The 260076-nt window shown below is 44.6% G+C and overlaps 3 protein-coding genes across 6 annotated transcripts in view; all 3 read left to right on the top strand.

The window, feature by feature from the left end:
* The window catches only part of LOC141271797 (uncharacterized), an 18740-nt gene extending 16146 nt beyond the window's left edge, over positions 1-2594 (top strand). Inside the window, exon 7 of the mRNA XM_073681957.1 lies at positions 1112-2594. Within this exon, the coding sequence (XP_073538058.1) occupies positions 1112-2214 (1103 nt within the window). The 3' untranslated portion in view covers positions 2215-2594. The remainder of the gene's footprint in view (positions 1-1111) is intronic.
* Positions 2595-55692: 53098 nt separating this feature from the next.
* LOC141271818 (uncharacterized) lies at positions 55693-134675 on the top strand. Its single transcript, XM_073681990.1, has 8 exons — positions 55693-55783; positions 74782-74932; positions 75062-75241; positions 75325-75448; positions 75532-75629; positions 75828-75918; positions 85134-86051; positions 133203-134675. Exons 1-8 carry the CDS (start codon positions 55758-55760, stop codon positions 133811-133813), a joined length of 2199 nt encoding a protein of 732 aa, XP_073538091.1. The 5' UTR covers positions 55693-55757; the 3' UTR covers positions 133814-134675.
* On the top strand, positions 125486-209410 carry LOC141271802 (oocyte zinc finger protein XlCOF7.1-like). 4 transcript variants are annotated; one of them, XM_073681967.1, is made up of 7 exons: positions 125486-125552; positions 185571-185718; positions 185844-186023; positions 186107-186230; positions 186314-186411; positions 188143-188233; positions 206862-209410. In XM_073681967.1, exons 2-7 carry the CDS (start codon positions 185641-185643, stop codon positions 207794-207796), a joined length of 1506 nt encoding a protein of 501 aa, XP_073538068.1. In that variant the 5' UTR covers positions 125486-125552; positions 185571-185640; the 3' UTR covers positions 207797-209410. The 4 variants fall into 4 exon arrangements, with proteins under 4 accessions (XP_073538068.1, XP_073538065.1, XP_073538069.1 ...); XM_073681964.1 differs by lacking the exon at positions 125486-125552 and adding an exon at positions 180244-180326; XM_073681968.1 differs by lacking the exon at positions 125486-125552 and adding an exon at positions 180244-180326 and having other exon boundaries at positions 186314-186369.
* The last annotated feature ends 50666 nt before the right edge of the window (positions 209411-260076 follow it).

Consider the following 260076-nt stretch of genomic DNA (forward strand, 5'->3'; position numbering starts at 1 on the left):
CGAGCTCACTCCACGAGAGCTGTGGGTTCATCGTGGGCTTTTCATCAAGGGGCCTCGGCAGCTCAACTCTGCCGGGCGGCTACCTGGCGCTCCGTCCACACTTTTACAAAGTTTTATAAGGTGGACGTCAGTGCTTCCGCGGATGCGGCCTTAGGACGTAGGGTCCTGCAGGCGGCTGTAGTTTAGGTTATCTCCTTAACTTGTGTTTAGCGCTGGTTGCGCATTTATCTAAGTTGTTGGGAATCTGCCTTTGTTGTTTTTTCCCACCCTTAATTTCTGGACTGCTTTGGGACGTCCCACTAGTAATGTCTGTGTCTCCCTTCCTTCCATTCTGCTGCTGAAAGACGGATTTTGGTAAGAACTTACCTGTAAAATCCTTTTCAGCGAAGGAAGGAAGGGAGACACAGCTCCCTCCCATGGCAGAAGTGTGTTGTTGTGTTTTCAGATGCGGCGTGACCCTTCTCTGATGGCGGTTATCTGGGCTGGGGTCGGCGCGCTAAGGCTCTGTTCCAGCATTGCCAGCTCATCGCAGTGGTCAGGTCCAGTGAGTAGTACCTGGGACTGTGTGTTTTTTTCTGTTATATGGATAACCTGTCTTTTTGCTTTTTTCTAAGTTTTCAGAAGGGGTTGTGTTGCTCCGTTGGTGTTAATTGCTCTTCCTTAGCTTGTGTACGGACTGGAGAGCTGGAGTAGGAGGAGCCCAAGCTGCAGGGGCCGGTCAACACTTTTTTGTAATCTGAGGTGTTCTATCCTGTGTGGGCTCCGCCTACCCACTAGTAATGTCTGTGTCTCCCTTCCTTCCTTCGCTGAAAAGGATTTTACAGGTAAGTTCTTACCAAAATCCGTCTTTTATTGGTATCATTTTCACCAACTTAACATTTTTGGTGTTTTTTTATTCCAATATTTGGGAGGCAGAATGAACAAACAGTTGAAGACAACGCTCTACTGGTTCATGTGATGCGGTATACTGGGAACTGTCATTATCTTAGTGAATAATTACATTTTACTACATGACTTCCCATTTCTATGGACATTTAAAGTAGACATTTTCAAAAATGTGAATTTCATGGATATTTTATTCCAAAATAATTATTGGTTTTATTCTTGTCAGACGACTGTACCAGAAGATCAGAGGGACAGCTGACCGCTTCAATTTTTAAATCAGATGACCTTGAGATCACACAGGATACAATTGAAGTGAATGCCATTACTCCATATATACCATCATCCCTTCACAGCAAAGCTCTATCATCTGATCCTATGAAACAAGTCATATCTTCTGATTCATTACAGACTACTAAGAAAAATAAAAGTCAGAAAAGAGGCATTAATAAACAAACTGCCCTTAAAGCAAAGAAGCCAGTTACATATTCAGAATATGGAAATAGTTGTCCCCTTGAAACATCTTTTGTTAAACATCAAAACAGTCACACAGAGGAGAAGAGATTTTCTTGTTCCAAATGTGGGAGATATTTTAACCAGAAATCAGATCTTCTTAGGCATGAGAGAATTCATACTGGCGAGAAGCCATATTCATGTTCAGAATGTGGGAAATGTTTTACAGAGAAATCAAGTCTTATTAAACATGAGAGGACCCACACAGGACAGAAGCCATATTCATGTTCAGAATGTGGGAAATGTTTTAACTGGAAATCTTATCTTGTTAATCACCAGAGAACTCACACAGGGGAGAGGCCATATTCATGTTCAGAATGTGGAAAATGTTTTGGACAGAGATCACATCTTGTTACACACCACATAACTCACAAAGTGGAAAAGCCTTTTTCATGTTCAGAATGTGGAAAATGCTTTGGACATAAATCAGACCTTGTTAGACACCAGAGAACTCACACAGGGGAGAAGCCTTTTTCCTGTTCAGAATGTGGGAAATGTTTAACACGTAAATCATTTCTTGTTGCACATCAAAGAATTCACAAAGGGGAGAAGCCATATTCTTGTTCAGAATGTGGGAAATGTTTTTTATATAAATCACATCTTGTTACACACCATAGAACTCACACAGGGGAGAAGCCATATTCATGTTCAGAATGTGGGAAATGTTGGGCAGATAAATCACGTCTTGTTCAGCACCAGAGAACTCACACAGAGGAAAAGAATTTTATCTGTTCAGAATGCGGGAAATGTTTTTTAGGTAAATCAAGTTTTGTTGGACACCAGAGAACTCACACAGGGGAGAAGCAATGTTCATATTAAGAATGTGGGAAATGTTTTGAACAGTAATTGCTATTTTCTTGAACATCAAAAATCCCACACTGGGAAAAGCCATTATCATACCTAGAATGTGAAAAATGAATTACTGGAAAAATTATATTTTGTTGACCATCAAAAATAACTCACATGGGGAGAAATTACATATATTATTGACAAATTGTACAAAAGCCATATGACAGACAGTCGTTTAAATAAACTTAAAAGTGACGGAGCAGAACGCCGAGATTGTGTCCTTCCCGATCACTGAGAAAACTGCTCTCTCCTCCTGCCCTACACTGATCTATGTGATCAGTGCAGAGCAGGAGAGAAAGATACCGGGACCTGCACAGAGGCTGCTTGTCCTCAGTGAGCAATTGAAGAACCTTCCACCCACCATTTTGGTTATAAAGTGTTTGGTTAGGCACTAAATATTTTATTGTCTGTATTGGATATTTTTAAGAATTGAAATAAAGGTTAAACTTTAACGTGTACTTCCTTTACTAAACCAATTTCTGCTAACCTGAAACATTTATATAATTTTTGGAAGTCTAAAAGTGGTTATATGAATTTCTGTAAAGGCATGACACTCCCCGACTAGTATCCAGGGGATCCAAAAGAAAAACGTCAACTAGAGAGCAATAAAATAAGTTCAGAAACAGGTCTATGAAATAGCTTTCTGCTTTGCTTGGGGATCTTGATCTCCTACTTCTGGACTTTCCATCTTGGTTTGGGAAGACTTTGGTTACCAATCCTAGAGGACACTCATTCCTTTTAGACTGGATGTTCTTTACTAGGACAACATTTCCAGGTTTCATGTTGGGCCTTCTAGCTTGCAATTTGTCTCTTGTCTGTAGCGTGGAAAGGTATTGTTTTCTCCACTTGGTCCAGAAAAGGTCTGCTAACATTTGGACTTTCTTTCACTGTGATTTGTACGAGTCCTTAGTAGTAAACTCTCCTGGAGTCGCTGTGTTTACATTAAATTCCTGGGTGAGGAGAGTTGAAGAAGTAAGCAGAGATGGATCTTCAGGATCATTGGGTATGGGAATCAGTGGTCTAGCATTTATAATGGCTAATTCCTCGGCCATGAAAGTAGTGAGAGTCTCGTGTCTGAGCTTCGAAGGACCTAGTTCTAGAAAGAAGGATTCAAGGATTCTGCGAACAATACCAATCATGCCTTCCATATGAGATGAGTGGGGTGGATTGAAGGTCCACGTGCAACGCAGTTCAGAAAGACTTCTTTTTACCCGGTTAACATCAATGTTTGAGGGAATCTTTAGTTCACCACATACTCCAACAAAGTTAGATCCTCTATCAGAGTGGATATAATTTTCATGTCCTCTGAGAGAAATGAATTGTCTGAAGTAATTTATGAAGCTGGATGTGTCCATTGCCTATACGACTTCTATGTGTACAGCTCTAATACTCAAACATGTGAATAAGACAGTCCAGCGCTTGCTGTTTGCATGTCCTTCCCTAGTATGTTGTGCAGTAACGTACAAGGATCCAAACACATCTAGACCCAAGTTGGTAAAGGGGGGTACGGTACTCAAACGGTCCGCTGGAAGGTCAGCCGTTTTTTTTGGAATGGACATGTACCACGGAGTTTCTGGCAAACAATACATTTGAAAATGACTCTACTCACAAGTCACCTAATTCCTATCACACAGAATCCTACTGCCCTTAGGCCCCCTTCAGTTATCAAGCATCCTTGATGCTTAACCTGTGCATAATAATACTCGACCAGCAGGGAAAAAACATGACCATGGGGGACTGTGATTTGCTGGCCTTGTTCTAAGACTATTAAACCAATGCACGTGGAGCGGAGTCCACGGCTCTAAGGGATGCAGACTTTTTCCAGGATAGAGCACCGGTTCCTTTGATCTTATTATTGTGTTTTATTAGAGATTTTCTTGTTGTGTTTTATTAATGCTCTGCTTGTTCGTCAGTTTATGTGCATTAATTTCACTTGTAAAGTGTTCAGCTTCAGAAGTCAATGTTTCCATTCAGTGACAGTAAGCAAAGGAAGACATGCTGACTGGAACTTATGTATACGTGAGGTCTGACAAGTGATTGCTAAAGGTAAATGTAATTTTTTTAAATCTCGTTAGAACAGTGGCTTAAGGCCCCTGAGGTACTAACAGCCACTAGTCTCATTGTATGGATGGGGACAGTAGATGCAGCGGAGTCGTCACCACAGGGGGTCTCACATGCAGTCACCAATGATGCGTTTCTGAAATATTCTTCACTCATTAACTCCCTTTACCTCCGAAGGCTGTTTGCACGTTAATGACCAAGCATATTTTTACAATTATAACCAGTGTCACTTTATAAGCTAATAACTCTGGAACTCTTCAATGGATCCCACTGATTCTGAGATTGTTTTTCGTGACATATTGTACTTCATGATAGTGGTAAAAATTCTTCAATATGACTTGCGTTACTTTTTGTGAAAAAAATGAAAATTTTGCAATTTTCAAACTTTGAATTTTCACGCCCTTAAATCAGAGAGATACATCACACAAAATAGTTAATAAATAACATTTCCCACATGTCTACTTTACATCAGCACAATTTTAGAACCAACATTTATTATTTTTGTTAATAAGTTATAAGGGCTAAAAATTGACCAGCGATTTACCAGTACGTCGATCATAACGGCATGACAGGAGTTAAGTCCTCTGTTCCTCTAGGGACAGGAAACACATGGGGTCCCTCAGCCAGAAACCACCATCATGCCGCTGTATCCCCCGGACAGGGGGCTCTGAGCGTTGCGCTGCCCACCGGCGATGTCCTGAAGGGCCGGAGGCTGCGTGCGCTCCACGGAGGAGCACTGTTTACTTGGCCCTAGACTTCCAACCGGGGGCGGAGTAAGGTAAGCGGACATCCGCTTTTGGGCCAGCGTGCGTTCCAGGGTGGAACACATGCCACGTGGGCCTGTCTTTCCAGAGTGATGACACCGGGAGGCGGGGCTTCCGGCGGCCAGACTGCACAGGTGCCCGGAGGCGGTGGTGAGCCTTCAGGGCACGTTCTGAATGCCGACAGAATTTAGGACGCATCCCTGCAGAAGCAGCGGTTGTCGTTGGGGGAGTGGCCTACTCACCTGGATCAGGTAAGACCCTATAAAAGGGTACACCTCAGGCACACACACATTCTGACACCATGGAATCCAATCCTACACGGTCAGAAGCCCCTTCAGAGTCCCTGGGCAGTGTGAGTACAGTCTTAGGCCCTTGCCTGGATAATTGAACCCTGTAATCCAGGACAGGTCTTTTATTAGCAAATCTCCGGTGTCCTTTTTTCTGGATTAGGATAGGGGAGCCCAGAGGTCCGGATCGTCCTGCAAAAAATCAAGAAGATGTGTATCCTGTAACACTAAGCTTCAGGACTCATATAAAAAGCGTCTGTGTAATGAATGTATAACTGAGGTTTTAAAGGAAGAAAAAGCTTGCTTTTTGACTGATATGAGATCTATGATCCTTGAGGCGGTCCAGAACACAGTCTCGAGCCTTATACCTTCCCATACACAGCCATCACCCCAAATAGTTCAACCCTCTCCTCGCCAGAAAAGACCCAGGTGGGAGATGGAAAAGTTGTCTGAGGAAGGAGAATATTTAGACTCAGTATCAGAGCACAGTCTGGAAGACGATGAGGATCGCTTCTCTCAGTTACCCTCACAAGAGAGAAAAAATATATATATCTTATCTGCTGAACATACGGATGAGCTATTGAAATCCGTTAGGCATACTATGAACTTGGAGGACACTCAGGTCTCCCACTCCAGACAAGATGAAATGTTCACAGGTCTGAGGACTCAGAGAAATAGTGTACCCAGTAAATGACCATTTGAAAGCAATGATTATGGAGGAATGGGAAGAAGTGGAGAAAAGACTCATTGTGCCAAGAGACTTTAAATCCCGTCTTCCTTTCAATCCGGAGGACATCAAACTTTGGGAGGAAATCCCTAAGATAGATGTCCCAATAGCGAAAGTGGCTAAGAGAATGTCCATCCCCTTTGAAGATTTGTCTTGCCTCAAAGACGCAATGGATAAGAACCCGGAGAGCATGCTCAAGAGGAGTTGGGAAGCCTCACCAGCCATAATTAAATCTAATATCACTGCCACTTCAGTGGCAAGATCCATGCGCCTTTGGTTGGATGAGCTGTCAGATCAAATTAGGTCCGACTCCCCTGTAGAAATGCTATCAGACTCTCTTCCTATGTTAAAGCTGTTGACGCAATTCATGGCTGATGCCTCGGCCCAATCGGTCAGATTCGCAGCTAGATGTAGTGTACTATCTAATACCGCTAGATGGGCAATAGGGTTTAAAACATGGTAGCCACTCAAAAAATAAGCTGTGCTCAATTCCTTTTTTGGGTACCCGGGTCTTTGGTCCAGTGTTGGACGAGATCCTAGAGAGAGCGTCCGACAAGAAAAAAGGGTTTCCCGAGGATAAGGTTAAGAGATACCGGCCCTTTCGTGGAACCCGTCGCTCTCCTAAAAATGATTACAGGGGTAAGCGTAAGACAGGAAGATGGCCTTACAGGAAGGGAGGAAAGGACAGAGCAGATCAGGTCTCCTCTGGGTTCCCAGCTAGACCATGACGCCATTGGAGTGGGGGGCAGGCTTCGTTTCTTTCGGGACAAGTGGGCGTCCATTACAAAAAATCAATGGATCCTGCGTTCCTTCGGGGAAGGTTACAAAATAAACTTCTCCCATACTCCCCCTCGTCGTTTCCAAATCACTCGTCCTCGCTCCCCCGTAGATCTCAGAAGTTTATGGCAGGATATATTAGTCCTTCAATCCCTACATGTGGTAAAACAGGTTCCCCCATCAGAGCAGGGTCTAGGCCATTATTCCTCCCTCTTCTCGGTGTTAAAACCCTCAGGCAAACGACGTACGGTTATAAGCCTCAAGCCCCTAAACCAGTGGGTGGAATACAAAAGGTTCAAAATGGAGACTATAAAAACCAGCATTCCTTTGATAGAGAAGGGATCGGTAATGTGCACCCTAGACCTCAAGGATGCATATTACTATGTTCCAATTCACCCAAGTCACCAACAATACCTAAGGTTCGCTCTAGAGCAAGAGGACACACTACACCACTTTCAATTCACTTGCCTACCCTCCAGTCTGTCCTCGGCCCCCCGAATATTTACAAAGGTTATGACAGAAGTAGCGGCCTTCTTAAGAACACAGGGGATTGTAATCATCCCTTACCTGGACGATATACTGTTGGTGGCCGAATCAGAGTCTCTTCTTCTCAGTCAACAAGATCACACGATCAAAACCCTGGAATATTTGGGGTGGAACATCAATTGGGAAAAGTCAAGCCTCCAACCAAGTACCACAAAGGTATTTTTAGGGGTACTTTTAGATTCCAATCTTCAGAAGTCCTCCTTGCCTCAGCAGAAACGGGAAAAAATAAAACTGGATATTTACAACTTCGAGAAGCGAAAGACCACCTCAATCAGATACGCCATGCGGATCTTAGGATTAATGACTTCATGCATTCCCAGCGTGAAATGGGCACAGGCCCGTTCAAGACCGTTGCAAAAATTGATCCTGTCAGTTTGGAACAGACGACCGTCGGGATTAGACAAAAAAATGAGACTGTCAAGGGAGCTAAAAACTCCCTTTCCTGGTGGACAGACCCTTCGAACTTAGAAAATTCAGTAGACTGGATCCTTCTTCCTTCAATCCAAATCCATACGGATGCCAGCCAAAAGGGCTGGGGAGCAAGCATAGGAAACAGATATCTACAAGGGATATGGCCCAACGAGATACGACACAGGTCGTCAAATTTCAGGGAGCTAATGGCAGTCTGGGAAACTCTTCAAAGATGTCAACATTTGCTCAGAGGAAATCACGTAAAAGTTTTCTCAGACAGTGGCACCACCATCTCTTTTCTTCGTCGACAAGGAGGTCCAAGAGGAAAATGGTTACAATCCTTGGTAGCAAGAATTTTCCACTGGGCGGAGAGAAATGTTCTTTCAATATCGGCTATTCATCTAAGAGGGTCCGAAAACGTGGTAGCAGATTTTCTCAGCAGAGCAAGAGTTGGTCCCTCAGATTGGGAACTAAATCCAGATGTTTTTCATCAAATCATTCAACGATGGGGCACCCGTCCATAGACCTGTTCGCGACCAGAAAAAAACAGCAAGCTGCAGCTCTTTTTCTCCTTGGACCCGGCCGACAGCCCAGAAGGAATAGATGCCCTTTCTCAATCATGGGGAACAAAACTGCTGTACGCTTTTCCTCCAGTCCCTCTCATCTCAAGAGTACTAAGGAAAATCCAACAGGAGAGGGGAGCTCTTATCCTGATAGCGCCTTACTGGCCCAAAAAGAGATGGTTTCCTCTGCTACACTGGATGTCGGTGGATCTCCCATTCAGACTCCCAGCCAGGAAAGATCTTCTATCGCAGGGTCCCTTATTACATCCGAACATCCAATTCCTCCAGCTAACAGCATGGAACCTGAGAGGCGGATCCTATCCTCTAAGGGCCTTTCTCATCAAGTGATTACAACTCTCCAAGCCTGTAGGAAACCAGTAACGTCTGCCATCTATTCTAGAATCTGGAGACAGTTCTGTAGCTTTGCAGGTGAGTCTGTGGGAAATTCTTCTCGCCCCAATATTCCAAAGATACTGGATTTCCTCCAACAGGGGTTTGATAAGGGTCTGAGACCAAATACGTTAAAGGTTCATATATTGGCCCTAAGTACTTTCTTGGACTACTCCTTGATAGACCACCCATGGATATCAACGTTCATAAAAGCAACTTGTCGTTTAAGACCTACGATAAGGAGTCTGGTACCGCTGTGGGATCTGAACCTTGTGTTGAGAGCTTTATGTAAGTCTCCCTTTGAACCCCTGGAAGAAACATCAGTAGACCTGATTTCTATGAAATCAGTCTTTCTTGTGGCAGTTACTACAGCGAAGCGGGTAGGTGAGATCCAGGCTCTCTCAGTTCTGGACCCATACCTTAAGATCCTGGAGGACAGATTGGTTCTTAAACTGGATCCCTCCTTTCATCCTAAGGTGGTGTCCAGTACTAACCTGAATCAAGAAATAATACTGCCATCTTTCTGCCAGTTTCCCAAAAATGAAAAGGAAAAATCCTTCCATACCTTGGATGTCAGGAGGGCAGTTATTCGGTATATAGAAGTCACAGCCCCCTGGAGGAGGGACTCAAACTGTTTCTGCAATTCTCAGGTGTGAATAAAGGCAAGAAAGCTTCTAAGCCAACTCTAGCAAGGTGGTTAACAAGGACTATCGCCCTCGCATATGAATCAGAGGGGAAGGATCCACCAATTTCCCGACTCGAGCAATCTCCGCTTCTTGGGCGGAGAAAGTGGGAGCATCAGTAGGCCAAATTTACCAGGCAGCAACCTGGTCTAATATATCCACATTTAGTAAACATTATAAATTAGACGTATTGTTCAGTCAACAATTAGCCTATGGCCGTAAAGTCCTTCAGGCAGTAGTCCCGCCATAAACATTCCAATTTTGATTTGGTATGTCTCCTGTCGTGCCGTTATGATGGATGTACTGGTAAAATAAGAATTATTCCTACCGTTAATTAAGTTTCCAGGAGTCCATCATAACGGCACCATATTTCCCTCCCCTGCTCTTGACCAGCGCCGGACTGGAGTACCTGGGGCCCACCAGGAAAAAATCAATCTTGGGGCCCACCAGCACCATGCAGTTACTGTATATAGGAATAACATAAGTCCACAAACTCTTTCAAAATGAATCAACTTTATTAACCAATAAATAACCAATATAATGAATAAATAACAAACTAAAGAAACACTCCTGGCAAAAGAGGAACACTGTTATCTTATTCACATCAGTGTGTGATAAAGTGCCATAACAGAACAATAACAATAAATACTTTCAAGGTACATTCCCTTAAAGTATAAGTGCCACAAATTGAACCTGCATCTATCTACCATCCCAGCAGCCAGCATCATTGTAGCAGCACCAAACTTGGCCCACTGGGAAAACTTAAAGAATTCTGTAAGCATTTTGGAAGTTTGTATTGCACGTTTTCCTCTCCTCTATAATACAATACCATTCAATTGTTAGTGAAAGGCCCAAAACAACAAATAAACACACACTAACAGTCATTCAGCAGCAAAATTACAAAAGTTTTTTTTTTTAGAACAGAAGATGACATTGCATACTTATTAATAATGTCATCATAGTCTAAGTTCCTTGAAATGTCATACTCAATGTTCAACAGAAGGAGTGACTCTAAAAGCTCCTGTCCAATTGAAGACCTCAGACGATTTTTCACAATTTTCAGCTTTGAGAACACTCTTTTACATGAAACCTGGGTTCAAGCAAGTGCAAGAAGTGTCTTGTAAACTGCAAAAATGTTTGCATAAGCAGCAGAATGTAAATTGTAGTCATATAAAAAGTCTGTAGCAGCAGACTTTTATAGACAGTTTTTTTGCGGGATGAGTTGTACTTTCAGATGCAATCTGTAGCATCGGCGTCTCTGCCCCCTACCAGGCAGAGACGCCGTCCTTCTCACCTCCCCGCTCCCCGCGCGGCGCCCTCCTGCGCTCCTCTTTCTGCTACTGCCGGCGCACGCAGCTTCCCGGGCACTGTGCTTAGGGCGCGCGCGCGCTCCCCCTCTCTTAAAGGGGCCGCGCATGCTGTCCTAAGGAGTCCCCAGCCAATAGCCGGAGGACCTCCCATATATAAGGCACCTCCTCCAAAATGGAGGTGCCCGAGCAAAAGTTGTTGCACAGTATACTTACCTCTGCTTCAGCCCTCAGGTCCAGTTGCCAGCCTGACTACTGTTCCAGTCCGCCAGTCTGAATACTCTCCAGCCCGACAGTCTGCCTTCCGTTTTACCCGCCAGTCTGTCTATGGGCAAGTCCGCCTGCTTACCAGGAAGCACCTGCCAGTTACCTGCCAGCTACCTGCCGTGCCTGCTAGCCCGCTCACCTAGGAGCTCTCGCCCGTTACCTGCCTGTTACCTGATAGCCTACCTGGAGGCTCCTGCGGTCACTTGCCGTGACCACCCGCCTGCTAACCTAGAGACTTCGGCCTGCTTGGCCATCACTTGCCGTAGCCTACCTGGAGGCTCCTGCTGTCATTTGCCGTGACCACCTGTCTGTTACCTAGAGACTTCAACCTGCTCTGCCGTCACGTGCCGTGACCACCCGTCAACTATCCTGAGACTTCTGCCTGCCTGTTGTGTCCATCCGTTATACCGATCAGTCCCAGTCTGCTGACCCGTGGGAGCCACGTGCTCTCTTACAAGGTAGTCCCCAGAGTAGCACCTGGTCCCTCTACTCGGTCCCTCCCTGGTCACGGAGTCGTTAGCCGCCGTACGACCAGGGTCGGTCTGAGTTGATACTTAGTCACGCCCCTCTGGGTCCCTCCTTGCACTGCGGCACAGAGGTTCCACCACCCGGATCCGTAACACTATCATTTATTTTACCATATAGTGTACAGTGAAATGGCAACAAAAATTCCAAGTGCAGTAAAATTGCAAAAAAAGTGCAATTACACGTTTGTTTATTGGGTTTTTTAGTCACCATGTTCACTATATGGAAAAACTGATGTGACAGGGTGATGCCTCGGGTCAGTACGAGTTTGTAGATACCAAACATGTATACCTTTACTGGTATCTAAGTGGTGAAAACAAATTCATAAGTTTGAAAAAAAAATCGCACTTTTCACGCTATGTTCTGCGCACTGTAGTGTTCTCATTTTTTTGGATCTAGGGCTGTGTGACGGCTTATTTTTTGCTTCTTGAGCTGACGTGCATCTCTGCTGATGTGTAGTAGTCACAACACAGGGAGTGGTTAAACATCCAAGTATTTAATATGTATTGCAAATAAAGAATGTTCCCATTCTTAATATCTGAAAAAAAAATGACTGACAACCATCCCTAGACTAATAATACCATATAGAAGAGAGAAATACCGCCACACCATGACCAGAACACATACCACCACATAGTGATCAAATACTACCAAGTACAAGGTATATATACTGCCACACCATGAGAAGACCACATATTACCACCACATAGTGACTGTCCGAATAATACCACATACAAGGGACAAATTCCGCCACGCCATGACCATGGCATATAATGGCACCAGATAGTGACTGATAATGAAAATGTAAAAAAGCTCTGTATATAGAGTCAGTGTACAGATAATGTAGAGATTATCAGTGACATTATGCACAGGAGCTCTGTATATAGTGTCAGTGTGTGTGTATAGGTAACACAGTGATCACCAGTGACATTACACACAGGAGTTCTGTATATAGTGTCAGTGTGTGTGTATAGGTAATACACATACTCACCAGTGACATTATACACAGGAGCTCTGTATATAGCGTCAGTGTGTGTGTATAGGTAATACAGTGATCACCAGTGACATTATACACAGGAGCTCTGTGTATGGTGTCAGTGTAGAGTTAATACAGTGATCACCAGTGACATTATACACAGGAGCTCTGTATATAGCGTCAGTGTGTGTGTATAGGTAATACAGTGATCACCAGTGACATTATACACAGGAGCTCTGTGTATGGTGTCAGTGTACAGGTAATACAGTGATCACCGGTGACATTACACACAGGAGCTCTGTATATAGTGTCAGTGTGTGTGTATAGGTAATACACATACTCACCAGTGATGTCTCTAGGTTAAGTTCTTTATCTGCAGACTGATATATCACATCTTCTATGCAGGACTTATCTCTGCAGAAAATAACATAGTTAGCTATAACTGATCACTTCCAGAGCACAATCCACACTTTTCCCAAGATTTCTACACTGCATGAAATAACAAAAAAAGAAACCTAGTGCCGCCCTACACAGTAACAGTGCTCCAGTGTCATTCTGTGCTTGCTCATCTCTGTCAGCAGACATATTCGTCTGATGGCAAAGATGTAGCAGAGATGAAGACAGAAGACCTATGGATTACGTTGGAGTGAGGATTTTTCTTTATTAAAGATGGAGTACCTAAATGTGTTTTATTTTTAATAAAAAAAAATCTGTATTTTTTCTGTTTACTAGAAATTCATGGTGGCTATGTCTAGTTTAGCGTGACACCATGAATTTCGGGCTTAGTACCAGCTGATAATACAAAGCTGGCCTGGTACTAACCCTATTATTACTAGTGTTGAGCCACCCCCGTAGTGTTCGAGTTCGGTTCGGTTCGTCGAACACCCGTGTGTTCGCCGAACTGTTCGTCGAACTGTTCGTCGAACACCTTCGAACACCGTTAAAACCAATGGCAGGCAAACAAAAACACATAGAAACACATAGAAAACACCTTCAAAGGTGTCCAAAAGCTGACAAACTGCTCAGAAGACATAACTAACACATGGAAAAGTGACAAGTACATATAGTCATGCGAAAATAAAAGAGGTGGAGGAGTAAAAGGAGGGGGAGACACAGATATAGGCATGTCATGCCCTTCTAAAATCCAAAAAGTGAGAAGCCGACACGGCCAGTCCGCTCCTGCCCGTGCCACCTCCGTGTCGCCGGGTTTGTGCCAGAGCCGCGGTGAACCCTGACGGCCAGCCCCCCTCTCCCAATACTGGTGCCTGTCCACTGGTGGGTCGAGCGAGCCCCCCTGTGGTGGAGGCAGCTCTAAGCTTTTTAATTTAAATTGTCTCTCTAATTTGAATGAATACACTTTAAATCCATTTACAAGGATTTATTGGAGGGCAAGTCTCATGCCAGCAGCCGCGGTAATTCCAGCTCCAGTAGCGTCCACTAAAGCTGCTGCAGTTAAAAAGCTTTTATAAGGATCGAGCTCGGCTGTCCACCGCAAGGCATCCTACTGCCAGTCCCAGCCCCTATGCCTTGGGGTGCCTCCTGATGCTCTTCACTAAGTATCCCATGGTCCCGAAGCATTTCCTTTGAAAAAATTAAGTGTCTAAACTACAGGTGGTGTAGCTTGCTTAACAGCCGGGATAATCCGCTGACTAGCAGACACTGCTACTAGGCACAAAGTATTTCCTGGGCTAGATGCAGTTAAAAATTTGTAATTAGATACTCTCGTTGGATGCTGAGAAAGCATTCCATAGAGTCTCCTGGCACGCCATATATGATTCTCTTAAAAAGCTTGGGGTAGGGGTCTAGGGGACCCTTTTATAGCCAAAATCACGGCCCTGTATCGCAATACATCACCTAGGCTGAAGATAAATGGAACTGTAGCACCCTGAGGGCTCGGTTGCTACAGACGTATTGCACCTCACCCAGAGGTGTGATATCTCACTCTCAGGTAAGGATGGAGTGTGGATCAGGACCCGACACCTGCATGCATTACACCACATTGCCGTGGGGCAGGGCGACCAATATGCCCCTGAGATGGGCACGACAGTCCCTGTCCCTGGCTGGAGTGGGGGGAGGGAACACTGAGGAAGGGGAACCCTGTAGTGCAGGAGCAGGGAGGAAGCAGTTCCTGGGTGCATTGAGAAGGGAGTATAAAAGGTGGGCACCATCTTAGTTCAGTGCAGAGAAGTCTGAGCAGAAGTGGCAGGGAGCAGGGGCTCTGCATGAGCTCTGCTCCGGAGGCGGGCCTAGTAACAGAGGCCCAGGCCTGGAAGAGGGAGAAGGAAGGAAGAGGAGCGGAGAAGGCTCCAGGAACGAGGAATGAAGGGATCCCAGGGGTGCGGACGGGCGAGTCGCCACCGCACGCCCGAATCCACCTGCGTGGAGGGGTCAGGCCAAAGGGGGAGACCGGTCCCCGAACTAGTGGAGGCAGGAAACGACCCTCAGCTAGAAACCGGAGGCTCTGACATTTTATGTGGCGCAGCCCCTCGCTACACCCGCTAGGAAGGCACCACATAGGGTCAGGGAAACTGGCGCCAAGTTTACCAAGAGGAGGCCCGAGGCAGCCGGACAGAAGTGTTGGTAAGAAAGGCCAGACAAAGGACACACAAAGGGGGTCCTGTGAAGTGCTCCAAAGTTATCTGGGAGTTGTCTGAGCCCCTCACCTGGTGAGCACAGTACGACGTGGGCAGCCATTACCTGCAGACGTGGTCTGGATAATAAGAACTGTGAGTAAAGGCCCTGGACTGCATCACTGACTCCGTGTCGTTACTGCTGCTGCCCTGCACCATCACCCCCATCCTCCGCATACACTGCCCTGAGGCTATACTCCTCCCGTGGGGAGTTATGCTACGCTCTGCTGCACCCACAACACCAGCCTCAGCGGTCTGCCCTGTAGCGGCGGTTCACTCTGACCGCAATCCACGGGTGGCGTAGTCGGACATTTAAACATCAAAACCACATAAATAGTTCCGCCACTGGTTTGACCGCCCTGAGCCACGGAACCGGGTCGCCGCCACGAAGACTACAACCACCAGCATCCACCAAAAAGGGTCCGGCTCCGGGTGTCCCAAGGCCCAGGGGGTGCGTCAGAACATTTTCATCACCTTTCACAATCACCAATGGGACAAGGCAGGGATGTCCTCTGTCCCCTCTCTTATACATCCTAGTGACGGAGCACCTGCTCTCATCAATTCGCCATAACCCCAATATTAGGTGGATTGAGGTGGGAGGCACCGAGTACAAGTGCTCTCTATTTGCTGATGATGTCCTAGTATATATCACTCAATCACATATATCCATCCCTGCTGTTATGGCTGAAATAGATCACTTTGTTACATGGTAAAATTTTAAAATCAATGCAGCGAAGTCTGAGGCCCTCGATGTCTCCCTCCCCAAATCCATATAGGATTCCATCCAGTCCAACTTTCCCTTTGCCTGGCCCTCACAGGGTATCAAATACTTAGGAATTCCTATTCATAGAGACCTCTCCCATCTATGTTATCTTAATTTTGGGCCCTTTATTGAACAATTCCATACAGACCACGGTTGGCAAGTTAGAACTGTAAGATTCACTACGTGAACCACTGGTGTTTTGTGGAAAAGCACATGTACACTGCGTTCCAAATTATTATGCAAAAAGTGTTTAGGAGTGATAAGGGAAGAATTTGTTTGTTTGTCAGTTAAACTCATTGATGGTGATGTGTGTCAGGGCTCTTTATATCACTGTAAGCAATTGCAGACACCTGTGCTAATTAGTTTGGCAGGTGTGTCCAATGAAAGGCAAGACTACTTAAGAAGGCTCTCTCACATTATTAAGCAGCCTACATTTTCTGCCAAAATGGGAAAGAAAAAGGATGTGTCGGCTGCTGAGAAGCAACAAATTGTGGAGTGTTTAGGTCAAGGCATGACTACAATCAACATTGTGCGATGATCAGGATGAAGTGTCTTGGCAATCAAGAAGTATGTAGCTGATTCACAGTACACACATGTGCGTGCTGATAAGGGCAAATTGAGGACTCTTTCCTACAGGCAATTACGTCAGGTTAAAAGAGCAGCGGCAAGAAAGCCTTGTCATAGCAGCAGACAAGTTTTTGAAGCTGCTGGTGCCTCCAACGTCCCCCGAACAACAAGATGCAGGGTCCTTCAGAGGTTTGCAGCTGTGCATACGCCATCCTGTCGACCTCCTCTATCCACTTCACACAAGCAGAAACGGCTCCAGTGGGCCAAACATTACATGAAGACTGATTTCAAAACTGTTCTGTTCACGGATGAGTGCCGTGCAGCGCTCGATGGTCCAGATGGATGGAGTGGAGGATGGCTGGTTGATGGACACCCCACGCAAACACGGCTACAGCACCAACAAGGAGGAGGTGGAGTAATGTTTTGAGCTGGAATCATGGGGAGAGAGATTGTCGGCCCCTTTAGGATCCCTGAAGGCGCTAAAGATGAACTCCATAATGTATGTGGATTTTCTCAAACAGCACTTCCTGCCATGGTTCAAGAAGAAGAACCGTGTATTTCACAGCAAGATCATTTTTCTGCATGATAATGCACCATCTCATGCTGCACATAAAACATCTGCATCTCTGGCTGATATGGGCATAAAAGGGGACAAACTTATGGTGTGACCCCCATGCTCCCCTGACCTCTACCCCATTCAGAACCTTTGGAGCATCATTAAAAGGAGTGTCTATGATGGCGGGAGGCAGTTCACATCTAAGCAACAGCTCTGGGAGGGTATTCTGTCCTCATGCAAAACAATTGAAGCAGAAACCATCCAAAACCTGACAAATTCAATGGACGAGAGAGTTCAGAAGCTCCTTTCGAACAAGGGGTCCTATGTGAAAATGTAACATCACCTACAATAAAGTTTTGAGTTGAAAACTGTTTGATTTCAGTTTCTAACAACCTGCTAATGCTTATAATTTCAAAAATGACCATTTTTTTGGTCTTTATTAAAATGAAAAGGTTGATCGAAAAGTTTGGGGGATCTAAGAGTGTGGCAACCCAGTAGTCATGATTACTTCGAATTCTGACAATATGAGGGTCATGCTGCAGGTAGTGCAGCAAGAAGGCACTTATGTGTCTTGCGCATCTCGGAGCCCCAAAATTATTTTCCGGGCTAGATGCAGCTAAAAATTATTTTTAATTTTAAATCTAGTGGAGCTTATTATAGATGGCCTAATAGGATCAGTGCTGCACACTGCTACAAAGCCCAAATTATTTTCCAGTCAAGATACAGAAAAACATGATTAGTAATTTGAAAGCTTAAAACGGTTGGTAGGGTGATTTTAACCAATCATCAAGCTTTTACTCTCCCCAGGATGACACAGGGGTAGAAAAGTCGTTTCGGATCCATGATTTGTTCATCTTTATGAACGTGAGTCTGTCTACATTATCAGTGGAGAGCCGCGTGCGCTTATCTGTCAGCACACCACCAGCAGCGCTGAACACACGTTCAGACAGAACGCTGGCTGCGGGGCATGACAAGATCTCCAAGGCGTAAGTGGCTAGCTCCGGCCATTTATCCAGATTGGAAGCCCAAAAAGAGCAAGGGTCCAGTGACACAGTCGTGGCTTCAATGTTTACTTGGAGATACTCCTGTACCATCGTCTCTAGGCGTTGACTATGTGTCAGACTTCTTGTCTCCTGTGGCCTTGCAAAGGATGGGCTAAAAAAGTGGTGAAATGATTCCGCAAAATTGATGTTACCAGCAGATACTGTGGTTCTGTTACGGTTTGAGTGCTGAACACTTGACGGTCCCACGGTTGGCAAGTTGGAACTGTGAGATTCACTACGTGCACCACTGGTATTTTGTGGAAAAGCACATGTAAGATTCTGCAACAGTCTCTGCTGATACTCCTGTATGCGTGCATCCCTTTCTATGGCAGGAATAATTTCTGCAAATTTACTTTTGTACCGGGGATCTAACAGTGTGGCAACCCAGTAGTCAGGATTATTTCTAATTCTCACAATTCGAGGGTCATGTTGCAGGTAGTGCAGCAAGAAGGCACTCATGTGTGTTGCGCATCCAGGAGCACCAAGTCCCTGTTGTGTTGGTGGCGAGGTAACAATTATGCTTCCTTCCTCTGTCCTCTCCCCCCAACCTCGCACAACAGAAATGTGATCAAGGTCTCCCTCATCTGATGAGTCTTCCATCTGATGAGTCTTCCATCAGTTCGTCCTCCACTTCTTCCTGGGCTCCTGCACCTTCCTCACTAGTTTGGCTGCTACCATGCGCCCTGTTAAAACCATCTCCCCCACCCTCACATGCCTGCCGCCTTGGTGCTGCCGACCGTCTGGACCTTGCAGATGTTAGCCCTTCCGCATACAACTCCTCCTCCTCTACTTCCTCCACCTCCTCTTGTGCCACCACCTGACTCCGAATTCTGTTTAACATGTGCTCCAGCATGTAAATCACCGGAATAGTCATGCTGATAATGGCATCGTCAGCACTAAACATCTTCGTCGCCATTTCAAAACCGTGCAGAAGGGTGCATAGGTCCCTGATCTGAGACCACTCCTCCAGCGTGATTTGCCCCACCTCTGAATCTCGTTGGCCCAGGCTATACGTCAGAACGTATTGCACCAGGGCTTGTCGGTGCTGCCACAGTCGCTGCAACATGTGCAGAGTTGAATTCCACCGGGTAGGCACATCGCATTTTAGCCGGTGAAGTGGCAGGCCCAACGACTTCTGTAGAGATGTAAGTCGCTGAGCTGCGGGATGCGAACGGCGGAAGTGAGCACACAGCGACCGTGCCCTCTGCAGAAGGCCATCTAGTCTGGGATAGTGGGCTAAAAATTGCTGGACAACCAGGTTCAACACGTGAGCCATACAAGGCACGTGTGTGACATTGCCCCGGCGAAGGGCCGCACCCAGGTTTGCAGCATTGTCGCACACGGCCTTCCCTGGTTTCAGGTCCAGTGGAGACAACCATTCATGAAATTGGTTCTCCAGAGCTGACCACAACTCCTCAGCTGTGTGACTCACATTTCCCAGACATTTCAAAGTAAAAACCGCCTGATGACGTTGAGCCCTACTGCCAGCATAGTAAGGAGGTGTGCAGGATCCCTTCTGCGCAGTTAGAAAGCTTGTGGCATGACCAGACAGGCTATGGGTGCAGGTGGAAGACCGAGAGGAGGTTGAGGAGGCAGAAGCAGTGGAGGAACTTTGACATAAAGAGGATTGACGCACAACTCGTGGGGACGGCAAGACTTGGACAGCAGCCCCTTGTCCTGCTGTCACCATAGTTACCCAGTGCCCAGTCAGCGACATGTAACGCCCCTGTCCATGCCTACTCGTCCAAGTGTCTGTGGTGAAATGCACCCTGTCACACACAGAGTTTCTCAAAGAAGCGGTGATGTTGTGTGCGACATGCTGGTGGAGCGCAGGCACACCTTTCTTTGAGAAGTAGTGCCGACTGGGCATCTGGTACTGGGGCACTGCGACGGACATAAGGTCTCGAAAATCCTCTGTGTCCACCAGGCGGAAAGGCAGCATTTCTGTAGCCAAGAGCTTGCAGATGGTGAAATTCAACCTCTTAGCTTTCTCATGGCTAGGAGGAAATGGTCTTTTACTTGTCCACATCTGAGGGACCGAGGGCTGGCTATTGTGCTTAGACGGGGTTGATAAGGGTGTCCCCGGCAAACTGCCGGTCTGTGAGGAAGATGCAGGTGGACATGTTAGGTTGCCTTGATCCAAAGGTGGTGCTATCGATGTCGGACAGCGCTCAACACCAGCTGGTGTTACCACCTCCAAAGAAAATGATGACCTGCCAATCACGCTGGCTGTTGCGGGTAAAGAGGTGGCAGGTCTGCGCCCCAAAACAGGTGTGACTGCTGTCCCCCCAGTCACAGAGGATGAAGAGGCCGCGGATGCACAAGATATGGCAGACGGTGGTTGGCCCGGCCGGCTAGGCCGCATTGTAGCACACTGAGCTTCCCACTGCAACTTATGCTTCATGTCCATGTGCCGGTTCATGCATGAAGTACTCAAACTATGTATTTTTTGGCCTCTACTTAGCTTTTGCTGACAAATGTTACAGATAACACGAGTTGGGTCATCTTTATCGATCTGAAAAAATGCCCAGGCTATGCAAGGCTTAGCACCCATGCGACCTGAAGAGCCACCACGACTTGTGGTGAGAGGCAGAGTTGTGTTTGAGGATGCAGTTGTTGACGTGCTTCCAGTACTACGTCTCTGTCCAGGAAGGCGCAACCTGACCTCGTCGTCACTAGCATCTTCCTCCACCTCCTCTGCTGACCTCATCTCTTGGCTGACTGTGGGTTGACAGTAAGTGGGATCTCCAACCTCATCATCATCACCCTGTGTGTTATCACACCCGTCGTCCTCAGAGCCAACCTGTTCCTGCCCTGACAAAAAACTAAAGTTGTCGCTCCAATCAGGTATTTGAGTCTTATCATCGTCTTCCTCATTGTCTCCACCAACAGGAGTTACAGTTTGGGAATGAGGGTCTACATTATGGTCAGAACCTTCTGTGTCTGGTCCTGGATCCGACTCATAAAGATTCTGGGCATCAGTGCAGATCATTTCCTCGTGTGGATTCACAGAAGCGCTGGAGTCGACCTCTGATTCCCAGGCTATAGTATGAGTAAACAGCTCTGCAGACTCAACCATCTGTTCTACCTCATACTCAGACGGGCAGCTGGAGATTTGGGAGCTGTGAGGAAGCAAGTGCGATTTGGGTGACACCTTTGAGGACTGGAGTATTTGTGATGTTGAAGTTGATGTGGAGGAGAGCCCACTTAAAGGAGCACTTGATATCCGTTGAAGCACCTGCTGTTTTTGTGCCTCATCTGGAATTTGTAGCGATTGGCGTGGCCGTAAGAAAGGGATCTTATCACATTGTCCGCTAAAAGAAGTAGACATTTTAGTTTGGCTGGAAGATGGTCTTTCTTCTGCAGGTGTTACTGTTGCTTTAACACCTACCCCACGGACACAACCTTTTTTCCCCTTCCCAACACGCCTATTCCCCTTTCCACCAGCAGCAGGCCTTTTTCCACTCATTTTGGTGGTTAACTAATTCACAACTCTGGAGTTGTTTGCACAAAAAAAAAATGGATGGTAACCGAGCAGAGCTGAGTGGCCAAACTGTGGTATTAGGCCAAAACTATTGGCTGGGTTAGATGCAGAAAAAAATTATATTCAATTTGCAACCTGATGGAGGTCAGTATAGATGGACTAATACAACAAGTCCCACACACAGCTAGAAGCCCAATATTTTTTCAGAGGTAGATGCAGAAAAAAATATATTCAGTTTGCAACCTGATGGAGGTCAGTATAGATGGACTAATACAACAAGTCCCACACACAGCTAGAAGCCCAATATTTTTTCAGAGGTAGATGCAGAAAAAAATATATTCAGTTTGCAACCTGATGGAGGTCAGTATAGATGGACTAATACAACAAGTCCCACACACAGCTAGAAGCCCAAATATTTTTTCAGAGGTACTGTAGATGCAGATAAAAATTATTTTGAATTTGCAACCTGATGGAGGTCAGTATAGATGGACTAATAGAGAAAGTCCGACACACTGCTAGAAGGCCAAATATTTTTTCAGAGCTAGATGCAGAAAAAAATTATATTCAGTTTGCAACCTGATGGAGGTCTGTATAGATGGATTAATAGAACAAGACCCACACACAGCTAGAAGCCCAATATTTTTTCAGAGGTAGATGCAGAAAAAAATATATTCAGTTTGCAACCTGATGGAGGTCAGTATAGATGGACTAATACAACAAGTCCCACACACAGCTAGAAGCCCAAATATTTTTTCAGAGGTACTGTAGATGCAGATAAAAATTATTTTGAATTTGCAACCTGATGGAAGTCAGTATAGATGGACTAATAGAGAAAGTCCGACACACTGCTAGAAGGCCAAATATTTTTTCAGAGGTACTGTAGATGCAGATAAAAATTATTTTTAATTTGCAACCTGATGGAGGTCAGTATAGATGGACTAATAGAGAAAGTCCGACACACTGCTAGAAGGCCAAATATTTTTTCAGAGCTAGATGCAGAAAAAAATTATATTCAGTTTGCAACCTGATGGAGGTCAGTATAGATGGACTAATACAACAAGTCCCACACACAGCTAGAAGCCCAATATTTTTTCAGAGGTAGATGCAGAAAAAAATATATTCAGTTTGCAACCTGATGGAGGTCAGTATAGATGGACTAATACAACAAGTCCCACACACAGCTAGAAGCCCAATATTTTTTCAGAGGTAGATGCAGAAAAAAATATATTCAGTTTGCAACCTGATGGAGGTCAGTATAGATGGACTAATACAACAAGTCCCACACACAGCTAGAAGCCCAAATATTTTTTCAGAGGTACTGTAGATGCAGATAAAAATTATTTTGAATTTGCAACCTGATGGAGGTCAGTATAGATGGACTAATAGAGAAAGTCCGACACACTGCTAGAAGGCCAAATATTTTTTCAGAGCTAGATGCAGAAAAAAATTATATTCAGTTTGCAACCTGATGGAGGTCTGTATAGATGGATTAATAGAACAAGACCCACACACAGCTAGAAGCCCAATATTTTTTCAGAGGTAGATGAAGAAAAAAATATATTCAGTTTGCAACCTGATGGAGGTCAGTATAGATGGACTAATAGAGAAAGTCCCACACACTGCTAGAAGGCCAAATATTTTTTCAGAGCTAGATGCAGAAAAAAATTAGATTCAGTTTGCAACCTGATGGAGGTCAGTATAGATGGACTAATAGAATGATGCTATGCCCAAAAGATTTTACTTCACTAGGTGCAGTAAAAAAATTGGTATTCTATACACAGGTGGTATATCTTGCAACACAGATAGGCTACTCCACTGACTAACACACTCTGCAATAGGCCAAAAAGGATTAGCTTTGCTAGATTCAGCCAAATGCTGTGAAAAAAACTTGCACAGCACTGGCACACACCTGCCTGGCAAAAACTGATAGGAACTGATGTAACCTAGTCCTGAAAAGGACTCCAATTACAATTAGTCTTTACTCCCACAACCTATCTATTTAGGAGCACAGACCTGCCTGATAAAAGTCGTAGGAAATGCTGTAACCTAGTCCTTAAAAGGACTGCAATCACAACTATTCCCTACTCCCAAGCTATCTGTATATTTGTGCGAAAATTGGCTTGAAATTAACACGCAGCTGCAGCAGTGAGAAAATGGTGGCGACGGGGAAAATGGCTTGGTCTTATAGGGCAAGGACATGTGACATACACTGCCAATGACACATGCCCTTGCTTGTGTGAAAAAAAGCACTTCGCTCCGTGTGTGCGCTGCTGATAGGCTGACAGATTGCACCTCCCCACTGCAAATGCGGGAAAGAGAAAAAAAAATGGAGATCTTCATTGTTCCTGCAGAGATCCATCCCCTGCCCCTCCCCCCACCCCGCTGTACACTCAAACTGCGTATTAACATTAATTTTCATCATTACTGAGAAAAAATCCAGTTATGATTTTGGTGCACGAACAGTTATCGAACATAACCTCGAACAGCCGAATTTTTCTCAAATTGTTCGTGTTCGCCGAACGGCTCGAACACCGCCCAAAACAGCTCGAATTTGAGATTGGCGAACAGTTCGAGTAGAACAACGCTCATCTCTAATTATTACCCAGGGTGCCACTCACCACCAGGGCTGCTGGAAGAGCAGGGTAAAGCACCTGGAAATGGTGCTATGATGAATGTGCCATTTTCAGGGGTGGCTGCGGGCTGCGATTTTCAGCGTGGGGGGCCAAGAACGCTTGGGCCTTACCATGCTGTGAATCCCAGCCCCCAGCTGCCTTGTTTTATCTGGCTGGCGATCAACATATGGCGGGAGCTGGGCAATGGGCATGATTATCAAATAATATATATCTGACAGGAGCCCATACATTCTCCTGCCTCCAATAATATATACCTGACAGGAGCCCATACATTCTGCTGCCTCCAATAATATATACCTGACAGGAGCCCATAGATTCTGCTGCCTCCAATAATATATACCTGACAGGAGCCCATACATTCTCCTGCCTCCAATAATATATACCTGACAGGAGCCCATACATTCTCCTGCCTCCAATAATATATACCTGACAGGAGCTCATACATTCTGCTGCCTCCAATAATATATACCTGACAGGAGCCCATAGATTCTGCTGCCTCCAATAATATATACCTGATAGGAGCCCATACATTCTCCTGCCTCCAATAATATATACCTGATAGGAGCCCATACATTCTGCTGTCTCCAATAATATATACCTGACAGGGGCCCATACATTCTCCTACCTCCAATAATATATACCTGACAGGAGCCCATACATTCTGCTGCCTCCAATAATATATACCTGACAGGAGCCCATATATTCTGCTGCCTCCAATAATATATACCTGACAGGAGCCCATACATTCTCCTGCCTCTAATAATATATACCTGACAGGAACCCATACATTCTGCTGCCTCCAATAATATATACCTGACAGGAGCCCATACATTCTGCTGCCTCCAATAATATATACCTGACAGGAGCTCATATATTCTGCTGCCTCCAATAATATATACCTGACAGGAGCTCATATGTAACGGGTCTGGGAGGCGGAACCTCTGAGCTACTATACAAGGGGGCGGCCCTTGTAAGGGAGCGGGTGGCAGTCTCTGGATGAACGGACAGGGAGATACGGCAAGTGATCAGGGCAGTCTCTGGGTAAAGGGTAGGTACGACCTGTGATGGCAGAGCCTCCGGGTAGGCTAGCAGGCAGATGGTAGATGTGTGCTCCCAGGTGAGCAAGCGAGAGTCTCTGGAATAGCAGGTGGTCACGGCACGTGACGGCGGAACCTCCGGGCTGGCAAGCAGGCAGGTAACGGAGAAGCGCTCCCAGGTGAGCGGACAAGAGTCTGAAGTAGCTGATGGTCACAGCACGTGACAACGGAGCCTCCGGGCAGGCAAGCAGGCAGGTAACGGAGAAGCGCTCCCAGGTGAGCGGGCAAGAGTCTGGAATAGCTGGTGGTCACAGCACGTGACGGCGGAGCCTCCAGGTAGGCAAGCAGGCAGGTAACGGAGAAGCGCTCCCAGGTGAGCGGGCAAGAGTCTGGAATAGCTGGTGGTCACAGCACGTGACAACGGAGCCTCCGGGCTGGCAAGCAGGCAGGTAACGGAGAAGCGCTCCCAGGTGAGCGGGCAAGCTGGTCCATAGACAGACTGACCGGAGTAGTAAGGCAGACCGTCGGACCTCAGGAAAGCAGGCAGGTAGCTGATGTGCGCTCCCAGGTGAGCGGGCAGGCTGGTCCTTTAGACAGACTGACAGGAGTAGTAAGGCAGACCGTCGGACCTCAGACTGGCAGACAGGTAACAAGTATTCTGGCAGGAAACTGGCAGGAAACTGGCAGGAAACTGGCAGGAAACTGGCAGCGGGACCTGAGGGCTGAAGCACAGGTGAGACACAGGTGCAAACAACATTGCTCGGGCACCTCCATTTTGGAGGAGGTGCCTTATATATGATGAAGTCCTCCGGCCATTGGCCGGGGACTCCTTAGGACGGCGCGCGCGGCCCCTTTAAGAGGAGGGGAGCGCGCGCGCGCGCGCCCTAAGCACAGGGGCCGGGAAGGAGCGCGCGCTGAGAGCAGAGCGGGAGGAGGACGCCGGGAAGGAGCGCGCGCTGACAGCAGAGCGGGGAGAGGACGCCGGGCACGGAGCAGAGCGGTGAGGGGAGCAGCGTCCCTGCCTAGCAGAGGGCAGGGACGCCAGCGCTACAGTACCCCCCCCTTTAGGCCCCCCCTTTTTTAGGCCAGACAGAAATTTAGCTAGGATGAGAGGGGCATGGATGTTCTCCCGGGGCTCCCACGTTCTCTCCTCAGGACCAAACCCCTTCCAATCTACCAGAAAAAAGGTCTTTCCTCTTACCCTTTTGGTGGCAAGAATGTTCTCTACCTCAAACTCGTCCTCAGCAGAAACCGGAGCAGGAGGCGTACCTGTAGACTTGGAAAAAGAGTTAAGTACCACAGGTTTGAGGAGAGATACATGGAAGGAGTTAGGGATCCGTAAGTTGGCCGGGAGTTTCAATTTATAGGCCACCGGGTTGATCTGACTGATGACCTCCAGTGGGCCGATGAACCGAGGCCCTAACTTATAGGAAGGGATCTTGAGCCGGACATATTTGGACGAGAGCCAGACCTTATCCCCAGGACGGAATTGAGGAGGGTCCAGACGTTTTTTGTCAGCGTGTCTTTTCATACGCTCAGAAGACTGAAGGAGTGCGGATCGGGTACTCTCCCAAATGGAGGAAAATTTGCTAACGAGAGATTCCGCAGCCGGGTTGTCCACCGAGGTGGAGACAGGAAAAGGAATCCGAGGATGCTGACCAAAGACTACAAAAAACGGGGATTTGGAGGAGGATTCGCTCTCGTGATTATTGTAAGAGAACTCGGCCCATGGTAGGAGATCCACCCAGTCAGAATGGTGGGCATTAACGAAGTGCCGGAGGTAACTGGTCAGGTTCTGATTGATCCGCTCCACTTGACCATTGGACTGTGGGTGGTAAGCGGAAGAGAAGTCCAGGGTGACGTCTAGTAGTTTACAAGTGGCTCTCCAGAAGCGTGAGGTGAACTGTACCCCACGATCCGACACGATGTGGAGGGGCAGGCCATGAAGACGGAAGATGTGACGAATAAAGTCTCTAGCTAGCTCGGGTGCAGACGGGAGGCCTGGCAGGGGAACGAAATGAGCCATCTTGGAGAAGCGGTCAGCGACCACCCAAATGACCGTACAACCGGCAGAGAGTGGGAGGTCAGTTATGAAGTCCATTGCAATATGCTGCCAGGGGGCAGCAGGTACTGGGAGCGGAAGGAGGCGACCGGCTGGCAGATGTCTCGGAACCTTGTTGCGGGCGCAGGACACACAGGCAGAAACAAAGTCTATTACATCCTTGTGCAGGGTAGGCCACCAGTAGTGCCGGGAAATAAGCTGGAGGGTCTTCTTCTGACCAGCGTGGCCAGCCAGTTTAGACGAGTGACCCCAGTGAAGGATCTTCTCCCGATCAGGTACTGATACGAACGTCTTTCCGGGAGGGAGACGATTTAGACTCACGGGAGCCACCTGCATTACTCTGGCGGGATCGATGATGTGTTTCGGATCTTCCTCGAGATCAGATACCAGAAAGGATCGAGATAAGGCGTCCGCCTTGACGTTTTTGTCAGCCGGGCGAAAATGAAGGACAAAATCAAAACGAGCAAAAAACAAGGACCACCGGGCTTGGCGCGGGTTAAGTCTCTGGGCATGCTGGAGGTAAGCCAAGTTCTTGTGGTCAGTGTAAATTATTACCGGGTGAAGAGCCCCCTCAAGCAGGTAACGCCACTCCTCCAATGCCAGTTTGATGGCCAATAACTCTCGATCTCCTATAGAATAATTGCGCTCTGAGGAGGAGAAGAGTTTAGAGAAGAAGCCGCAAGTTACCATCCTCCCGGAAGAAGATTTTTGAGTAAGTACCGCTCCAGCTCCAGAGGAGGAGGCGTCCACTTCCAGGAAGAACTGCTTGTTGCCGTCCGGGCGATGCAGCACCGGGGCGGAAGAGAAGGCCTGTTTTAAGGAAAGAAAGGCTTCTTCTGCTTCGGGCGGCCACTCTTTGGGGTTAGTACCCTTACGGGTGAGCGCGGAAATTGGGGCAGTCCGGGAAGAGAAGTGTGGTATGAAGAGGCGGTAGTAGTTGGCGAAGCCCAGGAACCGCTGAATGGTCTTCAACCCCTCCGGTCGAGGCCATTTCTCGATGGCAGACAGTTTCTCTGGATCCATTCGTAGGCCGGTCTGAGAAATAATGTAGCCCAAAAACGGAAGCGAGGTCTGCTCAAAGAGGCACTTCTCGTATTTAGCGAAGAGGTGATTCTGCCTGAGCCTGAGCAGGACCTGACGAACGTCCCTCCGGTGAGTCTGGAGATCCGGAGAGAAGACCAAGATGTCGTCCAGGTACACCACTACGCAGGAGTAGAGAAGGTCCCGGAAGATGTCATTGACCAACTCTTGAAAGACGGCAGGAGCGTTACAGAGACCAAAGGGCATTACCAGGTATTCATAGTGGCCGTCCCGGGTGTTGAATGCCGTCTTCCATTCATCCCCTTGACGGATACGAACCAGGTTGTACGCCCCACGGAGGTCTAGTTTGGTGAAGATTCTAGCCCCCCTCAGACGATCAAATAATTCTGGAATGAGCGGAAGGGGATACTTATTCTTCACCGTGATCTGGTTTAGGCCTCTATAGTCTATACAGGGACGGAGAGAGCCGTCCTTCTTTTTGACGAAAAAGAAGCCTGCTCCCGCCGGGGAGGTAGATTTCCGGATGAATCCCCTGGCCAGATTCTCCTCAATATATTCGGACATCGACCGGGTCTCAGCAGCGGATAAAGGATAAATACGCCCACGGGGAGGAGTAGTACCGGGTAACAGGTCGATGGGACAGTCGTATGGTCTATGAGGGGGTAATGTCTCTGCCTCCTTTTTATTAAAGACATCAGCATAAGACCAATAAGGAATTGGAAGTCCAGGTAGATTAGCTGGGGTAGGAGAGGGACGGACGGGATGGACGGGAACCAGGCAGGTCTTATGACAGTCTTGTCCCCAGCGAAGGACTTCTCCGGTTTGCCAGTCAAGCACGGGTGCATGTTTCTGGAGCCAAGGCAGACCTAGCAAGAGGGCGTGAGAGAGTCCAGGCAGAACATGAAAGGAGATACTCTCAGAATGCAGCATTCCCACCTGCAGAGTAATGGATTCGGTGATGAGTTGGATGGGGCGTGGTAAGAGACCCCCATCCACGGCAGCCACAGACAAGGGTACAGCCAGAGGTTTGGTGGGGATGCGGTATTTCTCTACCAGGGACTGTGAAATAAGATTCCCGGCTGCTCCAGAGTCCAGTTGGGCTAGTTCGAAATAACGGTTCTCCCCGTAGACGATTGAAACTGACAACAGCAGGGATGGAGAGGATTTATTCTTGTCTAGGTGGACCTCTCTGAGCGAACCTAGACACAGGCGTTTCCCGACCTCTCCGGGCAGGCACGGATCCGGTGCTCCTTACTGCCACAGTAGAAGCAGGTCCCCTCGGCACGGCGTAAGTCCTGATGGGTCTTGACCATCTTGGTCTGGTCGACCTGCATAGGCTCAGGAGGGTGTACCTGGTTAGAGACAGAAGGAGTGACGGGTTTCTGAAAAGTAGGAGCTAGACGTGGTAACCTCCTCTCACGGGTGACCTCTCTGGCACGCTCCTGGAACCGTAGGTCAATCCGGGTGGCAAGAGTTATTAAGTCATCGAGAGTGGTAGGAATGTCCCGACCGGCAAGTTCATCTTTAATACGGCCGGACAGACCCTCCCAGAAGACGGAAACCAGAGCGTCGTTATCCCAGGCCAGCTCCGAGGCAAGGGTACGGAACCGTATGGCATATTGGCCCACGGTGAGACTCCCCTGACGGAGGCGTAGCAACGATGATGCAGATGAGGTCTTCCGTCCGGGTTCGTCGAAGACTTTCCGGAAAGCCGTGAGAAAAGCAGGCAAGTTGGACACCAGGGGGTCTCCTCTCTCCCATAGAGGATTTAGCCAGGCCAGGGCCTCCCCGGTGAGATGGGACATGATGAAGGCAATTTTGGCCCGGTCGGAGTTAAACTGGTAGGACAAAAGTTCGAAATGCAGGGTGCACTGATTTAAGAAGCCCCGAGCCTGGACGGAGTCGCCTCCGAAGCGAGGAGGTGCAGAAAGCCGGGGTCCGGGGTAGGATACCATGGTATTAGTGGGCAGCGGAGCTGCCGGATTGCAAGATATGGCACTGGCGGAGGTTGTTGGTGGATCAGACAGAGTGTTCAGGCGAGTATTAACATTCCGCAGGTGACCCAGGATGGACTCCTGTTGGGACCTCTGACGGGACAGTTCAAGACAGAGGTCCGAGAGCGAGGGAGCTTGGGTGCCACCGGGTTCCATGGCCCGAGCAAACTGTAACGGGTCTGGGAGGCGGAACCTCTGAGCTACTATACAAGGGGGCGGCCCTTGTAAGGGAGCGGGTGGCAGTCTCTGGATGAACGGACAGGGAGATACGGCAAGTGATCAGGGCAGTCTCTGGGTAAAGGGTAGGTACGACCTGTGATGGCAGAGCCTCCGGGTAGGCTAGCAGGCAGATGGTAGATGTGTGCTCCCAGGTGAGCAAGCGAGAGTCTCTGGAATAGCAGGTGGTCACGGCACGTGACGGCGGAACCTCCGGGCTGGCAAGCAGGCAGGTAACGGAGAAGCGCTCCCAGGTGAGAGGACAAGAGTCTGAAGTAGCTGATGGTCACAGCACGTGACAACGGAGCCTCCGGGCAGGCAAGCAGGCAGGTAACGGAGAAGCGCTCCCAGGTGAGCGGGCAAGAGTCTGGAATAGCTGGTGGTCACAGCACGTGACGGCGGAGCCTCCAGGTAGGCAAGCAGGCAGGTAACGGAGAAGCGCTCCCAGGTGAGCGGGCAAGAGTCTGGAATAGCTGGTGGTCACAGCACGTGACAACGGAGCCTCCGGGCTGGCAAGCAGGCAGGTAACGGAGAAGCGCTCCCAGGTGAGCGGGCAAGCTGGTCCATAGACAGACTGACCGGAGTAGTAAGGCAGACCGTCGGACCTCAGGAAAGCAGGCAGGTAGCTGATGTGCGCTCCCAGGTGAGCGGGCAGGCTGGTCCTTTAGACAGACTGACAGGAGTAGTAAGGCAGACCGTCGGACCTCAGACTGGCAGACAGGTAACAAGTATTCTGGCAGGAAACTGGCAGGAAACTGGCAGGAAACTGGCAGGAAACTGGCAGCGGGACCTGAGGGCTGAAGCACAGGTGAGACACAGGTGCAAACAACATTGCTCGGGCACCTCCATTTTGGAGGAGGTGCCTTATATATGATGAAGTCCTCCGGCCATTGGCCGGGGACTCCTTAGGACGGCGCGCGCGGCCCCTTTAAGAGGAGGGGAGCGCGCGCGCGCGCGCCCTAAGCACAGGGGCCGGGAAGGAGCGCGCGCTGAGAGCAGAGCGGGAGGAGGACGCCGGGAAGGAGCGCGCGCTGACAGCAGAGCGGGGAGAGGACGCCGGGCACGGAGCAGAGCGGTGAGGGGAGCAGCGTCCCTGCCTAGCAGAGGGCAGGGACGCCAGCGCTACATCATACATTCTGCTGCCTCCAATAATATATACCTGACAGGAGCTCATACATTCTGCTGCCTCCAATAATATATACCTGACAGGAGCCCATAGATTCTGCTGCCTCCAATAATATATACCTGACAGGAGCCCATACATTCTGCTGCCTCCAATAATATATACCTGACAGGAGCCCATAGATTCTGCTGCCTCAAATAATATATACCTGACAGGAGCCCATAGATTCTGCTGCCTCCAATAATATATACCTGACAGGAGCCCATACATTCTGCTGCCTCCAATAATATATACCTGACAGGAGCCCATAAATTCTGCTGCCTCCAATAATATATACCTGACAGAAGCCAATACATTCTGCTGTCTCCAATAATATATACCTGACAGGAGCCCATAGATTCTGCTGCCTCCAATAATATATACTTGACAGGAGCCCATACATTCTGCTGCCTCCAATAATATATACTTGACAGGAGCCCATATATTCTCCTGCCTCCAATAATATATACCTGACAGGAGCCCATACATTCTCCTGCCTCCAATAATATATACCCGACAGGAGCCCATACATTCTCCTGCCTCCAATAATATATACATGACAGGAGCCCATACATTCTCCAGCCTCCAATAATATATACCTGACAGGAGCCCATACATTCTCCAGCCTCCAATAATATATACCTGACAGGAGCCCATGGATTCTGCTGCCTCGAATAATATATACCTGACAGGAGCCCATAGATTCTGCTGCCTCCAATAATATATACCTGACAGGAGTCCATAGATTCTGCTGCCTCCAATACTATATACCTGACAGGAGCCCATAGATTCTGCTGCCTCCAATAATATATACCTGACAGGAGCCCATAGATTCTGCTGCCTCCAATACTATATACCTGACAGGATCCCATAGATTCTGCTGCCTCCAATAATATATACCTGACAGGAGCCCATAGACTCTGCTGCCTCCAATAATATATACCTGACAGGAGCCCATGGATTCTGCTGCCTCCAATAATATATACCTGACAGGAGCCCATGGATTCTGCTGCCTCCAATACTATATACCTGGTAGGAACCCATGGATTCTGCTGCCTCCAATACTATATACCTGACAGGAGCCCATAAATTCTGCTGCCTCCAATAATATATACCTGGTAGGAGCCCATAGATTCTGCTGCCTCCAATACTATATACCTGACAGGAGCCCATAGATTCTGCGGCCTCCAATAATATATACCTGACTGGAGCCCATAGACTCTGCTGCCTCCAATAATATATACCTGACAGAAGCCCATAGATTCTCCTGCCTCCAATAATATGTACCTGAAAGGAGCCCATACATTCTGCTGCCTCCAATACTATATACCTGTTAGGAGCCCATAGATTCTGCTGCCTCCAATACTATATACCTGACAGGAGCCCATAGATTCTGCTGCCTCCAATACTATATACCTGACAGGAGCCCATGGATTCTGCTGCCTCCAATAATATATACCTGACAGGAGCCCATACATTCTGCTGCCTCCAATAATATATACCTGACAGGAGCCCATACATTCTGCTGGCTCCAATAATGTATACCTGACAGGAGCCAATACATTCTGCTGTCTCCAATCATATATACCTGACAGGAGCCCATAGATTCTGCTGCCTCCAATAATATATACCTGACATGAGCCCATAGATTCTGCTGCCTCCAATAATATATACTTGACAGGAGCCCATACATTCTGCTGCCTCCAATAATATATACCTGACAGGAGCCCATACATTCTGCTGCCTCCAATAATATATACCTGACAGGAGCCCATACATTCTCCTGCCTCCAATAATATATACCTGACAGGAGCCCCTACATTCTGCTGCCTCCAATAATATATACCTGACAGGAGCCCATAGATTCTGCTGGCTCCAATAATATATACCTGACAGGAGCCCATGGATTCTGCTGCCTCCAATATTTTATACCTGACAGGAGCCCATACATTCTGCTGCCTCCAATAATATATACCTGACAGGAGCCCATACATTCTGCTGCCTCCAATAATATATACCTGACAGGAGCCCATAAATTCTGCTGCCTCCAATAATATATACCTGACAGGAGCCCATACATTCTGCTGTCTCCAATCATATATACCTGACAGGAGCCCATAGATTCTGCTGCCTCCAATAATATATACCTGACAGGAGCCCATAGATTCTGCTGCCTCCAATAATATATACTTGACAGGAGCCCATGCATTCTGCTGCCTCCAATAATATATACCTGACAGGAGCCCATATATTCTCCTGCCTCCAATAATATATACCTGACAGGAGCCCATACATTCTCCTGCCTCCAATAATATATACCCGACAGGAGCCCATACATTCTCCTGCCTCCAATAATATATACCTGACAGGAGCCCATACATTCTCCAGCCTCCAATAATATATACCTGACAGGAGCCCATAGATTCTGCTGGCTCCAATAATATATCTGACAGGAGCCCATGGATTCTGCTGCCTCCAATAATATATACCTGACAGGAGCCCATAGATTCTGCTGCCTCCAATAATATATACCTGACAGGAGCCCATACATTCTCCTGCCTCCAATAATATATACCTGACAGGAGCCCATACATTCTCCAGCCTCCAATATTATATACCTGACAGGAGCCCATAGATTCTGCTGGCTCCAATAATATATCTGACAGGAGCCCATGGATTCTGCTGCCTCCAATAATATATACCTGGTAGGAGCCCATAGATTCTGCTGCCTCCAATACTAGATACCTGACAGGAGCCCATAGATTCTGCTGCCTCCAATAATATATACCTGGTAGGAGCCCATAGATTCTGCTGCCTCCAATACTATATACCTGACAGGAGCCCATACATTCTCCTGCCTCCAATAATATATACCTGACAGGATCCCATAGATTCTGCTGCCTCCAATAATATATACCTGGTAGAAGCCCATAGATTCTGCTGCCTCCAATACTATATACCTGACAGGAGCCCATAGATTCTGCTGCCTCCAATACTATATACCTGACAGGATCCCATAGATTCAGCTGCCTCCAATAATATATACCTGACAGGAGCCCATTGACTCTGCTGCCTCCAATAATATATACCTGACAGGAGCCCATGGATTCTGCTGCCTCCAATATTTTATACCTGACAGGAGCCCATATATTCTGCTGCCTCCAATAATATATACCTGACAGGAGCCCATACATTCTGCTGCCTCCAATAATATATACCTGACAGGAGCCCATAAATTCTGCTGCCTCCAATAATATATACCTGACAGGAGCCAATACATTCTGCTGTCTCCAATCATATATACCTGACAGGAGCCCATAGATTCTTCTGCCTCCAATAATATATACCTGACAGGAGCCCATAGATTCTGCTGCCTCCAATAATATATACTTGACAGGAGCCCATACATTCTGCTGCCTCCAATAATATATACCTGACAGGAGCCCATACATTCTCCTGCCTCCAATAATATATACCCGACAGAAGCCCATACATTCTCCTGCCTCCAATAATATATACCTGACAGGAGCCCATACATTCTCCTGCCTCCAATAATATATACCTGACAGGAGCCCATATATTCTCCTGCCCCCAATAATATATACCTGACAGGAGCCCATACATTCTCCTGCCTCCAATAATATATACCCGACAGAAGCCCATACATTCTCCTGCCTCCAATAATATATACCTGACAGGAGCCCATACATTCTCCAGCCTCCAATAATATATACCTGACAGGAGCCCATAGATTCTGCTGGCTCCAATAATATATCTGACAGGAGCCCATGGATTCTGCTGCCTCCAATAATATATCCTCAAGGAGTCTAGTTTCCAAAATGGGGTCACTTGTGTGGGGTTTCCACTGTTTAGGTGAATCAGGGGCTCTCCAAAACGCAACATGGCGTCCGCTCTTGATTCCAGCCAATTTTACGTCCAAAAAGTCATACAGTGCTCCTTCACTTCTGAATCCTGCCGTGCAACCATACAGTGTTTTTTCCCCACATATGGAGTATCGGCGTACTCAGGAGAGATTGCACAACAATTTTTGGGTTCCATTTTCTCCTCTTACCCTTGTGAAAATATAAAAATTGGGGCTAAAAGATCATTTTTGTGAAGCAGCGACTCAAGGAGAAGTTATTATTATGGGAGACTTCAACTACCCTGAAATACATTGGGGGACAGAAACCTGTAGTTCAAGCAAGGGTAATAGGTTTTTGACAACTATGAGAGACAATTACCTTTCACAACTGGTTTAGGACCCAACAAGAAGGGGGGCACTGCTAGACCTAATATTAACCAATAGGCCAGACCGCATATCAAATATACGAGTTGGGGGTCACTTGGGTAATAGTGATCACAAAATAATACGTTTTCATGTAACCTTTAATAAGATGTGTAGTAGAGAGGTTACAAGGACACTAAACTTCAGAAAGGCAAATTTCCAATGGTTGAGAGATGATCTTAGTGCAATAAACTGGGACGATATCCTGAGACATAAAGCTACACAAAGCAAATGGGAGACATTTATTAGCATCCTGAATAGGAGCTGTGCACAATATATACCCTATGGAAATAAACATGCTAGAAATAGGAGGAAACCACTATGGCTAAATAGAGCTGTAAGGGGCGCAATAAGTGACAAAAAGAAAGCATTTAGAGAACTAAAGCAAGTAGGTAGTGATGAGGCATTAAATAAATATAGAAAATTAAATAAATTCTGTAAAAACCAAATCAAGGCAGCAAAGATTGAGGCAGATAGAATCATTGCCAGAGAAAGTAAAAATAACCCCAAAATATTCTTTAACTACATAAATAGTAAAAAACTAAAAAATGATAGTGTTGGCCCCCTTAAAAATAGTCTGGGTGAAATGGTGGATGAGGATGAGGAAAAAGCCAATATGCTAAATGATTTTTTTTCAACCGTATTTACACAAGAAAATCGCATGACAGAAAACATGATCAGTGATAACAAAAATTCTCCATTAAATGTCACTTGCTTAACCCAGCAGGAAGTACGGCGGTGTCTAAAAATCACTAAAGTTGACAAATCCCCGGGCCCGGATGGGATACACCCATGAGTACTACAGGAATTAAGTAATGTCATGGATAGACCATTATTTTTAATCTTTAAAGATTCAATAACAGGGTCTGTACCACACAACTGGCGTATAGCAAATGTGGTGCCAATATTCAAAAAGGGGACAAAAACTGAACTTGGCAATTATAGACCAGTAAGCTTAACCTCTTCTGTGGGTAAAATCCTGGAGGGTTTCCTAAGAGATGCTATACTAGAGTATCTGAAGAAGAATAACCTCATGACCCAATATCAACCTGGGTTTACGAGGGACCGTTCCTGTCAAACTAATCTGATTAGTTTTTATGAGGAGGCAAGTTCTGGACTGGACCAATGAAATGCAGTGGATATTGTGTATATGGACTTTTCAAAAGCTTTTGATACAGTTCCACACAAAAGGTTGATACATAAAATGAGAACAATGGGGATAGGGGAAAATATATGTGTGTGGGTTAAGAATTGGCTCAGTGATAGGAAACAAAGGGTGGTTATTAATGGAAAGCACTCAGACTGGGTCTCAGTTAACAGTGGGGTACCACAGGGGTCAGTATTGGGCCCCCTTCTTTTTAACATATTTATTAATGACCTTGTAGGGGGCATACAGAGTAATATTTCAATATTTGCAGATGACACTAAACTCTGCAGGGTAATCAATACAGAGGAGGACAATTTTATATTAGAGGAGGATCTATATAAACTAGAAGCTTGGGCTGATAAATGGCAAATGAGCTTTAATGGGGATAAATGTAAGGTAATGCACTTGGGCAGAGGAAATGAAATGTATAATTATATGCTTAATTGTAAAACACTGGGCAAAACTGTAACTGAAAACGACCTGGGTGTATTGGTGGACGACAAGCTCACGTTTAGTGGCCAGTGTCAGGCAGCTGCTGCAAAGGCAAATTAAATAATGGGATGCATTAAAAGAGGCATAGGTGCTCATGAGGAGTACATAATTTTACCTCTATACAAGTCATTAGTGCGACCACACTTAGAATACTGTGTACAGTTTTGGTCTCCGGTGTATAAGAAAGACATAGCTGAACTAGAGCGGGTGCAGAGAAGAGCGACCAAGGTTATTAGAGGACTGGGGGGTCTGCAATTCCAAGACAGGTTATTACACTTGGGGTTATTTACTGTGGAAAAAAGAAGGCTTAGGGGTGATCTTATTACTATGTACAAGTATATGAGGGGACAGTACAAAGACCTGTCTACTGATCTTTTTACTCTGAGGCCAGAGACGGGGACAAGGAGGCATCTTCTACGTCTGGAGGAAAAAAGGTTTAATCATAATCACAGAAGGGGATTCTTTACTGTCAGAGCAGTGAGACTATGGAACTCTCTGCCGCATGATGTTGTAATGAGTGATTCACTATTAAAATTTAAGAAGGGCATGGATGCCTTTCTTGAAAAGTATAATATTACAGGTTATACAGTACAGACCAAAAGTTTGGACACACCTTCTCATTTAAAGATTTTTCTGTATTTTCATGACTATGAAAATTGTACATTCACACTGAAGGCATCAAAACTATGAATTAACACATGTGGAATTATATACTTAACAAAAAAGTGTGAAACAACAGAAAATATGTCTTATATTCTAGGTTCTTCAAAGTAGCCACCTTTTGCTTTGATGACTGCTTTGCACACTCTTGGCATTCTCTTGATGATCTTCAAGAGGTAGTCACCGGAAATGGTTTTCACTTCACAGGTGTGCCCTGTCAGGTTTAATAAGTGGGATTTCTTGCCTTATAAATGGGGTTGGGACCATCAGTTGTGTTGTGCAGAAGCCTGGTGGATACACAGCTGATAGTCCTACTGAATAGACTGTTAGAATTTGTATCATGGCAAGAAAAAAGCAGCGAAGTAAAGAAAAAGGAGTGGCCATCATTACTTTAAGAAATGAAGGTCAGTCAGTCCAAAAAATTGGGAAAACTTTGAAAGTGTCCCTAAGTGCAGTTGCAAAAACCATCTGCTTCTAAGGATAAGTTTATCTGAGTCACCAGTCTCATAAATCGCAGGTTAACAGCAGCTCAGATTAGAGACCAGATCAATGCCACACAGAGTTCTAGCAGCAGACACATCTCTTCAACAACTGTTAAGAGGAGATTGTGTGCAGCAGGCCTTCATAGTAAAATAGCTGCTAGGAAACCACTGCTAAGGACAGGCAACAAGCAGAAGAGACTTGTTTGGGCTAAAGAACACAAGGAATGGACATTAGACCAGTGGAAATCTGTGCTTTGGTCTGATGAGTCCAAATTTGAGATCTTTGGTTCCAACCACCGTGTCTTTGTGCGACGCAGAAAAGGTGAACGGATGGACTCTACATGCCTGGTTCCCACCATGAAGCATGGAGGAGGAGGTGTGATGGTGTGGGGGTGCTTTTCGGGTGACACTGTTGGGGATTTATTCAAAATTGAAGGCATACTGAACCAGTATGGATACCACAGCATCTTGCAGCGGCATGCTATTCCATCCGGTTTTCGTTTAGTTGGACCATCATTTATTTTTCAACAGGACAATGACCCCAAACACACCTACAGGCTGTGAAAGGGCTATTTGACCAAGAAGGAGAGTGATGGGGTGCTACGCCAGATGACCTGGCCTCCACAGTCACCAGACCTGAACCCAATCGAGATGGTTTGGGGTGAGCTGGACCGCAGAGTGAAAGCAAAAGGGCCAACAAGTGCTAAGCATCTCTGGGAACTCCTTCAAGATTGTTGGAAGACCATTTCCAGTGACTACCACTTGAAGCTCATCAAGAGAATGCCAAGAGTGTGCAAAGCAGTCATCAAAGCAAAAGGTGGCTACTTTGAAGAACCTACAATATAAGACATATTTTCAGTTGTTTCACACTTTTTTTGTTAAGTGTATAATTCCACATGTGTTAATTCATAGTTTTAATGCCTTCAGTGTGAATGTACAATTTTCATAGTCATGAAAATACAGAAAAATCTTTAAATGAGGTGTGTCCAAACTTTTGGTCTGTACTGTATATACTAGATTTCTTGATAGGGTGTTGATCCAGGGATCTAGTCTGATTGTCGTATGGAGTCGGGAAGGAATTTTTTTCCCCAATGTTGAGCTTAGTGTTGCCATATGTTTTTTTTTTGCCTTCCTCTGGATCAACATGTTAGGCTATGGGTTGAACTAGATGGACTTAGTCTTCCTTCAACCTTAAAACTATGTTACTATGTTTCAAGGTGCTCACCACACATCTAGATAAGCTCATTGAGGGTTTTATCAAGGGGTATAGTGAATATTTTGAAGCCAGAGGTACGACGCAGAATTTGATAACATTAGGTCATCCTATTGAATATGTTGTCATTAGTTTGGCTACTTGAGTTTGCATCGGGTACGCACCAAGTATCATGGGTGCTTGAGTGACATGCTCGAGTCCCCGCCCCACATGTTTCACGGTTATTAGACACCCCCAAAAAAAACCATGTGGGGATTGCCCGTGCATGGCAGGCAATCCCCACTTGTTTTTTTTTGGCTGTATAACAGCCTCGAAACATATGGGGTAGAGACTTGAGCATGTCACTTGAGCACCCGTGACCCTTTGTGCATACCCGATGCAAATTCAAGTAGAAATCACTTGCGCTCAACACTAATCGCCATATCGTCATTTTTTTTTCTTTACTTTTGAAAAAATCCCAGCCTTAATCCTAACCATAACTCTAATCCTATAGTTCATTTTTTACGCCGTTCCTTGTGCGGTATAAGTGATTAGACGACTTTATTCTTCGGGTTGGTGTGATTACAGCGATACCAGATTCATGTCGGGTATTTATGTTTGACAGCTGTCACACACTAAAAGACGCTTTTTTTGCAGACTTGTTTTTGCATCGCCATATTTGATAGCTATAATTTTTCCATATTTCGGCCGACAGAGTCATGTAAGGGCTTGTTTTTTGTGGGACATTATTATTGGTACCATTTTTGTGGAAGTGACATTTATTTGATCATTTTCTATTCCGATGTTTGGGAAGCAGAAAAATTGGTGCATGAGCATCAATGACCGAATGGCAGGATTTTGTCGCTGATGATCAGCAGAGTTTGGTCTCACTCTTGGAGCTGAATGTAGGTAGTCGTCTAAATGGGCGTGCTGTAACACATTAGTTTGAAGTGCATTGTGAGATGTCACGATGACTAAGTTCGGGTCCAAATCTTATGCTGGAACTATCACTAATGCAATGTGCTGCTTCTTCTAAAGCCTGTGCCTCTGCTTCTGACGCTTCAGTGTCCACGGCAAGTTTCTCAAGGTAAGCTTCTAGATGTGCTTTTTCCTTCTTTAATTTCAACTTTCTTTCATTGAAAGCAGCTCTCAGTTTGGCGGCTTCCGCCTTCGCCCTGGCAGTGGAAATTGCGGTGCTGCCCACAGACTTCCTTGAAGCTGCTGAGCTTACATGGGAGCGTGTTTCATAATCTTCAGATCCTCTATCTGACATAGTGTCTGCATGCGGCTTGACTGCTCTCTGATAGACGCCAGTGTCTGTGCTTCAACCCCGTTCAATAGTAGTCTTTTTACTGTTCTGGCACCTCACTCTGTATTCAGGGGGAATGAGTTGACAGACAGCTAAACTCTTTCCTATCGATGCAGTGAAATAGACGCAGGGTGTCTTTTACAACTTTTATTGATAGGATCAGTGTAAAACTAAAAGAAAAATGAAAGTATTCAGTACAAAGCATACAGCATATCTGAGGTACATAGCATTATGTATGGTACAGGACACACACAACGTAATTACACAACATGGTGAATGGCGGAGATAGCTGAAATGGCAAGAGAGACTACTCGATAAGAAAACATGAAGAAAAGAGCAGCTGCATCATACAATACGGTGAGCGCTAACAAGGGGAACATAACTCACCGACTGTGCTATGTTGAGGTAAACAACCAGAAGGGCTGCAAATCCAGAGAGAGACAATAAGCATGTCAGCTTCCAGGAGGCTAAAATGGCTGCTGGAAAAAGGAAGGGGCAAGGCTAGTGCAGAGGCTGATGGGAAACTACTGAAGCCTTAAGGAGCAAAATTTAGACTGCACAGTTACAAATTAAACAGACTGTAATGAGAGAACATGTTAACAGATGGCGCTGTTGATTAAGTTATCACAAGACCCTACAATTCAATGTTACAAAGGTAAAACTGGTTGTATGCATTTCTGTAGAGGCATGACACATCTTATAGTCGGAAAAATAGAGAATTAGAATTAAAAATATCTGCAGTTACTACTAATATTTAATGTAATAAGCAAATAAAAAGCAATATTCTATGTGCATTGAATATTTCACATTGATATATATATTTGCCGTATTTTTCGGATTATAAGATGCACTATTTTCACCCAAATTTTGGGGGAAAATGGGGGTGCATCTTATAATCTGAAAAATATGGCAAATATATATATCAATGTGGAGCGGGGACCCAGGGTTGCTACTGCAGGAAGCTTCTGGTGGCAGCGGCAGAAGTGGGGCAATGCTGTGGGTCCAAGACTGGTAGAAGAGGGTGTTCAGCGGTGTAGGGGTTCCACCGACATTTTGTGAAAGCTCAGACTTTCCATTCTTTTCAAGGCCGTGGACTGTGGGAAAATGGCAGTCGGAGTCGGCGCATGTGCAGATTGAGATGTTAGCACCAGCCACTTTATCGGAGCCCACCACATTGAAAAGCATGGGAAGTCCGGGGGCTCCGGACTTTCACAAAATGTTATGGAGCTCCCACACCTCCGAATGACACCTCCTACCAGTCTGGAGCCCGCAGCATCTCGTGCCTCTGCCGCCACCCCCCAGGTAAGCTAACGTAAAAGCGGATTATAAGATGCACCACCATTTTATTAAAAAAATGTTTTTCCCATTTTCCTCCCCAAAATTTGGGGTGCATCCTATAATCCGGTGCATTTTATAATCTGTGATATACGGTGTATATATACACTATATGGACAAATTACAACCCTCGCCCCCCCCCAAAAAAAAAATACACAAAATGTCCTCCTCCCTTGTTTTCCTGATTCCCAATCTCACTGATCAGCCATTCATTGGTTACTTCCAGCGCACAATCTCCATGTCTGAACAAAGTCTGTAACTTCTCTACACTACAATAATAAACATGTTCATATTACACATTACGAGTTACATCTACGATCCATTCCTTCTTTGTAGAAACATCTGATGTGATCCATTTATTAAATCTCTTTCCCTGCTAAGTATAGTAGCCTATTAACCATCATTGGGAACTGATTCCTTTCAAGACAAGGCATGGAACTTGATGAGTCGCCCATTTATCCAAACCTGCTGATTCAGAAGTTTCCAAGCTCCAAAAGCTATGAAATAGACAAGGAAATTCGGAGTTGCCAATCCTCACTGTTTTGTAGACTTTTGGTGATTAAGCCTCTTCAGCTTCGGCTCTTTACCTCCACACAATGTACCATAACCCATTTTGCCTTCTAATCCAAAAAGCTGGGGTAAGATGATCTATACAGAGACCCCTGTACAGAAATATTAGGGCTACAGCAACATCAAATATTTTTTTTTTTACAGAATAGCGCTATCTCCATAGTTATGTACACAAGGACAAATACAGTGGTGGCCAAAAGTATTGGCACCCCTGCAATTCTGTCAGATAATACTCAGTTTCTTCCTGAGAATGATTGCAATCACAAATTCTTTGGTATTATTATCTTCATTTAATTTGCTTTCAAGGAAAAAACACAAAAGAGAATGAAGCAAAAATCAAATCATTGATCATTTCACACAAAACTCCAAAAATGGGCCAGACAAAAGTATTGGCACCCTCAGCCTAATACTTGGTTGCACAACCTTTAGCCAAAATAACTGTGAATAACAGCTTCCGGTAACCATCAATGAGTTTCTTACAATGCTCTGCTGGAATTGTAGACCATTCTTCTTCGGCAAACTGCTCCAGGTCCCTGACATTTGAAGGGTGCCTTCTCCAAACTGCCATTTTGAGATCTCTCCACAGGTGTTCTATGGGATTCAGGACTCATTGCTGGCCACCTTAGAAGTCTCCGGTGCTTTCTCTCAAACCATTTTATAGTGCTTTTGGAAGTGTGTTTTGGGTCATTGTCCTGCTGGAAGACCCATGACCTCTGAGGAAGACCCAGCTTTCTCACACTGGGCCCTACATTATGCTGCAAAATTTGTTGGTAGTCTTCAGACTTCATAATGTCATGCACACGGTCAAGCAGTCCAGTGCCAAAGGCAGCAAAGCAAACCCAAAACATCAGGGAACCTTGCCATGTTTGACTGTAGGGATCGTGTTCTTTTCTTTAAATGCCTCTTTTTTATCCCTGTACACTCTATGTTGATGCTTTTTCCCAAAAAGCTCTACTTTTGTCTCATCTGACCAGAGAACATTCTTCCAAAACGTTTTAGGCTTTCTCAGGTAAGTGTTGGCAAACTCCAGCCTGGCTTTTTTATGTCTCGGGGTAAGAAGTGGGGTCTTCCTGGGTATCCTACCATACAGTCCCTTTTCATTCAGACGCCGACGGATAGTACGGGTTGACACTGTTGTACCCTCGGACTGCAGGGCAGCTTGAACTTGTTTGGATGTTAGTCGAGGTTCTTTATCCACCATCCGCACAATCTTGCGTTGAAATCTCTCGTCAATTTTTCTTTTCCGTCCACATCCACGACTTGTAGCCTTGAGATTGCTCATGCTTCCTCACAATTTGGTTTCTCAAGTCCTCAGACAGTTCTTTGGTCTTCTTTCTTTTCTCCATGCTCAATGTGGTACACACAAGGACACAGGACAGAGGTTGAGTCAACTTTAATCCATTTTAACTGGCTGCAAGTGTGATTTAGTTATTGCCAACACCTGTTAGGTGCCACAGGTAAGTTACAGGTGCTGTTAATTACACAAATTAGAGAAGCATCACATGATTATTCAAACAGTGCCAATACTTTTGTCCACCCCCTTTTGTAGGTTTGGTGTGGAATTGTATCCAATTTGGCTGTAGGACAATTCTTTTTGTGTTTTTTCATTGAAGACAAATTAAATGAAGATAATAATACCAAATAATTTGTGATTGAAATCATTTTCAGGAAGAAACTGAGTATTATCTGACAGAATTGCAGGGGTGCCAATACTTTTGGCCACCACTGTAGATCAGAAAAGGTCCTCATATTTAGGCTGTTTCTATTTTATTCAAACGCTCTTTATACGAACAAGATCAGTGAGTCTCAATGTAGCGAGTAGAGAAGCTCCAGGGACAAAGACCCCGTCCGGTACTAAGGCTGTGTGCCCACGTAGCGTTTTTCAAGCGTTTATGCTGCGGAATTTCCGCAGCGGAAACGCTTGTGAAACGCTAGGTAATCCGCACCCCATGGTCCCCAAGGGGATTCCGCATGTTCTATGCACATGCTGCGGATTTTTCTGCAGCGTTTATGCTGCGTACAAAAATCCGCAGCATGTCATTTAATTTTGCGGAAGTGCAGCGGAACTCCCGCCATTGACTTGCATTGAGACGCACAGAAACCGCGACTGTACATTTTTACAAGCGGCTTCTATGCGTCTCTATGTGCGGATGGTACCCAGTTCTGGAGGAGAGGAGACTTTCATCCAGACCTGGGTACCATTGTACCTGTAAAAAAAGAATAAAATAACAAATAAAGTTCATACTCACCTGTCCGGAGGCTTCTCTCTGAATGCCAGCAGCGCTGAAGGACCTGCGGTGACGTCACAGTCATGTGACCGCAGGCCCTTCACCGCTGTGTCTCGCGATATGCCCGCAGCCAGGGACCAGACGGGAACGAGCGCTGCAGCCACGCCGGGGCCTCGGGGGTGAGTATAGCTTTATTTGTTTTAATTTTTACGGTTCACACTGTATAAATCCATGCTGTTTGCATGGATTTATACAGTGTGACCTAGTTGTCAAGCACTTACCAAGTGATGCTATCGCCTGGAAAGTGCTTGTCAATCTGCATGCGGAAACGCATGTGAACCCGCATGTGGATCCGTATGTATTCTGCAGGAAAAACGCATGCACAATCTGCATGCGTTTTTTTCTGCCAGGGAGATGCAGAAATGCTGCAGAAATTTTCTGCTTCATTTCTGCATCGTGGGCACATAGCCTAACACGCTGCAGGCCAGGCCTGGAGTTTCCAGCTACGGAATCCGGATTCTCTAATTTTTGACCCCATAGTTTATTTTAGAATAAATCCCTTTTTCATACAGTCCTGTAATAATGACTTTGTTAATCACGTTTTGTTGGAGGGTTCTTCTGAATCCATTTAAATGTCATCAATTCATGTGCAAGAAACAATAATCGTCCTACCGCAGTTTTACCGTGTGTCCAGTGTCAGTTCTTCTATGTTCCCTAATAAAATACCTTGGTGTCTCCGACCAAACCTACTGATTATGATTATACAATTGTAATAACTTTATTCCAAAAAGTATTTATAATCCTGCAGGATGTGTATAAGATCAGCAGCTTCTGATAAGAACTTCGGACCCTTGGCCTCTGTACATACAGTACAGACCAAAAGTTTGGACACACCTTCTCATTTAAAGATTTTTCTGCATTTTCATGACTTTGAAAATTGTACATTCACACTGAAGGCATGAAAACTATGAATTAACACATGTGGAATTATATACTTAACAAAAAAGTGTGAAACAACTGAAAATATGTCTTATATTCTAGGTTCTTCAAAGTAGCCACCTTTTGCTTTGATGACTGCTTTGCACACTCTTGGCATTCTCTTGATGAGCTTCAAGAGGTAGTCACCGGAAATGGTCTTCCAACAATCTTGAAGGAGTTCCCAGAGATGCTTAGCACTTGTTGGCCCTTTTGCCTTCACTCTGCGGTCCAGCTCACCCCAAACCATCTCAATTGGGTTCAGGTCTGGTGACTGTGGAGGCCAGGTCATCTGGCGTAGCACCCCATCACTCTCCTTCTTGGTCAAGTAGCCCTTACACAGCCTGGAGGTGTGTTTGGGGTCATTGTTCTGTTTAAAAATAAATGATGGTCCAACTAAACGCAAACCGGATGGAATAGCATGCCGCTGCAAGATGCTGTGGTAGCCATGCTGGTTCAGTATGCCTTCAATTTTGAATAAATCCCCAACAGTGTCACCAGCAAAGCACCCCCACACCATCACACCTCCTCCTCCATGCTTCAGTGTGGGAACCAGGCATGTAGAGTCCATCCGTTCACCTTTTCTGCGTCGCACAAAGACACGGTGGTTGGAACCAAAGATCTCAAATTTGGACTGATCAGACCAAAGCACAGATTTCCACTGGTCTAATGTCCATTCCTTGTGCTCTTTAGCCCAAACAAGTCTCTTCTGCTTGTTGCCTGTCCTTAGCAGTGGTTTCCTAGCAGCTATTTTACCATGAAGGCCTGCTGCACAAAGTCTCCTCTTAACAGTTGTTGTAGAGATGTGTCTGCTGCTAGAACTCTGTGTGTCATTGACCTGGTCTCTAATCTGAGCTGCTGTTAACCTGCGATTTCTGAGGCTGGTGACTCGGATAAGCTTATCCTCAGAAGCAGAGGTGACTCTTGGTCTTCCTTTCCTGGGGCGGTCCTCATGTGAGCCAGTTTCTTTGTAGCGCTTGATGGTTTTTGCAACTGCACATGGGGACACTTTCAAAGTTTGCCCAATTTTTCGGACTGACTGACTTTCATTTCTTAAAGTAATGATGGCCACTCCTTTTTCTTTACTTAGCTGCTTTTTTCTTGCCATAATACAAATTCTAACAGTCTATTCAGTAGGACTATCAGCTGTGTATCCACCTGACTTCTGCACAACACAACTGATGGTTCCAACCCCATTTATAACGCAAGAAATCCCACTTATTAAACCTGACAGGGCACACCTGTGAAGTGAAAACCATTTCCGGTGACTACCTGTTGAAGCTCATCAAGAGAATGCCAAGAGTGTGCAAAGCAGTCATCAATGCAAAAGGTGGCTACTTTGAAGAACCTAGAATATAAGACATATTTTCAGTTGTTTCACACTTTTTTGTTAAGTATATAATTCCACATGTGTTAATTCATAGTTTTGATGTCTTCAGAGTGAATGTACAATTTTCAAAGTCATGAAAATACAGAAAAATCTTTAAATGATAAGGTGTGTGAAAACTTTTGGTCTGTACTGTATGACGACCTTGTGGAGAAACAGAGGGGTCAAATATCCCCTATGGATGATTTATAGTTGTAGCAGTCTATAATGTTCTACTAAGGATATAGATTTGACAGCCTCATCAATGTTTGTCCATTGGTCGTCATTAACAGGTCCAATATCCATCATAGTTATCCATACTAACAAGAGTATAATTTTCCCAATATTCAACGAGTAGCATTTTATAAAGTCCAGAAATCTTATAGATCATTTCGTTGAATTCACTATTGTGCTCAGGATCACGTCTGACTACAGTCAGTGACGTAACAGTAAAAGTGGCAGACCGCATGGCTGCTACGGGGCCTGTGAGTCGGGGTGCCCAATGTGAGCCAATTATACAGTTTGAAGGGCCATGTTCGGGCCAGTTATAACTGCTTGGAAGACTGTGGGGGCCAATGATTCTGCTTGGAGGTGTAGCGCAATAGCCATGCATGGTGGTTCCTACTCCCTCTAAGCAGGGATGCCGGTTTACTCATCGCCCTGGCCCTTGGCGTTGTCCCCTGGGATGATCCCTGTCCTATGCTGCTGTGCATGCACAGGATCCCCTGCTCTTAAAGGGGCAGAGCGCAGTTATAGTAAATGCCCTCAGCTTGCAGAATTAGTACACCTGCAGGATGGCTCCCAGCCAATAGCTGGGAGGCATCTTGTATAAATAAACTCCCTCCCCGTTAGGAAGTTGCAGAAGCAACAGCTTTCATTAGTATGTAATCCCCCCTACTAGTGAGTTGTTAGGTCCCCTTATCCCAGTGTGGCGAGTGTCCGGAACCCGAATCCCTGGTCCCGGTGTGGCCAGGTCCTGAACCTGAATCCCCTGATCCCGATACAGTCAGTCCCTGAGTGTTGTCCCCTGGTCCGTGTGCAGCCATCCCCAGAATCAGCATTTCAGACCTGAGAGTCTGAACGTTTCCCTATCCAAATATCCCGTATATCTGGACTGCTATAACCTATCTCTGAAGAACCTGTCTCAGTCTCCGTGTCAGTAACCATTTTGCAATGAACCTGAACCTAATAGTGTGAATGGAGCCAGAGTCTGTGTCAGCCTACCTGACCTCTGGGGTCAGCTGTTGCAGTACCGGGATCTGCCTAGGAGTGGTAACTGGCGGCTACCTGCAGCCGATTCTGTCTCCACCATCAGGAGCTCTAGTGAAAACCAGATAGCTGCTTAGCTACGCCCTTACTTAGGCAGGCCCGGCCCTGTGGCACAGTGGGTTCACAAATCCACTTGCACCACCGCTGGGCATAACAGGAGGGCTATGTGGAAGCCAATTATACCATCAAATATATAGCCAAATTATAGCCATCAAACTGTGTGGAGGTATTTGGGGGCCATTATAATGTATGAAAGGCTATGTGGAGGCTATCCTATTGTGTGGAAGGTTGGTGCTGGGGCCATCCTACTGTGAGTGGGGATCATTATGTTGTTTTGGGGTCCCTGCACGGGTATAATACTTTGCAAGGTGGTACTGTTGGGTCATCATACTGTGCATGTGGAGGAATTCCCTGTGGGGACGTCATATTGTGTCCAGAATATCTAGTTTCCAAATCAGATCTGTGAAATACACATATATGTGTTTAAAATGTATTAAAAGGAATGTAACAGCCAACAAAAATGTAAAGTAATTACATTTTTTTTTATTATTATTGTTTTTAAGTCAGGAAATTCAATGCTGAAGTAACATACAAGCTCATTCCTGTCTTGTTTTGATATTTGAACTGTCACACTAGGGGAAGCAGCTGTTGATGTGGCACCCCAGGGGTCCGGTTGCCACAGTGGCATTGACTCCCTCACAAGAGGTGATGCCATGCCTGGAAGCAAGCAGGGGTCCCCTAATTAGGTTTTGCTAAGCATGCAACACTGTCTTGGCTCCAGACCAGCAAGGGGAGTCCCTCCCCTTGGCAACTGGAATCTAGGGGCGGGGTTAGTTAGACTTAGTGTGAGGAGTTGAAGTGAGGAACCAACACAGAGGAACCGGACACGGGAGTCCGAGGCTGTGGGGCACTGAAGGCCCAGCAGCAGAAACCAGAGGGCAGGAGACTGCAAGTCTCCTGCCCCCATCAGATGCCCGGAGGCTCAGCAGCACCGCAGGGCCCAGCACCGCCACGTGGGAGCGACGCATCAGCAAGGCCCGAGCTACCGGCCATACGAGTGAGCACAGACGTTGCACTCAGGGACGAGGGCCACCGCATAGCTACAAGCAGCAGGGCCAAAGAGATTAGTGGAAAGGGAAGGCCTCCAACTTCACCTGGTGAGGTGGATTTCTTACTTGCTTCCAGGCTGCCCGGACTTCCACTTCTAGCCAGTACCCTAGTCCCAGTTTGCCTAATCACCGCCAGCAAAGATAAGAGGAAACCGCCATTAAGTTGTGGACTGATTATTGCTGCACCATCAAACCCTGCACTACAACGCCCAGCATCACCTATAACATCTACACTGCCCTGGAGCTAAGCTCTACCTGTGGAGAGCCACACCAGCTTTGCTGCACTAACATGAGCTCCAGAGGACCTGCTCCGCATCGGCGGCTCCCTGTAGCCGCATTCCACAGGTGGCGTCACAAACTTTTTTACTGACCGCCCTGGGTCACGGACTGGGTCACCGCCACTGTGAGATCTCCCCTAGCAACGAATGGCCCGGCACCGAATACCCCACGGCCCAGGGGGTGCGTCACTGACATTTACCATGAAAACCTAATGTACAGCTAGCTCGCATTATGACTGCTGTAAATGTGGGCTGGATCTGCTCAAATGTGTATGATGTCACTTCTCCCCGCTCCTTTCTGGTTGTTTGCAAAAGGAGGAGGATGAAGATTAGGATCACAATGCAGCTCCATTTTGTTGGTGACTGCAAGGTAATAATGACGTGTGGACAGTGTCACTGAGGACTGGTAAAAATTCAGTTTTCTCTGATGAGATATAACTTTTTTTTTATCTTTGCTTGTATTATTAATTTATGAAAAGAAAAAGAAAATAAGCTGTAGTTACTCTATAACTAGTTAGATGCCACATTTTCTACTAATCGCCGCATCAAAGTAGTTAAAGAGGTTTTCCACTTTTTTATTCTATAACAGTCAGCACCCGATATGTATGAACATCAGCCTGTGTGACAGATGTAACTGAGGGGTTAATACATTTTTAGGCATCAGTTCTATTTCTTTTATTGCGTTGCTTCGTAGTAGGTGGTCGGCCTGAACATGAAGGGGTGGGATGGAGGCACAAGATTAATCACATATGTGGGCTGTGGAAGTGAGGAAAGGAAATTTCTAATACATGGCCTATTTGGATAGTGGAACCTCTGGGATGCCACAGATGGAGTACAGAGCTACAGTGCAGTGTCTGTGAGAAACAGCTGCCGAGTCAGTCAGAAAACAGCTTTTCTCCATGTTCGTGGGTCCCATCAGGGCTTGCGTCCGAGCCCCCCAGCAAAACGGAATTCGGACGTATGTGCCCACAGGGCCATAGACTATAATGGTACCGGAGAGTGAACGTGCGCTCTGACGTGCTTCTTTTTAGGCCTATACGCCTACTGGAGATGGTCACTCAGACGTAGTAGACTGGATGCATGCATGGCAGAGCGCACGTTCGCTCTCCTGGCACCATAGTAGTCTATGGTACAATCGGTGCATACGTCCGAAATCCATTTTGCGGGAAGATTCGGACACACGCCCCGACGGAACCCAGGAACATGGAGAAAAGCACAATGTGGAGGTACCTTTAGGGCAGGCAGAAGACTGAAGAACGTGGTCAGGGACAAGCCAGGTCTTTACAATCAATCACAATAAAGAAGTAGCTGTGCACACAATAGAAATCACAAATACCTATTACTGAGCTCATGGGACCTTATATAGCAGACCGCGAAGACTTTACCATTCCCACTGATAATCCACTCTCCCCATCTGCTACTCATCTTCTATCTCAAACCTCCTCTCTCGGCCTTTCACAGCTACTAACTCTCCAGCTCATGAAGACGGGAATATACTGGTCCTGTACTTCTCCCACCTGATCAGATAATAATTTTACTAATTCTCCCTTCCCGCTCTCTGCCCTCAATCTTCTATTAACTCTGTCAAAATTTACCACTCAACATCGGATCCCCCTACACACTGCTCATACATAAATCTACAGGTGCTTCTCACAAAATTAGAATAGCCTCAAAAATGTAATTTATTTTAGTTCTTCAATATAAAAAGTGAAACTCATATTATATAGAGTTAAAAGTCATTATCTCAGTAAATTAGAATACTTTATAACACCAGCTTGAAAAATGTTTTTAAAATCCAAAATGTAAATGCACTCAATACTTGGTCGGGGCTCCTTTTGCATCAATGCAGCGTGCTATGGAGGCGATCAGCCTGTGGCACTGCTGAGGTGTTATGGAAGCCCAGGTTGCTTTGATATCAGCCATCAGCTCATCTGCATTGTTGGGTCTAGTGTCTCTCAACTTCCTCTTGACAATACCCCATAGATTCTCTATGGGTTAAGGTCAGGTGAGTTGCCTGGCCAATCAAACACAGTGATACTGTTGTTTTTAAACCAGGTATTGGTACTTTTGGCAGTGTGGACAGGTGCCAAGTCCTGCTGGAGAATGAAATTTCCATCTCCAAAAAGCTTGTCGGCAGAGGGAAGCATGAAGTGCTCTAAAATTTCCTGGCAGGCGGCTGCACTGATTTTGTTCTTAATAAAACACAGTGGACCTACACCAGCAGATGACATGACTCTCCAAACCATCACTGATTGTGGAAACTTCACACTAGACTTCAAGCAGCTTGGTTTGTGTGCCTCTCCACTCTTCCTCCAGAGTCTGAGACTTTGATTTCCAAATGAAATGCAAAATTTACTTTTATGTGAAAACACCTTGGACCACTGAGTAATAGTTCAGGTATTTTTCTCCTTGACCCAGGTAAGACGCTTCTGGCATTTTCTATTGGTCATGAGTGGCTTGACACAAGGAATGCGACACTTTAAATACTAGATTCCTTGATAGGGCGTTGATCCAGGGAACTAGTCTGATTGTCGTATGGAGTCGGGAAGGAATTTTTTTCCCCAATGTGGAGCTTAGTGTTTGCCACATGGGTTTTTTTGCCTTCCTCTGGATCAACAAGTTAGACTATGGGTTGGACTAGATGGACTTAGTCTTCCTTCAACCTTAAAAACTATGTTACTTGTAGCTCATGTCCTGGATACGTCTGTGTGTGGTGGCTCTTGAAGCAATGACTCCAGCAGCAGTCCAATCCTTGTGAATCTCCCTCAAATTTTTGAATGGCCTCTTCTTAACAATCCTTTCAAGGTTGCGGTTATTCCGGTTGTTTGTGCACTTTTTTCTATCATACTTTTTCATTCCACTCAACTTTCCATTAATATGCTTGGATACAGCACTCTGTGAACAGTCAGCTTCATTTGTGGCTTATCCTCCTTGTGGAGTGTGTCAATGACTGCCTTCTGGACATCTGTCAAGTCAGCAGTCTTCCTCATGATTGTGGAGCCTACTGAAACAGACTAAGGGACCTTTTTAAATGCTTAGGAAACCTTTGCAGGTGTTATTTGTTAATTATTCTAATTTACTGAGATAATGACTTTTGTGTTTTCACTGGCTGTAATCTATAATCATCAACATTAACAGAAATAAACACTTGAAATAGATCACTCTGTTTTTAATGACTCTATATAATATATGAGTTTCACTTTTTGTATCGAAGAACTGAAATAAATAACATAATATTCTTAATTTTGTGAGAAGCACCTGTATGTGCCATCAATGCTCAATACCAATGTAAAATTGCTGGAAGGAAATGAGAGCGCAAAATAAGGCTTTAACTGATAAAACCAGTGTCGATAAGAACGGTTTTAAACTCACCTTTACAGGTTGCCTCCTGCAACCTTATGAATGCTCATACCAGCCGCCGCACACTGCATTTTACACAGCATGTACTCAGTGGGTGCTGAATACAACTCCCATCATTGTCTCCTGCTCGCGCTGATCTCAGCGTGAGCAGGGGACAATGATGAGAGCTGCCTTCAGCAGCCGGCGCCGGGGAACAGCGCAAACTGTACCGCTGATTCCCAGGCATTTTGTTCATGCTGCGCAACAAAAAATTACAAGTCTGCGAGTTTTTCACACGGACACACGATCTGTGTGAAAAACCTGACATGTGAGTATTAAACGTATAACACATGTATTAAATACAATGGAAGTGCGTATGTCCATATTTGCGGTCCTTTAAGACTGGACCGCATACAGACATACAAAACGGACGTGTGTGAAGGAGGCCTAAGTAAGAGACAAGACCTGGAGAAACTTCTATCAAGATGCCCCAAATCCATAACTCAGAGCACGTCGGACCCCCAGGACTGAGCTCAGGGCAGAGAAATGGGGCAGTAAGGGGGAAACTGGGTGTACCAAGAAGGAAACACAATAATATACACATGGCTCCGCTCCGTACACGTTATACATGCATAGCTCCGCTCACATACAGCTTTGCAGATGTCGTACGCGCATGGCTATGCTATACACACGTCGCACGCATATGGTTCCGATTCAAACAGGTCGTACACACACGGCTACACTCCGTACACACGTGGTTCTGCTCTGTACACGCGTGGCTCCGCCCCGCACATCTCGTACACACACGGCTCCACTCCGTACACCTTGCACACACGTGGCTCCGCTCCATACACCTTGTACACACACGCGGCTCCGCTCCGTACACCTCGTACACACACGGCTCTGCTCCGTACACCTCGTACACGCGCGGCTCCGCTCCGTACACCTCACACACGCGCGGCTCCGCTCCGTACACCTCGTACACGCGCGGCTCCGCTCCGTACACCTCGTACACGCGCGGCTCCGCTCCGTACACCTCGTACACGCGCGGTTCCGCTCCGTACACCTCGTACACACGCGGCTCCGCTCCGTACACCTCGTACACGCGCGGTTCCGCTCCGTACACCTCGTACACGCGTGGCTCCGCTCCGTACACCTCGTACACACGCGGCTCCGCTCCGTACGCCTAGTACACGCGCGGCTCCGCACGCCTAGTACACGCGCGGCTCCGCTCCGTACGCCTCGTACACGCGCGGCTCCGCTCCGTACGCCTCGTACACGCGCGGCTCCGCTCAGTACGCCTCGTGCACGCGCGGCTCCGCTCAGTACGCCTCGTGCACGCGCGGCTCCGCTCAGTACGCCTCGTGCACGCGCGGCTCCGCTCCGTACGCCTCGTGCACGCGCGGCTCCGCTCCGTACGCATCGTACACGCGCGGCTCCGCTCCGTACGCCTCGTACACGCGCGGCTCCGCTCCGTACACCTCGTACATGCGGCTCTGCTCCATACACCTCGTACACGCGCGGCTCTGCTCCGTACACCTCGCACACACGCGGCTCCGCTCCGTACACCTCGTACACATGCGCGGCTCCGCTCCGTACACCTCGTACACACGCGGCTCTGCTCCGTACGCCTCGTACACACCCGGCTCCGCTCCGTACGCCTCGTACACACACGGCTCTGCTCCGTACACCTCGCACACACGCGGCTCCGCTCCGTACACCTCGTACACACGCGGCTCTGCTCCGTACGCCTCGTACACGCGCGGCTCCGCTCTGTACACCTCGTACACACGCGGCTCCGCTCCTTACACCTCGTACACACACGGCTCTGCTACATCCACACTGTAAACCCCTCCTGACCCCACACATAATCTTCCCCTCATCCAGCACCATGACAACCAGCACAGCAGAGTCCTGCATCCACTGAGGCCCCTGATCATGTGACCCCTGACTCCTCCCCTCCTGTGACCTCATCACAGGTCCTGTGCGCACAGAACAGCCATATATGTGGTGGCGGCTCTGCAGGTGGAGGTATGTGGAGATTCCCCTTTATTGGGGGCAGGGGTCATTAACCCCCTCAGTGCTGAGACTGTTTTGGTGTTTTTCTGTTGTCACTTTATAAGAATCAATAACAGTTTTGTTCCTTTTCCTCTGATAGATATATACCACCCAACTATGAAAGGCAGGGAGTCAGGAAACACTTATCTCTCTCCTAGTACATTGCCCCTTTCTTTCTCCTCACACACAGTATAATGTTCCCCCAGTACCGCCATCCCCCCACACAGTATAATGTTCCCCCAGTACCGCCATCCCCCCACACAGTATAATGTTCCCCCAGTACCGCCATCCCCCACACATGTAATGATAGTACTAGTTGCCCCCACAATATGGCACCACTCACCCACCTAATAAATGAATCTTCCCTCCTCACCATTCCTGATGCGAATACAGGTGACCCTGGGACACAGCATCATACAACATACAAGCCTCTGATTGCTGCGGTGATGCCCTGTACTACTGTAGTGCGGTGTATTATCCCTGCCTGTCAGTGTAAGGCTATGTGCCCACGATCAGGCTACAGCAGCGCTTTGGACGCAGTGTATTTTTGCTGCATCTGATCACGCAGGTAAATCTGCATGTGCTCATTGAACACATGCGGAGTTGCTGCACCCTATCCATTTTATTGTGGAAATTTCATAGTGGAGACCAGCATCTCCGCAACAGAAATTGACATGCTGCGGTTTGTAGAGCCGCACCGCTGGTGAGTTTACGTGGCGTCAAATAGAAGCACAGTGGGCATAAGATTTCTATAAATCCCATCCACTGTGCTTCTACTGTACAACGCAGCATTTTGGATGTAGCGCAGGTGAGCTGCATCCAAAACGCTTCAAATACTGATCGTGGACACATACCCTAATATTAATGGCCCCATACACATGAGATAACTGACGATCTTTTTGCTGACGACTATCTCTCTAGCTTAACTTCACATACACACACGACTGTTCTACTCGGCCGAGGTTTCCTGTGATCTCTATAAAAATGTTTAACATTTATCATATAAGTTGCACCATGTGTCTCTTGTATGTTGTTTTATGTTGGTGCCAATTGTATTTTGTAACATTTTAACACCTGTTTATTTCTGGTGTTCTTCATGTAATTTAGGGACCAATCCATCCAAACTGAACATTCCTGTAACACTCGTAAAAAAAATAAAATGAAATAATAATAAATATCTAATATTATAGCATGGGATTTTAATTACAAACAGTAAAAAAAAATACATATTATTGTCCAGTTCACAGAGGTTGGAGCTTTCCTTACTCAAGACTCTACGTCTACTTTAGTTAACACCCGTAACACAGTTTAAAAATTGTTTCACTGCTAGAAACTGCAGTTTCAACACATAATTTGGAAATATATATTAAGCCATATCAGTTTGTACCATAAAAGCAAATGTGGTATATTTCCTTACAATTTATTTATACATTTTTCTTTCAAAGGTGTTTTTATTAAGGGATTTTCAACAATAACTGGGAAGGGTGGAGGGTTGGGAACATGCAAAAATAAATCAGCAAGAGTAATATTTTCACTTTTAAGAATCTAAAAATAACAATTCACATGTCTCCAACTACCCTAGAGAATAAAGGAAAGGAGAGAAAGAGGAAAGGTAGAAAAAAAGTGGAAGAATGGAGGAAAGGTCTTGGAGAAAAGGGGTAGGGAGAAGAATAAAAGAAAGATCATCTGAATCAAGAAACCACGAAAATCAGATAATTTGTAATCTTTGCGTAATAGTTGATAAATCTTTTTTTTTTATCGGTTGTATTATTATGGACGTGGAATTTCCTTATTCAGTGGGAAAATGGAGTTCCAAGAAGACCACCTAGCATGGTATTTTTTAATATTATTATTCTTTAAGGAAATGACTAGTTCAAATACATTATCAGTAGAACCAATGTATTTGGAACAAATAAGATTCTTTTGTAACTGCAAAGATGTCTAAAGGAATGTATCTTATCTTGGTTGGAATAATATCAGCCTAGAGGGAAAGAAGAGACAAATGAGGAGAAATATAAACAGTGTCTTTCTTAATTTTGTTCAAAAGGACATTTCTTTTTTTTTTTCCAGAGGGCCTAATTTTTGGACATGACCAAAAAATATGGATAATATTGCCTTTTTGGCCACATTTCCTCCAACATGAGTCTGAATGATCTTGGAAATTCTTACAGAGTCTAACTGGTGTGTAATACCAATGAGAGAGAATTTTAAACTAGTATGTAAGTTTCATGTAAGTTAGCATTTGTGTTTGATTCATAGGTATACTCAGTCGCTTTTTTCCTAGCTTCGTAAGAATTTTTTTATTTAAATCATCTTCCCATTTTAAAATAGCTTTAGATTTTTCAAGAGAAACATCATTATTAAAAAGCATATATCTATATTTTTCATATTCCAGAGGTGTTCATTAAAGATGTTATCAAGCAAAGTAATGATGATTCTCGGAAGAGCGATAGGAGAGGTTAAATCATTTCTAATGTACACTGCTCAAAAAAATAAAGGGAACACTCAAATAACACATCCTAGATCTGAATGAATGAAATATTCTCATTGAATACTTTGTTCTGTACAAAGTTGAATGTGCTGACAACAAAATCACACAAAAATCATCAATGGAAATCAAATTTATTAACCAATGGAGGCCCGGATTTGGAGTCACCCCCAAAATTAAAGTGGAAAAACACACTACAGGCTGATCCAACTTTGATGTAATGTCCTTAAAACAAGTCAAAATGAGGCTCAGTATTGTGTGTGGCCTCCACGTGCCTGTATTACCTCCCTACAATGCCTGGGCATGCTCCTGATAAGGTTGTGGATGGTCTCCTGTGGGATCTCCTCCCAGACCTGAACTAAAGCATCCTTCAACTCCAGGACAGTCTGTGGTGCAATGTGATGTTGGTGGATGGAGCGAGACATGATGTCCCAGATGTGCTCAATTGGATTCAGGTCCGGGGAACGGGCGGGCCAGTTCATAGCTTCAATTCTTTCATCTTGCAGGAACTGCTGACACACTCCAGCCACATGAGGTCTGGCATTGTCCTGCATTAGGAGGAACCAGCATATGGTCTCACAAGGGGTCTGAGGATCTCATCTCGGTACCTAATGGTGGTCAGACTACCTCTGGCGAGCACATGGAGGGCTGAGCGGTCCTCCAAAGAAATGCCACCCCACACCATTACTAACCCACTGCCAAATCGGTCATGCTGAAGGATGTTGCAGGCAGCAGATCGCTCTCCACGGCGTCTCCAGACTCTGTCACGTCTGTCACATGTGCTCAATGTGAACCTGCTTTCATCTGTGGAGAGCACAGGGCGCAAGTGTCGACTTTGCCAATCCTGATGTTCTGTGGCAAATGCCAAGCGTCCTGCACGGTGTTGGACTGTGACCACAGCCCCCATCTGTGGACATCGGGCCCTCATACCACCCTCATGGAGTCGGTTTCTAACCGTTTGTGCAGACACATGCACATTTGTAACCTGCTGGAGGTCATTTTGCAGGGCTCTGGCAGTGCTCCTCCTGTTCCTCCTTGCACAAAGGCGGAGATAGCGGTCCTGCTGCTGGGTTGTTGCCCTCCTACGGCCCCCTCCACGTCTCCTGGTGTACTGGCCTGTCTCCTGGTAGCGCCTCCAGCCTTTGGACACTACGCTGACAGACACAGCAAACCTTGCCACAGCTCGCATTGATGTGCCATCCTGGATGAGCTGCACTACCTGAGCAACTTCTGTGGGTTGTAGAGTCCGTCTCATGCTACCATGACTGTGAAAGCACAACCAACATTCAAAAGTGACCAAAACATCAGCCATAAAGCATTGGTACTGAGATGTGGTATGTGGTCCCCACCTGCAGAACCACTCCTTTTATTGAGTGTGTCTTGATAATTGCCAATAATTTCCATCTACTGTCTATTCCATTTGCACAACAGCATGTGAAATTGATTGTCAATCAGTGTTGCTTCCTAAGTGGACAGTTTGATTTCACAGAATTTTGATTTACTTAAGTTATATTCTGTTGTTTAAGTGTTCCCTTTATTTTTTTGAGCAGTGTAGTTGAATGGGTAGGTGTAGCGAGGAAGGGATCTAGGAGATGAGCTAGGATCAATGAGGGTAGCGAAATATGTCCAATAAAGTTCCCTTCCATATTTACCCAACTAGGTTTATTGCTATCTATAAACCAATTTCTAGAATGGAGGATGATATTAGAATCATAGTTTGCTTGAATGTTGAGAAGGCCAAAACCCCCTTTTCTTTTCTTTTTAAAAAGAAGAGTTTTTGCTATCCTAGGGGATTTGCGTTGCCAAAGAAGTATCATCATCTTTTATAATACAATCCTTCCTTGCCATGAAGTATTAATCTTATTGAAATCATCGATAATTTCTTGAATTATTTTTTAGGGCTTCAGAGAGATTGTCATCCAGAATTTCACTTAATGGGTTTGTGATCTTAATTCCCATATAAGTTATATTAGTTTTCCCAAAAGAAAATTCATCTATCATTGAGGATCTTAAGTTCTGGTCCAGGAAGATACGCAATACTTTGGATTTTTTAACATTTATCTTGTAGTACGATACTGCAGTAAAGTTATTATTGACCTCAGAGACAAGTCTAAGAGAATTGATTAAATCTGTTATGGTAATTATAAAGTGTCATCAGCAAATAATCCGATTTTATATTGTCTGAAGTTAGTATCTATTCCTTTTATGTGGCAATTAGATCTAATTGTTTCCACAAAAGGTCCCATTATTAATACAAATAAAAGCGGGGATACTGGTAAAGTATTAGAGAATTGGTTATTAACTATTACTTTATCATTTTCGTTAGTCTTTCAGCAATTAGTTTGGCAAATATTTTATTATCTGAGTTTAGGAGTGATATTGGTCTGTAATTTTGAACTAATTCTAGATCCGATTCTTGTTTGGGAATAACTGCTATGTTTGCGTGGAGTGTTCCTTTTGGTAACATACTACTTCAGTTGCATAATTGATGGTTTCAGGGCTGTGGAGTCGGTATAAAATGGACCGACTCCAACTCCTAAAATATATAATAAATTGGGTACAGTAGTTCAATGCAGTTTGTGGGGAATATTTTTTCATAAGAATTTGGGAAAGTTATGAAATGTCCTATAAATATCTGTCCTATTCCTGATCTAAGGGTCTAGACTTTTAGCTGAGATTAATCTGTGCTACAGTAAATTTATCACTTAAACATGAGCCATGTATGAGGGAGTCGGAGTTGGAGTCGGTATCATGGAAATTGAGGAGTCGGAGTCGGATGTTTGACTTACCGATTCCACAGCCCTGGATGGTTTCTAAAGATTTTATAATATTCATTTGAGAATCCATCAGGACCAGGGGATTTCTTTTCCTTTCATTTCAATATTACAGATAAAGTTTTGTCTGTCGAGAAGGGAAGATAACTTGTTCATTATTTAGACGTGGTAGATTAATATGGGAAAGAAACAGGTTAATTTCTTCTGTTTTTGGTTGAATAATATCTTGGTCCTCTTTTAAACTATATAGCGATGAGTAATATTCTGCAGATTGCTTCATTATACTCTAGGGATGTATGTGGGTAATTCCTGCCTTTTGAATGAATATAACTCTAGATTTAATTCTCTGCTGTCTTATTTTATTGGCCATTAATCTTGACATTTTGTTATAGGAATAATTATGGTTGAGTTTGATTGAGTTTATCAATTTGTCGTACTCACCCATCAATATAGATCTTCTGAACTCAGTCCTCCGTTTTATTCAAGGGAATTTCTTGTTGTTTCTTTTCTTCTTCATTGATTTTTTTAAAAAAACTTCTTGGATTTTTTGACAGATTTTTTTTTTTGGGTGTTATCTGGATGAGGATTCTTCTGACGACCGCCTTATTGGCATTCCAAAGTGTAGGGGGGATATTTGCTGAGATGAATTTTTCTGTAGATAATCTGACTGCCTCTTCTATTTTGTTCTTATAGTCAGGATAGTTAAATAAAAAAGAATTATATTACCACTCTAGTATTATTGGCTTGTGTATCCATTTTCAGTGAAAAAGAAACTGGAGCGTGGTCTGACCAGGAAATAATGCCAATTTGGGCCTCTTAAAATTTTTATAATAAAGAGATATTGGATAATAACCTTGGCATTAGACCTCTTGGCTTCTGCCCAGGCTGAAAATATCTCGTGGGGACTATTCAAACCTTTTAACATTCAAGAAAAGAACTTTAAGGCTGTGTTCCCACTATGCGTTTTTTAAGCGTTTCCGCAGCGGCAATTCCGCTGCAGAAACGCTTAAAAAAACAACGCTTGTTTGTAGGTCTGCTATGTTCCCCAATGATAATCCGCATGTGCTGTGCACATGCTGCAGAAATTTCCGCTGCGGATTATCATTGCAGAAAAATCCGCAGCACTACCAATTATTTTGCGTAAGCGCTGCTTTTTTGTCGCCATTGACTTGCATTGAATCGATTAATATCCGCATGACTACATGTGCACATGCGGATATTAAGCGATTCAATGTGCGGATGGTATCCGGGTCTGGAGAAGAGGAGACTCTCCTCAAGACCCGGGTACCATAGTACCTGTAAAAAAAAAAACACATTATACTCACCTTCTGATGGCCCGCGGTCTTCTATCCCGTACGTCTTGGCTCCCAGGTGGCTCGCGATGGAGTGAAAGGACCTTCCATGACGTCATTCAGTCATGTGACAGGTCATGCGACCACTGACGTCGGCGGTTGCGTGACCTGTCACATGACTAAATGACGTCATGGAAGGTCCTTTTACACCACCGTGAGACACCGGGGAGACCGGACGCATCGGAGAAGGAGACCGGTGGACATCGGAAGGTAAGTATATAGTTTTATTTTTATTTGTTACCATTTTTATTCTTTTTTTTAACTAACTTGGTCACACTATATAAAATCCATGCCAGTTGCATGGATTTATATAGTGTGACCAAGTTGTCAAGCACTTTCCCAAGTATTCCTAAAATCGTTTGGAAAGCGCTTGACAACCCTCATGCGAAATCGCATGTGCAAAACGCGTGACAAACGCTTGTCCCTGGCTGAAAAAACGCATGTAAAATCCGCATGCGTTTTTTTCTGCCAGGGGAGATGCAGAAACGCTCAGAAAAAATCCGGAGCATTTCTGCATTGTGGGCACATAGCCGTAATAGCATTATCTAGAAGGATATAACAATACAATCAGTAATATTTAAATAAATACATGTACAAACATGATCTGGAGGATAAAGAACTGGAAAGGGTATAATAATCCCAGTATATCCTGAAAAAGTAGAGGGGAAAAAAGTTCAGCAAAAAAGAAAGACTCTGCAATGTGAGTTCTGGAATCAGGATAAAATGTAGTTAAAAATGAGAAACCGACTTTATGGACTGATAAAGATAAAGAAATGTAACCAATATAAAGTGGCACACGGTGGACTTTCGTACTTAGAGGTTTTCTTCAAGAGAGGTTGTCCCCCCTTCTTCAAGCCTGGTCCTGTTGTTCTGGCCTTCCTTTGGGTCTTCGAACACAATAGTTTTCCCGAAGAAGAAAGTGATCAGTTTTACAGGGAAGCCCCATTTATAAGTGATATTGTTGATCCTTAAAATGGACGTTATGGCAGCAAATGATTTCCTACTATTCAGAGTTTCCCGAATAAAAATCAGGGAAAACGCTTGATTGAATTAAAAGTAGCAGGTAGAAATTTATACTTTCGTAAGTAGCTAAACAGGCGTTCCTTGGTTTGGAGAAAATGCAGCCTAGCAATGGCGTCCCTTGGAGCTTCTTTGTTGAGAGATTTGGGTTTCTGCAATCTATGTGCCCTGTCAGTGATTAGATCAGAGCTTGAAAAAGTTGGGAAAACTGTTTGTAAAATGTCCTATATATAACTAGAGAGATCTGCTGAATAAACACTTTCTGGAATACCCCTGAATTTCACATTGTTTCTCCTGTTTCCATCCTCTAAGGCTATGTTCGCACATCATGTTTTTTTCAAAATTTTTTTTTCCTGCAGCAAAACCTGATCTCTTGCCAGGAGGTTGTGCAGGATTTTTCTTGCTTTTTTGCTTGTTTTTTGGTGCGTTTTTGATGTTTTTTTCCACTGTCCTGTCGTCTCTTTTATGCATGTACATAAAATTTAGTGGAAAAAAAAAAAATCTCATTCTGATTTTGGCACAAAAAACGCTGAAAAACCTGGCAAATGTGTTTTGGTGCGCTGTTTAATCGTTGTTTTCACCACCCATTACTTCCAATGGGTGAAAAAAACTGACAGAAGTGATACGCTCTATTTTGCAAAAAAAACATGCAAAGCACAAAATCCTGAACAACAAAAAAAAAACATGATGTGTACATGAGATTTCTGGAATTTCATAAACTTTGCTGTTACTGTAAAACGCAGCTGAACATTTGCATTAAAAAACGCTGAAAAAACGAACATAGCCTAAATCTGACAATTTGTTTTTCAACATTTTTATTTATTCTTTTCAGGAGTGTATGTCCGTCTACTAATGTGTTCTGTTTTGATGGAAATGGTTTCCACTTTTTTGTCTGTAATGTCAACCTTCTTTTTGATTTCTTCAATAGAAATTTGCAGGGAGTCTAATCTTCTTTTATTAATGTTTGAATCCATTTGTGCAATGGTGGATCTGAAGCAGTCACAATTGTACTGTTCGGATGGTGACACATTCCCTGGTTGCCACCCCAAAGGAGGACTATAAGATTCCTCTTCCATATTTCGAGTAAGTGTACAAACAGGAGGGCTCTGTATGTCCAGTCTTGGACGTTGCTTAAAGGGTGTAATATTGGGTGATATATCTTCAGAATTCTCCTCTGTAGTGTCTGTAGTTTGCCAAACAGAGAATTTGTTTGTGATTGAAGCTGCGTGCCCACTATGCGTTTTTCAAGCGTTTTTGCCGTGGAATTTCCGCAGCGAAAACGCTTAAAATACTCTTGGTAATACGTGCCCCATGGTCCCCAATGATAATCCGCATGTGCTGTGCACATGCTGCGGAAATTTCCGCTGCAGATTATCATTGCGGAAAAATACGCAATGTCCATTTAATTTTGCGGGCACGCAGCGTAATTGTCGCCATTGATTTGCATTGAAACGCATATTATCTGTGTCAGCACATTTGCACATACGGATATTATGTGATTCTATGTGCGGATGGTACCCGGGTCTGGAGAAGAGGAGACTCTCCTCCAGACCCGACTACCATAGTATCTGTAAAAGAAAGAATTTAAAATAAAGATTATATTTACCTTCCGATGGCCCCCGGCCTCCTCAGCGATGCGTCTGGTCTGTTGTATGGGTCGCGGTGGTGTGAAAGCACCTGCGATGACGTCATTGAGTCATGTGACAGGTTACGCGACCGCCGACGTCAGTGGTCGCGTGACCTGTCACATGACTCAATGACGTAATCGCAGGTCCTTTCACACCACCTTGACCCATACAACAGACCAGATGGAGCGGAGAAAACACTGGGGGACATCAGAAGGTAAGTATAATCTTTATTTTTTACCATTTTTATGCCGGTTGCATGGATTTATATAGTGTGACCAAGTTGTCAAGCACTTTTCCAAGTGATGCTAAAATCGCTTGGAAAAGCGCTTGATAACCCGCATGCTGAAATGCATGCAAAAACGCTTGACAAACGCTTCTACCTGGCAGGAAAAACGCATGTAAAATCCGCATGCATTTTTCCTGCCAGGGAGATGCAGAAAAAATATGCAGCATTTCTGCATCATGGGCACTTAGCCTGAGAAGGTAGGCAAGTCCTTACTCTTGTTCCTAGGAATTTTATCCCTTTGGGTAGAAGGTATATTAGGGTCTAGTGTAAGGCTTGTTGGTTTATTAGCCTTTTTATTTATGGCAGGACCCTTTTTATCTTTAAATGGCAACCCTCTTCTAGGTTGTATGCTGCTGTGTCTTTGCCTGCCCTATGGTTCTTTCCCTGAGTTCAGGGACTCTTTTGATGTTGGAGAGGAGTCCCCCCTTTGTATGGAGCCCAGGCATTCTGGTTTGGAGCTGGCTCAGCACTCCGTGTCGTTAGATTTAACTGAGTAGAGACGTGATGTTCTGTGCAGAGGGATTTTACTCAACGTGGCTTCATCCTGAACTCCAGTGAGCACTGAATCCTTGGGTCCTTAGAGAAACTTTTTCCTTCTGACAGTCTGCGGAGGGTCAGGAGGGTCTTTGGGGGGGCCTTCTTACTGGTGTCTTGCTGGCTGCTGGAGTCTTTTGCAGACTTCACTAGCATCAGAGGTGGCTGTGACTCAGCAGAATTTTCTTTTGTCCAGGGTTTGGACATTTTTGTAGCTATGAAGCTCCAAGTAGGCTCAAAAGGGTCCAGATGAGTAGTAGAATGTCTTCAATGAGGATTTAATCTATCCATGTCTTCATAGGATGAAATATTCCAGTCTCCAGGCTCTAGTGCTGCTCAGCTCCATGAAACCACTGCCATCACACTGCACCTCCACGCCCCCTTTATTTCTACATTTTAAGCTGTGAGAACGTAACACCTGTAATTATGGTGTGGCCTTTAGGGAAATCTAAGCTGGAAAATCCCAGAAAAACACATTTATATCCAGATTAAAAAAACAAAAACATTAAAAACTGTACATGTAGATTTTGTCATCAAATAACTCCTGTCCTCTGTGTTCTACAAACAGCTTTTATAAATGTCTCAAACTATTATGTGTGTATTAGATATGATATCTAATACAATAAAAGATTACAGCCCGGGGAAGACGGGAAATACAGGCGGCTGGTGGGAATATAGTCAGTTACAGACAAATATTTTTATAGATCTGTAGTAGAAAATTAAGTTGTCGTCCTCATCATAAAGTAGTTATTTCTCCAGTCATTTGTAATGAATATCTCCTGCAGTATTACTAAAGCCGATTCCAGTGTCGGTAAATGAGACGAGAATTAGTGTTATGGATGATGAGTCTATGAGAAACATATTCGGCTGCAGACTCCGAGGAAGAAACTGCTTGTTGTGTGTGATCTAAAATATATAGGATTTATTAGTAGATGTTGTCGTCACTGCATTCTGGGTCTTCTATCCTTTGGATTACGAGACACAGGACAGGATGTTTGTGTCTAAACATGCTCTAAACTTTATTACAAAACACAGGGCTAATATACACCCTGAAGGCAGGAAACGGATTTACCATATATGGTTCGATTATACAGTTTAGCTGAACAAGCGAAAAAGCTAGTTTCTGTATGCTTTAAAATATTTAATTAGACGTATCTGGTTAGCAAGGCCACATTATCTTCTTGCAAGAACACATTATTGCTACAAGAAGAAACATCTGGCCAGGGAGGACACGTTATCTTCTTAGCAAGGACACACTATTGATACAAGAAGGAACATTTCAGCTTGCTGTTGTTTTCACCTAAAATAACTGTCAGACTTATATAGCATAGATGGGGCCTTTAAGCTTGAGGCACTCCATCTTCTGCTATAACATTCCATCCTTTTGTTCCTTCATTTATCAATACGAATCTCTATGTTTTCTTTTAGTACAACGCTGAATACACATTAGAAAAAGCTTAAAAACCAAATAAACCGCAAGGCACATTAGTAAAACCTGCAAAATAGCTTGCACTATACCAGCCAACCACCCACCGATAGCTTTAAACCAATTTGCGGGATTTAGAAAGGAAAAGGTGTTTGCCCACCAGGAATCCTGATTCTTGTGGTTGGCCTCATCATAAAGTCTCCTTAATTTTACCACGTCTTCCAACTTATGCTTCAGCGTCAGTACACTAGAATTGTCTATGTAATGGCAGCATGCGGGCCCTATTATCTGGCACATCCCTCCTTGTGCTGCTGTTAAATAATCTAGTACAAGGGTATGTTGGTTCGTGACAATAATCAATTGATTCTGTACTGCAAGAGATCCATTAACTACTTCTAAAATATCCCAAATCTGATCATCAAGATAGTCTGTAGCTTCTACTAATTTATCCCACATTTGTGTCAACATAGGGTATATAAACAATGCACTGAAAAATTTGTTTACCCCTCCCATTTGAACTATATGGGGTCTCCCACTTGGTCTTTCTTTATTATCTGCTGATCTCTTATGCAGTGTATGTTTTGGGATAGACAAAGGATCTAGCTGGTCTGGAGTAACAATATAAATTGCGGGTGTCAATCTGGCTAAAGTACAAGTTCCTGTTACTCCTACTGGGAGCCACTTGAAAGCCTTGTCTCCACATACCCAATACATGGATAAGGGGAGATTCCATAATGCTGAATGTTGCAGTATTAAACGGTGAACTAAATCAACAAACTTAGAAACATTTGACATCATACACCACCCAGGCTGCTGACCTAAGGGAGAGCAATAGCCAGTATCAGGATTGCCACACGTAGGTGCACCTTTCTGATAACTTGAGCTTTCATTACACTGTAGATTGCCAGGTATTTTGGCACAGGTATCACTTGTCCCGTTTTTAAAATAGACATTATTCACCCAATTAAAAGTGTGTAGATATCTTTCCAACAGGGAAGGTTTAAAGGCATCACTACTGTCTGAGGTGGGCTTGAAACTTACTTTTAACCCTTGTTGTGGTATCTTACCAAAATCAGTAATTTTTGTTTTGTTTTGGGGTACCCACTCCCCTCCTTTAAATGCTAAATACAACCTGGGAATTATTTGACCCATCAGGTTCCCTTGCCACCACGGAAATTCTGTCCATCCTACTACGGGAATCCCAACAGTGGTATTCCACAGTCTCTGTGTGGCATTATTGGCCCAAGTATCTGAACAGTTCACCCAAAAGTTTATCTCTTCCCATGAGACTGGAACAGCGAGAAAGGGTATGCTAGTGGACGTCACAGGGGCATGTGTACCTATCCAACAATTAGCAGTAGTCTGGTTTTGCTCCTTTAGTCCATCGATTAGAGCAAGATGGTGTTTAATGAATCTATTGTCGTCTCCATCTGTGGCGCTCAACCTAGTCCATGCGCCTGTGGTTGTAAGTATGCAGGTAAGTATAAACAATGTCATCATACTTTGTCCGCTGGGTCTCCTAGTATCTTTTTGCAATGGGACGCGTGGATCCAGGTCTCTTTTCCCTCTAGCTTAACGGCTGTGCTTGTGGTCAGCAGAACTTGAAAGGGTCCGTCAAACCGTGGATCTAGGCTTTTCCTCACGTGTCTTTTTATAACCACCCAATCTCCAGGTTGCAGCGTATGGCTGCTAGAATCTTGATCTGGAAGAGAACTGAAGACATTATCATGTATTTGCTTAATCTTTTTGTGTAAAGACATTACGTAGGAACTTAGCACATGGTTGTTCATTTCTAATGCTTGCGGATAGAAACACCCTAGGCTGGGTACGTTGCCAAACAATATCTCATATGGAGAGAGTCCAGTCTTTTTATTAGGTGTGTATCTTACTGAAAACAGAGCATGCGGTAAACAGTCCGGCCATGGTTTTCCTGTCTCAGCCATGGCTTTCTGAATTTTTAATTTCAATGTCCCATTCAGTCTTTCCACTTTACCACTACTTTGCGGGTGATATGGGGTGTGGAATGCTTGTTGAATTCCTAGAGCTGACATGACTTCATTCATTATTTCACCTGTGAAGTGTGTACCTCTGTCACTCTCAATTACCTCTGGTACCTCATACCTGCAGACTACCTCGGCAAGCAGTTTCTTTGCGGTTGCCGCAGCCGTGGCTTTGGCAATCGGGGAAAGCCTCTGGCCATCCTGAGAACAAATCAATACAGACCAACACATATTCCCATGATCCTGACTTGGGCAGCTGAATATAATCAATTTGCAGTCTCTGGAATGGATAGAGGGGCCGGGGGGTGTGTTTGGGTGGTGTTTTAACTACTCTACCCTGATTATGTGTAGCACATATCATGCACCCTTGTATCAGGCTTTCTATACAGGTGGAGAATCCTGGTGCCTCCCAATGTTTCTGCATCACACTCATCACAGCCGTTTTAGATTGGTGTGTCGGCCCATGTAGCATCTGGGCAGCTGCTGGGTACAGTGCCCTTGGAAGGCATCGTCGTGTCCCTTTCCCCCATACCCCATTTGCTTCATTCAGGCATGCACCTTCCTTTAACCACTTATCAACCTCCTCCTTTTGAGCCTGAGCCTGCATTTGGGATAAGATGTCCTCTGACACAAAGGGGTTTTTAGGGGCACTTACCTGACGTACTGTTGACCCTTGTTGCGGCTTACAGGCTGCTGTTTTTGCCTCTGCATCTGCCATCGCGTTACCTCTGCTTACCTGGTCAGTGCGTCTGGTATGTGCTCTTACCTTTATGACAGCTACTTTTTTGGGTAGTTGTAGTGCATCAATTAACTGCTGGACCGCATCAGCATTCTTAATGGGGTGTCCTGCTGCCGTCAGGAAACCTCTTGACTTCCATATGGGACCAAAATCATGCGATATACCGAATGCGTACCTAGAATCTGTGTAAATGTTAACAATACTACCTTCCGCTAGTTTACAGGCCTCGGTTAGGGCCCTAAGTTCGGCCTCTTGAGCCGATTGGTGTGGGAGCATTGGTTCTGCCTTGATTACTGCATTGAGGGAGACAGCTGCATATCCAGTATGGAAAGTACCTGAATCATCCTGGTGACGGGATCCATCTACAAAAAATTCAAAATCTGCATTTTGTAATTCATGTTCAAATACAGTAGGTAAACCAGCCGTTTCTTGTGCCATTATTTGTACACAGTCATGAGGAACTTCCTCTCTTGGATCTTCCTTATAAAGCACAGTACCTGACCCCTCCTTTAGATCCGAGAGAGGTAACAAAGTTGCTGGATTCAGGGTAGTACACCTCTGTAAAGAAACATTGGGAGGCATTAACAGTGCACATTGTAACCTGAGATGACGTGCTGCTGAGAGGTGAGCGGGTTGCACTTGGTTCAATATAGTGTAGACATCATGAGGTGTTAGAACGGTGAGCGGGTGGTCTAGAACAATGTCTGCGGATTTATGGAGTAATAGTCCAACAGCCTGCAGAGCACGTACGCAGGATGGTGCACCTCTGGCTACCGCATCTAATCTGCCACTAAAATCTGATTATCACCGTGTGTTTGAGTTAAAACTCCTGCTGCATGTCCAGCTTGTTCGTGAAGGTACAGAGTAAATGGGAGCTCATAATTAGGGGTACCCAAAGCTGGAGCGGCCAAAATACGGTTTTTGAGTGAATAAAAACAGTCTATTGCCTCTGGTGTTAGTACAAAAGGTGTTGGAGTAAGACAGTCATAGAGGGGCTGCATTAAAACAGAGACGGCATGAATCCACTGTCTGCAATAGGAGACCAGTCCAAGAAAAGTTCTGAGGGCTGTAACATTAATGGAGACGGTGAATGCCTGTACTGCTAGTTTACGTGCATTTGTCAAATGGCGAGCTCCTGGTGTAATGCAATGTCCCAAAAAGGTGACTGAAGATTTACAAAACTGAAGCTTATCTTTCGATGCCTTGCAGCCAGTGTGATAGAGAAACAACATAAGTGATATAGTTGCGCTATGACATTGTTTCCTGGAGGGGGCACAAATGAGCAAGTCATCGACATATTGCAAAACAACGATATGTGGTTCAGACCATCCCTCCAGTATTTCCTGCAGACTTGCAGTGTACATTGTGGGTGAATTCTGGGCACCCTGTGGCAACACTGTCCATGTATATTGACTGCCCTGGAATGTGAAAGCAAACAAGTACTGGCAGTCAGGATGTAATGGTACACTGAAAAATGCATTTGCCAAATCGATCACTGAAAAGCAAAGAGAGTTAGAAGGTATATGTGACAAAAGAGTATGTGGGTTGGGCACAACTGGTGTTAGAAGTTCTGTGGCTTTGTTAACCAACCGAAGGTCATGGACCATTCTATATGCGGCTGGTTGTCCTGGCACGCTCTTTTTCTTTACTGGGAACAGGGGAGTATTGCAAGGGGACTGGGTTTTGACTAGGACTCCCCTGTGTAGTAACTTTTGGACTTGCTGGGCTATGGCATTCTCTTGAGCCGAGCTAAGGGGATACTGCCTCTGTTGAGGTAAGATTGCTCCTGGTTTTAATTTTACCATTACTGGTTGAACTCTTAACCTACCAACATCTGTTTTGTCTGAGGCCCAAAAATCATGTGGCACAGCCTGCTCCAATATCGGGGGAAACTCATTTGTCTCTTCTATGCTGGCAATATCTAGTGACATAATTTTGCAAAGGGTACTTGGTTTTAAACCTGGGGTCATGGTGACAGTGCCATTGGGGTGATATTCAATATGTGCTTGTAATTGGGACAACACATCATTTCCCAAAAGGTTACATTGGCCTTGGGGCGATACCATGAGCTGGCTATGTACAGTAGCTCCTTGAATTTGCAGGGGAATTCTCTTGGTGACAGGAAGCAGGACAGACGGGGAATTGAAGGGGGTGGCAATGACATGATGTGAAAAATCAGTGTCAGTGTATGGCCAATCACCTTGCGTAATTACTGAATTGTCGGCCCCCGTATCTACTTGAAAATCGATTTCATGTCCTCCTGGTAGGTTCACCTGCACTATACAACTGGGAGTTGGGGGTAAGGAGATGAGGGGGTTCATGTGCAAGCTACCCTCATCCTATGGGGGCGTTGTTTGGTCAGCTGGAGGACCCGTACTCTGAGCATTTGGATACGGGTTGGTCCTACAGTTCTTTCTAAAATGTCCTGGCTTTTTACATCCGTAACACAGTTTCTGTCCTCCTCCTTCAGTCCGTCCTCTGCCTCTTTTGTTTCTGGGGGTTGTCTCTACTATATGTATTCTGGCAGCTCTTTTTGCCTGCGCTATGTCATGCTGTGCCCCCTGAGCTATTCTAGCTAAATCTTCTGCCTTCACTGATCTCCAGTCCGGTCTACTTGCTTTTACCTTCTCTGCAATCTCTCTTTCTTTAGTCCATTCATGAAAGCACTTGCTAATACCCTCTCACTAGTCTTATTTCCGGGGTTGAACCCCATTTCTGACCAGGTTTTCTTTAGTGCATAGAAATAATCCTTAGGATCTTCCTCCTTCCCCTGCACTCTATCTTCTAGTGTAACTTGCTTTTCTGCTTGCCTGTCTTTACATGCTTTTACCAACGCTTTTACGTACAGAACCCCAGCTGCTGCATCATTAGCCTCCGCTACATCAGGGCCTGTTCTACTGTCATATTGTTTATAAGTTTCGTCCCTCAGTCTGTCATACCGAGCTTCATCTGCCAATTTCCCCTTAATTACCCCTTGCAGATTTATTCTAGTGGCATGGTACGTATCCTGTATGGTGGTGATCATTCTGGCAAAACCCATAGGGGACTGGGACGGATCTGGCAGCTGGGAGATCAACGCCAACTGCTCTGAGGGACACCATGGTCTATACATTAACATTGTACGAGCTTCCTGACCTGGAACCACTGCATCCCCCCCTGTTGCTGCTGCTGCTCCCGGTGCTCCTGGCACAACTACCGTCCTCATTGGGAATAGACTAGCTGGGTGGGGTCTCGGTCCTCCACATGCCACACAGATGTCTACTGTCAAGGGATTCTGCTGTCCACATCTGGGGCAAACCCAACATTTAGGTTCCTGGGAATTCTGATACTGGGGTGGGGGTGACGTCGGGAGCGGACAGGGAGGAAAATCTGTCATTCTGGTTTTTGTCAGTCTGTAACGTCCGTCTCCTAATTTTTCAATCTTTCCTTCAAAATGAGCGCATGCATTCATCCATACATCTACTGTCCCTAACAGACCCTTATCTTTCAGCCATCCATGATAGGAGTTAAAGAAGGATTTCCATTTCTCTCCATTCATCTCTCCATTCTCATTCATTCCCGCTTTACACAATATTTTGTCAATTCCAATCAGTGCCTGTTTCCCTTCTCTGCGTCCTACTAAGTCTTTGGCTATAATGCCTTCCTTGGCATTTTGGTTCCCCATTTTTTCGGTTCTCCTCACCTAGAAGAGACTCCTCAGTCACTTAGACAATGGTCACTTAGACAATGGGCCACAAAGGTTTCTGAACCATTCCACTACTAGCCTCTCTAGGACTTATACACCAGCCAGAAAAACAGACCAAAAACATCAATTCCGAGACACACCCACACCACAATCATTGGATCCATACTTTCATTCTTAAATTCTCCAAAGGATAGAAGGCAGGACTGTCAATTTATCTGAGGGATTCTACTGGTTCGAAGGGACCTGAGCCAGACAACAATCTGTGAATTACCTGGGGAGCCGACCGCTCGGGGGTGAGGGAGTCTCTTCTATGTAGTGATATAATTAGGTAGAATATAACAGTTATTCTTACCTCAGTGCTGTATATATCACCAACAGAGAGCTTCCCTCGTCCCACGTCTCGGACCGGTCGAGCACCCTTGGGTAGATTAACTCAAGGTCCCTGTTCGAGGCGCCAGCTGTCGTCACTGCATTCTGGGTCTTCTATCCTTTGGATTACTATATCGGAGAGAATGAGACACAGGACAGGATGTTTGTGTCTAAACATGCTCTAAACTTTATTACAAAACACAGGGCTAATATACACCCTGAAGGCAGGAAACGGATTTACCATATATGGTTCGATTATACAGTTTAGCTGAACAAGCGAAAAAGCTAGTTTCTGTATGCTTTAAAATATTTAATTAGACGTATCTGGTTAGCAAGGCCACATTATCTTCTTGCAAGAACACATTATTGCTACAAGAAGAAACATCTGGCCAGGGAGGACACGTTATCTTCTTAGCAAGGACACACTATTGATACAAGAAGGAACATTTCAGCTTGCTGTTGTTTTCACCTAAAATAACTGTCAGACTTATATAGCATAGATGGGGCCTTTAAACTTGAGGGACTCCATCTTCTGCTATAACAATGTAAAGAAGAAAACTAAATACTGTAAAATAATAAATCGTTGATATGTTTCCTTTATTATCTACAGCAATTGTATTATTACACGGGATTCTTTATGAAGTTACATCGTTATCTTCTTCCCATTCAGATTCATACAATATCGGATATTCTCAGTGGAGAGCTTCTACATAAGTAGGATTTTTCAGATTTACCCACCAAGGATGAATATGGACAGAGACGAGATGGCGGAGAGACTATTACATCTCACCCTAGAGATCCTCTTCCGGCTTACTGGAGAGGTGAGAGATTCTGATGACGTCACATTACATCATTCTTATCTATGGGAATAACAGATGGACAGAACTGGAGAGGTGAGGACTCTGGAAATGTCTGTAGTGTGATTTATTAATGTGTCTCTTCATAACCAGGATTACACAGTAGTGAAGAAGACCTCTAGTGAGCGCTGTCAGGACCCTGTGTCTGAGGGATGGGAAAGACCCCTGAGTCCAATCACGGGACCTCCACCTCTCCCCCTGATACATGAGGACATCAATGACCAGAAGATCCTAGAACTCACCTACAAGATGATTGAGCTTCTGACTGGAGAGGTGACACTGCTGGAAATGCTGCAACATTATACAGTAATGCTATGAAGGGATCGGGGGGATGACGGTATTATTGTATGTGTTAGGTTCCAATAAGGTGTCAGGATGTCACCGTCCATTTCTCCATGAAGGAGTGGGAGTATTTAGAAGGACACAAAGATCTGTACAACGACGTGATGATCGAGATTCCCCAGGCCCTCACATCACCAGGTAATAGACAGGATGAAATATACACTGCCTTTAATTATCTGCATGTAAAGAATGAATTCAGTCTCTGTATGTGTTTCCTCCAGTTCTATCCAGTAAGAGGACAACACCAGAGAGATGTCCCCATCCTCTTCTTCCACAGGACTGTAAACCAGAAGAACCCGATGTTCCTCAGGATTATCAGGTAGATGGAGAGACGGTGTCATGAGATCTCCCCTATGATGTGTAGACGGCTGTGAAGGTCTTGTGTTCAGTCTTGTTTTATCCACCAGGATTATATGTTTTATACTAGTGTAATGAGAATGGTGGAGATGTCATGATTAGAGCTGATCATAGATGTGACTTCTCCATCTGTCTGTGACTTTTACAATATTTGTTTCAGGGTGAAGATCTGACCCATATAAATACTACAATGATATATGTGAGGGATTATGAGTGGTATAAAGAGCAAATTCCTACATCTGACTACCCAGGTGAGTAGTGACCACTAAATACAGAGAAGTCACAGATTCTTCTCAGTCATTGGCTGTCATGATACTGGTGAAGCACGGCTGCAATCCAATGGCCAGAGGAGCATGAGCTGGGAACATCAGGTGGTAGCTCCAGTTCTTGGAATCAGCACGAAGAATCATAGGAAAAAGAGAAGAGAGGATTGGGAACAGTCTTGGTAAGGCCACCTTCACACATTCAGTATTTTACATCAGTATTTGTAAGCCAAAACCAAGGAGTGGGTGAAAAAATACACAAGTAGTGACGTGTTTCTGTTATACTTTTCCTCTGATTGTTCCATTTCTGGTTTTGGCTTACAAATATTGATGTAAAATACTGACCAAATACTGAACGTGTGAAAATGCAGCATAATTATGATAGTGAATAATAGTGGCCACTGGTGGTCAATGCGTAGAAAGACTACAGAATTCTGACACTGGATTTTCTCCTTTTATCAGCGGTGTAGTACAGCCTCATTGAAATCATGTGATCATGAGTCTAAATAGTCACATTCTTCTTCACCCGAAAGTGTTGAAATTACTTTTGGCATTGAAAGCCCTTTGTTTATAGAACTTACAACCTGGATGTCCACCTACTTCCTGAATTTAGAAGATGCTGACCCTTATCTAAATTTAGATAAAGATACCTCAGCGCTGCACTGTTATAAAAAGTTCTCTTTAAATGTGACAGAAAATATTGGCCTCTATAGTAGTTTAGATTTCCAAGAGCTACGAAGCCACATTCAAATTATTTCAGAGAGGCTTCACCACTAGTTACTCATTTTTTACTGATGAAGACTGTAAAGATCTGAGGTTGTGGGTTGTAAGTAATCACCTAGGCAGGCTAACGATGCAGCAATATTTTATTGATCACAGCCATAGTAATAAGCAATTCCAGGTAAATGGCCAAAAAACAGTTCTCTCAGTCCTCAAATTCCCAATCTGGGTTCAGTAGTTCTACTGGCTTTGTATAAGGCCATACTCACTGTTTCCCAACTTTTGGTTGGCCCACAGATTTCGTATCTCCAGCCAGTATAGTCTGTAGCCACAGTCCATAATCCTCTAGACGGCAGATAAAACGATGAAAGCACAGGTATCCAGTAGCCGCAGTGCTTTTAAGAAAGTGTAAATCCAAAAGACATAATCCATAATGGTAACATGTTTATCCATTCATCCTTCCAAGTCCACGGTCTCCATCCTCTTCCTTCAATCCTTCCACACAACTCTAAAACATGTCTCCACTTTCTTCCATTGGGATCAGTCCCCTCCCAGGTCAGAAGTGATCACACCCTCCCTGTTAAACATTCACTGTACGCTAAAACAACGAAGAATATTCTAGAAGCCTTCATCTGAGACTGCATGTAAGACCCCCTGTGGTGACGGCTCCACTATATCTACAATCTACACACACATAATGAGATTATTGGCTATTGGAACAATGGTTAGATACTCCTGAGATGCAGATATCCTGAGATACAGATTAGTGGAATGCTGGACATTTTACAAGTGAATCTTACATACTGACAAGTTAGCAGAACTATATAAAACATAACAAGTAAATCACTAATAAAACACAATAATAATATTATCAAAAATGGTGGTCCGTTGCTGGAAAAGTATCATAGTCTTTACTAAGTGGGCAGCTCCTCAAAAAGACTGTTGAGTTTGATCATTTCAGTAGATATATTATTGTCTATAGTCAGTTTTTGACTACAGTAGTTAGTGCCCAAAACACACTGATTAAACTACTTCCCGCAGACAGTTTTTTTGTTCCTAACTAGGCCCCATTTTTCAAATCTGACATGTGTCACTTTGTGGTGATAACTTTGAATGCTTTTTCTGATTCCAGTGATTCCAAAATATTTTTTTCTGTGACACATTGTACTTTATGTTTCTGGTAATTTTATATTACCCTTTCACAACATTTGAAGTATATATACGTCATGGAAGGGAAGGACTTCCCGACCAATGCAGTCAGGGCTGCCACCAGGAATTTCAGGGCCCCATACTGGCAAAATTTTTGGCCCCCCTTGAAATTTCACCCAGGCTCCACCCCAGCTCCGCCTTTACCCTGTGAACCTTCCAAAGTCCCACCGCTCACTCTTGGAAAAACTCCACTTCTGCACCACGTCCTCACCAATCACACATTAACAGTTCCCATCGAACACCAGATCACATACATAGTCATCAGCTTTTGTCTTTGCCAAAAGATTTTTATAAGCCGCCACCACCACGACAAGATAGACTCTTTTGGTAAGCCCCTACTCTATTCTAACCTATTAAAAATATATTAAAATATCCAATACTCTTTTTAGGTATATTTTTATTTATTTTTCTTTAAAGGAATATATCACATACATTTTTTAAAGTGACCAAGAATACACATACAAGGAACAAATACCATCATACCATGGCCAGACCACGTATTACCACCACATAGTGACCGAGTAATACAACATACAAAGAACAAATATCGCCACATCATGAGGAGACCACATATTACCTCCACATAGTGACCAAATAATACCACATACAAGGGACAAATACAGTCACACCATGACGAGACCACTTATTGGCACCACATAGTGACCAAATGCTACAATACTGATCATTAATAAATAAAAAACAAAAAACACAATAGTAATATTACCAGAAGTGCCATTATGCACAGGAGCTCTGTATATAGTATACAGTGTAATTGTACATGTAATACAGGGATCACCAGTGTGAAGATCTGAAGTTGTGGGTTGTAACAATCATCTAGGCAGGTTAATGAAGCAACTACTTTTTATTCCTTATATCCATAGTTATATGATATCTCCAGGTAGATGGCCAAAATACATTGCCCCCAGTCCACAAGATCCCCTCCCCAGGGCCAGTAGTCCCACTGTCCCCTTACCAGGCCATACTCATGTCTCACAACTTTTGGTTGGCCCACCACAGATTTCCTATGTCCCACCAGTATAGTCTGTAGTCACAGCCCACGCTCCTCCAGACGACAGAAGCACATGTATCTAACAGCAACAATCCTTAAGAAAGTTCCTCAAATCCAGACGACAGATCCCTCAACCATAGCACGTTTGTCCAGCTCATCCGGCAACCGATCTCCAAAGTCCATAGGCCATCCATCCATCCATCCATCCATCCAATCTCAGCAATAGATCCTCGCCCCTCGATGTCAGCTGCACCAACCCCTCACTAAGCACGTGGCTTATTGTCCTCCCTCCCTGGGATCAGCCCCTGAATGGACAAAAGTGTTCACACCCTTCCCCACCCGAAAGCTAACTGTGCATTGGTGGAGATATTTTCCTGAGGCCAAATCCATCACCTGGGACTGCATGTAAGACACCCCTGTGGTGACGGCTCTGCTGGGTCAACTATCCCCATAGACACAATGGGACTAGTGGCTGGTAGAACAGTGACTTGAGGCCCCTGTGACACTAAAAAGATTAATGGAATGATTGCTCTCCTTGATTACCAATCTTGGGTCTGGCCTTATGTGTGCATAAGATCCAGCCTGCATGTGTTTTTCTGCTTAAGCCCCCGTCTCACATAGCGAGATCGCTAGCGAGATCGCTGCTGTGTCACGGTTTTGGTGACGCAACAGCGACCTCACCAGCAATGTCGCTATGTGTGACACTTTGCAGCGATCAGGCCCCTGCTGTGAGGTCGCTGATCGCTGCAAAGTGTCCTGGACCATTTTTTGGTCGTTGCCCTCCCGCTGTTCAGCACACATCGCTGTGTGTGACCAGCGATCAGGCTGGTAACCATGATAAACATCGGGTTACTAGGGGCACACGCGCACCTAGTAACCCGTTGTTTATCATGGTTACGAGCCTGCTACAGTGAGCGGTAACCTCCCGCTCACTGTAGCAGAGTTGTAACCATGGTAAACATCGGGTTACTAGGTGCGCGTGTGCCCCTAGTAACCCGATATTTATCATGGTTACCAGCCTGCTCCTGCTTCAGCAGCAGGCTGGTAAACAGGAGCAGGACATCGTGGAAAGATTCTTTCCACGATGTCGCTGCTCCCCTGATCGTTGGTGAGCCTGCCTGTTTGACAGCTCACCAGCGACCACATAGCGACGCAGCAACGATCCCTGACAGGTCATATTGTTGTCGGGATCGTTGCAGCGTCGCTAAGTGTGACGGAGCCTTTACTGTTACTGAATGGAAACATTGATTCCTGAGGTTGAACTGACGAGCAAGCAAATATCTAATGAAACACAGCATGTAAATCTATTATAGAACACAACAATAAGATTGACGTAACCAGTGCTCCGTGCTTGAAAAAGTCTACCTCCCTTAGAGCCGTGGATTCTGCTCTACGTCCATTGGTCTAATAGTTTTTAGAACAAGGCCAGCTCATCATGACCAGTGACATTATACACAGGAGTTCTGTATATAGTGTCAGTGTACAGTTAATACAGCAATCACCAGAAACATTATACACAGGAGCTCTATAAATCCTATATAGTGTATAGTGTAAGTGTACAGGTAACACACTGACTCACCTGTGACTCTAGTTGAAGTTCTTCTTTACTTTTCTTCATCCAGCGCAGACCACCGTCACTTCTTCAAGCCAGAACTCGTCTCTGCAGAAAATAACACCGTTATCTAAAGCACTGCTTCCAGAGCACATTCTCCAACTTCTACACTACGCTGCTGAATACAGACGTGCACCAACCATTAATATATAACTAGTTATATATATATTATTTTCTAGATTCTTTTCTTTTATTCTTTCTATTCTTTTTTTAGATTCTTTTCTTCTATTCTTTTTTCCTTTCTTCTATTCTAAATTTAATTTAAAAATAAAAGTTTACACCAAACACTCACACACACACGAAAAAAATGTCCTGTTCGTCTCAGACATGGTGGAGGAAACAAAAGCCTTCCTTGTCTTCCACACTGATAGTGAGGGAGAAGATGCAACCTTCCTTAATTTTTCCTCTTCTTCATCAAGTGATACCGAACCACCACACAGACACCCCAGGACAAAAAATGAGCCATCGCCCACAGTTAGTGACCCCCTATGGACCTCACCTCCTGAAAATTATGAGGCACAGATTCCTGATTTTGTGGTGCAATCAGGAATCCAATTTGACACTACAGGTCTCACAGAAATTGGCATTTTCAAAAACTTTTTCTGACAATTTTGTAGATCCCATGGTGCCCCAGACAAATTTATACGCACAACGATTTTTATACCAAAATCCCACTTCATCATTTGCCATCTGGATCCCTGTAGAAATTACGAAGTTTTGGAGCCTTGTTATTCACATAGGTTTAATGAAGAAGCCAGGAATTTGGCAATATTGGAGTGTTGGCATTTTATATAACACTCCACTGTTCTGCATGGCTGTGTCAATGACACACTTTGAGGCCATCCATAAATTTTTGCCTTACAACAATAATACACAATGTCCTCCCCAAGATGACCCCAACTTTGACCGACTTTTGTCAGTCATTGTTCACTTCAGCAACAATTTTGCTGAGGTGTACGTTCCCCTAAGGGACATGTGTGTAAATGAGTCCCCAATACATTTCTAGGGGAGGCTCAAATTCCAGCAATACCTGCCCAGTAAGAGGGCTAGGTGTGGAATTAAACTCTACCAGCTGTGCGAGAGTACCTCAGGACCCAAAAGTTTAGGGTTTATGAAGGTAAGGACATCCGGATTCAACCCCCTAAATGCCCCCCTGTCCTGGGAGTGAGTGGGAAAATTGTGTGGGAATTAGTGCACTCACTGCTGGGTCAAGGTTATCACTTCCACGTAGATAACTTTTATACCAGCATCCCACTCTTCAAATCCCTCTGTGTGCGAGCTAAAGCAGCATGCGGTACTGTTCGCAAAAATCAGAGAGGACTCCCTAAGATGCTAATTGGGCAGCTGATCAAAAAGGGTGAGAACAGAGCCCAGTGTAGCAAAAACATGCTGGTGGTCAAGTACAAGAGGGATGTCCTTTTCTTGACCACTATACATGGTGATGGCAGTACCCCCACAGGTGTACGAGTTCCTCTGCACTGGTCCCCAAACCAGAATGTGTCCGGGTGAGTTGACCTTTCTGATCAAATCCTCCAGCCATACAGTGCCATGCGAAAAGCTAAGGTGTAGTACAAGAATCTGGCATGCACATCGTACAGATGGCATTGTATAACGCTTTCATTCTATCATGATGTGCAGGCCAGACTGATACATTCCTTCAGTTCCAGGAGGTAGTGATCAAGGTCCTAATATTTGGCAGTCGGTAAGGAGCGGGCTCTAGTACTTCCAGAACTCAAGGTGCTCGTGTTGTACAAGGACAACATTTACCCGGTGAGGTCCCTCAAACTGCAAAAAGAGGAAGGTCGCAAAGAAAGTGCAAAGTGTGTTACATTAAGGGGATAGGAAAGGACACCATTTATCAGTGTGACACCTGCCCTGACAAACCTGGTCTGTGTATGGAAGACTGTTTCAGAGTCTACCACTCATCCATGGACTAATAAATTTATTTCTCACATATGCCAATGTGATTCACTCTACACAACTCATGTATGCCAACCTGATGCACTCTACACAACTCATGTATGCCAACCTGATGGACTCTATACAACTCACATATGCCAACCTGATGCACTCTACACAATTTACGTATGCCACCACATCATGAAATTCACATGCCAAGCAAACGTTAGATAAGTTCCAATATGGGGTCAATTGTGGGGGGTTCCACTGTTTAGGTACATCAGGGGGCTCTCCAAACGCGACATGTCGTCCGCTCTTGATTCCAGCCAATTTTGCTTTCAAATAATAAAACTATACTCCTTCTGAGCCCTGCCGTGAGCCCAAACAGCAGTTTTCCCCCACATATTTGGTATCGGCATACGCAAGAGAAATTGCACAACAATTTTTGCTGTCCATTTTCTCCTGTGAAAATAAAAAAATGAGGCATTTTTTGGGAAAAAAAAGTAAAATGTTCATTTTTTTTCCTACCACATTGCTTTAATATCTGTGAAGCATATGAAGGGTTAATAAACTTCTTGAATGTGGTTTTGAGCACTTTGGTGTAGTTTTTAAAATGGTGTCACTTTTGGGTATTTTCCATCACATACGCCCCTCAAAGTCACTTCAAGCGTGATGTCCCCAAAAAAATGATTTTCTAAATTTGGTTGGACAAATGAGAAATCGTTGGTCAACTTGTCACAAACTGTGCTGATGTAAAGTAGACATATGGTAAATGTTATTTATTAATTATTTTGTGTGAAATAACTCTGGTTTAAGGGCATAAAAATAAAATTTTGAAGATTGTGAAATTTTCTAAACTTTCACGAAATTTCCGATGTTTTCACAAACAAACACCTGTTGTAACCAACAAATTTTACCACTATCATGAAGTACAATATGTCACTAAAAACAGACTCAGAATCAGTGGGACACTGGTCAAAATTGTAAAATTTGACCTGGTCATGAATGCGAAAACAGGCTCAGGGATGAAGGGGTTAACATATGTGCGTTTATTTTTGAAAATAAATACATAAAATGTGCCAAATAATTTAGAAATATTTGTCATTTTAAAACTTTAAATTTGCATGCTCCTTAATTAGATAGTGAGACAAAATAGTTAATAGCATTTACCGAATTTCTTTTTTAGGTTGACAGCAGTTTTCCTACATCCCGTTTTATTTTTTTTTTTATATGTTCAATTAAATTACAAAAGCTATTTTTTTGGGTAACAATTCACTTTTGAAATTACTTTGAGGGGCCTAGATTTTAGATAAAACCAGGAAGGTATAGAAAATACGATGGACCTTATAAATTATTTTCCAACTTCTCCTGGATCTGACAATACTCTATATACGGTTGTATACTACAGTCTGGGCACATGGCAGGGCTTACAAGAGAAAGAATGACTTTTAGATATTTGTATGCAGATTGCTGAAATAGTTTGCAGGCACAATGTAACGGGGGCACTGTTTGTGGCCACCTGGCAGCTCAAAAGATGGCTACCACGAACAGGCTTGGTACTATCTATTACATTTTCCAGATCCCATGGATTGCCTTGCCCTTCACTCATTAACCCTTATACATGGATCAGGACATACACAAAGACCCCTTGGCGTGGGGAAATAAAGTAAGCTGCTGTATGGTGATGTGTGATGGCAAGAAGAATAGGCAGGTAGATGGTTCAGAACCAGGAGGGCAGAGAAAATACAAAACCAGAAGACATGCAAAGTCACAAACTGGGAGCTGAGCCCAGAGGACTGAACCAGAGGAGAACAAGGCTGTGTCTAGCAGCCTCCAGCAATATGCTTTGAGCTTTAGTAGGGTGTGATGCTTTCCAATTACCTAAAGTAGGGAGCTTATTATTCCAGCTGGACAGCACACACACCTATACAGCCAGACTGGATGGTAGTACTGGTCCGGGCCACCGTAATCTTAGTGGCTGGACAAAGCCTGCGCCACCCAGCGCTTCTGGTTCCAATGTCTTCTTCATCACCAGCGCCGCCTACATAATGAATGATGGCAGTAACTAGTGACAGAAGCAGACATCGCAAGAGCAGATCTCCGAGATGTGACACACCATTTGCAGAAAGCCTAATGTTCCAGAATGGCAGGAAATCAGAACAGTAGAAAACTCCATACAGTGACTCCATTTTGTAAATTACAACCATCAGTGAATTAATCTTTAGCAGTAGTGACTATTTTGACACCTAAGCGGGTGTTTGTTTTTTGCAGGATGAGTAGAAGTTTTTATTGGTATCATTTTCTCCTAAGAAAATTTTTTGGTGGCTTTTTATTCCAATATTTTGGAGGCAGAATGAACAAACAGTTGAACACCATGCTCCACTGGTTCATGAGGTCTTCTATAAGGCCACAGCCCCATTATCAGTATTTAGTTAGTATTCGGTCAGTATTTTCTCTCAGGAGTGGGAGCCAAACCAGGAGTCAGTGATAAATGAAGAATTGATGCATTTGTTTTTATTATACCTTTTCTCTGATTGTTCCTCACCTGGCTTTGGCTCCCACTCCTGAGAAAAAATACTGACCGAATACTGATACTGGGGCCGTGGGCTTAGACTGTGAACTGTCATTGTCTTAGTGAATGATTCAATTTTACTACATAACTTCCCATTTCTACAAACATTTTGAGTAGAAATGTTCAAAATTAAACATTTCAAAGATATTTTATTAAAAAATGATTGGTTTTATTCTTGGCAGATGATGGTGACAGGAGATCAGAGGAACAATTGACAGCTTCAGTTTTTAAATCAGATGACCTTGAGATCACACAAGATACAATTGAAGTGAATGTCATTACTCCAGATATACCATCATCCCTTCACAGCAAAGATCGATCATCTGATCCTTTGAAACAGGTCCTATCTTCTAATTCATTACAGACTACTAAGAAAAATAAAAGTCAGAAAAGAAGCATTGAAAAAAGAACTGCTCTTAAAGCAAAGAAGCCAACAACACATTCAGAACATGGAAATAGTTTTTCACTCGAAACATCATTTGTTAAACGTCAAAAAAATCACACAGAGAAGAGATTTTCTTGTTCCAAATGTGGGAAGTATTTTAACCAGGAATCAGCTCTTGTTAGGCATGAGAGAATGCATACTACTGGGGAGAAGCCATATTCATGTTCAGAATGTGGGAAATGGTTTTCATATAAATCACATTTTGTTGCTCACCAGAGAACTCACACAGGGGAGAAGCCATATTCATGTTCAGAATGTGGAAAATGTTTTGGACATAAACCACATCTTGTTGCACATCAAAGAATTCACACAGGGGAGAAGACACATTCATGTTCAGAATGTGGGAAATGTTTTTTATATAAATCACATCTCGTTACTCACCAGAGAACTCACACAGGGGAGAAACCATATTCATGTTCAGAATGTGGGAAATGCTGGGCAGATAAATCAAGTCTTGTTCAGCACCAGAGAACTCACACAGGGGTGAGGCCTTTTTCCTGTTCAGAATGTGGGAAATGTTTTTTAGGTAAATCAAGTCTTGTTAGACACCAGAGAATTCACACAGGGCAGAAGCCTTTTTCCTGTTCAGAATGTGGAAAATGTTTTACCCAAAAATGGAATGTTCTTGAACATCAAAAATCCCACACAGGGAGAAGTCATTATCATACCTAGAATGTGAAAAATAAATTACTGGAAAAAATTATATTTTGTTGACCATCAAAAATAACTCATACAGGGAGAAACTACATATTTTATTGACAAATTATACAAAAACCATATAACTGACAGTTACAGGAGCCCAGACACTAGGGAAAGGGGGAAGTGGAGACCTCCTAGTCTGGTCTAGCATCACCCTGTCTCAACTATAGTCCCTATATTGCCTCTTCAGCAATCTCCGCACGCGTGCCTCACCCTACTCTCCCTGGCGTATGGCTACGGCTAGGAATGGGAGGAGATGAGCACTAGTCAATCTTCGCTAAACTCTATAGACAACAAGGGTACACAAAACAGGGGAAAAACGGCTTAGCTTTAGATGTACTCCAAATGTGCACATGGCCTCAAGCTCCAGAGAGGACGAAGTACTGCTCCTGCTAAGCTTCACAAGTAGAAATGAATATAACTGGCGACTCCCTCTCAGACACAGCAGGTATACATACACCCAGGCCAGAGAGCTATTTAGCAAGAGAGAGATAGCTGCTCGATCCTAAAGACAGCCTCTATTTAAGAAGCTGTCTGCAATGCCAAACGTAGCGATCTCTTGCACGCCTCTGCAGGGCGACTGTCCGTCACCTTCGACACACCTGTGACAGTACTCCCCCTCTACGAGTGGCCTCCGGACACTCAGGACTGGGTTTCTCAGGAAAAGAGGTGTGGAATGAGCCAACTAATCTGGGAGCTTTCACCTCTGACTCTGAAACCCATAGCCTTTCCAGTGCACCAAGTATTGTAGAGAACAATGTTGGAGATGAGAATCTACAATCCTCTAAATCTGGAACTACAGATTACCATCAACTATTACTGGGGGTGGTGGTAGAGGTGAGGGCTCAAGAGGTTCCACATACCTTTTGAGTAAGGACCTGTGGAACACATTGTGGATCTGACGGGCCTGAGGAAGTTCAAGATGAAACGCTGCTTGGTTAATGACGGCAGTTATTTTATAGGGACCAATAAACCTAGGTCCTAGCTTCCAAGAAGGAACTTTCAATCTTATATTCCTGGTAGACAACCACACAGTCATTCAAATTCAGGTCCAGACCTGGCAAGTGTTTTCTGTCAGCCATACGTTTATACCTGTCTCCCATGGTCTGTAAATTACACAGAACACCCTGCCATACCATTCAAAACCCTAACCCTGGCATACAAAGCCATCCACAACCTTTCTCCCCCTTATATCTCTGACCTAGTCTTCCGGTAAATACCTGCACGCAACCTCCAATCCTCACAAGATCTCCTTCTCTACTCCCCTCTTATCTCCTCTTCCCACAATCGCATACAAGATTTCTCCCATGCATCCCCCCTACTCTGAAATTCTTTACCCCAACATATCAGACTCTTACCTACCATGGAAACCTTTAAAAGGAACCTGAAGACTCACCTCTTTCGACAAGCCTACAATCTGCAGTAACCATTGCTCCACCATACTGCTGCACGACTAGCTCTACCATCACCTACTGTATCCACACCTATCCCTTGTAGATTGTGAGCCCTCGCGGGCAGGGTTCTCGCTCCTCCTGTACCAGTTGTCGTCACGTTTTGTTAAAGATCTTTGTAATAGTTCATGTATGTATACCCCTCTTTCACATGTAAAGCGCCATGGAATAAATGGCGCTATAATAATAGAGGAGAGTGACGAAGCAAACCCGTTCCTCCTCAGGAACTCCTGAAACTCCTCCCCCACTGAAGGTACCAAACTGTGGATGATCACCTTATGCACCGAAGAACAGTGACATGCCAGTGGATTCTTGACTATGATTATTAATGGCAAATTCTGCCAGCGGTAAGTAGGATGCCCAATCATCTTGATTTTCGGAGATGAAACACCTGAGGTATGTCTCCCAAGTTCTGATTGACATGCTCAGTCTGACTATTCAACTGAGAGTGGAAGGCAGAGGAAAAGGACAGCTGTGCCTGCAGTCAAGAACAGAATGCCTTCCAGAATTTGGAAACAAATTGGGTTCCCCGATCAGACACCACATCGGAGGGAACCCCGTGAAGCTTCACAATCTCATTTATGAACACCTGAGCAAGTGTCTTGGCATTGGGAAGTGCAGGTAATGCGACGAAGTGAACCATTTTACTGAACCTATCTACTACAACGAAAACCACCGTTTTGCCTGCAGAAACCGGTTGGTCAGTAATAAAATCCATGAACAAGTGTGTCCTTGGCCTACTAGGGATAGGTAGCGGAAGAAGAGTACCTGACGGATGGGTATGCGAAATCTTAGAACATGCGCAAATACTACAAGCAGCTACGTGTTCAATCACATGCCGAAGCAACCCCGGCCACCAAAAACGACGAGAGAGGAAGTCCACGGTAGCCTTACAACCTGGATGCCCAGCAAGCACAGAGTTATGATGTTCCTTGATTACTTAGCGGCGCAGATCAGATGGCACAAATAACTTTCCTGAAAGGCAGGAGGCTGGGGCGTCCCCCTTAGCCTCCAACACCTCACTCTACAGTTAAGGATAAAGAGCCGAAATGACTACCCCTTTCTGTAATATCGGGGCAGGGTTCTCATGGTCACCACCACCAGGGAAGCTCCGGGACAAAGCATCAGCCTTGACATTTTTGACACCTGGACGAAAAGTGAAAACAAAATTTGAACCTAGTAAAAACATCTGGCTTGCCTAGGGTTGAGACGTTTAGCTAACTGGAGAAATGACAGGTTGTTTTGGTCAGTAATAACAGTAATAGGATGGACAGCTCCCTCCAGCCAATGTCGCCATTCCTCGAATGTCAATTTGATCACCAAAGGTTCCCTATTGCCTACGTCATAATTTCTCTCAGCCGAAGACCATTTTTTAGAAAAGGCGGCGCATGGACACCATTTACCAGGGGATGAACCCTGTGACAACACAGCCCCAACCCCGACAGCCGAAGTGTCGACCTCCACTATAAAGGGTTGAGAAACATCGGGTTGACTGAGTATAGCTGCAGTGGCAAAATGATTCTTTAAGGAAGAAATAGCCTGGAGGGAAGCATCCGACTATTTGGAAAAATAAGACCCTTTCTTAGTCATGTCAGTAAGGGATTTCACTAGAACACTAATTTTGGATGAATTTCCTGTAAAAATTAGTAAAGCCCAAAAAACGTTGTTGAGCCTTCAGGTTCTCAGGACGTTCCCAGTCAAGAATGGCACGGATCTTCTCCGGATCCATTCGAAAACCTGAAGATGACAACAAGTACCCCAAAAACTGCACCTCCTGAACAGCGAAAACACATTTTTCTAGTTTGGCATAAAGTTTGTTATCCCTTAATATCTGGAGCACTTGCTTAACATGCCCCCGATATGTCTCAACATCAGGTGAATAAACCAAAATATCATCCAGATAGACCACCACAAACCTCCCCACCAAATCATGGAAAATATCATTTATGAAATGCTTGAAGACCGCAGGTGCATTGCTCAAACCAAAAGGCATAACCAAACTCTCGAAATGTCCTTCCGGGGTATTGAACGCTGTCTTCCATTCGTCCCCTTCTCTGAGTCTAACCAGATTGTAGGCTCCCCTTAAATCCAAGTTGGAGAATACCTTAGCTCCCTCAACCTGGCTGAAAAAATCAGGAATCAGAGGAAGAGGGTATGGATCACGGATAGTAATTTGATTTAATTACCAGAAATCTAAACAGGGACGTAGACCGCCATCTTTTTTCTTCACAAAGAAAAACCCTGCTGCCACGGGCGAAGATGAGGGTCTGATATGTCCCTTCTCCACACTTTCTGCAATGAAATCCTTCATGGCTTGTCTCTCAGGGCCAGAAAGATTATACAGTCTGGCCTTCGATAGTTTAGCTCCAGGGGTCAGGTTAATAGGACAGTCATAAGCATGATGAGGAGGCAGATCCTGGCACCCCCTCTCAGAAAAAACGTCCTCAAAACCAGACAGAAAAGCAGGTAATATTTCCATAGAGACAGTAGCAATGGAAATATCTAGGCAGTTCTCATGGTAGTAATCTTCCCATTCAATAATCTCCCTGGCTTGCCAATCCACCAACGAATTATGTTTAACAAGCCACGGTATACCCAAGACAATCGGAGTGGGAAGACTGTCCAGAACATAGCAAGGGATGATTTCACAATGAACTAACCCCACCTTCAGGTTTACATTATGTACAATCTGAGTAAATGCTTTCTGTGCAAGTGGCGCTGAGTCAATGGCAAAGATGGGAATAGGTTCAGCTAAAGCACAGCAAGGAAGACCATGAGTTTTCACAAACTCAGCATCAACCATGCTGACTCCGGCACCACTGTCAACAAACACAGAATTTTTTTCGGTTTTGCTCTCTAGCACCACCTCTGCTGTCAGGACAAAGCGGGAACTGCAGTTTGGCCACAAATGCACCCCTTGTTTATCCAACTCCAGACTACTGAGAGTTAATCGAGTCTCCTTTTGTTTAGGAATTGAAGGAAAGGTCCCAAGAAAGTGTCCCTTTTTTCCACAAAAAAAACCCGCCTTTTTTCTTGCGTATCTCCGGAGAGATATATGATGTAGAGACACCCCATAACTGCATGGGTTCCTCCACCTCCCCCAGTACTGGTTCATCCCCAGAATGCTCACCTGGCAGAGGTACACAACCCCGACAAGAAGGCCCTGGAGAAGGTGGTCCCACCCGTCTATCCCGAATACGTCTATCAAGACGTATGGCCAAAGACATGGCAGCCTGCAAGGACTGAGGTGTTTCATATACAGCCAAGGCATCTTACAACCTTTCAGTAAGCCCTTCACAAAATTTACTTCTAAAGGCTGAGTCATTCCATTTGGAATCCGTTGCCCATCTACGGAATTCCGAACTGTATGTTTGCACTGACCGAATCCCCTGCTGAAGGCGACGTAGCCTAGACTCAGCCAAGGCGACTCTGTCAGAGTCATCCTAGATGAGGGCCAGAGCTCCGAAAAAACCCTCCACGGACAAACCGAGTCTTACAGTAACGAAAACGCCCATGACTGAGGATCACCCTGCAATAGAGAGATCACAATACCAGCCCGTTGCTTCTCATTATCGAAGGAGTAGGGACAAAGTTTAAAATACAATTTTGCATGTCTCCTTAAACACAAAAAACTTGTCACTACCTCCTGAAAACCTGTCCGGAAGGGCAACCTTGGGTTTAGGCTGGACAGGCCTACCAGCAAAGACCCCCATATTGGCAACCTGTAGCCTCTGATGCTGCTGCTGAACTTCACAGCGGAGGTTATTCACCTCCAGAAACAGACAGCGGAACTGCTCTGTGAGCTCTGCAACTGAGTCCATACCAAGGGAGAAAGGAAAAAAAAAAGAAAAAAGGGTGCACACCTAAAAACACACAAAGAAAACAAGCAAAACAAAATGTCAGTTCCCTTTTTTTTCCTTTTCATAACGTGCTTGGCCGGTTATAAAGTCTCGCCAGGTGTAGGAAAGACTAGTTCAACGCTGAGGGAAAAGGGGAAAGGGAGCCCAGACACTAGGGAAAGGGGGAAGTGGAGACCTCCTAGTCTGGTCTAGCGTCACCCTGTCTCAACTATAGTCCCTATATTGCCTCTTCAGCAATCGCTGCACGCGTGCCTCACCCTACTCTCCCTGGCATATGGCTACGGTTAGAGATGGGAGGAGATGAGCACTAGTCAACCTCTGCTAAACTCTATAGACAACAAGGGTACACAAAACAGGGGAAATGACTTAGCTTTAGATGAACTCCAAATAAGCACACGGCCTCAAGCTCCAGAGAGGACGAAGTACTGCTCCTGCTAAGCTTCACAAGTAGAAATGAGTATAATCGGCAACTCCCTCTCAGACACACCAGGTATGTATACACCCAGGCCAGAATGCTAATTAGCAAGAGAGAGGTAGCCGCTCAATCCTAAAGACAGCCTCTTATCTAAGAAGTAGAGATGAGCGGTCTTCGACTAGAACTGTTCGCCAATCTCAAATTCGAGCTGTTTTGGGTGGTGTTAGAGTTGTTCGAACGCTAACGATTTACAAAAAATTCGGCTGTTTGAGGTTATGTTCGATAACTGTTCATGCACTAAAAGCGTGTCCTGCATGTCTGGCGCTATTAAGAGCACCAATCATGCAGGGATTGTCTGCCACTCACTGTAATGCCACAGCCATGTTGGTTGTGGCATTACAGTGGTTGCCCAAATCGAAGGGAACAGTGCTCACAGTGAAACATGAAAAGCCGGCAATTCATCAGCGGCATACACCGGTACCCGACAATTTAGAACAGAAATAATAGAGCATCACACATAGGTTAGGTAGATAGAAACATGTTAGTCACATATATAATAAGTACAGTGATAGTGTTGATTACTGTACTTGTCATTTAGTGTTAAAATAAAGTATTTATTAAAAAAAAAAATTGGCGTGGGGTTACCCGTAATTTTAGTCTTTAGCAGAGGTTAAGCAGATGGCTGGGGCAGATGTTTGAAGCCTGGGAAGGGGGTAATACCCACGGAGCTTCCCAGGCTACTAATATCAGCCCCCAGCTGAATACCTAGCCTTTACTAGCTATTAAAATGGGGGACCCAAAAAAAAAATGACGTGGGGTTCCCCCTATTTTAATAGCTAGCAAAAGCTAGGCAGACAGCTGGGGGCTGATATTAATAGCCCAGGAAGGGTGCCATGAATATTGGCCCCCTCCCAGGCTAGAGACACCAGCCGTCAGCCGCCCCAGAAATGGCGCATCCATAGGATGCGCCAATTCTGGCACTTAGCCTCGCTCTTCCCACTGCCCTGTAGCAGTGGCAGTGGGGTAATAGGGCTGGGGTTGATGTCTGCTTATAATGCCAGCTGACATCAAGCCCAAGTTAGTAATGGAGAGGCATCTATCAGACACCCCCATTACTAACCCCATAGTCAAAGTTAAAAAAAACCCACAAACACCCAGAATAAAGTCCTTTAATTGAAATAAACACTTTATTGTTCTAAATTAAACCATACTTACCATCACGCCCATTCCAGCTGAAGCCAATGTCTTCTGCAATAAAAGTAAAATAATAAACCAACATCATCCTTACCTTTCCATGGTTCCAGCCTGTCATCTCAATGCCATCACAGCGTGGGAGAATTCTGCTGAAGCGCTGAGCGCAGGAGAATTCTCCCACGCTGTCAGTGACGTGCATGAGGTAAGCTGAGTTCATTGGACATGACCTTGGCTCATCTGGATGCCGTCACAGCCGGACACTGCAGAGCGCAAGCATGCCTGCGCTTCTCAGTGTCTGCGGCATGGCAAGCTGGATGGCAGCTTTCGGCTGCGATCCAGCCTGTCATGTCAATGTAATAGAGCTGGAGCCGTCCTGGGAACCATGGAAAGGTAAGGATGAGGTTGCTTTATTATTTTACTTTTATTGCAGAAGACATTGGCTTCAGCTGAAATGGGCGTGATGGTAAGTATGGTTTAATTTAGAACATTAAAAAATTGTGTGTTTATTTCAATTAAAGGCATCTGGTGGTTGGGGGCAGCCCGTTCCTGGATGCTGTACCTGGCTGGCATACAAAAATATGGCGAATCCCACGTCAAAATTTTTGGGAAAAATTAATTAAAAAATAATAAAAAAATAATAATAATTTAGGGACTGCATCTTTATTAACCCCTCACGTGGAGGGGTTAATAAAGATGCAGTCCCTAAATGTGTTTTTTTTTAAATTTTTATTGAATCTTTCACAAAAAATTTGACGTGGCCTTCGCCATATTTTTGTGTCCAGCCAGGTACAGCAGACAGGAACGGGCTGCCCCCAACCCCCAGATGCCTATTTGTACCTGACTGAAAACAAAAATACAGGTAAGCCCTTTTTTAAATTATTTTATGAATTTCATGAAATAATTTAAAATAAATTGCCGTGGGGCTTCGCCCTATTTTTGTGTCCAGCCAGGTACAGCAGGCAGGAACCGGCTGCCCCCAACCACCAGCTGCCTATTTGTGCCTGACCGGACACAACAATATAGGGAAGCCCTTTTTTTTTTTAATTATTTCATGAATTTCATGAAATAATTTAAAAAAAAAAATATGTGGGGCTTCGCCCTATTTTTATGTCCAGCCAGGTACATCTAGGCAGCTGGGGGCTGGAATCCGCAGCGCAGGGAGGCCCAAGCTTTCTGCCCCCCCCCCCCCCCCCGCGGCAAATTGCAGTCCGCAGCCACCCCAGAAAATGGCGCGTTCATAGAAGCCCCATCTTCTGGCGCTGTACCCAACTCATCCAGGGCCCTGGTGTGGTGGCTCATTGGGTAATAAAGGGGTTAGGGCCAGCTTGGCATTATCAGCTGGCCCTAAGCCCGAAATTCATGGGGTCACGCCAATATTGGACATGACCGCCATGAATTTCTAGTAAAGTATTTAAAAAAACACAGCACCCAGAATAAAGTCCTTTAATTGAAATAAACACACAGCTTTCGGCTACGATCCAGCCTGTCATGTGAATGTAGCAGAGCTGAAGCCGTCGTGGGAACCATGGAAAGGTAAGGATGATGTTGGTTTATTATTTTACTTTTATTGCAGAAGACATTGGCTTCAGCTGGAATGGGCGTGATGGTAAGTATGGTTTAATTTAGAGCAATAAAGAATTGTGTGTTTATTTCAATTAAGGACTTATCCTATGGATGCGCCATTTCTGGGGCAGCTGACGGCTGGTGCTTCTAGCCTGGGAGGGGGCCAATATTCATGGCACCCTTCCTGGGCTATTAATATCAGCCCCCAGCTGTCTGGGGACCCCACGTCAGTTTTTTGGAGGTCCCCCATTTTAATAGCTAGTAAAGGCTAGGTATTCAGCTGGGGGCTGATATTAGTAGCATGGGAAGCTCCGTGGGTATTACCCCCTTCCCAGGCTTCAAACATTTGCCCCAGCCATCTGCTTAACCTCCGCTAGAGACTAAAATTACGGGGAACCCCACGCCAATTTTTTTTTAAATAAATCCTTTATTTTAACACTATATGACAAGTACAGTAATCAACACTATCACTGTACTTATTATATATATGACTGACATGTTTCTATCTATCTAATCTATGTGTGATGCTCTATTCTTTCTATTCTAAATTGTCGGGTACAGATGCTGAATTGCCGGCCGGCTTTTTTAAAGAGACAGGTGCATGAAAACACTATTATTTTTTTTAATAAATCCTTTAACACTAAATGACAAGTACAGTAAGCAACACTGTCACTGTACTTCTTATATATGTGACTGACATGTCTCTATCTGTCTAATCTATGTGTGATGCTCTATTCTTTCTGTTCTAAATTGTCGGGTACCGGTGTATGCCGTTGCTGAATTGCCGGCTGGCTTTTTTAAAGAGAGTGTCTTCTGAGCAGTTTGTAAGCTTTTGGACACCTTTGAAGGTGTTTTCTATGTGTTTCTATGTGTTTTTGTTTGCCTGCCATTGGTTTTAACGGTGTTCGACGGTGTTCTAAGGTGTTCGACGAACAGTTCCACGAACATCCCGGTGTTCGACGAACCGAACCGAACCCAAACACTACGGTGGTGGCTCAACACTACTAAGAAGCTGTCTGCAATGCCAAACATAGAGATCTCCTGCAACCCACTGCATGGCGACTGTCCGTCACCTCTGACACACCTGTGACAGGATCTTTCACATGACCTGGAAGCAAGTACAAAATGGGGTAATGTACAGTACAGACCAAAAGTTTGGACACACCTTCTCATTTAAAGATTTTTCTGTATTTTCATGACTTTTAAAATTGTACATTCACACTGAAGACATCAAAACTATGAATTAACACATGTGGAATTATATACTTAACAAAAAAGTGTGAAACAACTGAAAATATGTCTTAAATTCTAGGTTCTTCAAAGTAGCCACCTTTTGCTTTGATGACTGCTTTGCACACTCTTGGCATTCTCTTGATGAGCTTCAAGAGGTAGTCACCGGAAATGGTCTTCACTTCACAGGTGTGCCCTGTCAGGTTTAATAAGTGGGATTTCTTGCCTTATAAATGGGGTTGGGACCATCAGTTGTGTTGTGCAGAAGTCTGGTGGATACACAGCTGATAGTCCTACTGAATAGACTGTTAGAATTTGTATTATGGCAAGAAAAAAGCAGCTAAGTAAAGAAAAACGAGTGGCCATCATTACTTTAAGAAATGAAGGTCAGTCAGTCCGAAAAATTGGGAAAACTTTGAAAGTGTCCCCAAGTGCAGTTGCAAAAACCATCAAGCGCTAAAAAGAAACTGGCTCACATGAGGACCGCCCCAGGAAAGGAAGACCAAGAGTCACCTCTGCTTCTGAGGATAAGTTTATCCGAGTCACCAGCCTCAGAAATCGCAGGTTAACAGCAGCTCAGATTAGAGACCAGGTCAATGCCACACAGAGTTCTAGCAGCAGACACATCTCTACAACAACTGTTAAGAGGAGACTTTGTGCAGCAGGCCTTCATGGTAAAATAGCTGCTAGGAAACCACTGCTAAGGACAGGCAACAAGCAGAAGAGACTTGTTTGGGCTAAAGAACACAAGGAATGGACATTAGACCAGTGGAAATCTGTGCTTTGGTCTGATGAGTCCAAATTTGAGATTTTTGGTTCCAACCACCGTGTCTTTGTGCGACGCAGAAAAGGTGAACGGATGGACTCTACATGCCTGGTTCCCACCGTGAAGCATGGAGGAGGTGTGATGGTGTGGGGGTGCTTTGCTGGTGACACTTTTGGGGATTTATTCAAAATTGAAGGCATACTGAACCAGCATGGCTACCACAGCATCTTGCAGCAGCATGCTATTCCATCCGGTTTGCGTTTAGTTGGACCATCATTTATTTTTCAACAGGACAATGACCCCAAACACACCTCCAGGCTGTGTAAGGGCTATTTGACCAAGAAAGAGAGTGATGGGGTGCTACGCCAGATGACCTGGCCTCCACAGTCACCAGACCTGAACCCAATCGAGATGGTTTGGGGTGAGCTGGACCGCAGAGTGAAGGCAAAAGGGCCAACAAGTGCTAAGCATCTCTGGGAACTCCTTCAAGATTGTTGGAAGACCATTTCTGGTGACTACCTCTTGAAGCTCATCAAGAGAAAGCCAAGAGTGTGCAAAGCAGCAATCAAAGCAAAAGGTGGCTACTTTGAAGAACCTAGAATATAAGACATATTTTCAGTTGTTTCACACTTTTCTGTTAAGTATATAATTCCACATGTGTTAATTCATAGTTTTGATGCCTTCAGTGTGAATGTACAATTTTCATAGTCTTGAAAATAGAAAAAAATCTTAAAATGAGAAGGTGTGTCCAAACTTTTGGTCTGTACTGTATATACAGTGTATGCAAATGTGTACCGTATATTCCGGCGTATAAGATGACCTGGTGTATAAGACGACCCCCCTACTTTCCTGTTAAAATATAGAGTTTAGGATATATTCACCGTATAAGACTACCCCTTTTCCAACGCATACCAAACACCGGTAAAAATTAAAAAAAAACAGATTTGAATTTAACATGGTCCTTTTTTAATTTAAATTCTTATGACATGCAGGTATATAGCAGGAAAACTGTCACTCATAAACATATTAAAATAGGGGGGACCCCACGTCATTTTTTGGGGGGGTCCCCCATTCTAATAGCTAGTAAAGGCTAGGTATTCAGCTGGGGGCTGATATTAGTAGCCTGGGAAGCTCCGTGGGTATTACCCCCTTCCCAGACTTCAAACATCTGCCCCAGCCGTCTGCTTAACCTCCGCTAGAGACTATAATGATGGTGGATCCCACGCCAATTTTCTTTTTAAAAAATCCTTTATTTTAACACTAAATGACAATTGAGGGGTTAATAAAGATGCAGTCCCTAAATTATTATTAATTTTGTAATTAATTTTTCCCAAAAATGTTGACGTGGGCTTCGCCATATTTTTGTGTCCAGCCAGGTACAGCAGGCAGGAACGGGCTGCCCCCAACCACCAGCTGCCTATTTGTACCTGGCCGGACACAACAATATAGGGAAGCCCTTTTTTTTTAAATTATTTCATGAAATAATTAAAAAAAAAAAAGACGTGGGGCTTCGCCCTATTTTTGTGTCCAGCCAGGTACAACTAGGCAGCTGGGGGCTGGAATCTGCAGCGCAGGGAGGCCCAAGCTTTCTGGGCCCCCCCCCCCCGCTGCAAATTGCAGTCCGCAGCCACCCCGGAAAATGGCGCGTTCATAGAAGCGCCATCTTCTGGCGCTGTACCCAACTCATCCAGGGCCCTGGTGCGGTGGCTCACTGGGTAATAAAGGGGTTAAGGCCAGCTTGGCATTATCAGCTGGCCCTAAGCCCGAAATTCATGGGGTCACGCCAATATTAGACATGACCGCCATGAATTTCTAGTAAAGTAATTAAAAAAAACACAAACACCCAGAATAAAGTCCTTTAATTGAAATAAAGACACAATCCTTTATTGTTCTAAATTAAACCATACTTACCGTCACACCCATTCCAGCTGAAGCCAACGATCTCCTGCAATAAAAGTAAAATAATAAAGCAACCTCATCCTTACCTCTCCATGGTTCCCAGGACCGGTCCAGCTCTGCTACATTCACATGACAGGCTGCACCGCAGCAGAACGCTGCCGTTCAGCTTGCCATGCGGCAGACACTGAGAAGCGCAGGCATGCTTGTGCTCCTCAGTGTCTGACTGTGACGGCATCCAGATGAGCCGAGATCATGTCCAATGAACTCGGCTCACCTCATGCACGTCACTGACAGCGTGGGAAAATTCTCCTGCTCCCCGCATGCGCAGTAGAAGTTTCCCACGCTGTCAGTGACGGACGTCCAGGAGGTGAGCTGAGTTCATTGTCGGCTCATCTGGATGCCGTCACAGCGAGACACTGAGGAGCGCAAGCATGCCTGCGCTTCTCAGTGTCTGCGGGATGACAGGCTGGATGGCAGCGTTCTGCTGCGGTCCAGCCTGTCATCTCGATGTAGCAGAGCTGGAGCTGTCGTGGGAACCATGGAAAGGTAAGGATGAGGTTGCTTTATTATTTTTCTTTTATTGCAGGAGATCGTTGGCTTCAGCTGGAATGGGCGTGATGGTAAGTATGGTTTAATTTAGAACAATAAAGAATTGTGTCTTTATTTCAATTAAAGGACTTTATTCTGGGTGTTTGTGTTTTTTTTAACTTTGACTATGGGGTTAGTAATGGGGGTGTCTTATAGACGCCTCTCCATTACTAACCTGGGCTTGATGTCAGCTGGCATTATAAGCTGACATCAACCCCAGCCCTATTACCCCCTGCCACCGCACCAGGGCAGCGTGGAAGAGCGAGGCTAAGTGCCAGAATTGGCGCATCCTATGAATGCGCCATTTCTGGGGCGGCTGACGGCTGGTGTTTCTAGCCTGGGAGGGGGCCAATATTCATGGCACCCTTCCTGGGCTATTAATATCAGCCCCCAGCTGTCTGCCTAGCCTTTGCTAGCTATTAAATTAGGGGGGACCCCACGTCATTTTTTTGGGGGGTCCCCCATTTTAATAGCTAGTAAAGGCTATGTATTCAGCTGGGGGCTGATATTAGTAGCCTGGGAAGCTCCGTGGGTATTACCCCCTTCCCAGGCTTCAAACATCTGCCCCAGCTGTCTGCTTAACCTCCGCTAGAGACTAAAATTAAGGGGAACCCCACGCCAATTTTTTTTTAAATAAATCCGTTATTTTAACACTAGATGACAAGTACAGTAACCAGCACTATCACTGTACTTCATATATATGTGACTGACATGTTTCTATCTATCTAATCTATGTGTGATGCTCTATTCTGTCTGTTATAAATTGTCGGGTAAGCTGCTGAATTGCCGGCCGGCTTTGTTAAAGAGACGGTGCATGAAAACACTATTATTTGTTTTAATAAATCCTTTACACTAAATGACAAGTACAGTAAGCAACACTGTCACTGTACTTCATATGTATGTGACTGACATGTTTCTATCTATCTAATCTATGTGTGAAGCTCTATTCTTTCTATTCTAAATTGTCGGGTGCCGGCTTATGCCGCTGCTGAATTGCCGGCTTTTCATATATTGTCACAGAAGCGATGCGAACTTCCCTGCTCCGGACACAGAGCAGCGCTTCTGTGACAAGTGAAAGCTGTCGGCACAGAAGCCCTGCGCTGTGTCCGGAGCTGGGAATACGCAGCGATGTGTCAGTTTCAGCACAGAAGCGCTGACTGTCTGGACCTACCGCCGCCGTATTTTAACTCCCTCCACCTTATATTAACTCCGACATGGCAGGGATACGGCCACGGCAGCTTATTAACACCCCCAGAGTATCCCCGCATGTCAATTTCTGAAAGTTCAAAAGCATTACCGGCGTATAAGACGACCCCAGACTAGACAGAAGATTTTTCAGTCTTCAAAAGTCGTCTTATACGCCGGAATATACGGTATATGTAGTAGAGTGTGTATATAAATGAGCTTATGTAGCATAACTGTGTGTGTATGTAAGTGTGTAGATATAGCAGAGGTATATGTATGTAAATATGCAGATATATCAGAGCTGAGTGTGCACTGTCCAGCAGTGTTGTGTGTGTATGTATATATGTGCTCTGCAGAGTGCTCATTAATGTCCGTGCTGTAGTGCTATATGTAAATATACTGTATATGTATGTATAGCATGGAGTACCTTAAATCTTAACTTTTAATAAGAATATGATAAAACATACACTAAATCACTATACAATAGAAAATAGTAAAATTAATTCACTTATGACAAACAGACTATTATAGTGCCCACGACGACAACAGTGTAGGTAGTTAAAAATGGGAAGTGCTCACCCATGTCTTTGAAGATCGCCCATGGAAGACAGCGCCAGAGGAATGGGAACTTCTATCCCTATTGTTCCCTGTCGTGCCCAATGTTTAGGACTCCCGCCCTAACAAGGACAGTACCCAATAAAGCCCTAATAATAGAGATCCCCAACCATTTCCTACTTGTTTCGGCCTTATATCAAAGGCCTCATCAGGCAAAGATACAACCAAGGGGTAAGTATATATAAATGAAGGAACTAATTGAATCGTGCAGTGGCACTAAATTCTCATAAGGGTATAAAAAGATTTGCCTAGAATGTGCTTGATAGCCTAGAAGCCATGTATGAGACTGTAATGGCACCTTTAAAAGGATCCGGCGTGTGATGTCACTGCCTTCCCGCTGGAAAAACAAATGAAACCATTGATTTTAATGAATCCATGAATTCATTATATGATTCAAAAATGTCATTTCTTAGGCCTCACAATGGAGGGAAGAGACACACCAATCACAAATGAGAAAGCTGGGAAGGAGCTGTCACAACAGCCCTCGTTGTTACCCAGTGACCAGGGGTGGCTTAAGAGCAGCAAGGGCCCCGGGCAGTTTAGAAGGCGCGGGCCCCCCCCCCCACACACACACCTGATGTATCACGTGACATGTCTCATGATCCCCTGTGATAGATCATGTGATAGTTCACGTGAAATTAATTTGGCACAATATTAATATATTAATTATAATATTTTTTTTACATTAATTGGATGACTTAATATTGAGCACAAGTATGCTGACATCCCCTATATACAGTATGAGACCCTACACACAATATGATATGCCACAATCCTCCCATACACAGCAGGAGGCCGCACGGCGCCATTTATACACAGCAGGAGGCCGCACGGCGCCATCTGTACACAGCGGGAGACCGCACGTAGCCATCTATAACAGCGGGAGGTCCCACGTAGCCATCTCTAACACAGCGGGAGGTCCCACGTAGCCATATATACACAGCGGGAGGCCGCACGGTGCCATCTATACACAGCAGGGGGTCGCACGGCGCCATCTATACACATCGGGAGGCCGCACGGCGCCCCCCAGATACAGCGGGAGGCCACATGGCACCCCCCCCAGAGACAGCGGGAGGCCACACGGCACCCCTCCAGAGACAGCGGGAGGCCGCACAAACATATACAGACATATACATACACGCATAAACACATTTGAAACACAAAAATGCATATAAACAGACATCACACAATGATATCTGCACACACACATACACTCACTCACCATCGTCCAGCTCCTCTCCGGTAGTAAGTAGCAGTGCAGGGCGCGCACTGCGCGATGTCACACTAGCAGACATGGCCGCGCCCCCCGCCTCTGACTGCCGGTATATGCCGCGGCGCCACACATATTATAATGAGGGCAATCTGGCCATGGACCCCCCAGGAGCCCTCATTATAATCCGCCTATGCCAGTGACACATTATAATAATTAGACACTGTAGCAATAGAAGAGGAAGCGAAGGTTGGATGGAGGGGATGAAACAGGGGAACCAGCGCAATTACAGAAGGTGGCTGAAATTCAGCTGTTCGTTGAAGCCTAGAGGTCTGTGTATTTTTAATTTGTATATCCATTTCATCTCCCGTTGGAGTAATGTTAATAATATTTTTATTTATATAGCGCCAACATATTCTGCAGCGCTTTACAATTCAGACAATTTACAGACATTAGTGGCCATGTCCCCATTGGGGCTCACAATCTACATTCCCTATCAGTATGTCTTTGGAGTGTAGGAGGAAACCAGAATACCCGGAGGAAACCCACGCAAATACGGGGAGAATATACAAACTCCTTGCAGATGTTGTCCTTGCTGGGATTTGAACTCAGGACTCCAGCGCTGCAAGGCTGCAGTGCTAACCACTGAGCCACCGTGCTGCCGAATGTTTTGCCTTTATTACCGCCTCTCTTCAGGAGTATGATAAGGTCAATGCCTATAAATTTCAAGACAGAAGTATCCTCCCCATGTATTCCATTAATATGTTAGGTAATGGATGTATCCCAGTCATTTTTTATATTCCCTAAGTGTTCCCCCACCCATCTCCTGAATACCCTCATCTTTTTCTCAAAATACTCGTTGCCACATCAGCAGGTGGCCTTGTACACAATTCCCTTCTTGCCACAGTTAATGAATTCTTTGATAGTGAAGTTTTCCTGAATGACATATCTGCTAAAGACCTTGTTGATCTCAATAAATGGGCATGCAGCACAGCCATGACATCTAAAGCAGCCATTTGGTCTCACTGGAAGCCAAGTTCCACCAGACGAGGGAGTGGTAAAATGACTGAGAACCACCCTATCTCCAAACGATCTATTCCTCCGATAAGTGATAGAGGGAGTACTGCCCACCATTTTGCGGATATCCTTATCCATGTGCATGGATATCTCAATGCTTTGCCAGAATGTTTTTGATTTCTGACTCGCCATTTTCAAACGTAGTGATAAGGCGTGTGATGTTGTCCTTTGTTTCAGTGTGTGTTTTTGGAGTGATCACTTGTCCCCTATTCGGTTTTAATGTGTGATGGTACACCTGTCGGAGGACATAGTCTGGATACTCTCTCTCTCTAAATCGCTGTCGCAATTCGTCAGCTTGCTGTGTGAATTCCGTTTTATCTGAGCAATTACGCCTGAGGCATAGGTATTGCCCCTTCAGGATACCTCTCTTGAGTGGCACATGATAGTGCTGTCCCACCTCAAGAGGGCCTTGGTGGAAGTCTGCTTATGATAGATAGTTTTTCTCAGATGTCAACTTATGGCACTTCAGTTTTCTACAATCTCCATGTCTGAACAAAGTCTATAACTTCTCTACACTACAATAATAAACATGTTCATATTACACATTACTAGTTACATCTACGATCCATTCCTACTTTGTAGGAACATCTGATATGATACATTTATTAAATCACTTTCCATAATTCCCTGAAAGACGAGACATGGAACTTGATGATTCGTCCATTTCGTCCAAACCTGCTGATCCATAAGTTTCCAAGCTACCGAAGCCATGAAATAGATAAGGAAGTTGCCAATCCTCTGTTTTGTAGACTTTTGGAGATGAAACATCTTCAGCCTTGGCTCTTTCCCTCCACACTAGGTCTTTGAACACATTTTCTATGTTATTTAATGATTTTGGTTTTGTATCCAAATTGTAATATTTGACAACACAAACAAAATGTATGGGAAATGGACCACTATTTTTTTCAATCACATTTTTTTTAATTGTCTTTTTTATAGGGAAATTACAATTAAATGTCCCCAATCCCCTTTTTCCTTCTCCTACTCCAAAATGCTGAGGTAAGATTATCTATACGGAGACCCCTGTACAGAAATATTAAGGCTACAGCAACAACACATATTTCTTCTTCCCCCATGACAGCACCACGGAGAGAGGACCTTCAAGGACATGAAACCTACAGATAAAAAAGGCGGTATATCTCTCCCACATCAGTTGGTTTTCTGTCCTTGACTGGAAACCTGTAGTCAGTGTACCCGAAGAAGATTGCCTGAAGAAAGAAGACATCATGGATTCCAGGCCTGGTCAGACCGATCAGGCAGCGGGGTTCCCTGCCTCGGCTGATGCAGTGCCCTGAAGCGCCACCACAGGAGTGATATCGCAGCAGGGCCGCCACCTCTCAGCCTATGTGCCCGCAAATTGCCGGTCAGAATGCCGCCGTACCGTGGAGAACATTCGGGGCACTGCTGCACCTTGAAAGGAGCCGTACCACTCTATTACCCGGACTTCCGTATTCCATGGCACAGGGGCGTATCCCTATGATGCAGGCTGGGCTATAATAAAGCGTAACCATAAGAGAACCTGAAGGAGACCAGAATTAGATCCGACAGGAAGAAGGGGGGGGTGCCAGGGGTTAAATAGCACTAGGAAGCACTGAGAAAGTGATTCATGCAGTGCTCTGGTGGTCCCCTTTAGCAATGAGCGAACAGGAGCACTCGGAGGTGCAGATTCTGCATCCTCATCCGCAGCCAGAGCAGAAGTGGCAGAGGCAGAACACTGGACAACAGGAGGACCCTTCCCATCATCAGTGTCGTGGCAGCAGTGGAAGTGGGTATTCTGGCAGGCCCAGAGCAGCAAGGACTCCAGTGTGGCGTTGACCTCTAAAGGGAATCCATCTACAGAAATGGTTCCTCCTCCTAACCCTGTACCCCTTCTTCCGTCAGAATGGTAACTGATCTTTGTGAAAGTTCACTTTGTAATTAGGGTCCCCCCTTTTTCTTCTCCTATGCAGGGAAGGAAAAGTATGTGCAAGACCAGGACAGGACCTGTGCACTTTGCACGGAAGAGTTACTCAATACATGAGAGAAAAGACTGCAGTTCTTGCATAGAACAAACAATCTGTGAAGAAACACCCAAATTTGCCTCCGAGCTTAGGTCTATAATAAAAACGGAGTTAAAAATGCCTTTAGATCCCTTCAGGGTAGAGAAAAAACAGGAAAAAAACCAAATGTATCCCTTTAATCCGGGTCTAGAAGTCCAGAATAGAAAGAGGGAAATTGACATGACGAAGCTGTATTCCGTTAGAAGAAACAGCCTCATTAAAGCCGTTAGGTCTACTATGGGGCTGATAGACCTTCGTCCAAAAAGATCTGTTCAGGATATAATGTTTAGCGGGCTAGAACAGAAAAAACGGAGATCATTCCCTCTTAATGAAAAAATTCAATCTCTGATTAGGAGGGAATGGAAGAGACCAGCGAGAAAGGGTCTTTTGTCTCCAAAAAGAAAGTATCCCTTTGACGAACCTGTGTGTTCATTTTGGGAGAAAGCGCCAAAGCTAGATGTAGCTATCGCCAAGGCTTCCAAAAAAATTTCTCTTCCATTTGAGGAAATGGGGGTGTTGAAGGATCCTATGGGTAAGAAGACTGATACCTTCTTAAAAGGGTCCTGGGCAGCCGCTGGAGGAGGACTGAAACCTGCTGTAGCAGCCACCTGTACGGCCAGGTCTCTAATGGTTTGGTTATACCAATTAGAAACTCAGCTTAAAGAAAAAACGTCCAGAGAAAAGATGTTGGATACCATTCCATTAATGAAAGGGGCTGCAGCCTTTTTGGCTGATGCATCCGCCGACTCAGTCAGGCAGCGAGCTCTCTGGCTTAAGTGTTGGCCAGGGGACCTCCAGACAAAATCCAGGTTGTGGTCCCTTCCCTGCGAGGGCAGAATTCTTATTTGGCCCAACGTTAGATGATATACGTACTTGACACAGCCAGTGATAACAAAGAAACGTTTCCCCGTCCTCTCTTCTACCCCTTATAAAATGTCCTTTAGTAGTAAAAAATTTATTGGTAGGAAATCCCCCAGGGACCACGATAAGTGGGAGGATAGGAGAAAGAAAAACAAAGGGTTTCTGTGGGGCCCGCAATGAGGGTTTTCCCCAGGTGGGGGAAGTTATCCCTCTTTCTCCCGACCTGGGAAAAAATCTCCAAAAGCTCTTGAACAGCTCTCTAAAACTATAGTTCCACTCAATCCCCAAACTCAAATTTCATAGTGACTCATCAGCGGTCCTCAAACAAAGAGCAGTTAGTCTTAGAACTGGAGATTCTAGGCCTACAGGAGGTTCCTCCCCAGGAAAAAGGCAAAGGGTTCATTCCCCACTATTTCTGAGGAAGAAACCAGATGGATCTTTCAGGACAATTATAAATCTAAAGAAACTGAACAAATCATTGAAGATCCAGACCTTCAAGATAGAGACAATAAAAACATCTGTAAAAATGTTGTTTCCGGACTGTTTTATGACAGTTCTGGGCTTAAAGGACGCATATTATCATGTTCCCATCCACAAGGACTATCAGAAATTCCTCAGAGTAGCAGTCTCAATAGGAGGAGTACTCAAACACTATCAATACACCGCCCTCCCGTTCAGTCTAGCTGTTGCTCCATGGGTGTTCAACAAGATAATTGCAGAGCAATAGCACACTTGAGGGAGCAAGATATCCTGATTGTCCAGTACCTAGATGATTTCCTGATAATGGGCAATTCCTTCCAACACTGGGGAAGGTTGAGCTCCTTGATAGACTAAAGCCCCCGTCTCACAGCGAGATCGCTAGCGAGATCGCTGCTGAGTCACGGTTTTGGTGACGCAACAGCGACCTCACCAGCGATGTCGCTATGTGTGACACTTTGCAGTGATCAGGCCCCTGCTGTGAGGTCGCTGATCGCTGCAAAATGTCCTGGACCATTTTTTGGTCTTTGCCCTCCCGCTGTTCAGCGGGACCAGCGGGACCAGCGATCAGGCTGGTAACCATGATAAACAGCGGGTTACTAGGGGCACATGCGCACTTAGTAACCCGCTGTTTATCATGGTTACCACTCTGCTATGGTGAGCGGTAACCTCCCGCTCACCCTAGCAGAGTGGTAACCATGATAAACAGTGGGTTACTAAGTGCGCATGTGCCCCTAGTAACCCGCTGTTTATCATGGTTACCAGCATGTTCCTGCTTCAGCAGGCTGGTGACCAGGAGCAGAACATCGTGGAAAGATTCTTTCCACGATGTCGCTGCTCCCCTGATCGCTGGTGAGCCTGCCTGTGTGACAGCTCACCAGCGATCACATAGCGACGCAGCAACGATCCCTGACAGGTCGTATCGTTGTCGGGATCGCTGTAGTTTCGCTAAGTGTGACGGGGCCTTTAGGTTGGCTTTTGAACCTAAAAGAATCAAAAACCGAACCAAATCAGAAGTTTCTAGGTATCATACTAGATTAAAAAAAACAGGAGTGTCGCCTTATGGGAGAAAAAATACAGAAGATTGTGGCTCAGACATCTCGGATGGTGGACCATCCCTGTATGACTCTGCAGAAGGTTATGTCCCTTCTAGGCTCCATGACTACTTGTATTCCGGCAGTTCAATGGGCCCAGATTCACACCAGGGATCTATAGTGGGAAATTCTAAGAGCCGATATTCCTCTAGGAGGACATTTAGAAGGCCAACTAACTTTGTCTCCAAAAACTTTCCTTTCTCTGGGATGGTGGATGAGGGTAGACAAGCTATCCCAAGGTATTCCGTGGGTGAGCAGAATCACTCAGATACTGTCCACGGATGCAAGTCCCAAGATTTGGGGGGCACTTTTAAAAGACAAGATAGCTCAAGGGGTCTGTACAGAGGACCTAAAATTAATATCCTCAAACATGAATTAGCAGTTAGCAGTAAAATTTGCTGTGATAGAATTCTTATCCTCTCTTCAGGGTCATCATGTGATCGTATTCTCAGACAACAGTGTTGTAGTGGCATATTTGAATCACTAGGGAGGAACCTGATCCCGTCTTTTGATGGAGGGGGCAGACCTCATCTTTCAACTAGCCGAGATCAATCTTCTATCCCTGTCAGCACTACACATAAAAGGAACAGAAAATCGCAGAGCTGACTTCCTGAGCTGGACCCAGTAGCAGGGCGAATGGGAACTGAAGCAGACCATATTTGATCAGATTGCAGAAATGTGGTGGGGATGTCCTGCTATAGATCTGTTTGCCAACAAACAGAACAAAAAGGTAGACACCACCTGCTCAATAGATCCCAAGGGAACCCTTTGGCGTTAGATGCTTTCATGATCCTGTGGGACCACACTACAGCCTATGCCTTACCCTTAATTGCCTTGATACCCGCAGTTCTGAGAAAAATCAGGGAAGACAGAGCAAAAGTAATCCTGATCACCCCCTTCTGGCCAAAGAGGACGTGGTTTTCTTGGCTGAGGGTGACGTCCATCACCGACCCCTGAGTGCTTCCGGAGATTCCGAACCCTCTCTACCAGGGGCTGGTTTATCATCCTCGGGTAACAAACTTACACATGACAGCCTGGAATTTGAGAGGGCACTCCTGAGGGTTAAAGGGTTTTCCGCAAATTTAATTCTCCACATTTCTACAGAGTAGGAAACTAGTCACCACCAAACTTTATGGCAAAACTTGGAAAAGGTTCCTTTCCTCTTGAGTCCAATGTAAGGGAAGGTGTTCCGTCAACAGCCATCCTAGAGTTTCTGCAAAGGGGGTTTGAGCAAGGTTTTGCTACAAACACCCTGAAGGTCCAAATCATAGCATTAGGGGCACTATATAATTGCGACTTGGCAGGAAATCACTGGATATCTAGATTTATCAAAGCTTTGGCCTGATCTAGACCTATCCCTAATCATAGCTCACCTCCTTGGGATTTTAATTTGGTTCTTATGTCTCTAACTAAATCTCATTTCGTACCCTTAGATGGCACATCTCTAAAAGTTTTATCCCTTAAAACTTCACTCTTAGTGGTATTAACATCAACCCGCAGGGTCAGCGAAATCACGGCTTTCCCTTTACGCAGATTTTGGAAGATAGGCTGGGTCTTGTTTGAGAATGACTATTTGCCCAAAGTAGCATCACGATTTTACAGGTCCCAGAAGGTCAACCTTCTTTCCTTTTACCCCAATCCCAAAAACAAGGGGGAAAAAGATCTCTATACGTAAGATGTCAGAAGGTGTCTGATCCAGTATCTAGCTGCCACGCAAGAGTGTAGGAAGGATAGATCTCTTTGTGTGCTTTCAGGGACCTCGAAAGGGGCTCAAAGCTTCCAAGGGCACGTTGGTGAGGTGGATAAGAGACATCATCTCTCTGGCATACTCATCAAGTGGGGAAGCCGTTCTGGAGGGATTAAAAGCTAACTCAACAAGGGCAGTGGCAACCTCCTGGGTGGAAAAAGCTGGTGTTTCCATAGAACAGATATGTAAAACTGTGGCATGGTCATCACCCTCTACCTTTTTTAAACATTATCAGCTGGACTTAGCCTCTTCTTCAGATCTCACCTTTGGGAGAAGGGTTCTGGAAGCTATGATCCCTCCCTAAAGATACATTTCTTTGTAGGCACCACAATGAATAATGAAGGTGCCAGGGACTGCTGAGGACAGGAAGAGGTTAATGGGGATGATTGCTTTTGAGTAAGGTGGGCTGTGGAACCCAATTGGCTGTAAAGGAAAAGGGCAGGTCACAATGGGGGGGTATATAAGATAGGGGCGGGAAGTATTCCTCCCTTTTCCTACCTTTTATCCTGAAGGAAAACACAGCTGCCATGGCGCACGAACCAGCATGGCTGACACCCTGGACAGACTGATCTTTAAGCGGGTGGTGCAACAGGGCTCCTCGTGGCTGATGGATGTGCTGGCGCGGACTCAGCAGCAGCTGAGCTTGGGCACACGCAGGAGGGGAGCCTACCGGCAGTGGGGGGAAGCATAGTCAGGCTTTCTGCGCCCAGAGCGCCCTGGCCTGCAATGGAGGTGGGAGTAACTGGGCTTATTCAGATGTGCACCACCGTCCGTTCAGCATCGGAGGAGACATCAGGCAGGCAGCCCATCAGACGCTATAGGTCACCAACACATACCAGGCAAGGCAAAGGATCACACCACAGTAAAAAAAGGCAGGAGGGGAGGCAAATCTAACAGCCTTCGTCAGCAGTGTGGTTTCACCCCTTGCCCAGATAAGGATAGGAGGGACAATCCCACAGGGCAGTAAGGGGAAACTGTGCCTGGCATACTTATGGATACAACACCCCATACCCTTGCGGTTTCATTACCCACAGAGTGTGGTTTGCAGGGCGTTGGGAGAAGTATCCGATCTGGGAGGCGGGAGAGAATACCTAGCAACAGGCTGGCTTCTCATTCTCCTTTATTGTTTACAGATAGCGAACGCAGCAGTGGCTTCAGGAGCAGGCGGCATCGTCACAGAAAGCCCAGGCGGAATCATCGTGCACGGGCACAGACTACGCGGGCAGAGTCTTCTCTTTCATCATCCTCCGACTCACCATCTACATCCGAGTTTTCCATAGAATAGTCCTGCGAGAAGGCCGCAGACTGAGACGTCAAGCAAGATGACGCCACGGGCTGAAGGATAACGAAGTCAACGTTCAGCCACGCGTAGATCAAGTACACGATGAACCAACTCAAGATGGACCCTCAATGCCTTTTCAGCCCGGGGCAGTAGCTGGACCATTGGAGACGCCCACTGGTGGTGAGTCGACCTGCGGTGGGGCATGACCCACGGCCTCTCCCTACAGCCAAGATAAAGACACAAGAAATGATAGTTTCATAGACATGTTTAGAAGTTTTTTGTCGAAATTGGAGCGAAATAACGGCTGTCTGTTGACTACAGGTCCTACTGGGGAATATTTGTCTCCACCTGGATAGCCCGATACTTGCGCCAATTTTGCATTTAGAGACACAATGTTTTGCCGCGTAACGCAATTAGGGACACATGTGCCTGAGGAGGTGAGAGACAAAATATTGAAACACGAATTTGTGGATGTGTGGTCCCTCGTTCCCGTAGAACACGTTATGGTAGATAAAGATCTTTCGAGCGCAGTCCCAAGGGACATTGTAGATTTTTTGCCACATGCAAGTTTAGGCACGAGTACACAGTATGCAGCGGGTCCCATTCGGCACTTTGTTGTTTTAGGAGAGGTAGCCTGAAAAAGCTGCAGCTTTCGGTCCAGAAGAAAACCCCAGTGCGCATCACCGCGATGCAGCAATGGTTAGAGCAGTACCGGCGGAAAGAGGAGGCAAACCTTGACTTTGAAATTTTCTCAGTCGGTTTTAGGATTCCCTTTCAATATTTGCCTAACAGTTTTTCACAAAATTTTAAATCGGTTGTGGAAAATACGGACCAAGCAAGAGAAAAGTTATCAAAAGAAGTCAAGGCGTCACACATGGCAGGCCCCTTTTCCTTGCCCCCCTACCATAACCTGAGAGTGCCACCTTTTGGATTTGGTTCCCAAAAAGGAGCAAGGAAAATTTCGTTTGATACAACACTTGTCCTTCCCAGCTGGCGACTCGATTAATGACGGTATATCAAAGGAGGATGTAGCGGCAGCATATACCTCCTTTGACATGGCGGTGCAGTGGTTAAGGTGTTATGGGAAAGAGACACAGTTAGCAAAATCTGACATAGAATCGTCCTTTCGCTTGTTGCCCGTTTATCCATCGTGCTATCACCTTTTCAGTTGTAATTTGGACGATATGTACTTCGTAGATATGTATCTACCCATGTGATGCTCTATTTCTTGCTACTATTTTGAGGACTTTTCGTCCTTTTTGGAATGGATGGTACTGTTTGAGTTGGGCATTCCATAGGTTATACACTACTTAGACGATTTCCTTTTTTCATTTTATTCGCCCGGAGAGCGACAACACGTGCGCTTACACACTGCATGTGTTCCGCTGCTTGATGTTACAGAAAGGAGTGTCGAATGCGGATGAAAAAAACGAAGGTCCGGCTACACGGCTTTCCTTTTTGGGTATCGAATTAGACACAGAATCTAGCGTTTTTCGTTTGCCATTCCATAGGTTATACACTACTTAGACGATTTCCTTTTTTTATTTTCTTTGCCCGGAGAGCGACAACACGTGCGCTTACACACTGCATGTGTTCCGCTGCTTGATGTTACAGAAAGGAGTGTCGAATGCGGATGAAAAAAACGAAGGTCCGGCTACACGGCTTTCCTTTTTGGGTATCGAATTAGACACAGAATCTAGCGTTTTTCGTTTGCCAGAAGAAAAGCTAGCAAAGCTAGCGTCACTTATTGATCAATTCATGGGGGCGAGGAAAGTCAGGCTAAAACAGGTACAGTCCCTCTTGGGTCTGCTGGTCTTTGCTTCTAAGATAATTCCGGTGGGGCGAGTTTTTTCCAGACGCCTCTCATTGGCAATGCGCGGCGTCGCGAGGCCCGAGCATTTTGTGAGAATTTCCAGAGCACTTGTTAGTTTGGCAGGAGTTCCTGCACTCTTTTGATGGCAGGTTAATTTGTCAAGAAGCCAAAGTGTCAAATGCCGAGTTGCATTTGTTCATGGATGCGTCCGATCGACGAGGTTTCGGCGTGGTATTTGGTCCACAGTGGTGGAGGGCCGATTGGCTGCCTGCTTGGTACACTTCTAAAGTTATGATGGATTCGACCCTATTAGAATTGTTTCCCATTGTGGTTGTGTTTGAAATTTGAGGCGAATCTCTGGCGAACAGACGAATTAGATTTTGGTCAGACAACCTAGCAGTCATCAATATGGTCAATTCTCTATCATCTTCTTCGCTACCAGTGCTAGCAGTCCTCAGACATTTTGTGCTTCGGTGCCTCCAGCATAACTTGTGGTTCAGAGCTAGACATGTAACAAGTTTAGACAATAAATTGGCGGTTGCTTTGTCTCGTTCACAGATCGATCTTTTCAGAGAGCTTCATCCAATGGCAGAGCAGGCAGACCTGAGATGCCCAGACAACTTATGGACCATCGTAGAATCGAGATTAGTTCAGGCTTCAGTGGCAGAATCAACATGACAAAGTCATATGGCAGCATGGAGCGAGTGGTCGAAGGCGGACGGGGTCAGCATTCATGCGAATGATCAGGTTCATTTAGAAGTGACGATATCAGTGTTGCATGTTTGGAGAGCCAATGGCTTGTTTGGTGCTAGTGTTCAGAAGAGATTGACGGGCATGGCCTTCATGTTGAAAGTTTGGGGTTTTAAGAATATAACAAAAGAGTTTATAGTGCGACAGATCGTCAAAGGTTGGAAAAAGTCATGGGACGCGAGGTGTCCAGTGTTGTTTGTCTTTTTAAAGAGGATTGTCAGCAGTTTAGAGGTTGTTACGCATAGTTCATTCGAGTCACGCCTTTTTACAGCAGCCTTTTCATTGGCCTTTTTTGCAGCATTATGCGTCAGCGAATTAATGACTCCAAGCGCACGGGCTTATGGCAGCTTGGGGTAAAGGGATGTTTTTGTACAGAATGGGTGCCTGCAGGTATGCATCCATAGGTCAAAAACAGATCAAGAAAGTAGAGGCTCCAATTAATGCCTTAAGTGGTCCATTCTGCCCAGTTCAGGCTGTCAGCAAATACATGTCTAGGAGGCCAGGGCGCAGACCGTTTCTAGTTCATGAATCTGGCGCGTCTTTGACATTATACCAGTTCAAGGCTATATTTAAGGCATGTTTGAGACATGTGGGTGCAGATGAGAAGCAATTCGGGACACACTCCTTTTGGATAGGGGCAGCTACTAATGCATTGGGTATGGATGAGGAACATATTAAGAGGCTGGGTAGGTGGAAATCTGCTTGTTTCCATACATACGTAAGACCGGAATTGTTGTAAATAATAAGTTGGCTGCTTAGTCATGTGTTGTGTGATTTTTCGTTTCAAAAAAGGCAATGCCCCACGTGTGGATCATTGGACATTCGTTTATATACTGGGCCGGGAGGCGGGCGAGTGTGTGTCCCGCAGGACTGAATTTAGGGCTATCGGATGTTAGTGTTCATTTGGAAGGCCATAGAGGCCTGCGCTGGTTTCAAATGTTAGGTGGGATCGAATCAATAGCAAAGGTATGCAAGAATCCAATGATCCTGGTCATGCAGACGGGCAGCAACGACTTGGATAAGGTTAAACTGGTTGAACTGATAGGCTTAATAAAGACATATTGTTCTAGGTTTAAGAGTTCGTTTAGGAAGCAATGTATTTAGTGTGGTTAGTGGTGGTAGCACGGCAGGTTTGGCAAGGGGTTCGGGACTTGGCATAGGAGAGGGCGCGGAGACTGATTAATATGAGGGTTTCTTGTTTTATACGCTCAAGTGGAGGGGTGGCAATTTGGCACATGCTAGATGGTGACAATAAGGATTTATTGCTAGCCGATGGGGTCCACTTGAACGAAATTGGTAACAATATATTGCTAACGGGCATACAAGGAGGAGTTGAAAAGGCTTTTTGGTTTTGTTGGTTGGAGGTGATCAGAGAGCCGAAGAGGTTTTTCGGCCTCCTCCCGTGGCGGATAGTGTTGACCCTTGAGTATACATGCTCACTGTATTTTCAGTGACAGGGATGTGGGGGTTTATTGATCTATAGGAATATGAGTTAAAATCGTTGGTTGTTTACAAAATAATGATTAATAAAGCTGTGACCATTTTCTTCACCCAACACCAAGCTGTCTCTCTGGCTTGTTTGATATTAAGTAATCATCCTAGGTGACGCTTATAAAGCAGTCCTGCAATTCTCTCTTTGGTGTTGTCATGGGGGAAGGAGAAAGACAAAGTTACTTACCGGTAACAAGATTTCTCAGAGCCCATGACAGCACCCTTATATTCCCTCCCTTCATGTGTGGGTGAGCACACTTATTTGTTATTTATGTATAGTCACAGGGTGTTCTTGATAAGCGTTATAATAATGATAAATATTGTATCAATAACCTGGAGGTCCTCTCATGCTCTGTAAACCAACTGATGCAGGAGAGAGGCAGTGCCTTTTTTATCTGTAGGTTTCCTGTCCTTGAAGGTCGGATCCCCTCTCTCCGTGGTGCTGTCTTGGGCTCTGAGAAATCCTGTTACCAGTAAGTAACTAAGGCTTTTATACAGAAGAATAGCGCTATCTCCATAGTTCTTTATACAAGGACATATAGATCAGACAAGGTCCTCATATTTAGGCGGTTTCTATTATTCTCAAATGCTATTTATATGAACAAAATCAGTGAGTCTCATTTATACCAAGTAGAGAAGCTCCGGGACAAAGACCCCATCTAGTACTAACCTGCTGGAGGCCAGGTCCGGAGTATCCAGTCACGGGGCCCGGATGCTCTCATTTTTGGCTCCAGCTTTTCTTGTAGAATAAATTCCTTTCTCATACCATCCTGTAGTAATGACTTTAATCACTTTTTGTAGGAGGGTTCGTCTGAATTCATCTAAATGTTATCAATTTATGTGCAAGAAACAATAAATGTCCTGCAGCAATTTTACTGTGTGTCCAGTGTCAGTTCTTTTACATTCCCGGATAAACTACTTTGGTGTCTCTGACCAAACCTGCTGATTATAATTATACAATTGTAATAACTTCACTCCAAAAAAGTATTTATAATCCCGCAGCATGTGTATAAGATCAGCAGCTTCCGCTAAGTACTTCGGACCTTTGGCCTCTGTACGTATGCCGACCTTGTGGAGAAACAGAGTGGACATAAATCCCCTATAGATGATTTATACACTGCTCAAAAAAATAAAGGGAACACTTAAACAACAGAATAACTCCCAAGTACATCAAACTTCTGTGAAATCAAACTGTCCACTTAGGAAGCAACACTGATTGACAATCAATTTCACATGCAAATGGAATAGACAATAGATGGAAATTATTGGCAATTATCAAGACACCCTCAATAAAGGAGTGGTTCTGCAGGTGGGGACCACAGACCACATCTCAGTACCAATGCTTTCTGGTCACTTTTGAATGTTGATTGTGCTTTCATACTCGTGGTAGCATGAGACGGACTCTACAACCCACAGAAGTTGCTCAGGTAGTGCAGCTCATCCAGGATGGCACATCAATGCGAGCTGTGGCGAGAAGGTTTGCTGTGTCTGTCAGCGTAGTGTCCAGAGGCTGGAGGAGACAGGCCAGTACACCAGGAGACGTGGAGGGGGAAATAGGAATGCAACAACCCAGCAGCAGGATCGCTACCTCTGCCTTTGTGCAAGGAGGAACAGGAGGAGCACTGCCAGAGCCCTGCAAAATGACCTCCAGCTGGCCACAAATGTGCATGTGTCTGCACAAACGGTTAGAAACTGACTCCATGAGGGTGGTATGAGGGCCCAACGTCCACAGATGGGGGTTATGCTCACAGCCCAACACCGTGCAGGACGCTTGGCATTTGCAACCGAACACCAGGATTGGCAAAGTCGCCACGGGCACCCTGTGCTCTTCACAGATGAAAGCAGGTTCACACTGAGCACATGTGACAGAGTCTGGAGACACCGTGGAGAGCGATCTGCTGCCTACAACATCCTTCAGCATGACCGGTTTGGCAGTGGGTCAGTAATGGTGTGGGGTGGCATTTCTTTGGAGGTCCGCACAGCCCTCCATGTGCTCGCCAGAGGTAGCCTGACTGCCATTAGGTACCGAGATGAGATGCTCAGACCCCTTGTGAGACCATATGCTGGTGCGGTTGGCCCTGGGTTCCTCCTAATGCAGGACAATGCCAGACCTCATGTGGCTGGAGTGTGTCAGCCGTTCCTGCAAGATGAAGGCATTGAAGCTATGGACTGGCCTGCCCGTTCCCCAGACCTGAATCCGATTGAGCACATCTGGGACATCATGTCTCTCTCCATCCACCAATGTCACGTTGCACCACAGACTGTCCAGGAGTTGGCGGATGCTTTAGTCCAGGTCTGGGAGGAGATCCCACAGGAGACCATCCGCAACCTCATCAGGAGCATGCCCAGGCGTTGTAGGGAGGTCATACAGGCATGTGGAGGCCACACACAATACTGAGCCTCAGTTTGACTTGTTTTAAAGACATTACATCAAAGTTGGATCAGCCTGTAGTGTGTTTTTCCACTTTAATTTTGGGGGTGACTCCAAATCCAGGCCTCCATTGGTTAATAAAATTGATTTCCATTGATTTTTGTGTGATTTTGTTGTCAGCACATTCAACTTTGTACTGAACAAAGTATTCAGTAAGAATATTTAATTCATTCAGATCTAGGATGTGTTATTTGAGTGTTCCCTTTATTTTTTTGAGCAGTGTGCATTCCTTTAAGTCAAGAAATTCATTGCAGAAGTACTGTAAAAGACCAGCTCTCTCCTATCTCGCTTTGCTATTTTGAACTGTCACACTAGGGGGAGCAGCTGCTGACATTTGCCATAAAAATGTGGTAAATGTGGGCGGGATCTGGTCCAATGTCTCTGATGTCACTTCTACCCTCTCTGGTTGTTTGCAAATGGAGGAGGATAAAGTTTAGGATCACAGTACAGCTGCATTTTGTTGGTGACTGCAAGGTAATACTGACATGTGGATAGTGTCACCGAGGACTGTTAAAAATTCAGTTTTCCCTGATGAGATATATTACAAAGTTTCTTATCTTTGCTTGTATTATTTATTTATGAAAAGTAAAAGAAAATAAACTGTAGTTACACTATAACTGCTTAGCTGCAACATTCTCTACTGAATACTGCATCAAAGTAGTTAAAGAGGTTTTCTATTTTTTTATTATTTGAGAACCAGCACCCTACATGTATGGATATCAGCCTGTGTGGAAGATGTAACTGAGGTTGATACATTTTTTAAGTATCAATTGTATTTCTTTTGTTATGTTGCTTTGTAGTAGGCTGTCAGTCTGAACATGAAGGGGGATGGGTGGAAAGAGGCACAAGATTAATCATACATGCGGTCTGTGGAAGTGAGGAAAGGAAATGTCCTATTACGAGGACTACTTGAATAGTGGAGTCTCGGGGATGCCATGGATGGAGTACAGAGCTACAGTGCAGTGTCTGTGAGCAACAGCTGCCGAGTCAGTAAGAAAACGGCAGTTCACAGTAACAAATTAGGAGATGGAAAACATGGTCAAACAGGCATAGAGTAAAGGTTCTTTCACAGTGCGCTTTTCTCCACATTCGTGGGTCCAGTCGGGGCTTGCTCACAAAATTAGAATATCATCAAAAAGTTAATTTATTTCAGTTCTTCAATACAAAAAGTGAAACTCAGATTATATAGAGTCATTACAAACACAGTGATCCATTTCAAGTGTTTATTTCTGTTAATGTTGATGATTATGGCCTACAGCCAATGAAAACACAAAAGTCATTATCTCAGTAAATTTGAATAATTAACAAAAAACACCTGCACAGGCTTCCTAATCTTTTAAAAAGGTCCCTTAGTCTGTTTCAGTAGGCTCCACAATCATGAGGAAGACTGTTGACTTGACAGATGTCCAGAAGGCAGTCATTGACACGCTAAGTAAATGCAAAGTAAATTTTGCATTTCATTTGGAAATCAAGGAGGAAGGAAGTGGAGAGGCCACAATCCAGGCTGCTTGAGGTCTAGTGTGAAGTTTCCATAATCAGTGAAGGTTTGGGAAGCCGTGTCATCTGCTGATGTAGGTCCACTGTGTTTTATCAAGACCAAAGTCAGCACAGCCGTCTACCAGGAAATTTTAGAGCACTTCATGCTTCCCTCTGCCGGCAAGCTTTTTGGAGATGGAAATTTCATTCTCCAGCAGGACTTGGCACCTGTCCACACTGCCAAAAGTACCAATACCTGGTTTAAAAACAACAGTATCACTGTGCTTGATTGACCAGCAAACTCGCCTGACCTTCACTCCATAGAGATTCTATGGGGTATTGTCAAGAGGAAGATGAGGCACCAGCCCCAACAATGCAGACGAGCTGAAGGCTGCTATCAAAGCAACCTGGGTTTCCATAACACCTCAACAATGCCACAGGTTGATCGCCTCCATGCCACGCTGCATAGATGCAGTAATTGATGCCAAAGGAGCCCCGACCAAGTACTGAGTGCATTTACTGAACATACATTTCAGTAGGCTAACATTTCGGATTTTAAAAACATTTTTCAAGCTGTTGTCATAAAGTATTCTAATTTACTGAGATAATGACTTTTGTGTTTTCATTGGCTGTAAGCCATAATCATCAACATTAACAGAAATAAACACTTGAAATAGATCACTCTGTTTGTGATGACTCTATATAATGAGTTTCACTTTTTGTATTGAAGAACTGAAATAAATTAACTTTTTGATGGTATTCTAATTTTGTGAGATGCACATGTTTGTGCCCACTGGGCCATAGACTATAATGTTGCCGACAGAGCGAACGTGCGCTCTGACGTGCATGATTTTTGGGCATATACAGTACAGACCAAAAGTTTGGACACACCTTCTCATTTAAAGATTTTTCTGTATTTTCTTGACTATGAAAATTGTACATTCACACTGAAGGCATCAAAACTATGAATTAACATATGTGTAATTATATACTTAACAAAAAAGTGTGAAACAACTGAAAATATGTCTTATATTCTAGGTTATTCTAGGACCATCAGTTGTGTTGTGAAGAAGTCTGGTGGATACACAGCTGATAGTCCTACTGAATAGACTGTCAGAATTTGTATTATGGCAAGAAAAAAGCAGCTAAGTAAAGAAAAACGATTGGCCATCATTACTTTAAGAAATGAAGGTCAGTCAGCGCAAAAAATTGGGTAAACTTTGAAAGTGTCCCCAAGTGCAGTTGCAAAAACCATCAAGCGCTACAAAGAAACTGGCTCACATAAGGACCGCCCCAGGAAATGAAGACCAAGAGTCACGTCTGCTTCTGAGGATAAGTTTGTCCAAGTCACCAGCCTCAGAAATCGCAGGTTAACAGCAGCTCTGATTAGAAACCAGGTCAATGCCACACAGAGTTCTAGCAGCAGACACATCTCTTCAACAACTGTTAAGAGGAGACTTTGTGCAGCAGGCTTTCATGGTAAAATAGCTGCTAGAAAACCACTGCTAAGGACAGGCAACAAGCAGAAGAGACTTGTTTGGGCTGAAGAACACAAGGAATGGACAGTAGACCAGTGAAAATCTGTGCTTTGGTCTGATGAGTCCAAATTTGAGATCTTTGGTTCCAACCACCGTGTCTTTGTGCGACGCAGAAAAGGTGAACGGATGGACTCTACATGCCTGGTTCCCACCGTGAAGCATGGAGGAGGAGGTGTGATGGTGTGGGGGTGCTTTGCTGGTGACACTGTTGGGGATTTATTCAAAACTGAAGGCATACTGAACCAGCATGGCTACCACAGCATCTTGCAGCGGCATGCTATTCCATCCGGTTTGCGTTTAGTTCGACGATCATTTATTTTTCAACAGGACAATGACCCCAAACACACCTCCCGGCTGTTTGACCAAGAAGGAGAGTGATTGGGTGCTACGCCAGATGATCTGGCCTCCACAGTCACCAGACCTGAACCCAATCGAGATGGTTTGGGGTGAGCTTGACTGCAGAGTGAAGGCAAAAGGGCCAACAAGTGCTAAGCATCTTTGGGAACTCCTTCAAGATTGTTGGAAGACCATTTCCGGTGACTACCTCTTGAAGCTCATCAAGAGAATGCCAAGAGTATGCAAAGCAGTCATCCAAGCAAAAGGTGGCTACTTTGAAGAACCTAGAATAAAAGACATATTTTCAGTTGTTTCACACTTTTTTGTTAAGTATATAATTCCACATGTGTTAATTCATAGTTTTGATGCCTTTAGTGTGAATGTACAATTTTCATAGTCAAGAAAATACAGAAAAATCTTTAAATGAGAAGGTGTGTCCAAACTTTTGGTCTGTACTGTAAGTCTACTAAAGACCGACACTCAGACATAGTAAACTTCAACTGGGTGTCCAAAATGATGCATGGCAGAGCGCACATTTGCTCTTCTTGCACCATTATACACCGTGTGCAGAATTATTAGGCAAATGCGTATTTTGATCACTTTGATACTTTTTATACATGTTGTCCTACTCCAAGCTGCATAGGCTTGAGAGCCAACTACCAATTAAGTAAATCTGGTGATGTGCATCTCTGTAATGAGGAGGGGTGTTGTCTAATGACATCAACACTCTATATAAGGTCTGCTTAATTATTAGGTTACTTCATTTCCTTTGGCAAAATGGGTCAGAAGAGAGATTTGACGGGCTCTGAAAAGTCCAAAATTGTGCGATGTCTTGCAGAGGGATGCCGCAGTCTTGAAATTTCCAAACTTTTGAAGCGTGATCACCGAACAATCAAGCGTTTCATGGCAAATAGCCAACCGGGTCTCAAGAAGCGTGTTGGCCAAAAAAAGGCACAAAATAACTGCCCATGAATTGAGGAAAATCAAGCATGAAGCTGCCAAGATGCCATTCGCCACCAGTTTTGCCATATTTCAGAGCTGCAACGTTACTGGAGTATCTAAAAGAACAAGGTGTGCGATACTCAGGGACATTGCCAAGGTAAGGAAGGCTGAAAAACGACCACCTTTGCACAAGAAACATAAGATAAAACGTCAAGAATGGGTCAAGAAATATCTTAAGACTGATTTTTCAAAGGTTTTATGGACTGATGAAATGAGAGTGACTCTTGATGGGCCAGGTAGATGGGCCAGAGGCTGGATCAGGAAAGGGCAGAGAGCTCCACTCCGACTCAGATGCCAGCAAGGTGGAGGTGGGGTACTGGTATGGGCTGGTATCATCAAAGATGAACTTGTGGGACCTTTTCGGGTTGATGATGGAGTGAAGTTCAACTCCCAGACCTACTGCCAGTTTCTGGAAGACAACTTCTTCAAGCAGTGGTACAGGAAGAAGTCGGTATCGTTCAAGAAAAACATGATTTTCATGCAGGACAATGCTCCATCACATGCATCCAACTACTCCACAGCGTGGCTGGCCAGTAAAGGTCTAAAAGAAGAAAAAATAATGACATGGCCCCCTTGTTCACCTGATCTGAACCCCATAGAGAACCTGTGGTCCATCATAAAATGTGAGATCTACAGGGAGGGAAAACAGTACAACAGTGTCTGGGAGGCTGTGGTGACTGCTGCACGCAATGGTGATCGAAAACAGATCAAGCAACTGACAGCATATATGGATGGAAGGCTGTTGAGTGTATTCATAAAGAAAGGTGGCTAGATTGATCACTAATTTTTTTGTTTTTGCATGTCAGAAATGTTTATTTCTAAATTTTGTGCACTGATATTGGTTTACCTGGTGAAAATAAACAAGTGAGATGGGATTATATTTGGTTTTTATTAAGTTGCCTAATAATTCTGCACAGTAATAGTTACCTGCACAAACAGATATCCTCCTAAGATAGCCAAACCTAAAAAAAAACCACTCCAACTTCCAAAAATATTAAGCTTGGATATTTATGAGTCTTTTCGGTTGATTGAGAACATAGTTGTTGATCAATAATAAAAATAATCCTCTAAAATACAACTAGCCTAATAATTCTGCACATGGTGTAGTCTATGGTCCCATCAGTGCATACGTCTGAAATCCTTTTTGCTGGGAGTTTCGGACGCATGCCCCGACGGGACCCATAAACATGGAGAAAAGCACAATGTGGAGGCACCTTTAGGCTATGTTCACATGTTGTGTTTTTGCTATTTTTTTGCAGGCAAAACCTGCTCTGTTGGCAGTAAAGAAGCTGCTGACCAAAAGCAGGTTTTGCTGCATTTTTTTGCTGTTTTTTTCAAGATCCCAAAGTTCATCTTTGCTCCCACCATGAACACAGTTCACTAATGCAAGACATATGTGAAACCATAAACATTTTTGGAAAAAAAGGGTAATTTGATCAAATTATTTAGTGGCAAAAGATTTTTATGTCTGAATAAATAATGAGTATTCTGAAGAAAAAAAGTTCATGTGAGTTCATGAAAAAATACACAATTAGAAATGTAAAAACATGGGAAGGTGAATTGGGCAGGAATAGTTTTCCTAAGACATTGGCAGTGCATTGAGCTTGTAGAACACTGTTTACTTTCACACTTTGTCGGCCAATGTTTACTTTTTATGCATCACTAATTTAATGAAACTGTATTAATCCTACTTAAATTGTTCTAATCCTAAACTGCCATTCTCTGGTGTGAACACCAAGACATTATGGTTTAAATTTTGGGAAAATCACAAAAATAAATGTGTTTCACTTACTGTTGTTCCTACTTTTTTTCACTAGAAATGCAACAAAACCTAATACCTCTCTGTTTTAGCTGCATTTTTGCACTTAATCATTGCTTTCTATGGGTGAAAAAATGCTGAAAGAAGTGACATGCTGCAGCTTTCAAAAACACAGCAGTTTTCTAATTCAGTCAGGAAAAAAACAAACTGTGTGTGCATAAAATTTCTGAAATCTCATAGCGTTTGCTGGTACTGTAAAAATACAGCTTTTAATTTGCATAAATTTGCATAAAAAATGCAGCAAAAAGCAATGTGTGAACATAGCCTCAGAGCAGGCAATAGCCTGAAAACCGTGGTCAGGGACAAGCCGGGTCTATACAATCAATATATGCAATGGAAATCACTAATACCGATTACTGAGCTCATGGGACCTTATATAGCAGACCACAAAGACTTTACCATCCCCACTGATAATCCACTCTCCCCATCTGCTACTCATCTTCTATCTCTAACCTCCTCTCTCGGCCTTTCACAGCTGCTAACTCTACAGCTCATGAAGACGGGAATACACTAGTCCTGTACTTCTCCCACCTCTGATCAGATAATGATTTTACTAATTCTCCCCTCCCACTCCTGACCTCAATCTTCTATTAACGCTGTCAAAATTTGCCACTCAACATCGGACCCCCCTACACACTGCTCATACATAAATCTATGTGCCATCAATGCACAATAACTATACTTGCTGATCTTGCATGTGTGTGGGGTCATAACATTATTAAAGACGCTCACCTATAAAGTGGGAGAGGCTCCTGACATCCCCTTTATCAATACTTCTAAAATCGATGATGAAAACTTTCAGGAGGTGAAGCATTTAATATAGGATATTATTTGGACCTCTCAGGCTGCGTGCCCACGTAGCGTTTTTCAAGCGTATATGCAGCGGAATTTCCGCAGCGTAAACGCTTGTTAAACGCTAGGTAATCCGCACCCCATGGTCCCCAAGGGGATTCCGCAAGTTCTATGCCCACGCTGCGGATTTTTCCGCAGCGTTTATGCTGCGTTCAAAAATCCGCAGCATGTTCATTAATTTTGCGTTTCCGCCTTTGCCTTTTGCAATGCATTAAAAAACGCAAGGCAATTCCGCATGTGGAAATCGCGCGATAAACGCGTGCGGAATTCCACATGCGTTTTTACTTGCAGAAATGAAGCAGAAATTTTCTGCTTCATTTCTGCAACGTGGGCACATAGGCTCAGAACCTCATCAGAAATGAACTGGTCACAGAAAAGACAGATCCATTGTGGAAATTTCTGATAAACTTATAATCCTTCTGACATTGGAAAAAATAAAAGGATATTCAAAAATCTAATGCCGCCATATAGTAGAGTCCAGTAACTGGTGATAATTCCCTCCTGTATGGGGTCTATTTGTCTCCAAGAAGAGAAAATCCCACGTTACATTCCACACATAAAACTGTACAAAAGGGGCGCGGGGTAATTGTGCCCGTAGTGAGGAGCAAATAATGCTGTAACCGTTACCAAGAGTCAGTGTAAGACCACGGCCCCACTATCAATATTTGGTCAGGATTTTTTCTCAGGAGTGGGAGCCAAAACCAGGAGTGGGTGATAAATGCAGAATTGGTGACTTGTTTCTATTATACCTTTTCGTTGATTGTCCCTCACCTGGTTTTAGCTCCCACTCCTGAGAAAAAATACTGACCAAATACTGATACTGGGGCTGAAAGCTTAAGTAAGAGACCGGGAGAGACTTCTACCAAAATGCCCCAAATCTGTAACACCGAGAGCGCTGGACCCCCGGGACTGAACTCAGGGCAGAGAAATGGGCCTGTAAGGGAGCTACTGGGTGTGCCAAGGGGGAATATACACAATAGTACACATGCGGCTCCCCTTCGTACACCTCGTACACACACTGCTCCTCTCCGTACACCTCGTACACGCGCGGCTCCGCTCCGTACACCTCGTACACACACGGCTCCACTCCGTACGCCTCGTACACAAGCGGCTCCACTCCGTACACCTCGTACACACACTGTTCCGCTCCGTACACCTCGTACACACACGGCTCTGCTCCGTACACCTCGTACACACACGGCTCTGCTACGTCCACACTGTAAACCCCACACATAAACTTCACCTCATCCAGCACCATGACAACCAGCACAGCAGAGTCCTGCATACACTGAGGCCCCTGATCATGTGACCCCTGACTCCTCCCCTCCTGTGACCTCATCACAGGTCCTGTGCGCACAGAACAGCCATATATGTGGTGGCGGCTCTGCAGGTGGAGGTATGTGGAGATTCCCCATTACTGGGCACAGGTGACATTAACCCCTTCAGCGCTGAGACTATTTTGGAGTCTTTGTTTTGTCTCCTTGTAAGATCTCGTTCACACGTCAGTATCTCCGGTATGAGTGGTGACAGTTTCCACACGTACTGGAGACACTGACACACGTAGACCCATTCAAATGAATGGGTCTGCGCACATGTGCTTCCATGGACAGTGTGTCCGTGTGCTCCACACGCTGACATGTCCGTTTTTTTGCGGATGCACTGTCCGCAAAACATCCCACACAGATGACATCCGTGTGTCATCTGTGTGACACGTACTGGCGCCTGAGAATCAACACTACAGTTAGCGCTGTCCCCAAGTGCCGGGTGCTGAAAGCTGCCCTCTTCATGGTTTCTGCTGGTGCTGTGATCAGCACCAGCAAGGACAATGATGAAGGTAATAGTAGTCTGCTCCCGCAGTGTCCCTGTGTAATAAGATTTAAATAATAAAATCCATATACTCACTGTCTGGACATTTCCCCCGCTGCAATCCTCTGACCGCTGACGTCGAGGAGCCGGGGAGAATGAGCAGCTCCACAGCTGCGCTCAGTGAGTGGCAGGACACCACTCCTGAGCTCAGCTCCGGGCCCCGCTCGCTGGAACCGCTCATTCTCCCCGACATCACCGGTCAGAGGATTACAGCGGGGGACATCTCCGGACAGGTGAGTATAAGGATTTTATTATTTTAATCTTATTTTTACACAGGAACACTGCGGGAGAAGCCTACTACTACCCTCATCATTGTCCTTGCTGGTGCTGATCGCAATGCCAGCAGGGAACCTTGATGAGGGCAGCGTTCAGCACCCAGCGCTTGGGAACAGTGCTGACTGTAGCGCTGATTCCTAGGCACCGGTTGTGTGATACTGATGCGGCACGCGGTTGCCACACGTGTGACACACACGGGACACGGATATCTCCGGTACCGGTATTTCTGGTACTGGAAATATACGACGTGTGAAACCGGCCTAAGAATCAAAAATATGTTTGTTCCTCTTCCTCTGACAGACTAATAGACTTTTGGACATTACAAGCCCAGACACCATTATTATACAGTTAGGTATAATAGTAACTACACAGTCCCATGCTATTGAGTACTTGGGGAGGAGGAGGAGGGGTATTAAGCTGAACTCTGTTAAACCTTCTTAGATGCCATGTTTGCTTTTGACAGCAGAAAGTGATTAAACTGTCAGGATTATTGTTGCAGCCGTGCCCCTGACATCCCTGCCATGTACATTTATTTTCTGGTGCCTAAAAGAGTTATCGTATTTTTTGGACTATAAGACGCACTTTATAATATATATATAAATACACTGTGGCTGTGGGTGGTGGGGGGGAGCGGTAGCGGCGGAGTAGCCCAGCGCAGGAGGCAGCAGCCGTCTGCTGCAGCCTACATTGTGCCCGCTACTAAAGAAAATTAATATTCACTGCTCCCCACACCCATTGGCGTGGGGAGCAGTGAATATTTATTTTCCTTAATAGCGCGCACACTGTCCCTGCAGCGCGGCTCCTGGTATGTATGGCACCCTTCATCCCTCATCCTGGTATGTATGGAACCCCTCTTCCTGGTATGTATGGCACTCTTCATCCCTGATCCTGGTATGTATGGCACTCCTCATCCCTCTTCCTGGTATGTATGGCCCCCCTCATCCCTCTTCCTGGTATGTATGGCCCCCCTCATCCCTCTTCCTGGTATGCTTAGCACCCCTCATCCTGGTATGCTTGGCACCCCCTGATCCCCATCAAGCTGCACACAAAAAATAAAGAATTATGCTCACCTCCTCTCTCCTCCAGCGCTGCGTCCTGCTCTGCTGCCAAAGGGGATCTCACGGTGTGAGCCGCGCATGGTGTAACTGCCATATGCCCTCACACTGTGAGATGCTGTGCCAGAATAGTCACTGCTCCCCACGCCGGGACTGTATGGGGAGCAGTGACCATTCACTCTCCTTGATCATGAGGAAGGTGAGAGATCAGCCTAAAACTACTCAGGGGGAACTTGTTAATGATCTCAAGGCAGCTGGGACCACAGTCACCAAGAAAACCTTTGGTAACACATTACACCTTAAAGGCTTAAAATCCTGCAGTGCCCGCAAGGTCCCCCTGCTCAAAAAGGCACATGTGCAGGCCCGTCTGAAGTTTGCCAATGAACACCTGGATGATTCTGTGAGTTATTGGGAGAAGGTGCTGTGGTCACAGGAGACAAAAATTGAGCTTTTTGGCATTAACTCAACTCGCCGTATTTGGAGGAAGAAGAAGGATGAGTACAACCCTAAGAACATCGTCCCAACCGTGAAGCATGGTGGGAGAAACATTATACTTTGAAGGTGCTTTTCTGCAAAGGGGACATGACGACTGCACCGTACTGAAAGGAAGATGGATGGTCATGTATCGCGAGATTTTGGCCAACAACCTCCTTCCCTCAATAAGAGCATTGAAGATGGGTCATGGCTGGGTCTTCCAGCAAGACAATGACCCAAAACATACAGCCAAGGCAACAATGGAGTGGCTCAAAAAGAAGCACAGTAAGGTCATGGAGTGGCCTAGCCAGTCTCCAGACCTTAATCCTATAGAAAACTTATGGAGAGAGTTGAAGCTGTGAGTTGCCAAGCGACAGCCTCAAAATCTTAAAGATTTAGAGATGATCTGCAAAGAGGAGTGGACCAAATTCCTCCTGACATGTGCGCAAACCTCTCCATCAACTACAAAAAAGTCTGACTGTTGTGCTTGCCAACAAGGGTTTTGACACCAAGTATTAAGTGTTGTTTTCCAGAGGAATCAAATACTTATTTCTCACTACAAAATGCAAATAAATGTATCTAATTTATACAATGTGATTTTCTTGATTTTCTTTTGGATATTCTATCTCTCAATGTTAAAATTAACCTACCCTTAAAATTATAGACTGTTCATGTCTTTGTCAGTGGGCAAACTTACAAAAACAGCAAGGGATCAAATACTTACTTCCTCCACTGTACCTGGAAGAGGGATGGGGGGGGGGGGGGGGCATATATACCAGGATGAGGGATGAAGGGTGCCATATATACCAGGATGAGGGATGAAGGGTGCCATACATACCAGAATGGGGATGAGGGGTGCTATGCATACCAGGATGGGGATGAGGGCCATGTATAACAGGAAGGTGGGGGCCATATATACCAGGATGGGGGATATTAACAGAATTAGGGGACATTACTCCTATAACTGTGTCAGCAGCAGACCCCCTCCCCCTTAAGAGGGCATCATGACCACATTTTTTGCTTACATTTTTTTTCTATTTTCCTCCTAAAACCTAAGTGTGTCTTATGGAGACGTTGGTATCAAATAAATTCCTGTCCGCTGTATTTTTTGCAAAGAAAAAAGCCTTGAAAAATGTTCAAGCTTCTGTGTGTGATTCAAACATGAGATCTAATGTGATAGAAGATTACAGCCCGGGGAAGACTAGAAACATTCATATGCTGGTGGTGATGTAGTCAGTGATGGACTTTGGTCAAATATGTTTATAGAGTAGAAAATGGAGACGTTGTCCTCATCATGAAGTAGTTATTTCTCCTGTCACGTGTAATGAATATCTCCTGCAGTATTGCTAATGCCGACTCCAGTAACGGTAAATGAGACAAGAATTAGCGTTATGGAAGTTGAGTCTATGAGAAACGTATTCAGCTGCAAACTCTGAAGAAGAAACTGCTTGTTGTGTGTGTGGTCTAAAATATATAGGATTTATTAGTAGATGTAATGAAACAATTTGAATACTGTAAAATAAAAATAATAATACATTAATGATCCCCCCACAACTTTTGTGCCACCTCTGCTTTGGTCCTCCGCCAGTTTCTGTATTCCCTGGTCACTCTTGACAAACAAGATATCCCTACAGCTAATCAGTAGCCAAAGCAGTGACCGATATAGCCAGTGATTGGGAGCATGGAGGAGATGTCTTAATCAGAAATTCAACTTATGTTTCTGTCCATGGGAGACTAAGAGAATGTATACATATTATCCTCTTGTTATATTATTACATGGGATTCTTTATTATGTTACATTGGCTCATGGTTTTCCCATTCAGGTTCCTACAATATTGAAGCTTCTCAGTGGAGATCTTCTATATAATAGAATTTTCTGTCCCTGAAGATTATGGACAGGGACAAGATGGCAGAGAGGCTATTACACCTCACCCTAGAGATCCTCTTCCGGCTTACTGGAGAGGTGAGAGATTCTGATTATGTCACATTATATCATTCTTATCTATGGGAATAACAGATGGACAGAACTGGAGAGGTGAGGACTCTGGAAATGTCTGCAGTGAGATTTATTAATGTGTCTCTCCATAACCAGGATTACACAGTAGTAAAGAAGAACTCTAGTGAGCGCTGTCAGACCCCAGTGTCTAAAGGATGGGCAAGTACTCTGAGCCCAATCATGGGGCCTCCACCTCACCCCCTGATACATGAAGACATCAATGACCAGAAGATCCTAGAACTCATCTACAAGATGATTGAGCTGCTGACTGGAGAGGTGACACTACTGAGAATGCTGGGACATTATACAGTAATGATATGAAACATTATACAGTAATGATATGATGGGATCCGGGAAATAACTGTATCGTTGTATGTTTCAGGTTCCTATAAGGTGTCAGGATGTTGCTGTCTATTTCTCGATGGAGGAGTGGGAGTATTTAGAAGGACACAAAGATCTCTACAAGGACGTCATGATGGAGGTTCCCCAGCCCCTCACATCATCAGGTAATACACAGGACTAAATACACACGGCCTATAAATATCTGTATGTAAAGAGTTAATTCAGTCCCTGTATGTGTTTCCTCCAGCTCTCTCCAGTAAGAAGACAACACCAGAGAGATGTCCCCGTTCTCTTCTTCTACAGGACTGTAAGCAAGAAAATCCTCATGTTCCTCAGGATCATCAGGTAGATGGAGAGAAGGTATCATGAGATCTCCTCTATGATGTGTAGACGGCTGTGAAGGTCTTGTGTTCAGTCTTGCTTTATCCACCAGTATTATATGTTTTATACTTGTGACTTGTGTAATGAGAATGGTGGAGATGACAGGATTAGAGCTGATCATAGATGGGACTAATCCATCTGTTTGTGACTTTTTCAATATTTCTTTCAGGGTAAAGATCTGACCCATATTAATACTACAGAGACATATGTGAGGGATGATGAGCAGTGTGAAGAGGAGACTCCTACATATGACTATCCAGGTGAGTAGTAACCACTAAATGCAGAAAAGTCACAGATTCTTCTCAGTCACCAGCTGTGGCTGATTTATCAGTTGTGATCAACATTATGCCGCTAGACCACAACATGCATCTCCATACACAACTGTTCAAATTACTTTGGACATTGAAAGCCCTTCTTCTATAGAGCTTACAACCTGGAGGATCCACCCACCTCCTTTACTTAGAAGATGCTGATTCTTATCTGCCCTGATCTGTAAACTAGAAAGCCAAATGACAGTGTACGTAGAATGTGCTGGCGAGTTAGAAAATCAGTTGAAGTAAAATACTATGATGGGCCTCTTAGAGAAAGCAGAGGGTAGCGATGCTGTTGGCTTCCTAGAATCCTGATATCTTATTGGATGAATCTACCTTCTCTCTCTTCTGTGCTGCTGAATCTGGTCCATATGGTCCCTACAAGACCAGGTCCAGTCTTTCTGGAGGGCCAAGTGTGAATTTCTGTGCAATAACATGAGTTTCCCTTTATCCTGACTTTTCAATTTATTTTAAAACCTATTAATTTTTTACATTTAAGACACCTAAGCACTGCACTATTTTAATAAGTTATCTTTAAATATCTAATACTTCTTCGAGAACGTCATTTGACTGAAAATATTGACCCCTAAGATAGTTTATATTGCAAAGAGCCACATACTCTAATTACTCCAGACATGTTTCACCACTAGTTACTTGTTTTTTACTGACTGTTGAGTTTGACCATTTCAGTAGATGTGTTATTGTCTATAGTCACAGTTTTTGACTACAGTACCGTTTTTTTTCGGACTATAAGATGCACCGACCATAAGACGCACCCTAAATTTTGGGGTTTAAAATGGGAAAAATTATTTTTTTATAGGATTTGCTCCATCTTAAAGTCTTTCCCTCAGGAACCCGGCGGCAGGAGCGGTGAGATGCTGTTCGCCCGGCGTCGGCAGTGAAGCAGAGCGCAGTGCACTGCTTTTCTGGCGGACATCTTCCAGAAGCCTTGGTCTACAGGAAAATGGCTGCCCGAGCTGGCTCATGCGCAGTATGGGATTTCGGCAGCCATTCCCATTTTCAAATCTATTTATTTTTCAACATTCTTTTATGTTTTTTTCGGAGGATAGAAGGATAAGTTTAGCCACAAGTTTTTATATGTTCAATTAAATTTACAAAACCTATTTTTAGGGTAACAAATTACTTTAAGTACTTTGAGAGGCCTAGATTGTAGATATAACCAGGAGGGCAGAGAAAATACGAAATCAGATGACACGAGTAGTCAGTAAACAGACCAGGATCACAACAGCATCAAATACACAAGCCAGGAGCTGAGCACAGAGGACTGAGCCAGAAGAGTACAAGGCTCTGTCTGGCAGATACCAGTAATGTGCTTTGAGCTTTAGTAGGCTGTGGTGCTTTCCAATTACCAGAAACAAGGAGCTGATTACTCTAGCTTGACTGTACACACACCCATACTTCCAAACTAGATAGTACTACTGGTCCCAGCCGCCACCCTATTCTTAGTGACTGGTCAGAGTCTGTGCTTCTGGTTACAATGTCTTCTCCATCACAAGCACTGCCCGTACAATGAATGATGGCAGCGACTGGTGATAGAAGCAGACATCGCAGGAGCACATCCCAGAGGAGATGTGACACACATTTGCATGAAAAGAAACTACAGCAATAGAAAATCACAAGAATTGACTCCATTTTGTAAATTCTAACCATCAGTGAATTTGTCTATATGAGTAGTGACTATTTTGACACCTGAGTGGGGGCTTGATTTTTGCGGGATGTGTATGAGTTTTTATTGGTATTATTTTCGCCTACATAACATTTTTTGGTGGCTTTTTATTCCATCATTTTGGAGGCAGAATGAACAAACAGTTGAACACCGCGCTCTACTGGTTCATGCTCTGAGGTCTTCTATTAGTCTGTGAACTGTCATTGTCTTAGTGAATAATTCAGTTTTACTACATAGCTCCCCATTTGTATTGACATTTTGAGTAGAAATGTTCAAAATTATGAATTTCAAGGACATTTTATTCAAAAATAATTATTGCTTTTATTCTTGGCAGATGACGGTGACAAGAGATTAGAGGGACAACTGACATCATCAATTTTTAAATCGGATGGTCTTGAGATCACACAGGATACAATTGAACTGAATGTCATTACTCCAGATATACCATCATCCCTTCACAGCAATGATCTGTCCTCTGATCCTTTGAAACAGGTTCTATCTTTTGATTTATTACAGACTACTAAGAAAAATAAAAGTCAGAAAAGACACATTAGAAAGCTAACTACTCTTAAAGCAAAGAAGCCGATTTCACATTGTGAATATAGAAATAGTTTTCCCCTCGAAACATCTTTTGTTAAACACCAAAAAATTCCCACAGAGGAGACGAGATTTTCTTGTTCCAAACGTGGGAGACATTTTAACCAGGAATCAGATCTTTTTAGACATGAGAGAGTTCATACTGGTGAGAAGCCACATTCATGTTCAGAATGTGGGAAATGTTTTAACTGGAAATCTTATCTTGCTAGTCACCAGAGAACTCACACAGGGGAGAAACCATATTTATGTTCAGAATGTGGAAAATGTTTTGGACATAAACCACATCTTGTTGCACATCAAAAAATTCACACAGGGGAGAAGACATATTCATGTTCAGAATGTGGGAAATATTTTTTATACAAATCACATCTTGTTACTCACCAGAGAACTCACACAGGGGAGAAGCCATATTCATGTTCAGAATGTGGGAAATGTTTTTTATATAAATCACATCTTGTTACTCACCAGAGAACTCACACAGGGGAGAAGCCTTTTACCTGTTTAGAATGTGGAAAATGTTTTTCAGGCAAATCAAGTCTTGTTAGACACCAGAGAACTCACACAGGGGAGAAGCCTTTTTCCTGTTCAGAATGTGGAAAATGTTTTACCCAAAAATCGAACGTTCTTGAACATCAAAAATCCCACAAGGGGGGAAGCCATTATCATACCTAGAATATGAAAAATGAATTACTGGAAAAATTATATTTTGTTGACCATCAAATATAACTCACACGGGGAGAAACTATACATGTTATTGACAAATTGTGCAAAAAACATATAACAGACAGTCATATAAATAAACAAGAAGGGAAATTACTTTAGAACTTACTGTATTTTTTGGACTAATAGAGGCACTTTGAAAACAAAAACATCTTTCTAATAAGTGAGTGCCTCTTATAGTCTGGGGACAGCTTCCTGAGACACAGGAGAACGCTGAGACAGTGTCCTTCCCGATTACTGTGAGAACTGTTCTCTCCTGCTGCCCCACTTTGATCTATGTGATCGGTGCAGAGCAGGAGAGGAAGATATGGGGACCTGCACAGAGGCTGCACTTCCTGAGTGAGCAGCTAAAGAACCTTCCACCTGACTAGCTCTAGGACCTTTCACATGACCTGGAAGGAACTGCAAAATGGGGTCATGTATACACACTGTGTACAAATGTGTATATGTAGTAGAGCTTTGCATGTATATAAATGTAATATGTAGCAGAGCTGTGTATATAAATGTGTAGATGCAGGGGCAGCACGGTGGCTCAGTTGGGAGCACTGCAGCTTTGCAGTGCTGGGGTCCTGGGTTCATATCCAACCAAGGACAACATCTACAAGAAGTTTGTACGTTCTCCCTGTGTTTGCGTGGGTTTCCTCCCACACTACAAAAGGATAAAAATGGGGGCGCAATAGTGCTGTTACCCAGGCAAACAATATTGTATAAAAGCAGTAGTACGCTTACCTTGCAGGGTTGTGGCTTGCACAACTCATATATTAGACGTTAAAGAGGGCTGCAGGAGACAACACCAAACCTTGAAGGTTCACAATGTAATAAAAAGATTAAAAGTGTCGTTAGTTCCGCGCTCCTCCGTTTGTAAAGATTATGCAGAATCCAGTTTTTATATTGTGGATTTTTTCTTAACAAAGCTAAAAACAGACGTGTTTCATGGATGTCCACAAAATAATAAGCTATACACTTGATGAAGTGGACGGGAGGTCCACGAAACGTGTCTATTTTTAGCTTTGTTAAGCATAAATCCACAATATAAGAACTGGATTCTGTATCATCTTTACAAACGGAGGAGCGCGGAACTACCGACACTTTTAATCTATTTATTACACACTCCAAAGACATACTAATAGGGAGATTAGATTGTGAGACCCAATGGGGATAGCGATGTTAATACTGTGCCTATGTAAATATTCAGATGTAGGAGAGCTGAGTGTGCATGCAGTGTTGTGGGTATATATGTGCGCTGCAGAGTGCTCATTGATGTCCGTGCTGTGACGCTATATGTAAGTATAACACATGGTGCAGAGAAATACTAACAATAGATTTATTACTTCCCTACTCCACCCCAGTGCATTACAATTAGTGATATTGACCCCTCTACTTTACACTAGGGAATATTTGAACCTGGGGTGTGTCTTATCGTAAAGAGCATTTTATAATCCAAAAAATACAGAATATAGAATTATATAATTAGAATTGAAAATATCTGCAGTTACTAATAACCAAATGAAAAGCAATATTCTATGTGCATTGAATATTTCACTTATTATCTATGTATATGTGTGTGTATATACAGTATATTAAAGACCATGAATATTCACTACAACCCATGGGAGTGGATTGTAGTGAATATTCATGGTCTTTAATAGCGGGCACACAGACCGCAGAGCGGCAGCAGGAGCCGCGCTGTGGGTACAGTGTGCGCGCTATTAAGGAGAGTGAATGGTCACTGCTCCCCACGCACACAGTCCCAGCGTGGGGAGCAGTGACTATTCCGGCACAGCATCTCATAGTGTGAGGGCGCATGGCAGTTACGCCATGCTCGGCTCACACAGTGAGATCCCTGTCGGCAGCAGAGCAGGACGCAGCACTGGAGGAGAGAGGAGGTGAGCATAGTTGTTTATTTTTTTGTGTGCAGCATGATCAGGGTGTGGCAAGCATACATATCAAGATGAGGGGTATGAAGGGTACCATACATACCAGGAAGAGGAATGAGGGGTGCCATACATACCAGGATGAGGGATGAAGGGTGCCATACATGCCAGGAGCCGCGCTGAAGGTACAGTGTGTGTGCTATTAAGGAAAATGAATATTCTCTGCTCCCCATGCCCAGGGGCGTGGGGAGCAGTGAATATTCATTTTCTGTAGTAGCGGGCACAGTGTAGGCTGCAGCAGGCGGCTGCTGCCTCCTGTGCCCCGTTCCGCTGCTGCGCCCCCCACACCCTTCCCCACCCACAGCCACAGTATATATATCAGACTATAAGACACCCCCCCCACTTTCCTCCAAAATTTTGGAAGAAAAAAATGCGTCTTATAGTCCGAAAAATACGGTACATACAGTACAGACCAAAAGTTTGGACACGCCTTCTCATTTAAAGATTTTTCTGTATTTTCATGACTATGAAAATTGTACATTCACACTGAAGGAATCAAAACTTTGAATTAACACATGTGGAATTATATACTTAACAAAAAAGTGTGAAACAACTAAAAATATGTCTTATATTCTAGGTTCTTCAAAGTAGCCACCTTTTGCTTTGATGACTGCTTTGCACACTCTTGGCATTATCTTGATGAGCATCAAGAGGTAGTCACTGGAAATGGTCTTCCAACAATCTTGAAGGAGTTCCCAGAGATGCTTAGCACTTGTTGGCCCTTTTGCCTTCACTCTGCGGTCCAGCTCACCCCAAACCATCTCGATTGGGTTCAGGTCTGGTGACTGTGGAGGCTAGGTCATCTGGCGTAGCACCCCATCAGTCTCCTCCTTGGTCAAATAGCCCTTACACAGCCTGGAGGTGTGTTTGGGGTCATTGTCCTGTTGAAAAATAAATGATGGTCCAACTAAACGCAAACCGGATGGAATAGCATGCCGCTGCAAGATGCTGTGGTAGCCATGCTGGTTCAGTATGCCTTTAATTTTGAATAAATCCCCAACAGTGTCACCAGCAAAGCACCCCACACCATCACACCTCCTCCTCCATGCTTCACGATGGGAACCAGGCATGTAGAGTCCATCCGTTCACCTTTTCTGCGTCGCACAAAGACACGGTGGTTGGAACCAAAGATCTCAAATGTAGACTCATCAGACCAAAGCACAGATTTCCACTGGTCTAATGTCCATTCCTTGTGTTATTTAGCCCAAATAAGTCTCTTCTGCTTGTTGCCTGTCCTTAGCAGTGGTTTCCTAGCAGCTATTTTACCATGAAGGCCTGCTGCACAAAGTCTCCTCTTAACAGTTGTTGTAGAGATGTGTCTGCTGCTAGAACTCTGCGTGGCATTGACCTGGTCTCTAATCTGAGCTGCTGTTAACCTGCGATTTCTGAGGCTGGTGACTCGGATAAACTTATCCTCAGAAGCAGAGGTGACTCTTGGTCTTCCTTTCCTGGGGCGGTCCTCATGTGAGTCAGTTTCTTTGTAGCGCGTGATGGTTTTTGTAACTGCACTTGGGGACACTTTCAAAGTTTTCCCAATTTTTCGCACTGACTGACCTTCATTTTTTAAAGTAATGATGGCCACTCGTTTTTCTTTACTTAGCTGCTTTTTTTCTTGCTATAATACAAATTCTAACAGTCTATTCAGTAGGACTATCAGCTGTGTATCCACCAGACTTCTGCACAACACAGCTGATGGTCCCAATCCCATTTATAAGGCCAGAAATCCCACTTATTAAACCTGATAGTGCACACCTGTGAAGTTAAAACCATTTCCAGTGACTACCTCTTGAAGCTCATAAAGAGAATGCCAAGAGTGTGCAAAGCAGTCATCAAAGCAAAGGTGGCTACTTTGAAGAAGCTAGAATGTAATACATATTTTCAGTTGTTTCACACTTTTTTGCTAAGTATATAATTCCACATGTGTTAATTCATAGTTTTGATGCCTTCAGTGTGAATTTACAATTTTCATAGTCATGAAAATACAGAAAAATCTTTAAATGAGACGGTGTGTCCAAACTTTTGGTCTGTACTGTATATACACATGGGAAGCGCTGGAGTCCTGTGTTCAAATCCCACCAAGGACAACTTCTGCCTGTGTTTGCGTGGGTTTCCTCCGGGTATTCCTCCCACACTTCAAAGACCTACAGATAGGGAATCTAGATTGTGAGCCCCAATGGGGACAGTACCAATAATGTCTGTAAAGCGCTGTGAAATTAATGGTGCTATATAAGTGAGTAAAATAAATAAATACTATATGGAAACATATAGCAACCCTCGCCCATACTCCCTCCAAAAGTACCCAAAATGTCCTCCTTTTCCCTCCCAATCTCAGCGATGCCATTCATTACACTTACTTTCAGCGCACAATCTCCATGTCTGAACAAAGTCTGTACCTTCTCTACGATATAATAATAAACCTGTTCAAATTACATATTACTGGTTACATCTACGATCCATTTCTTCTTTGTAGGAACATCTGATGTGATCCATTTCTTAATACCTTTCCCTCCTAAGTATAGTAGTTTTTTAACCATCATTGGGAACTGATTCCTTTCAAGACAAGACATAGAACTTGATGAGTCGCCCATTTCATCCAAACCTGCTGATTCAGAGGTTTCCATGCTCCGAAAACCATAAAATAGACAAGGAATTTAGAAGTTGTCAATCCTCCCTGTTTTCTAGTCTTTTGGAAATGAAGCTTCTTCAGCCTTGGCTCGTTACCTCAACACAAGGTCTTTGTACATATTTTCTATGATTTTAAATGGTTTTGGTTTTGTATCCAAATTGTAATATTTAAGAGCACAAACAAAATGGTGGGAAAATGGATCACTATTTTTTTCCAATCAGATTTTTTTATTGTAATTTTTAAAGGGGAATTACAATTAAATCCCTCTTTCCCTTCTCCTAATCCAAAATGCTGGGGTAAGATTATCTATACAGTTACCCCTGTACAGATTTATTAGGGCTACAGCAACATCACATATGTTATACCGAAGAATAGCGCCATCTCCTTAATTCTTTCTACAAGGACATATAGATCAGACAAGGTCCTCATATTCAGGCAGTTTCTATTATTCTCAAACGCTCTTCATATGAACAAGATCAGTGAGTTTCATTATATCGAGTAGAGAAGCTCCAGGGACAAATTACTAACACGCTGGAGGCCAGGCCAGGAGTATCCAGCCACGGGGCCCAGATTCTCTCATTTTTGGCTGTAGCATTTCTTTAAGAAAAAAATCACTTTCTCATACAGTCCTTTAGTAATGACTTTGTTAATCAAATTTTGTAGAAGGGTTCGTCTAAATTCATCTAAATGTGATCAGTTTATGTGCAGGAGACAATAAACGTCCTACTGCAGTTTTACCGTGTATGTCCAGTGTCAGTTTTTCTACGTCCCATCATAAAAAACCTTGGAGTCTCCAACCAAACCTGCTGATTATGATTATACAATTGTAATAACTTTAGTCCAAAAAGTATTTATAATCCTGCAGCATGTATATAAGATCAGCAGTTTCCGCTAAGCACTTCAGATCTTTGGCCTCGGTACATATGCTGACCTTGTGGAGAAAGACAGAGGTCAATATATCCCTTATAGATTTTATGACTGTTTACAATGTTCCATTACAGATATAAATCTGATTGCCTTAAGGATGCTTGTCCATTGGTCATCAGTAACGGATCCAATATCCATTTCCAAGTTACCCATACTAACGTGTATAATTTTCCCAATATTTAGATAGCGGAATTTTATAAAGTCCTGAAATCTTAGACCATCTCCCTGAATTCACTATTGTGCTCAGGATCATGTCTGACTGCAGTCATTGGCATAACAATAATAGTGGCATACCACACGACTGCTATGGGGCCTGTGAGTTTGGGTGTCCGGTGGGAGCCAATTACACTGTTTTAAGGACTATGTGAGGGGGTAGTTATAATGCTTGGAAGGCTGTGGGGACAATGATTCTATTTGGAGGGCTATTTGGAGACCAATTATACTGGCAATGTGGGGGAACATTATACTGTGTGAAGGGTTCTGACTCTTCTGAGGGGTTTATCAAATTGTGTGGAGGGATGTGGGAGTCATTACACTGTATGAAGGGCAATCATACTCTATGGATGGCTGTGTGAGGGCCATCCTATTGTGTGGATGGATGTGGGGGCCTCATACTGTGTGGGAGGACTGTGTTGAGGCCATCCTACTGTGAGTGGGGGCTATTATATTGTGCTGGGGTCACCTTGTGGGTATAAATGTTATGGTTATGTAGCAACTCACTTGGCAAAATAGGTAATACACTAAAAAATGGCACCTGACCCTTCCGGTTCCTGTACAGACTAGAGATGCTGACCCCACAGTCACTAGTGGTTTCTGAGTGTGCAGAGAGAGCCCTAACCACAAACTAGAAGAAGGTAACTTGGACCTATACTGCTTAAAAAGCCATTGAGTTCTTCACGTTCCCCCTAAAGAACCGGAGGGAAGAGCAGAGTGTGAATTACCTACAAAAGGGAAAATGTGCTGAAAAAAGGAAAGATCCCAGAGTGAGTATAACAAACCTCGAGATACACAATAAGGTACGTACTGTTAAATAATATGTTGCCTACTCTACTTCCTGGAAAGCAACAGAAGATAGATGCAGAGTAAAGAACAGAAACAGCCTAGAAATAAACCTTGGCTGGAATTTCACTGACTGGCTTTAAGTAAACAGTTTCATGTGTATGTTGACATTTTATCCCCAACAGGAAATGCCAACAGGGGGAAAGGATATAAATCAGCACCTGAAAGATGATAGGGCAGACAAGTGAGAACACCTGTGTTATGCTAAACAGACAGCAGCTAGAATAGCAGATCCTAAACACCCAGAGAAAAGGTGTGCCTGATGTGGCTCTGCGGAAAAGATAAGCTGAGCACAAAGCACAAGCTCCAAGGGTTCGAACCCAGAAGCATGGTTGCACATTCCCCTTCCTTTACGAGGGCCCAGTGGACCCGCAAAGATCCCCAAAAGCTGACGCTGCTTACAGAACTTCCTAACAGGGCGACCCACATGCAAATTTTTTGCATCAAAAGAGGAATTATCCTCCAGACCAAAAATCTTCCACTTGACATGATGTTGCCATTGAGGTCTGACATGTCTGGAACCCAACACTCATACTCCCTAACAAAACTATGTGAAAAGCATCAGCCTACGTACCAGGGAGATATGTCACAGAGGAATTAAAACTGAGTGAAAAAAAAATAGCTTACTGAGATTGTCTAGCATTTAAGCACTTAGCCGCATCAGCACACAGTAAATTTTTGATCCCAGGAAAGACAGTTACTCTATATGAATCCCCCTCCAACCAATGCCTCCATTCCTCAAAAGCTCTCTTAAACAGCCAAGAGCTTCCGATCACCTACTGTATATCTTGGTTGCACTCTTGTGAAAATTTCTGAGAAAAAAAAGCATAAGGATGAAAGCAACTGTCCTTCTGTGAAAGAACAACACCCGTCCCCACAGAAGAAGCATCTACCTCAACCAATAAAGACAAATTAACATTGGGTCGACTGAGGACAGGAGCTTTAGAAAAGGCCGACTTGAGATTGGCAAAAGCATCAATAGCCTCAGAAGACCAGGAGGAAAAGTCATTTCCCTTCTTGCTCATATCAGTAAGAGGTTTGACTATGACTGAAAAGCTTTTAATGAACTTATGATAATAATTATCAAAACTTAAGAACCTCTGTAAAGTTTTAAGATTAGTTGGTTGCACCCAATCAAGGACGACTTGTACCTTAACGGGATCCATCTGAGCACAATCATAAGATCTATGCTGGGGAAGAACTTCACACTCAGTCCCAGAAAAACATCCTCCGAATTCTAAACAAAATCGGGAGGATGAGATCTCACAGAGGACAGGAATTTAGATAAACAACTGGAAAAACAATTTCCCCAATTGATGCTAAGATTGTGTTTCATCAACCAGGGCATATACAACACAACTTTAACTGACAAGGAAGGAAGAACCTTGAATGAAATAGACTCTGTGTATAGCACACCCGCTTTCATGCACACATTCTCAACCCTAGAAGTAACACGAGTTTGGGTAAGTGGAGAACTAGCAATTGCAGATACTTGAACAGGATGACCAAGAGCCACAACTATGTACCTACACTCGACAGCAAAATAATTGTCAATGAGATCTAAGGTGGAACCTGAGTCAACAAATGCAGAGTTAATCATAACTCCAGACTTGGTAACCAAAGACACTTGTAAAAAACAGCCAGTAGTATACAAGAGAGAGAAACTAAAATCTTCAGGAACAATGTCCTTACATATTAATGATTCTTTTCTTCCTTTCTCTTTAGCTTTAAGAAATTCATTATTATATTTAAAACACTGATTTATTACATGACTCGTTCGACCGCAGTATAGACAGAAACGAGCAGGTGTTTCAAGTTTAATTCCCTTGTGGAACTCTTTGCATGCCCCAACTTGCATTGGTTCTCCTGCCTCAACAGGATAAGAGAGAGATGTCACCAATACATCCTCAAATGTATTCTCACCAATTAGACGTCTGGTCCAACACAGTACCAGTGACATGGCCTCATCCAGGGACAATGGGAAACGACTATAAGCCATCATATCTTGTGTCTGACTAGTAAGACCCTAGCAGATTTGACTGTGGAGAGCTGGGTCATTCCAGGAGATTTCCACTGCCCAGCGTCTGAACTGAGAGCAGTAGTCCTCCACACTACGTTTTCCCTGAACCAACCTGCGGATCATTGATTCAGCAACAGCAACTTTATCGAGGGCCTCATAAATGAGCCCCATAGCTGAGAAAAAAACGTCAACTGAGGAAAGCACTGGAGAATCCTCAGGGAGAGAAAATGCCCAAGCCTAAGGATCGCCACGGAACGACAGGACAATACCCACACGTTGACTCTCTCCGAATGAGGCAGGACAGAGATGGAAAAACAACTTACATGAAGAAAGAAAAATAGAAAACTTACTTCGGTCCCCATCGCAATTGCGCGGTTAAGGTGTCCACAACGTTCATGATGGCTTCTTAGCACACAAAAAAAAATGGAATGGGCTGGTGATAATGTTATGCTTATGTAGCAACTCACTTGGGAACATAGGTAATGCATTAAAAAACAGCAACTGACCCTTCCGTTTCCTGTACAGACTAGCGATCCTTACCCCGCAAGTCTCTAGTGGTTCCTGCGTGAGCAGAGATAACCTTATTCACAGACTAGAAGAAAACTTGGACCTATACTGCCTATAAGGCTGCTGAGTCCTTCACGTTTCTCCTAAAGAACAGGAGGCCAGAGCAGAGTGTGAATTACCTACAAAACGGAAGGTGTGCTGAAAAAAGGAAAGATCCCAGAGTGAGTAGTCTAAACCTTGAGATACACAATAAAGTATAAAGTATGTACTGTTAGACAATATGCTGCCTACTTCCAAGTAAACAACAGAAGATAGGAGAAGAGCAAAGTACAGAAACAGCAAAGAGATAAACCTTAGCAGGAATTTCCCTGACTGGCTTAAAACAAACAGAATGTAAGAATATACACATGAAATGAAGACCAGCAGGAATTTCCAGCAGGAGAAAATAATATAAAGCTGCACCTGAAAGGTGATAGATAATGACGATCGAGCACTTAAACACTTTAGTGCTCTTTACTAAGATTGAGCAGTTCAGACGAGATGTAAGTCAATGGGAAATTCAAGCATTTTTCCGGAAGACCCTAGCAGGAGGGCTGAGAAGGCAGGGAAATTGCTGATATGGATGGAAACAGTGCTCAAATGGAATGGGAATAGCTGTCACGGGTGTATCAAATGTGACAGACAGTCATTCTGGATGCGGCTGTAGAAGGTCACTGCGCTTGGCTCTGTAGACGCCTTCTTGATCCTCTCATCTCTGTAGTTTAGTGATATCCTTCTTTTAGGACCTTGCAGTGACTTCCACCTTCTGCTGCTAATTGACACACCCTTTTAAAAATTCTGTGTCTCCAGAGAGTTGCCGGTGATAGCTCTATGTTCCTCTGTCCAGGCCTGGAGTACTAGCAGTCGACTAGTTTTTTTCTTTGAGTTCCCTTGGAGGACAGTTGGCGTGATCTATCTGGTGTCTTCTCAAGCTAAGAGAGTTCCCTTGTCTGTTTACTTATTTGTATTTAGTTGCAGTGGGGACTGACTAGTGCTCACCCCGTCCCCTCCCTACCTAGGGCCTATCGCTAGGGGCAGTCAGGGATTAGGTTTCCAGCTCGACAATAGGTGCAAAACCGATTTAGGGACGTTGGGGGAGTCAGGGAATTGTCAGATCTGCCTAGGGGTCTCCACTCCCCCTTTCCCTAGTTGTTGGGCTTCCTTCCCCACTTCCCGTCATTGTACACCTGATCCTTCCCTCACCCAGAGTGACAATAGCATGGAATATGCCTGGACGCATCTCTGACTCCCATGTAACTGCTGGGAACAAAGTTATTACTCCACTTTTCCGGACTGACAAAAAAACGTATAAAACCAAAGATAAAATGGATTTTACAGGAAAAAATGTTACCAAACATGCTATATGCAGACTCTCTCGCCTCTAAATCCATAATAAAGTACTAATATATAATTAAGCAGAGCGTGCCTACACTCCTGAAAATTTGTTGTATGAGAGACAACAAAAATAGTGAACTTTAATAAAATGGTTTTGGAGGGCTTCACATTAAATAGGGATAAACCCAAACATAGGAAAAATGAATCAAATATACAACAAGAAAAAAGAGGTATATGTACAATGGAGATCACCTCAAATAATTATTTTTTTATATATACATGCCACAAACAATAAGATTTTTTTTTTAAATGGCACACAAAATTGGTCATTGTACAAGAAAAACAGACCTAGTCTGTATGGGGCAAACAGTGAGAAAAATAAGTATTTGATACACTGCCGATTTTGCAAGTTTTCCCATCCATAAAGAATGGAGAGGTCTGTGATTTTTATCATTGGTACACTTCCACTCTTTCAAGCTATTTGTTGAATCCCTAAATTCCAATAACATGGGACTTTTCTTCACGTATGAGGTGGGGATGGATGACATCTCTTCCCTGGACTTGAAAATCTCAAGAAACCTGGGTGGCTCTTTGAGAACTTCACTATATCGTTTAGCCTCCTTAAATGGGAGAGCTATCACCCGCCCCAGCTAAAAAGAGGAATTCCCAAGGGGCAATTCCTTAAAACCCAGAGGAACTCCTCCATGTGGAAGGAGTTTCAAAATGAATCAATTGATCTAAAAAAGAGGTTTCGGGATCGAGGATACCCTGAAGGAATTATTGAAGCGGCATATCAAAAGCCAAAGGGACAGATAGATTATCTTTATTGACCCCAAATATTAAATCTGACCTAGAGCCCATAACAAGATTAATAGGAACTTATGACTATCAGTCACATAGAGTTATGGAAACCCTTAGAAAATACTGGGGGATCCTCGAGGCTGACACAGACATCTCGGACCTGATTTCACATAAACCCTTGGTTACATATAGGAGGGGTAGGTCGGATCTTGTGGTTCATAGCCACTTTGTCCAACCTAAAAGGAGGGCACATTTATACAGAACTGATCCCTAGGTACATTTAAACTTGGTCACTGTTACTTTTGCCATTATATTACGGCATCAAAAAACTTCAGGAGTGTCGTAACAAATCAAGTGTATACTATGAAAAGCTTTGCTAACTGCAGGACTTCGGGAGTGGTGTATCGATGGACGGGTACGTGCCCAATGGATTATATAGGGAAAACCAAATGCGAACTACATGTATGCATTAGCAAACATCTAGGGGACGTGAGACATGGCAGAGGTACACCACTCGCCTGACACATCAATGTAAAACATGGAGGGGATGCTGGATGTATCTCGTTATGTGTGATTGAGGTCATCCAACCATCAATCAGAAACGGGGACTGGAATAAAAGAATATTACAACGGGAAACCCGCTGGATCTATTGGATGGAATCAATGAGTCCGAAGGGGCTCAATGAGCAGTTGAGCTTCTCGAGATTCATCTGAGTCCATATACTAATAAGGATATTGGGGCCCTTTCGGATCAGCCTTGATGTATGGCTGACTCTTGTTAGCTACCATGTTTTTGATTTCTGGAACCTATTACGGGTATTTTACATTATTTACTGGACTATTTGTCTTTCTTTTTTCCTACATATTTTTGGTATCCTGGATTTTCCGGATACAAGTATGAGACAGAATTGGCACAATAAGGAGCTGACACTCACTATTTTTTTCGTGCTGGTGCGGTATATTTTTTGATTCCACTCTTTTTAATATGTAAATCTAGTGGACTGACAATCTGTGCATATAATAAATAGACAGGGTTAGATTAACTGGAATGAATCAGGAACATTACAGGTGTGCCACTTTATGATCCCCCTATATGTAAATTGATGGGACTTATAATTCGTCCAGTTAGCAAATAAGCAGGGTGATAGGCTGAAGAATGAATTTATTACATATTTTTCTCCATAGTAGAAGCCTGTATACTATTTGATGCGCCCCATGTTATAAAATAAATCACCTCCGTCCAAAGGAGGCCATGGGAGTATCTCACATAATTTATCCCCGCCCTGTGTATATGCCTGGTGAGATGCGCCAGAGGTATTCATCCCTGTGTGTTCCACTGACACCATCCATGTGTGTTCCACCGACACCATCCGTGTGTTCCACTGACGCTATTTCTGGTTACATTGAAAGAAACTTTTGCCTACATCACTTCTGGTCACCGGATATGCGTTCCATTGATGTCGCTATGCGTTCCACTGACCTCACTTCCGGTCATGGGGAAAGTTTTTGGTGCTTTGCTTTAAGTCCACCAATAGGTGCACTAAGTATATGTGTCACGGTTGTGTAAGATGTGACAGTCACTCTGCATCTGGTTGCAGAAGGTCACTGCGTTTAGCATTGCAGACACCTTCTTAATCCTTCTGAGTTTTGGACCCATCAGCAACCTCCCTCCTGCTCTGATTGACACACCCTGGCCTGGGTGTTTATAAACTCTGCCTGCTTAAGGGAGTTGCTGGTGATATTCTCCTTTTCCCTTGTGAAGGCTAGGAGCTATAGCAGTCGGTTAGCTTCCTCTCTGGTGCCCTTGTAGGATGTTTGGTGTTATCCCTCTGGTGTCTGCTCAAGCTAAGTTTTCCCCCTTTGTTTGTCTCCCTTGTTGTCTTTAGTATATAGTGGGGACTGACCAGTGCTTATCCCCCTCCCTATCTAGGGCCTAGCTCTATGGATATACAGGGCTTAGGTTTCCTGCTTGGCGTGGAACCAATATAGGGATGGTAGGGTAGGCAGGGTGTTATTAGATATGCCTAGGGGGTCTCCACTCCCCCTTTCCCTAGTGTCTGGGCTTCCTTCCCCTCATCCCTTCGTGTTGCACTTAGTCTTTTCCACACTGTGCATGACATTATGGATACAAGAGGACATCACATATGGGGTTGAGTTTCTCTCTAATATGGACCGCTATATATGGATGGTCCTAAAGTCTGCACACAGCATTACCTTTGCACATGGAGAGAGATTGATGTCTCCTGTTTGATCCCCTGATGAACCCTGGCTGACGCATGAGGAAATGCGTCAGGATAATTGATGAAGGGACCATAAAACAATAAGTGTCATCTCTTTTTTTAATTATACCATGCTGATGGTTTTGTTGATGTATACCTGTACCTATACCTATACCTGCACGCAACCTCCGATCCTCACAAGATCTCCTGCTCTACTCCCCTCTTATCTCCTCCTCCCTCAACCGTATACAAGATTTCTCCCGTGCTTCCGCCCTACTCTGGAACGCTCTATCCCAACGTATCAGACTCTCGCCTACCGTGGAAACCTTCAAAAGGAACCTGAAGACCCACCTCTTCCGACAAGCCTACAACCTGCAGTAACCACCGCTCCACCATACCGCTGCACGACCAGCTCTACCCTCACCTACTGTGTCCTCACCCATCCCTCGTAGATTGTGAGCCCTCGCGGGCAGGGTCTTCGCTCCTCCTGTACCAGTCACTGTCACATTGTGTTCAAGATTATTGTAATTGTTCTTGTATTATACCCCTTTTTCACATGTAAAGCGCCATGGAATAAATGGTGCTATAATAATAAATAATAATAATAATGTATCTGCATTGATTGAGATGAACAGCTATACAGTTCTGGATAACTGGTGGTAACCAGGGCTATTTATATGTATATATCTGCTCTCCTGGTAATTTGACCAGTGACATTTGGTTATTGTTCCATTGTGGACTGGACTATTAACTAGTGACATTCTGGACTTGGAAACTATACTTTGTATCTTGCTATAGGACAATTGATTTTCTCTGCCTGGGATATATTTGTGTCCCAGTCACTTTTCATCTGCCGGAAATCTAGAGAACTTGTGGATATAAAACTGAATATGATGTACACCACCAAAATCCAGCATGATTTAATGGTATTTTGATATACATATATGTAATTTTTTTCTCTCTTTTTCTATTTGTATTGTGTCTATAAATCAGGATAGGGTATATTAGGGTGATAAGGGTTACCGACGTTGAGCGGGGGCACCACGCAGTACAAACTAGGGTGCCAACCTCTGCTGCCAGGAAGGGGCAGATAGTAGGGACAACCAGGGTTGTGATAGGCCTATTTGTACCATTCCCTGGATAAAAACTTATATATTGAACAAAGAGAAACCTCCTACAGTGTATATACAGTGAAAGAAATAATTGTTTGATCCCTTGATGTTTTTCTAAGTTTGCCCACTGACAAAGACATGAACAGTGTATAATTTTAAGGGTAGGTTAATTTTAACATTGAGAGATAGAATATCCAAAAAAAATCAAGAAAATCACATTGTATAAATTAATTTTTTTTTTTTGCATTTTGCAGTGAGAAATGAGTGTTTGATCCCCTACAAACCATTATGAGTTCTGGCTCCTACAGACCAGTTAAACGCTCCTAATCAACTTGTTACCTGCATTTTAAGTCATCTGTCTTACATAGTCACATGTATAAAAGACTCCTGTCCACATACTCAATTAATCAGTCAAACTCTAACCTCTAGAACATGGGCAAGACCAAAGAGCTTTCTAAGGATGTCAGGGACAAGATCATAGACCTGCACAAAGCTGGAATGGGCTACAAAACCATAAGTAAGTTGCTGGGTGAGAAGATGCAATAGTAAGAAAATGGAAGAAATACAAAATGACTGTCAATCGATCTGGGGCACCATGCAAAATCTCACCTCGTGGGGTATCCTTGATCTTGTGGAAGATGAGAGATCAGCCTAAAACTACACGGGAGGAACTTGTTAATGATCTCAAGGCAACTGGGATATACAGTCACCAAGAAAACCATTGGTAACACATTACACCTTAAAGGTTTAAAATCCTGCACTGCCCGCAAGGCCCCCTGCTCAAGAAGGCACATGTACAGGCCTTTCTAAAGTTTGCCAATGAACACCTGGATGATTCTGTGAGTTATTGGGAGAAGGTGCTGTGGTCAGATGAGACAAAAATTTAGCTCTTTGCCATTAATTCAACTCGCTTTGTTTGGAGAAAGAAAAATGCTGACTATGACCCAAAGAACACCATCCCCACTGTCAAGCATGGAGGTGGAAACATTATGTTTTGGTGGTGTTTCTCTGCTAAGGGCACAGGACTACTTCACCGCATCAATGGGAGAATGGATGGAGCCATGTATCGTAAAATCCTGAGTGACAACTTCCTTCCCTCCGGCAGGTGAGGATTTTGGCCAACAACCTCCTTCCCTCAGTAAGAGCATTAAAAATGGGTCGTGGCTGGATCTTCCAGCAAGACAATGACCCAAAACATACAGCCAAGGCAACAAAGGAGTGGCTCAAAAAGAAGCACATTAAGGTCATGGAGTGGCCTAGCCAGTCTCCAGACCTTAATGCCATAGAAAACTCATGGAGAGAGTTGAAGCTGTGAGTTGCCAAGAGACAGCCTCAAAATCTTAAAGATTTAGAGATGATCTGCAAAGAGGAGTGGACCAAAATTCCTCCTGACATGTGCGCAAACCTCATAATCAACTACAAAAAACGTCTGACTGCTGTGCTTGCCAACTAGGGTTTTGACACCAAGTATTAACTGTTGTTTGCCAGAGGGATCAAGTACTTATTTCTCACTGCAAAATGCAAAAAAAATCTAATTTATACAATGTGATTTTCTTGATTTTTTTTTTTGTTGCTAAAATTAACCTACCCTTAAAATGATAGAATGTTCATGTCTTTGTCAGTGGATAAACTTACAAAAACAGCAAGGGATCAAATAATTATTTCCTTCACTGTACCCTATAGTATACTATTTTTAGAGGTCTAATATTTTTGGTTTTGGTTGTTAAGCAGTTAAAGAGACCAGGATGGATGAACACAGAACTTAACCGCTTCCCGACCGCCAACTGTACATAAACGTCAGTGCTGCCTGGGCTCTGTGCAGCGCCGACATTTCTGAACGGTTGGTGGTCCCGCAGCCCTCAGGACCCCCAGGGTCCTGCAAGTGCTGCGGTTGCGGTTCAGAGCGACAGCTCCGACAGGGGACATCATCGGGACCTGATTGGATCAGGTCCCATTGATGTTAACCCTTTGCTATCTTCTATATGCCGCGATCTATAGTGATCGCGGCATATAGAAGATAGTGAGAGGAGAGGGGGTCGTCCACTTACCTCTCCGACAGCCCCCTAATGCCTTCCAGGACCTGCCGTTGTTATGGCAGCTGGAGGTCACATGACCGCCTCCAGATCTGCCATATATGATGCCCTGCTAGAATCAGCCTGCAGCTGAGCCCAGCAGGAGACAGACAGTGTGAAACTCAGCAAAGTTCTCATGCAATGTCTATTGCATTGCATGAGAACAGTGATTAGAAAAATAAAAATTAATGTCCCATAAAGGACTAAGTAAAAATGTAAAAAAAAGTCTAATAAATGTTTTCAAACTGTTAAAAAAATCACAAAATAAATAAAAATAAATAAATAAAATAGTAAACCAATAAATCCGTATATATTTATGCAAAAACAAAGAGTACACATATTTGGTATCGCCGCGTCCGAAACAACCCGATCTATAAAACTGGCACACTAATTAACTCCTTCTGTGCACACCGTAATAAAAATAACTAAAAAACTATGCTTTTTCATCATATCGCCAAACAAAAAGTGGAAAAAAATGCGATCAAAAAGCAAAATGGAAATAAAAATGGTACCGCTGAAAACGTCATCTTATTCCACAAAAAAAAGCCGCCATACAGCTCCATCAGCCCAAAAAAAAGTTATAGCTCTCAGAATAAAGCGATACAAAAAAATATTTTTTCTATAAAATTTTTTTATTGTGTAAAAGCGCCAAAACATAAAAAAATATAGAGTAAGTGTAGTATCGCTGTAAACGTATTGACCCAAAGAATAATGCTGCCTTATCACTTTTACCACACGCAGAACGGCATAAAAAAACCCTCAAAAAATAATTCCTGAATTGTTGGTTTTTGTTAATTTTACCTCCCAAAAAACGGAATAGAAAGCGATCAAAAAATGTCACGTACCCAAAAATGGTACCAATAACTAGAGATGAGCGTTGTTCTACTCGAACTGTTCGCCAGTCTCAAATTCGAGCTGTTTTGGGCGGTGTTCGAGCCGTTCGGCGAACACGAACAATTTGATAAAAATTCGGCTGTTCGAGGTTATGTTCGATAACTGTTCGTGCACCAAAATCATAACTGGACTTTTTCTCAGTAATGATGAAAATTAATGTTAATACGCAGTTTGAGTGTACAGCGGGGTGGGGGGAGGGGCAGGGGATGGATCTCTGCAGGAACAATGAAGATCTCCATTTTTTTTTTCTCTTTCCCGCATTTACAGTGGGGAGGTGCAATCTGTCAGCCTATCAGCAGCGCACACACGGAGCGAAGTGCTTTTTTTCACACAAGCAAGGGCATGTGTCTTTGGCAGTGTATGTCACATGTCCTTGCCCTATAAGACCAAGCCATTTTCCCCGTCGCCACCATTTTCTCACTGCTGCAGCTGCGTGTTAGACGGCACCGCTGTTGCTGTGTGCGCTATACCTTGTTAATTTCAAGCCAATTTTCGCACAAATCTACAGATAGCTTGGGAGTAGGGAATAGTTGTGATTGCTGTCCTTTTAAGGACTAGGTTACAGCATTTCCTACGACTTTTATCAGGCAGGTCTGTGCTCTTAAATAGATAGATTGTGGGAGTAAAGACTAATTGTAATTGCAGTCCTTTTCAGGACTAGGTTACATCAGTTCCTATCAGTTTTTGCCAGGCAGGTCTGTGCCAGTGCTGTGCAAGTTTTGTTCACAGCATGTGGCTGAATCTAGCAAAGCTAATCCTTTTTGGCCTATTGCAGAGTGTGTTAGTCAGTGGAGTAGCCTATCTGTGTTGCAAGATATACCACCTGTGTATAGAATACCAATTTTTTTACTGCACCTAGTGAAGTAAAATCTTTTGGGCATAGCATCATTCTATTAGTCCATCTATACTGACCTCCATCAGGTTGCAAATTGAATATAATTTTTTCCTGCATCTAGCTCTGATAAAATATTGGGCTTCTAGCTGTGTGTGGGACTTGTTGTATTAGTCCATCTATACTGACCTCCATCAGGTTGCAAACTGAATATATTTTTTTCTGCATCTACCTCTGAAAAATATTGGGCTTCTAGCTGTGTGTGGGACTTGTTCTATTAATCCATCTATACAGACCTCCATCAGGTTGCAAACTGAATATATTTTTTTCTGCATCTACCTCTGAAAAAATATTGGGCTTCTAGCTGTGTGTGGGACTTGTTGTATTAGTCCATCTATACTGACCTCCATCAGGTTGCAAACTGAATATATTTTTTTCTGCATCTACCTCTGAAAAAATATTGGGCTTCTAGCTGTGTGTGGGACTTGTTCTATTAATCCATCTATACAGACCTCCATCAGGTTGCAAACTGAATATATTTTTTTCTGCATCTACCTCTGAAAAAATATTGGGCTTCTAGCTGTGTGTGGGACTTGTTGTATTAGTCCATCTATACTGACCTCCATCAGGTTGCAAACTGAATATATTTTTTTCTGCATCTACCTCTGAAAAAATATTGGGCTTCTAGCTGTGTGTGGGACTTGTTCTATTAATCCATCTATACAGACCTCCATCAGGTTGCAAACTGAATATATTTTTTTCTGCATCTACCTCTGAAAAAATATGTGGCCTTCTAGCAGTGTGTGGGACTTTCTCTATTAGTCCATCTATACTGACCTCCATCAGGTTGCAAATTAAAAATAATTTTTATCTGCATCTACCTCTGAAAAAATATTTGGGCTTCTAGCTGTGTGTGGGACTTGTTCTATTACTCCATCTATACTGACCTCCATCAGGTTGCAAACTGAATATATTTTTTTCTGCATCTACCTCTGAAAAAATATTGGGCTTCTAGCTGTGTGTGGGACTTGTTGTATTAGTCCATCTATACTGACCTCCATCAGGTTGCAAATTAAAAATAATTTTTATCTGCATCTACAGTACCTCTGAAAAAATATTTGGGCTTCTAGCTGTGTGTGGGACTTGTTCTATTAGTCCATCTATACTGACCTCCATCAGGTTGCAAATTGAATATAATTTTTATCTGCATCTAGCTCTGAAAAAATATTTGGCCTTCTAGCTGTGTGTGGGACTTTCTCTATTAGTCCATCTATACTGACCTCCATCAGGTTGCAAATTAAAAATAATTTTTATCTGCATCTACCTCTGAAAAAATATTTGGGCTTCTAGCTGTGTGTGGGACTTGTTCTATTAATCCATCTATACAGACCTCCATCAGGTTGCAAACTGAATATAATTTTTTTCTGCATCTAGCTCTGAAAAAATATTTGGCCTTCTAGCAGTGTGTGGGACTTGTTCTATTAGTCCACCTATACTGACCTCCATCAGGTTGCAAATTCAAAATATTTTTTTGTCTGCATCTAGCTCTGAAAAAATATTTGGCCTTCTAGCAGTGTGTGGGACTTTCTCTATTAGTCCATCTATACTGACCTCCATCAGGTTGCAAACTGAATATATTTTTTTTCTGCATCTACCTCTGAAAAAATATTGGGCTTGTAGCTGTGTGTGGGACTTGTTCTATTAATCCATCTATACTGACCTCCATCAGGTTGCAAATTGAATATAATTTTTTTCTGCATCTAACCCAGCCAATAGTTTTGGCCTAATACCACAGTTTGGCCACTCAGCTCTGCTCGGTTCCCATCCATTGTTTTTTTGTGCAAACAACTCCAGAGTTGTGAATTAGTTAACCACCAAAATGAGTGGAAAAAGGCCTGCTGCTGGTGGAAAGGGGAATAGGCGTGTTGGGAAGGGGAAAAAAGGTTGTGTCCGTGGGGTAGGTGTTAAAGCAACAGTAACATCTGCAGAAGAAAGACCATCTTCCAGCCAAACTAAAATGTCTACTTCTTTTAGCGGACAATGTGATAAGATCCCTTTCTTACGGCCACGCCAATCGCTACAAATTCCAGATGAGGCACAAAAACAGCAGGTGCTTCAACGGATATCAAGTGCTCCTTTAAGTGGGCTCTCCTCCACATCAACTTCAACATCACAAATACTCCAGTCCTCAAAGGTGTCACCCCAATCGCACTTGCTTCCTCACAGCTCCCAAATCTCCAGCTGCCCGTCTGAGTATGAGTTAGAACAGATGGTTGAATCTGCAGAGCTGTTTACTCATACTATAGCCTGGGAATCAGAGGTCGACTCCAGCGCTTCTGTGAATCCAGACGAGGAAATGATCTGCACTGATGCCCAGAATCTTTATGAGTCGGATCCAGGACCAGACGCAGAAGGTTCTGACCATAATGTAGACCCTCATTCCCAAACTGTAACTCCTGTTGGTGGAGACAATGAGGAAGACGATGATAAGACTCAAATACCTGATTGGAGCGACAACTTTAGTTTTTTGTCAGGGCAGGAACAGGTTGGCTCTGAGGACGACGGGTGTGATAACGCACAGGGTGATGATGATGAGGTTGGAGATCCCACTTACTGTCAACCCACAGTCAGCCAAGAGATGAGGTCAGCAGAGGAGGTGGAGGAAGATGCTAGTGACGACGAGGTCAGGTTGCGCCTTCCTGGACAGAGACGTAGTACTGGAAGCACGTCAACAACTGCATCCTCAAACACAACTCTGCCTCTCACCACAAGTCGTGGTGGCTCTTCAGGTCGCATGGGTGCTAAGCCTTGCATAGCCTGGGCATTTTTTCAGATCGATAAAGATGACCCAACTCGTGTTATCTGTAACATTTGTCAGCAAAAGCTAAGTAAAGGCCAAAAAATACATAGTTTGAGTACTTCATGCATGAACCGGCACATGGACATGAAGCATAAGTTGCAGTGGGAAGCTCAGTGTGCTACAATGCGGCCTAGCCGGCCGGGCCAACCACCGTCTGCCATATCTTGTGCATCCGCGGCCTCTTCATCCTCTGTGACTGGGGGGACAGCAGTCACACCTGTTTTGGGGCGCAGACCTGCCACCTCTTTACCCGCAACAGCCAGCGTGATTGGCAGGTCATCATTTGCTTTGGAGGTGGTAACACCAGCTGGTGTTGAGCGCTGTCCGACATCGATAGCACCACCTTTGGATCAAGGCAACCTAACATGTCCGCCTGCATCTTCCTCACAGACCGGCAGTTTGCCGGGGACACCCTTATCAACCCCGTCTAAGCACAATAGCCAGCCCTCGGTCCCTCAGATGTGGACAAGTAAAAGACCATTTCCTCCTAGCCATGAGAAAGCTAAGAGGTTGAATTTCACCATCTGCAAGCTCTTGGCTACAGAAATGCTGCCTTTCCGCCTGGTGGACACAGAGGATTTTCGAGACCTTATGTCCGTCGCAGTGCCCCAGTACCAGATGCCCAGTCGGCACTACTTCTCAAAGAAAGGTGTGCCTGCGCTCCACCAGCATGTCGCACACAACATCACCGCTTCTTTGAGAAACTCTGTGTGTGACAGGGTGCATTTCACCACAGACACTTGGACGAGTAGGCATGGACAGGGGCGTTACATGTCGCTGACTGGGCACTGGGTAACTATGGTGACAGCAGGACAAGGGGCTGCTGTCCAAGTCTTGCCGTCCCCACGAGTTGTGCGTCAATCCTCTTTATGTCAAAGTTCCTCCACTGCTTCTGCCTCCTCAACCTCCTCTCGGTCTTCCACCTGCACCCAAAGCCTGTCTGGTCATGCCACAAGCTTTCTAACTGCGCAGAAGGGATCCTGCACACCTCCTTACTATGCTGGCAGTAGGGCTCAACGTCATCAGGCGGTTTTTACATTGAAATGTCTGGGAAATGTGAGTCACACAGCTGAGGAGTTGTGGTCCGCTCTGGAGAACCAATTTCATGAATGGTTGTCTCCATTGGACCTGAAACCAGGGAAGGCCGTGTGCAACAATGCTGCAAACCTGGGTGCGGCCCTTCGCCGGGGCAATGTCACACACGTGCCTTGTATGGCTCACGTGTTGAACCTGGTTGTCCAGCAATTTTTAGCCCACTATCCCAGACTAGATGGCCTTCTGCAGAGGGCACGGTCGCTGTGTGCTCACTTCCGCCGTTCGCATCCCGCAGCTCAGCGACTTACATCTCTACAGAAGTCGTTGGGCCTGCCACTTCACCGGCTAAAATGCGATGTGCCTACCCGGTGGAATTCAACTCTGCACATGTTGCAGCGACTGTGGCAGCACCGACAAGCCCTGGTGCAATATGTTCTGACGTATAGCCTGGGCCAACGAGATCCAGAGGTGGGGCAAATCACGCTGGAGGAGTGGTCTCAGATCAGGGACCTATGCACCCTTCTGCACAGTTTTGAAATGGCGACGAAGATGTTTAGTGCTGACGATGCCATTATCAGCATGACTATTCCGGTGATTTACATGCTGGAGCACATGTTAAACAGAATTCGGAGTCAGGTGGTGGCACAAGAGGAGGTGGAGGAAGTAGAGGAGGAGGAGTTGTATGCGGAAGGGCTAACATCTGCAAGGTCCAGACGGTCGGCAGCACCAAGGCGGCAGGCATGTGAGGGTGGGGGAGATGGTTTTACCAGGGCGCATGGTAGCAGCCAAACTAGTGAGGAAGGTGCAGGAGCCCAGGAAGAAGTGGAGGACGAACTGATGGAAGACTCATCAGATGAGGGAGACCTTGATCACATTTCTGTTGTGCGAGGTTGGGGGGAGAGGACAGAGGAAGGAAGCATGATTGTTACCTCGCCACCAACACAACAGGGACTTGGTGCTCCTGGATGCGCAACACACATGAGTGCCTTCTTGCTGCACTACCTGCAACATGACCCTCGAATTGTGAGAATTAGAAATAATCCTGACTACTGGGTTGCCACACTGTTAGATCCCCGGTACAAAAGTAAATTTGCAGAAATTATTCCTGCCATAGAAAGGGATGCACGCATGCAGGAGTATCAGCAGAGACTGTTGCAGAATCTTACATGTGCTTTTCCACAAAATACCAGTGGTGCACGTAGTGAATCTCACAGTTCCAACTTGCCAACCGTGGGACCGTCAAATGTTCAGCACTCAAACCGTAACAGAACCACAGTATCTGCTGGTAACATCAATTTTGCGGAATCATTTCACCACTTTTTTAGCCCATCCTTTGCAAGGCCACAGGAGACAAGAAGTCTGACACATAGTCAACGCCTAGAGACGATGGTACAGGAGTATCTCCAAGTAAACATTGAAGCCATGACTGTGTCACTGGACCCTTGCTCCTTTTGGGCTTCCAATCTAGATAAATGGCCGGAGCTAGCCACTTACGCCTTGGAGATCTTGTCATGCCCCGCAGCCAGCGTTCTGTCTGAACGTGTGTTCAGCGCTGCTGGTGGTGTGCTGACAGATAAGCGCACGCGGCTCTCCACTGATAATGTAGACAGACTCGCGTTCATAAAGATGAACAAATCATGGATCCGAAACGACTTTTCTACCCCTGTGTCATCCTGGGGAGAGTAAAAGCTTGATGATTGGTTAAAATCACCCTACCAACCGTTTTAAGCTTTCAAATTACTAATCATGTTTATCTGTATCTTGGCTGGAAAATAATTTGGGCTTTGTAGCAGTGTGCAGCACTGATTCTATTAGGCCATCTATAATAAGCTCCACCAGATTTAAAATTACTAATCCTGTTTATCTGTATCTTGACTGGAAAATAATTTGGGCTTTGTAGCAGTGTGCAGCACTGATCCTATTAGGCCATCTATACTAAAGCTTAACCAGATTTAAAATTAATAATAATTTTTAGCTGCATCTAGCCCGGAAAATAATTTTGGGGCTCCGAGATGCGCAAGACACATAAGTGTCTTCTTGCTGCACTACCTGCAGCATGACCCTCATATTGTCAGAATTCGAAGTAATCATGACTACTGGGTTGCCACACTCTTAGATCCCCCAAACTTTTCGATCAACCTTTTCATTTTAATAAAGACCAAAAAAATGGTCATTTTTGAAATTCTAAGCATTAGCAGGTTGTTAGAAACTGAAATCAAACAGTTTTCAACTCAAAACTTTATTCTAGGTGATGTTACATTTTCACATAGGACCCCTTGTTCGAAAGGAGCTTCTGAACTCTCTCGTCCATTGAATTTGTCAGGTTTTGGATGGTTTCTGCTTCAATTGTTTTGCATGAGGACAGAATACCCTCCCAGAGCTGTTGCTTAGATGTGAACTGCCTCCCGCCATCATAGACACTCCTTTTAATGATGCTCCAAAGGTTCTGAATGGGGTAGAGGTCAGGGGAGCATGGGAGTCACACCATAAGTTTGTCCCCTTTTATGCCCATATCAGCCAGAGATGCAGATGTTTTATGTGCAGCATGAGATGGTGCATTATCATGCAAAAAAATGATCTTGCTGTGAAATACACGGTTCTTCTTCTTGAACCATGGCAGGAAGTGCTGTTTGAGAAAATCCACATACATTATGGAGTTCATCTTTAGCGCCTTCAGGGATCCTAAAGGGGCCGACAATCTCTCTCCCCATGATTCCAGCCCAAAACATTACTCCTCCTCCTCCTTGTTGGCGCTGTAGCCGTGTTTGCGTGGGGTGTCCATCAACCAGCCATCCTCCACTCCATCCATCTGGATCATCGAGCGCTGCACGGCACTCAGCCGTGAACAAAACAGTTTTGAAATCAGTCTTCATGTAATGTTTGGCCCTCTGGAGCCGTTTCTGCTTGTGTGAAGTGGATAGAGGAGGTCGACAGGATGGCGTATGCATAGCTGCAAACCTCTGAAGGACCCTGCATCTTGTTGTTCGGGGGACGTTGGAGGCACCAGCAGCTTCAAAAACTTGTCTGCTGCTATGACAAGGCTTTTTTGCCGCTGCTCTTTCAACCTGACGTAATTGCCTGTAGGAAAGAGTCCTCAATTTGCCCTTATCAGCACGCACACGTGTGTACTGTGAATCAGCTACATACTTCTTGATTGCCAAGACACTTCATCCTGATCATCGCACAATGTTGATTGTAGTCATGCCTTGACCTAAACACTCCACAATTTGTTGCTTCTCAGCAGCCGACACATCCTTTTTCTTTCCCATTTTGGCAGAAAATGTAGGCTGCTTAATAATGTGAGACAGCCTTCTTAAGTAGTCTTGCCTTTCATTGGACACACCTGCCAAACTAATTAGCACAGGTGTCTGCAATTGCTTACAGTGATATAAAGAGCCCTGACACACATCACCATCAATGAGTTTAACTGACAAACAAACAAATTCTTCCCTTATCACTCCTAAACACTTTTTGCATAATAATTTGGAACACAGTGTACATGTGCTTTTCCACAAAACACCAGTGGTTCACGTAGTGAATCTTACAGTTCTAACTTGCCAACCGTGGTCTGTATGGAGTTGTTCAATAAAGGGCCCAAAATTAAGATAACATAGATGGGAGAGGTCTCTATGAATAGGAATTTCTAAGTATTTGATACCCTGTGAGGGCCAGGCAAAGGGAAAGTTGGACTGGATGGAATCCTATATGGATTTGGGGAGGGAGACATCGAGGGCCTCAGACTTCGCTGCATTGATTTTAAAATTTGACCATGTAACAAAGTGATCTATTTCAGCCATAACAGCATGGATGGATATATGTGATTGAGTGATATATACTAGGACATCATCAGCAAATAGAGAGCACTTGTACTCGCTGCCTCTCACCTCAATCCACCTAATATTGGGGTTATGGCGAATTGATGAGAGCAGGTGCTCCGTCACTAGGATGTATAAGAGAGGGGACAGAGAACATCCCTGCCTTGTCCCATTGGTGATTGTGAAAGGTGATGAAAATGTTCTGACGCGCCCCCTGGGCCTTGGGACACCCGGAGCCGGACCCTTTTTGGTGGATGCTGGTGGTTGTAGTCTCCGTGGCGGCGACCCGGTTCCGTGGCTCAGGGCGGTCAAACCAGTGGCGGAACTATTTATGTGGTTTTGATGTTTAAATGTCCGACTACGCCACCAGTGGATTGCGGTCAGAGTGAACCGCCGCTCCAGGGCAGACCGCTGAGGCTGGTGTTGTGGGTGCAGCAGAGCGTAGCATAACTCCCCACGGGAGGAGTATAGCCTCAGGGCAGTGTATGCGGAGGATGGGGGTGATGGTGCAGGGCAGCAGCAGTAACGACACGGAGTCAGTGATGCAGTCCAGGGCCTTTACTCACAGTTCTTATTATCCAGACCACGTCTGCAGGTAATGGCTGCCCACGTCGTACTGTGCTCACCAGGTGAGGGGCTCAGACAACTCCCAGATAACTTTGAAGCGCTTCACAGGACCCCCTTTGTGTGTCCTTTGTCTGGCCTTTCTTACCAACCCTTCTGTCCGGCTGCCTCGGGCCTCCTATTGGTAAACTTGGCGCCAGTTTCCCTGACCCTATGTGGTGCCTTCCTAGCGGGTGTAGCGAGGGGCTGCGCCACATAAAATGTCACAGCCTCCTGTTTCTAGCTGAGGGTCGTTTCCTGCCTCCACTAGTTTCGGGGACCGGTCTCCCCCTTTGGCCTGACCCCTCCACGCAGGTGGATTCGGGCGTGCGGTGGCGACTCGCCCGTCCGCACCCCTGGGATCCCTTCGTTCCTCGTTCCTGGAGCCTTCTCCGCTCCTCTTCCTTCCTTCTCCCTCTTCCAGGCCTGGGCCTCTGTTACTAGGCCCGCCTCCGGAGCAGAGCTCATGCAGAGCCCCTGCTCCCTGCCACTTCTGCTCAGACTTCTCTGCACTGAACTAAGATGGTGCCCACCTTTTATACTCCCTTCACAATGCACCCAGGAACTGCTTCCTCCCTGCTCCTGCACTACAGGGTTCCCCTTCCTCAGTGTTCCCTCCCCCCACTCCAGCCAGGGACAGGGACTGTCGTGCCCATCTCAGGGCCATATTGGTCGCCCTGCCCCACGGCAATGTGGTGTAATGCATGCAGGTGTCGGGTCCTGATCCACACTACATCCTTACCTGAGAGTGAGATATCACACCTCTGGGTGAGGTGCAATACCTCTGTAGCAACCGAGCCCTCAGGGTGCTACAGTTCCATTTATCTTCAGCCTAGGTGACATATTGCGATACAGGGCCGTGATTTTGGCTATAAAAGGGTCCCCTAGACCCCTACCCCAAGCTTTTTAAGAGAATCATATATGGCGTGCCAGGAGACTCTATGGAATGCTTTCTCAGCATCCAACGAGAGTATCTAATTACAAATTTTTAACTGCATCTAGCCCAGGAAATACTTTGTGCCTAGTAGCAGTGTCTGCTAGTCAGCGGATTATCCCGGCTGTTAAGCAAGCTACACCACCTGTAGTTTGGACACTTAATTTTTTCAAAGGAAATGCTTCGGGACCACGGGATACTCAGTGAAGAGCATCAGGAGGCACCCCAAGGCATAGGGGCTGGGACTGGCAGTAGGATGCCTTGCAGTGGACAGCTGAGCTCGATCCTTATAAAAGCTTTTTAACTGCAGCAGCTTTAGTGGACGCTACTGGAGCTGGAATTACGCGGCTGCTGGCATGAGACTTGCCCTCGAATAGATCCTTGTAAATGGATTGAAAGTGTATTCATTCAAATTAGAGAGACAATTTAAATTAAAAAGCTTAGAGCTGCCTCCACCACAGGGGGGCTCGCTCGACCCACCAGCGGACAGGCACCAGTATTGGGAGAGGGGGGCTGGCCGTCAGGGTTCACCGCGGCTCTGGCACAAACCCGGCGACGCGGAGGTGGCACGGGCAGGAACGGACTGAACGTGTCGGCTTCTCACTTTTTGGATTTTAGAAGGGCATGACATGCCTATATCTGTGTCTCCCCCTCCTTTTACTCCTCCACCTCTTTTCTTTTCGCATGACTATATGTACTTGTCACTTTTCCATGTGTTAGTTGTATCTTCTGAGCAGTTTGTCAGCTTTTGGACACCTTTGAAGGTGTTTTCTATGTGTTTCTATGTGTTTTTGTTTGCCTGCCATTGGTTTTAACGGTGTTCGAAGGTGTTCGACGAACAGTTCGACGAACAGTTCGGCGAACACACGGGTGTTCGACGAACCGAACTCGAACACTACGGGGGTGGCTCAACACTACCAATAACAATGTCAACTCGTCCCGCAAAAAACAAGCCGTCACATGACTCTGTCGGCCAAAATATGGAAAAATTATAGCTCTCAAAATATGGCGATGCAAAAAGTAGATTTTGCAAAAAAAAGCGTCTCTTAGTGTGTGACAACTGTCAGTCATAAAAACCCGATATGATTCTGGTATCTCTGTAATCGCACCGACCCTGAAGAATAAAGTAATCTCATCACTTATACCGCACGAGGAACGGCGTAAAAAATAAATAAAACCAATTCTTCACCTGCTACTGATTTGTTTATTATGTCTCCCAAAGATCGCAGTAAGGCTCTGCGCTAAGCACTTACACCAGAGTTTCCGTGTAAATCTCTGAAATACGTGATTCAGACAGAACCCATGATGGAAGATTCCCTGTAATGAGGCAGATATAGGCCACTGTGGATGCCATCTGGCCTGTGATCCCACAGTGTCAGTTTTTTTAGGCGTGCATAAAAGTGCGGTTGGTCACAGTTTTGTGCACTTCTGAAAAAAAGGACACCGCTAAACAGAGGCCAGACGGAGTCCAGAGTAACTCTGCTGCCTCATTACAGTGAATGGATCCCGCAGGGGTTTCATCTGAATTACATCACTTGGAAATTTAGATGGAAACCCCGATGTAAGTGCTCAGCCTAGAGCGCCGGATAAAATACGTAAAATGTTCCCAATAAAAGCTTCAACTCTGTCCTCAAAAAAAGCTAGTCCCCACTCAGGTCCGTCATCTATTAAAAATATAAGGGACTTCCAAGTTACTGGTAGCAGAAAGGCTCTGGAAAAGCGAAATGGCCCTTGCCCCCCAAAAGAAATTCAGAAAATTTTGTGCTCCCAAATCCAAATGCCTATTCTACAATAATTTGTTCTCCAATTGTCAAATAGCACTCCGTCCCCCCCAGATCTCGCCGTATGGCTGAGCGGTACGATACAGCCACATATGGGGTATTGCCACTTTTAGAAGAAATTGTGTAACATTTCGGCACCATTTTTACCCATTGCCCTGTGTGAAAATGTAAAATCTCAGGGTAAAACATTTTTTTGTGGTAAAAATATAATTATGTTTTCTTCACTGCCCAATGGTATAAATTCAAAAATTAAAAAATACTCACTACTTCCCTAGATGAATTCCTTGAGAAGTGTAGTTTACAAAATGGGGTCACTTGTGGGGGTTTCTGCTGTTTTGGCATGTCAGCGACTCTTCAAATGTGACATGGTGTCTGCAACCTATCCCAGCCAACATAGCGCTCCTTTCTCTTCCGAACCCTGCCGTACACCAAAGCAGTAGTTTTCCCCCACATATGGGGTATCGGCGTACTCAGAAGAAATTGCACAACAAATTTCATGGTGCAATTTCTCCTGTTATCCTTATGATAATGCAAAATTAGGGGATGAAAAACATTTTTTGTGGGAAAAATGTGAAAATTTTATTTTTACGTCTCAATATTATAAACTTCTGTGAAGCACCTGGAGGAGCAAGGTGCTTACCACACATCTAGACAAGTTCCCTAAGGGTGGTGTGAGGGGGCCGGGGTATGTTTCCAATCTTATTTTTATAATCATGGTCTCCTCTGTGTGATATACCATTTATGTTACCCCTTATTTAAGGGTTTGTGTATGACACGATTTGATTCTTTGCAGCAAAAACTTTCAGTTAAGGCTTTATCATCATAGCAGCATTTCATTATCATGGTAACTAAACACTTGTTAATCAATTGCATATATACATATGCTTAAGGCACAAGCACTTTACATGCATCTATATAGATTGGTTTTTTGATATAATATTTACTGTTTTTTGAATATTATGCTGCTATTAGAGATGATTATGTGTATTTAATTTATTTTTATATATTCAATTACGGTGAATCAAATTTTTGTCATTCATATATATACACGTCTTCATATAGGAGATCCATGTGGAATATTTATTGTGAGCATCCCCCTCCCCCCTCCTGAGCTGTATTTTAATTATGTTCTATTTATTTTTATTGTCTTGTTGTTTGTTTTTTTATTTGTTTGTATTTGAATGAAATAAAATATATTATTAATTGTATTTGATACTATTGTAGTTTCTACCTCTTTTTTTGGGGTTTGCATTTTGAGTTTGGAGGTATTTGGATTTATTTATTTTTGAAATTTGTGGCATTTCCTTCTCTCTATAGGATTTATTAAGTTCCCTAAGGGGTCTAGTTCCAAAATGGTGACACTTGTGGGGGGTTTCCACTGTTTAGGCACATCAGGGGCTCCCCAAATGCGACATGGCGTCCGCTAATTATTCAAGCAAATTTTACATTCAAAAAGTCAAATGGCGCTCCTTCCCTTCTGAACCCTGCCGTGCGCCCAAACAGTGGTTTTCCTCCACATATTGGGTATCAGCGTGTTCAGGAGAAATTGCACAACAAATTTCATGGTGCAATTTATCCTATTACCCTTATGATAATGTAAAATTAAGGGATGAAAAATGTTTTTGTGGGAAAAATGTGAAAATGTTATTTTTACGGCTCAATATTATAAACTTCTGTGAGGCACCTAGGGGTCCAAGGTGCTCTCCACACATCTAGATAAGTTCCCTAAGGGGTCTAGTTTCCAAAATGGTGTCACTTGTGGGGGGTTTCCACTGTTTAGGCACATCAGGAGCTCTCCAAACGCAACATGGCGTCTGCTAATTATTCAAACAAATTTTACATTCAAAAAGTCTAATGGCGCTCCTTCCCTTCCGAACCCAGCAGTGTGCCCAAACAGTGGTTTTCCTACACATATTGGGTATCAGCACGCTCAAGAGAAATTGCACTACAAATTGTTTATTCCATTTTTTCCTGTTACCCTTGTGAAAATAAAAAAATTGGGTCTAAAGTAACATTTTTGTGAAAAAAAGTTAAATGTTCATTGTTTTCTTCCACATTCCAAAAATTCCCGTGAAACACTTGAAGGGTTAATAAACTTCTTGAATGTGGTTTTGAGCACCTTGAGGGGTGCAGTTTTTAGAATGGTGTCACTTTTGGGTATTTTCTGTCATAAAGGCCCCTCAAAGTCACTTCAAATAAGATGTGGTCCCTAAAAAAATGTTTTTGTAAATGTTGTTGGAAAAATGAGAAACCGCTGGTCAACTTTTAACCCTTATAGCTTCCTAACAAAAAAAAAATTTTGGTTCCAAAATTGTGCTGATGTAAAGTAGACATGTGGGAAATGTTATTTATTAACTATTTTGTGTGACATATCTCTCTGATTTAAGGGCATGAAAATTCAAAGTTTGAAAATTGCAAAATTTTCACCAAATTTCCGATTTTTTCACAAATAAACGCAAGTGATATCGAAGAAATTTTACCACTATCATGAAGTACAATATGTCACAAAAAACACTCTCAGAATCAGGGGGATACATTGAAGCGTTCCAGAGTAATTACTTCATAAATTGACAGTGGTCAGAATTGTAAAAATTGGCCCGGTCACGAAGGCAAAAACAGGCTCTGGCGCGAAGTGGTTAAAGACTTGCTAAAAAGGAAAAAAGAAATGCATATCAAATGGAAAGAGAGGGGGAGGGGCATATCTAAAGAAGAATATAATGCTGTCTGCAGGGAATGCAGGGCAAATATTAGAAGAGCTAAAGCTATTAATGAAGTGAAGCTTTCAAGGGAGACCAAAATCAGTAAAAATTTTGGGGGGTATGTCAAAAGAAAAGTAAAAGATGCTAGTGGATGGATTTTTACAGGATGAAAAGGATTAAGTGGTCAAAAATGATGTTGAAAGGGCCAAACTTTTAAATTCCTATTTTGCATCTGTGTTTTCTAAGAAAACAAATGTAACATCAACTGATCTTCACTGTACTATCGAAGGAATAAAAGAATCCACTCTGTCTATAAATAGAGAGATGGTGAAGGAACACTTAGCTAATTTAAATTAATTTAAATCTCCTGGTCCAGATGAGTTACATCTTTGGATAGACTCTCACCCAGCCAAATCAGATCTCATACTTTGCACTGGCGAGGGACAATAACCCGAAACACCGTGTCTATAAATTGAGATTCTGATTTGGCTTTTAATTTAAGTCATATTTCAAGGCTCATTAAAGGGTCGATAATGACTTGTAGGATTGCTACTTCCAATAGGTGGCACTAGAGTGCAAGTCCTCGTCCTCTATTAAGAGACAAATTGCATATTTAATTTTCCAGAGTAGAGGAGCATGCAAGGCATTTAAGTCTCTTTATACTGACGTGCCAGACATGGCATGTCACTCTCCACAAGGAGAAGCCTTACCCCTTAGATCCTTGGATACTGAAAGATAGAAGAAATTGCAGAACCACTAGCCAGAATCTTTGAAAATTCCTGGAGAACAGAAGTCCCAAAAAATTGGAAAAGGGCAAATGTTGTCCCTATCTTCAAAAATAGAAAGAAGATGGAGCCAGGAAATTACAGGCCAGTTCGCCTTACTTCTATATCAGGAAAGATCTTTGAACAAATTATTAAACAGCACATATGTAAGTACTTGGATAAGAATACAGTAATTAACCAGAGCCAGCATAGGTTTGTTGCAAACAAGTCATGCCAGACTAATCTAATTTCCTTCTATGATGGAATGACTGGGTGGATCAGGGAAATGTGGTAGATATAGTATATCTCGACTTCAGCAAAGCATTTGATAAAGTATCTCATAATATCCTTATTGAAAAAATGACCATGTATGGGATTGACAAGGCTACGGTTAGGTAGATTAATATAATAATAATAATTTTTTATTTATATAGTGCCAACAAATTCCGCAGCACTTTACAATTAAAGATTCATAAATGGCTCAGTGATCGTACTCAAAGAATGGTAATAAATGGGTGCACATTCAATTGGAAGAGTGTGGTACCAGAAGGCTCTGTTCTGGCCCCAGTGTAAGGGAACTGAAGGTAAACTAATCAAATTTGCAGACGATGCAAAGCAGGGAGAAATAGCTAATACTAGAGAAGACAGAGAAAGGATTCAGAATGATCTAGATAAGCTTAAACAATGGGCAGCGACTAATAGAATGGTATTTAACAGGGAGAAATGCAAGATTCTACATCTGAGCAAGGAATAGAACCAATAAACAGCACGTGTGAAAAATACTTGGGTATACTAATAGATCACAGACTGCACATGAGTCAACACTGTGATGCAGCAGTACAAAAGGCAAAAACATTTCTGGGATTTATTTAACAGACGCATAGACTCTAGATCACATGAAGTAATTATCCCCCTCTACTCCTCCTTGCTAAGACCTAATCTGAAATCCTGTGTCCAGTTTTGGGCACCACATTTTAAAAAAGAAATCGAAACATTGGAGTAAGTTCAGAGAAGAGCTACCAGGATGGTGAACGGGCAGGAAAGTATCTCCTACAAGAACGATTAAAGAATCTGGGAATGTTTACCTTGCAAAAAAGAAGGCTAAGAGGAGACTTAATAGCTGTCTACAAATATCTGAAGGATGTCACACTATAGAGCAGGGGTCTCAAACTCAGCTGGGCATATGGGCCGCACACGGAATAACATTTAGTTTGGGGGGCCGCATTATTTGCATGACAAATTGACACTTTTAGTGATACCATTTTATTTTCTATACACCTTTTGAACTGGTCCTCATCTTACAGACATGGTCTCCCCTCCCGGTCCCCCATATTGCAGACATGGTCTCCACTCCAGGTCTCCAATATTGCAGACATGGTCTCCCATCCAGGTCCCCCATATTGCAGACATGGTCCCTCATCCAGCAGACATGGTCTCCCATCCAGGTCCCCCATATTTCAGACATGGTCCCCCATATTGCAGACATGGTCCCCCATATTGCAGACATGGTCCCCCATCCGGTCCCCCATATTGCAGACATGGTCCTCATATTGCAGACATGGTCCCCCATCCAGGTCCCCTATATTGCAGACATGGTCCCCCATCCAGGTCCCCCATATTGCAGACATGGTCCCCCATATTGCAGACATGGTCTCCCCTCCAGGTCCCTCATATTGCAGACATGGTCCCCTATATTGCAGACATGGTCTCCCCTCCAGGTCCCCCATATTGGAGACATGTCCCCCATCCAGGTCCCCATGTTGCAGACATGTCCCCCAGGCCGCCCCCCCTATACTGCGCACAGGGTCCCCGTCCCCCCATACTGTGCTCAGGGTCCCCGTCCCCCCATACTGCTCAGGGTCCCCGTCCCCCCATACTGCGCTCAGGGTCCCAGTCCCCCCATACTGCGCTCAGGGTCCCCGTCCCCCCATACTGCGCTCAGGGTCCCCATCCCCCCATACTGCGCTCAGGGTCCCCGTCCCCCATACTGCGCACAGTGCCCCCCCTATACTGAGCACAGGTCCCCTGTGCTGTATTTCACATTACAGAGAAAAAAAAAAAAGGATTCTCACCTGTCCTCCGTTCCTTTGGCGTCCTTTCTGCACCTGTGGCCTGCAGGCACATAAACCCCGTAATGATCGCGGCTCTCTCCAGCAGCCGCCGACACCAGCGTGTAATGCAGAGTATTGCTGCGCAGAGACCGGCTCTCTACACAGCAGTACCAGTGTCAGCTGCCGGCCTATCAGAGGCCAGCAGCTGACATCTGCGCATGGCAGTGATGTCATACGCCTCTGCGCTGGGACGCAGATGTCAGCTGCTGGCATCTGATAGGCTGGTGGCTGGCACTGGTATTGCTGTGCTGAGAGCCGGTCTCTGCGCGGCAATACACTGCACTACGGCACTGATGTCGGCGGCTGCTGGAGAGAGCCGCGATCATTACAGGGTCTGTGCCTGCGGGCAACAAGAAGCAGCCAGAGGGGCCGCATGCGGCCCGCGTGTTTGAGACCCCTGGTATACACTGTGTTCCAAATTATTATGCAAATATTTTCTCAGATTTTCCAAAATTACCTATATGAATTGCAGTCATTGTAATTTTCCAGTCAAATAACTATTAGAGTACAATTGAAAGGTTTTTGTACAAACTGCCTATGATAACAGTATATTTTTTTAAAAATAAAAAACTCAAACTGCACTCAAAGTGCATGTTCCAAATTATTATGCACAGCAGAGTTTTCAACCTTTTCATTTTAATAAAGAACAAAAAAATGGTCATTTTTGAAATTATAAGCATTAGCAGGTTATTACAAACTGAAATCAAACAGTTTTCAACTCAAAACTTTATTCTAGGTGATGTTACATTTGCACATAGGACCCCTTGTTCGAAAGGAGCTTCTGAACTCTCTCGTCCATTGAATGTCAGGTTTTGGATGGTTTCTGCTTCAATTGTTTTGCATGAGGACAGAATACCCTCCCAGAGCTGTTGCTTAGATGTGAACTGCCTCCCGCCATCATAGACACTCCTTTTGATGATGCTCCAGAGGTTCTCAATGGGGTTGAGGTCAGGCGAGCATGTGTGCCACACCATAAGTTTGTCCCCTTTTATGCCCATAGCAGCCAGAGATGCAGATGTGTTATGTGCAGCATGAGACGGGGCATTATCATGCATGAAAATGATCTTGCTGCGGAATGCACGGTTCTTCTTCTTGAACCATGGAAGGAAGTGCTGTTTGAGAAACTCAACATACATTATGGATTTCAGTTTGTAATAACCTGCTAATGCTTATAATTTCAAAAATGACCATTTTTTTGTTGTTTATTAAAATGAAAAGGATGAAAACTCTGCTGTGCATAATAATTTGGAACATGCATTTTGAGTGCAGTTTGAGTTTTTTATTTTTTTTAAAAATATACTGTTATCATAGGCAGTTTGTACAAAAACCTTTCAATTGTACTCTAATAGTTATTTGACTGGAAAATTACAATGACTGCAATTCATATAGGTAATTTGGGAAAATCTGAGAAAATATTATTTGCATAATAATTTGGAACACAGTGTAGAGGGATCATCCTTACTCTGATTTGCACATGAAAACACGAGATGCAATGGAATGAAACTGAAAGGGAGAAGATACAGATTAGATATTAGAAAAAACTTTTTGACAGTGAGGGTGATCAATGAGTGGAACAGGCTGCCATGAGAGGTCATGACTTCTACTTCACTGGAAGTCTTCAAACAGAGGCTGGTTTGCAAGCCCGTTATGATATAGAAAAGTAACCTGGCACTCGATAGACTCATACATTCTTTTTTGATAATTTAATAAAGTAGTGCAACAAACAGACGTTTCGGTCACATTAGACCTTCATCGGTGTACTACAAAAGTAACAAAATGATGACAATAAGTATCACATAGATGAATATATGTTAGATACCACATAGAACAAATACAGAAAATCAAGACAATACATCATGGACAATGAACATATGAAAAACACAGCATGGGAAAAGGATGGGAAAGAGGACAAGGGTTAGGTGGTGGAAATATGGGAGCATAAGGGACGAGACCTACCAGTATATGGGAGTAGGTATGTATAAGACAAAAGCCCGCTAGGTGCTATCAGCTGTAAGAACAAATAGAAGTATGAGCACCATGGGAATGGCCTCTATCACAAAGGGAAGGAGTGAGTGGACAGACTAAGAAAGGTTACCTGTAGATTAGTGAAAACAGGACGCAGTGTCCACCGTTAGTCCAGGTTGTTCTGACTGGGAATGAGACCATAAGGGTCTTAAATAGGGCATGGGGGATGGGGGGTGAAAGGTCGCTTCCTAGGCCAGTCATTGGTGGCAGTGGGGTGTATAGGCGCGTTATACTCCGGACGTAGGACCTGTGTACCGGAAGTTGCGTCATATGACGCTTGTAAGGTTCTGGAGGGAGATCGCCGGTCACGTGACCGGAAGTGACGCGAGTATGCGTTCCATGCTAGGATTAATGCGTTCCACTGTGCGCTGGTAGCGCTGTAATACGAATTACAGAAGTAGTGGAGGAAATAAGGACCAAGATGAGAGTCCAGGAGGGATGGGGATCAGGAAAGGGGACGCCAATTAGGATGGGATCTAAAAAACAAGAAGACAAGTATAAGTTGCTGTGATCTATAAGCAGTTCACAATGTACATTATTTGAGCATCATAACAATGGTCACATTTATAAAGGGCATCGCATGTAAAAAACATATATAATCATATCAAGTCCATATCAATGGTCACTTTTGCAAAAGGTATTGCATGTAGGAAGTATTCAGGTAAATAAGCATATTTTTTGTTTAAACCTTTGGGGGATAATGACTGTAACTCATGGATCCAGAACGCCTCTCTGTATTTGAGTAAATGAATGCGGTCACCCCCTCGTCTCGGTGGGGGGACGTGTTCAATCACTTGAAATTTAAGTTGTGAAACCGAATGCCCAGCTGACGCAAAGTGTGATGGAACCGGTAGGAGGAGAGATTTTTACAGCGAATGGTCGATTTATGTTTTGAGATCCTATCTTTGACACATTGGGTAGTCTCGCCAACATTAATGAGGCCACAGGGACTTTTGAGGACATAAATTACATAGGAGGAATTGAAAATGAAGTAATCCTTGATTTTATATTGTTTCCCTGATTGTGGATGGTAAAGGGTATCTCCTCGGATAATGTTGTTGCATTGGTAACATTGTAGACATGGGAATGTCCCGTTTTTAGGTGTAGATAGGAATTTTTGTCGGGGTCTGGTGTTGGTGGTACCAATATCAGCATGTACGAGTCGGTCACGAATATTGGTGGCTCTTTTGTAACATGGTAGAAATGGAACTTTGAATTCTGGGACTGTTGGATAGGCTATTTGGAGTATGTTCCAGTGTTGTCTAATTTTTCTATGTAGTATCGAGATCATGGGGTGGTAAGTGTGGACAAATGGCATACGGTTGTTAGAGGTGGGGCGTACTCGGGTAGTGGGCTCTAAGGCTCGGGATAATGCATCGGATGGGTAACATCTGTCTAGAAATTTTTCTTTCATCTCGTTAATTCTTAAGTTCTGTGTGGAAGGGTTGCTGACTATGCGTTGAACGCGGTAGAACTGGGATTTGGTTACTGAGGTGAAGATGGACTTAGGGTGTAGACTTGTGTAATGCAAAAGACCATTTCTGTCAGTGGGTTTCACATATAGGTCTGATGAGAGGTAACCCAAACTGTCTTTTATGATGGTAGTGTCAAGGAAATTGATGGATTCCCTGCTGGAAATAATGGTGAACCGAAGGCCGTCCCAGGATGAGTTTAGAGTCTCAGAGAATTCTGTCAAGGTTTCCATGGGCCCCTTCCAAATGCACAAAATGTCATCTATATAGCGCTTCCATACTGTGGAATAAATCTTGAAGAGCGGGTTTGTGTAGACCATCTCCTCTTCAAACGCTGACATATAGCAGTTTGCATATGGGGGGGCCACATTAGATCCCATGGCGGTACCCTGTTTTTGTAGGTAGAAAGTGTCTTGGAAGAGGAAGAAGTTTTTGGATAAGACCAAGGTTAAGAGGTCAAGGCAAAGGTGGTTAACTTCAGGTGGTGTTTGTGAGTTTTCTAGTAAATTTTTAACGCAAATGATACCCTTTTCGTGTGGGATAGAAGTATAAAGGTTGTTGACATCAAGCGTAACGAGTAGAGAGTCTGGGTGGATCTGTGTGATTTCCCTAATGGTGGTGAGGAAGGCTCCTGTGTCAAGGATAAAGAATGTAGTTTGCTTAATTAAGGGGGTCAAGATTTTTTCCAAAAAGATGGCTAAAGGCGATAGGATTGAATCAGTAGAGGCGACAATCGGATGTCCCGGGGGATTCTCGAGATTCTTGTGTATTTTTGGTAGTGTGTAGAACACTGGGATGATTGTAGATTTTTTGGTTAGAAATTCACAGGTTTTAGTATCAATCGTCCCTTTTTAGGGAATGATATTCTAGGGTCTTGGAGATCGCATCCCTAATTGAGGAGGTGGGGTCGTGAGTTAGTTTTTGATATACAGAGCTATCGTCTAGTTGTCTTTGGATCTCGCTAAGATAGGAGGGTTTGTCCATAACTACTATCGCCACTCCCTTGTCTGCTGGTTTGATGATGATAGAAGGGTCAGATTCAAGTGTTTTTAATGCTCGTCTATCAAGATGAGATCGATTCTGATGATAGTGTATCAGACCTAGGTCAATGTCAGACCGTAGGTGTTGGAAGGATTGTTTAATGAAGTCAATAAAGGTCTCTGCCGCATGATAATGTTGAGGGGGTCGATATGTGCTTTTATTTTTTAATCCTAAACTAGCTGCTGTAATGCTGGCCGGGTTGGTGGTAGGTGTGATTGTATTCGGAATTGCCCCCTGGTAAAGTGTGCCTTGAGTCTAATAGATCGATAGAACCTCTGTAGTTCCATGTCTAAGCCAAAGGTATTACATTTGTATGATGGGCAGAAAGACAGGCCTTTCTGTAGTACTGCTAATTCCGCTATGCTGAGTGACCGCAAGGAAATGTTCACAACCAATGGGGTCGTACCTGGGAGCGTGTGACTCTGGCGAAGCTCCTGTCGCCTCCTGTTGGTGCTACCTCTCCTCGTCCTCCTCTTTTTCTGTTGTACCTCTTCCGGTAACCTAAAAAATGAGTGTAAGTTATAGGTTGATCTTGTCTGTCCACCTCTGAACCAGAGGAGGACAGGTCAGTTGAGGAGCGGCCAGGATACCCCGGTCCACGCTTTGTGGTGGAGAAGTCGCGCCATTTATATACTCAATCTTTCTGGTAGTCCTCTGCGTCACGGATACATTTCAGTCTCTTCCTGTTTTCTGTGTCCTGTCGGTGTTGTTCAATATTCTGATTGACCTTGGTCTTCAAAGAGTTTAGTTCTTCCGTGGAGATCGTAGATGACAGTTGAGATTCGATGCTGGAGATTTGCTCCTTGGATGCGATAATTTCTTTCTGTAAGAATTCAATCGTTAAAGTCATTAAGTCAAATGAACTAAACTCTGATTGACCTTGGTCTTCAAAGAATATTGAACAACACCGACAGGACACAGAAAACAGGAAGAGACTGAAATTTATCCGTGACGCAGAGGACTACCAGAAAGATCGAGTATATAAATGGCGCGACTTCTCCACCACAAAGCGTGGACCGGGGTATCCTGGCCGCTGCTCAACCGACCTGTCCTCCTCTGGTTCAGAGGTGGACAGACAAGATCAACCTTCAACTTCCACTCATTTTTTAGGTTACCGGAAGAGGTACAACAGAAAAAGAGGAGGACGAGGAGAGGTGGCACCAACAGGAGGCGACAGGAGCTTCGTCAGAGTCACATGCTCCCAGGTACGACCCCATTGGTTGTGAACATTTCCTTGCGGTCACTCAGCATAGCGGAACTAGCAGTACTACAGAAAGGCCTGTCTTTCTGCCCATCGTACAAATGTAACACCTTTGGTTTAGACATGGAACTACAGAGGTTCTATCGATCTATTAGACTCAAGGCACACTTCACCCAGGGGGCTATTCCCAATACCATCATACCTACCACCAACCCGACCAGCATTACAGCAGCCAGTTTAGGATTAAAAAATAAAAGCACATATCGACCCCCTCAACATTATCACGCGGCAGAGACCTTTATTGACTTCATTAAACAATCCTTCCAACAACTACGGTCTGACATTGACCTAGGTCTGATACACTATCATCGGAATCTATCTCATCTTGATAGACAAGCATTAAAAACACTTGAATGTGACCCTTCTATCATCATCAAACCAGCAGACAAGGGAGTGGCGATAGTAGTTATGGACAAACCCTCCTATCTTAGCGAGATCCAAAGACAACTAGACGATAGCTCTGTATATCAAAAACTAACACACGACCCCACCTCCACAATTAGGGATGCGATCTCCAAGACCCTAGAATATCATTCCCTAAAAGGGACGATTGATACTAAAACCTGTGAATTTCTAACCAAAAAATCTCCAATCATTCCAGTGTTCTACACACTACCAAAAATACACAAGAATCTCGAGAATACCCCGGGACGTCCGATTGTCGCCTCTACTGATTCAATCCTATCGCCTTTAGCCATCTTTTTGGAAAAAATCTTGACCCCCTTAATTAAGCAAACTACATTCTTTATCCTTGACACAGGAGCCTTCCTCACCACCATTAGGGAAATCACACAGATCCACCCAGACTCCTTACTCGTTATGCTTGATGTCAACAACCTTTATACTTCTATCCCACATGAAAAGGGTATCATTTGCGTTAAAAATTTACTAGAAAACTCACAAACACCACCTGAAGTTAACCACCTTTGCCTTGACCTCTTAACCTTGGTCTTATCCAAAAACTTCTTCCTCTTCCAAGACACTTTCTACCTACAAAAATAGGGTACCGCCATGGGATCTAATGTGGCCCCCCCATATGCAAACTGCTATATGTCAGCGTTTGAAGAGGAGGTGGTCTACACAAACACGCTCTTCAAGATTTATTCCACAGTATGGAAGCGCTATATAGACACTTTGTGCATTTGGAAGGGGCCCATGGAAACCTTGACAGAATTCTCTGAGACTCTAAACTCATCCTGGGACGGCTTTCGGTTCACCATTATTTCCAGCAGGGAATCCATCAATTTCCTTGACACTACCATCGTAAAAGACAGTTTGGGTTACCTCTCATCAGACCTATATGTGAAACCCACTGAAAGAAATGGTCTTTTGCATTACACAAGTCTACACCCTAAGTCCATCTTCACCTCAGTACCCAAATCCCAGTTCTACCGCGTTCAACGCATAGTCAGCAACCCTTCCACACAGAACTTAAGAATTAACGAGATGAAAGAAAAATTTCAAGACAGAGGTTACCCATCCGATGCATTATCCCGAGCCTTAGAGCCCACTACCCGAGTACGCCCCACCTCTAACAACCGTATGCCATTTGTCCACACTTATCACCCCATGATCTCGATACTACATAGAAAAATTAGACAACACTGGAACATACTCCAAACAGCCTATCCAACAGTCCCAGAATTCAAAGTTCCATTTCTACCATGTTACAAAAGAGCCACCAATATTCGTGACCGACTCGTACATGCTGATATTGGTACCACCAACACCAGACCCCGACAAAAATTCCTATCTACACCTAAAAACGGGACATTCCCGTGTCTACAATGTTACCAATGCAACAACATTATCCGAGGAGATACCCTTTACCATCCACAATCAGGGAAACAAGATAAAATCAAGGATTACTTCACTTTCAATTCCTCCTATGTAATTTATGTCCTCAAATGTCCCTGTGGCCTCATTTATGTTGGCGAGACTACCCAATGTGTCAAAGATAGGATCTCAAAACATAAATCGACCATTCGCTGTAAAAATCTCCTCCTACTGGTTCCATCACACTTTGCGTCAGCTGGGCATTCGGTTTCACAACTTAAATTTCAAGTGATTGAACACATCCCCCCACCGAGACGAGGGGGTGACCGCATTCGTTTACTCAAATACAGAGAGGTGTTCTGGATCCATGAGTTACAGTCATTATCCCCCAAAGGTTTAAACAAAGAATATGATATCAGCTTATTTACCTGAATACCCCTACAGGATATACATATTCGTATAATCATATACTCATCCTTGTATCAGTTCAGCCAAGTTACCTAATATGGATCATATATACTTCCTACATGCAATACCTTTTGCAAAAGTGACCGTTGATATGGACTTGATATGATTATATATGTTTTTTACATGCGATGCCCTTTATAAATGTGACCATTGTTATGATGCTCAAATGATGTACATTGTGAACTGCTTATAGATCACAGCAACTTATACTTGTCTTCTTGTTTTTTAGATCCCATCCTAATTGGTGTCCCCTTTCCTGATCCCCATCCCTCCTGGACTCTCATCTTGGTCCTTCTTTCCTCCACTACTTCTGTAATTCGTATTACAGTATTACAGCACTACTGGCGCACAGTGAAACGCATAAATCCTAGCATGGAACGCATACTCGCGTCACTTCCGGTCACGTGACCGGCGATCTCCCTCCAGGACCTTACGAGCGTCATATGACCCAACTTCCGGTACGCAGGTCCTACGTCCGGAGTATAACGCGCCTATACACCCCACTGCCACCAATGACTGGCCTAGGAAGCGACCTTTCACCCCCCCATGTCCTATTTAAGACCCTTATGGTCTCATTCCCAGTCAGAACAACCTGGATTAACGGTGGATACTGCGTCCTGTTTTCACTCATCTACAGGTAACCTTTCTTAGTCTGTCCACTCACTCCTTCCCTTTGTGATAGAGGCCATTCCCATGGTGCTCATACTTCTATTTGTTCTTACAGCTGATAGCACCTACCGGGCTTTTGTCTTATACATACCTACTCCCATATACTGGTAGGTCTCGTCCCTTATGCTACCATATTTCCACCACCTAACCCTTGTCCTCTTTCCCATCCTTTTCCCATGTTGTGTTTTTCATATGTTCATTGTCTATGATGTATTGTCTTGATTTTCTGTATTTGTTCTATGTGGTATATAACATATATTCATCTATGTGATACTTATTGTCATCATTTTGTTACTTTTGTAGTACACCGATGAAGGTCTAATGTGACCGAAACGTCTGTTTGTTGCACTACTTTATTAAAATATCATATTCAAACAGAGGCTGGACAGACAAATGTCTGAGATGGTTTAGTGAATTCTGCATTGAACAGGGGGTTAGACACTATGACCCTGGAGGTCCCTTCCAACTCTAACATTCTATGATTCTATGAACCGGGCAGAACCTCCTGAATCCCACCACTACTCGGGACTACAGAACAGGAGAAGGACTTAGTTATTCTGGTTACAAGTAAACTGAGTAGCAGTAGTCAATGTCCAGTTCAAAGGCCGCAAATAGACTATTACAAGGGATGGAAGGCCTCTCATATGATGAGAGGTTAAAAAAGTTGGGCTTGTTTAGCGTATAAAAAAGACGCCTCAGAGGAGATATAATTTATATGTATATATGTACAGTACAGACCAAAAGTTTGGACACACCTTCTCATGTAAAGATTTTTCTGTATTTTCATGACTATGAAAATTGTACATTCACACTGAAGGAATCAAAACTATGAATTAACACATGTGGAATTATATACTTAACAAAATAGTGTGAAACAACTGAAAATATGTCTTATATTCTAGGTTCTTCAAAGTAGCCACCTTTTGCTTTGATGACTGCTTTGCACACTCTTGGCATTCTCTTGAGGCAGTCACTTGAAATCGTTTTCACTTCACAGGTGTGCCATATCAGGTTTAATAAGTGGAATTTCTTGCCTTATAAATGGGGTTGGGACCATCAATTTTGTTGTGCAGAAGTCAAGTGGATACACAGCTGATAGTCCTACTGAATAGCCTGTTAGCTGCTTTTTTCTTGCCATAATACAAATTCTAAGTAAAGAAAAACGAGTGGCCATCATTACTTTAAGAAATGAAGGTCAGTCAGTCCGAAAAATTGGGCAAACTTTGAAAGTGTCCCCAAGTGCAGTTGCAAAAACCATCAAGCGCGACAAAGAAACTGGCTCACATGAGGATCGCCCCAGGAAAGGTAGACCAAGAGTCACCTCTGCTTCTGAGGATAAGTTTATCCGAGTCACCAGCCTCCGAAATCGCAGGTTAACAGCAGCTCAGATTAGAGACCAGGTCAATGCCACACAGAGTTCTAGCAGCAGACACATCTCTACAACAACTGTTAAGAGGAGACTTTGTGCAGCAGGCCTTCATGGTAAAATAGCTGCTAGGAAACCACTGCTAAGGACAGGCAACAAGCAGAAGAGACTTGTTTGGGCTAAAGAACACAAGGAATGGACATTAGACCAGTGGAAATCTGTGCTTTGGTCTGAGGAGTCCAAATTTGAGATCTTTGGTTCCAACCACCGTGTCTTTGTGCGACGCAGAAAAGGTGAACGGATGGACTCTACATGCCTAGTGCCCACCGTGAAGCATGGAGGAGGAAGTGTGATGGTGTGGGAGTGCTTTGCTGGTGACACTGTTGGGGATTTATTCAAAATTGAAGGCATACTGAACCAGCATGGCTACCACAGCATCTTGCAGCGGCATGCTATTCCATCCGGTTTGCCTTTAGTTGGACGATCATTTATTTTTCAACAGGACAATGACCCCAAACTCACCTCCAGGCTGTGTAAGGGCTATTTGACCAAGAAAGAGAGTGATGGGGTGCTACGCCAGATGACCTGGCCTCCACAGTCACCAGACCTGAAACCAATCGAGATGGTTTGGGGTGAGCTGGACCCCAGAGTGAAGGTAAAAGGGCCAACAAGTTCTAAGCATCTCTGGGAACTCCTTCAAGATTGTTGGAAGACCATTTCCGGTGACTACCTCTTGAAGCTCATCAAGAGAATGCCAAGAGTGTGCAAAGCAGTCATCAAAGCAAAAGGTGGCTACTTTGAAGAACCTAGAATTTAAGACATATTTTCAGTTGTTTCACACTTTTTTGTTAAGTATATAATTCCACATGTGTTAATTCATCATTTTGATGCCTTCAGTGTGAATGTACAATTTTCATAGTCATGAAAATACAGAAAAATCTTTAAATGAGGTGTGTCCAAACTTTTGGTCTGTACTGTATGTGTGGTCAATACAAAGGACTAGCACATGACTTTTTCCACTCATTACGGGTGGAAGAAAGGCAATTCCGGCAGCTAAATAGGAAAGGGTTCTTTACAGTTAGAGCAGTCATACTGTAGAATACCCGACCACAAGAGATAGTAATGGCAGACACTACAACATCTTTTAAAAGAGGGCTGGAAGATTTTCTCAGTACAAATAATATTGTAGGTTATAGATAATTTAGTGAGAAAATGTATAATTGGTGGATAAATATTAAACTTGATGGAACTAGGTCTTCTTTCAACCTATGTAACCAGCACAGCAGAGTCCTGCATCCACTGAGGCCCCTGATCATGTGACCCCTGACTCCTCCTGTCCTGTGACCTCATCACAGGTCCTGTAAGTACAGAGCAGCCATATATCTGATGTGCGTCTCTGAAGGTGGAGGTAATAATAATAATAATAATAATTGTTTTTCTATAGCTCCAACATATTTTGCAGCAATTTACAATTAAGCGGGGACATGTACACATAAATCCCCGGTTACAGGAGGAGTGAGGTTCCTGCTCACAAGCTACAACCTATAATGGAAATAGGGGGAGACAATAGGCAGAACGTACGGTCCGGTCATCAGTATAATATATAGGAGTTATGATATAAAGCCGCATGATCCGGTCATCAGCCGGTATCTGTGTAAGTGTAGTTACCAAGTGCTATTGGGAGCATGGAGGATGTGGAGACAGATGAGTAGGAGGGAACAGATTCTGAGGAACATTTTGGAAGAGGGAACAGGAAGATGTAGATTAGTGAAGTGAGGTGATAATCCTATCAAAAGTGATGTGTTTTTTAAGCGAACTGTAAAAATGTGGGGGCTAAGTATAAGTCGGATTGTTTGGGCTAGTGCATTCCAGAAAACTGGCGCAGCGTGAGAGAAGTCTTTGAGATGGAGGTGGGGGGTTCGGATTTTGAACGATGTTAGTCTTAGATCAAGTGGAGAATAGAGAGCACGGGTAGGATCCTAGGTTCAAATTCCAGCAATGACAACATCTGCAAGGAATTTGTATGTTTCCCCCACATGCTATGTCTGGACAGAAGAGGGAGGAGATCGGAGCTAAAGATCACTATAGAGTGTTAATAAGCTGATGGGTCATGATCGCACATAGATTTCTGTATGTGTGGTAAGTGGAGGTGTCCTGAGCAAGGAGACAGTTCTCGACAGAGATGGAAAGAATATTGTGGTCAGAGATCAAGAAATGGGAGTTAGTGAAGTCATACACTGAGCTGAGCCAGGAGAAGACCAGGTCCAGAGTATTCCCGTACGAATGTGTAGGAGAGTTAGTAGACTATGAACGACCAAAGGAGGAGGTTTCAGAAAGAAGATGAGTGGCAGATGGGCAGAGTGGATTATCAATGGGGATGTTAAAGTCCCCTATGATTAGAGTGAGTATCACAGGATAGGAAGTGTGAAAGCGAGGTGCCAAAGTATTTCAGGAACTGGTTGGTTTTGCCTGGATACACAACCACCACTCACAGAGAGACGGGTTTGAAGAGTCTAACGGAGTGGGCTTCAAAGTAAGGAAACATAAGTAAGGGTACTGTGGGTATAACCTGGTAAGCACATTGTGATGAAAGGAGCAGACCAACACCACCACCTTGTCTGATCTCAGGTCTGGGGGTATGTTAAAACTGTAGGTCTCCATTTGTGAAGATTCTCCATTACTGGGTACAGACAACATTAACCCCCAGTGCTGAGACTATTTTGGTGTTTTTCTGTTGCCTCTTTCTAACAATGATAACATTTTTGTTCATTTTCCTCTGATGGATACATACTACCCAACTATATCATCTGCCATGTGCACAAACAGGAGTTTCTGACCTCAGGTTTTGCAAGAAATTTCTTTACAAGTTGTGGGGTCCATTTTTACTTTTTGTGAAATTAAAAAATTTGGACCTAAAACAAAATTTTATTTGAAAAAAAATTAATTTTTCTTTTCTATGACCCAGCTTTATAAAATTCTATGAAAATGAAAAAATGTGAGTTCAAAATGCTCCCCACACCCCTAGATGAATTACTTGAGGAATGTAATTTCTGAAATGGGGTCACTTTTGGGGGATTTCTGCTGTTCTAGCACCTGCACATTATTCCAACAAATAATGGTTTCTGCCCACATATTGGTTATTGCCTCATTCTGGAGAAATTGCTTTCAATTTTTTGAGCTCCAATTTATCCAGCTACTCTTATGAAAAGGAAAAAATTTGGGACAAACAACATCTGTCTCTCTCACAACGTAAATCTTCATTTTCACAACCTAATGTTATAAACTTTTGTGAATGACTTCTGGATCCAAAAATGTTATTACTAGGGATGAGTGGACCCGTGGAAGTTTAGGTTCTGGTACCCAACCAGAACTTTACTTCAAAGTTTGGTTTGGGTACCAGAACTTAACCCGAACTTGAACCTGAAGCTGAACCCCATTGAAAACATCAGACAAAAAAAAAGTTACTTCAATAAATTGGAAATGATAAATTGGGCCACTTAGTTTTTCATTTCACTTTGCATTAATGCCTCTGAACCATTTGAAAGGTTAACAAACGTTCTGAATGCAGTTTTTCATGCAAAGGGATTAAGCATCGGTTACATTTTCAGGTTCTAAACGTGTAGGGGTTTTTAAATATTTTCCTGTTTTTACAGTTGTTTTTTTATTCATTGTCATTTTAATGAAATAGTAACGCATATGTATTTATTCGAAGACTGGGTGCTGTACTGAAGTCATCCTTTTCCTATATAGTATAAGGGGTGCAGTTTAAATTAGCAACACTGTTGGGGGGTTTCCTGATCTATAGGTACATCAAAGTCACTTCAAAACTGAAAAGGTCCGTAAAGAAAAAAAAAAAAGATGAAAAATTGCTGCTAAACTTTTAATGTCCATAAAAATTAAAAGGCGTTTCAAAAATGAGGCTGATGTAAAGTAGACATATGGGAAAATAATACTTCTTACCTATTTTGTGTGCTATGACTGTCTGTTATAACGGCGTAAAAACGAAATGTTTGAAAATTGCAAAGTTTCAAAATGTATCTTTTTTTCTCAATAGGCATCATACACTCACTCATGGTCCTGATCCGTATGCACCATACACACGCGGCTCCGCTCCGTACGCCTGGTACACACACGACTCTGCTACGTATGCCTCGTACACACGCGGCTCCGCTCCATACACCTCGTACACACACGCCTCTGCTCCACACATCTCGTACACACGCGGCTCCGCACGCCTCGTACACACGAGGCTCCGCTACGTACGCCTCGTACACATTCGGCTCCGCTCCGTACGCATCGTAAACACGCAGCTCCGCACACCTCATACACACGTGACTCCACACACCTCGTACACACGCGGCTCCGCTCCATACACCTCATACACACGCAGCTCCGCACGCCTCGTACACACGCGGCTCCGCTCCATACACCTCATACACACGCAGCTCCGCACACCTCGTACACACGCGGCTCCGCTCCATACACCTCATACACACGCAGCTCCGCACGCCTCGTACACTCGCGGCTCCGCTCCGTACGCCTCGGACACTCGCGGCTCCGCTCCGTACGCCTCGTACACTCACGGCTCCGCTCCGTACGCCTCGTACACTCACGGCTCCGCTCCGTACACCTCGTACACGCGCGGCTCCGCTCCGTACACCTCGTACACACGCAGCTCCGCACGCCTCGTACACTCGCGGCTCCGCTCCGTACGCCTTGTACACTCGCGGCTCCGCTCCGTACGCCTCGTACACGCGCGGCTCCGCTCCGTACGCCTCGTACACGCGCGGCTCCGCTCCGTACGCCTCGTACACGCGCAGCTCCGCACGCCTCGTACACGCGCTGCTCCTCTCCGTACGCCTCGTACACGCGCGGCTCCGCTCCGTACGCCTCGTACACATGCGGCTCCGCTCCGTACGCCTCGTACATGCGCGGCTCCGCTCCGTACGCCTCGTACACGCGCGGCTCCGCTCCGTACGCCTCGTACACACGCGGCTCCGCTCCGTACACCTCGTACACACACGGCTCTGCTACATCCACACTGTAAACCCCTCCTGACCCCACACATAACCTTCCCCTCATCCAGCACCATGACAACCAGCACAGCAGAGTCCTGCATCCACTGAGGCCCCTGATCATGTGACCCCTGACTCCTCCCCTCCTGTGACCTCATCACAGGTCCTGTGCGCACAGAGCAGCCATATATGTGGTGGAGGCTCTGCAGGTGGAGGTATGTGGGGAGACCCCATTACTGGGCGCAGGGGGCAGTAACACCTTCAGCACTGAGACTGTTTAGGTGTCTTTGTTTTGCCACCTTCTAGGGATCACAACATACGAACCAACTATAAAAGACAGGAATCCAGGAAACCCGTAGTCCTCACATAGTACATTGCCCTTTCTTGTCACCACACACAGTATAATGTTCCCACAGTCCTGAAATCCACACACAATATGATACTACAAGATGCCCCCCACAATATGATACCACCCACTTCACCACTGCCTCTACCCCGACCCTCGTAGACTTTTCTACATTGCAGACCCCATAGATCGTTATTCGGCATCCAGACCAGATACCAATAAATACAATAATGGAACAAGAAGCTGTCCGTTCCCTCTCTCGTCACTGAGCCTCTGCGTCTGAGAGCACAGCAGGCGCGATTATGTCATTACATCGTGTGAACTGTGCCTCAGTATGAATGGCTCATAATTAATGTCTTCATGTCCTATGGGGCATGTGCGGGGACGACATGATGTTCCCTATGGGGCATGTGCGGGGACGACATGATGTTCCTTATGGGGCGTGTGTGGGGACATCATTCTGTGCCCTATGGGGCAAGTGTGGGGATATCATGCTGTGCTCTATGGGGCGTGTGTGGGGACATCATGCTTTGCCCTTTGGGGCGTGTGTGGGGGGACATCATGCTGTACCCTAAGGGGCAAGTGTGGGGACATCATTCTGCATGGTGGGGCTGTGTGGGGATATTATACTCTGCAAGGGAGCTGTGTGACGACATCATAATACGTGGGGGAGGAACTCTGGTGACATAATGTGTAGTGCAGCTTTGTGGAGACATATTCTGTAGGGGGCTGCATGAGATCATCATAGTGCGTGGAGGGTTCTTTGGGGATATTGTACAGTGGGGGGCATCATACTATATAGGGGGTCTGTGTGGGGATATACTTACTGGGGGCTCTGTGGGGAAATCATACAGTGTGATGGGATATTATTCAGTGTGAATGGGTTTGTGGGGACATCATACTGTTTGAGAAGATGTGTGTGGACATCATACTATGTGGGCAGCTGTGTGGGTTCATCATTTTGTGTTGTAAGCTGTTGATTAAGGTGCAAATGTTGAATAACAGGAGCAGAATAATTTACTGCTTTACATGACCTTTATAAAAATCAGTATATTATTTGTTTTTATTAACTGATACAGGAAAGAACACTTTACATGTATTAACAGTAGCAGCGATTCATCAGACATAATTCTGCTCAAGATTAAGTGATAAAAATTGAAACAATAAAAATGAGCAGAATTAAGTTCTGCCGTCTCGTTCTTTGATGTGGCCCCTCAGAAAAATTAATCGCCCACCCCTGTTACGCAGGATTCTTTATGATGTTACGTTGGCTCATCTTCTTCTCATTCAGGTCTCTACAATATCAGATCCTCTCAGTGGAAATCTATATTTAGATAATTCTCCTGAATGATTCGTCAAGGATGGATATGGACAGAAACAAGATGGTGGAGAGGATATTACACCTCACCCTAGAGATCCTCTTCCGACTTACTGGAGAGGTGAGAGATTCTGATGACGTCACATTACATCATTCTTATCTATTGGAATAACGGACAGAACTGGAGAGGTGAGGACTCTGGAAATGTCTGTAGTGAGATTTATTAATGTGTCTCTCCATAACCAGGATTACACAGTAGTGAAGAAGACCTCTAGTGAGCGCTGTCAGGACCCTGTGTCTGAGGGATGGAGAAGAATCCTGAGCCCAATCACAGGGCCTCCACCTCACCCCCTGATACATGAGGACATCAATGACCAGAAGATCCTAGAACTCACCTATAAGATGATTGAGCTGCTGACTGGAGAGGTGACACTGCTGGGAATGCTGGAACATTATACAGTAACACTTTAAGGAAACGGGGGGGATGACGGTATCATTGTATGTGTCAGGTTCCTATAAGGTGTCAGGATGTCACCATCTATTTCTCCATGGAGGAGTGGGAGTATTTAGAAGGACACAAAGATCTGTACAAAGACATCATGATGGAGGTTACCCAGCCCCTCACATCACCAGGTAATAGACCAGATTAAATACACACAGCCTATAATTATCTGTATGTAAAAAATGAATTCAGACCCTGTATGTGTTTCCTCCAGTTTTATCCAGTAAAAGGACAACACCAGAGAGATGTCCCCATCCCCTTCTTCCACAGGTCTGTAAACAAGAAAGTCCCGATGTTCTTCAGGATCATCAGGTAGATGGAGAGAAGGTGTGATGAGATCTCCACTATGATGTGTAGACGGCTGTGAAGGTCTTGTGTTCAGTCTTGTTTTATCCACTAGTATTATATGTTTTATCCTTATGTAATAAGTATGGTGGAGATGCCAGGATTAGAGCTGATTATACAGGTGCTTCTCACAAAATTAGAATATCATCAAAAAGATAATTTATTTCAGTTCTTCAATACAGAAAGTGAAACTCATATATTATATAGAGTCATTACAAACAGAGTGATCTATTTCAAGTGTTTATTTCTGTTAATGTTGATGATTATGGCTTACAGCCAATGAAAACACAAAAGTCTCAAAACACAAATCTCAGTAAATTAGAATACTTTATAAGACCAGCTTGCAAAACATTTTTAAAATCCAAAATGTTGGCCTACTGAAATGTATGTTCAGTAAATGCACTCAATACTTGGTCGGGGCTCCTCCATCAATTACTGCATCAAGGCTGCGTGGCATGGAGGCGATCAGCCTGTGGCACTGCTGAGGTGTTATGGAAGCCCAGGTTGCTTTGATAGCAGCCTTCTTCTCGTCTGCATTGTTGAGTCTGGTGTCTCTCATGTTCCTCTTGACAATACCCCAGCGAGTTTGCTGGCCAATCAAGCACAGTGATACTGTTGTTTTTTTAACGAGGTATTGGTACTTTTGGCAGTGTGGACAGGTGCCAAGTCCTGCTGGAGAATGAAATTTCCATCTCCCATAAACTTGTCAGCAGAGGGAAGCATGAAGAGCTCTAAAATTACCTGGTAGACGGCTGCACTGTCTTTGGTCCTGATAAAACACAGTGGAGCTACACCAGCAGATGATAGGCTCCCCAAACCATCACTGATTGTGGAAACTTCACACTAGATCTCAAGCAGCTTGGATTGTGGCCTCTCCACTCTTCCTCCAGACTCTGGGACCTTGATTTCCAAATGAAATGCAAAATTTACTTTCATCTGAAAACAACACCTTGGACTACTGAGCAACAGTCCTGGTCTTTTTCTCCTTGGCCCAGGTAAGACTCTTCTGGCTTTGTCTATTGGTCATGAGTCGCTTGACACAAGGAATGCGACACTTGTAGCCCATGTCCTGGATACGTCTGTGTGTGGTGGCTCTTGAAGCAATGACTCCAGCAGCAGTCCACTCCTTGTGAATCTCCCTCAAATTTTTGAATGGCCTTTTCTTAACAATCCTTTTAAGGCTGCGGTTATCCCGGTTGCTTTTGCACCGTTTTCTACCACGCTTTTTTTTCCCTTCCACTCAACTTTCCATTAATATGTGAACAGCCAGCTTCTTTAGCAGTGACTTCTTGTGGCTTACCCTCCTTGTGGAGTGTGTCAATGACTGCCTTCTGGACATCTATCAAATCAGCAGTCTTCCTCATGATTGTGGAGCCTACTGAAACAGACTAAGGGACCTTTTTATACACGTAGGAAGCTTTTGCCGGTGTTTTTTGTGTTTTTTATTAATTATTCTAATTTACTGAGATAATGACTTTTTTTTTTCATTGGCTGTAAGCTATAATCATCAACATTAACAGAGATAAATACTTGAAATAGATCACTCTGTTTGTAATGATTCTATATAATATCTTAGTTTCACTTTTTGTATTGAAGAACTGAAATAAATTAACTTTTTGATGATATTTTAATTTTGGGAGAAGCACCTGTAGATGTGACTTCTCGATCTATCTGTGACTTTTACAATATTTGTTTCAGGGTGAAGATCTGACCCATATTAATACTACAGAGACCTATGTGAGTGGTGATGAGTGGTGTAAAGAGGAAATTCTTACATATGACTACCCAGGTGAGTAGTAACCAATAAATGCAGAGAAAGCACAAATTCTTCTCAGTCACCGGCTGTGGCTGCTTTATCGATGGTGTAGTCTGATGGTATCTCAATCATTTGATCACCATTTTGCCTCTAGACCACAACATTCTCCTTCACTCAAAATTACTTTGGCCATTGAAAGCCCTTTTATATAGAACTTACAACCTGGAGGATCCACCTACATCATGGAATTAGAAGATGCTGACCCTTACCTGCCCAGATCTTTAACCCCTTTACTCCCGAGGGTGGTTTGCACGTTAATGACCAATTTTTACAATTCTGACCATTGTCACTTTATGAGGTAATAACTCTGGAATACTTCAACGGATCCCAGTGATTCTGAGATTGTTTTTTTGTGACATATTGTACTTCATGATACTATGATAGTGGTAAAATTTCTTCGATATGACTTTCGTTTATTTGTGAAAAAAATCAGAAATTTGGCGACAATTTAAAAAATTTCGCAACTTTCAAACTTTGAATTTTTATGCCCTTAAATCAGAGAGATATGTGAACAAAATGCTTAATAAATAACATTTCCCACATGTCTACTTTACATCAGCACAATTTTGGAACCAAAATCTTTTTTGGTTAGGAAGTTATAAGAGTTAAAAGTTGACCAGCGATTTCTAATTTTTCCAACACAATTTACAAAGCCATTTTTTTTAGGGACCACATCTCATTTGAAGTGACTTTGAGGGGCCTTTATGAGAGAAAATGCCCAAAAGTGACTCAATTCTAAAAACTGCACCCCTCAAGGTGCTCAAAACCACATTCAAGAAGTTTATTAACCCTTCAGGTGCTTCACAGGAATTTTTGCAATGTGGAAACAAAAAATGAACATTTAACTTTTTTCACAAAAATGTTACTTTAGACACCAATTTTTATTTTTATTTTTGCAAGGGTAGCAGGAAAAAATGGACCACAAAATTTGTTGTGCAATTTCTCCTGATCACGCCAATACCCCATATGTGGGGGCAAACCACTGTTTGGGCGCACGGCAGAGCTCGGAAGAGAAGGAGCGCCATTTGACTTTTTGAATGTAAAATTTGCTTGAATAATTAGCGGATACCATGTTGCTTTGGAGAGCCCCTGATGTGCCTAAACAGTGGAAACCCCCCCCACAAATGACACCATTTTGGAAACTAGACCCCTCAGGGAACTTATCTAGATGTGTGGTGAGCACCTTGAACCCCCAGGTGTTTCACAGAAGTTTCTAACATTGAGCCGTAAAAATAAAATATTCACATTTTTCCCACAAAAATGTTTTTCAGCCCCCAATTTTGCATTTTCATAATGGAAACAGGAGAAATTGTGCCATATCATTTGTTGTGCAATTTCTCCTGAGTAAGCCGATACCCTTTATGTGGGCGAAAACCACTGTTTGGGCACATGGCATGGTTCGGAAGGGAAGGAGCGCCATTTGACTTTTTGAATTTTAAAATTTGCTTGAATAATTAGCGGACGCCATGTAGCGTTTGGAGAGCCCCTGATGTGCCTAAACAGTGGAAACCCCCCACAAGTGACACCATTTTGGAAACTAAACCCCTCAGGGAACTTATCTAGATGTGTGGTGAGCACCTTGAACCCCCAGGTGTTTCACAGAAGTTTCTAACATTGAGCCGTAAAAATAAAATATTCACATTTTTCCCACAAAAATGTTTTTCAGCCTCCAATTTTGCATTTTCATAATGGAAACAGGAGAAATTGTGCCATATCATTTGTTGTGCAATTTCTCCTGAGTAAGCCGATACCCTTTATGTGGGCGAAAACCACTGTTTGGGCACATGGCAGGGTTCGGAAGGGAAGGAGCGCCATTTGACTTTTTGAATTTTAAAATTTGCTTGAATAATTAGCGGACGCCATGTAGCGTTTGGGAGCCCCTGATGTGCCTAAACAGTGGAAACCCCCCACAAGTGACACCATTTTGGAAACTAAACCCCCTCAAGGAACTTATCTAAATGTGTGATGAGCACCTTGAACCCCCAGGTGCTTCACAGAAGTTTATAACATGGAGCCGTGAAAATAAAAAAATCAAACTATTTCCACAAAAATTATGTTTTAGCCCCAAATTGTTTATTTTCACAATGGTAAGTGGAGAAAATGGACCCCAAAAACTTTTGTGCAATTTCTCCTGAGTACGCCGATACCTTATATGTGGGGAAAATACTCTGTTTGCGCGCACGGCAGGGTTCAGAAGAGAAGGAGCACTGTGTTCCTTTTGAACACAAAATTGGCTGGAATTGAGAGCGGACTCCATGTCGCATTTGGAGAGCACCTGATGCGCCTAAATAGTGGAAACCCCCCACAAGTGATGCCATTTTGGAAACTAGACCCCTCAAGGATTTTATCAAGGGGTATAGTGAACATTTTGAACCCAGAGGTGCAACACAGACATTAGGTCATCATATTGAATAAGTTGTCATTAGTCTTGAGCCCAAGTGCTCGGTACTTGAGTTTGCATCGGGTATGCACCATGTATCGCGGGTGCTTGAGTGACATGCTCGAGTCCCCTCCCCGCATGTTTCACTGTTGTTAGACACCTAAAAAAAAACATTCGGAGATCGCCGCAAAGCATATTGGCCGGAGACTCGAGCATGTCACTCGAGCACCTGCGATACTCTGTGCATACCAGAGCAACTGATGCAAACTCAAGTATCAAGCACTTGACTCAACACTAGTTGCTATATCGTCATTTTTTTTTCTTTACTTTTGAAAAAAATCCCTAACTCTATAGTTTATTTTTTACACCTTTCCTCGTGACGTATAAGTGATGAGATTACTTTATTCTTTGGGTCGGTGCGATTACAGCGATACCAAATTTATATCGAGTTTTTATTATTGACAGCTGTAACACACTAAAAGACGCTTTTTTTTTTACAAAGACTAGTTTTTGCATCGACATATTTTGAGAGCTATAATTTTTCCATATTTTGGCCGACAGAGTCATGTAAGGGCTTGTTTTTTGCGGGATGAGTTGACGTTTTTATTGGCACCATTTTCAGGCATGTGACATTTTTTGATTTCTTCCTATTCCTATTTATGGGAGGCAGAATGAACAAAACCAACAATTCTGGAATAGTTTTGTTTTGTTTTTTTATGCCGTTCCACGTGTCGTAAAATTGATAAGGCAGCTTTATTCTTCGGGTCAGTACGTTTACAGCGGTACCACATTTATATTGTTTTTTATGTTTTGGTGCTTTTACACAATAAAAACTTTTCTATAGAAAAAAGAATATTTTTTGCATCTCTTTATTCTGAGAGCTATAACTTTTTTATTTTTCGGCTGATGGAGCTGTATGGCGGCTTGTTTTTTGCGGGACAAGATGACGTTTTCAGCTGTACCATTTTTATTTACATTTGTCTTTTTGATCACGTTTTATTCCATTTTTTGTTCGGCGATATGATGATAAAGCATTGTTTTTTGCTTCGTTTTTTATTTATTTATTTTTTTACTGTGTTCACTAAAGGGGTTAACTAGTGGGACAGTTTTATAGGTCATGTCGTTCCGGACACGGTGATACCAAATATGTGTAATTTTATCGTTTTATTTTTTTCATAATACTATTTATTGATGGGTACAATATATTTTTATTTTTTGGGGATTATTTTTTTCATTTTTTTTTTTTTTAATATTTTTACACATTTTTTTTTTTCACTTACTGATTCTTTTTTAACTTTTACACGTTGTCCCACTCTGGGACTTTCGCTTTTTGCAGGCTGTTCGCCTGTATAGCATAGGGATGCAGCACCATCCCTGTGCTATACAGCCTGTCAGCGCTGCACAGGCAGAAGATACTGTGATTGTGCACTGCTCTTGATCAAAGTATCTTTCTGCTGTCTCGCGACCCGAATGTTGTAATAACGATATCCGGGTTACCATGACAACCACAGGACCCGGCAACAGACAGCGCGGGATGTCGGTGAGGAAGGAAGTAAGTAATGGCGCTTACCTCCTCTTGCCACAGGAATGCTGCGATCGACTTCGATCGCAGCATTTCGGGGGTTAATGTGCTGTGAGCGGTGCATAGCACATGGCATCGGGTGTCAGCTGTGTCAATCAGCCTACACCGAGCGGCGATTCCGCCCGCACAGCCTGTTTGGGGACTTAATCGCCGATGTGTACTAATACGTAGCTTGTCCATAAGGCCCAGGGCGCAGATATGTATTAGAACGTATCATGTAAGAAAGGGGTTAAACTACAAAGCCAAATGACAGCGTACATAGAATGTGCTGATAAGTTAGAAATTCACTTGAAGTATAGTATGATGGGCCTCTAAGAGAAAGCAGAGGGTAATGATGTTGTTACCTTCCTAGAATCCTGATATCTTATTGGATGAATCTACCTTCTCTCCCTTCTGTGCTGCTGAATGTGCTCATATGGTCCCTACAAGACCAGGTCCAGTCTTTCTGACCAAACTTCACTTTTATGATCAACAGCATTAAATGCACAGTGAGGGCCAAGTGTGAATGTCTCCACAATAACAACAGAGTTTCCCTTTATCCTGAATATTCAAATTAATTTAAAAGCAACTAACTTCAAACAGGATTGTGATAAACTACACAAAAAACATTACACCTGTGCTATGATATACAGTAGGAAAAATAAGTATTTGATTCACTGCCGATTTTGCAAGTTTTCCCACCTACAAAGAATGGAGAGGTCTGTAATTTTTATCGTAGGCACACTTCACCTGTGAGAGACGGAAACAAAAAAAAATCCAGAAAATCACATTGTATAATTTTTACATAATTAATTAGCATTTTATTGCATTAAATAAATATTTGATACAATAGAAAAACAGAACTTAATATTTGGTACAGAAACCTTTGTTTGCAATTACAGAGGTCAGACGTTTCATATAGTTCTTGACCAAGTTTGCACGCACTGCAGCACCGATGGGTTGGCATGACAGCCCGGGGTCTGCAGGACACCTTTCTGGTGGTCATTGCCAGATTGCTATGAGCCTGTATACATGGTGATTGGGGTATACAGGCTCAGTGTATTTCAGATACTATCTAGATATACCTTTCAAGATTGACTCAGTGGCTCTATGTCGGTGTTTCCTCCTTATTTATAAAATAAAACAGAATAGGGAAACAAATAGTGCCGTTACCCAGTGGAACAATAGTTAAATAATGGAAAGTAGTGTTGTGATGATGCACAACACATGTAAGAGCTAATGTAGAGAGCTGCAGATAACACCAACCCTAGCAGGGTTCCAAAATGTATCAACGAAACGATGTGGAAGAAGAAATGTGTCTAAATGTCTGCGCTCCTCCGCATACAATGATAATCCAGTGTCCGATGAATAGATGAAAGAATTTTATTTGCTGAATTGATGAATTTGGCTTTTATCAAATAAAATCTTTCATGTATTCATCAGACACTGGATTATCATTGAATGCGGAGGCTCGTGGACATTTAGACACCTTTCTTCTTCCACATCGTTTCGTTGATACTCCTTATTTATGACATATTGATACTTTGATGTTGACTGTTTTTAATGCAATTGTTTAAATAAAATGTTCATAATTAGTGTTGAGCGAGCATGCTCGACACTGCTTGGTACTCGTCCGAGCATCTCACTACTCGGGATGTTCGGCGAGCACTGAGCATTTTCGGGTTACTCAGGCTTGAGCTCGGGTCTCCGCCCTGCATGTTCGGCGCTCTTTACAGAGCCAATGAACATGCAGGGATTGCCAGCCAGTCACTGTAATGCCGCAGCCATGTTGTTTGTGGGCATTACAGTGATTGGCTGGCCGCACAGCGTCACCTCGAGTATTTAAAACCGGGCGCCGCCATCTTGGACACAGTCCCTCCGGATCAGACAGTGTAGGGTCAGTGCTGCAGAGTTTGGAGAGATTTATACTGCAAAAGAGTTAGTGTAGGGTCTCTAAAGCCTGCCAAATCAAACAAACAGTCCTTCTCAGGACTAATATCCATCCCAGATATCAGGCAGGCAGGCTGTATAGGAGACACGGTGGTTATACCAACAAACGCTGCATTACAGTCCTGGGTGCTCCTATTGGTCAAATTGCTAGACTTATCCCCTGGTCTCAGGGGCCAGGAAAAATCTTTTTTTTTTTTCATCTAAATCCTGTATTTTTTTTTTCCTCAGACTGTACAAATACGCGTCTTATTAACCTTTTGGTATTCACCCCCCCCCCCCCCCCAAAAAAAAAATAAATAAATTTGAGTGTGTCTGTGACTGTTCAGACACCAATATATCTGTTTAAAAGAGTCTGGTGTAGGTCAGATAACTAGAACTGTGGTTTTGCAGTTCCACGATTGAAATCTCTGTATTATCCTGCTTTTGGCATTTTTTCCGTAAAAAAAAACAGTAATAGTGTCTCCCTGACTGTTCAGACACCAAGATATCTGTTTAAAAGAGTCTGGTGTAGGCCAGATAACTAGAACTGTGGTTTTGCAGTTCCACGGTTCAAATCTCTGTATTATCCAGCTTTTTGCCTTTTTTACATAAAAAATAAAAAAAATTGAGTGTCTCGCTCAGTGTTCAGACACAAATATATCTGTTTAAAAGATTCTGGTGTAGGCCAGAGAAATAGAACTGTGGTTTTCTTCTTCCACGGTTCTAATCTACTTTTTATTACCCTTTTTCCATTGATAGTGTGAGTGTAAGCTATTTTACTTCATTTACATAGAATCATAGAATGGTAGAGTTGGAGGGGACCTCCTGGGTCATCTGGTCCAACCCCCTGCTCAAAGCAGGATTCACTAAATCATCTCAGACAGATGTCTGTCCAGCCTCTGTTTGAAGACGTCCATTGAAGGGGAACTCACCACCTCTCTTGGCAGCCTGTTCCACTCATTAATCACCCTAACTGTCAAAAAGTTTTTTCTAATATCTAATCTGTGTCTCCTCCCATTTAGTTTCATCCCATTGCTTCTAGTCTTTCCTTGTGCAAATGAGAATAAAGATGATCCTTCTACAATGTGACAGCCCTTGACATATTTGTAGACAGCTATTAAGTCTCCTCTCAGTCTTCTTTTTTGCAAGCTAAACATTCCCAAATCCTGCAACCGTTCCTCATAGGACATGGTTTGCAGACCAGTCACCATTCTGGTCGCTCTTCTCTGAACTTGCTCCAGTTTGTCTATGTCTTTTTTAAAATGTGGTGCCCAAAACTGTACACAGTATTCCAGATGAGGTCTGACCAAAGAGGAGTAAAGACCGATAATGACTTCACGTGATCTAGACTGTATGCTTCTGTTAATACATCCCAGAATTGTATTTGCCTTTTTTGCTGCTGCATCACACTGTTGACTCATGTTCAGTCTATGATCTATTAGTATACCTAAGTCTTTTTCACATGTACTGTTGCTTAGCTCTATTTCTCCCATTCTGTATATGCTTTTTTCATTTTTATTGCCCAGATGTAGTACTTTGCATTTTTCCCTGTTAAAAACCATTCTGTTGGTTGCTGCCCACTGCTCCAGTTTATTTAGGTCTTTTTGAATCCTCTCTCTCTCTCTTCTCTAGTATTCGCTATCCCTCCTAGCTTTGTGTCATCAGCAAATTTAATCAGTTTACCCTCAATTCCTTCATCTAAATCATTGATAAAGATGTTGAACAATACAGGTCCCAGGACGGAGCCCTGTGGTACCCCACTTGAGACATTCATCCAGCTGGATGTGAAGCCATTTACAACCACCCTTTGAGTCCGATCACTAAGCCAGTTATGAATCCACCTAACAGTTGCCTGGTCCATTGCATACTTGGTCATTTTTTCAATAAGGATGGTGTGAGATACTTTGTCAAATGCTTTGCTGAAGTCAAGATATACTATATCTACAGCATTTCCCTGATCCACCCAGTCAGTGATTCTGTCATAGAAGGAAATTAAGTTAGTCTGACATGACTTGTTAGTTACAAACCCATGCTGACTCTGGTTAATCACTTCATTCTTATCCATGTACTTACATACATGTTGTTTAATAATTTGTTCAAAGATCTTTCCTGGTATAGAAGTCAGACTCACCGGCCTATAGTTCCCTGGGTCCACCTTCTTCCCCTTTTTGAAGATAGGAACAACATTTGCTCTTCTCCAGTCTTCTGGGACTTCTCCTGTTCTCCAAGAATTTTCAAAGATTATGGAGAGTGGTTCTAAAATTTCTTCTACGATCTCCTTCAGTACTCTGGGGTGTAATTCATCTGGACCTGGAGACTTGAACTCATTTATGTTAGCTAAATATTCCCTCACAATCTTTCTGTTTACAGATAACTTGGATTCCTCTATTCCTTTAAAAGGACAGTGAAGATCAGTTGATGTTACATTTTCTTTCTGAGAGAAAACAGATGCAAAATAGGAATTAAAAAGTTCGGCCTTCTCAACATCCTCTCTTACCATTTCTCCATTTTCATCCTGTAAAAATCCTATAGCATCTTTGACTTTTCTTTTACTTTTGACATACCCCCAAAATCCTTTTTTATTGCTTTTGACATCTCTTGCAAGCCTTAATTCATTGTCAGCTTTAGCTAACCTGATACGTGCCCTGCAGGATCTGCAGACTGCATTATAATCTTCTTTAGATATGCCTCCCTCTTTCCATTTAATAAACATTTCTTTCTTTCTTTTTAGCATGTGTTTAAGTTCTGTGTTCATCCATCCTGGTTTCCTTAAATGCTTCCCATTCTTCCTACTTTTCGGGATTGTTAACGATTGTGCTTTGAGAATCTCATTTTTAAAAATTTCCCATCCTTCCTGGACATTTTTGTCCTTAAGGACATCCAGCCATTGGATCCCTCCTATTCTCTTTCTGAGTCTCTTAAAATCTGCCTTTCTAAAATCTAACCTTGAAGTTTGAGTCTTCACATGTCTTCCTCCTCTAGTTATCCAAAATTCTATAATAGCATGATCGCTGCCTCCTAGGGTCCCAGCCACCTTTACCTCCTCAACCATTTCCTCCCTGTTTATAAGGATTAGATCCAAAGTATCAGATCCCCTTGTTTTCTCCCCTACCTTTTGGAAGATAAAGTTGTCAGCAAGAGAGGATAAGAATTTGCTTGACCTGTTAGTTTTACTTGAGAGAGATTCCCAACAAATGTCTGGATAGTTGAAATCTCCCATGACCACTACGTCATATTTTTTGGAGAACTTGGTCATTTGATACATAAAGAGTTCATCCATATCTTCAGCTTGCCCAGGTGGCCTGTAGTAAATGCCTACAATGGTGTCCTTTCCGTTGTTCTCTCCTTGTATTCTTACCCAAACAGTTTCCACAGAACTCCCAGTCTCTGAAGCTTCAATCTCTGTGCAGATATACGCTTTTCTAACATACAATGCGACACCTCCTCCTCGTTTATCAAGTCTGTTTCTTGCAAATAAGTTGTATCCTTTTAGCCTTTTATTCCAATCATGTGTATCGTCCCACCAAGTTTCAGTGATTCCAATGACATCATATTTCTTTTCCTGCATTAGTAGTTCCAATTCTCCTTGTTTGTTGCCCATGCTTTGTGCATTTGTATAAAAACATTTTAGTTTGTGATTGGTTTCTCTTCCTCCCATATTTTTATTATTTAAATTGTTTTGTCTTTGTTCTTCCTTTCCACTTCCAGTAGCAGAGATCTCAATAGTATTTGTCAGTTGTATGGCTTTTTCTGGCCTTTTGCTTCCCTTCCCACATTGCTCTAGTTTAAAGCTCTCCTGATGAGTGTAGCAAGGCGACTTCCAAATACATGTTTTCCAGTCTTCGTAAGGTGCACCCCATCTCTAGCAAGTAGTCCATCGTATAGGTAATTCATTCCGTGATCCAGAAATCCAAATCCTTGTTGACAGCACCATCGACGTAGCCAGTTGTTCACCTGTAGAATCTTATTCCACCTCATTATTCCATGGCCATCCACTGGGAGGATGGATGAGAAGACCACCTGCGCTCCCAATTCTTTCACTTTCTTGCCTAAGTCTTCAAAGTCACTGCAGATGGTTACCAGGTCCTTTCTTGCGGTGTCATTTGTCCCCACATGTATTAGCAGGAATGGGTAGTGATCTGTAGGTCTGAAGAGTCTTGATATCCTGTCAGACACATCTTTAATTTTTGCTCCTGGAAGACAGCACATTTCTCTTGAGGTTAAGTCTGGTCTGCAGAAAGCGGCAACTGTTCCTCTTAACAGGGAATCCCCCATGACCACCACTCTCCGTTTTTTCTTCACAACATTCTTCTTTCTCCATCCAGGAGGATTCTGAGGGCTTACAAGGTTATTCATTGCTGGCAAAGTCTTATTTTGCTGTATTTCTTCATGGTTCTCCTGCGTGAGAGCCTGGTACTGGTTCCTGAGCAGTATGGGTGCTGACTGCCTCTCGATCCTCCTGCTTCTGTGGGTCACATGCTTCCATTCCTCTGTTTCGTCAGGTGCAGTTCGAATTTCTTCTCTTTCTGAATCATGAAGAGATAATTCTGCTCTAAGAACTCTTCACCTTCCTTAATGATTTTCAAGGTAGTTAACCTCTCTTCTAGATTTCGCAACTTTTCCTCCAACAGGGACACAAGCTTGCATTTCTGGCATGTGAAGTTTGGCTTTTCCACTGGCAAGTCTGTGAACATGTAGCAGGATATGCAGCTCACCAAATGGCTCCTGGACTCTTCCATGTTCTTACTGTTAATGTTCTGAAAACAGTGAAAGAAGCTTAAATAAAAAGCTTAAAAATGCGCGCGCCTGTAGGCGCGCGGTTTACCGATGTCCTCTTTTCAGCTCCAACAGCCAAAATCCAGTGTTCTTTGAGCTCGCGGAGACTCTTCACTTACCCCAAAATGCAGTGGGAATATGCAAATTATCTCCTCAGGACTCATCCCCTGGTTTACCGATGTCCTCTTTTCAGCTCCAACAGCCAAAATCCAGTGTTCTTTGAGCTCGCGGAGACTCTTCACTTACCCCAAAATGCAGTGGGAATATGCAAATTATCTCCTCAGGACTCCTCCCCTGGTTTAGGAGGATGGGCAAGGCACGTGGCAAGGGACGTGGAACTGGACGTTCTGGTGATGGTGCGTGTAGAGGACGGGGCCGTGGCCAAGGTGAAAATGTGCCACAACCAACAGCCACATCTTCTCGCTCCCATTTCTTGACCGAATTACTAGGGAAGCACACTACAACACCAGTATTGCGAACTGATCAGTGTGAACAGGTTATTAATTGGATAGCAGATAATACTTCCAGTTACCTGGGCACCACCACCTCCGATCTGTCAAGTTTTAGTAGCCGTGAGTCTCGACCGCATACTCCTCCTCACCCTGATGCTCCTTCCTCCCACCATGCCGAGTGTCGTCAGACAGCAACTGATCCCACACTTGGACACTCTGAAGAGCTGTTCACTGGTCCATTTCCATATTTGTGCCCCTCGCCTGCTCCGCTTGAAGTGGTGGAAGAGGAGATCCCATGTAGCAATGGCCAAATATTTGAACAGCCACGGCCAGAGGAAGTCGACGCTGGCAATTTGTCACAAGAGGTGGACGATGACGAGACACAATTGCCAGGAAGTGAGGAGGAGGATCGTGGTGCGCAAGTGGAAGAGGAGGAGGTGGTGGATGATCTAGTAACTGACCCAACGTGGCAGGAGGACACGCAGAGTGAGGCCAGCAGCACACAGGGGGAGGGAGGCAGAGTACCCCAACAGGCAGGAAGAAGCAGTGTGGTGGCCGCACACAGAAGGCGGGCAAGAGTTCCCCGTAACACCAACACTAGGGACGTTGCCAGTGCAACCGTTAGGTCTTCCAGAGTCTGGAATTTTTTTAAAGACTCTGCTGATAACCCCAAAAAGGCCATTTGTACCACCTGCCATGCCAGCATCAGCAGGGGTGACAAAACTACCAGCCTGACCACCACCAGCATGATCAGGCACATGTCAGCAAAGCACCCGACTTTGTGGGGCGAACCCCTGGGTCCACGACCAGTTTCAGCGGGTGTCACCACTGCTTCTTCCGCTGTTGTGCGTGTAATAGAACCCCCTGTTGTGCGTGCAAGGCAATCCCCTGTCCATACTGCATGCAAAGATGCCCCCTCCTCTCAGTCTTCACTTGTTATGGCAGTTTCTCAAGAAACAGCATCAACATCCACGTCCCACCGCAGAGTTCAATTGTCCATATCCCAGAGCTTTGAACGAAAGCGCAAATTTGCAGCCAACGCCCCACAGGCCTCAGTCCTAAATTCGCACATTTCACGACTGCTTGCTTTGGAAATGCTGCCTTTTAGGCTGGTGGAGGTGGAATCCTTCCGCAACCTTATGGCGGTGGCCGTCCCTCGGTACTCGTTCCCCTGACGACACTATTTTGCCCTGTGTGCCATCCCCGCACTACACAAGCACGTGCCCCAAAACATCTGCTGTGCCCTCAACAACGCAGTTACTGGGAGAGTCCACCTGACAACAGACACGTGGACAAATGCTTGTGGCCAGGGACGGTACATCTCCCTGACGGCACACTGGGTAAACATAGTGGAAGCCGGGACCCAGTCGGACCTTGGGACGGAACACATCCTCCCCACACCTAGGATTGCGGGCCCCATGTCAGTCAGAGTTGCCCCCACAGTGTACAGCTCCTGCGCATCATCCTCCTCCTCCTCATCATGTTCAGCCTCCATCTCAGTTATCACCACATCAGTTACAAGCTGGAAGCACTGCAGTACTGCCTCCGCCAAGCGGCAACAGGCTGTGCTGAAACTCATTAGCTTAGGTGATAAACCTCACACTGCTTGTGAGTTGTGGACAGCTGTGAAAGAGCAGGCAGATCTGTGGCTGAGACCGCTGAACCTACATCCTGGCATGGTCGTGTGTGACAATGGCCGTAACCTGGTGGCGGCTCTGAGGCAAGGCGAGATCACACACGTACGATGCCTGGCTCATGTGCTTAACCTCGTGGTTCAGCGGTTTCTTAAATCATACCCCGAGTTGCTAGATCTGCTCGTCAAAGTACGCCGCCTGTCAGCTCATTTTCGGAAGTCGGCTACAGCTTCCGCCGCCCTTGCTGTGTTGCAGCAGCGTTTGCAGCTTCCGGCACACCTACTGGTGTGTGATGTCCCCACACTTTGGAACTCTACCCTCCACATGTTGCAAAGGATTTGTGAGCAGAAGAGAGCAGTTGTGGAGTACCAGCTGCAACAAAGCCGTCGATATTCAGGTCAGACTCCACACATAAGACCTCAGGAGTGGACCTGGATGTCTGACATATGTACCATCCTGACAAACTTTGAGGAGTCCACCAAGACGGTGAGTGGCGATGACGCCATCATTAGCGTCAGCATCCCACTTGTCTGTCTTTTGCAACGCTCTTTCCAGAGAATTAAAGAGGAGGCATTGCAGCCACAGTATGATGAGATGGATCAAGAAGCCGTAATGTGCGATTACACACAGCCCAGCCTCATCTCATCCCAACGTGCATTGGGGGACAATGAGGGAGAGGAGGAGGAGGAGGAAGAACAGGAGCTGGTATCATGCGCTGTAGACGGTAGTACCTGTACAACTGTCATACAGTCGGTTCAGCGTGGGTGGCCTGAGGACAGGGGGGAGGAGGAGGAGAAGAGCATGGTCAGTCGTTATCTTGGTGAGGAGACGGAAGTCGTGCCCGTTACCAGTCTGGCACGCATGGCTGACTTTATGTTGCGCTGGCTGCCTTAACCGTGACCCTCGCGTTGTCAAAATGTTGGGTGACAGTCATTCCTGGTTGGTGACACTTTTAGACCCCCCGCTACAAGGAGAACTTTCACTCTCTTATTCCTGAGGTGGAGAGGTCTACAAAAATGTGGCAGTACCAGAAGGCCCTTGCTGCAGAACTGTTAAAAAAAAAAAAAATACCCATCTGAACACGCTAGCGGCTGAGGTCACAGTTCGTTGACCAACCAAGGCGTACAGGCGAGAGAGACGCAACTGCAATCCAGCAGAGGCAGGGGAACTCTGTAACATTCTGGGACAGTTTTCTGAGACCCGTCCAGCTTACAGGCCCTGAGGCGTGGGGTACTCTCACAAGGAGTGGAAAGTTTCAAAAGATGGTGAGGGAGTACCTTGCCGACCGTACCAGCATCCTCCGTGATTCCTCTGTGCCTTTTAATTATTGGGTATCCAAGTTGGACACTTGGAATGAACTCGCTCTGTACGCCTTGGAGGTCCTGGCCTGCCCTGCTGCTAGCATGTTATTGGAGCGTGTTTTTAGTGCCGCTGGGGGAATTATAACTGATAAGCGCACTCGCCTGTCAACTGACAATGCTGACAAGCTGACCCTTATCAAAATGAACAAGGGCTGGATGGGGCCAGACTTCTCATCACCACCAAATGACAGCAGAGTAACATAAAGTCAAATCCACTGTGTTATTTCGGGAGGTGTATTCCCATGCACCGCTTCACACCCACACATGGGTATACGCTTCCTCATTTCGGGTGTTTTTTGCTCTTCTCCTTATCCTCAGCCTCCACCAACACTTTACCACCAGGGTGACCGTGGTCCGTGTTGCCAGCATTGCAAGTTCCTCCGTCCTAATGTCTTTAATATGCTGTACTGCATGGCTCTTGTAAGGGGCATTAAAACCGTCTTGTTAAGCTACTCTGACCTCCACGTCTCTTCCAAGGGGCATTAAAACCGTCTTGTTAAGCTACTCTGACCTCCACGTCTCTTCCAAGGCGCATTAAAACCGTCTTGTTAAGCTACTCTGACCTCCACGTCTCTTCCAAGGGGCATTAAAACCATCTTGTTAAGCTACTGTGACCTCCACCAGTCTTCCAAGGGGCATTAACACCGTCTTGTTAAGCTACTGTGACCTCCACCACCCTTCCTAGGGGCATTAAAACCATCTTGTTAAGCTACTCTGACCTCCACGTCTCTTCCAAGTAGCATTAAAACTGTCTTGTTAAGCTACTGTGACTTCCACCACCCTTCCTAGGGGCATTAAAACCGTCTTGTTATACTACTCTGAACTCCACATCTCTTCCAAGGGGCATTAAAACCGTCTTGTTAAACCACTCTGACCTCTACGTCTCTTCCAAGGGGCATTAAATCCGTCTTGTTAAACCACTCTGACCTCCATGTCTCTTCCAAGGGGCATTAAAACCGTCTTGTTAAACCACTCTGACCTACACATCTCTTCCAAGGGGCATTAAAACTGTCTTATTAAGCTACTGTGACCTCCACCACTCTTCCAAGGGGCATTAAAACCGTCTTGTTAAACCACTCTGAACTCCACAGCTCTTCCAAGGGGCATTGAAATGTTGTTTTTAATTAACTCTAACCTCCACGACTCTTCCAACGGGCATTGCATTTCCTCCTAATTTTAGTCCGCTTTTGCTTTTCAATGCATAGTCGAACACTAAGGGAGACCCACTCCCCAATAATGGGTAGAAGGTTTTTAGTACGCTGTAATCCAGGTCTGTGTCAAGGGACATTGCAGTTCCTCATAATTTTTGGAAAGCCTTCCATTCACTGCTTAGGCCAACAGTGTACAGGAGACCCAGTTGCTATAAATGTAAAAAACTGTTTAGTTAAGGCCCTCTGACCTCCATGTCACTTCCAAGGGGCATTGGAGTGCCTCTAAATTTTTGGTAGGCATTGCACTCACTGTATGCCCTATAACTGTGTAGCCGAACCGCTCCTTTTGGTACAGAAACATATCCTACAAGACATGTGTGGTTGACTGGCCTGATATTGATGTGAATGGTCCCTGTTCCTCCTGCTCTTTCTCCTTTGCCACCACCTCATCCATCATTCATCACCTGAAGCTTTGTTTTAACGGGGGTCATAGAACTGGGATAGTAGCAGGAAAACATCCAGCAATCCTCGGAGGAGGTAGGATATGCGCCAAAACGCTGACCACTTCAGGCCTAGCCGGTACTAGATACATGCGCTTGCATTCCAAGGAACAGAAAGGAGATGGATGGCCTCATGATCATGAATAATTTACTCGTTGTGTAGGAGGCCGACCACTGCTGCTGTCTACCTTCTGAACTTTGTGTTGAAGCCTGATTGACCCAGGACCCGCAATCCTCTATGTCTGGGAGACGTGTTGCATCCCAGTGTCCAACTGTGTCCCGACTTCCACAATATTAACCCAGTGTGAAGGCGTCAGTCAGATGGACCATCCCTGGCCACCTTCACTTGTCCACGTGTTTGTGGTTAGGCTGTCATTGAAATAGAGGCGGCTAGGGACCGTTTATGGACACCCGGCCGCCCCCAGGCGGCTGGGGACCGTGTGTGGGCACCCAGCCGCGGGGCGGCTGGGGACCAAGTATGGACACCCGGCCGCCCCCTGGCGGCTGAGGACTAAGCGTGGACACCCGGCCGCCGGGCGGCTGGGGACTGAGTATGGATACCAGGCTGCCGACGCAGCCATGACTTGGTGGCCAGATTCCGCCTCCACATGCCTAAAAGGCCGAATTTCAAGTGCAAGCAAGCAGTATGGTATTGCAGCCTGGGGTGTGGGTGGGTGGCAGGCTGCATACTTGCGCTTGCATTGCAAGGAATGGGGGAGGTACAATTGAACACTGCCCTGGGACAAGGATAGTTGCAAGTCTGCATCTTCTGATACGGCAAGGATCACTTCTGATGGGCACACTTTTAGGCAGTGACCTGGGTGTCAGAGATGCTTCCAGGGGTCTTCCCCATGCTGTTCCCATGTCTTTTCAGCACTGTATGCATGTGTCACACAGCACATGTCCAGATAAGGTTGTAAAATGTTAAGATGACATTTCCCGGTGAATGCATTTGTCACGGTTGAAAGCAATACAAAAGTGCAAAAACGCATAAAAAATGCTACTTGTGAACATAGCCCAAGGTGTGGAAGAGTATTTTTGTTTTTGGTTATTTATTTTACCTTATACACAAGTCTTTACCCTGGAAAGGATGTTCCTTAACATATTTCACAGGAAAACAGTTTCTCTTTAGTTTTTGAACGTTTTATTGTGAGCCCGTAAAAGTGGCTTAATACCTCTGACCACGTTGTTGACAGCAGTGACCTGGGGGTCAGAAATGCTTCCTGTGGCGATCTCCATGCTGTCCCCATGTCATTTGAGCACTGTCACTATCGTTTTGGGCACTTTTTAGGCTTTCTACAGACTGCCGGGGGTGCCGCCGCAAAAATGCTCGGGTCTCCCATAGACTAACATTGGGCTCATTGCTCGGGTCGAGCACCCGAGTATCACGGTGAGCTCGGCCCGAGCTTCGAGCACCCGAGCATTTTAGTGCTCGCTCAACACTATTCAAAATTTATTATTAATTTTGGTGGTTTATTGTTGCTCCAATTTTCTTTTTCCCTTTATAAGTATGCTATTCGGAGTACTGCACCGCGTCATTTTTCGATGCTATTGTTGCATGGTGTGATACTAGATACTAGTCCCTGACCGATTTATGAATATGTGTTGTTGGGATATCTTTGTACTAATGCCAAATACATGGATGCTAAATGTGGTTTGGGCACACTGCAAGGCTCAGAAACGAGGGGGAAATTTGACTTTTAGAGAGCTGATGTTACTGTATTGGTTTATGGAAGCCATGTTGCTTTTCAAGAGCTTTTCAGCCACTAATAATGTGGAAACCTCTGTTTTTCCATTGACAGAGGATGGACCTGAGTGGCGGCTTGTTGTTAGCAGAATAAGTGCAAGTTTTTATTGGTATCTTTTTCACCTACATAACATTTTTTAGTGCCTTTTTATTCAGTTTTCAATCATTTTTATTGAACTTTTTTATATAAGACAAATATGGGAAGGGAAGAGGGAAGATTAAAAGGAAAAGGAAGGAAAGGGAATTGGATCTTTTTTGGGGACAAACAAGAGAGTAGGAAGAGGAAGGAAGGTTTGAGGGTTAGGGGAAAAGAGAATAACATTCCCTATGAAGATAGGGAAAAGACAAGTAGACATATTAGTTATGAGTGCAAGCCAAGTGTAACACATGTGGCTTAATCTTATGTTGTTAACAATAAACAATCATAAACATAGTATACTAGAGAATTTTATACTGATTAAGCATTAATACTTGTCAGGGTTGAGGAGTACCTCATGGGTAACTCGTCGACTCTTGGGGAAGAGGGGGATGGGTTTGGTTCAAAATGTAAAGTACATAAAGTGGAATTTGGGTTGTCATATATATTTTTACATTGAACACTTTGAAGCAATTTTTCACTTGTCTGTACGAACCATGTTCCATAGTATCAAGACGTGACAATGATAAAGGTTTGTAATCCAAAGAAAGATGTTTGTAGATGTAATCCAGGATCAGTAAAACTTTAATTGTTTGCTGTGCAGTCCAGTATTTACAGACAGTTGTGGTCTTTTGTGTATTTTACTCTAAAAGAATGATCTTCTCAAAATCAAAGGTTACAATTTTTAATCCAAGTTGTGAAGCTTTGAAACAGGATGAAGAAAGTAGGCCGTCATGTAGTGCCTTTTTATTCCAATATTTTGGAGGCAGTATGAACAAACAGTTCAACACCACCCTCCACTGGTTCATTCTATGAGGTTTTTTATTAGACTGTGAACTGTCATTGTCTTAGTGAATAATTCAATTTTGCTACATAACTTCTTATTTCTATGGACATTTTAAGTAGAAATGTTAAAAAATATAAACTTTAAGGATATTTTATTGAAAAATAATAATTGTTTATATTCTTGGCAGATGATTGTATCAGGAGATCAGAGGGACAACTGACATCTTCAATTTTTAAATCAGATGACCTTGAGTTCACTCAGGATACAATTGAAGTGAATGTTATTACTCTAGATATACCGTCATGCCATGACAGCAAAGATCTATCAGCTGATCCTATGGAAGAGGTCCTATCTTCTGATTCATTATCGACTATTAAGAAAAATAAAAGTTACAAAAGAGGCATTACAAAACAAACTGCTGTTAAAGCAAAGAAGAAATTTTCACATTTAGAATATGGAAATAGTTTGCCCCTCGAAAAGTGTTTTGCTAAACATCAAAAAATTAACACTGAGCAAAAGAGATTTTTTTGTTCCACGTGTGGTAGATATTTTAGACAGAAATCAATTCTTGTTAGACATGAGAGAATTCATACTGGGGAGAAGCCATTCTCATGTTCAGAATGTGGAAAATGTTTCACAGAGAAATCAAATCTTAACGCACACCAGAGAAGTCACACAGGAGAGAAACAATATTTATGTTCAGAATGTGGGAAATATTTTATCTGCAAATCGCATCTTGTTACACACCAGAGAATTCACACAGGGGAGAAGCCTTTTTCATGTTCAGAATGTGGAAAATGTTTCACAGAGAAATCAAATCTTATTGCACATCAGAGAACTCACACAGGAGAGAAACAATATTTATGTTCAGAATGTGGGAAATATTTTAACCGGAAATCGATTCTTGTTAAGCACCAGAGAACTCACACTGGAGAGAAGCCATATTCCTGTTTAGAATGTGGGAAATGTTTTAACCAGAAATCGCATCTTGTTAGTCACCAGAGAACTCACACAGGGGAGAAGCCTTTTTCATGCACAGAATGTGGAAAATGTTTTAACCAAAAATGGTACCTTCTTAAACATCAAAAATCCCACACGGGGAGAAGCCATTATCCTACCTAGAACGTGAAAAATTTATTACTGGAAAGTTATATTTTGTTGATCATCAAAAATTAACTCACATGGGGAAGAAACCATCTATTTTATTGATAAAATGTAAAAATATCACAAGTCGTATAATTAATTGCGATAGGGAAATTAGGTTGGAACTTGCTGCATTTTTTGGACTAAAAGATGAACTTTTAGCAAGAAAAAATCTTGCTAATTAGTAAGTTTGTCTTCTAGTCTAGAGGCAGCTTTCTGTGAGAGAGAGAGAAATGCTGATGCAGCGTCTTTCCCGATCACTGTGAAAACTGCTCTCTCCTCCTGCCCCATACTGATCTATGTGATCGGTGCAGAACAGGAGAGAAAGCTACCAGGACCTGCACAGAGGCTGCATATGCTTATTGAGTAGATGAAACACCTTCCACCCGAGTAGCTCTAGGGCCTTTCCTTGTTTGTTGGAAGGAACTGCAAAATGTATACACAGTGTGTGTGTATTACATGTGCATATTCAGCAGCGCTGTCTGTGCATGAAGATGTGTGTATGTACATTTCGTTATGTAGCAGAGCTTTGTGTGTATGTAAATTTCCCTGCGCAACAGCTGTGTGTGTTTGTAAATGAATGAATATAGCAGAGCTGTGTTAATGTAGGAAAGCTAGGTAGGACAGGGTTAAAACCTATCACTGTAGGTCCTGATAATGTGCACCTGTCTAGCTTTGTCTAAAGCCAGGCCATGTATTCATTTTTAGTAAGTCAGCTGGGGGAAGCTGAGCAGTTTATGTCTTATAGCTGGTAGGTGACCAGGAAATGTGAGCTGTCTGGGAGGTGAACACTTCTCTGTGGTACTGGTCCTGAAGAGAAACCAGTGTTGATTTACAGACTGTGCCTGCAACAACTAATGCCTGTGCTGTGAATACAACCATGTTTATGTACAGTGCCTACCCTGACAAAAGGACTATATGGTTTATTATATGTTTTGGACTGAAGACAACCTGTTATGTTCTTATGCTGGAGAAAGCATTTTCATTTGGATTGTGGAGAAACTTAATAAACCATACCTTGTTTTGCTTGTGCTAAGTCAGTGCTGTGGGAAATCAAAATCCATTTTGTCTTCTCAGCTCCCATTTTATGCTCTAAAATCTATCAGCCAGCACTTTTACACAAAAACCTTCCCCCTACACATTCCAAGTCCCTGAGATTCTGGATCAGACCAGACACTTGACACAACTATCTCTGAATCCCACAAAACAGTTTCTTGCTTGTTGGAATAGAGCCCTTCTAACTAGGGGTGTATATAAACCCCTCCTGCACTTAATTAAAGTGGAATCTTATGCTGGACACGATGAGTGTGCGTTTACTGTATTGATTCTCCGAGCTCGTTCTTTCCACCTCTAATCCGGCCTCACAAATCAACTCTGGTGGGCATGTTGCGCCCACAGTGCCTACTGCTGAGGGTGAATCCCTACAAATGGTGTTTGAATGTGGAGCACAGTTCCAAAGAGCACAGGTGATTACAGTAGACATCTGGCCTTGGAGCTTCGTGACCCTGGTAAGGGCCACATTTCCGCATGTGCTAGTCCCTGGGAAGGGATGAGGGTGTGGTGTATCCATGTAAACGGCAAGAACTATTCCATGTCTCAGGACTGTGGGTTTGTCCTGATTTAACAAGTTTGGAAACCTTGAAACACGTTTACGCAATAAACCACAATTATACCACATCTCTGTCTATGATGGTACTTTGGATACTTGGCAGCACAGATTTTGAATCACCCGATTCTTCATTCTATTCCATGGCCCAAGTCGACATACGCACAAACTGTGGTACGAAGTGAGAGTGGTTAAAGACATTGCATGCTATTGTTAGCGGACATGACTTTCCATTGTTTTGAGACTTATGGGCTAAAGCTATAGCACCCAGTAGTCGAGAATGCAACCAGGAGTAGGCTATGGTAACAAGGTCACATGATGTAAATAGTGAATTTCTGTTCACTCTACTGGCCAGAAAGGAGGATGTTGAAGCATTCCCTGAAGCCAATGTCCCTGACCTGGAAGAGTTCCAAGACAACTTTGGGACTCGATAACTTAACGGTAAAAGAATTCTGGAAAATGTAAGTGGGTTAATTGGTATTCCACTGGAGCCCATAATAGTTTTCCACATTTGGACAAGCATAATGGTTTGTTGTGTTGGGGGGACAGGTAAAAGAATGACTCCTCATGGCACAAGAGGCACAATTCAGGGGCTAAAATCAAACAATTTAAGCCTGGGGATCGGGTACTTGTGTTAGTGCCCACAGTGGAGAGTAAGTTCCTTACCAAGTGGCAAGGACCCTATGAGGTGGTTTGAAAGGTCAATTATAAAGTACACTGACCAGGGAAAAGGTACACTAGTATGGAGTGAAAGGGGTGGTGAAAAAAGATGGGGGAAATCCGCACCGCCTGGAAAAAAAAATTGTGCAGCAGAATCTACATAATTCGTGCTTGACTCCTATGGACACGAGGCTAAAATTGAACTACGTAGTCTCTGAGGAGAGGATGTATCCCACAAGGTAGAGCTAACATTTTTTTTACCTATTTTTGAGCCTCATAGTAGCAGTGCGTGTACCGACATACCTTTTGTCTCCCAATGTTATTAATGAGAATAACAGTGTTATATGCAAAACATGACTCACTCCTCATCTTTCAACCCCTTCAGGAAGAAATAACATCAATCCCTCCCTTCAGATCCCCAACATCACCCCCTTCTCTATGCAGCTCACACAAGTGAGACTACACTTCCCCGCGCAGAGGAACCCCCCACCTGTAGTCTTATGCAAGTAACAACACTCACTTAGGGCAAGGACCTCCAAGGTAGTTTTCTCAGAAATACTACCAATCCCGCGAGCCACACAAGAGCGCCAACGGGAAGTTAGGGAGGTGAATAAGTGGCTAAAGAGTTGGTGCAAGGCAGAAGGGTTTGGGTTCATGGAGAACTGGGCCGACTTCGCGGTCGGCTACAGGCTCTACCGTAGGGACGGGCTGCACCTCAAGGGGGAGGGTGCAGCGGTGCTGGGGAAGAAGATGGCTAATAGGTTGGAGGAGTTTTTAAACTAGAGACGGGGGGGGAACCAAGGAAATAGGTGGGATGTGAGGCAAGCAAGGGGGAAGGGGAGAAGTGAATATAATGAGGGTGGAGAAGGGGGTGGGGATAGAACAGTTAGATCGTTGGAGAAGAATAGGATGCTAAATAACCCCAAAGTTTTATCTTGCATGCTGACCAACGCAAGAAGCCTGACCAATAAGGCGGATGAGCTGCGGGCGCTTATATCGGGGGAGAGGTATGACATCGTAGGTATAACAGAGACTTGGCTAGACGATAGCTACGACTGGGCGGTAAATTTATTAGATTATAGTTTATTTAGAAGGGACCGGAAACAGGGGAAAGGCGGAGGAGTCTGCTTATATGTAAAGTCATGTCTAAAACCCAGACTAAGGGAAGATATAGGAGAGGGAGAAGAGGGGGTCGAATCCATGTGGGTAGAGATAGAGGGGGCAAAAAATAATAATAAAATATTACTGAGGGTCTGCTATAAGCCACCAAATATAACAGAGGAGAGTGAGAATCTGCTATTAGGACAAATAGACAAAGTAGCAAAACATAAAGAAGTGATTGTAATGGGGGATTTCAACTACCCGGATATTGACTGGGAAACAGAAACCTGTAGATCTCAGAAAGGGAAAAGGCTCTTGACAAATATTAAGGATAATTATCTCTCCCAACTAGTGCAGGAACCAACGAGAGGGAAGGCCGTGTTGGACTTAATATTGACTAATAGGCCTGATAGAATAACTGAGGTACAGATAGGGGGGCACCTAGGTAATAGCGATCATAATATTATCGACTTCAAAATGCCCTTCAGTAGGGTTATCAATAAGGGAACAACAAAAACATTAAACTTTAGGAGGGCGAAGTTTGATCAGCTGATAGAAAACCTTCAACTTATTGACTGGGACAAAGTACTTAATCAATGGAATACGAATAGTAAATGGGAAACCTTCAAAAGAATTCTGAATACTCAGTGCGAGAGGTACATACCGTATGGGAATAAAAGGGCCAGAAATAAGAGGAAACCAATATGGATGAACAAGAACGTAAAAGGGGCGTTAAATAGCAAAAAAGAGGCATTCAAGAGATTAAAACAGGAAAACAGTAAGGAGGCACTAATGTGTTACAAGGAAAAAACGAGAACCTGTAAAAAACAAATAAAAATAGCGAAGGAGGAAACAGAGAAACATATTGCTAAGGAAAGTAGATCAAATCTCAAACTGTTCTTTACGTATATAAATAGTAAAAGGATTAAATCGGATAATATTGGACCGATAAAAAGTGAGGAAGGCAAAATCATAGAGAAAGATGAGGAAAAAGCTAATCTATTAAATATTTTTTTTTCGACAACTTTCACAAAGGAAATAGAACTAACAGGAGAAATGAGAAGTGACAAGCTTAATCCTCCACTAAGTATGACTAATCTAACCCAAGTTGAGGTACAGAAACGCCTCAGTAACATTAAAATAAACAAATCACCAGGACCTGATGGCATACACTCACGGGTACTAAGGGAACTAAGTAATGTGATAGACAGACCGTTATATCTTATATTTAAGGACTCTGTTGAGACTGGGTCTGTGCCACTTGATTGGCGACAGGCGAATGTAGTGCCAATATTCAAAAAGGGAGCGAAAAGTGACGCCGGAAACTATCGGCCGGTGAGTCTGACATCCGTTGTGGGCAATATTTTTGAAAGCTTCATTAAAGAGGCAATTACGGAGCATCTTGATGCTAATAATCTTTTAATCCCGAACCAACATGGATTCATGAGGAATCGCTCCTGCCAAACAAACCTGATTGACTTCTACGAGGAGGTTAGCTCTCGAGTAGATCAGGGGGAACCAGTGGATGTCGTGTATCTCGACTTCTCAAAAGCGTTCGATAGCGTGCCACATAATAGGTTGGTATACAAAATGAGAATGATGGGGCTGGGGGAAAATGTCTGCAAGTGGGTAGCTAACTGGCTAAAGGATAGAAGGCAGAGGGTGGTTATAAATGGAATATTCTCAGATTGGGTAAGCGTCACTAGTGGGGTACCACAGGGGTCTGTACTAGGCCCAATGTTATTTAATATCTTTATTAACGACATAGTCGACGGGATAAATAGTAAAATGTCAATATTTGCAGATGACACAAAGTTATGTAAAACAATTAATACAAAAGAGGACAGTGCAGACCTACAGAGGGATTTGGATAAGCTGGGTAGGTGGAGCATTAAATGGCAAATGAGGTTTAACGAGGAGAAATGTAAGGTCATACATATGGGAAGGAAAAATGGAAGTCACCAGTACTCACTGAATGGGAAATCATTGGGGAATTCAGAGATGGAGAAGGACTTGGGCATCTTGATTGATAGCAAACTAAATTGGAGTGCCCAAAGTCAGGCCGCTGCTGTAAGGGCAAACAGGGTAATGGGATGTATCAGAAGAGGTATAGCTGCAAAGGATGAGAACATTGTTCTTCCACTGTACAAAGCACTGGTCAGACCACACTTGGAATACTGTGCTCAGTTATGGGCCCCAATATATAGAAAGGATATAAATGAGCTTGAAAAGGTACAAAGGAGGGCAACAAAATTAATAAAGGGAATGGAGGGACTGCAATACCCAGAGAGGTTGGCAAAACTAGGACTATTCAGCCTGGAAAAGAGAAGGTTGAGGGGGGACATAATAAATGTGTACAAATATGTTAGGGGACAGTATAGAGATCTTGCCCGGGATTTGTTCAAAAGGAGGGATATTACGGTAACAAGAGGGCATTCACTAAGACTGGAAGAGAAAAGGTTTCAGTACCAGCATAGGAAGGGGTTCTTTACGGTAAGAGCAGTGAGAATATGGAATTCACTGAGTGAGGAGACGGTAATGTCAGATTCACTACACCAGTTCAAGCGGGGACTGGATGCATTTCTAGATACCAGGCAGATTTCAGCATATACTTAAAAATAAAATAAAATAGTAGGTTGATACAGGGATTTATTCTGACTGCTGGTTTCAGAGTCGGGAGGGAATTTTTCCTCAGGTGAAGATTGGCTAAATCATTTGGGGTTTTTGCCCTCCTCTGGATCAACTTTAGCAATTACAGAACTAACAGGTCGAACTTGATGGACGCAAGTCTTTATTAGGCTTTACAAACTATGTTACTATATGTTACTATGTTACTTCCCTGCATAGCCAACCAACATGCAACCCCACGCAAGAAACAGCAGGCTCTTCCTTGCACATCATCCCCAACATGCAGCCCCATGCAAGTGTGGCACCCCAGGGGTCTGGTTGCCACAGTAATAGAAATATGTCTGAGAGCAAGTGGGAGGTTTCTCTGGTCAGGAGCCCTAAGCATGCAACACAGCCCACCCAGACCTGGGAGGGGAGGAATCTGCCCTTATAAACTGGGTCTGGGGCGGGATTAGAAGAGACAGAGCCTGCAGAACAAGCAGAGCAGTCAGAGCCTGGAGAGGGAAAGTAAGAACCAGGAGCTCTGTAGGAGCAGGAGCGAGTGCCAGAGGCTGGAAGCTAGAAAGCTCGCCTTGGCTGAAGACACTAAACCCGGACACGGAGTCCGAGGCTGTGGGGACATCCAGGTCCAGCAGCAGAATCCAACCGGCAGGGGATTCCATGTCCTCTGGCCTTAGAAGCCCAGAGGCACAGTCACAAGCAAGGGACCAGCACCGCCATCGTGAAGCGGAGGCTAACGGAAGGCCCCAAGTTACCAGCCATACGGGTGAGTACCACACAGTATACTCAGGGACGTGGGCTACTTCTACCCGCATAGAGCAAGGTAGCCAGGAAAGAGTGCAGATAGTCGGGGAGGCCTACAACTCCACCTGGCCAGGGGAGATCCTGCTTGCTCACAGACTGACCAGACCCCTACTGCTAACCAGTACTCCCGGGAGGGTCTGCTTTATACCATCAGTAAAGACCCTGAACTGCACCACACGTCTCTGTGTTTCATCGCCGCACCAGCACCATTACTACTGGGACGCTCACACCATCACTCCCATCTTCCACACTAGCTGCCCTGGGGCAATACTTCTCCCGTGGGGAGTTATTCCATACTCGGCTGCGCAAATTACATCAGCCTCAGCTGTCTGCAGCGCAGCGGCGGTCCCCACTGACCGCAATCCATGGGTGGCGTAGTCGGACATTGTTATTACCTAAGACTGCCACTGGTTTGACCGCCCTGGGCACGGACCGAGTCACCGCCACGGAGGACTACAACCCCCAGCGATCCGGCTCCGGGTATTCCCCTGCACAGCACGGGCCCAGGGAGCGCGTCAACTTTGGCGTAGTCGGCAGGATTTCGTGCCTGGAATAAAAAAGACTTTTATACTTACCTGTGGTGAAGTTTCCCACCATCGGACGCCATCTTGGACCGTTTCCCGCCGTTCTCTGCCGTCTTCCCGCCATCCGCAGCTGCTTCCCGCCATCGGACGCCATCTTCGAGACGCTGCGCGGGAAGAATAGGGGCGTGGACGCCGAAAGCGCGTGCGAGATCCGAAGCTCCGCCCCACGCTCCGACGCTGCGTAAGGTCCTGGAAGGGAGGAAGAGCGACGCTGACGTCACAGGAGCGCGACACAAGGTCCTCGACCCTGACGATCGACTGCGGAGCCGCGGCCTACGGAAGAAGAGCATCGCAAGGTAGGCCACGGTCCACTAGGGGGGAAGGAGGATGTCGGACACCGAAGGGAGCTCCACCGGCCGCCAGCGCAACCGCTGCTGCGGTCATGCCTTTCACCATGCCCTATATCCCGGGGGCAACCTGGCTACCCCAGTACTCAGGGGAGTCACATACCCTAAGTGACTTTAGGGAAAACTTGATAGCCTCTTCCAGGTATACCCCCTCACAGAAGAGCAAAAAGTGAGCATCCTGGTGGCCCAGTTAATCTGGGCAGCCCAAAGGGAGGTAATGTCCTGGTCACCTGGGAAGAAGAGGACTGTCAGAGAAATACTAGCCCGGCTGAAAGACACATTTGATACCCGAACATCAACTAAGATTTTACGGGTGCAAACAACGGGCACATGAAAGTATAAGAGACTATGCTCTAAACCTACAAGAGGCCCTGAGAGCCATTAAGCAGGCAGACCCTGACAGCGTGGGGAATGAAGACAAGCTGTTGACCGAACAATTTATTGAGGGTCTACTGTGCAATGCCCACCGAACCCAGTTGCGGGCAATGGCCTTACAGGACCCTGACCTGGACTTTGCACAGTTCAAGGACAGAGCCATCCAGGTGCTCCGAGAACCGGCACCCGGTGGCGCTGTGACCCACTGGCGCACTGCTATCACTTATCACCAGGACGCGGCGCCCTTGTCTGCAGGGCCTGTGGGAGCTGAGGCGCAGGCTTTGAACAATAACCCGGCTACAGACCTGCACCATCAGGTCCAAGAGCTGACTAAGAGTGTTGCCGCACTAACCAGAACTGTGCAGTCTTTACAGGTCTCTTCTCCAGGAAAGATCCAGCTGGCATCCGGACCGGAGGACGTCCCGTGGCGCCGACTGAAGATGACCCCACCGGCCAGAGGAAGACCCAGCGACAGATACAACGAGGACGGACGACCCATCTGCCGCCGCTGCAATCAACCCGGACATATGGCAAGGTACTGTCATTTAAACGGGCACAACCTGGGGTAGAGGGCCAACCCCCAGGCTTAAGATCATCAGGCCCATCAAACTGGCGTGACAAATACGTAGGGGGACGTCCGGTCTTGCCTGTGGTACTGGATGGCATTCCTATGAGTGCCCTACTAGACACCGGGTCACAGGTCACAACCATCCCGTACGTGCTCTTTAAGCGGTACTGGAATGACTCGGACATAACCCGCTACCCAGATGACGACCTGAACATTATCGCCAGCAATGGTCAGCCCATGCCACAGATAGGATTTAAGGAAGTGACCATCAAGGTCGGTAAGGTTGAACTGCCGGCACAAGGACTGGACTGATCATTGTGGACATTGACCGTCGCGAGAGTCACCCAAAAATAACCCTAGGTACTAACGTAATTGAAAACTGTCTTGCAGAGGTGATTCTTATTTTGCAACAGGTTGCCAAGAACGCCAGTTCTAGCCAGCAGCGTGTCCTCCAAAAAGAATTCCGGGCACTGATGAAACGGCAACAGGTGGAACTATCTGGTGGTGAGATTGGTAGCGTGAGAATGTGTGACCCGTTCCCTATTGCCATGCCCCCGAAAAGTGAGATGATGATTTGGTGCCGGGCAGCTATTGGTCTAAGAGGTAGAGACTACCAAGCAATGGTAGAACCCGTCTACTCAGACAGTAGGCCCACCATTTTGACAGCACGGGGGGTGGTCGATGTACGCCATGGGAGGGTGCCCGTCCGCATCATCAATATCGGGGAGAGAGAAGTATACCTGCCCCGGTATGCCACGCTAGCCAAATTGTTCACCATCAACCAGATCTCTGTACAGGCCGTGGAACCCTTGCCTCCATCTCAACCAGAGGAAGGTAACGGCTCTAAGAAACCAATGGAGGACTAGTGTCAGCAACTGCATTTGGGTACTGACTCCACTCCCTCACACCAAAAACAGGGAGTCTATCGGGTGGTTCAAGAGTATGAGAAAGTGTTTAGTAAACACCCGCTAGACTTCGGGCGAGTAAAGGGGGTAGAACATCACATCCCCACGGGAGACCATCCTCCCATAAAGGAGAGATACCGACCCGTACCCCCTGCACACTATCAACACGCCAAGGGGATGTTAAAAGACATGAAGGAGGCTGGGGTAATTAGGGACAGCTGTAGCCCCTGTGCAGCTCCACTAGTCTTAGTGAAAAAGACAACACCATGAGAATGTGTGTAGACTACAGGAAGGTCAACCGTATCACACACAAACATGCGTACTCGTTACCAAGGATAGAAGAGTCCTTAGCTGCATTAAAATCTGCTAACTTCTTCTCTACTTTGGATCTCACTAGCGGGTACTGGCAGGTTCCTGTAGCAGAGGCGGAGCGGGAGAAAACCGCATTCACCACCCCGATGGGACTCAGCGAATTTAACTGTATGCCGTTCGGGCTCTGCAACGCACCAGGAATCTTCCAACGGTTGATTGAATGCTGTCTGGGACACCGGAACTTCGAGACGGTCCTATTATACCTGGACGACGTCATCGTCTATTCCAAGACCTATGAGGACCATCTGGAACACCTGGCAGAAGTGTTTGAAGCCCTGGAAAACTATGGCCTAAAGGTAAAACCATCAAATTGTCATCTACTGAAGCCAAAGGTACAGTACCTGGGACACGTGGTGAGTGCTGACGGAGTAGCCCCCGACCCTGACAAGATCACCGTGATTAAGGACCGGCCAAGACCATCCAGCATAAAGGAAGTGCGGCAGTTCCTCGGGTTGGTAGGCTACTACCGAAGATTCATTCCCGGTTTTACCAAGAAGGCAGCTCCTATGCAGGACCTCCTGATAGGCCAGTCCAGGAAGGCCAAAAACCAGAAGCCACCCTTCAAATGGGAAAAGCTGGAAGAGGAGTCCTTCCGCCAGCTGAAGATGGCCCTCACGGGGGATGAAATCCTGGCGTACCCTGATTACAGCCAGCCCTTTATCCTCCACACGCAAGCAACATCGGGCTAGGAGCCGTACTGTCCCAGATCCAGCAGGGGAGAGAACGGGTAATTGCTTACGCCAGCCGAAAACTGCGACCCACGGAAAGAAACCCTGAGAATTACAGCTCGTTCAAGCTAGAGTTCCTGGCAGTGGTGTGGGCAGTAAACAAACGTTTTAAGCATTACCTTGCCTCTTCCAGGTTCACCGTGTACACGGACAACAACCCGTTGACACACCTGGACACTGCAAGACTGGGTGCCCTGGAGCAGAGATGGATGGCCCGCCTGTCCAATTTTGAGTTCACGATCAAGTACCGGGCAGGACGCTCCAATACCAACGCGGACGCCCTGTCCAGGGTGCCGAACCTACCGGACGGAGGGGAAGATCCAGAAGAACTGGAAGAGATCGAACTCCCTGCGTTCCACCGTCATGGGATTACCCAGTATTCCCACCGTGTGAGGGGCCAGCGATCCGCTACGTTCTACCCCTTACCCCACTACAACTGGGCGGAGACGCAAGACAGTGACCCCGCAGTCTGTCTGGTGAAGGAGATGCTGACCCAGGCTGACGCCCGCCTGGACCCAGATGCTCCGGAAGAGACCAAGCAACTGTGGACGGAAAAGAGCAGATTGTTTCTCTACAAGGAGAAGTTGTGCCGCAGAATGGTCAATTCCTGGACACATGAGCTGATCTGGAAGGTTGTGGTACCGAGACGGGACGCAGCTATGGTGCTGGAGGCCTCCACAATGGGGCAGGGCACTTCGGATGGAAGAAGCTGGAGTTCCTGCTGCGTGAATGGTTCTACTGGATAGGCATGAGAGGAGCCATTGAGAGGTGGTGTAGAGACTGTGGCCCGTGCAATCTAAGAAGAAGGGACCATGCCAGCCAGAGGACTCCCCTGCAGCCCATCATCACCAGGCCGCCGCTGGAACTGGTCGCTCTGGACCATGTGAAACTGGCTCCAAGCAGAAGCGGGTATGTCTACGCCCCAACCATCGTGGATCACTACTCCCGGTTCCTGGTGGTGGTCCCTGTCAAAGACTTGACGGCTCAGACAGCAGCCAGAGCCTTCCAGCTGCACTTCTGCCGCCCACACGGGTACCCGGACCAAGTGCTGACGGACCAAGGACCAGCCTTCGAAGCGGAGGTCTTCCAGGAGTTCTGCAACCTGTATGGCTGCAAGAAGATAAGAACAACGCCCTATCACCCCCAAACCAATGGACTCTGCGAGAAGATGAACCAGGTGGTGATAGATCTACTAAAAACATTGCCCCTGGAAGAACGCAGTCTGTGGCCTGAGAAACTGCCCGATCTGGTGGACCTGTACAACCACATCCCGGTAGGTTCCACCAACTGTACCCCGGCTTACCTAATGCGAGCAAGACCTGGTAAGCTGCCTGTTGACCTGGATATGGGAGTCCTGATACCCGAGGACATCTCGCCAGAGACAGACTGGGATACAGAACGGCAGCAGCAGTATCGGAAAGTACAGGAGAGCGTCGAGCGAAGTCTCTGTCAATCAAGGGAAAGGCAGTAGAGGACTTATAACCAACATGCTCCCGCTGTTCCCCTGGTACCTGGAGAGCAGGTCTTGAAAAGAAAAAGGCGGCTCCATAAGTTGGACGACCAGTGGGAAAAGGACCCGTACACCGTACTGCCCTCAAGCCACAATAATCCAAAGGTGTACGTCATCAGCAAGGATGGAGGAGAGACCACAGCCACTGTCTCCAGAGACCACCTGAAAAAGTGCCCCGAGAAGTTGCAAAGCACGGATGAAGATCAGGAAGACCCTCAACCCGTAGAGGAAAAGGAGGAAATGATCAGCACCGTACTCGGAGACTTTCCCCGGTCCTGGACACAAGTAAACAACGCTATCGTGGTGCCCGTCCTCACCTTTCTCCAGCCAGCCCCTCAAGTGCCTACAGAAGACCAGGTAGAGCTGGAAGAGCAGCCGGCCCAGGAGGCAGAAGAGTCCACACCAGCAGCCCAGGAGAATCAACCCTCTGCTAGTAGTGAGCCTGCCGTGCTCCTAGTGAGCCAAAGAGTGCGCAGACAGCTGCCCAGCTTACCCATGACACCTCCTACACCCTGTAGTGCAGGACCAGTTAGTGAGCTCCGTAGGTCCACTAGAGTCACTAGAGGTCAGATGCCCGCTCGCTGGAAAATCTAAACTAATGCACTGTGAATTTATCTGTTTAACTGTTTATGGTTTATGTTTGTTGCCTGTTATTAATTATGTTTCTCAGTTACCCTGCAGATTTCTATGGACTAACAGGTTATGAACACTGGATAACCGGAACAATTCTTGTAGATAGTTGCACCTTGGTGCCTCTTGCGAAGACGGTCGCAGAAAAGAAAACCTGTCTGGCGTGGCCTCCTTGCGGTCCAAAGTAGTTAGCTTCAGCCTTGCAGCCACGCCCAAGGCCAACGCAAGGGGTTTGCTTTGGACAGGTCCCCTACTTCGCTTAAAGCTTCACCTTGGGTGACATGGACACCCTCTAGTTTCACAAACTTCACCTTGGGTGATATGGACACCCTGTTGCGGACACGCCGTGACCTTTAAAGAACTAAAGCTTCTTGTAAATATGTTATTGTATTATCGTTTATACCCTTGTATTTATGTTTCTTTAAAAAAAATGTGTTTAGTCCCGGAGTACTAAAATTTACTAGGGGGGAATGTGGCACCCCAGGGGTCTGGTTGCCACAGTAATAGAAATATTATGTCTGAGAGCAAGTGGGAGGTTTCTCTGGTCAGGAGCCCTAAGCATGCAACACAGCCCTCCCAGGCCTGGGAGGGGAGGAATCTGCCCTTGTAAACTGGGTCTGGGACGGGATTAGGAGAGACAGAGCCTGCAGAACAAGCAGAGCAGTCAGAGCCTGGAGAGGGAAAGTAAGAACCAGGAGCTCTGTAGGAGCAGGAGCGAGTGCCAGAGGCTGGAAGCTAGAAAGCTTGCCTTGGCTGAAGACACTAAACCCGGACACGGAGTCCGAGGCTGTGGGGACATCCAGGTCCAGCAGCAGAATCCAACCGGCAGGGGATTCCATGTCCTCTGGCCTTAGAAGCCCGGAGGCACGGTCACAAGCAAGGGACCAGCACCGCCATCGTGAAGCGGAGGCTGACGGAAGGCCCCAAGTCACCGGCCATACGGGTGAGCACCACACGGTATACTCAGGGACGTGGGCTACTTCTACCCGCATAGAGCAAGGTAGCCAGGAAAGAGTGCAGATAGTCGGGGAGGCCTACAACTCCACCTGGCCAGGGGAGATCCTGCTTGCTCACAGACTGACCAGACCCCTACTGCTAACCAGTACTCCTGGGAGGGTCTGCTTTATACCATCAGTAAAGACCCTGAACTGCACCACACGTCTCTGTTTCATCGCCGCACCAGCACCATTACTACTGGGACGCTCACACCATCACTCCCATCTTCCACACTAGCTGCCCGGGGGCAATACTTCTCCCGTGGGGAGTTATTCCATACTCTGCTGCGCAAATTACATCAGCCTCAGCGGTCTGCAGCGCAGCGGCGGTCCACACTGACCGCAATCCACGGGTGGCGTAGTCGGACATTGTTATTACCTAAGACTGCCACTGGTTTGACCGCCCTGGGCACGGACCGGGTCACCGCCACGGAGGACTACAACCCCCAGCGATCCGGCTCCGGGTATTCCCCTGCACAGCACGGGCCCAGGGGGCGCGTCACAAGTAACATCACCCCTTCCCTGTGCAAGCCCCACAATATGCAGTGTCATGCATGCAGTATCAGCAAATTCCCTGTACAAGACCACCGACATGCAACATCACCCCCTTCCTTATGCAAGTACCCCAACTGCAACATCACCCTCTTGAAGAAACAGGCTCTTCCTTACACATCCCACCAACATGCTGCCCCATGCAAGTAACATCACCCCTTCACTATGCAAGCCCTTCAACATACAGCCCCTTGCATGCAGCATCGCCCTCTTCCCTGTGCAAGTCCCCAACAAGCAGAATGCAGTCTATGAGAGCCAGAATGAGGCTCTCATAGACTAGTATTGACTTGTTACCTCCAGTTCGCTTCATGGCTTCATGAAAGACTGGAGCGATCCGGCATGTCACAAACTTCCGGAGACCCACGGGAGCAATAGAAGGCGAAGACGGCATCAGGTTCTTATGAGATTAGAGTCAGGGATCTTAGATTAGAAGCACTACTCCAACTATAAATAAAAAAAAATGATGGAGTAGTGCTTGAAAGAAGAGTGAATAAATACGTGTGGCCAAACATTTTTGTAGTACTGATCAAAGTTAATTACTGGTGATGAAAGGTAACTTCAAATCTCAGAGAGACAGAAGACTGGGAGTACCAACTTTTGATGGTCTTTGATACATTCAGAACAAGAATGCAGGTGTCCCATGGATTTATGTTTTTCTACATGAATTAAGGAATGTGCTCCTCAGACCATTTGGGGGCATCACAACCCTCGACCAGACCTCAATCAGGGGAATATAAAACTTTCACACTCCTTATGTATGAACTGCTCCAATATTTACTTGTTCAACTGTTTTCTCCCCTTCCCATATTGATAGTTCTGCTTCACTCCACTTGTCTTATTTCTGCACTATTCTGTCCTGCTTTGTATAAATATGTGACTCTTCAAATTTTGTGTTATACTGAGCCTCATGAAGAGGCCTGAGTAGTCTCGAAAAGCTGCTATTACCATGTTTTTAGTTTGCCATTAAAAGCTGTCAACCACTGAGGATTCTCAAATTTTAATATTTTTCTATCTCATCAGCAGCCGCCAGAGCTGCTTCCTGATATCAGATCTGCACAGAGCACAGGATGGAGGAGGCTGACCCTTCCTGTGACATCATCCCCTCACAGGAGCAATTCCATTCTAGACGCGACCATATATGTGGTGGCGGCTCTGTAGGTGGAAGTATGTGGAGATTCCCCATTACTGGGCGCAGGGGACATTACCCCTTCACTACTGAGACTATTTTGATGTTGCAACTTAATAAGAATCATGATATTTTTCTTGTTTCCAGTAACAGATACATACGACCAGGCCCGGATTGCTAATCTGCCCTACCGGGCAGTTTCCCGGTGGGCCGCGGTCTGGCACTGCTTGGGTGACCGCCAGCCAGTTTTTCCGACTGCCGTCCCCTTTAATTTTCCGGGTGCCTGCCCTGGTGGCTCGGCATCACCGGGGCGGGGCGCACGCACGCAGCGTTCATCATTTGTGATGCACACATGGCTGGAGCGGCCGGGAACGCGCTGACACTTATGTGTAAACGTGTTCTGTGAGCAGAGAGCGCGCGTCACAGCAAAACAGCAGCCGCAACCCCATCGGGAACAAGGTAGGTGAGTTTTTTTTTTATAATTAAACAGTACTTTGTGGGGCCATCGCACCAAGGGGGCCATTATATGTGGGGGCCATCATACCAAGGGGGTCGTTATATATGGAGCCATCATATTACGTGCAGGCCTGTATGTGGGACATCATACTATGTGCAGGGCTGTATGTCAGGCCATCATACTGTGTGCAGGACTGTATGTGGGGCCATCATACTATGTGCAGGACTGTATGTGGGACCATCATACTATGTGCAGGACTGTATATGGGACCACCATTCTATGTGCAGCACTGTATGTGGGACCATCATATTATGTGCAGGACTGTATGTGGGACCGTCATAGTATGTGCAGGACTGTATGTGGGGCCATCATACTATGTTCAGGACTGTATGTGGGGCCATCATACTGTGTGCAGGACAGTATGTGGGGCCATCATACTATGTGCGGGATTATATGTGGGGCCATCATATTATGTGCAGGACTGTATGTGGGGCCATCATGTTATGTGCAGGACTATTAGGACTTTTGCTATAGGGCCCTATAATTTCTATGTACGCCCCTGGCGGCCATCTAATCCGCTCCAGATCAGCAGTGTGCTGTCGTCCCTGTCCCATTCTGCAACAGTCTGGGTCACTGGGTGAGTTTGTGTTCTCTCCCAGCCCAGAGACACATTTAGGCTGTGTGCCCACGATGCGGATTTAATGCTTTTCCGTGGCGCCATTTCCACCGCGAAAATGCATTAAAACGCTTGTTGCCATGTTTCCCAATCATAATCTGCATGTGCACAGGCTGCGGAAATTTCCGCTGCGGATTATCATTACAGAAAAATCCGCAGCACAACCATTAATTTTGCAAAATCGCCACCATTGACCTGAATTGGATCGCATAACATCCGCATGACTACACATACACATGCAGATGTTATGCGATTCAATGCGCGGATGGTACCCGGGTCTGTAGAAGAGGAGACTTTCCTCCAGACCCGGGTACCATAGTACCTGTAGTTAAAAAATAATTAAAATGTAAAAAAATATATTTACTTACCTACTGATGGCCCCCTGTCTGCTCCCGGTGGCGATGCTGGCTCTTTGGCTGCTTGCGGTGGTGTAAAAGAACGTTCCATTACTTCATTTAGTCATGTGATAGGTCATGCGACCGCTGACATCGGCAGTCGTGTAACCTGTCACATGACTAAATGACGTCATGGAAGGTCCTTTTTAGAGCACCGTGAGCCGCCAAAGACACCGGACGCACCGTAGAGGAGACCAGGGGCCATCGGAAGGTGAGTATAATTTTTTTTTTTTCAACATTTTTATTCTTTTTTTTTACTATTGATGCTGAATTTGCAGCATCGTAACTTGGTCACACAACATAAATCCATGCATTTATATAGTGTGACCAAGTTGTCAGGCACTTTTCCAAGTGATGCTAAAATAGCTTGGAAAAGCGCTTGACAACCCGCATGTGAAATCGCATGATTAAAACGCTTCACAAACGCTTCTACCTGGCAGAAAAAACGCATGTACAATCCGCATGTACAATCCGCATGCGTTTTTTCTGCCAGGGAGATGCAGAAACGCTCAGGAAAAAATCTGCAGCATTTCTGCATCGTGGGCACATAGCCTAAGTAAATTTAAAGAGATTGTCCACTCTTAACATTGATGACTTATCTTTAGGATAGGGCATCAATGTCTCATCTGTGTGGCTGTGACACCTGGCACCACCGCAGATCAGCTGTTCTCACAACTCCTTTATAGCACAGCACTGCTCTGCCTACTGTATAGCTGCCACAGCCGGGTACTGCACATTTGTCACCTATTCAAATCAATAAGGGGCGGATGTGCAGTACCCCGTTGCGGCCACTATACAGTAGACGGAGCTGTGCAGTTCTGTAACTGAGTGGTTCCTGACGGCACCGAGAACAGCTGATCTGCAGGGTAACAGGTGTCGCACCAACACCAATCAGACACTGATGACCTAGGCTGTGTGCCCACTATGCGTTTTTCAAGCGTTTTTGATGCGGAATTTCCGCATCGTAAACGCTTGAAAAACGCTTGGTAATCCGTGCCCCATGATCCCCAATGAAAATCTGCATGTTCTGTGCCCGTGCTGTGGAATTTTCCGCAGCGGATTTTCCTTGCGGAAAAATCCGCAGCATGTCCATTATTTGTGCGTTTCTGCATGCGGATTTGAGGTCCCAATGCACTTGAAAAACGCAAGTCAAACCCACATGTAAAAACGCTGCAAAAATGCGTCACGATACAGAAATGAAGCAGAAAATTTCTGCAGCGTTTCTGCATGTTCTTGGCAGTCAAAAACGCTTTCGGATTTTACACGCGTTTTTGACTGCCAAGAACATGCAGAAACGCTGCAGAAATTTTACCCCTAGGCTATGTGCCCACGATGCAGAAATGCTGCATATTTTTTACTCTTCTCCCTGGCAGGAAAAACGCATGCGGATTTTACATGCGTCTTTCCCGCCAGGTAGAAGCGTTTGTCAATCGTTTTTGCATGCATTACTGCATGCGGGTTATCAAGCGCTTTTCCAAGCGATTTTAGCATCACTTGTAAAGTGCTTGACAACTTGGTCACACTATATAAATCCATGCAACCGGCATGGATTTATATAGTGTGAACAAGTAATAGTTAAAAAAAAGAATAAGAATGGTAAAAAAATAAAAAAAAAAGATTATACTTACCTTCCGATGTCCTCCTGGTGTTTTCTCTGCTGCGTCCGGTGTCTTGGGCGGCTTGCGGTGGTGTGAAGGACCTGCGGTGACGTCATTGAGTGATGAGACAGGTCACATGACTCAATGACGCCATGGCAGGTCCTTCACAACACCGCGACCCATACAGCAGACCAGACGGAGGGGAGAAAACACCGGGAGGACATTGGAAGGTAAGTATAATCTTTATTTTTTATTTTAAATTCTTTTTTTTACAGTTTCTATGGTACCCAGGTCTGGATGAGAGTCTCCTCTCCTCCAGACCTGGGTACCATCCGCACATTGAACCGTGTGATATCCGCTTGTGCAGATGCTGTGATGCGGATGTCACGCGGTCCAATGCAAGTCAATGGCGGCGATTACGCTGCGTGTCTGCAAAATTAATGGACATGCTGTGTATTTTTCCGCAATGATAATCCACAGCGGAAATTTCCGCAGCATGTGCACAGCACCTGAGGATTATAATTGGGGACCATGGGGTACGTATTACTAAGCGTTTTCGCTACGGAAATTCCGCGCCAAAAATGCTTGAAAATGCATAGTGGGCATGCAGCCTTATCCTAAGAATAGGTCATCAGTGTTAAAGTAGTGCACAACCCCTTTAAATATTCATGTTTCTCTCCTCTGGTCAAGAACTGGCTGGTAGCTGACTTTTGGGGCTAATGATGATTACATTTTCTCCCTACTAAAAATGGCCAGTCCTCCAGTCAGTTTTGCACTAGGAGCTTATTTGTCCAAGAACATATGATTTCTATAAGTGCTGGACAATCAGTTCCTATATAAATCATATCTTCTTGGCCAAATAAGATCCTATTGCAAAACTGGCTGGAGGACTGGCTGTTTTTAGTAGAGGAACAACCAATTTAATGTTTTCTTTATGTGGTGATAACATTAAGGGCTCGTTCACACGATTGATGATTGCCAGATAATCAGATCGATTATGGTAATGACATTGATCACACTCCGATCACAGTTTGATCAGTGTCAGTTTACTGTGATCTGATTCTCTCCCACAATAGCATCGTATCATAGGTGCGGAGAAGACGGAGAGCTGAATTTCTCCATCTCCTCCATTGTCTGTGTCCGCTTACATCAGACTGTAGTTGAATGACGTCTGAGCGCAGTCCGATGTTTTCAGACTTGTACGGGTGATCTGAATTTCAGAGCCACTCGCAGGTTGCTGCAAATTTCAGACCGATTGGTCTATAGAGAATAATGCAGATCTGCACTGCCCATAGTTATAAACATTGGGCCGAGAGCTACAGGTGCTTCTCACTAAATTAGAATATCATCAGAAAGTTAATTTATTTCAGTTCTTCAATGCAAAAAGTGAAACTCATATATTATATAGAATCATTACAAACAGAGTGATCTATTTCAAGTGTTTATTTCTGTTAATGTTGATGATTGTGGCTTACAGCCAATGAATACACAAAAGTCATTATCTCATTCAATTAGAATACTTTATAACACCAGCTTGAAAAATGATTTTAAAATCCGAAATGTTGGCCTACTGAAAAGTATGTTCAGTAAATGCACTCAATACTTGGTCGGGACTCCTTTTGCATCAATTACTGCATCAATGTGGCGTGGCATGGAGGCGATCAGCCTGTGGCACTGGTGAAGTGTTATGGAAGCCCAGGTTGCTTTGATAGCAGCCTTCAGCTCATCTGCATTGTTGGGTCTGGTGTCTCTCGTCTTCCTCTTGACAATACCCCATAGATTCTCTATGATGTTAAGGTCAGGCAAGTTTGCTGGCCAATCAAGCACAGTGATACTATTGTTTTTAAACCAGGTATTGGTACTTTTGGCAGTGTGGACAGGGGCCAAGTCCTGCTGGAGAATGAAATTTTAATCTCCAAAAAGCTTGTCGGCAGAGGGAAGCATGAAGTGCTCTAAAATTTCCTGGTAGAAGACTGCGCTGATTTTGGTATTGATAAAACACATTGGACCTACACCAGCAAATGACATGGCTCCCCAAACCATCACTGATTATGGAAACTTCACACTAGACCTCAAGCAGCTTGGATTGTGTGCCTCTCCACTCTTCCTCCAGACACTGGGACCTTGATTTCCAAATGAAATGCAAAATTTGCTTTAATCTGAAAACCAAACCTTGGACCACTGAGCAACAGTCCAGGTCTTTTTCTCCTTGGCCCAGGTAAGACGCTTCTGATGTTGTCTATTGGTCAGGAGTGGCTTGACACAAGGAAACACTTGTAGCCCATGTCCTGGATACGTCTGTGTGTGGTAGCTCTTGAAGCAGTGACTCCAGCAGCAGTCCACTCCTTGTGAATCTCCCCCAAATTTTTGAATGGCCTTTTCTTAACAATCCTTTCAAGGCTGCGGTTATCCCAGTTGCGTGTGCACCTTTTTTCTACCACACCTTTTCCTTCCACTCAACTTTCCATTAATATGCTTGGATACAGCACTCTGTGAACAGCCAGCTTCTTTAGCAATGATCTTTTGTGGCTTACCCTCGAGGAGTGTGTCAATGACTGCCTTCCGGACATCTGTCAAGTCAGCAATCTTCCCCATGATTGTGGAGCCTACTGAAACAGACTAAGGGACCTTTTTAAATGCTTAGTAAGCCTTAGCAAGTGTTTTTTATTAATTATTCTAATTTACTGAGATAATGACTTTTGTGTTTTCATTGGCTGTAAGCCATAATCATCAACATTAACAGAAATAAACACTTGAAATAGATCACTCAGTTTGTAATGACTCTATATAATATATCAGTTTCACTTTTTGTATTGAAGAACTGAAATAAATTAACTTTTTGATGATATTCTAATTTTGTGAGAAAAAACTGTATCTGATAAAACATCTGACAGCACTCAGCCGTATTATACACCAGTGTAAGCGAGGCCTCACTGTGTCAAACACATTCTCATCTGCTTCACGTAAGTGAATTGGATGAGTAGTGATAAGAATGTGTTTGGCAGATCATATATTTATGTGACAACTGGCTGAACCGCCTGGTAAAGCCAAATCCCAACATTACGCTCTGTTAGTAGTCAGCGAGCTGCACTGCTGACAAAAAATGTGCAGTGGGTGAAAAAACCCTATAACTAAGAGGCAGTGTGGGCTGAGTGTATAAATTATAATTATTAGAATATGCCCTGACCTTAGGTCCTCCTGAAGCTAGGGGCATACACAGAAGAAGTCCTAATTCTGGTTCCCCTTTTCAAAACCAAAAATTTTCAGCAGGGTTACAGGGCATAGGCGCAGTCACAGAATAGGTCCCAGTCCGGGTCTGCATACGACCCAACTACGAAAAACAGAAAGTAAGGAAACCATATGCTCTCATAATACAGTGCTTCTTTCTTGGTCCCCACACAGTGTAATGCCCCCATTATGGAACTTATGCAGCATATATGATGCCCCCACATATTATAATGTTCCCACAGTACCACCATCCCCCCATACATTGTAATGGACTTAGGCTATGTGCACACGGTCCGTATTTGAAGCAGAAATTTCCTGTGCATTTCTGCATCTTCTTGGCAGGAAAAACATTTTTTTGCATGCGTTTTTGAAGCGTTTTTTAAAGCATTTTTGTACATCAATGAATGCTTTTTGGAGCTAAATAAAGTTATTTGGTGGGACATTGCTTAAATCTTGGATTAACATCAGAACTGTGGTGGGTATATTGGTTAATTCGAATGATTAAATAATGTGTCTGTTGTAATTCAAATAAAGTGTTTACTCTGTGTGTTTATTTAACTCTTTACATTAACCCCTTTACAGCCCATGACGTATTAATACGCGTTTGTGCCCTGGGCTTTAAGAGCCTGACCCATATTAATACGTCATGGCGATCGCGTGCGCACACAGGCTGTGCGGGTGCGATCACCGCTGGGTGTCAGCTGATTGCCACAGCTGACACCCGGTACTATGTGCAGGGAGCGGTCCTGCACCGCTCCCGGCACATTAACCCCCGCAATGCTGCAATCGAAGTCGATCGCTGCATTGCGGTGGCTATGGGGAGGTGACCGCAATACTCACCTCCTCTTCCGGCCTCCAGCGCTGTCTGCCGCGGCTTCCCGGGTGTTGCCATGATGACCCGATGTCGTCATGACAACATCCAGGTCACCAGACAGCAGGAAGATTGTTTGCTCATGCGCAGTGCATGAGCAAACAATCGTCTCGCTGTGCAGCACTGACTGCCTGCATAGCACAGGGATGGTGCTCCATCCCTTTGCTATGCAGGCGATCAGAATAAAAAAAGTGAAAGTCCCAGAGTGGGACAAAGTAAAAAAGTGTAAAAACTCTCAGAAAGTGAAAAAAAAACTAAAAAAAAATTGTAAAAATATTTAAAAAAAAAAAATAATAATAATCCACCAAAAATAAAAATATAATGTACCCATCAATAAATATTATGAAAAAAAAACAAAACAATAAAAGTACACATATTTGGTATCGCCGCGTCCGGAACGACCCGAACTATAAAACTGTCCCACTAGTTAACCCCTTCAGTGAACACGGTAAAAAAATAAAATAAAAAACGAAGCAAAAAACAATGCTTTATCATCATTCCGCCAAACAAAAATGGAATAACACGCGATCAAAAAAACGAATATAAATAAAAATGGTACCGCTGAAAATGTCATCTTGTCCCGCAAAAAACAGGCTGCCATACAGCTCCGTCATCCGAAAAATCAAAAAGTTATAGCTCTCAGAATAAAGCGATGCAAAAAAATTATTTTTTCTATAAAATGGCTTTTATTGTGTAAAAGCGCCAAAACATAGAAAAACGATATAAATGTGGTACCGCTGTAAACGTACTGACCCGAAGAATAAAGCTACCTTATCAATTTTACCACACGCAGAGTAGAATAAAAAAATTAAAAAAAAAAAACAATTCCTGAATTGTTGTTTTTTGTTTATTCTGCCTCCCAAAAGCTGGAATAGAAAGCGATCAAAAAATGTCACGTGCCTGAAAATGGCACCAATAAAAACGGCAACTTGTCCCACAAAAAACAAGCCATCACATGACTCTGTCGGCCAAAATATGGAAAAATTATAGCTCTCAAAATATGGCGATGCAAAAACTAGATTTTACAAAATATGTGTCTTTTAGTGTGTGACAGCTGTCAGTCATAAAAACCCGATATGATTCTGGTATCTCTATAGTTGCATCGACCCGAAGAATAAAGTAATCTCATCACTTATACCGCACGAGGAACGGCGTAAAAAATAAACGCTAGGGCTGGGGTTGGGGTTAGGGTTGTGCTAATGTTAGGGTTGTTTTTTTTTTTTATAAAGAAAAAAAAAAATGACAATATGGCAACTAGTGTTGAACGCAAGTGCTCGCTACTTGAGTTTGCATCGGGTGCTCGGGTATGCATTGAGTATCGCGGGTGCTCGAGTCTCCGCCCCATATGCTTCGCGGCCAAAAAAACCTCGCGGGGATTGCCTGCCATGCTCGAGCGATCCCCGCATGTTTTTTTTGGGGTGTCTAATCGTGAAACATGCGGGCGGGGACTCGAGCATTTCATTTGAGCACCCGTCATACATGGTGCATACCTGAGTACCCGATGCGAACTCAAGTAGCGAGCACTTGCGCTCAAGACTAATGAGAACTTATTCAATATGATGACCTAATGTCATCAAATTCTGGGTCGTACCTCTGGGTTCAAAATGTTCACTATACCCCTTGATAAAATCCTTGAGGGGTGTAGTTTCCAAAATGGGGTCACTTGTGGGGGGTTTCAACTATTTAGGCACATCACGGGCTCTTCAAACGCGACATGGCGTCCGCTCTCGATTCCAGCCAATTTTGCGTTCAAAAAGTCACACAGTGCTCCTTCCCTTCTGAACTCTGCCGTGCGCCCAAACACTGTATTTTCCCCACATATGGGGTATTGGTGTACTCAGGAGAAATTGCACAAAAATTTTTGGGGTCCATTTTCTCCTCTTACCCTTGTGAAAATAAAAAAATTGGGGATAAAACATCATTGTTGTGGAAAAAATTAGATTTTTTTATTTTCACGGCTCCATGTTATAAACTTCTGTAAAGGACTTGGGGGTTCAGGGTGCTCACCACACATCTAGATAAGTTCCCTGAGGGGTCTAGTTTCCAAAATGGTGTCACTTGTGGGGGGTTTTCACTGTTTAGGCACATCAGGGGCACATCCGCTAATTATTCAAGCAAATTTTACATTCAAAAAGTCAAATGGCACTCCTTCCCTTCCGAACCCTGCTGTGCACCCAAACAGTGGTTTTCCCCCACATATGGGGTATCTGCTTACTCAGGAGAAATTGAACAACAAACTGCATGGTGCAATTTCTCCTGTTAACCTTATGAAAATGCAAAAGTGGGGGCTGAAAACATTTTTGTGGGAAAAATGTGAAAATTTTATTTTTACGGCTCAATGTTATAAACTTCTGTGAAGCACCTGTGGGTTCAAGGTGCTCACCACACATCTAGATAAGTTCCCTGAGGGGTCTAGTTTCCAAAATGGTGTCATTTGTGGGGGGTTTCCACTGTTTAGGCACATCAGGGGCTCCCCAAATGCAACATGGCGTCCGCTAATTATTCAAGCAAATTTTACATTCAAAAAGTCAAATGGCGCTCCTTCCCTTCCGAACCCTGCTGTGCGCCCAAACAGTGGTTTTCCCCCACATATGGGGTATCTGCTTACTCAGGAGAAATTGCACAACAAATTTTGGGGTCCATTTTTTCCTGTTACCCCTGCGAAAATAAAAAAAAATTGGGTCTAAAGTAACATTTTTGTGAAAAAAGTTAAATGTTAATTTTTTTCTTCCACATTCCAAAAATTCCTGTGAAGCACCTGAAGGGTTAATAAAGTTCTTGAATGTGGTTTTGAGCACCTTGAGGGGTGCAGTTTTTAGAATGGTGTCACTTTTTGGTATTTTCTGTCATAAAGACCCCTCAAAGTGACTTTAAATATGATGTGGTCCCTAAAAAAAATGGTTTTGTAAATTTTTTGGGAAAAATTAGAAATCGCTGGTCAACTTTTAACCCTTATAGCTCCCCAATAAAAAAAAAATTGGTTCCAAAATTGTGCTGATGTAAAGTAGACATGTGGGAAATGTTATTTATTAACTATTTTGTGTAACATATCTCTCTGATTTAAGGGCATAAAAATTAAAATTTTGAAAATTACAAAATTTTCGCCAAATTTCTGTTTTTTTCACAAATAAACGCAAGTGATATCGAAGAAATTTTACCACAATCATGAAGTACAATATGTCACGAAAAAACAGTTTCAGAATCAGGGGGATCCGTTGAAGCATTCCAGAGTAATTACCTCATAAAATGACAGTGGTCAGAATTGTAAAAATTGGCCTGGTCATTAACATGCAAACCACCCTCGGGGGTAAAGGGGTTAATTCAGTTGTGTCATGAAAAGGTCTGATTGACACCTTGACATCACCAAACAAAACAGGTAGGTGTCAGCTGATTCCATACACCCAATCTTCATTAGCATTTCCATTCATGTAATTTATGTGGCTGCTGTGAGCTGGTATTTTTAGCCCAAGAGGTGCCATTTGCAAACATTTTCCCTGGCCATAATTAACATCTCACAACTGGTTTGTTAGCCACTACATCCCCATGAACAGCAACAAGCAGTGCTTTGGATGCAGATTATTTTTGTTGCATGCAAAACGCTGTGTTCTAATGCTGTACTTTTGTTGTCGGTAAATGTGAATCCCACCACATGTAATGACTCTTCAATCGGTGAAAATCTACAGTGGAGACTAGCGTGTCCGCTACAGAAATTGACATGCTGCGGGTGAGTTGGGTACGTGGCCATGATCCGGAGCCACTGCAGGTTTGATGCTGCCTGTTTATACAGTGTCAAACCCGCAGTGTCCAGATGTTACAGCATAGTGGATGGGATCTCTAGAAATCCTATGTCCACTATGTGTGCATCAGAGGCTGCGAATCACCCGCGGACACTGACATGTGGCTCGTCTTTCAGGACCGCAGCATGTCAAATTCTCTTGCGGAGTCGCTAGTCTCCGCAACAGAAATTTGACCACTAGAATGTATAGAATGCGGTAAATACGCATGGTTCAGTGAACACATGTGGATTTACCTGCGTTCAATAGAATGCAACGTTTTGGACGCAGCAAAAAATATGCGTCTAAAGCACTGCTATGTCCGGATTGTGGACACAGAGCCTAAACTTTAAAAAAAATGGCGTGGGCTCCAGCATCATTTTTATAACCAGCAGAGGGAAAGCCGACCGCTGGGGGCTGATATTAGTAGCCGGGAAAGGGGCTATTAGCCAAAAATGTTCCCTGGCTATTAATATCAGCCCACAGCTGTTTGTTTAGCCTTTACTGGCTAGATTACAGAGGGACCCCATAAAAAAATTAACGTGGGGTCCCCCTATAGAATTTAACCAGCAAAGGCTAAACTAGACAGCTGCGGGCTGATATATCAATAACCAGGGAAGGGGGCCATGGATACTAGACCCCTCCACGGATATTAATATCTCCCCTCAGCAGTCCCAGAAATGGTGCATCCATAAGATGCGCCAAATCTGGCGCTTAGCCTTCGCTCTTCCCACTGCCCTGTAGCGGTGGCGACTGGGGTAATGGGGTTGGAGCTCACGTCAGCCTTGTATTGGCGGCTGATGTGAAGCCCAGGTTAGTAATGGAGGGCGTCTATATGAAGCCCCCATTACTAACTGCATAGTAAAATGGTCGCCGCTTTCAATAAAAGACACAGCCAGAATAAAGTATTTTAATGAAATAAACACACGGTTCTACAATCTTTTTTATTACCCTCTGTCCGCAAAGCCATCGATCTTCTGAAAAAAAACTTAAAATAACAAACAACCATATCCCTCACCTGTCTGCCGTCAAGGACGTACTACACGATTACACCAACGAGTGTCCCACGGCGATCTGGGTCACTTCTACTTCAGTGACATCAGCAATCACTGATGTCACTGCTGTAGAAGACAGCATTGTACACTGACAAGGAGTGCAAAATCACTCCTGTCAGTGTGTACATTGCTGTGCAGGAGGTCACTGGGGTTGATCAGCTGATCAGCCCCGATGAGCTTACCACCCTGGGAACATTCTTGTGAATGTTCTCAGGGTCAGGTCACGCGAGCATCAGCTGATTGGTCATGTGATTGATCAGCTGATCACCGGCGTCACAGATCAGCTGATGGTCACGTGACTGATCAGCTGATCGTTGGCGTCACCGATCAGCTGATGATCACGTGACCGATCAGCTGATCGCTGATGATCACTTGACCGATCAGCTGATCACTGACATCAGCGCGGGTCCTGGCAGCTCGGTACACTGCAGATTCTCGACCATTGACTTTCATTGAAACCCAGCAAATCCACAGGTATAGATATTATACGTGTGGGTTTGCTGCAGTTCAATGCAAGTCAATGGGTGCGAATTCGCGGTGGAAATGCCCGAACAACACACATCCAGATTCCCATTGCAGTACCTGGCAGACCTATTAACAAGCGTTTTCGCGGCGGGAAAACCGCCGTGAAAACGCATCAAAAATGCATCGTGTGAACTTAACCTTATAGTACCACCATCCCCCCACACAGTATAATGTTCCAACAGTACCAGCATCCCCCACACACAAGATAATGTTCCCACATTACTGCCACCCCACTACATATAGTATAATGTTCCCATAGTACCACCATCTCATCACACACACTATAATGTTCCCACAGTACTGACATCATCCCTACACACACAGTATGGTACCATCCACCCGACTGACTACCACATGACTAATAAATAAATACTCATCTAGTCCCATTCTTGGTGCAGTTACTAATGAACCCAGGACTTATGAGATTTTAGTTGTATAGGTCGGGATGTATCATCTATAGCGGCAGCCCACACGGCCACTGTGGTACTCATGACTTGAGAGGGCTTGTTGCAGCTCGGCACCAGGCACCCTCTCTTTCCCCATCCTCACAATTTCAGTGATATTCACATTCTCATGATGGTGATACCATTGAATAGAATGGTGAATCAGGAAGTTGAAAGCTCACTGAGCCACCAATCAGCCTTTGTTTGTGAGTTTGAGATTGCGTGCACCACAGGCACAGGCATAATTTGGTCACTACATCGCACCTCTAGTGTGGAGCCTTAGTACTCACAGTGCACAGACCGGAACAGCTCGCCTTAGGAATGGAGTAAGATGAGTAGTGCGGTTTTCATTTTGTAAATATCAGTAATTGTGGTGACATCAATATTAAGTGAAGGGCTGTGGGGGCTCGTCTACTGAGTGGCAGCTGGTGGCGTCCATTATACTGAGTGGGTGCTGGTTGGGGCCATTATACTGAGTGAGGGGCTGTGGTGGACTGTGAGGACCTGCATACTGAGTGGGTGTCGTCATTTTGTGTAGCGCGCCATAATACTGTGTGATGGGCTGTGGAGGCCATCATACTGTGTGGGGGGCCCTCATTCTGTGAGGGGGCTGTGGTCCTTTTTTGCTGAATGGTGGGCTGTGGGGCTCCCATACTGAGCCTATGAGTGCTCTCATTCTGTGTGGGGGCCATTATACTGAGTAGGGAGCTGGGGGGGCCACCATAATGACAGACCATGATACTGTGGGGACCATGGTGAAAGTTGGGAGATATAACTCTGCCAAATATGTATACATACAGTATATGTATATATTTTTTTTATTTTTCTTTAGATAGGGGGCAATTACAGCTATTGCTGTGAAACCTGTGAATTCTCTGCCACTATGTGTGGGACAATAGTGCGATCATACAACTTACAAGCATCTGATTGCTCAGGTGATGCACTGCAACTACTGTAGTGCAGTGTACTATCCCTCCTGGTCAGTGAAATACTAATGGCCCCATAGTAATGAGTAAGCACTAAAATGCTCTGGTATTCATTACTCGGGTCGAGCAAATCGTAATGCTCGGGTGCTCGATCTGAGTAACGAGTACAATGTAAGTCAATGGGAAACTCAAGCATTTTTCCGGCGGCCCCCCTGGAGGTCTGGAGGGGGTCTAACAATTGGTGAAATCGATGGAAACAGTTCTGAAATGACAAGCGAATAGCACGGGGATGACCCCTGGAAGCATCTCTGAATCCCAGGTCGCTGATGTGAAGAATGTTGCCAGAGTATTACGCCACTTTTACGATCTGACAAAACATACAAAAACTAAGGTAAAATGGATTTTCCTGGAAAAAATGTTAAGAAACATTCTTTCCAGGGTAATGACTATATAAGGCAAAATAAATAACAGAAAAAAATGCTCCTCCACACCTTGGGCAATGTTCACACGTAGTGTTTTTGCTGCGTTTTTGGACGTTCACATTGCTCTCAACTGTGAAAAATACATTCACCAGGCAATGTAAATGTAACATTTTACTACCTTATCTGGCTATGTGGTGGATGAGACATGATGAGACACATCCTGTTTCATTTATGATGGAGGGAATCTGAAAGTCACAAAGCCTATTTTTGCAGGACTTTCAGGCAGCCCTTACTATTGTTAGAGGGCCAGCAGTTGGCCCTCACAATTGTTAGAGGACCAGCAGCCGGCTATGCTTTGCATAGCCGTATATTGCTACTGAAATATAACGTATCCATCTGAGGTAGTCAAATTTTCTTTTTCGTATATATTCTGTAAAGTTTGAAATTTGAATGTCCAGCAGACGGCCCTCACAATTTATAAAGTGCCAGCAGGCAGCCTCCACTATTTTTACAGGGCCAGCAGGTGTCTTGGCAACAGATGAGACCAAGATAGAGCTTTTTGGAAAAGCAGATCATTCATTTGTTTACTGTAAATGGAATGAGGCGTACAAATAAAAGAACATAGTACTTACAGTCAAATATGGTGGCGGCTCAAAAATATTTTGTTTTGTTTTTTTTGCTGTCTCCGGCACTGGGTGCCTTGACTGTGTGCAAGGCATCATGAAATGTGAAGATTCCCAAAGGATTTTTGGTCGCAATGTAGTTCCCAGTGTTATAAAGTTGGATTTGCATCTTAGGTCATGGGTCTTCCAGCAGAACAATGAACATACTTCAAGAAGCACCCAGAAATGGATGGAAACAAAGCACTGGAGAGTTCTGAAGTGGTAATTCCAGTTCTAGTAGCGTCAAGTCTCCCACCGCTACCTCTTACATACAGAGGCTGTAGAGAAACTGCGAATGACACATTAAATCATTAAATTTTGTTAACTTTGATTAATTTCTGTCAAATTTTAAAAATTTCTGCCAACTTAGATGAATTTCTGTCAACTTTGATTAATTTCTGAGTACAGATCACCGTAAAAATTATGAATCAGTCAATGAGTGTATGGAAAGAATCAATCTAGTTATTGACTGTGGAAGAGATGTATGGGACCAGAATGAACACTCATTTTCAGCAGATGTTACCACCTAGCACCTGTTGCTATTCTAAATGCAGCTAACAGCGGTATTAATCGGGAATAGAATAGATTTTTTTCCAGCAGCACGGAGTATAAAGCAATAATACCTGGCTGGATGCATGTAATACGCCATCCATAGTGCAATAGCTCACCTGTACACGAATAGCAGTAAAGAGAGATAATATTGTAGAATATAACATAGATTTTAACCGGCCCTGAAGGTTTTTTTTTTTCGGTACATGATAGCACCAAACTGTGAACGAACGCAAGGAACCCTGCCTGCTTTGATGAGTACAGATCACCGTTAAAAATTATGAATCTGTCAATGAGTGCATGGAAAAAATAAAGCAAGTTATGCACTGTGGAAGTAATGTATCTGACCAGAACGAACACTCATTTCCAGCCCATGTTACTGCCTAGCACCTGTCACTTACTCTAAATGCAGCTAACAGCGGTATTGTTACGCTCGTGCCCGGACTGACTGGCGTGAGCGTGATTAGTGATCCCACTGTACCATGAACTGAGGAGTGCCTGGAGGGGCATAACTAAGTATCAACCCGATCCGACCAAGGTTGCACGGCGGCTTAGTCGACTCCGTGAACCAAGGAGGAACCGAGCAGAGGGACCAGGTGCTACACCAGGTCAGACCCCGGTCACAGTTGTTGACCCACGCCGGGGAATGCAGGAACAGGCAGGTTAGACTGGCATACAAGCAGGTGGGTATTAGCAGGCACGGCTGGTATGCAGACAGGTGGATACTGGTAAGTACGGCTGGTTTGCAGACAAGTGGGTACTGGAAAGTACGGCTGGTATGCAGACAGGTGGGCACTGGCAAGCACGGCTGGATTGCAGACAGGGAGGTACTAGCAGGTTGGATCGCAGGCTGGATAGGGTCCAGTACAGACTGGGAGACAGGTTCAGAGCCACAGATGCGGTAGTCAAGCAGAGTAAAGCGAAACCGCCAGAGCGGAGGACAAGGCAGAGCAGAGAGGAACTGCTGGTGCGGTGAGCAAGCAGAGCGGAGCGAAAACTGCAGGTGCGGTGGGCAAGGCAGAGCAGAGTGGAACCGCCGGAGCAGTGAACAAGGCAGAGCAGAGAGGAACCGCCGGAGCGGTGGACAAGGCAGAGCAGAGCGAAACTGCAGGTGCGGTGGACGAGGCAGAGCAGAGCGAAACCACAGGTGCGGTGGACAAGGCAGAGCAGAGCGGAACTGCCAGAGCGGTGGGCAAGTCAGAGCAGAGAGAAACCGCCAGAGCGGTGGGCAAGACAGAGCAGAGCGAAACCGCAGGTGCGGTGGACAAGGCAGAGAGGACAGGGCTCTGTTCACATGGAACAGACTGGAAAATACAGGATGATGGCTAGAACACAGGAGGAAGATACAGAGGAAGGGAAAAGGGACAAGCAGAACCAGATACACACAAGGTACTTCCTATGAAGTAGCGAGTGGACACAAAACTCACAAACAGAAGTACAGAGACGAGTTGGAGTTAGGTGCAGGTTCAGATACTGCAGGAAAAGGGAAGGTACGGACATAGAGACAAACAGGTAACAGGCTAGGATACAGTTCAGACAGAATCTGCTACTGCAATGAGATACAAGAACGAGCCTGGGTATACAGCCCCCAGAGTGGCGGAAACCGACTAGAAGTCAGAGATAACAGGTCTGGGTATGCAGCCTCCAGAGTGGCGGAAACAGACTAGAAACAGGACAGGACCTGGCAATTCAGAAGCAAAGACTAACTGAGTGAAGGTGGTGCTCAGACCCCTCCTTCTGGGTGGAGGGGGTTTAAATATCCAGTGACTCACAGCAATAGGCTGGAGACGCATTAGGGGTGCACCCACAGCAGCTATAAGAATCAGGAATTAACCGGGCCGCCACCCTAAGCAGTCAGTCAAGAGACATGCACACAGCATGAACTGGAGCAAGATTTGCAGGCTGGACTGACAGGTAAGATTGCGGTCTTGCATAGTGGGAGGTGGTGCACTATGCAAGCACGCAGCCAGGGATGTTACAGGTATCAATAGGGAATAGAATAGGTTTGTTTTTTTTTTGGTTCAGTTGCAGCATCAAGTAGTATAAGACAATAATCCTTGGCTGAAGCCGAGTAATATGCTATCCATAGTGCGACTGCTCACCCATACACGAATTTCAGATAAGAGATGTAATATTGTAGGATAAAAAATTGATTTTTTATTCTACTGGAGCCCAGACTGTGCTCCAGGAGACACGCAAACCATATATTAAGTGGCTTATTCTCACTATAGTAATGCCAAATACATGGAGGCTAAAAATGGTTTGGATTTGACTTTGGGAGAGCGGATTTTGCTGGATTGGTTCATGGAAGACATGCTGCTTTTCAAGAAAGAGCACTTGAGTCACTAATAATGTGGACAGCCTCTGTTTTTCCATTGACAAGATAATGGACCGGAGTGGGGTCTTGTTTTTTGCAAGATGAGTAGAAGTTTTTATTGGTATCATTTTCACCTACATACATTTTTTGGTGTCTTTTTTATTCTAATATTTGGCAGGCAGAACAAACAAACAGTTGAGCTCCACTGGTTCACGACATGAGGCATTTTGTAAGGCCACGTTCACACTGTAACGTGGTTAATGGTTGTATAGTCAATGGGAGGTATGTGATGTAGCCCAGAGTGTTTCTCTAGTGCACATAAGCACTAGATTGTTTGGTGCACCTGGGAGCCGAGTAACGGGTAGCTAGGAGAGAATGGGCGGGTCCAGCTACCCACATACCTCACCTCTGGGTGTGGTTAACAGGCTATTTAATGGAGGCTGTTATTTTGCACATGATCTGTGTGTTTGCAGGGAGAAGGCCTCCTGTGTATGGTTTGTCTCCAGACTAAGCCAGGACACTGGATGCTATACCAGCCTGTGTGAGCACAGTGCTGGCCATCCAAAGGCTCTGCTAAAAGGATGGTTTTCTTTGTTTTTGCTTGCACTAAAGGCTGTTTGAATTTTTCTTTTCAATGGTTTATGAAGCCAATAAACTGTTATGGACATTTAAAGGAACATGCCCCCTGTTTGTCGATTATCGCACCTGAGTGAGTACAATCCCTACAATTGGTGTTAGACGTGCGGGCAGCGCTCCCAGCAGAGATGTGTGAGTGCTACAGGAAGGACTGCATGTCCTGGATCAAGTCTGTCACAAGCCAGAAAGCATCGCCAGACAAAATGGAGGACCTGCTGAAACACTTGGTCAAGTCGCAGCAGCTGGAGACCAACAGGCTGTTGTTACAGCAGATCCAGCAGCACCAGCAGGAACAACGGCAGCAGATGCAGCTTCTGCCAACCGCCATCCATGGCAGGACGAGCGCTCCAACCCCAAGTCTAACTGATGACACCCACATCTGGAAGGCGGTAAGACGGGCCTTGCAGAAAATGACCCCGGGGGATGACGAGGCCTTCCTGGACAGTATTTGAAAGGGTCACAGAGATAAACTTCTGCCAGAGCAGTGGGCAGAGGTACTGGCGCCATACTTGACAGGAGAGCCCCAGAAGGCGTACTATGATTTAGCTTTGCAGGATGCCAAAGAGTATGGCAAGCAAAAAGCAGATTCTCGCACATTTGGGGGTGACAATGACTTTCAGGGCATAGTGGGTTCACCGCTGGGCGTATCACCAGGACAAACTATCTCGCTCCCAAATGTTTGACCTGTTGCACCTGGTCCAGAAGTGGTTGCAGCCGGAGTCCTCTACGCCTGCGCAGATGGTAGAGAGGGTGGGGATGGACCGGTTTGTGCACTCTCTACCGAGGCCCATACAGACTTGGGTTGCCCAGGGGGATCCCCGGAATGCTGATGAACTGGTTGGACTGCTCGAGAGATACAAGGGGGCTGAAAGTTCTTTGGAAAGGCAGCCCACTCCATCCTGGGGGTCCCAGCAGGGGGCGGAGGCCTAAAAGGGGGTGGGGCGTCCAAGGTACAAAGGGATGGGGGGGGTGGTGGCCAAGGTCCCTACGGGTGATGGGGTTTGCTTGAGGTGCCACGGCCCAGACCATATAGCCACCCGTTCTCCCCTGACCCCCGAGCCAATGGACTGCAGAATAGGACGCCGTTGTTCATATTATGCGTATCCGGCCTGCAGTGTGTACTGTCCACCTAGCAAGGGGCCTCAAGCGTGTCCCATGAAGGTGAACAGGCAGAAGGTAACGGCACTGCTAGACTCCAGGAGTCTTTTGACCCTTGTGAGGGCCACCCTCCATCTCCTACTGATCCCGGGAAAAAAAGTCGACGTACGATGCATTCATGGTGATGCTAAGGCAAATCCCATGACTAGAGTGGACATTGAAGCGGCCCACGGTACTGAGTCCCACGAGGTCGGCGTCTTTCAGGACTTAGTGCATCCCATCATTGTAGGCCGGGACTTTTGTTTGTTTTGGGATCTGCGGGGGAAGGGTTCTGGGTTTGTTGGCTCTGGTAAGAAACCAGTTAACCCTGGTGAGTTATCACCACACCCAGAGCCAGACTGGTTTCCCTTTTGTGTTTTTATGGGGGATGAGGAGGTAGTGCCTTCTGAGTCTGACATTCCGGAGTTAGGGGTGACCAGCGAGAATTTTGGGTCTGCCCAACATAGGGACCTAACTCTGAAGGAAGCCTTTAATAATGTCACTGTTATAAATGGGGTTGCACAGGAGCCGAGGGCTGACACAAGGTTTCCCCATTTTATGATGAGTGTGGAGTTGTTGTACCTGGTCACGAAAGTGAGGGAGGAGCGTGTGGAGCAGTTAATAGTGCCTGGCCCCTATGGGCCCCTATAGACGGAAGGTGCTAGACATGGCCCATATTTACATGTCTTGGGGGGACATCTGGGAGTGGAAAAAACGCAGGAATGGATCGTGCAAAGGTTCTACTGGCCCGGATGTCACCGGGAAATATTAAAGTATTGCAGGTCTTGCCCTACATGCCAGTTAACCACCCTCACCTCTCACTTTCAAAGTCCCCTTGTGCCATTGCCCATTATTGAAGCGCCGTTCGAGAGAATTGCTATGGACTTGGTCGGTCCCCTAGTTAAATCTGCTCGTGGGCATCAATATATATTGGTTATCCTGGACTATGCCACCCGCTATCCTGAAGCGATTCCACTGAGAAACTCCTCTGCAAAGAGTATAGCCCGCGAGTTGGTCCACGTTTTTTCCCGAACAGGATTACCAAAGGAGATCCTGACTGACCAGGGAACTCCCTTTATGAGTAAGGTGATGAGGAAGTTATGCAAAGTCCTGCAAATCTCCCAACTGAGGACTTCAGTATACCATCCTCAGACAGATGGCCTTGTGGAAAGGTTTAACAAGACTCTGAAGAGTATGCTGAGGAAGGCTATAGAAAAGGATGGTAGAGACTGGGACTGTCTCCTACTGTATCTGTTGTTCTCCTTCCGAGAGGTTCCACAGGCCTCTACGGGGTTCTCGCCATTCGAACTCCTCTATGGCGGGGTCTCCTGGATGTCGCAAAGGAAACCTGGGAAGCCGAGGTCACGCCCCACAGGAGCGTCATAGAGCACATCGCTCTGATGCAGGAGAGGATTGCGAAGGTGATGCCCATCGTAAAAGAACATCTCCTCTAGGCACAAGAAGCTCAGGACAGGGTCTACAACTGGTCAGCCAGAGTGAGGCAGTTCAATCCGGGAGACCGAGTCCTCGTGCTAATTCCTACAGTGGAGAATAAGTTCTTGGCCAAATGGCAAGGGCCATATGAGGTGGTGGAAAAAAATTGGTGAAGTGAACTACAAGGTTCATCAACCAGGATGATGTGAGCCATACCAGATATACCACGTCAACCTCATCAAGCCATGGCAAGACAGAGAGCTGTCTTGCTTGCTGGGCAAGCCAGAAGGAGACATTGGAGAAGTCGCAATAGTGGAAATACTAACGAAGGCCCAAAAACAGCAGTGTCGAGAGTTGCTGCCGAAGAACCGGGATCTGTTTTTGGAATTTCCGGGCTGCACAAGGGTCAGAGAACACGAGGTTCTGACGGAGCTAGATGTGCGGGTGAACTTGAAGCCCTATCGGATACGTGAGACCCAACGAGAGTTGATCTCCAAAGAGGTGGCTCATATGCTGAAACTCGGTGTCATTGAAGAATCCAAGAGTGGCTTGTCAAGCCCGATCATCTTGGTCCCAAAGCCAGATGGTGAGTGGAGATTCTGCAACGACTATCGGAAGTTGAATGAGGTCTCCAAATTTGACGCATATCCCATGCCACGCGTCAATGAGCTGATCGAGAGGCTTGGGCCAGCAAGATACATGACCACCTTGGAATTGGCAGATCCCCATGGCACAGGGAGCCAAGGAGAAGACCGCATTTTCTATGCCGGAAAGATGCTTCCAGTATGTCGGGATGCCGATTGGACTGCAGGGGGCCCCTGCAACTTTCCAGAGAGCCATGGATCGCATCCTTGCACCCCATAAGAAATACGACGCAGCATACCTGGACAATATTGTTATCTTCAGCCCAGACTGGGAGAGTCATCTGGAAAAGGTCCAGGCAGTGTTTGATTCCCTTTGAAGGCGGGGTTTTCAATAAACCCAAAGAAATGTGCCGTGGGGAAAGAAGAAGCCGAGTACCTTGGATATGTAGTGGGTAGAGGCAAGATCAAACCCCAAATTACTAAAGTGGAAGCAATCCAAACTTGGCCGAGACCACTGTCGAAAAAGCAAGTCAGATCATCCCTGGGAATCATGGGAAACTACAGGAGGTTCATCCCAAACTTCGCCACGATGGCCGGACCCCTGACTGATCTCCTTAAGGGGACGAAATGGGCTATGGCCAAGTGGTCTGCAGAGGCGAAGACTGCCTTTCAAGAGATGAAAGTGGCTCTGTGTAGGCAACTGGTCCTGGTTCCACCCGACTTCAAGAAAGAGTTTATACTCCAGACAGATGCATTAAATGTCGGTTTAGGAGCAGTCCTTTCCCAGGAGACACACGGGAGGGGCACCCTGTCCTTTACCTGAGTAGGAAGCTGTCCTTCTGCGAGAAAAATTATTCGGTCATAGAGAAGGAGTGCTTGGCCATAAAGTGGTCGGTGGACACGTTACGGTACTATCTGCTAGGTCGAAAATTTAGATTGGTATCCAACCATGCCCCACTCAGATGGATGAGGGAAACAAAAATGCCAGGGTCACCCGCTGGTTTTTAGCCCTACAGGATTTCAACTTCCATGTAGAACACAGAGCAGGGAAGCTACATGGTAATGCTGATGCCCTCTCGAGAATCCCTTGTCTAGTGGTAGAAGGGTGCCTAGCCCCATGGCTTTAGGCAGAGGGGGAGGTATGTAAGGTGGCTAATGGTCACATAGTTGATGGAAGGTATGTGTCACAGAGATGGCTGGCCTCTGTGATGTAGCCCGGAGTGTTTTTCCATTGACAAGATAATGGACCTGAGTGAGGTCTTGTTTTTTATAAGATGAGTATAAGTTTTTATTGGTATCATTTTTGCCTACATAAATTTTTTGGTGCCTTTTTATTCTAATATTTCGTAGGCAGAACGAACAAACAGTTGAGCTCCACTGGTTCACAATATGAGGTATTCTATAATGCCACATTCACACTATAAGGTGGCTAATGGTCACATAGTCGATTGGAGGTATGTGTCACAGAGATGGCTGTCCTCTGTGATGTAGCCCAGAGTGTTTCTCTAGTGCACACAAGCACTAAGAGGATTGTTTGGTGCACCTGAGAGCCAGGTTACGGGTAGCTAGGAGAGAATGGGCGGGTCTAGCTACCCACATACCTCTCCTCTGGGTGTGGTTGACAGCCTATTTAATGGAGGCTGTTATTTTGCACATGGTCTGTGTTATAGTGTTTTTAAATGTAAAGAGAATCTGTCAGTAAGATCAATACTCCTAAGCCGCTTATATGGGTATGTAGGCCATAGAATTTTGAATAAAATGATAACTCAATATCTGTAATCTGATAGATTATTCTAGAGAAATTCTCGCTTTTTCCAATATATAAATGAGCTGTTAAGATCTTTGGGTCGGACACAGATCTTCCCGAGAATCTGCCTCCAAAGCTAATTTATAAAGAAAGGGGTTACCAGTGTGAGACATCGAAGAAGCCAATACATTTTTCAGTAACATCTAACCATCCTTTAATAATCTTCCTCAATCCAGAGTTCAAGCATTAAAGAGGTTGTCCACTACTATAGAGCATGCCCCCATCGATGTAAACAGTGGCAATAAGATTTTTTGTAAATACCTTGCACTGTCAATCTTGCCTGTGACGGGCGCTATTGCTGACCGCTCATCAGGCATCACGTGACCTGGCTGCAGCCGGCTCTGGAATCAGCTGATATCACTTCAAGTTCTATGTGCAGCCGGCCATGACCCAGTGACGCGCTCCCCCCTGATTGATGGGCTGTGGGTGGGATTTCACTTCACATGTCACAGCCCAGCATCTACCACGCGCTTTCCCTCTCCTGCATTCAATAGAAAAGCGCGTGGTGGATGCTGGGTTGTGACGTGAGCGGTGAAACCCCACCCACAGCCCATCAATTAGGTGGAGCGCATCATAGGGGCACGCCTGGCTGGAACTTGATGTGACATCAGCGGATGTCAGAGCTGGCTGCAGCCGGGTCACAGGATGCCTGGTGGGCGGTCAGCAATAGCGCCGCTCACAGGCAAGATTTACAATGCAAGTTATTTACAAAAAAATCTTATTTCCACTGTTTACATCAATGGAGGCATGCTCTATACTAGTGGACAACCTCTTTAAGGGGGTTGTCCAGTCCAAATCAATAAGTCTGCTGTCGCACTGTGTAACTATAGACTTATGAACCCCGAAGTGCATGCACTATGCGCTGCGGGGATTCGCCGGTTTCTGAGCCGGGACTGGAGGGTATGTATGAGTTATACATAGTCCTGGCCAGTGGGCGCGACCTTGTTTCCATACACTTGTACACACACGCCCACTAGATGGACCCTGGCCGAGAGTATGCATAACACCTAAATACCGTCCGGTCCCGGGTCAGAAACCGGCGAATCTCCGCTGCGCACAGTGCGTACACTGGGGGGATTCATAATTCTGCAGTCACTCAGAGTGACTATAGACATCGATTTGGACAGGACATCCCCTTTAATACAGGATAATATTTGGGCCTCTTAAATCCACTTCAGAAATTAGCCAAAAGAAAGATCGATATTGGAAATCTGCTGCTAAACTTATAATCCTTCTGATGTCCTTAAAAAATAAATGGACATTCAGAAATATAATGCCGCCATGTAACTATGACTAAGGGCATGTGATACGCCAGTAACAAGTCAGTTTTTAATTTTTTTTTACCATGGATTTATTTGTTTTTATTTCTGAATAAAGATCTTTTTTTAATTTATCCGATGGCCGTGCCGAACTTTTCCTACAGACTTTGATATTTTCGACTGCATCGGACCAGCTGGACATGAAACCCACCGGTACAATACTCCCAGCTTCTTCTCTGTATGCAAGCGTGGTAAGCACAATATTTCCTATGTACTAATGCCGCCATATAGCAGACGTCCGGTGACTGGTGACAATTCCCTCCTGTGTGGTGAGCTCAGTATTATCTATATATTAATGCCGCTATATAGCAGACGTCCGGTGACTGGTGATAATTCCCTCCTGTGTGGTGAGCTCAGTATTATCTATATATTAATGCCCCATATAGCAGACGTCCGGTGACTGCTGATAATTCCCTCCTGTGTGGTGAGCTCAGTATTATCTATATATTAATGCCCCATATAGCAGACGTCCGGTGACTGGTGATAATTCCCTCCTGTGTGGTGAGCTCAGTATTATCAATATATTAATGCCCCATATAGCAGACGTCCGGTGACTGGTGATAATTCCCTCCTGTGTGGTGAGCTCAGTATTATCTATATATTAATGCCCCATATAGCAGACGTCCGGTGACTGGTGATAATTCCCTCCTGTGTGGTGAGCTCAGTATTATCTATATATTAATGCCCCATATAGCAGACGTCCGGTGACTGGTGATGATTCCCTCCTGTGTGGTGAGCTCAGTATTATCTATATATTAATGCCGCTATATAGCAGACGTCCGGTGACTGGTGATAATTCCCTCCTGTGTGGTGAGCTCAGTATTATCTATATATTAATGCCGCCATATAGCAGACGTCCGGTGACTGGTGATAATTCCCTCCTGTGTGGTGAGCTCAGTATTATCTATATATTAATGCCGCCATATAGCAGCAGTCCGGTGACTGGTGATAATTCCCTCCTGTGTGGTGAGCTCAGTATTATCTATATATTAATGCCCCATATAGCAGACGTCCGGTGACTGGTGATGATTCCCTCCTGTGTGGTGAGCTCAGTATTATCTATATATTAATGCCCCATATAGCAGACGTCCGGTGACTGGTGATAATTCCCTCCTGTGTGGTGAGCTCAGTATTATCTATATATTAATGCCCCATATAGCAGCCGTCCGGTGACTGGTGATAATTCCCTCCTGTGTGGTGAGCTCAGTATTATCTATATATTAATGCTGCCATATAGCAGGCGTCCGGTGACTGGTGATAACTCCCTCCTGTGTGGTGAGCTCAGTATTATCTATATATTAATGCCGCCATATAGCAGCCGTCCGGTGACTGGTGATAATTCCCTCCTGTGTGGTGAGCTCAGCATTATCTATATATTAATGCCGCCATATAGCAGCCGTCCGGTGACTGGTGATAATTCCCTCCTGTGTGGTGAGCTCAGTATTATCTATATATTAATGCCGCCATATAGCAGCCGTCCGGTGACTTGTTATAATTCCCTCCTGTGTGGTGAGCTCAGTATTATCTATATATTAATGCCGTCATATAGCAGACGTCCGGTGACTGGTGATAATTCCCTCCTGTGTGGTGAGCTCAGTATTATCTATATATTAATGCCGCCATATAGCAGCCGTCCGGTGACTGGTGATAATTCCCTCATGTGTGGTGAGCTCAGTATTATCTATATATTAATGCCCCATATAGCAGCCGTCCGGTGACTGGTGATAATTCCCTCCTGTGTGGTGAGCTCAGTATTATCTATATATTAATGCCGCCATATAGCAGACGTCTGGTGACTGGTGATGATTCCCTCCTGTGTGGTGAGCTCAGTATTATCTATATATTAATGCCCCATATAGCAGACGTCCGGTGACTGGTGATGATTCCCTCCTGTGTGGTGAGCTCAGTATTATCTATATATTAATGCCGCCATATAGCAGACGTCCGGTGACTGGTGATAATTCCCTCCTGTGTGGTGAGCTCAGTATTATCTATATATTAATGCCCCATATAGCAGCCGTCCGGTGACTGGTGATAATTCCCTCCTGTGTGGTGAGCTCAGTATTATCTATATATTAATGCCCCATATAGCAGCCGTCTGGTGACTGGTGATAATTCCCTCGTGTGTGGTGAGCTCAGTATTATCTATATATTAATGCCCCATATAGCAGACGTCCGGTGACTGGTGATAATTCCCTCCTGTGTGGTGAGCTCAGTATTATCTATATATTAATGCTGCCATATAGCAGACGTCCGGTGACTGGTGATAATTCCCTCCTGTGTGGTGAGCTCAGTATTATCTATATATTAATGCCGCCGTATAGCAGCCGTCCGGTGACTGGTGATAATTCCCTCCTGTGTGGTGAGCTCAGTATTATCTATATATTAATGCCCCATATAGCAGACGTCCGGTGACTGGTGATAATTCCCTCCTGTGTGGTGAGCTCAGTATTATCTATATATTAATGCCACCATATAGCAGGCGTCCGGTGACTGGTGATAATTCCCTCCTGTGTGGTGAGCTCAGTATTATCTATATATTAATGCCCCATATAGCAGACGTCCGGTGACTGGTGATAATTCCCTTCTGTGTGGTGAGCTCAGTATTATCTATATATTAATGCCCCATATAGCAGACGTCCGGTGACTGGTGATAATTCCCTCCTGTGTGGTGAGCTCAGTATTATCTATATATTAATGCCCCATATAGCAGACGTCCGGTGACTGGTGATAATTCCCTCCTGTGTGGTGAGCTCAGTATTATCTATATATTAATGCCCCATATAGCAGCCATCCGGTGACTGGTGATAATTCCCTCCTGTGTGGTGAGCTCAGTATTATCTATATATTAATGCCGCCATATAGCAGACGTCCGGTGACTGGTGATAATTCCCTCCTGTGTGGTGAGCTCAGTATTATCTATATATTAATGCCGCCATATAGCAGCCGTCCGGTGACTGGTGATAATTCCCTCCTGTGTGGTGAGCTCAGTATTATCTATATATTAATGCCCCATATAGCAGACGTCCGGTGACTGGTGATAATTCCCTCCTGTGTGGTGAGCTCAGTATTATCTATATATTAATGCCGCCATATAGCAGCCGTCCGGTGACTGGTGATAATTCCCTCCTGTGTGGTGAGCTCAGTATTATCTATATATTAATGCTGCCATATAGCAGACGTCCGTTGATTGGTGATAATTCCCTCCTGTGTGGTGAGCTCAGTATTATCTATATATTAATGCCCCATATAGCAGACGTCCGGTGACTGGTGATAATTCCCTCCTGTGTGGTGAGCTCAGTATTATCTATATATTAATGCCGCCATATAGCAGATGTCTGGTGACTGGTGATAATTCCCTCCTGTGTGGTGAGCTCAGTATTATCTATATATTAATGCCCCATATAGCAGACGTCCGGTGACTGGTGATGATTCCCTCCTGTGTGGTGAGCTCAGTATTATCTATATATTAATGCCCCATATAGCAGAAGTCCGGAGACTGGTGATAATTCCCTCCTATGTGGTGAGCTCAGTATTATCTATATATTAATGCCCCATATAGCAGACGTCCGGTGACTGGTGATAATTCCCTCCTGTGTGGTGAGCTCAGTATTATCTATATATTAATGCCCCATATAGCAGACGTCCGGTGACTGGTGATAATTCCCTCCTGTGTGGTGAGCTCAGTATTATCTATATATTAATGCCGACATATAGCAGCCGTCCGGTGACTGGTGATAATTCCCTCCTGTGTGGTGAGCTCAGTGTTATCTATTTATTAATGACGCCATATAGCAGACGTCCGGTGACTGGTGATGATCGCCTCCTGTGTGGTGAGCTCAGTATTATCTATATATTAATGCCCCATATAGCAGCCGTCCGGTGACTGGTGATAATTCCCTCCTGTGTGGTGAGCTCAGTATTATCTATATATTAATGCCCCATATAGCAGACGTCCGGTGACTGGTGATAATTCCCTCCTGTGTGGTGAGCTCAGTATTATCTATATATTAATGCCCCATATAGCAGACGTCCGGTGACTGGTGATAATTCCCTTCTGTGTGGTGAGCTCAGTATTATCTATATATTAATGCCCCATATAGCAGACGTCCGGTGACTGGTGATAATTCCCTCCTGTGTGGTGAGCTCAGTATTATCTATATATTAATGCCCCATATAGCAGACGTCCGGTGACTGGTGATAATTCCCTCCTGTGTGGTGAGCTCAGTATTATCTATATATTAATGCTGCCATATAGCAGACGTCCGGTGACCGGTGATAATTCCCTCCTGTGTGGTGAGCTCAGTATTATCTATATATTAATGCCCCATATAGCAGCCGTCCGGTGACTGGTGATAATTCCCTCCTGTGTGGTGAGCTCAGTATTATCTATATATTAATGCCCCATATAGCAGCCGTCCGGTGACTGGTGATAATTCCCTCCTGTGTGGTGAGCTCAGTATTATCTATATATTAATGCCGACATATAGCAGCCGTCCGGTGACTGGTGATAATTCCCTCCTGTGTGGTGAGCTCAGTATTATCTATATATTAATGTCCTATATAGCAGCCGTCCGGTGACTGGTGATAATTACCTCCTGTGTGGTGAGCTCAGTATTATCTATATATTAATGCCCCATATAGCAGACGTCCGGTGACTGGTGATAATTCCCTCCTGTGTGGTGAGCTCAGTATTATCTATATATTAATGCCGCCATATAGCAGACGTCCGGTGACTGGTGATGATTCCCTCTTGTGTGGTGAGCTCAGTATTATCTATATATTAATGCCCCATATAGCAGACGTCCGGTGACTGGTGATAATTCCCTCCTGTGTGGTGAGCTCAGTATTATCTATATATTAATGCCCCATATAGTAGTCGTCCGGTGACTGGTGATAATTCCCTCCTGTGTGGGGAGCTCAGTATTATCTATATATTAATGCCCCATATAGCAGCCGTCCGGTGACTGGTGATAATTCCCTCCTGTGTGGTGAGCTCAGTATTATCTATATATTAATGCCCCATATAGCAGATGTCCGGTGACTGGTGATAATTCCCTCCTGTGTGGTGAGCTCAGTATTATCTATATATTAATGCCGCCATATAGCAGACGTCCGGTGACTGGTGATGATTCCCTCTTGTGTGGTGAGCTCAGTATTATCTATATATTAATGCCCCATATAGCAGCCGTCCGGTGACTGGTGATAATTACCTCCTGTGTGGTGAGCTCAGTATTATCTATATATTAATGCCCCATATAGCAGACGTCCGGTGACTGGTGATAATTCCCTCCTGTGTGGTGAGCTCAGTATTATCTATATATTAATGCCGCCATATAGCAGACGTCCGGTGACTGGTGATGATTCCCTCTTGTGTGGTGAGCTCAGTATTATCTATATATTAATGCCCCATATAGCAGACGTCCGGTGACTGGTGATAATTCCCTCCTGTGTGGTGAGCTCAGTATTATCTATATATTAATGCCCCATATAGTAGTCGTCCGGTGACTGGTGATAATTCCCTCCTGTGTGGGGAGCTCAGTATTATCTATATATTAATGCCCCATATAGCAGCCGTCCGGTGACTGGTGATAATTCCCTCCTGTGTGGTGAGCTCAGTATTATCTATATATTAATGCCCCATATAGCAGATGTCCGGTGACTGGTGATAATTCCCTCCTGTGTGGTGAGCTCAGTATTATCTATATATTAATGCCCCATATAGCAGATGTCCGGTGACTGGTGATAATTCCCTCCTGTGTGGTGAGCTCAGTATTATCTATATATTAATGCTGCCATATAGCAGACGTCCGGTGACTGGTGATAATTCCCTCCTGTGTGGTGAGCTCAGTATTATCTATATATTAATGCCCCATATAGCAGCCGTCCGGTGACTGGTGATAATTCCCTCCTGTGTGGTGAGCTCAGTATTATCTATATATTAATGCCCCATATAGCAGCCGTCCGGTGACTGGTGATAATTCCCTCCTGTGTGGTGAGTTCAGTATTATCTATATATTAATGCCCCATATAGCAGACGTCCGGTGACTGGTGATAATTCCCTCCTGTGTGGTGAGCTCAGTATTATCTATATATTAATGCCCCATATAGCAGCCGTCCGGTGACTGGTGATAATTCCCTCCTGTGTGGTGAGCTCAGTATTATCTATATATTAATGCCGCCATATAGCAGACGTCCGGTGACTGGTGATAATTCCCTCCTGTGTGGTGAGCTCAGTATTATCTATATATTAATGCCCCATATAGCAGCCGTCCGGTGACTGGTGATAATTCCCTCCTGTGTGGTGAGCTCAGTATTATCTATATATTAATGCCCCATATAGCAGACGTCCGGTGACTGGTGATAATTCCCTCCTGTGTGGTGAGCTCAGTATTATCTATATATTAATGCCCCATATAGCAGGCGTCCGGTGACTGGTGATAATTCCCTCCTGTGTGGTGAGCTCAGTATTATCTATATATTAATGCCCCATATAGCAGACGTCCGGTGACTGGTGATAATTCCCTCCTGTGTGGTGAGCTCAGTATTATCTATATATTAATGCCGCCATATAGCAGCCGTCCGGTGACTGGTGATAATTCCCTCCTATGTGGTGAGCTCAGTATTATCTATATATTAATGCCCCATATAGCAGACGTCCGGTGACTGGTGATAATTCCCTCCTGTGTGGTGAGCTCAGTATTATCTATATATTAATGCCCCATATAGCAGCCGTCCGGTGACTGGTGATAATTCCCTCCTGTGTGGTGAGCTCAGTATTATCTATATATTAATGCCCCATATAGCAGACATCCGGTGACTGGTGATAATTCCCTCCTGTGTGGTGAGCTCAGTATTATCTATATATTAATGTCCCATATAGCAGCCGTCCGGTGACTGGTGATAATTCCCTCCTGTTTGGTGAGCTCAGTATTATCTATATATTAATGCCCCATATAGCAGACATCCGGTGACTGGTGATAATTCCCTCCTGTGTGGTGAGCTCAGTATTATCTATATATTAATGCCCCATATAGCAGACGTCCGGTGACTGGTGATAATTCCCTCCTGTGTGGTGAGCTCAGTATTATCTATATATTAATGCCCCATATAGCAGCCGTCCGGTGACTGGTGATAATTCCCTCCTGTGTGGTGAGCTCAGTATTATCTATATATTAATGCCCCATATAGCAGACGTCCGGTGACTGGTGATAATTCCCTCCTGTGTGGTGAGCTCAGTATTATCTATATATTAATGCCGCCATATAGCAGACGTCCGGTGACTGGTGATAATTCCCTCCTGTTTGGTGAGCTCAGTATTATCTATATATTAATGCTGCCATATAGCAGACGTCCGGTGACTGGTGATAATTCCCTTCTGTGTGGTGAGCTCAGTATTATCTATGTATTAATGCCCCACATAGCAGACGTCCGGTGACTGGTGATAATTCCCTCCAGTGTGGTGAGCTCAGTATTATCTATATATTAATGCCGCCATATAGCAGACGTCCGGTGACTGGTGATAATTCCCTCCTGTGTGGTGAGCTCAGTATTATCTATATATTAATGCCCCATATAGCAGACGTCCGGTGACTGGTGATAATTCCCTCCTGTGTGGTGAGCTCAGTATTATCTATATATTAATGCCCCATATAGCAGACGTCCGGTGACTGGTGATAATTCCCTCCAGTGTGGTGAGCTCAGTATTATCTATATATTAATGCCCCATATAGCAGACGTCCGGTGACTGGTGGTAATTCCCTCCTGTGTGGTGAGCTCAGTATTATCTATATATTAATGCCCCATATAGCAGACGTCCGGTGACTGGTGATAATTCCCTCCTGTGTGGTGAGCTCAGTATTATCTATATATTAATGTCCCATATAGCAGCCGTCCGGTGACTGGTGATAATTCCCTCCTGTGTGGTGAGCTCAGTATTATCTATATATTAATGCCGCCATATAGCAGACGTCCGGTGACTGGTGATAATTCCCTCCTGTGTGGTGAGCTCAGTATTATCTATATATTAATGCCCCATATAGCAGCCGTCCGGTGACTGGTGATAATTCCCTCCTGTGTGGTGAGCTCAGTATTATCTATATATTAATGCTGCCATATAGCAGACGTCCAGTGACTGGTGATAATTCCCTCCTGTGTTGTGAGCTCAGTATTATCTATATATTAATGCCGCCATATAGCAGCCGTCCGGTGACTGGTGATAATTCCCTCCTGTGTGGTGAGCTCAGTATTATCTATATATTAATGCTGCCATATAGCAGACGTCCGGTGACTGGTGATGATTCCCTCCTGTGTGGTGAGCTCAGTATTATCTATATATTAATGCCGCCATATAGCAGACGTCCGGTGACTGGTGATGATTCCCTCCTGTGTGGTGAGCTCAGTATTATCTATATATTAATGCTGCCATATAGCAGACGTCCGGTGACTGGTGATAATTCCCTCCTGTGTGGTGAGCTCAGTATTATCTATATATTAATGCCGCCATATAGCAGACGTCCGGTGACTGGTGATGATTCCCTCCTGTGTGGTGAGCTCAGTATTATCTATATATTAATGCCGCCATATAGCAGACGTCCGGTGACTGGTGATAATTCCCTCCTGTGTGGTGAGCTCAGTATTATCTATATATTAATGCCGCCATATAGCAGACGTCCGGTGACTGGTGATAATTCCCTCCTTAGTGGTGAGCTCAGTATTATCTATATATTAATGCCCCATATAGCAGACGTCCGGTGACTGGTGATAATTCCCTCCTGTGTGGTGAGCTCAGTATTATCTATATATTAATGCCGCCATATAGCAGACGTCCGGTGACTGGTGATAATTCCCTCCTGTGTGGTGAGCTCAGTATTATCTATATATTAATGTCCCATATAGCAGACGTCCGGTGACTGGTGATAATTCCCTCCTGTGTGGTGAGCTCAGTATTATCTATATATTAATGCCGCCATATAGCAGACGTCCGGTGACTGTTGATAATTCCCTCCTTAGTGGTGAGCTCAGTATTATCTATATATTAATGCCCCATATAGCAGACGTCCGGTGACTGGTGATAATTCCCTCCTGTGTGGTGAGCTCAGTATTATCTATATATTAATGCCGCCATATAGCAGACGTCCGGTGACTGGTGATAATTCCCTCCTTAGTGGTGAGCTCAGTATTATCTATATATTAATGCCCCATATAGCAGACGTCCGGTGACTGGTGATAATTCCCTCCTGTGTGGTGAGCTCAGTATTATCTATATATTAATGTCCCATATAGCAGACGTCCGGTGACTGGTGATGATTCCCTCCTGTGTGGTGAGCTCAGTATTATCTATATATTAATGCTGCCATATAGCAGCCGTCCGGTGACTGGTGATAATTCCCTCCTGTGTGGTGAGCTCAGTATTATCTATATATTAATGTCCCATATAGCAGCCGTCCGGTGACTGGTGATAATTCCCTCCTGTGTGGTGAGCTCAGTATTATCTATATATTAATGCCGCCATATAGCAGACGTCCGGTGACTGGTGATAATTCCCTCCTGTGTGGTGAGCTCAGTATTATCTATATATTAATGCTGCCATATAGCAGACGTCCGGTGACTGGTGATAATTCCCTCCTGTGTGGTGAGCTCAGTATTATCTATATATTAATGCCCCATATAGCAGCCGTCCGGTGACTGGTGATAATTCCCTCCTGTGTGGTGAGCTCAGTATTATCTATATATTAATGCCCCATATAGCAGACGTCCAGTGACTGGTGATAATTCCCTCCTGTGTGGTGAGCTCAGTATTATCTATATATTAATGCCCCATATAGCAGCCGTCCGGTGACTGGTGATAATTCCCTCCTGTGTGGTGAGCTCAGTATTATCTATATATTAATGCCACATATAGCAGACGTCCGGTGACTGGTGATGATTCCCTCCTGTGTGGTGAGCTCAGTATTATCTATATATTAATGCCCCATATAGCAGACGTCTGGTGACTGGTGATAATTCCCTCCTGTGTGGTGAGCTCAGTATTATCTATATATTAATGCCCCATATAGCAGCCGTCCGGTGACTGGTGATGATTCCCTCCTGTGTGGTGAGCTCAGTATTATCTATATATTAATGCCGCCATATAGCAGACGTCCGGTGACTGGTGATGATTCCCTCCTGTGTGGTGAGCTCAGTATTATCTATATATTAATGCTGCTATATAGCAGACGTCCGGTGACTGGTGATAATTCCCTCCTGTGTGGTGAGCTCAGTATTATCTATATATTAATGCCGCCATATAGCAGACGTCCGGTGACTGGTGATAATTCCATCCTGTGTGGTGAGCTCAGTATTATCTATATATTAATGCCCCATATAGCAGACGTCCAGTGACTGGTGATAATTCCCTCCTGTGTGGTGAGCTCAGTATTATCTATATATTAATGCCCCATATAGCAGGCGTCCGGTGACTGGTGATAATTCCCTCCTGTGTGGTGAGCTCAGTATTATCTATATATTAATGTCCCATATAGCAGACGTCCGGTGACTGGTGATAATTCCCTCCTGTGTGGTGAGCTCAGTATTATCTATATATTAATGCCCCATATAGCAGGCGTCCGGTGACTGGTGATAATTCCCTCCTGTGTGGTGAGCTCAGTATTATCTATATATTAATGCTGCCATATAGCAGACGTCCGGTGACTGGTGATAATTCCCTCCTGTGTGGTGAGCTCAGTATTATCTATATATTAATGCCCCATATAGCAGGCGTCCGGTGACTGGTGATAATTCCCTCCTGTGTGGTGAGCTCAGTATTATCTATATATTAATGCTGCCATATAGCAGACGTCCGGTGACTGGTGATAATTCCCTCCTGTGTGGTGAGCTCAGTATTATCTATATATTAATGCCCCATATAGCAGACGTCCGGTGACTGGTGATAATTCCCTCCTGTGTGGTGAGCTCAGTATTATCTATATATTAATGCCGCCATATAGCAGACGTCCGGTGACTGGTGATAATTCCCTCCTGTGTGGTGAGCTCAGTATTATCTATATATTAATGCCGCCATATAGCAGACGTCCGGTGACTGGTGATAATTCCCTCCTGTGTGGTGAGCTCAGTATTATCTATATATTAATGCTGCCATATAGCAGACGTCCGGTGACTGGTGATAATTCCCTCCTGTGTGGTGAGCTCAGTATTATCTATATATTAATGCCCCATATAGCAGACGTCCGGTGACTGGTGATAATTCCCTCCTGTGTGGTGAGCTCAGTATTATCTATATATTAATGCCGCCATATAGCAGACGTCCGGTGACTGGTGATAATTCCCTCCTGTGTGGTGAGCTCAGTATTATCTATATATTAATGCTGCCATATAGCAGACGTCCGGTGACTGGTGATAATTCCCTCCTGTGTGGTGAGCTCAGTATTATCTATATATTAATGCTGCCATATAGCAGACGTCCGGTGACTGGTGATAATTCCCTCCTGTGTGGTGAGCTCAGTATTATCTATATATTAATGCCCCATATAGCAGACGTCCGGTGACTGGTGATAATTCCCTCCTGTGTGGTGAGCTCAGTATTATCTATATATTAATGCCCCATATAGCAGACGTCCGGTGACTGGTGATAATTCCCTCCTGTGTGGTGAGCTCAGTATTATCTATATATTAATGCCCCATATAGCAGCCGTCCGGTGACTGGTGATAATTCCCTCCTGTGTGGTGAGCTCAGTATTATCTATATATTAATGCCCCATATAGCAGCCGTCCGGTGACTGGTGATAATTCCCTCCTGTGTGGTGAGCTCAGTATTATCTATATATTAATGCCCCATATAGCAGCCGTCCGGTGACTGGTGATGATTCCCTCCTGTGTGGTGAGCTCAGTATTATCTATATATTAATGCCCCATATAGCAGACGTCCGGTGACTGGTGATAATTCCCTCCTGTGT

This window comes from Phyllobates terribilis, unplaced genomic scaffold (genome assembly GCF_046119375.1).
Source record: "Phyllobates terribilis strain yellow unplaced genomic scaffold, ASM4611937v1 Scaffold_5__5_contigs__length_657084704, whole genome shotgun sequence".
NCBI classification, from domain to species: domain Eukaryota; kingdom Metazoa; phylum Chordata; class Amphibia; order Anura; family Dendrobatidae; genus Phyllobates; species Phyllobates terribilis.

Coding starts and splice junctions, on each gene's coding strand:
- LOC141271818 (XM_073681990.1), top strand. CDS start 55,758: ATGTGGTGGCGGCTCTGCAGGTGGAG. Junction 55,784..74,781: donor TGGCGGCTCTGCAGGTGGAG/GTATGTGGAGAT, acceptor CTTCCCATTCAG/ATTCATACAATATCGGATAT. Junction 75,630..75,827: donor ATGTTCCTCAGGATTATCAG/GTAGATGGAGAG, acceptor TATTTGTTTCAG/GGTGAAGATCTGACCCATAT.
- LOC141271802 (XM_073681967.1), top strand. CDS start 185,641: ATGGATATGGACAGAAACAAGATGGTGGAGAGGATATTACACCTCACC. Junction 186,024..186,106: donor TTGAGCTGCTGACTGGAGAG/GTGACACTGCTG, acceptor TGTATGTGTCAG/GTTCCTATAAGGTGTCAGGA. Junction 186,412..188,142: donor ATGTTCTTCAGGATCATCAG/GTAGATGGAGAG, acceptor TATTTGTTTCAG/GGTGAAGATCTGACCCATAT.